The 271478-nt window shown below is 41.7% G+C and overlaps 18 protein-coding genes and 2 long non-coding RNA genes across 37 annotated transcripts in view; 11 read left to right on the top strand and 9 right to left on the bottom strand.

Moving 5' to 3' along the window:
- Positions 1 to 975, bottom strand: part of LOC147157576 (small conductance calcium-activated potassium channel protein 1-like) — a 15419-nt gene extending 14444 nt beyond the window's left edge. The window contains exons 1-2 of the mRNA XM_086062778.1: positions 658 to 975; positions 439 to 566 (exon numbers count right to left, since the gene is read on the bottom strand). The gene's annotated coding sequence lies outside the window, so the exon portion shown is untranslated. The remainder of the gene's footprint in view (positions 1 to 438; positions 567 to 657) is intronic.
- The window catches only part of chrna11 (cholinergic receptor, nicotinic, alpha 11), a 13569-nt gene extending 2902 nt beyond the window's left edge, over positions 1 to 10667 (top strand). Inside the window, exons 4-10 of one of the 2 annotated variants that reach the window (XM_086062783.1) lie at positions 296 to 405; positions 471 to 550; positions 2671 to 2838; positions 2925 to 3119; positions 4249 to 4335; positions 6469 to 6578; positions 8146 to 10667. In XM_086062783.1, the coding sequence (XP_085918909.1) occupies positions 296 to 405; positions 471 to 550; positions 2671 to 2838; positions 2925 to 3119; positions 4249 to 4335; positions 6469 to 6578; positions 8146 to 8820 (1425 nt within the window). In that variant the 3' untranslated portion in view covers positions 8821 to 10667. The remainder of the gene's footprint in view (positions 1 to 295; positions 406 to 470; positions 551 to 2670; positions 2839 to 2924; positions 3120 to 4248; positions 4336 to 6468; positions 6579 to 8145) is intronic. The other variant, XM_086062782.1, reaches the window with a different exon arrangement.
- Positions 2017 to 10666, bottom strand: LOC147157575 (uncharacterized). The gene is made up of 4 exons (XR_015091280.1): positions 8100 to 10666; positions 6856 to 7242; positions 2978 to 3124; positions 2017 to 2844 (listed from the first exon to the last, which is right to left on the bottom strand). It is a non-coding gene; the product is annotated as an uncharacterized LOC147157575 (long non-coding RNA).
- Positions 10668 to 12020: 1353 nt separating the features above from the next.
- Positions 12021 to 26839, bottom strand: snx27a (sorting nexin 27a). Its single transcript, XM_086062781.1, has 13 exons — positions 26342 to 26839; positions 22975 to 23200; positions 21786 to 21978; positions 21632 to 21696; positions 20512 to 20616; positions 20340 to 20418; positions 20043 to 20206; positions 19828 to 19917; positions 18223 to 18372; positions 17892 to 18020; positions 17706 to 17765; positions 17470 to 17518; positions 12021 to 16146 (listed from the first exon to the last, which is right to left on the bottom strand). The coding sequence occupies exons 1-13, from the start codon at positions 26659 to 26661 to the stop codon at positions 16076 to 16078; spliced, it is 1701 nt and encodes a 566-aa protein (XP_085918907.1). The 5' UTR covers positions 26662 to 26839; the 3' UTR covers positions 12021 to 16075.
- Positions 26840 to 27898: 1059 nt separating this feature from the next.
- On the bottom strand, positions 27899 to 29952 carry LOC147157572 (ictacalcin-like). The gene is made up of 3 exons (XM_086063524.1): positions 29786 to 29952; positions 28206 to 28348; positions 27899 to 28127 (listed from the first exon to the last, which is right to left on the bottom strand). Exons 2-3 carry the CDS (start codon positions 28341 to 28343, stop codon positions 27978 to 27980), a joined length of 288 nt encoding a protein of 95 aa, XP_085919650.1. The 5' UTR covers positions 28344 to 28348; positions 29786 to 29952; the 3' UTR covers positions 27899 to 27977.
- Positions 29953 to 32231: 2279 nt separating this feature from the next.
- Positions 32232 to 58047, bottom strand: s100a10a (S100 calcium binding protein A10a). 2 transcript variants are annotated; one of them, XM_086062404.1, is made up of 4 exons: positions 57874 to 58047; positions 43157 to 43289; positions 32882 to 33048; positions 32232 to 32496 (listed from the first exon to the last, which is right to left on the bottom strand). In XM_086062404.1, the coding sequence occupies exons 2-4, from the start codon at positions 43173 to 43175 to the stop codon at positions 32335 to 32337; spliced, it is 348 nt and encodes a 115-aa protein (XP_085918530.1). In that variant the 5' UTR covers positions 43176 to 43289; positions 57874 to 58047; the 3' UTR covers positions 32232 to 32334. The 2 variants fall into 2 exon arrangements, with proteins under 2 accessions (XP_085918530.1, XP_085918531.1); XM_086062405.1 differs by lacking the exons at positions 43157 to 43289; positions 57874 to 58047 and adding an exon at positions 33932 to 34097.
- On the top strand, positions 34612 to 46441 carry trim46b (tripartite motif containing 46b). Of its 2 annotated transcripts, none has more exons than XM_086062402.1 (12): positions 34612 to 34874; positions 37055 to 37316; positions 38383 to 38563; positions 38794 to 38992; positions 39072 to 39218; positions 39346 to 39441; positions 40725 to 40978; positions 41820 to 41941; positions 42047 to 42385; positions 44275 to 44504; positions 45475 to 45542; positions 45750 to 46441. In XM_086062402.1, exons 1-12 carry the CDS (start codon positions 34815 to 34817, stop codon positions 46192 to 46194), a joined length of 2403 nt encoding a protein of 800 aa, XP_085918528.1. In that variant the 5' UTR covers positions 34612 to 34814; the 3' UTR covers positions 46195 to 46441. The 2 variants fall into 2 exon arrangements, with proteins under 2 accessions (XP_085918528.1, XP_085918529.1); XM_086062403.1 differs by lacking the exon at positions 34612 to 34874 and adding an exon at positions 35410 to 35507.
- dpm3 (dolichyl-phosphate mannosyltransferase subunit 3, regulatory) lies at positions 57624 to 59507 on the top strand. Its single transcript, XM_086062406.1, has 2 exons — positions 57624 to 57674; positions 57893 to 59507. The coding sequence occupies exon 2, from the start codon at positions 57918 to 57920 to the stop codon at positions 58194 to 58196; it is 279 nt and encodes a 92-aa protein (XP_085918532.1). The 5' UTR covers positions 57624 to 57674; positions 57893 to 57917; the 3' UTR covers positions 58197 to 59507.
- Positions 59508 to 63598: 4091 nt separating this feature from the next.
- efna1a (ephrin-A1a) lies at positions 63599 to 81694 on the bottom strand. Its single transcript, XM_086062993.1, has 5 exons — positions 81314 to 81694; positions 67563 to 67858; positions 66003 to 66068; positions 65784 to 65906; positions 63599 to 64628 (listed from the first exon to the last, which is right to left on the bottom strand). Exons 1-5 carry the CDS (start codon positions 81409 to 81411, stop codon positions 64510 to 64512), a joined length of 702 nt encoding a protein of 233 aa, XP_085919119.1. The 5' UTR covers positions 81412 to 81694; the 3' UTR covers positions 63599 to 64509.
- Positions 66281 to 69438, top strand: LOC147157568 (uncharacterized). 2 transcript variants are annotated; one of them, XR_015091335.1, is made up of 3 exons: positions 66281 to 66540; positions 68730 to 68848; positions 68944 to 69438. It is a non-coding gene; the product is annotated as an uncharacterized LOC147157568 (long non-coding RNA). The 2 variants fall into 2 exon arrangements; XR_015091334.1 differs by having other exon boundaries at positions 66281 to 66739.
- Positions 81695 to 101857: 20163 nt separating the features above from the next.
- On the bottom strand, positions 101858 to 160675 carry efna3a (ephrin-A3a). Of its 2 annotated transcripts, XR_015091333.1 has the most exons (6): positions 160413 to 160675; positions 122997 to 123298; positions 121711 to 121779; positions 121432 to 121509; positions 118302 to 118508; positions 101858 to 101956 (listed from the first exon to the last, which is right to left on the bottom strand). XR_015091333.1 is itself a non-coding variant. In XM_086062994.1 (5 exons), the coding sequence occupies exons 1-5, from the start codon at positions 160529 to 160531 to the stop codon at positions 118387 to 118389; spliced, it is 690 nt and encodes a 229-aa protein (XP_085919120.1). In that variant the 5' UTR covers positions 160532 to 160675; the 3' UTR covers positions 116329 to 118386. The 2 variants fall into 2 exon arrangements, 1 of the variants encoding a protein (XP_085919120.1); XM_086062994.1 differs by lacking the exon at positions 101858 to 101956 and having other exon boundaries at positions 116329 to 118508.
- Positions 160676 to 196628: 35953 nt separating this feature from the next.
- LOC147157565 (cyclin-dependent kinases regulatory subunit 1) lies at positions 196629 to 199523 on the bottom strand. Of its 2 annotated transcripts, none has more exons than XM_086062505.1 (4): positions 199361 to 199523; positions 198211 to 198278; positions 197929 to 198056; positions 196629 to 197253 (listed from the first exon to the last, which is right to left on the bottom strand). In XM_086062505.1, exons 2-4 carry the CDS (start codon positions 198267 to 198269, stop codon positions 197207 to 197209), a joined length of 234 nt encoding a protein of 77 aa, XP_085918631.1. In that variant the 5' UTR covers positions 198270 to 198278; positions 199361 to 199523; the 3' UTR covers positions 196629 to 197206. The 2 variants fall into 2 exon arrangements, with proteins under 2 accessions (XP_085918631.1, XP_085918630.1); XM_086062504.1 differs by lacking the exon at positions 199361 to 199523 and adding an exon at positions 198528 to 199209.
- pbxip1a (pre-B-cell leukemia homeobox interacting protein 1a) lies at positions 199497 to 206819 on the top strand. Of its 4 annotated transcripts, none has more exons than XM_086062502.1 (10): positions 199497 to 199803; positions 200366 to 200502; positions 200613 to 200700; positions 200781 to 200848; positions 201663 to 202116; positions 202198 to 202416; positions 202515 to 202558; positions 203288 to 203345; positions 203434 to 203577; positions 204351 to 206819. In XM_086062502.1, exons 2-10 carry the CDS (start codon positions 200431 to 200433, stop codon positions 205043 to 205045), a joined length of 1842 nt encoding a protein of 613 aa, XP_085918628.1. In that variant the 5' UTR covers positions 199497 to 199803; positions 200366 to 200430; the 3' UTR covers positions 205046 to 206819. The 4 variants fall into 4 exon arrangements, with proteins under 4 accessions (XP_085918628.1, XP_085918625.1, XP_085918627.1 ...); XM_086062499.1 differs by having other exon boundaries at positions 201603 to 202116; XM_086062501.1 differs by lacking the exon at positions 199497 to 199803 and adding an exon at positions 199830 to 199848 and having other exon boundaries at positions 201603 to 202116.
- Positions 206820 to 208025: 1206 nt separating this feature from the next.
- Positions 208026 to 209145, top strand: s100a11 (S100 calcium binding protein A11). Its single transcript, XM_086062503.1, has 3 exons — positions 208026 to 208192; positions 208274 to 208413; positions 208937 to 209145. Exons 2-3 carry the CDS (start codon positions 208285 to 208287, stop codon positions 209066 to 209068), a joined length of 261 nt encoding a protein of 86 aa, XP_085918629.1. The 5' UTR covers positions 208026 to 208192; positions 208274 to 208284; the 3' UTR covers positions 209069 to 209145.
- A 1378-nt stretch (positions 209146 to 210523) lies between these two features.
- On the top strand, positions 210524 to 218863 carry s100u (S100 calcium binding protein U). Of its 2 annotated transcripts, XM_086062977.1 has the most exons (4): positions 210524 to 210691; positions 214179 to 214309; positions 214544 to 214965; positions 215008 to 218863. In XM_086062977.1, exons 2-4 carry the CDS (start codon positions 214190 to 214192, stop codon positions 215213 to 215215), a joined length of 750 nt encoding a protein of 249 aa, XP_085919103.1. In that variant the 5' UTR covers positions 210524 to 210691; positions 214179 to 214189; the 3' UTR covers positions 215216 to 218863. The 2 variants fall into 2 exon arrangements, with proteins under 2 accessions (XP_085919103.1, XP_085919102.1); XM_086062976.1 differs by having other exon boundaries at positions 214544 to 218863.
- A 1877-nt stretch (positions 218864 to 220740) lies between these two features.
- s100s (S100 calcium binding protein S) lies at positions 220741 to 223490 on the top strand. Of its 3 annotated transcripts, XM_086062595.1 has the most exons (4): positions 220746 to 220818; positions 221927 to 221976; positions 223072 to 223225; positions 223316 to 223490. In XM_086062595.1, the coding sequence occupies exons 2-4, from the start codon at positions 221963 to 221965 to the stop codon at positions 223484 to 223486; spliced, it is 339 nt and encodes a 112-aa protein (XP_085918721.1). In that variant the 5' UTR covers positions 220746 to 220818; positions 221927 to 221962; the 3' UTR covers positions 223487 to 223490. The 3 variants fall into 3 exon arrangements, with proteins under 3 accessions (XP_085918722.1, XP_085918721.1, XP_085918720.1); XM_086062596.1 differs by lacking the exon at positions 221927 to 221976 and having other exon boundaries at positions 220741 to 220818; XM_086062594.1 differs by lacking the exons at positions 220746 to 220818; positions 221927 to 221976 and adding an exon at positions 222691 to 222981.
- A 5167-nt stretch (positions 223491 to 228657) lies between these two features.
- LOC147157560 (SH2 domain-containing adapter protein E-like) lies at positions 228658 to 233967 on the bottom strand. Its single transcript, XM_086063100.1, has 7 exons — positions 233838 to 233967; positions 233279 to 233717; positions 232794 to 232920; positions 230530 to 230631; positions 229690 to 229882; positions 229497 to 229616; positions 228658 to 229314 (listed from the first exon to the last, which is right to left on the bottom strand). The coding sequence occupies exons 2-7, from the start codon at positions 233696 to 233698 to the stop codon at positions 229131 to 229133; spliced, it is 1146 nt and encodes a 381-aa protein (XP_085919226.1). The 5' UTR covers positions 233699 to 233717; positions 233838 to 233967; the 3' UTR covers positions 228658 to 229130.
- A 1127-nt stretch (positions 233968 to 235094) lies between these two features.
- Positions 235095 to 240198, top strand: pygo2 (pygopus homolog 2 (Drosophila)). The gene is made up of 4 exons (XM_086062587.1): positions 235095 to 235244; positions 235841 to 235905; positions 237357 to 237409; positions 237591 to 240198. Exons 2-4 carry the CDS (start codon positions 235854 to 235856, stop codon positions 239247 to 239249), a joined length of 1764 nt encoding a protein of 587 aa, XP_085918713.1. The 5' UTR covers positions 235095 to 235244; positions 235841 to 235853; the 3' UTR covers positions 239250 to 240198.
- A 188-nt stretch (positions 240199 to 240386) lies between these two features.
- On the top strand, positions 240387 to 260078 carry cgnb (cingulin b). Of its 2 annotated transcripts, XM_086062585.1 has the most exons (21): positions 240387 to 240494; positions 243193 to 244194; positions 244270 to 244355; positions 244446 to 244515; positions 247377 to 247465; positions 247595 to 247727; positions 248697 to 248909; positions 250466 to 250614; positions 251580 to 251606; positions 252137 to 252242; positions 252436 to 252636; positions 253550 to 253639; positions 254900 to 255154; positions 255229 to 255399; positions 255461 to 255622; positions 256449 to 256538; positions 256614 to 256697; positions 256782 to 256900; positions 256998 to 257106; positions 258052 to 258215; positions 258293 to 260078. In XM_086062585.1, the coding sequence occupies exons 2-21, from the start codon at positions 243217 to 243219 to the stop codon at positions 258393 to 258395; spliced, it is 3399 nt and encodes a 1132-aa protein (XP_085918711.1). In that variant the 5' UTR covers positions 240387 to 240494; positions 243193 to 243216; the 3' UTR covers positions 258396 to 260078. The 2 variants fall into 2 exon arrangements, with proteins under 2 accessions (XP_085918711.1, XP_085918712.1); XM_086062586.1 differs by lacking the exon at positions 251580 to 251606.
- A 98-nt stretch (positions 260079 to 260176) lies between these two features.
- tuft1b (tuftelin 1b) overlaps positions 260177 to 271478 on the top strand; it is a 13562-nt gene continuing 2260 nt past the window's right edge. The window contains exons 1-8 of one of the 5 annotated variants that reach the window (XM_086062092.1): positions 260177 to 260370; positions 260516 to 260705; positions 261892 to 261945; positions 270377 to 270475; positions 270556 to 270633; positions 270719 to 270784; positions 270871 to 270960; positions 271312 to 271419. In XM_086062092.1, the coding sequence (XP_085918218.1) occupies positions 260601 to 260705; positions 261892 to 261945; positions 270377 to 270475; positions 270556 to 270633; positions 270719 to 270784; positions 270871 to 270960; positions 271312 to 271419 (600 nt within the window). In that variant the 5' untranslated portion in view covers positions 260177 to 260370; positions 260516 to 260600. Of the gene's footprint in view, positions 260371 to 260515; positions 260706 to 261891; positions 261946 to 264673; positions 264815 to 270373; positions 270476 to 270555; positions 270634 to 270718; positions 270785 to 270870; positions 270961 to 271311; positions 271420 to 271478 lie in introns of those variants that run through there. The other 4 variants (XM_086062091.1, XM_086062094.1, XM_086062095.1 and 1 more) reach the window with 4 other exon arrangements.

The raw sequence follows: 271478 nt of genomic DNA, 5'->3' as shown, positions 1-271478 counted from the left end.
TTATTATTTTCACATTAAAAAAAAAAATCTAATTCAGAAAACTAGAAAACTATTACAAAGATGACACATTTTATTCAAAATATAATAGTACAGTAAATATTTTGTTGTATTAATAACCTGTCCAATTTAAATGAGTTATAATTATTTAATTCTAATGCAACGTATTTAAAAATGTTTTCAAACACATTTTCAAATGGCAATCTGTTATTGGTGTCTATAATCACGCAGAATTAGTAACACGTGACTTCTGCGTGTGTGTGTGTGTGTGCGTGCGCGCGTGCGTGTGCGTGTCAAGAGCTGGTTCGACCACTATCTCCAGTGGAACCAGAGCGAACACCCCGGAGTTAAAAACCTTCGCTTCACTACCGACCAAATCTGGACTCCGGACATTCTGCTGTACAACAGGTAAGCATTAAACGCCCGCAGGTGAGCACTCACCTGTTCTAACTGCCCTTGCGACGACTCCTCAGCGCAGACGACGACTTCGACTCCACCTTTAAGACCAACGTTCTGGTCAATTCCAGCGGCTATGCTGAATATTTGCCTCCAGGTGAGTCACGCACTCGCTGAAAAAACGGCAGAAGAAAAAGACAATGAAGTCATAACCAATCCACTCTCGAGAAATTGGAACCTCATCACTCAAAAATCGGAACGCACCAAACACACCAAAAAAACCTTCCCCTTGGAATGTTAAGAGTTTCATTTTGTAACATAAGCTCGTGTTCTCCTAATGCATTTTCTTTCGCTCAGTCAACGCGCAGCATTTTGCGCTTGCCACTCAGCATTCCCCGCGTGTCGCTTGCCTATGCCGGCGCAGCCAAGGTTAATATTTCACGCCCGTGAAATGCCGTTCGCCTTTGACATATTGCCAGCGCCTCCAAATAGGCTGCATGCACTTCCTGTTTAACATTAGCAGGCTGACGGCCGGCCGGTCGGTCGGGGTTGGCGTTCCAAAGTGAAACTTGTGCTGTGCGTTCTCCGTTTATTAATAGCATGCTGCGGCGTGTAAATAACTCACCGCCGAGATTAGGATCGGGGACAATTAGGGGCAGAGCGAAAGGGGTTGGGTGGCTGAGGGACAACTACTTTTCTAGTAGTGACAATTTTACAAGAAAAAAAAATACATTTTGATACTACAAAACAAATATGTAATCATTTTTCAAAAATATATATTTACAAGGAAAATGTCATCATTTTACAACAGCTTACTTGCAATACTGCAAGAATAAACTAATACATTTATGGGAATTTTTTTTAGTTAAGCCAATTAACTTATTAGTATTTTGTCCATGCAAAACCCTACAAATCCAAATCCAGGGTAACATTTAGTATCATTTTAAAAATGCAAATAAGAGACCTAGCCCCCAATCTGCAATTGAGGAAATAAACATATTTACATATCTGAAGTGTTTTTTTTTTTTCTTCTGGAAGACTTTCATGGCGACGCGATCTAAAAATATGCAAACGCGGCGACATTTGCGAGCGAGGGCCTCGAAATGAATGTCGTGTGGGTGAAAAAAAGCCTCTTTCAAATGACGGGACTTTTATTTTTGGGACTGTGTCGAGCCAGAGTGAGCGAGCGAGCGAGCGAGCGGGCGAGCGAGCCAGCCTTGTTTGCGAGTGTCGCCTCAAGGTTACAAGATGGATATCGGTGAGAGGAGAGGAGAGGCGCGCTGCCAACAAGGCGCTGGCGCACACAATATGAGTCCCTCGCTGGACACAACATTAGGGACACCGTTCAACTACTGCAAAAAATATACGTAAAAAAAATAAAATACATTCGGAACTTATTTGCTGTTTTTGTGCTCTGCCGTTTTGTGCACAAGTGTGTTGAGGAGCTTCATTGAGAAAAGTGGCTCACTGCTGCCATCTTGGGGCACCTATATGCAATTGCAGAACAGTTTGTATATTTGGATTTTCTTCTCCCAATGTTAAATTATTTATGCTTTATTTTTAATTCTAAAACATTCAATTTTTTTCTTTGAACCATACAATGTTACCAATTCTCCTAAAATAAAGACTTTTCCGACTAATACAATATTCAAACTTTTTTTTTCCACCTGACATTATGACTTTCCTCCAATATAGCAGATTTTTTTTAATTCTAACATTACACTTTATTTTTTCTAAATATTGCAATATTATTCTCCTAATTTTACGTTTTTCCACGTTTACAATTACTTTTCTATTATTACAACTTTACCGCTCTAATTAATAAGACATTTTTGCATTAAAAAAATAATAAATCCGAAAAATAACTTTTTCAAAATTTAAAAATCGAAATTAACATCTTATTTTATTTTTAATGAGTGCCACAGCCAGTAATAATACTACACATGCATTTAAAATGTGTGTGTGTTTTTTTTTTTTTTAAAGATATGTTTCAATAACTGGTAATTCTTTAATTGCATCTAGTTTTTAGGTTGGAGCGCTTTGAAAACACTGCATGTAAAGTGATTTACCCAATTTTTTTTTATCAATAGTAACAAGGATGAGCAAGTACTGATCCCAGGTATTGGAACGATACCGGCCTTATTTCAAGGTATCGAGTACTCATGAAGGATGCCGATACCAGCGACGACAAAAAAAAATACTGTAGAAAAAAGATCCAACATCAAATTAAAAACTCATCTGCGCCTGTCGTTACGTGCCGGGGGTGTGTCCTTGCAGGCATCTTCATGAGCACGTGCAACGTGGACGTGCGCTGGTTCCCATTCGACATCCAGAAGTGCGTCCTCAAGTTCGGCTCGTGGACGTACGACGGCTGGCTGCTGGACCTCCAGATGAACGACGCTGACATCTCGGGCTACATGCCCAACGGCGAGTGGGACCTCGTAGGTCAGCCTGGAACACGCGTACAGCCTGTTACTTTTACTTTTTTTTTTTTTTTTTTTTTTAATTAAGTCGAGATTGTGATGACTTAGGGGTGCCCGGCGCCCGCAACGAGGTTTACTACGATTGCTGTAAGGAGCCGTACCCGGACGTGACCTTCATGGTGACCATCCGGCGGCGGACGCTCTACTACGCCCTGAACCTGCTCATCCCTTGCATGTTGCTGTCCTCCATGACGCTCCTCATCTTCGTGCTGCCCGCAAACTCCGGGGAGAAGATCTCGCTGGGTGAGCTTAATAAAAAATAAAAAAAACACACACATTCAATGCCAGAGACGTTTTTTTCTGTCTTTTCAGAATGCAAGCAAACTGCTGGTATAATTTATGTGAGATGATGCAAACGCGCGCGCAGACACACACACACACACACACACACAAAACGCAGAGAAACGAAAAAGTCAGCAAGATATTTTTGAGGAGAAAAAAAAAACCACACTCTTTTTGATGTGCACCATAAAAATCTCCAAGTGGGACACTCCCGCCCCGTCTTTGCGGGAAATATGATCCTAAAACGCTCACATTGAGCGCGCGAATGAAAGAAGTGGGGATGAAAGAGGGGAGGGAGGGGAGCCGAGAGGAGATTACAGGATGAAGCAGGACGAGGAAGACGAGGAGGAAGAGCGCAAAGGGAACGGAGAGGGAAGGTGGAGGACGACGAGGGAAAAGTGCAGCATGCGTACGAAACCGTGCAAGATGAATTCAAGCATTTTGTGATGACATCCATTTTAAATAAACATTTTTTAATACCTCCTACAAATCCTCGTTATCATAATAATAATAATATAAACAGTGGGTATAAAAAGTCTACACACCCTTGTTCAACCCTATCAATGCATTTCCGTATCCCGTCATTCATTTGAGAGAGGAATTTTTACTTACGAAAAAAATACAGCAAATACCTATTTAATTAAGTATGCATTTGAATAATGCTGACGGTGTGTTATATGGAAACTCAAGTGTGCATCTTTAACATGCACAGCCAATTAAGCTATTGATGTAATGAAGGCTCGTGAATTAATTAGGTCGCCCCGCCCCCCCTCCACCATCGACAAGGGCATCCTTCTCTTCTCTTTCCTTACCTTTTACGTCGTGATATTTCTGCCAGAGAAGCATTTTTGGTAATTGTTTGTGTTTGGAGTTGTGAATTACGACAGCGCTGTTGTTGGATGCAGATGCTGTTTCGACCCGTGTAAAATGAATGGCCGGCGAGCATTACACTATGTCAAAAAGCAATTTAGTGGATGAGCCCTCGCGCTCGTTCGTCAAAAAACGTTGGCGGCTCGCCCAGCGAGGAGCTCATGTTGACTTTCTGTATGAGATCGATTTATTGTTTCATTTTTTTTCATTTTTTTTTAAGGCATCACCGTCTTGCTGTCGCTGACTGTCTTCATGCTGCTGGTGGCCGAGATCATGCCGGCGACGTCAGACTCTGTGCCGCTCATAGGTACGCCTGTTTGATTTGACCTATTTAATATACTTTGAGACAATGCCGGCAAAAAGTATCCAGTCCTAAAAGTTCCCCGAACAGTTGCAGTGACAGTGAAAAGGTACTTTCAGTTCCGGCAGCCATTTTAGTCTCAAGAATGATAAGACACAGAACCAAATGTTTCAGAAACTTTAGCTAGTCGCGTTTTGGCTCCCGGAACTGAAAGTACCAAGAACCAAAACTATCACAGTTTTGACAGCGACAGACGCAACAGGTACTTTCAGTTCCAGGGAACGAATTTCACAGGATTAAAAGTATTTACTAACTTCTGGTGACAGGTGCCTTTTAGTCCCCGGAAGCCGCAAGCCAGACGCTGACATAGCAAACCAGCGGCTAATGTTAGCAAACTTTGGTTTCACCTAATCTCTGGTGTATATTGTTAAGTTATTAACATTGTTTTTCAGTTTTAAATTATATTTTAGTCGTTTTAGATTTAGTTAACTCAGTATGGCTAAATGAATAGCATTTTTATGTGTCTCACACTCCTGAGAAAATAAGGGAGTGTATGGGTCTGGTATCTGTCTCTTCCGAAGGAGACGGGCCGATGTGTGATTGTTTTTCTCTAATCTGATTTATAGCTATGGGAACTTGCTGAACTTGCAGAAGGGAGGAGAGAGGGATTTTCTTGTATTCATTTAGTTGTAACCAGGTGTGTTGTGGGCTGACCTTTTTATGAACCCTCTTTGTGAATAAATAACGATGTGAGCCAAGAGGAAGGACACACATTTGAACAGACCATCGCTTGGATGGTTTGTCTATGTGGACCAGAAGCTTCTGGTAATTAAAACCTTTGCAAAGGAACTTCTTCAACAGAATCTCACCATTCAGTTAATTGAACACGCAAAGAGTACAATACTAAATATTGTCTACTCTAACAATATTCATCTTTTTGTGCTACTTTTGAGGTATATTTCCCCCCAAATAGCAGCTAGACAAATAGCGACATAGCTAACAAGCTGCTATAGTGCTCATGACCGGTGTTTCTCCATCATTTTGTGCTTCTTTTGGCACATCTTTTCACCCAAATAGCAGCTAGCAAGACAACGGCATAGCTAACTAGCAGCTAGTGCTTGGCGTTTTGCTATCATTATGTGTTAATTTTGATGCATATTTTTACCTAAATAACAACTAGACAGACAAAGACATAGCTAACTAGCAGCTCTTCCTCATGGCTGCTGTTGTTTTTTCATTATTTTGTGCTACTTTTGACTTTTTTTTTTTTTTTTTTAAATCTAAATAACAGCTCGCCAGGCAAAAGCATACCTAAATAGCAGCTCGTGCTTGTGGCTGTTGTTTTTTCATCATGTTGTGCTACTTTTGACACGTTTTTTCTTTTCTACACAAATAGCAGCTAGCCAGGAAACAGCATAGCTACCTCGTGTTTATCATTAGCCGCTAATGTTAGCAAACGATGTTAGCATGTGATTCGCCTTAACAACTCCCATGTTGTGGCAGCTCCTTCTATTGAAATACATCTGAACGCTAAAGGAAAAAAAACATGCAACGTTAACCATCAGACTGCAGTTTCAGCACTTCATTTTTTTTTTTTTTTTTTCTTTTTTGAAGGCATTCCAGCTCATCACTCCACTTTTACAGCTCTTGTTAGCTCCCGTTTCCCGCCCTCCACACGTCCTGCTTGTCAGCTGATTACTGAGGAATTGAACGTGTTATACTGCCGGGCCCCGAGTGTCATATATCCATACTTTATAGCACCGCTGGCACTGTTTCACATTTAATCAGACTTTTACGGGGACTGATACATGACTATATTGCATGAATGCGAGACTTTATTAAGGAGCCTTTACAACCTGGAAAGCACTAAAAAGACTTCTCACTCGCCGCTAAATAAGGAGGCGTCTATTTCAGGGAGTTTTAATGTTTTTCAGGTGCCTTCCGGGATCTTTTGAGTCTGTACTTCCCGTTCGGGGCGCATAGTCCGTCCAACCAGTACCTTAAGTTGGAAACACGCCCCCCTGGTAGCAAAATTCTGAGAACTCTTGCTTCTGGGGGCAACTGAACATTTCTGGTCTAAGTTCCTGCAAATTTACTTCTGGGTTCTTCCAATAGTAATCCCGTTCTCTCCTCTTCCAGGTCAGTACTTCGCCAGCATAATGATCATCGTGGGCATGTCCGTCATTGCCACCGTGGTGGTCCTGCAATACCACCACCACGATCCCAATGGAGGCAACATGCCCAAATGGGTGAGGCTCACACACTCCCCCCCCCCCTCCTTACTTAGGAAATACCTATTTTTCTCTCCTTCCCTGCCGACTTCCAGCGTAGCGAGTGACTCGCCTTTCAGACAGCATCACTCGTCTCAGTTTCCCTCTCCTTGGGTCGTGATCCATTTTTGGACTTGGTGTCATCATCCGATTGCAAATGGCTCCCCACACGACAAGTATTGGGAAATCGGGTCGTTTCCGGCTCAAAAAGTTTGCCAACCTAAAACCTTTATTAGCATTTTACAGCGTCTGTTACCTGAGCTGTAAACGGAGTCAGTGTAGCGATGTAACATCCCGCCCACCATTTTGGATGAAGCAGCGTTGCCCTTGCGGAGGACTCCAGCTCGGCGTCGTCTTGGTGCTGTTGCTGTTGCTGAGGAGAGATTGGAGCGGAGCCATAATGTCGGAACTGTATACATTTTTCATCAGATGATCTAAAAAAAACAAAAAAAACAATCAAAATCCGATTTTCCTGATGTACCTGTGCACTCAGAAGCAACGCGGGCATATGGGATCTCGTTGAAGGTGTTTGATCGATGCCCCCTCGACGGGAGGTCATAAAACTGCAGATGCAGATTTGATTGTTTCCAGGTGTGAATTCCTCGGCACTTTCATGACACCATTTGTCATTCTACGCTTTGATCTGGTGATAACAGGGAGTCATAAAATCCAGGACAAACATTTTATACCTTCCAGGTGTGCATTTCTTCATAGCTTTATGACGATTATTAGGATTTCAATTCCTTGATGTATACATTTTATTTCTTTCTGGTGTCATTCTTTTGTAAGTTTATGAGGGTCATACATCAACCTCGGCTTTGTTCTTTTAAAAACTGGACATGCTAATATCCCAGACAGACATTTACATCTTCCAGGTGTTGTTTTACGTAATTAATCAGCCTACCTTTTTGATCTTTGACAGTTTTATAGCCTTTTTGGCGTGTGGGTGCCATAAATCAATTAAGGGTCATAAATAATTCACTTTGTCGAAACCCTCTATAGTACCTCAAAGCAATTATGTACATTTGATTGCATTCTTTAATCTCATTAAAGGGTCATAAATCACATTGATTAGAGGGTCATAAATCACTCGCTTTGATTGTGGTATTGGTTTACACCAATCAAGGGCCATAAAAATAGTCATCTTTTTGACAAAAGCATGTCTTTAAATTCATATTCCTTTGTAGATTTAAGAGTAATATGTAATTGATCATCCCGCTCTTTGATTTTACAGGGTGTGAGGGTACCATGCATTAAACAAAGGTCATAAAACAATCACTATTTTAATGCAAGTAGAATCATCTCCCACAAATCCAGGAAGTACATTTTATTTTAATATGTAACATGAATTAATCATCCCACTCTTATTGTATTGGGGCTTGTGGTGCCATAGATCAATCAAGGGTCATACATCAATAATTTCTAGACTGGTGGTGCCATAGATCAATCAAGGGTCATAAATCAACCTTTTTTTTTCTTTTACATCGAGGCATCATCTACCTCTCTCATTCTGATGAGTGAGTTCTGCTGATGCTTTTGCGTCCAGGTGAAGCTGGTCCTTCTCCAATGGGTGGCGTGGTTCCTGCGGATGAAGCGCCCCGGCGAGGCAGAGAAGCCCAAGAGACCCCCGTGCGCCCCCCACCTACGCCGCTGTTCCTCGGGCTCACACAGCGGGAGCATCCCCAACCACGGCGACCCGGCCCTGCATTCGCTACACCCGCAGAACCTGGTCCTTCTCCACCAACATCACCTCCCCACCCAGTCCAGCACCAACAATGGGAACGTGCTCTACTTCCAGGGGATGGAGGAGCCCACTCTATTGTCCGATGCCGCCCAGAGGTGCAATACCATCCCCGCCGGGCCCCGCAGCCCACCTCACCTCTGTGGATCCCCGCCGCCCCCCGCCCCCAATTTGGACGGCGTAGGGTGCCCCAGTACCGTCTCCAGCGGGGGCGGGTTTGGAGTTGGCGGCGGACCATGTCAGGCCCCAGGCCACGGGGACCCGCTGCTCCAGGCCATCCTGGAGGAGGTACGCTACATGGCGGACCGGTTCCGCGAGCAGGACCAGGCGGAGTGCGTTGCCGACCAGTGGAAGTTTGCGGGTGCCGTCATCGACCGCTTATGCCTGGTCGCGTTCAGCGTCTTTAACATCATCTGCACCATCTCCATCCTCATGTCGGCGCCGAACTTTGCTGACGCGGTTTCTAAGGACTTTGTCTGAAAAGCCTCGAGGGGGAAGAAAGCGGATGGGGAAGAGTTTATGGCATCAAGCGGGCTCGGATTCCAGCGGGACTCCACGTTCTCTTGTGGGCTCAAGACTGGAAGACAAAGGAAAATATGTGGATTTCTTTGCGCTACCTTGACTGAGCTCAAAGAAAAAATAACGAGGAAGAGGAGTCAAAGCTTTTGGGATAGATCAGAGCTGTAACAGAGGCGGGACAGCGTCTGTGTGAAATGGAACAGCGTGAAACCGGAACAGGGCTGTGAAGTTTAAAACTTGTGAAAGTGTAAACTGGCAAGCCCGCCTTTGCTGGATTCTGTGTAAAGGGCAAAGCAGACCAGTTAATGATCCCATGCAGCTCTTTTTCCGCCTTTATTCCCTTTAGTCAACATTGGTAGAAATTGTTCGGAATCAGGGAACGAAAGGAGAGACTTGGCTGGCCTGCGTAAAAGGCAAGAGCCGGGCCAGGTAAATGCGGTCCTGATACAGCTCTGATGTGTCTATTTTGACAGAGCACTGTGTGAAAGACGCAAGAACGGGGGGACTAAAAGAGACCGGGCCTGCCTTGGGTGTTTTCTGTCAAAAAGGCAATTTGAAAAATACTTTTATGGGCCTCGAACTAGAAGAATCTTAATTCCCATCAGGATACATACAGTTGAGTTGTGTGTAAAAGGTAAAGGCAGGTCAACCGTAGCCAGTTATGCCTATGGTGCGCTATTTTGCGAGCTCTCCGTGTGAAAGAAGCGCCAGTGTTGAGGAAAGACTCCTTGGAGAACAAAGACAAGGACGTACAGATTCCTTTTTTTTAAAGAAGAGCAGCGCAGCAAACAATAAGAGAACATGGTGCTCATCCATTATTCAAACCTTAGCGTCTAGTGGCCGTCAAATTAAAAAAGTCCTCCCGTCGTCTTTAAGTGCGTCTAATCGGCTTTGAAAAGATGACCTGGCCACTTTACATTTCCAAGGGCCTTATTATCCCCGTAGCTAACGCGCCTCCCTAAAATGAATTAAAGCTGCGGTGGAACCGAAGCAGATCTCAGGTCAGCGGTAACGGCTTCCGGAATCAATAGGGAGGAGCGGCGTCTTATTCGATGCGAGCAAAGTTTGTCATTCAATACGCGCGGTGCCACAAAAAGGACGAGGTCGCTCTTGTCCGTGTACAGAAAGCAAACCAAAATCAATAAGAACGATTTGCTGCCCTGTGGCACATTTGTGAATTTGTGTCTAATGGAGATCTCCAGCCAAGACGAAAGAAGACACACAAAAGCAGCTCCACCAACACAAGCTGATGAGATCCGATACCAAACAGCTGGAAGGCACAAAAAAGAAGTCTTCCAGACTTTGTGAAAATCACAATCAAAACGTCCATTATTGATTTATGTTTGTCAAATACCATGAAATTGATCCCCAACGACCGCAGAAGGCAATTTGTAGATCCTGTCAAAAGATTACCTAATGCAAATTTTCATTGAAGCAGGAAGTAGCCTGCTAGCTAACAAACAGACAAATGCGGATTTTTATGACTTTCAAGTGAGGATTTTACGTTCTCTCACAATGGAACATCTCTGCCATTTTTTTTGCCCAGTGATTTTGTATTTTGAACATATGGTGCCAATTGATGTCATACTTTAAATAAGAGCCAGCAATTCCCCGGTATGTCTTCGATGGCAATTCACCGGTCGTCTCCTCCGAGCGATCGGAAAACCAGCATCTTTCCAGTGTTTTTATCACCATGGAAATGAAACGTTTACTGCACCTCTTTGTTTCTCTTTGAAAAATAAAGTAAGGCGGATGGGGAGGATGCTGACGCGGCCTTAATTGATCCCTCGTTCACGAGGTAGGAAGAAATGGGCGGATGGGGGGGGGGGGGTGAGGGGAGGTGGTGGCAGGTAAGTGGTCAGTCCTTGGATTTATTCGGGGAGGAAACAGTTCTGCTGAACGTCCTATTGTAGGTCAAGTCACTCCATCAACACACTGACAGAAACGAGAATTTCATACGCTTGCGTGGACTTCAGTGTGCGCCACGATGTCAGTGTGTCACATTGTTTTATAGCAAGGCCCTTTTTCTTCAGGGGTTTGGGGGGGGGGCTGCATCAGCTCTTTAGGACAAACATGTGTGTCACTCAAATAAGAATCGAGTTAAACTTGGAATTGGCAGAAAATGGCATTTTTCCAGGTGGCGGGAAACCTTCCACAAAAACAAACCAGGGCCCCCAGAAATAGCAAAAAATTCCCCCAAAAAATTTCCCACGGCAATTAACTGGTATTTTGACAGGTCCGTAGATGTGGCAAAATTGCATTTTTTTTTTAACCTACAATAAGAAAGAAAAGAAAAAAGTCGAGGAGTGTGCCGGGAAAGGAAACTTTTTTTTTTGCCAAATTACCTAGTAAATGACACCAAATTACAAAAAAAAAGAAGGAAAAAAAAGTTTGGTTTTGTACACGTACACTAAAGTGCCTGGGCGGACCCAAAAAGAAAACACATTTACAGGTTTGATTTTTAATCATTTTGAAAGATAAAAAATCAATACATTTGAAAACCTTAGCGCCTACATCAGGATCCCCAGCCAGACCTAGAAATGGCAACACATGGGAGTAAAGTCGATTTTCATCCGTTTCGACAGGCCCGCAATAAAGATGGTCGCCGATCTATAAATGCGCAGTATTGATTTGTTAGATTTAATTCAATTGCAGACTCAAACAGACGCCGGATTCTCCCCAAATCTTCCCAACGTGACTGTGAGTCATTCGCGGTGTCTGTTAGCAAGGCGCGATTGCATCTTGCATCTCGGAGCCAATCAATGACTTTTAATTAGCACGGGGCACGCGAGGCTGGTCGATGGCGCTGGCAAGAAGCGGAGGAGGAGGAGGAGGAGGAGGAGGAGGAGTAAGAGGAGGTAGACGTCTGCAGGAGAAAGATGAGCCCATCCAGACGCTTGATGGATGCTACGCTCGCTCTGCCCGGCCAGGTTTGATTAAACTTGATACATTATCAGTTGCAGTGCCCCCCCCCCCCCCCCCTACAAATTATTGGAGCAGTAGTAAACGCTTAAGTGCTATATAGATATAGTGATAAAAAAAAAAAAGACAAGTTAATATTTTTAAATCCTGTGAGTGTATAAAGAAGTACATAAACTAAAATTTTACACTAAATTTCTAAAAAAAATCTGCAAAGACAACAAACACCCGTCATCAGCACATTCCCCAATATATAACTTTATTTAAAATGCTGTTACAATTTATTACTTTATTACAATTGTCCATCTTGACTCTCCTTTTATTGGTACGTAAACCGTTTGTTGACTTTTCTTTTCTTTTTTTTTCCCCAAGATAAAAACAAACTCAATTTTATAACCTATGACTGGTGAACTGAGGTCCTTTGTCGTCGGCGTGTGCTTCTAAGAGCATCGGTCACAAGAATCCATTGTCAATAAATAAAAAGATCAAACAACTGTTGAGTGCATTCTTTTTTTCTCTCTCCGCCCACATGACTATTTACAGTTTGCCCAAACACACACACACACACACACACACACACACAGAGAACGTGAAAAAAAAACGGCACTTACATCCGCGGATGACGTCAGCGTCTCCTCCTAAATTTCTTTCGCTTTTTTCTTTCCGTCACGGCCTGATCGCAGGATGCACGCGTGGAAAAACGGCTGAGCTGGCGCGGTGGAATTAAAACAAAACAATGGTGAAATGAATACGAGTCACAGCGCAAACAAAGCCTGCCGCGCTGTGACGAACAGAAACTCAAAATGACCGCTCAGGGGCAGATGGCCATTTTGTGAATAATAATGTACGATACGTACTGTACGGCAGGACAAACTCAAGTTTCTAACAAAATTGAAAGCTGAGAGACCCGAGGAAGACAAATAAGCTGTTGACTTTAATACTGCGCATCGGGGGATTTGTTTGCAACATGTTGTTAAGTCTCCACACTTTAATTCATCCGAGGGCCTTGGTAGGTGCTGCTGTTTTGGTTAGCGACAGAGTCTAAATGGGCTCAGTAGTTAATTCTAGTTAATGTGTACATTTACGAACGACGGGGGCGGGGGGCGGGGGTTCGCCTTGGAAATCAGGGAACTAATTACTGCACCTTCTGTCTTTGTTTGAAATCAAAACTAAGATAAGCAAAATGTTAATACTTCAGATATTTTGCACTTTATTTACTGTAGCAAACAAGAGGGAGCTACTGTATATACTTGAGTTTGTATTAAACTTTTGAAGACCCTGCAAGATTCCTAAACTTTCTGTTAGATTTGTAAAACTAAGATGTCTATATTCACAGATTTTTTTTTTAAACTCCAATATTTTACAAACCCTAAACGTTGTTCAACAAACATATACTTAAAAAGTAAAAAATAAATAGTTTATAGTAGGATTTTTTTTTTTTATGCCAATAGTTTCCTTTTCAGTGAAAAAAAAAAAAAAGGTTATCGGCGTCATTGACTACTAATAATCGGCATCGGCCCTGACAAAATCTGACATATCGGTCTATCTCTAGCGTCCATTTGAGTAATATTTTGTCTAATTGTCGCTTTAAAGAAATACAGTATATTCTTCTGCTCTTGGCACCCAATATCAAGCGTGCTCTTTAACATTCCTGTCGTCTCCCTGCCTTCCAAGCAACAGAACAGGGTGACATCCGCCTCACTGATGGTGGAGAACGACACACACACACACACACACACAAAGCCAAGGCCTCGACTCCATTACATGGAGCGGAATTAGTCGATTTGCCGGGACTGCAAAAGAGAACGGTCGTGTGGAGCCGGTGATGGTGCTGCCGTGGCAACCACGTTGCAGCGTAATGATGGCAGAGCAACCTGAAGATGAAGAAGACAAGGAGGAGGAGGAGGAGGAGGAGGAGGAGGAGGAGGAGTGAGCGCGCTCAGTCTCTCTCGGCAAAAATATCGAGGGGGGGGGGGGACAAACCCGGTTCATCCATCTTCGAAATGACCGTATTTGCTCTGCTTGCGCTCAAATAAATGCCTCGCACTTGCCCTTGCGGAAATAAACCAACATGATGATCGGATCTGATTGCAGCGAATGTCAATAGCGGCTGCAAAGTAGACGTGGCGTCTGTAAAGCAAAAAAATGACCGTATTTCTGGAAATCAAATAAATGCCTCTTTCCCCCCCTTCGGTGGGGCCCGATACCACTAAACAGAGCTGACGTGGCACCTGTAAAGCTGAGCTGACGTGCACGGAGAACCCCAAACGAGTTGAAATGGAATTTCTACACTACAACAAATAGTCGGGCAAAACATGCAATTACAAGACTGCCGGGTCACAGGCGCTCATCTGACAAAATAATCCGGTTGCCGGCCCACCTCGCAATCTTGTCAAACGACATAAAATCGAGACAAATGCGACAAAGGGGTTTTCCTGCCCCCACAAAAAAAAAATAAACAGGTCACAACACCTCAATTTATCTTCATCCAACAGTCGGCTGAAACACAACATCCAGCCGTTTTGTGCGGAATAACCACAACTTTTCCGGTTAGCAAGATGCACTCACAAAAAAAAACCCCAATAACCTAATAATACTTTGACGCATGTCTGCGGTGCTCGCTTAGTTCGAAACACGCATAAACACCTCCTGACACGGTTAATGGAGATTGGAGCCATCTGCAGGGGAGGGACACTTAGCTGGCTGAGCGACAGCCACAGGCATCACGTTTGCACACACGACTTAACACTTGGCCTCTGCTGCCCCCTATTGTCCATTTAGAGTACTGCAGGATGTGACACTGAACGCCCTACACTGATTTTGCCCCAACAAATGAGGACCTCTCCATTGCGACTCTATGGAAGGCCTTTTCTTTTTTTTTCAAAATCCTTGATATCCATGTTAAGCCCCATGTACTAGTATGCTCTTTGTCCTCACTAGCAACACAATTTAGTGCACTAGTAGAGCGACTGTCTGGTTAGTAGCATTTTTCCCCCCCACGACTTGTGACACTTTCGGCTCACGAGTATGCAATTAAACCCTACTAGTAAACTACTGCAACACCAAAAAGGTGAGGCACGTGTCACACAAGAGTAGCTCCAGGATTCTTCTACTAGTACCAAAGAAAATCTCACTTGTAGTTTTGCCTGACTCGTAAGATGTCGTTGTCCTGCTGGGATACCAAAGCTGTTCTACTAGTGTGCAGAAACCTCATACAATATCCACCCCTGTTTAAGATCTGTGTACTAGTACCATCTTTGTCCTCGAGTTGGACAATTCCGCGCACTAGTAGAAAGACCAGTAGTAGGATTGTCTTACTAGTAAAAAAAACAAAACAAAAAAAAGTCCACTACTGTATGTCATTTCTGCGCACTAGTTATTGGTGGACATTTTGGTGCTACTAGTAGATCCTGGAGGCTAGTGTGCGACTATGCCTGCTAGTTGGGCGTATTAGTCTTAGTCGAGCACAGTACTTTACAATTCAGGTTTGAGTGTAGGCCAAAAGTGGTACTAGTTGTGGAAAACCCCCAAAAATCAGATGTTCTACTCGTGTGCTTAGTAATGAGGACGAACTAGTAGACGGCTTAAGGCGGATGATCAAGGATATCGATTAAATGCTCAAACGGCTGTCCATACAATTCATGTTTGATCAATAAATCAATAATTATAGCTCTTATATTAATCTATATTTGATCAGGAAAAAAAAGGCATGTTAAAAGTACACACAATTAGAACAGTTACATTTTGTGTCACTTGTGTTTTCGGACAAAACAACAAAAACAAAACAAAAACTGACCCCGCTAATAGAAAACGTCTTTGTTCATGTCCAGCGTCAGACTTTGCATCTTTCGGTAGCGCAAACTTTTCTCTCTCTCTCTCTCTCTCTCCGTTTCCCTCCCTTTTCGTCTGTCGCGTGGGCTCACTCGAAGCCGAGTGTATCAGCCCGCGGCCTGCGGTCCCGTTTCCGGTATGCGCTCCGGTAAGTCGCACGCCAGCCGCCCGTACTGGAGGGAAGCGTCTCACAGACACACAGAATGGAGATCCGGTAATGAAATGAAAGCCGACTTCCCTTCCCATCGCTCGTCTTGGTGAGTAACCCTGGCTTAATGGGTGACATATTCCGACCCCCCCCCCCCCCCACCTTTGCAAAAAAAAAAAAAAAAAAAGGTCGTTCCCAGTTTGCGCTTTCTCGGGGGGGTCCGCCCGTCCCTCAAGTCTTGCTGCGGTCGACGGGGTGGGTATGACGATGCGAGTGGAACAGTTCAGTGTGGGACGGGTTTGTGGGTTTGCTTTTTGTTTAGGATGTGGCAATCTCCCCCCCTAGGTGGCGCCATCCCTTCTGCTGCGTCTCCAGAGGCGGCAGATACTCTGCAACACAGAGCCACGGGCGAAAGAACATGTCATCCTTGCCGTACAGTCACGCCCGGACGTCGCCGTGCGGCCCCCGAGCGCATTTGATACGGCTCGCCAGGCAATTCTAAAAACAAATCAAATCTCAGAGGAAGCGTTATAACAAGCCCCAAATACATTAAACGCACAAATGCGCTTTTTTAACTCATTCACTGGCAGCCATTTTCACTGAAGCAACCCCCTTCGCTCCCGGCTGTTTTCCTGGATTTTGACTGATTTTTGCAAGGTCCACAGAATATTGTGTTTATTGCTATAAAAACATGTAACCTACCAAAATTAAGATTAGAGTCTCTTCTTTCATCAGGAAAAAAAAAGGGTATTTGTATCAGTTCCTGTTTTGCAGCAATTAGCGATAGAATATAGTGCTCCCTCGCTATAACGCGGTTCACTTTTGTTTTTAGTGTAATTTTGCATTATTTTTTTTTTTTTACAGTAAATGTACCTATTTTATAAAAAATCATGAAGGTTTGAACGAGAGAGAAATGTGAGAAAATGTCAATTCCTCCATGAGAAAAGTGTATACAAATAGTGTGGTGAGGGGTTTTAGAGCCTTAAAACATTTATAATAAAAGTAAAACATAAAGCTAAGTACTTTGCGGATTTCATTTATTGCGGGTATTTATAACCCCAGCGGAAAACGAGGGAACACTGTATAGCTAAGTTTCATGATTTTTTTTGTATTAACTACCATTGCTTTAAGCCACCTCTTCATGTCAGAAGAAGCTACAAAGTTTTCTGTATGCGCTTGCATACCCCCCAAAAAAACAAATACGCTTTTGGGAGTGCAGGACAAAGTGTTAAAAAAAAAAACGTTTTCCAAACATTTTCCAGCATTAATGCCGGTTTCACAAGAATGCACGGCAAGATAATACGGACGCTTACCACCGAACATTTATGCAATGTCAAACGCAAGGCTTGGCGAAAGTAAGGACACGTACAGCTTTGCTGCATTCTGTTATTCTCAACAGTCTTAAAAATATTGACTGCATCTATTTTGCTGATTCTACCCAAAAATCCTTAACAGCAATGTATTTATTATTTTATTTGATCTCGCAGAAGAGGAGTGATAGCGACAACAATGGGGCCCAATTGAATGTGACTCAAATGTCACAGAATGACTTAATTATTATTATTTTTTTTTGCAGATAGCGCAAACTCCCCCCAACTTTGTCAAACAAGAATGTGGACACATAGTCAGTCAACTTGATGAAGAATCCCTTGCCTTGTGGTTCTGCTGGCAATTTCCTCCGAATGTTGTTATTCAGTGTTTAGCATGCTTACCGTTGTTGCTGCAGTTTTTGTTGTCTTTATCGGAAGCCTCTTCCTCAACCTGAGAGCAACAAAATCTCAAATCAATTCAGGACGCACGCACACAAACACACAAGAGGAGTTTTCTGCCTGAGTGTGTTTGCAAAGATAAGGGCAATAATAAGCCATTTTTAGACATTTGAACTTGGGACTCATGTGCCCCCCCCTCCCCCCCCTACTGAATGGAAGAGGAAAGGAGTGGTCCCTACCTGCTTCCTCCACTTGAGCTCACAAAAGACCCGCTCGAAGCACTCGTGCATGTAGTTGAACTGCCGGACGAAAATCAAACGACACCAAAACAAAACAAATTGTCTGTGAATCTTTTTGTTCTCCTTCACGTGGGGTCAAACCGATTCGGTTTGTCGGCAAAATGCGTCAGTGGGTCTTCCGCTCACATATGGGGTGAAGATCTTGACCCAGCGCGGCTTCTTCTCCCCTCGCGCGTACTCGAAGCAGAAGGCCATGCCCTCCTCGTCCGTGTCCCAGCGCTGCATCTCGCCCCACTCGAACGCTATCACCTGGTTCTGAGGAGGCCAACAGGGTGCATTCCGGAGTCTTAGCGGGTCAAATTCACGGTCAAATAAGCGGTCATCGCGTTGACTCTACCCACTCGGGATTTGAAATGAAGCGAAACACAAGTTCGTTCCGATAACAGGTGTTCGCCACGCAGAGTTTCTCCACGGGCTGCTTTGACCCAACGGCGGCGGCGGCGGCGCGCGCTCTCACCTCCAGCGTGCCGTCCTCGGTGCAGGCGTGCAGCTTGAAGTGTTGGATGCTGATGGCCGTGACGACGTGGCCCTTCCGCCGGGAGTCGCAGGAGCAGTGCGGGAAAGCCACTTCGTTGTAGCCCTCGCACAAGCGCAGCTGGCTCAGGTACTGACGGGACACACACGCGCACACACACACGGGCGCAAAAAATGACTTGATATGCTCTCTCGGGTGTCACTCGGGTTCAGTGGAATTTTTTTTCTTCATGGGCCACCTCTTAAAACTCATGCAAATGATTCTAGAGGAAGGCTATGCGAAAACGTGCTTACGAATTAGCGGCTGCTCAAGGATGAAATATTTCCATGACGATAGCACGTTTGCGAGAGTACCGCCCCGTCACTCTTCAGCAAATTTAAGGTCACGTTAATAATTGGGGATGTTTGATCGTGTTTGATCGTGATACCACTTTTTTTCAGCTCGATACCAGTAAGAGTTGAGTAGTCACCGATACCTCTGGTACTTTTGAGACATCAAATTTCCCCATAAAAACAATGATACATAATTTTAAAGAAAGGCCTATATATCCCATTATAGCACATTTCTCCTTAAAATGGCAAGTTTCTATTCTTCTGATTTCACATTTCTGGTAATAAAACGGCCACAAGGAGGGCGGCTGACACTTGTAACGGTCACGGCCGTGGGTACCGATACCTTGAAATAAGGGCTGGTTCTGGCATGATGCCCATACTCGCCCACCTCTTGTTAATATATGAATGTAACGCGGTCTTACATTTGCAACTAGCTATGAGACTTAGCATGCCTACAATTGGTGAAAAAAAAATATATATACTAGACGTGCTACTGGAGCATCTACTAAGCTAACTAGCTTGATTCCGCTGATGTTACGTCACAAAGCGCTGAGGAGCAGAGTAGATACCCAGCCTTATTTCAAGGTATCGGTACTTGCCCATTATCGACCGCCCTCTTGTGGCCATTGTATGATCAGGAACTTGAAATGATGGGATATACATAGGTTCCTGTCATTGTTTGTTTTAGGAAATGTTATGTATGAAAAGTACGAGTGATAGCGGTACTTGGTATCGGTGACTACTCAAGAACTGAGCACTCGTACTGGTATCGGTCTGAAAAAAGTGCTTTTGGACATCACAGAGAAAAAATTACATTCTTTTGCTTTTACATTTTCTCATGCGTTATTGAAAAATAAACGTGTCCAATGGAATATATTTACTAAGAAACCACAATCGATCCCATCAGAATCTGGTACCAGCTCATTCCGAGTCACAATCACATCGGAGCTTTTAATTAAGCCAGGATTACTTGTAAGGTCAGGAGGAGTCATTTGTATGTTTTTGAGAACCACTTCTCAAAATGACCCGATCATTTGCCACAAGCTTAAGCGCTGAAAACAAAAACACTCACTTGCCCTGACACGAGACAGTTTCCTCTCTATTCCGAACGCACTGGGGTTTTTTTTTTTTTTTTTTTTTTACTCTAAATGCTTTTTCTGTTCATCGATGTGAACTTCCAGTAACGGCTCTCGTATGTATAGTAGCACCGTCCCCGAGTCTCCTCGCCGGACAAAGACGGTTCTGTGGCACTGACCGTGGCCATCTTGCGCTGCTCTGCCAGCTTCTGCAGCTGGTAGGATTTGTCCTCGGTTTTTATGAATCCCTTCTTCACATCATCCAGAGCCTAGATGGCAACGGAGGGGAGAGAGAAAAGATCGATTCAGTTTTTTCCCCCTTTGCCGGTAAAAAAAAAAAAAAGAAAAAAAAAAGAAGAAGGAGTCTTACTAAGATGTGGCCGCTAATCGTTACCTGGTGAAAGCAGTAGTGCAGCGCCAGCGGGTTGTCTCGAAGCAGCTCCTCCTCCTGGAAGCTGAAGAGCCACTTGCGGAGCGCCAGGCAAGTGCCCGGCACGGCCGACGTGTAGTTCTGCACGTAAAGCTTGTGCGGGAACTCGTTGGGCGCCAGCTTCCGTACTGACGACACCGGAGAGAGGCAGAGGGAAACGGTCCATTTCTGTGCCCATCTCGACATCCTCGGGGCTCCCGTTGGCTGCCTCGTAACATGACTCATCAAAAAATTGTAAACTTATCCAAGCGCGGCGCTTACCAAATGTGTGGTTGATGACCTCAAACAGGGCAAAGTAGCTGGCCATAATACTGTCCATTCCGACCTTCAACACCAGCGCCTGCAGGAAGAACGTTTGTGCAGAATCACAATTGTGTACATTACGTTATGATAAAACCACTGCAGGAAGTTGGTAGAAGGGGCGGACGGCAACCTGGTAAACTTGATCCGTGGTGCTGTTCTTGCGCACCCTGACGGAGATGGTGGTCTTGTCGGGCAGCGCTACGCGCAGCTCCACGTCCGTCACACCGTTGTAGTTCTGCGTGGCGAAAGTAGTAATTGTTGAATTCATTTACCAGGTTTTCCCCTAAAATGGAATAATTACTCGGGCCAAAATGCCAAATATCGGCATCTGCCCTTTTATGAATCTGAAGGCCGATAAAGCTGCTATCTCGCGGCGCGGTGAATGCTTGCGAACGTAGCGAATTTAGGGATTTGTAAGATGTTCACAGACAGTTTTTACTTTTCACAAAACCATTCCAAACATATTCAGACTATTTTTTTTACTGTCTGCGAAGTTCTTTTGAAACCTTTTACGAACCCTGACCAAAACCCCAAATTAGCTACCTTCTCATGCATTTGTTGCTCAGTGAGATACAGGGAACTTTTCATTTATGGATGTATTTAAATTTCCATTTTATAAAAACTGATGCCGACACTGGAAACTCCTTTTTTTTTTATTTTATTAAAATTAAGAAATTATGCTGAAACTTTGGAAAACTAATTACAGTAGAAAACCTTAGGAAACTATTGCTTAGTTTTTTAACACATGCGGATGACCCTGGAAGCTTCCCGCTATTTTTGATATAATTTTTAAACAAATTAGTCCTTCTAATTCCTTCTATGTTTAAAATTAAAAGAAAAAAGGTTTTTTTGGGGGGAACATTTTATGCTAATATTTTCTCTTTTACTGCAAATGAATATTGGCTTGAAATATTGGTTATCGGTCTCCTTGACTACTAATAATCGGTATCGGTCTATCACTAATAATTACGATGCATTGATTTGATTTGATTTTTTATCTCATGTAATAATTACTACATTTACACACATTGAAATCAAATGTGGCCCTCGAGCACTGAAGCTTGCCCACCTGTGTTGTCGTTTTGCATAGCGGATTAACAAAATGTGCCAGATGATCAAAACAAACACAAAATAATAAAACCAACGAAGAGTGCAAATCCTTATGTTTATGTGGGATTTCATGTGCAGTCGTGTGCAATTTTTTTTTTAATGTATTTCACAGCACAAAGCCCGTTGAGTTTTGAAAATACCTCGTCTGATTCCGAGAGAAACTCCTGCATGATGTCGCTCTCCCCGATCACCCGCACAGAACAAACTAGACGTGCAGAAAGAGAGATCAAAAACAAGGTGAGAAGTTCATTAAAATGAAAATCACGAGGACGTGAAAATGCCAGTTGCGCGCACCTCGCTCCAGGTATTCCTCCAGTCCGCGCCGGCGCGCGTCCAGCTGCTGCTCGGACAGCGAGAAGGGCCACTTGCCCGGCAGCTTGGGGAAGTTGAAGTTTGAGAACTCGCGCTTCAGGTTCTGGCTGAGGATGGCGAACTCCCGGTAGCGCTTGGAGCACAGCTGCCGGCCTGACATGTACACGTTGTATACCTGAGAGACGCATGCGGAATTAATGCCGGCATACTTTTACCCAATTTCCAACAAGCTTTTATTGAGCAGATATTCTTATTGAAAAAGGTATTAAAATAGCCGTCTCGTGCCGTCCCACATTTTCGAACCAGATTGGAATCGTGGCTCGAGAAAGGTTCTCAAGTGGGACACACATCCTTCTTTTAAGGTTATTTCTTAAATGTATTATTATCAATATGGGAATTAGTATGTGTATGCTTGCGATATATCTTGGGATTGCCGCTATCAAATCATTTTAAAAATAGATTATTCTATCAATTATTCCATCAATTAATGAAATAATCCAGATTTATTACAAAATCAAGTTAGATCCAATTCGTCTTGTAAATTTGGTATTGCTAATTGATTAAACAATACTAAATAAACAATTAAGGAGTGATGCACTGTTTACATGGCTGCTGTGATTTGACCTGCAGCCTCGCGCCCAAGATGACAAATAAGAAACCCGCGAGTGTGACATTGCTTTTATCTAACAGTTGCACAAGCACCATCTATTAGCGAATAGTTGTGAATGCCGGCAAATTATAATTGGTTTATTTAATCACTTATTCGTCTCGGACATAACAAATTGCAGCAAAATTGGCAGAAAAATAGCATATATCTGTTAACTAATCTAGAATCAATCCTATTGATTATTCCATCGATTACCCAGGTAATTGTAATAGTTTTGAGGAAGACATTTTTGGGGTTGGACTTCCCCAATTTAGTCGACTTTTTCTCCCCTGCTCTACTATTAGCGCAACATGCTAACTAGCCATTCCGTCAACCAACCATTGAAATGAAGCTTTTGAGTGAGTTGGACGATTTGTGCACTTGTTAGACACTTGGGCATATGGGGACCTTGTATGAGGTTTCTGCTCAAGTACTATAATAAGAAAAAAAAACACACACATTGAACCTCCTCCATATGAGACTATGATGCATTAAAAAAAAAATAATAATAATAATTCTACTCACCACAAATCTCTCGGAGTGCTGCTCCACGTGCTTGTACGTGGGGATGGAGATGGGCACGGCCTGCTTGTCGCCGTAGTCGTAGTTGGGCTGGACGTCCTCGCCCCCCTCCAGGACGTCGGCCTCCTGCGGCGGGACCGACAGCACGGCCAGGACCAGCTCCTTCTCGCCGGCGCGGATCAGGTCCACCACTTGCTTGTGGGTGGCGCCCTCCACGCTCACGCCGTTGCTGGAGAAAAAAAAAAAAACACACGACACCGTGTTAACTAATGCACATATTGCATGCCGTCGAAATGAGAAGACATTTATGTACGTTTTTTTTTTTTTGTAGTTTAAAAATGATTTACAGCTTATGGTGTCTTTTTTTTTTTTTTTTTTTTTTTAAATAAAATACTTGACTGTAAAACACTTTTTAAATGGCTCCACAATGACATGTGTACACTGTTGTCATGGTGGTAACGAGTAAATAACTAAGCTGCCTCTCTTGCTTGGTGGTGCCGTCACACACCTGCTGGCTTGCCTTGGCAGAGGCCAGATGGCAGCAGCATCGGGTGTCTCGGCTAATCTTCCTATGAGTAACTGCGGGACGGCCGAGGAGTGCGCGACGTGCCGATTGCCTACTTGTTTAACATGGCTACCTTTAGGGAAGAAGCTGAGTTTTGATTGTTAATAAATCAGTAATAGAATTAAGGGGGGGGGGGTAAGGGGGGTCTTGGAATTTCAAGAAAATAGGTGATGCATGTGTGCGTCAAACTGACCCGCTTTAACGGTCACAAATAATTTATAAATTGCAACAGAAAATGAGGATAAAACTTCTACTGGCACCATTTCTGTTATTTTCATCTTTTTGTTATATTAGGAATATAGTTTTCATAAAGCAGGAAAAAACATGAGACATTTTTAGCAAGTACATTGGCTCCTTTTCAACTTACCGTCACAATATCGATACAAAATCTGCTAAAATTAGTATTTTTTCCGTGGATTCTCAGTTCTCCTGGTCATGGTAATCTACAGCGATTAAATTGAACAACTAATTTGATGTTTTTCTTACTTGCTTTCTGTAAGTATTCAAAAATGACGTATGCAAATATACTATTAGGTCACGATTTATACATTTGTCCTCAATTGGACATGAGACATTTGGACAAATTACTTGTTGTCTACTTGAAGGCTAATTGCTGTCATTTTATGGAAAATTTCAAAAAATGTTCCAAAAACAAATTACAATTTTATTGAAAAAAAAAAGGGGGGGGGGGTAAAAACAAATTTTGTCCATTTTATTAGGTTTACGAAACCTTATAATTTTGTAAACATTTTTGTCATATTTTGGATTAAATAAAAAATGTATAAGGACAATTTGTGACAAGTTTCCAATTATTGCACTGGTACAGAAACTCAAAATGAAACTTCATCGGCTCCCATTTTTGTTATTTTCATAATTGCAATAATTTCATTTTTTTTAGACTAAACATGCAGTCACGCTGACACACAAACGGCAGTCTTACGTGAGGGCGGATGGAAAGCACTTGGTTGTTACCATGACTTCCTATCTCTAAGAGATACAAGTGTGGTTTTTAAAAAGAAAATCGCGCAGACTGACTCGCAACTCGAACCTGCATGACATGTAAAAACTGCGGTTACTCTAACAGCGCTTCCCGCACACTAAATGTAGTCCCTCCGGGTTATGCTTATCAACTAAAATACATCATGTAAAGCCAAAACACTGCTGTATACGGCTCATAAACAAATAACAAACACAAATCAATATGAATTTTGTTAAGACATTTAAAAAAAAAAGCTGTTTCTACATAAATACATCACATTTCATTTCCCTCAAAGTATGACTAACATCAGATATTAGGCCAAAACCACAATTCCAGCAAAATGCTGACTTGCACAACTGATTTGTTTGTATTTAGCAAAATTCCAAAGCAGGCTGATTTTCACATAACGTTAAGCGGCCGAGGACCCAAACACACATTGTTAGCGCTTGTTATTTTTGATGGCTAAGCAAAGGAAGACGACGCTCGTTTCAGTTCCCTCTGTGTAATTTTAGCCTTTTAAATCCCCAAGGTCACATTCGCGTGTCTCGTGACTTTCAGACTTTAGGGGGATATATTGTGGGAAAATGACTTTTTAATTGCTTCTATTAAAATAGGGTGCCCGGAGAGACTGCCCACCAATCAAGAATGAAAAACGCATTTGTGATCTGCCTATTTTTGAAAATCCATCTGAATTTCCCCAAATTGTGATGTAACAGCCAGGCTAATTTACATAAAAAGGGCCCCATCACTGAGTTCCTTCCTCCGTGACTTGGAGGCTAGGCTAGGTGAAGATCTGACACCTTCAATTTCAATGACTGAAAAGCTTAGCAGCACGTACTTGTAGCTACAAGTTGAAGTTGCGGATGCAGTTTTTGTCCACTGCCTGCACCACACTCACAAATCTGAATTGATAGAAAGCTTACTTTTCAAAGGGAGTGTGTATATATGTTAAGCGGCGCTGTTTTTTTATTTATTTATTTAAGATAATTATTTGGCTTTCGAGCTCATATTACAAAACATAAAGCACACAATTGACTCAAAAATGCCAGGTCTGTTTATATTGTAATATTTGGCAGTGTTTTACAAAACATAACAAACTACTTTCCATGTGATATGATGAATATGATACGTATTGACAAATTAATTCAACTTCAGCAAAAAAAAAACAGAAATTGCTGTCTGAAAAGCTTTTGGAGCTGAGGTGTACTGTACCTAATGTTTTGACTTATTGTCCAACAAACGTGCACATGGGGGATAAACATCAAAACCTAACGATGTTTATATGAGTAAAAAAAAAAAAAAAAGTCAATAAAAGACTAAAAGAGGTAAGCAAACATCGTCGAATGTTTAGCTAGCTTGTCAGGCGGTGTCACTCACGCAAACACACGACGCGATGACAAACCGGAGGGGCAACACTGCGGTCCATTGTCCACAACAACTATGTCAACTAAAATGGACAATGTTTTGGATAACCGTCAGAAAAGGCTGACGTTCGAACGTCGAACCCGCGTGCAATGAGAGCGCCCGGCCCAAGAATGTTGTGGGGGAACCCGGGGCTGTCTCGACGAGACGTTAGCTACCTGGGCTAGCTGCTTGGCTGGAGCTAATCAACATGCAAAGCTCGTAGTGCAACTTACATAAGCAGCTTGACGTCTAAAAATGTCCCCAAAAAACAATGTTATTTGTTGTCGAAACGTTATTTTGCAACGCGGGTAGTGACGAAAACCATGACGGCTGGCTAATAAACACACGCTGAATGGCATAGAAGCAACAGTTTAACCGCAATGCTAGCGGCGGTGGCTAGCGGGGGGACGAAGCCGACTTACACCTCCAGGATCCGGTCACCTTTGGCGATGCCCGCCCTGTCCGCAGCCCCGCCGGGCAGCACGGCGCTGACGTGCTGGAGAGGAGCGTACAGTTCCCCGTTGATGCTCCGCAGCTGGCCGCCTTCGCTGACCTGCCCGCGGACGTTGAAGCCGTAGCCCGACTCGGACTTGACTATCCGCACCATCCGCGGACCCGACGTCGCCGTGGTCGGGCTGAGGCCCGCGGTGCCCGCCGCCGGTGCGGTCGCCGCCACCGGGCCGTTGAGGTGGGATGCCGAAGGGAGAGGCGGCCGCGTTTCATCGCTCCCTACATCCGCCATTTTATCCACAGGCCCCTTGCTGACTGCTGCCCTGCCTGCGGTCGGTGCTGGGTGTCTGCGGGGCTAATTCAAAAACAACGCACTCCGGCTCCGTCCCTGCTGCGACGTTACTACCTCCGCACACACTCGCACAGCGTCAGCGACTGTTGTTGACGGCCCGCCCATCGGGAGCGTCACGGGACACGGACACGCAACGTGACCTCACTCGGGGGGCGTCGCCACAGTTCTCATGCCACAACTATGCAATTTCATAAAGCAAAAATGATGCCTTGGTTAACGTGTTTTTGCACTGTAATGAATGGAAATGACTTTGAAAGAAAAAGCACCCCCCCCAAAAAAAATGCAACAATTATAGTGCACTCTACAGCAGTGGTGTCCAAACTACAGCCTGGGGTGCATTTGCGGCCAGACGTCCATTTTATAATGGCCTGCAGCTCATATAATAATAAATAATAAAAAATAAACTCTTGACACAGCCTGCATCCCTGTTGGATGCCATTTTGAATTTTTTTGTTTCCAGTTTAGATGGCGAACATTTTGCCATCCATCAAAAATAGCACTCATTTTATGACATGTTGACAGGGTTGAACAGGGTCGGGTCAGTAATTTGTCTCAGGGTTAACACTGGCAGACATTCATCTACATTCACTGTCGCTGCTTCAGGCCATTCACGCTTACCAGTTCATCTAAGATGCACTTGTCCATACAGTGAATTGGGACAGTTGAAGAAGAAAAAAAAACACAGTGAAAAGCCCCAGTTTTAACTGCTTCATGTGAAACCCGCAATGCATGTCTGGCATAATGGACAGTGTAATATTTATAGTTTTAAAAATCAATCAAACTCATGCTACACTATGATACACCAGCATCCTAAGTTTGATATAGAAAAAAGTCATATTGCTGCTTTGGTATAATAAATGGACATCGTTCCCGCTCCCAATTACAATTTAAAATAAACTTTCAATTAGTCATGTTTTTATCATATTACATAATTATTTTACTTAAATAAAAAACTATAGTTTTAGATAATAATGTATATTATGGTAGAAAATTGTGTTTTGTTTACTAACAAACCTTAAACTCCTTGTGTTCTTCTATGGACTGCAACCTGAATGAATCAACAGCGCCCCTGCTGGTTTCAGGCAAGTACTGCACTCCATTGCTTCATGATGGAATGAATTAATTCCATGAAAATGATCATTGTGATGATATATTCCCACAAAACACAAAGCGCAGGTTGAGTATTTTAGTGGTGTTTATTGTATGAAGTATGTTTGACTTTATTGGTGTTTTATGGCCTTTCAGAGAGGTTCGCTCTATTTTTTGCTCCCTTGCTTCATTTCCTTTTGCAGCACCAGAGCGAGGGAAGCCACCAGGCTGATAAACTCCAAGAAGTCCACGCTGTTGTCACTGTTAGCGTCCAGATCCTTGAACATGCGGTCAATGGCCGTCTGGTCCTTGGCTTTCTACTCAACACACACACACACACACGCAATGACTTAACATGTACGTTTTGTTTGTTGGTGTGCTGGTCCGTCACTCACCCCCATCTCCATCCCAAATTCCTGGCTGAGCATGTCCTTCACTTCTCCTTTGCTCATGGCGTTCTTGTCGCCTTCCTTGCCGGCGTACTTTTGGAAGGCGTTGATGAGTAAAAAGATGGCGCCCTGAACTTCACCCATGATGGCTACAGGAATAAATAAATAAATTGAATTGCATTTTTCTTATACTTGTTTTTGCATTACATCCTGTCTTTATTCTGCGAAAAATAATCACACTTGAGAATTTTTTTTTATTACACACCAGTCTAAACACGGTTACTGGTTAACACTGCATTTGTGGAATACGAATTAATCAGCAAAATCCACCCATTTTTATCCATCTCTGGGGGCGGCCATTTTGCCACTTGCTGTCAACTGAAAATGACATCACAGTTGCTCAGGGCTCAAGTAACAACCAATCACGGCTCACCTGCTTTCTGAGTTTGGTCATGTGACGTTCACAAGCTGAGTTGTGATCGGTCCTTAACAACTGTGATGTCATTTTCAGTTGACAGCAGTCAGCAAGTGACAAAATGGACGCCCTGTGAGAGATAGAAACTGGCCAATTTTGCTGCATAAGTCATATATTATGGGTACTGTGTTTTATTTATTTTTTATTTTTAAATACATTTTGGGGTGAGGGTATTGTTATTTATTTTTAACTTTTTTTTTTCTTTTTTTACTGCGATATGGTATTCATTGAATCAATGTTATAGCCTTCAAGCTACATTTTTATTTTTGGGTACTGCTTTTTATTTTTTTTTACTTTTTTCATCATTTTCTGGCATAGAAGCATCATCTAAAATAGTATTAATTAGTAAATGCTCAATTCAATTTGTATTAGTTTTTGGTTTTAGCCAATGCTTATTCATTCTATTCTATACATTTGCAATCTCACCACATTGATTTCAACAGGATGCTATCGTGAGTGTTATGGCGCCCTCTAGCGGGCCGAGTGTTGCCTGTGCAGGTTTACTGGAACACCTCCTACTGGAACCACGCGATGCTTTGTGGTGGTGAAAGACTGGCATGCCACCAAAGAGCTTTGTTTATTATACCCTCAAGTTGAGGGAGTGGTTTGCAGGGGAAAAAGACTATCAGACTGTCAGACAACAACCATTTTGTCTAAGACCCAGCTCCATTAAACCATCTGTTTGTATGGCCTACTTTATTTTTTAAAGATTAAACACTGCTTCTTTTTTCTTTCTTTTTTTTTTCCTCCAGCAGATTCCTGGCGAATGAAGCGGAACATTGCCAAGGTGACAGCGTCGTGTCTCCAGGTGCGGCAACTCGATTCGAAAGTGTCAGGAGATACTTGCTGAATCTCAAACTTGACTTTATTGAATATGAATCGGACAAGTTAACATTGGGTAAAAGTTGCACGCGTGGAGAGCCCAAAAAGTCCAAACGTGTGTTGGCTCCCTTTCATCGGGTGTGGGTGTGGTCCACGAAAACCGCCATCGGATGTCCGTTACGTAAACGTGGCACGTCTTTCCCAATTGAAGTTCAAAGGTCAGCTAACTTAATCATTAAGAAAGACAGTAAAAAAAAAAAAAGTTTCTGAATGGGGATTTTCCACTCACCTTTGTTGTTGTAGTTGACGTGGAGAAAGAAGAGTGCAGAGATGAAGTGATGAGGAAGAGGATGCGGGGACGGATTTATACTTTCACCACACCCTCCACTAACCCTCCCTTCTCTCTCTCCCTCCCTCCCTCCATGTTCTCTTTCATCCCTCGCGCCTCCTTCCCTCGGATCCTTTTTCACTCTGACTCGACTTCCTCTTTGAAGCGACATTTTGTTGCATAACGTGAAGAGTAAAGGCCAAAAACGCATTTTTAAGAAACGACATTTTACTTCCCCCCCCCTCCTCCGCAGTCAACAAACTTTATTCACATTCCAATTCTGAAAAGTTGATCAAATCGGCAAGTTTGAGTCACTGCGTGCATTGTCTTCAGTTTGCCCCTGCATTTTTTGTGCCGGAGGCTGTGACTCACAGTCACCGGGCCCAACGTTCATTCCATGCGCACACACGTACACACATAACCCATTGCTGTGGAAACATGTTTTTTTTGTCAACGGCTGTTGCGTAAAAAAAATTCCTTTCACGCCCGCTTATTACCATCCAACAAAGAAGGCCCAGATCAGATTTTATAATGTTCCAAATGAGAAATTTTGCCAAATCATTTCAAACTGACTTTTTCATAGCTTGTATGCAAATAGTTGAGCTACCTGCCCATTAAATGTCAAATTAAGCAGCCCATGACTTGGAAGCGAGGCTGAAGGTTCCACACAGGAACACCCACACCGCGCATGGTGCGACGCCCAAGCAATCGTGCCAAATTAAAAGGTAAGCAGAGCTGCATTGACTTTTGTTGGATGCGCAGATTAGCGGCAGCTAACAACATTAGCCTTTGATTAAAATGACGTCTCACAACCACGAGTTACACGCTCTCACACTCACAGATGAAATGCTCTCAAGCCACAACTAAAACACTCTCACATATTACTGGAATGCTCTCACAAGCCCAACTGAAATTATTTCCGACACGCACACAACATAAATGCTCTCACACATCATACAGAAACACTCTCACACTACAACTGAACAGCTCTCACATACTACACACTTTCACTGAGACTACTGAAACACTCACACAGCACAGAAACACTCTCACATGGAAACGGATTGCTCACACACACGCTTAAAGTGCTCTCACTGAACTACTTAAATAATCTCGCACGCTACTGAAATGCTCTCAGGGTACCTACAGAAACACTCTCATACAGCACTGAAAAGCTCTCATCACTACTGTAATGCTCTCTCTCGCGCACTACTATAACACGCTCACATAACTACAAAATGCTCTTGCACACTGCTAAAACACTCTTACATAACTACTGAAATGCTCTCACACACTCCAGGGAAATGCTTGTCAGACACCCAATTGACATGCTCTCACACACCGCTAAAATGCCTTCACATGTAAATGAAACACAAAATTCAATATATAATCTATGAGAGAGAGAGGATATCAGTAGTGAGTGCGAGCAAAGGAATTTTAGTGATGTGCGTGAGAGAGAGGGAGAGGGAGGGAAAGAGAGAGCATTTTAGTAGTGAAAGAATGTCAGCAGATCCCTGAGAGTGTTTCAGTTAAGTTTGTGAGAGGCAACTCTGAATTATGTCCTTGACTGACTCTTATCGTAACATCGTTGTTTCTTTTGTGCCATCTAGTGGTCCAACGGAAAAACTACACAATCAGTTCTCAGTTAATTTCATCTAGTGGTCAAAATAGAACACTACACTCAAAGCAAAACCATGTTTGCAATACACGCACACACACTGCACTGTAACCTAGCAACCTATGTTTGCATTGTAACCATAACAACTGCAAAGAGGGCGTGTGTACAGCGCATGATTTGATCATGACTCTTTAGCCCCGATTTCTGACTTTCAGGCACTCTTTTTTTTTCTTTTTAAGCCTGAAAGTGGAAAATTCCTGAAGCACACGTTTCCATTCAAACCAATCATTCAGTCAAACATTTGTGGATTTGATTTGATTTGATCAACAATGCCAGGGGCCTGGATTGGATCAGTAAAGTAGGCTCGTCCTCCTCAGCAATGTTGCACAACATTCAGCTGACATGAGGCACAAACAGACGATATGAGTGGAAAAACACCGACGTGCCTATTAACTCATGAGGAGTCTTTCATCATGGGAACAGGCAACCTCTATAAGTCTTAACACATCCTATAGCGGTGAGGAGGGCGTGAACGCCGGGAACATTCCGGCCCTTCCCCAGCATACTGACAAATTGTTATCATAAAGAGGGAGCGGCTCCCGTGCACTTTGACTCCAGTGGGAGTTACCCAATCGCACCGAAGCGTGGGCCTAAATGATCATTGTCTTGCTATAACATATGGCGTAACATTGTAACATACCGTATCCTTATAGCTCGCTATACAGTATCAAAACACCAGCAAAAAAAAAAGTCAACATTGTACAATAAAACAACACAACTCACATGGGATGGGTTTGAAATCCTTCGAGACATTTTAATGGACATGAGACTTAAAAAAAAAAAAAAAGACAATGAAATGCTTTGTGGAATTGTACTCGCTTTTTTTCTTCCTTCACTTTCTGCCCTCGTTCTTCATGCGCAACTGAAAGCAGCGCTCGCACGCGATGGACAGGCCCACCACCAGGGACACAAACTCTTCAAAGTCCACTTGGCCGTCCCCGTTAGTGTCCAGGTCCTTCATAATCTTGTCAACGGCGGCCGGGTCCTTCTGGGACTGAAAATGCAAATAGTCAACTCAGGAACAGCGTTTCCCCCGTTATATGATTATGGAAGTACATCTGTGCCACTTGAGTTTGAATTTTGGACATATGGACACTTCCATGTTAGTTCCGTCTTTATTTTTTAAATCCCTAAATCTGAATTTACTGTCGAGTTGCATCCCTTGCAGTACCACATTCTGCCACAACATGTTTGGCAGTATTGAGCTCTATTAGAAGAGAAGCAGTAGAATTAAGAACGTGTTGCTGCTCTGTGTGTGTAAAGTAGCATTTGATTTACGGATTATAATTACGATCAAGTGGATGCTAATTTCCATTAGCCTGTCAATGGAATTTCGCATTGTATGTTAGCATTAAGATAGCAGATTATTGATGACGTACCCTTAAAAAGTTGGAAAGCTCATTCTCCATCAGCAACCGCAGCTCCCGCCGGCTGAGGGTGCCGGTTCTGCCGTCCTGCGAGGCGTAGCGGTGAAACACCAAGATGAGGGACTCCATGGCCGTCTCCAGATCTGAAGGCATGTTTGCTTGCTCGGGTTGGAGTCGCACTAAGAGGACACGTTCACAGTCAAATCGGTGTAAAACATGAATTTAGTTCAAGTGTTTTTATTGTATATGATAAATCAAACTCCACTTTGGTAAAATGCCAGCTTTTGATTACAATTATTCAATAATTTTTGCTCCCTTTCATCCAGTGGCACACTAACTCTTTTTTGTCACATTTACATGATAGTAAGTAAATATGCTATCATATGCACCCCCCCCGCCCCCCACACACACACAAATGTAGCTCTGCATTATTTATGCCTAATTCATTTATTGCAACATGTTTTTCACATATGTGTTCTTGGGTTGAAAAAAATAAAACACTTTTAGATCTAAATGTCAACATTCAGAGCCACGTAAACGCTTTTAAACTGGCACAAAGCTGGCATTTTATTTTTCATGTACAAAATTTAAAAATCATTCCTCAGTTGTAATTTTCCATGTTGTAATGGAATGAAGAATTAAGGGCTGTGTCCCTGTGAAGGGTTAAGCAAAAGAGCCTGCCCACAGATGACTAAACTGTCTACAACTCACAGGAGTTCAGAGTGGAAAAAACTAATTTTGTCCCTCTTTCTGTTGGAGATTCAATTCAAACTGTGGCAAAAAAATCGACGTTCATGCGGCAATATGCCCTTGGTAGGCCACACCTACTACCCATGGTTTGCGTGGCATGCCGAAGTCTGCACGGTACATCAAATTAAAAACTGACATAGTGTTCTAATTCTACATTTCAAACTTCGAGACTGATTTATGTCCACCCTACTTTTTTTTTTTTTTTTTACACTTATATAATATAGTTTAAGACATTTAAGACATATTCTAGCTGCACTTTAGCCAATGAAAGGTTAATAAGCAACATGAACAATCAAATGCTAAAATTCCTACCGTGCAAAAAGCTTGGGAGTTAGCTCGGGGCAAGTATGCGCTCAGAAGTTGGCACGAAGGGCAGCTCAGGCTTTTATAGGCAGGCTCCGCCCTGCTGCGCTGTTTGTGCGTCAAAAGTGAGCGAACCCACCAGTAGACGTCCACCGTTTGGGCGTAAATAAACTTTACACTGCAGGTCAGAGGGAGTGGTAGGATGTTGATTGTCTTGCACTGGACTCATCATAGCGCAACTAGAGTGATTCAGCGATGTGCACACAGACGATTGTCTCGGCAATCGATTCACCGAGTCAGCAAATGCTCGGAAAATCTATTGAAATGTGTGTTGACAACACACCCAGTATAAAAAAAAAGTCATTTGAATTTCGTGTAAACTAGTTAAATTGATCACATTGAAAACAAAACTGCACTCGTAGCATTTGCTTTTTTGGGAAATAATCCAGTCATTTCCCGGAGGTGGAACTGGTGGAGTTTGGCGTCACTTGGAGGACAATAGACGCAACAACAACTAAAATACATTTGACATCAAAAACCCGATGTACAAAATTTATGTAAATATACATTGTAAATTCAAATGGTGATGAATAAAATAAATAAATCACACATTCGTCAAAAAATATGAAATAGTCAAAATGTATCATCCGTTCAAGCCATTGGTGCCTGCACTAAGTAGGCGTGGCTTACCGTGGAAGGTGCTTTACGACCAGACTGAATCCACTGCATGGCGAAAAATGTAGTAGATTTGGAAAAACAACAATTTCTTGAACGATAACGTCATCGGGAAGGCAGAAGAGTCGCATTTTTAATTTTGTGTGTGTGCTATGGCAGCTGACCGGCAGTTTTATTTGCAGATGTTATCAACAAGCTGCTAAAAAAAAAAAAAAACATGGACGTGATGGATTTGAAGGCAGCCACGTCGAACATGGACGCTCTGATTCGCATCAGCGTGAGTTAACATCTCATATTTGTATTGACAATGAGTATTTTGATGCTATTTTTAGATCATGTACGCCATTTTGATGTCTGTTCCTGAGCAATAGGTCTGCTCAGTTTATTAAATTGGTTTCTAAATTATATATATATATATAATTAAGGCTATACGTTTGATTAGATAAGCAACAGTCGATTACAGCACATACACATTTCTAGAGAATGCATTATATATATTTTTTCATTTATAAAAATACAGACTTTCCATCTGATTATGTGCACAAACCCCCCCAGATGCGATATAAATACATTTTTAAAAGCAAAATGGCTGCATCCAGTGCGCTCGAACCGTCTCCAGGGGATGCTTGTTGCCATGGAGACGGCAGTGCTGGATGCTGCGTCAACCGCGCGGTTAAGGAAGGCTTTTAATCACAATCGCACAACATCTATTCCGTCGCACATAACATAGTCAGCATATTATGTACGTTTAGATGAGCAAATATATTAATATAAACGGAAATGTGCTCGCCCCTCCCCCTGCCTCCTCCCAGCTCCCTCCTCCTTCCCCCCTCCCCACGGTGAAGCCGTTGCGTCGAACGTGAGTGCGTGCCTGTAAACTGTCATGGCGCCAAGGTTCTTGCAGGTGAAGGTAAGGACTCGCTAAAGCACTAGCAGCATTAGCCTCCTATGGCTACGACGCAACACAAGATGCAAGGATTGACGTGATTGTAGCAGGAGAGAAAAAAATAGAGAGCAAAAAAGTGGGATGACATTGGAGACAGAAGTGCTCGGAGAAATGAGGCGATGCTGATGCAGGTTGGATTTATTACTAGTAGCAGCCTGTAGGTTTATACTGGGTAGCTATATGCGTGTATATTAGGCATCCGGACGTCCAGCGTGCTGTTTTATTGGTAGAAATGTGCTGCATGGAGTGCTGCCATAAGCGTTCCCGCATGTCAGCTTGTGATTTAAACTCGTGACGTCGTCCGCTGTCATCCTCACGGTGAGGTTTTGTGTGAAGTCAGCCCTTTCCCATCATTGGAGCTAAGGCACATTGCAATTGTACCTTCGTCCATCCAGTGGAAGAGCATTTCATTGTTCTACTTGTCACTGTCTATCGCTAGCGTAATCAGATAAACAAAACGACATTATTTGTACTGTAGTTAATAAATGAAAATTGTCTGGGCCAGTTAACGAGCTAAGAACATGACTTTGTAAACCTCAGCAGTTTCCTGACACACTTGCGGCGACGGCTAGTTTAGCCTACAACCTGAAAATGCATTTTCTCTTCGGATAGTTCTTTAGAGTGCCTCATTGTTGGTGGTGAGTGTGCGCACGTCATGCGGAGAGAGGTGGAAAAGAAAAGAAATAGCAAAATAAATAAATAATAATAATAATAATATTCCGATGTGACTGCCGGCATTAAGACAGGTGCTTCCTGCTGGTGTAGCTGCTTTAGAGTGCCTCGTTGTTGCGATTGATTCCAACCAGTTAAGGTTTTAAAGACACATTTTCGCAGCTGAAACTTGTAGCTATAGTCATAAGAAAGATGCTAGCCGAAGTGGTATCCATTTTGTTTGTATGATTGACAGTTGACAGGTGAGTGGGGGCGGGGTTTTTAGCAAGTTGGTTGGACACGCCCACATCAAAAGCCCCTTGACGACAGGTGGGATCGATTTCCAACCAGTTGAGGTTTTAAACGCACATTTTCGCAGCTGAAACTTGTAGCTATAGTCATAATAAAGATGCAAGTCCAAGTGGCATCCATTTTGTTTGTATGATTAGTTGGGTTTCAGCACAGCATTCGAAAGTGGGGAGAATAAAAAAAAAAAACACAATTTTGAAGCCTTATTTTATATACCTGGTGATTTCTTACTCATGAGACCCCTAAAATAGAAACATTTTCACCAGGATTTTTGCTTTATTTATGAAATTGGTGAGTAAAGTCCATATAGGTGAGAGTCTATATTAAGCTTGATGCGCCAAATGGAAGCCTCGGCTATATTATCAATAATTCAAATCTGCCCTTTATGCATTTTTAACAAGGGACGACCACCGCTTCCACTTTCCCGTGTTATACGCACGCTGGAACATCCAAAAATTGAATGCCACCAAAAATGAAGACAACAAAACATGGACGCTGCCCTCTCGTTCCAACCGATCGTTTCAATGCCAAATCGATTTTGCCTCCTTCAGTCCAACATGAAGAGCCTGGAGCAGGAGCTGCACTGCCCCGTGTGCAAGGACATCGTCAAGCAGCCCGTGGTGCTGCCGTGCCTCCACAGCGTGTGCCTGATGTGCGCCTGCGAGGTGCTGGTGGCCAGCGGGTACCCGCCTCCGGACCTCCCCGCCGAGCCCAACTCGCCGGCCTCCACGCCCAACACGCGCTCCCCGCGGCAGCTGCGCAGGCCCGCACCCAAAGCCGAACAGCGGCCCATCGACCGGGTGCTGCGGGCAGGTGAGGTTATCAATGTTAACCGAACTAACGCGAAGTAAAACTCCGATTAAAATTCGGAAGAACATTTTTGGTTATGAAATAAAATAAAAGGTTTATACTTGACTCGTTGAGGCATTTTCAGCAGCAAAAAGTTCATATTTTGTCCAGAATGAATTTGGTAACTTCATTATATTTCTCTTTAAAAATAAATGTTTCCACTTGCCGACGACTGAAGATGACATCACCTGTGCTGAGGAAGTAGGTAACGAGACCAATCATGGCTCACCTGTTTTCTGGGTTTGGTCAGCAAACCGAGCTATGATTGGTCGTTACCTACTTCCTCAGCACAGGTGACGTCATCTTCAGCTGACAACAAGTGGAAAATTCGTATTTTTGTGCATGAAAAAGAATGAAGTCACCAAATAAATTCTGGACAAAATATTTACTTTTTGCAACTGAAAACGGCTCAGTGAGTCAAGTATCCCTTTAAGGTATCGGGTTCGTACAGGCTGCCGATACCTGCTACCAATAATTAATATTTACTTTTGACACATTAGCAAAAAAATTTTTTTATCATTGTGTTAAATGAAAGTTTTTATTATATATATATATATATAGCTAATTCTGCCTGAAAAAAAGTGTTGTTGAACATCCCTATATAAAACGAACTAAAGCTAACTATAATTATAGAGAAAATGCCATACATGAACTTTCATTTATTTAGTTTTTGTTTACATTTTTTATTTTTTATGTATTACTTTTTGGCGGTACAGAAGAAGGAAGTTTGATTTGGAATTGTAGTTTAGTACTTTACTTATTGTGCCTTTTTCTTATCTAAAACTCAACAAATACTCCATATGTAGAAAAAAACTAAAACTAATAATAACACTATAAAAAAGTAAAACTAAGCATAAGAAACAATAAACACTGCTCTAAAAAAAAAGAAAAAGAAAAAAAAAAGTCAAAATAGAAAATCCAAAACTATCCGTTTTTTCCCCCATTTGGGGTACGACATCTAGAACAGCTCTTGTCCTGCATCTCTGTCAACTGTCAGTGTACATCATCCATCTCCTTGCGGTTTCCTGAGGTCCCCACCCGCCTTCGCCGTCCATGCCCCGCTCGCCAGGCTACCCGGGGCGGCGGCGCAAGGAGGGCCCGCCCCTGTCCATGATGTTCCCCTGCGTGCCCTGCGGCCGCGATGTCGAACTTGGCGAGAAAGGCCTCACCGACTGCTTGCGCAACCTCACTTTGGAGCGCATCGTGGAGCGGTAGGTCACACAAACTAAAACGATTTTTAATCATACTTTTCGCCTCACTTCAACGACAAATATGCTGCTCCTTCTGTTGTGTGCGTGTTGGCCACCAGGGGGCAGTAGGCAGCTCCGTTACCGACGCGACCGCCACTTTGATGCCGTGTCATTATCGCGTAATCCTGCCAAACTAATCAAAATAAACACCGTTTCATTTTCTTCGTCACCCCGCCTTCTCTTGCCGGCAGATACCGGCACACGGTGAGCCTGGGCAGCGTGGCCGTCATGTGCCAGTTCTGCAAGCCCCCGCAGGCCCTGGAGGCCACCAAGGGCTGCGGCGACTGCAGGGCCAATTTCTGCAACGAGTGCTTCAAGCTCTACCACCCGTGGGGGACGCCACGGGCGCAGCACGAGCACATCCTGCCAACGCTCAACTTTCGCCCAAAGGCAAGACGCGGCGCGCAATATTTTATTTTCTCCCCGTCGTCATTGCGTTGCGCGTTTGTGAACTCGTCGCCTTCGTCAGGTTCTGACCTGCACGGAGCACGAACAGGAGAAACTGCAGTTCTACTGCAGGTCCTGTCAACGGCTGCTTTGTCCGCTCTGCAAATTGCGTCGCTTGCACGCGGGACACAAGATCCTGCCCGTGGCCCAAGCATACCAAGCGCTCAAGGTACGGGCGAAAAAACTCCCATTTTCGCCGATCACAATTCACCAGCTGATGTAACCAAAGCAGTACTTGACACAAACCCCTAGCAGGGTCTCTTTCTTGATTGTGCTGTTGTTGTTTTTTTTCGTAGGAGAAGATTACAAAGGAGATGAACTACATTCTGTCCAACCAGGACACGGTGCTGGCTCAGATTACACAGCTGGAGAGCGCCATCACTCAGACTGAGGTGATTAACAAAGCACACAGGAAAGCATTTTTCAACAAGGATGGAAAATATGTCAATCTAGTAGTAAAAGGCTTTAAGTCATAAAAAGTTCAATTTACTGGACATTTAAAAGAAAATGCACACAGGAAGTCAGCTATCTTGGTTTGAAGTGGCCATTTTAGGGTAAATTTTCGCCAAAACAAACTTCTATATATATCTATCAGGAGTAGACACACAAAAAAATCTTATGAAACAATGTTGGAAAACGCATATGAAGTCAGCCATTTTGATTTAAGGTACACATTTTAGGGTCAATTTTCTCCAATACAAGCTTCTAGGGAGTTTTAAACATTTAGCCCCTGAAGCTAGTTTAGCTTAGCATCATAAAATGTAATACTTACTTCTATCATGAGTACGCACAAAAAAAAAAGTCTCAAGAAGTCATGTCCGAACAGACATTTTGATTTGAGGTGGCCATTTTAGGGTAAATTTTCCCCAATGCAAACATCTAGTGATTAAAAAAAAAAGTATGCTCCTGAAGACAGTTTCCCTTAGCAGCATAAAATTAAATACTAACTTCTATCATGTGCACAAAAAAAGTATTATGAAGCCATGTTGGAAAAGACACAGGAAGCCATTTTGATTTGAAGTGGCTACTTTAGGGCAAATGTTCTCAAAGACAAACTTCTTCTAGGGATTTAAAATTTTTTAGCCTCTGTAGCCAATTTACTTTATCAGCATAAATCTTGAAACCAATGTCTATCATGAGTAAACGCACAAAAAAGTATTAAGAAGCCATGTTGGAAAACACAAAGGAAGTCAGCCATTTTGTTTGACGTGGCCATTTTAGGGGAATTTTTCTCAAACGTACTAGTGATTTTAATAAATTCAGCCCCTAAAGCCAGTTTCCCTTAGCAGGATAAAATTTAATACCAACGTCTATCATGAGTAGATGCACAGAAAAGTCTCAAGAAGCCATGTTGGAAAGCACACATGAAGTCTGCCATTTTGGTTTGAAGCAGTCATTCATAGGGTGATTTTTGGCTATTATTATTCAAGTTTGAATTCATCTTATAGTTTTTGTCCTGTTAATACCACGTTTGAACGATGTGAACTCAACAGATGGGCAACAGCACAGTATAATTGCGAACCATTTATGCTAACGAGGATGAGGGAACAATGGGCAGAACAGCTGCATCAACAACAATGGCAGTCTTGTGATGACAGCGGCCTCACCGACAAGAACATCAAAGTCGTCGCGGTAGAAAAAAGTGCTGCAAATCGAATGATTTTAAACCATGCAGGTGAACAGCGTGTCGGCTCGCGAGCAGCTGGCCCAGAGCATCAGGGACCTGACGGCGGCGCTGGCCGAGCGCCACGCCTCGCTCACACAGGCGCTGGAGGCGGCCCGGCACAAGCGTGGCCACGCGCTGGCCGCTCAAGTGGCGGAGCGGCGGAGCTTGATGGAGCACGCCGGCCTGGTCGCGTTCACCCAGGAGCTGCTGAAGGAGACAGACCAGCCTTGTTTCGTGCAGGCTGCTCGCCAGACGCATAACAGGTGCGCCATTAAAGTGGCTTGGAAGGGAAACAAAAGGACGATTGTTCTCTGGGTACTGTTCCTGCCTTTGTTTAAAAAAAATGACAAAAAAATGTTTGTTTTTTTTAGGGGGATTATGTTTTAGACTCTAGAGCCACAACATAGAAATATAATGAGTGAGGCAAGTAAGCGTGCCCAAAAAGACAAATGAAGTGTTACATTTTGGATTGAAAAGACATTTTAGGGTCTGGAATGTTTTTTCTGTTTTCTTTTAAAGCCTCTAAAGCTAGTTACATTCAGCAACATAAAATTTGGTGGCTGTCTATCAGGAATATGTCATTTACAAAACGACACAGAAAGTCTGCCATTTTGATTTGAAGCGGCCATTTTAGAGTCAATTTGATCATACGTTAGTGGAATATGAGTTAAGCAGCAAAATCCAGCCGTTTTTATGCATCTCAGGGGGCGGCCATTTTGACACTTGCTGTCGACTGAAGATGACATCATTGTTGCTCAAGTCTCAGGTAACAACCAATCATAGCGCAGCTTCAGAAAACAGGTGAGCTGTGATTGGTTGTTGCCTGAGCAGAAACTGTGATGTCATCTTCAGTCGACAGCAAGTGGCAAAATGGCCGCCCCCTGATACGATTAAAAACGGCTGGATTTGGCTGGATTATTCCACAAATGTAATATTAATCAGAATGTCATGTTTAGACTAGTGAGGTCACATAGAACATATTATTGTGATTGCTACCAATTTGAAACCAGTTTTACTGCACAGATGGGTGACACTACTTACGTTTTTGTCGTTGCGTGAAGCGTAGCGGCAACATTTGGATGATTAGGCCAATTTCTGTTCTAGGTTCAGCAAGGCAATTGAGAACCTTCAGCATTTTGCTCTGGCAGCTGATCCGTCCTTCAGACATTTCCAGCTGGATGTCTCCAAAGAACTCAAACTGCTCACGGAGCTGAATTTCATCCGAGGTGTGGACAAAAGACACATTTATGCCTTAATTGTAATAAATAATTGGGTTTCATTAACTCCATCACGTTTCTAATTCAAAAGGATTTATTTATTTATTATTTTAGCTCCTTTGGCCCCAGTCCTCGACACCCAGCACTCCCTGGCCTACGACCAGCTCTACCTGAGTTGGCGCCTGCCCCTGGACTCTGCGACCGCCTGGCACTACTCCGTTGAGTATCGGCGCAGGGGGGTGGTCCCGGGGGGCGCGTCCCGGGGCGGCAACAGAGGCGGGCTGGCCGCCGCCCGCTGGGGCTGGCAGAGACTGGATGAGGTGAGCGCAACGAGCGCCGTCATCGACAGGCTGGAGATGGACAGCGTGTACGTGCTGCGGGTGAGGGGCTGCAACAAGGCGGGCTACGGAGAGTACAGCGAGGAGGTGTACCTGCACACCCCTCCGGCACCAGGTGAGGGCGACGATGGGAGCAGTTTTATGGAGGATACGTTTTTATTTATTGATTTATATTTATTTCTGCGGAAGTGTATTGCATTCACTTGAAAAAAAAACGGTTTTTCTGACAAATTTTTGGGGGGAGCTTTGTTTTTTTGAGTATTTTTTTCTGAATAATTTGTTTCTGTTTTACTGAGAATTTTTTCATTTTTTCCGAATATTTTTTTCTTCTGTTTTACTGACAATTTTTTCCTGTTATATAAAATAATATTTTTTCCCGTTATATATATATATATATATATATATATATATATATATATATATATATATATATATATATATATATATATATATATATATATATATATATATATATATATATATATATATATATATATATATAGTGGTTTGTATTACCATTTATATAAATTTTTTGTACTTGAATAATATTTTTTATATAAATTTTTATTTGGATTTTTTTTTTTTTCAGTCATTTCTTTATTTTTAATTTTGGCAGTTTTGGTCATCCATACAGTTTATTATTCAGAAGCAGTATATTACCAACATTTCTCTAAACTTTGATTGGAAAATATGGAAATTCAGTTGTATATAACTTTTAAGTACAACACATTTGCATTTAATCATCCACTCTTGTTGAAATTCCAAAGAGGGGGCGTGGCTTATAACAATTCATCCACTAAAAAAAAAGTCGGAAAATCTGGTGGGACACCTTGCGGTCGTGCCACGGTGAACAGGTTGTAATTCATTCTCTCTCTTTTCTGCTTACCACCATTTTCCTTTTCCATCCACTTGTCACGTCCTGTACTTCCTCATCTCTCTCTCTCACGTGTTATTTCCATTTCACAGCTTGTCATCCTCTTCAGCGCTCCTCCCATGCCGCCAACCCACCTACACGCCACCTGCGGAACGTAAGAAATCATACCTCAGGACTCCCGCATCACATGACGATCCCTTCTATGCTATCTCTTTGTGGTCATTCCACGCATCCGCCGCTTTTTCCATCTTTTGCACCCTAACCAGATGCGTCGCCGCGGTGATGAGGTTTGCAGATTGTTAAGACGGGATGCTTAACAATCAGATCGGATTCCGACCTGGGGCTTTTCTGAAATCATGGGTTTGCTTGAGTGACTCCCTGCAGGCTGTTTTTTCCCTTCCTGCTATTGCATATGATCGATCCCTCTGTCTATTATATTTCCTTCTTGGGAAACAAAAGAAACTAAATATACTTCTGTCACGTGACACCGTCAGTATTCTTCTCCTTGAGTGGTCAGTGTAAAGATCGACATCCTTCCTGTCTATCTACAGTTGTACTTTGAAGTTTGCGTCTAGGATACTCAGTTCTGATTGGCCCAAAGAATTTGCCCAAAGTGGCTGCTTCAAACCAAAATGGCTGACTTCCTGTTCAATTGTGGGCATGGGTCCTTGAGACTTTTTCCTAACCCCTGTCATGATAGACACATCCACCAACTTTTCGTGCTGATCGACAAAACCCGTGTATGTATCATGTATGGGCCTCCGAATGATCGTCAGATTTGATGCCCCAAATGGCTGCTTCAAAACAAAATGGCTGACTTCCTGTTTAATTTCAGGCATGGGTCTGTGAGACTTTTTAGCGCGTCACACCATGATTGACGTCCACCCAAATTTCATGATCATAAGTGAAGCTGTTGATGAGGGCTACAACGAATTCTATCAAGCCAATAGCAATTCAACAAAAACAGGAAGTAGAAATCTACCAAAATAAACTTGAACATCAAGGTACCACTGTACTAATATCCCCGAACTCAAGCCTACTTCAGTACCACTCCCAATTATCCCCATCATCCCTTAACTTGCCTGCCGCCTCTTCCGGCTCCTGACTTCCTGTCCTGGTCCCCCTTCCAGTGCTAAACTTCTACCTGGACTCTCGCTGGGGTCTCCACGCCGACCGGTTGGTGGTCAGCAAGGAGCAAAGAGCGGCCCGCAGCGTCCCCGGCCTCTCCCTGCTGCAGGCCGCCGACCATGCGCTCACGTCCTGTCACCTGACGTCGGACCTCTTGGTGGGAGACGTGGCCATCACGCAAGGAAGACACTACTGGGCGTGCTCAGTGGAGCCCGGCTCTTACCTGGTCAAGGTATGAGATAACGATTGTGGAAAAATGCTCATGGGACAGAACATTAGGTACACGTGGACCGTCTTCTCGTACAAAATTTTAATATTTACAAATAATTATTAATATTAGTAACATTTCATTGACATTTGACGGAATTATAAAAACACAATTTAGAAATTAACTGGGAGTTTGGGGTTAGGTTTCTTTAAACAACCGTAACATAAACCCACCCAAAAAGTCCTAATTTAAAATGTGATGTTTAAAAAATTCTCGGTGAAGATATTTGTAATTTAATGTGATTTTTACAAATAAAATGTAATTCTGAAATGAAATTCAGTATGAATACAAATATATTTTTTTAATTAACTGCAATTCGTTGTTAATTTTAACTCATCTGTAATGTTTAAAATGTTTAACCCGTTTTTCAAAATTCATTTTTTATTGAAGAAAGCCAACATTAAATTTGAAATCTAATTTAGGACTCCCATATATATATATATATATATTTTTTTCAAATAAAGATTTATTTAACATCACAACAGTACTTTCTTTAATCAATAGAAACAAAAAGGGCAAATTAAATAAATAAATCAAATAAACCCACCCGCCAAGATTCAGATATAATTTTTAGACAACTTTTAATTTCACGAGAAATTTGTCATAATTTTTCAGCAAATGTAACGGAACCAATATAAAAAAGTAATGTTTTTAATTGTTTTTCTTTTTTTTCCCTCCCCAAATCTAACATTGAAATTTTTGGCGAAAAAAAAAAAATCCTAATTAAATGAAAATATTTATTTAATAATACAGTTTATTTTTTTTAAATAAAATAGAAAAAAAGATAAAATTTGAAACCTAATTAATCTTTTTGTAAAGATAAAAAGTAATGTAATTTGAATAAAAAAAATTGCCCCCCCCCCCCCAGTAGATTGAATATAGAGAGTTGACGATGCAGCCTGTATCAGCTAATCAGATCGTCCTTCTTTCTCAGGTCGGTGTTGGTCTCGAGTCCAAGTTGCAGGAGTGGTTTCATCTACCAGAAGACATGGCCAGTCCTCGGTAAGTCGCCGCTCGTGATGTAAGTACCAAAAATCGACATGCTGCCAAATAAAACAGGCTGGCATCGCAGATACAAATTGAGGTACTGGCACTTTCAAAACAATAGATCCCTTTTGTTTTGTTTTCAATCCGCGAAACTAATTGCTAATCCTCCACATGGCCGTAATGAAGTTTGTTAATAATGACCGTGATCGGCTGCTCCTGCAGGTACGACCCAGACAGCGGTCACGACAGCGGGGCGGAGGACGGCGTGGACTCGGCCCCTCCCTTCTGCTTCCTCACCATGGGCATGGGGAAGCTCTACCTGCCCCAGCACAGCTACCACCACCACCACCACCACAACGGCCAACGCTCGGACCCCAACGGCAACGGCCCGTCCCCCCCGGTTGGGCTCACCTACCCGTTGCCCCCCCGGCTGGGCGTGTCCCTCGACTTCGAGAAGGGCCGCGTGGCCTTCTACGACGCCCACTCCCTGCGCCCCCTGTGGGAAGGTCACGTGGACTGCTCGGGCCCGGTATGCCCGGCTTTCTGCTTCATCGGAGGGGGGGCCCTGCAGCTCCAGGAGCTGGTGGCCAACCGGGGGGCCGACCAGACGCCCGTGAGGAGGGTGACCATCCAGCCGAGAGGCGGCTCCAATTTAAATAACAACTGAATACAATTTAGAATGTTAAGTATTTTGCCTTTAGAGCGTTTGTACGGCAACAAATATGCAATGTAATTAAGTTTCTTACGTTTTTATTTGCAAGAATCATCGCTTTTGTCGTTTTTGCTGTCCCCGACATCGGTTGTAATTACACACAGTGCTTAACAAATGTATTAGACAAAAGGCAGAATTGGGACCTAAATTAACAGCTTCATAATTTGTGAATGTTTCTTCATTGACAAATTTCCCTTTAAAATTATTATTATTATTTTTTTTAATTCAGCACCCAAAGCTGGCTTGACTTCGGAACATCATGAGCAGACCCACAAAAAAATGTCTCAAGAAGTCATGCCCGAGAAGACACAGGAAGTCTGCCATTTTGGTTTGAAGCGGCCATTTTAGAGTAATTTGCGGATCCTTCCAAAAACAAACGAATCCCAATCCTAGACATTATGTCCTATTGCTACCAAATTGAAACCATACACAAGTGATGCTAAATTACAAATAATTCCCAAAACAGGTGTTAATCACTGTACATTTGATGCTTGCACATGCTAATGATGTTACAGCGCCATATCAGCCATTTCATGCCATTAAGTGTCAAATTTGCGTGCTTTATGTAAGTAAACATAGATTTATGGCATCTATAACAGCACTCTGATGCTAAGTTATTGTTTTAATGTGGCCAATTAGCGGTAGGGAGGAACAACAAGGTCATAGACTATCATTAGAAGCTGCGATTACACCGCTGGTTTCGAAGCCTGTGTTTGTGCATTTTGTAATTCCAAACACGATCAGCCACATGTCTGTATGTGTGTGTGTTCAATTTACACCCCTCTGCACCTGAATGTGTATGCGTGTGTCTGATAACAACATGTCTCGATAGTCGACCATCAGAAAAAAGTTGTTTCTGAACCTGTTTTTTTTTTTTTTTATCTCGCTTGATTGTCATGCTAGCGAGCATCCTTGAAACATAAAAAGTAAACACAATGGGAACAAATATTTTGTTTGTCATTATTTTTACTTGATTTAAAAAAAAAAAAAAAAGACATAACTACTAATTAGATTTGCTTAGTTCCTACTTGGGTAGGCAGTCCAGAAACCCGACTATTTATATAGAAATATAGGGTTTTTAGGGTGTGTCATGACGCTATGCCGCTAGAGGGCAGCAAAGCAACAGCATTCTCTTTAACACGGTCCTCATCCTCGCTGCCGCTAATATCAAATCCTAACAGATGGAACCAATTTGTTGGACAAACACCGCTTTAATAAATTGTTACAGATTTGGCAATGTGCTGTTGAAAAATATTAGATTGGAATGCTTGGCCCGATCGCTCACGTTCATACATATTTAATGTGGAATATTTATATAATTGCTTGTACTCATGGTGCTCTTTTTTTAAAAACAGTGAGAATAATTTTTTATAAGGTCTTTATAAATAAAATGCATTCTAATTATTATAAGCAGAGTAGGAAGATTGAAGTAGACAGCACATAACAAAATACAAGTTTGAAATGGAGCATGTGTGGGCATACTGTTGTTTAAAACAATGAACTTTTGATTTAAAAAAACAAAACAAAAAAACTTGTCCACATTCCAAATAATAAAAATAATAACACTTGTGGAATTTCACTGGTTTCCTCGTGCCAAGGCAAACATACACCGCGCGGGCTGTGAACCATCTGCTTTTGATGAAGGTATTACATGTGTAGGTGTTTAGCATTCCTTATGTAAATGTAATGTAAATCCCTGGCGAGGCTTTACTGTTTACGGGCTTCAATATGAAGAAAAAAAAAGTCACATATGTGTTTGATTAGTGGAAGTTTGATGTTTTTCAGCTGATTAAAAAAAAAAAGTTTGATGTTTTTCAGCTGATTAAAAAAAAAAGTTTGATGTTTTTCAGCTGATTAAAAAAAAATACAATTACTGTATTGAATAAGTAGAACACCTGCATATTACTTTGTTTTATTTCATTAAACAAAAAAACTGATTTTTACATATTTTTTGGCAATACAAATAAACACATTCAGAATTGTATTATTTTAGTCAAAAATTTTACATGACTTACTAATATTTATATTATATTATTTATTTTCATTTTCCAGGCATATATTATTGATTCTCTGCTCGCCCTGTGCAGTGGAACCTCGGGTTATTGGAAATAGTGTTCAGTCCACGATAAAAGTATAAAATATTTATTATGAAATATTTATTTATTTTCATTTTATTGGACAATTTGCTTCAGGGGACCGCTCCTCCCCCTATAAATCCATTAAATTGCATGGTATCTCCATGTTTGTATTATACTGCCCCCAGGTGGCCAAGGAAAGCACACCATGAGGAGCAGCGCAATATCTGTTGAATTGAATCAAAAAATGTGTGTTTGACTTAAAAAAATAATAATAATAATAATCAAAAATAGAGTTAGCTGTCTCCCGTTCTCAGTGGCTCAGATTTCCTCTGCAGCTTCAAACCAAACCGATCCCACAAAGTTGAAAGCGCACAACTGTCCAAAAAGGTCTTCAACTACGAAGACGAATGGTGATTTACGGGGGGGAATTAAGCGATGTGGTCCAAGGCCCGACTGACGAATGGCTGACTTCAACTTTTCATCTTCGTAAATCAACTCGCGAGGAGCGTCCTGTCGAGAAGTGACACAACAGGACCGCACCTCCTTCTATCCCGGCAAATCTGCAACAGATTGCGTTCAGTCTGACTGGAGGTATGCAGCCACAACAGTGCAAGCGGGGGTCCGCGTAATACCACCCCCACCTCTAGTATTAAGCGGCCACTCTTTTAAAGACCTCGCCGGAATTACCCACATGTAATCTCCGTGATCATCATTTACTGGACTTCAGAGCGGGGGGGGGGGGGGGGGGGGGGTCGCTAGGGAAGGGGGGGGCACCGCGTCTGAGCTCAAAGCCATCCAGTGAGCGACGGCGTGCACGGGGCGACCATCTGGAGAACACGTATGCTCAGAATTCGCCAGCCCGAGTGAACGACGTGGCGCCAAAGCACGTGTTGATTTATTTGCGCAACCTGTTACTCGGTGGGATTTTCCCACAACATAACCGTACGCTCTTTTTTTGTACATTTCCTCTTTTCTTAATATTTCTTGCTTTGTTGGCAGAGGTGGCAAATCCAGGTCCAGAAAGTAAAAACCCTGTCACGGTTTGTGCTAGCTAGCGAGCTCCCTAGCTAGCTCGTTGGGCGCTTGTTTACCTGCTAGCTAGCTAGCACAAGTGGCTAAAGCCAATCAGTGGCAGGGTTTTTACTTTCTGGACCTGGATTTGCCACCTCTGTTTAATGGCAAACATGTATTATTATTTTCTATAAGCATTCTGTAAACTTTCTAATGAATACATTTCCAGTACCTCGACGATCATATAAACATCAAAACCAGTTTTAAAATCATGACCCCAAAAACTTATGCAAATCGTCCGTCTCAACTTGTGTCTGCCTTCAACTTGTCTGCTGTGAACTTTTCTTTCGGAGGAAGCCGATGAATTATTCACCATTTCAAGCGTTCAAATCAAATTGGACAGGTGATAGTCAACTCCCCCGCCCCCCTCACCCGCTCCACATTTAACCGCTCATTCGCCAAGGGAATCCAATCGCGCTATTAAATTCAATAACGCCTCTTTGTGACATTATTCTTCCGGACGCTGAAACACTTTGCAGCCGCCGCCAGAGAGGAAGTGCATTAATAAAACATACACTTCCTGGTTTGATCGCATCGCCGGTGAGAAACAACGTGCGGCGGAGGGAAAATGTCAATCAGTTAAAATGGCGATGAGATGATTACAATATTTGTATTTGGACAATATTTGAATATTTTTTCATGCTTTACATTTTTGAAGAGTTGTTTATCTAAGCTGTTTGTATTTTTTGGTCATTTTGTGTAAAACTTCCTTTTTTTGTCAAATATAAATATTTAAAAATATATTTTTTTATTGTATTTATTTTGGCATTAAAAGAGACTGCATTTTTTTATTAGAATACTCTACATATATTTTAATGTTTCCATTTAATGTTAATATTATTGATCTGGTTCTGATCTAATTTTTCCAATATTTAAAAAAAAAAGTTAAACATTTTCTAATAGTTATGTTTTTGTAATGATTTAAAACATTGTATTTGAGTTCAATCATTTTGTTTGTTTAAGTTGAATATTATGTATTTTATCTATTATACTGTAAATATTTTTGTGACATTTATATATTTTCACATACATTATTGTATTTTTTAATGCACATTTTGTTTTATCGTACAGTATATATTTATTATATTTCACCGAAAACTAGGATTTTTACATTTGTAATATTGTATATATATATAATTTTTTTTTTTTATTCCGTAATTTAAAAACATGTTTTTAATGTATTTTTTTTATTTTATTATTTTTGTTTTTTTGTTTGTCTTTTTTCTTTTTCTAACATTTGTGTATTTTTCATTTTGGAGTATTAATTTGAAAAACAGAAAAAAAAAGAAACATTAAAAAATATATATTTTCTAATAGCTATTGTTTTTTTTTTGCCCAATATAAAAAGATTTCAAAAGATAATTTGCTTGAGAAATTTGACTCTCGATTAAGCTAGCGTTGGATTTTGTGGTATTTTAAATAATATCATAATCGCAATTTATAACCTTAATTCTTACAAAAATAATGTACTGTCGTACAGGACGACGCGTATCTTACTTTTCTTGGCTTACCTTTACGAGGCGTAGCGGTTTACGCTAAGCTAAGCTAAGCGAAAAGAGCGTGCCGCGTCAGGTTTCTCCACGCGGCTTTTCTGTTAGCGGCATGTGAAAATATTAGTTTAACGCGCAGGAATGTCGACATGCCGGCCTTATCCGCGGAATTCCTTTTAGCTCGAAGGAAGTTGAAAGTCTTTTGGAGGCTTTAGCAGCGCAGGAGTTACTTTCAAGCTAGGATAACATGACATCTGGCGTATTATTATTTCCATAAGAGCGGAGAAGCTTAATGACGCTTTGCGACCAACGACGTGAGCAGGTGAGGGGCCGACGTACAGTATGTGCGTTTTCCATTGATACGGCGGTTGAAACCCGCTGAGTCGGCCGGGGAAGTTAAAATTCCAGGTGTTTGAAAAGTGAAGGAAAAAAAAAAAAGTGTCCTGTCGGATGGGAATGCCAACGGGGGATTTGTAAAGCACGCGTTTCCTGGACGGCTCTGTCCGGACCAGCTGTGCATACATCATAGCCACCGTGATGACTACAGATGCTTAAACGTGGGAGGGGGATGAATTTACGGTGTAATATTCTCATATTTTTCATTCATATATTTTTCCTATTGTATTCTAATATTTGTGTAATTAGGTTTAATTTAAGAAGAGTTTCACCTCCACCACGTCAATCCAATATTCCCCTCTTCACCTTCCAGATGCTGAGCAAGGGGTGAAAGGTCGGCAGGTGCCTGGAGGCAGACGGGAGGGTGGTCGAGTTTCAGCGGGGGTCAAACAGAGTTAAGAGACTGAAGGGGGCGGGGACAATCTGCCCAGTGTCCAGAGCAAGAGCAGACAGAGCAGCGGTCTAATCAACTTGATTTATTACGGCCAATGGCAGACTGTCTGCGGAGGTCCCAATCAGCTTTTGAAGGGTTTACCCGGCGCCGGGCGCCGAGCCGTAATCCTCGAATCCTTGACCTTTTTTGCAATTTCGGCATGAAGTGCGAGGCGGTCAATGCGGCAAGCATGATCAACGGGCGCCACAATTCCGCCGCTAACAAGGCCATTACGTTCAACACTTAAAAATGGCCACTCGAGGTTTGAAAGGAGAAAATACAGGATTGCGCAGTTCTATTCAAAATGTAATCTTTGACGTCTCAAGAATTGCTCATTTCTTTTTTTTTAGGGTCTTGTAGAATTAAACCATCCAGTACATTTTTGCCTTAAAATTTTGTTTATATAATGTAAACATTTTTGTATTATTTTCTAATATTTTGCTGACTCAGAGATAAACTGTCTCATCCACTAATAAAATGGCTTAACTTGAGCGATGACTAGAACAAGGAGAAGAGATCCAGGACTTCATTGACAAGTCAGGATCATAGTCACAGACAACTCGGACATAAAATGGGTCATTCATTCACTGGTGAAATGCTACAGCTTGAGTGCTGACCAGAACTATGAAATGGGATCATAGACTCCAGAACTTTCTTCGTTTGATTTGATTCCTAGTCAGAGCAGACTTGGACATAAACTGAGCGGCCCAAAAATTAAATGCTACTAGTTGAGCGCCGACTAGAACTAGGAGAAGAAATCACGGACTACAAAACATTCTAGACCTCCTGGACCCTAAAACCTTCATTGATTGGATCATAGTCAGAGCTGATTTGGACATAACCTGGGTCATCCACGAGTGAAATGCTACACCTTGAGTACTGACTAGAACTATGAGACAAGATTATGGAATTTAAAACCTTCTTTGTTTGATTCGAATCATAGTCAGACCAGACTTGGACATAAACTAAGTCACCCAAAAATGAAATGCTACTAGTTGAGCGCCGACTAGAACTAGAAGAATAGACCATGGACTCCAATACCTTCATTTTCAGATCAGGATCATATTCAGAGCTGACTCCGACATAGGCTGGCTCATCCACTAGTGAAATGCTACAGCTTGAGTGCTGACTAGAACCATGAGACGAAATCACGGATGCCAAAACCTGCCTTGTTTTATCCGAATCATAGACAGAGCAGATTTGGACATAAAATGAGTCACCCAAAAGTTAAATGCTACTAATTGAGTGCCGACGAGAACTCGCAGAAGAGATCACGGACTCCAAAACATTCCTTGTTTGGTCAGAATCATAGTCAAGAGCAGACAAGCATAAACTGGGTCATCCACTGGCGAAACGCTGATACTCAAGTACCGACGAGAACTTTAAGAATAGATCATCAACTCTAAATTTCACTCGGCTGCACTCTTTCCAAAGCCGCTCGTGTTTGCAGTGTCAACGCAGGAATCAATACGGGAGTGGATTCCATTTGATTCACCTCAAACTCACAACGTCCGTTCTTGCATTCCCGCCTGCAACGGAAACAACACCGGGGTCATTTCAATCCAGTCTAGACGAGTTGTTGTCGCTCTGACCCACATGAACACGCACATAATCAATACCTCGCACATTTCCACAACGTCCCGAGGGGGACTTTCTTAACCGATCGGTCCCACTGTCAATAATGCTAATGCGAAAGGGCACCGAGGACAGATAAGAAGGGACATCGGAGGACAAGCGGGAGGTGGGGGAAGGGGGGGGGGGGGTCGACGTCAAGCTCATCCTTTGTCGGCGGCTTTTACACCGACAACAAGCGTCCGATCGCGTTGTCGTCTGCTTCTCTGTGTGCGCTTACGCGAGGGGCGGCGTGAAGATAATGCGGAACGGCGTCCCATAAAGGTCAACAAACAAAGCGCGGGGAGGGGGTGGGGGGGGGCAAACGCGAGCTTTGTGATGGGATTCATTACGACAGCGTGTGTGTGTGTGGGTGGGTATGGGGGGGGGGGGGGGGGGGCTGCGTTGCATTCCTCCATGGGGAGAAGCTGAAACAGGTGTTTGTGTGTGTGTTTAAGTCTTGAAAGACGGACAAGTGCGGCGCTCACATGCTCGGGCTCGGTCACACTTGACCTCCCGATGACCTTTTGCACCTCCCCCCCAGCAAGAGGCGCTATGAACGTTTTCTCAATCGGACGAGAGGCGCGCTCTCACACAAACTTGCTGAGTGAACCGCCAGGCTATTTCCATGCACACTCCTGTCACCTGTTTGCTGTAAAGTCATTACACAAACTTTGACATGCTATATATATATATATATATATATATCGGGATACTTAAACATGAAGCTAGCAATAAGTTGCGAATGAATACATTATTTTGACAGGTATCTGTCCAATATATTTTTTTTTAACTCAAAGTACTTTTTTATTGACGTCAAACCACATCATTTTCATTAAGGATTTTCTTCATAACTGGATTTTTTTTTTTTTTTTATACCTGAACCTTGCATGGATCCAGTGACGCACTGTTTAGTCACTCTTTCCTTCAGCAGAACCCGTCTCATGAACCCACTAGCCAGGAAACAGAGGCTTCCTGTTTTGGACTCCAAACTCTTTTCTTTTTTTTTTTATATATCTTGCTTGTATCTTGCATTCTCGCTGTGACTTTTTACATGTGTTGGTTCACACATTTTGTCTGGAACTTTTGACGCCTGTCAGGTTGACGTAGCCACTTGGAGGGAGTTAACGATCGGACTGCATGGAGGGGGGGCGGGTCGTCTGTCTGTATTATAGTGAAACACAATGCATCCAAAATACTGCTACTCGAGTTTTGGCTAGAACTAGCAGACAAAATCATTAACTCTAAACCTCCCATTTTTTTAATACGACTTATTGTCAGACCAGACTCAGGTAAATTCTGTGCCATCTCTTAAGCATTGTAGTCCAAAATGGTGCTACTAGAGCGCTGAATAGAACTATAAGAATAGATCAATTCCAGCCTTTTCCCTTTTTGGCATCAATCTTAATATGAGAGCTGGCTCGGGAGTATGCTGACTCATCCCTTATATATGGAGGTCCAAAATGCTGCTGCTCAAGGACCGACTAGAACGAGGAGAAGAGATCATTGACTCTAAAGCTTATATTGCGATCAAGATTATAGGCAGAGCTGACTAAGGCATATCTTGACTCGCCTCTTAGATATACAGTAGACATCCAAAATGGTGCTGCTCGAGCACCGACTAGAACTAGAAGAGCATATTTTTATGTTGCCTGAACCGAACATGAAAACATTTCCCGGGCGGTGCTAGCAAGCCTTTTTTTGTTTTGTTTTTGCACACCTGGATCCCCTACTAAATTAAAGATGAACACCACATTTTCGTTTGACTTTTGAGACCTACTTTCTTTTCCCCGTTTCCTCTACTTTTGTCCCACGTCGACCCTAAAAGATTCTTTGCTGTGTCCCGGCCCCCTCGGTAGGGGTCGAAGGTGTCGGTCGGGTGATTGAGATAAAGTCCGGATGAGGAACAGCTGGATTTAATGTACCATTAAAAAGGTCACTGCTTGTTCAAGCTGCACCTGCAAACCCCCCCCCCCCCCCAATTTACCCCACCACCCTTCAATTTCACCCCTTCTCTCTGTAGTCCTCTCCTCTTTCGCACCCCCCGCCATCTTTTCCCTCGGATGTCTTTTCCGTACCGTGTCTCCATAAGGCCTGCAGGCCGCTTGCTGCGTTGCGTCTGCCAAAGCTCTCGTTTTCTCTTTTGCTCTCAGCCGGAACACTGCAAGGGGAAAAACGAGCTGGCAGCGTGCAGGGAGGAGAAGCCAGCGCCACTCTGCCCGATGTGGGGCGCACGCACACGCACGGGCTTCACAGTGCTGCTCATAACAGGCAGCATATATGATGCATGCATGACTGGGAGGGCGCGCAGAGAGATTCCAACACCTGGAGTCAAAATATATAGCGTGCTATAGATAAAATGCTAAGCAGATGGGGGGGAAACATGGGAATATTTGATGATGTATGGAAAAGAAATGTGGGAAATTGTGGAAAAATATAGAAAGCAGTTGGGGGAGAGTTGCTGTAAAACAAGACTTTGACTTTGAAAAAGTGTACTTACATTATGATTCAATTCAAATGTGTTGCAGGTAAAAGTTGCAATCCAAGTAAATGTTTAAGGGGGGAAAACACCATAAATGAATACATGCAAATGTATTGTACTTAAAAGTTAAATATAACTCAACTGCACTTAATAAATGAACTGCACTGTTAAAAAAAATAAAAATAAAAAGTTGAAGCCACTCATTTAATTCGGTGATTCTATTGCATAACACTAGTGGGTGCTCATGCAAAACTAGCGCTACTCGTATCACACTTTCGTCACACTTCAGGTAAGATGACTCGTATAGGAAATTTTCAACAAATGATTTAAAAATTGAACAGAAATATGAAGAATAAATATTCTAATTATAATAACGATATAATTGTTCACATTTTTAATTAAAAAAAATATTTAAAATGGACAACTACATTAAAATAAATAATTTAAAAAGTAGAATTTCACTCCAAGCCTGGAAAAAAAAATACCAGTGGTTTATAATTACCGGTAAACTGATTTTGCACCATTAATTACATAATGACAATTACGTTTTTTTTTTTTAGTCATAAAACTTGGACATTCCTCTCATTTTCTCATTTTATTAATTACTTTAAAAAAAAAGATGACTTTTTTTTTTTAAAGTAATTAATAAAATGTTGACATTTCTTCCTGGCCTCCAAAACAAAACAAAAAAGAAATCCTGATTAATTTCTATTATGAATTTAATAATTTCAACCTAATTCCCCATAAATGTTTTTTCCCCCCCAAGTAAATGTAACCATCTAAATCAAATGATCGCATTATAAACAAAAAACAATGAATACAGTCTCAGCTGTCTTTATATTTTGTCGTAGGAAAAATACATACAATAGTATTACAACAACACATTTTCAATAAACAATATACTTTACTGCCTAGATGGCATATTCATTTCAAATTAATCATCACCACGTTGAGCAACAAGCCAACTTAAATGGTTTATCCGGTAATGAAACAACATATTGTTGATTAGTGGCCCCTTCAGCCGTGAAAAACGTTCCACGAATAGACACAAATGTTGATAAAAGCAGAAGAAAACAAACAGCTGCTCCACTCCGTCAAGCGTCGGGACGGTGCCTTACACTAATAACAGCGGCGCGGACAAACTGTAAACATTAGCACCCTTACAATAACCCTCCACGCTCCCTCAAGACTGATGATCATTTTTCTCTATGCCCAACTAAAATCAGTCATGTTTACATGTACGACACCCTAGAGGGGTGTGTGTGTCCCACCCCAGCACTTGGACTTCCATTAACCCCATGAAAGCATTGCCAAGATCAGATTTGGCTGCTCCTGATGGCCCCCCTAATGCAACTGTTGCTCTGGGGGGAACCACATTAGCTTTTAGTAATGGCTTAAAGCAAGGGCCTAATGATAAACCCATTTGCAAAATGACTTCTTTTTGTGTGTGTCTGTGCTGTTGAAAGTAGTTGGAATGAGCATATTCTCTTTGTCTGTTGACACTAATCCTAATTACGCTTTAATCATCATCATCATTATATTAGCTAGCTAACTAATGTAAAGAGAAATATGGAAAGTACCAGAGTATGTTGATATGCATAACAGTGATTGTACATATGTATAACATCAATTGCTTAATAGTTCTCAGGAAGAAAATAATATTTTATGACCATATTTGTGTATATATTATAGCTTTCTCGCTAATTAATCACTGCTATAAGGATACCTTTTAAAGAGTGTTTGTTTTACCTTCAGATAAAGAGTTTCTGATGTGATGTTTGTGAGCGAGGCTGCTCAACTACATTACCCAGAATACACAGCGGCAAAGTGGCGTCATTTATATGCGCTAAAACTGAGTTGGCCAAAAGCAAAAGGTACGTGTATTTCGGAATGATGTCATTATTATAGAAAATACGAAATAATTACGGACAGTTGTAACGAAAACTGGCGCTCGGTTTTTATTTAGTCCTTTCCGAGTGGTTATGTTTAGAGTTAGTCGCTGTTTAGGTGTTAGAAAAAAGCTACTTCTGTCGCTATGCTAAAGCTAAGCTAACCACACACTCCCATTCTTACCTGCTACTTTCTTTCTCAGCTCGCTTCTCTGTCCTGGTGTCATCATGACCAAACTTATGGAGTGGCTGTTCGGAGTCTCGGTGGTCCTGGCCGCCTGGGTGCTGGTCGCGTTCGATCCGCTGGACCTCAGCGTGCCGCACACGTACCGGGAGGTGGCCTTGCCCATGCCGCTTTACCTGCTGGTGTCGTTCGGCTGCTACTCACTGGCCACGGTGGGCTACCGGGTCGCCACCTTTAACGACTGCAAGGAGGCGGCCGATGAGCTTCACGGTCAGATCAAGGAGGCGAAGGAGGACTTAAGAAGAAAAGGCTTGAAGATATAGAACTGACGGACAACTATATTTATTTGGGGGAAAAAAAAAAAAAAGGGGCTGAAAAGTGGACATCTTGAGGCTGGCAGCCAATTACGGACCACAAATAAATGTACATGTTACAATATATTTTGTGATGATTTGAGATGTTTTATATTTGTAATATATCATACTGTATCTACTACTACAAAACAGTTTGGAGCTGTTTTAATGGCTTCTGGATGAAGTTACATTCACTAAAACGAGGTTTGCAAACCTTTATTGAGCCGAGGCGCACAGAAGAAATGCAAAAGTGCCATGTAGACATTGGCATGATTCTCTTGTGAATGTACGCATCATCAACAGTATGTGGTATAATTGGAGATACTATATGACAACCCCTCCCCCTTGAAAAAATAATAATTGAGGTGATGGTCCATAAATATCTACTTTTTGGAAGAAGGTTAATGAAAATCTGTAACAATGTTCAGTGAACTCAATCCACAACAAGCAGCAGTTTGTTAGAGAGCAAACTGTTTAGCCTAATGCTAACAATGCAAAATGCCATAGATGGGCTAACGAATAGCGTCGGTGTTGCTGTTAGAACGAAAACGGTGGATGTTTGAACACAAACTGTGGAGAAACACTTGGATAATGTAATACTGAGAGGCATCTGTTCTTTATCCTCTGAAGAGAATGGCAAATTTTACTGTGATTTACCGAGTCTCCATACATGTCTGTATTGTACTGCCCCCAGGTGGCCAAGGAGGGCAGGAGCAGCCCAATGTCCAGTGAATTGTAACCAAAATTAATTATTTTCCCTTGTAAGTAATTGTCATTGTTGTATGTGTATGATATAGAGTGCTATTTTTCTTATTAAAATACACATTCCAAAAATAAAATTATTATTATTATTATTTTTGTAAGGCTCGAACCGATTAATGGTACTTCATCTCAATGGGCAAAGATGATTGTTCCTTTTGTCACTATATGTCGCTAGCATAGAAAGATAAAGATTTAAAAAAAAATATATATATTTTTTTAAAGAAGGCAATATTTGTAAATGGTGAAAGTGGATAATTTCTCATGGCACAGTCGTTGGGAATCACTGCTTAAGAATGCTTCTTTTCTAAAAGAACGCATTGTAACCGCTGCGCATTTTTGCTTGTCAGTGTTCAACCACACGCATGTTAAATGTGTGTGCGCGTGCCCCGCGGCTCTGGCAGGAAGCTCATTCAATTAAAAGTCTCTTTTTCTTCAATTGTTTTTCTTTAACTCAAGTATCTGTGTCAGCACGTCTGTGTGTGTGACGTGTGCAGGTACATGCCGTCTTCAAGCTTGAACCCACATTCGTCAAGGGAATATTACACAACCGTGTAGTTACAAAGGTTACAGTGTCGTTCCTATTACTGACTGGCATTGTTATTGTTTCTCTGCTACTTTTGAGTTCCGTTCACCCCCCCCCCCCCCAAAAAAAAATTGCAGAGTTGTCAAATTTGATGTTCAATATATTTTGTAAATGTACTTGGTCACCAAAAGCACTTAAAAGTCATCTATAATGATTGACATCTTAAATAGCCCCGATTGCATAAACAGGAAGGCAACGCGGCAAAAAAATGGACAAATGCATACCGACTGACTGTTCACTGCAAAATTGAAATGGAAACGCCTTGAATATGTATTGTTATATTGCCTGTCTGCTTGTTAGCTAAAGCTCTAAAAAAAAAAAAAAACACCACGTAGATGCTATTAGTTAGCCTGTCTACGACGCTTCACATTATATGTTAGCATTAAGCCAGCAGAATTTAGGGCAAAGCAGTGCGATTGTTTTAGATACACAATGTAGGCTAGTTTTGCTTTAATTCAATGGACATTGTGCTGCTACTTCTGATGTGTACATAGAGACGGTCACAATTAGTCCTTCACAGAGCAGGAAGAATACGTGCTTGTCAACACGTGTTGCTGCTTGTTAGCTAAAACACTATAACATCGCCACATAGATGCTATTCGTTAGCCTGTCTATGACACTTCCCATTGTCTGCTAACATTATGCTAGCAGACTTAAGTGTAAAGCTATGTAGTTGTTTTAGATACACAAAGTAGGCTAGTGGACATTTGAAATTACATGGTTCAGTTGCACAGTTTGTTGTTTCAACACTCAATGTGTACTTGTGTTTTGTTTTATGCGTTTACCGTGTCCTTCACTGTGTCATATTACGACCATTTTATGTTTTACAGCCCAAATTTACGGTAAATGACGTGGTCTGGTTCCCGTGGCCCCAACCCAAAGAGCGCGGTTAACAGGATGAAATGTACATCATCCGGCAGTTTTCTGCCTTCCCACGCGGCCTTGGTGGGCCGTCGGAGGGTGAAGGTTAGCAAGCATATGTAGCCGCGAGCTAATCTGATTCTGGCAAGGAGTGCTTCTTTTGTGCGCGGCCACCCCCCGTTGTGCGTAAACAAAGGCTAGTCGGGGCCAAAGGCGTCATTAGGAGCTCCCGTAACTTAGAAAATAAAAACACACGCCAGCAGCACTACCATGCACATATTGTACACCCCCTTCGTAGCCCCCCCACACCCCCACCCTTGCCATACAAGCTGTTACCCGAGCAGACGGCATGAAAAGCAACCTGTTATTTACCCGGCAAATCTTCCACTCTGGCAATAGCACCAAAGGCCTTCGCCGACTCAATGGGCAGCGGCGTTGTCAACCTGTCGCCACATGTGAAATATTTCATCAGCGCTCTTTGTCATCACTATGCGCTCATCCCACTTTGAAAACGTCCATCTGTTTTTTTCCCTGCCAGCTACGCAATAAATCAGATAAGAGCCAACCTGTTACACTACATCCATCCACATGACAGACTCAAAACAAGCATAAAAACACAATTAAAAACATCCCAGTCATTGCCTGATGTTTAGAAATATAAAATATATTATTTGAAAAAAAAAAAAAACACTCGTATAGTTATTAAGTGAGCTAGCATCTTTTGCTAACGTTTCATCTGAATGTTTTCAATGAAGACTTGCCACAAGAACATTAACCTGACAAAGACACGTAGCGTAGCTATAGTCTAACGTTAGGATATGTTGGTGGTTAATGGAACACTTTAAAAATGAAAAGGCAGAATGGAGACGGATTTATCCTTAATTTAAACACGGCAGCTAGGAGCGAAAACACTTCCTGATCAGCTGACTAACACTAACCAATCAGAAGCTTTACTTTAGGTAAATGCAAGTGAAAGACGGAGAGCAGCAGATTCGACACATCAACGTAACTATTTGTACAAAAAAAAAAAAAAAATATATATATATATATATATATATATATATATATATATATATATATATATATATATATATATATGAATGTGTAAATAATAATTCTGGAAATAAATTAATATATATTTTAACAAGCGAGGTGTCATCGTCGCTGGCAGTATCAAACGTTTCAAATTGCGAATGCTTAACCCGACCGAAAATTATTGGCACAAACATCCGAGGACGCTACGTTTATTTCTTGTGAGTTTTTTTCTCGCAAATTTGGTACGAGTTTTTTTTTATCAGAATATCACCCCCTTCTAAAAATAAACAAATCAATTATACATGGCTCGAATACGCGTCACATCATCCAAATTGCCGCTAAACAAATGGCATGATTCTCTACAAATACATCTTTGTAAACTCTAATGATTCGCACGCATTCACACTGTTCAGACAAGCAACAAAGACGGATTGGAATTCCAAGAGTAATTAGCCGGCAGCAGCTTATTGTGGATATGTTAATCCTGTAAATCTGCCCTCACAAGAATTGACTAGGATTCTCTACAAATACAATTTTCTATATCAAAAGAACCGCTGCTAAACAAACCGTGAACATTTTAGCCACACCGGTCCCCGTGACGGTGACGTTTGTCCCCCGGTGGCACTTTTAGTAAGCGTCTCAGCAAACCCAAGTGGACAGGCCGAGAAATGACTCCCAAGAAATGATAGGTTATCGTTTTGCCGCCGAGGAAGGACACAGAAAAACCTCAAAGTCATCTCGGCACAGAAGGAAAAGACACAGTCGGTAATGGAGGCCGCCGGCGAGCTGAAAGGAGATTTGATGGCGAGCGTGCAAATGACAGCATGGGAAAGTGACGAGAATATATATTAAAAAAAAAAAAAAAAACGTGAACTAAAAGATAACAATGGTTGTTTTCTGCACATTTAAACAGACTGGCATTCCCGACGAGCAAGTCAACAATAATAAAAAAAATAAACCAGTGGAGCCACTCAAAGAGGCCAGCTGGAATTTACGTCCCCCCCCCCACTTTGAAAACATTGGGCAGTGGCACCGGCGTTTGCCGCCACAGCTGTTTTTACTGTCACGGCCATAAAGAGTACGGACGACTTGACAGCACAATGGCGGAGACAAGCAAGTGAGCGACGGGGGTAAAGGTCACGTTTGAGGTCACGCGCTGAAGTGGCGAAAGGCAAACTTCTCGGAGGTAAACGTTGTCACCTTCCAGCTTCATCTCACCTCCGTTGTCGCTTTTCAACAGTCTGCAGACACGTGAACGCGATTAGCTGGCCTGTCACGTTCACGGGTGAGTAGCGCGCTTCGCATCGGAGAAGACCTCCGCCAAGGCTTCGGTACAAAAAGAGGAAGTTCATCTGGCTTCTTCTTCTTACAACTTTGTCAGTGTAGTGAAAAGTCTTTTTCATCTATAATATCAAATCAAGTGTTAAACAGAATCAATAAATCACAAAAAAAAAAAAATTATATATATATATATATATATATATTTTATAATAGTTGTAAAAGTATCAAAACAAACGGTAACATTAAAAATAAAATATTGAAAATAAACAAAATGTACAAATAAAAAATAAATTACACAAAAACAGCAAGTTCATATTTTTAGAACGTATGAAATGTAAAAAAAAAATCTAATCAAACCAAAATTTATTACACGAATCAATTAATAACATTTCAAATAGTAATATTTTATATTATTATGATATATAATTAAATAATTTATTAAATAAAAGTAAGACTATAATAAACTAAAATGTCCAATTTAACCTAACTAAAGTATTAATAATATAAAACAATACAGTAAAATGATTTTAAAAAAATAATACAGTAGTTAAAAAGCACCTTCAAAAATAATACACCTCAATAAAAACATGAAACCTAATCAAGAAATTAGTATTTGAAGCAACGCTATAACATTTCATTTTTAACGCTTGCAGTTTGACCTGCAAATTAAACGGACAATTTCTACTTCTATAATAAAAGACAATATTTTTCACAATTTTAATGACAATATCAATATTATACCTCTGTTACCTTACTCTTGTAAAAAAAAATAATAATAATAATAATAATAAAAAATTCACATAAATTCATAAAGTCAAGCTTGGGAAGAAAAAAAAGTAGTGACAACTCGTGTCTTTTGGTTTTCCCAAAAATATTTGTTTTTTTATTCCACATGAAAATTTCACATTAGTCATATCAAACAGGTTTCGTTGTTTTATATAATATTCTATGTATTTACATATCATACACTTACTTTTACTTACACATGTACAAAAGGTTGTTTTGGTAAAAAAACAACAACAAAAAAAGACTTCAACTGTCATCACACTGTTGTGCTTTGTCTCTTACCAATCATTCAAATCGAATGCAGTCGTAGCTTATTGGTTGAATTTCATCTTGGATTCCAGGTTGTTGGTTTTTTTTTGTTGGGGGGGGGGGGGTGAGATTGAACAAACGGAGCAGACCAGCCTCCCCGCGAGATACAAAAACACACAAAAAGTCAGTGTTTGCTTTCGGCACCAGTCCATTTTGTCGCACAACTTACCCCTTTCGCGCACACACACACACAAACTCATTCGCTTGCTCGCTCGTGGTATATACAGGAAACCTCCCGACGCGATGTCATAAATTATCTTCACAGAATGTACAAAAGTTTTTTCTCATGGCAGTGTGTCAACGTGTGGAATTGTGTGGTTGTCATGACAGCAGTCCGTCAATGCTACATTTCGATCATAACACACAAATAGAACGCGATACTGACGAGTGTGGGGGGGGCACAAGATAGAGGAGGCGACCAATCTTTGGCTCCGAGGGCAGTAGGTTCAATTTCATATTTCATAGCATTCGCCCCGATCGCTCGTCCTGTTCTATCGCTCCGACGCGAGTCCCGTCTATTCTTTGTCCTCCCGTCTCGCCCTGTGGCCGGCCACAGGGCTGAGCTCAGGCGCTCGGCGGTTTCGTCCCCGCAGACTGTCCCTTCGTTGTGGTCCCACACACACACAAAAAAGTGAAGGAAAAAAAAAAAGGCCTGTGAGAGTTGCCTCAGTGCAGCAAAAGCAAGAACGGGACGAGCAACAGTAGGATGGATCGCGACGTCGACGCCGCCGAGTTGGTCCGCACGCTCTTCCGTACCTCGGGGAGGCCGACCACTGGGTCGTCGGCTGCAAGACACAAAAAGACAAGCGCGATTGTTGAGTAATTGTGTCGACGAAGCTTCAAAGCAAAATGGCTGTCTTCCTGTTCAGTTTCGGGCATGGGCCCTTGAGACTTTCCCACTCGTCAAGTTGTGTTAAACATGTCCACCAAATTTCATACAGATCGGTGAAACTGTTTTTTTGTTTTTTTCATGGTGTAGCCTCCAAAAGATGAAAATCGAATTTTGATGCCAAATAGCTTCTTCAAACCAAAATGGATGACTACCTGTTCAAGTTCGGGCATGGGTCCTTGAGACTTTTTCACTCGTCAAGTTGTGTTAAACATGTCCACCAAATTTCATACAGATCGGTGAAACAGTTTTTTTGTTTTTTTCATGGTGTAGCCTCCAAAAGATGAAAAACGGATTTTGATGCCAAATGGTTGATTCAAACCAATATGGACGACTTGCTGTTTGATTTCAAGAATGGGTCCTTGAGACTTTTTCATGCGTCCCGTCACGATAGACATATCTACCGAAATTTCATGTCATTTGTTGAAACTGGTGCATTTTCATAGTGAAGCCTTCAAATGACAATCAAGCTTTAATGCTAAAATGGCTTCTTCAAACCAAAATGGATGACTACCTGTTCAATTTCAGGCATGGGTCCTTGAGACTTTTTAATGCATCCTGTCATGATGGACATGTCTACCCAATTTGGTGATAATTAGTGAAACTTTTTCATGGTGAAGCCTCCAGCTAATTTAATTTTGATGCCAAAATGGCTGACTTTCTGTTCAGTTTTGCGTATGGGTCTTTGAGACTTTTTCAAGCATCACCAATTTCGTGTCGATGGGTGCAACTGGTTTCTGGGGCTTATCCCCGACCCCCACAACTTTCCGGTTCGTAGCATGTCATTTAGCTAGTATGCTAGCTAATGCTATTAATGAGCCTCATATGATTAGTTTTTTTTGTGTTGAATTAATTCACTCCTGACTACAGTCAGCTATGTAACATGGGTTAATAATTGTGCACATGTTATGGTGTTGATGCTTTATGATCCTTTCTGTTTTGAATGTTTTTTTTTTCCGCCATCTTGTGGCATTTAAATGTAATTACAACCCTCTTGCCTAAATGTCTCTCTTCTTGCAAGGGTTCACTGATGGAGAGAGGGCCGTCATACCTGCAGGCAGTCTGTTGGACGGGTTGTGAACCCCGCCCCCAGCGCCCCCAGCGCCCCCAGCTCCCCCAGCTCCCCCAGCGTCCCCGCCCGTGCCTCCTTTGGCCACCCGGGCCTCCTGCGAGCCTGAGATCAGACGACAAACGGGTCAAAAAAACAAAAGCAATCAAATAGGCCTTTCCAAATGTCCGCCATTAAGCGATCGTGGGTGTTTTTTCTCACCGTCGGCCGCGACGACGTCCACCCTTAGTCGCAGGCACTCTTCTCCGTGGTGGTGTAAAGGTTTTGCTGCAGGGACGGGGGGGTGAAAAACACACATATGCGTTAGCATCCAAACTAATGCACTTATCCTCCTCTGGCCTCTTAATCCGTCCCATGCGTGCGTGCACGCCCCGCACACACACACACACAAAGCTTAAGGAGGCCATCTGTGACGAGGCGGAGAGCGCCTTGCCCCGCCGCTTATCTAATTACAGTCGCGGTCGGGGCGAAAACTCGACTCCGTGCGTGCGGTTGCACTCGGGCGAGCCGACACCCCACTTTCGGGCTTACCGTATCAGCGACAAGTGGGATGTTTGGACTGTGCAGATAGCGTACAGTGAAGCTTAGAAAAACAGGAGGCCGTTTGAGGTTCGGAAGGGCCCCAGTCAAAGGCCAGACCTAAATTCGATTGGAAATGTGCGGGGTGCCCTGAAGGGGGGCTGTGCCCTCGCACCCTGACAGATTTGGAGCACTCTTGCGATGGAGAGAGGCAAGACAGGTGACAATTATATCGACCGCCTAAGAAAACATGGAAGCAGTAGTTTTAGACAAAGCCAATTGGACATTTTTCTCTTAAACTTGTGGTTATTTTCAGTTGAATTGTATAGATTTGATTTGACGTTTTTGGGGAAATTATTTTTGAAAGAATCTATTTTTGCTTCCATTATTTGGCTGTCATTGAAGTTCTTAGTTTTAGGGTAAGTCGAGTGAACATTTTTTTATTTTTTGTGACGGAATTTGTAATTGTGCAGGTTCAATATATATGTTTTTAATTTTCAAAATTGGCAAAAATATTAAAAAATTATTTATGTTTGGGGGGGGGCAGAAAAACTATTTTAATGGTTGTTTTTTTTCTCTCACTTAGTTAAAAGGTATTGTATTTTTTTTCACCATGACATAATGTTTGCTTTTATTTTTAAACATTATAGTTTCCAAAATTCTACTTAAAAAATATGTTATGAAATTATGTACACTTCTTTCATTTTATTAAAACTGCTATTTTAACAGATTATTTTTCCAATCGTGCAATAAAAAAAATGGGTTCATCCCTTAACATGTTTATTTTTCAAATAAATTGTTCATTTTACAATTAAAACAACATTTGGATAATTTGTCTAAATTTATCATTATGTCATTTTTGTGAACATCGGAAATACAAAAAAAAGTATCATGTTCATTTTTTTTTCATATTCAAATCATTTTTACATTAGAAAACCACCTTTTTTATTTAAATTTTTTACATAATATAAAAATTATGAGTAAAAAAACAGGAAAAATTGCATTTTAGAGACCAGACCAAAATCCAATAGAAAAGCGGGGGGGGCTAGCACAAGAAATGCCCTCGCACCCTGACAGGTTTCGAGCACCCCTGGAAGGAAAAAAAATCTTCTTTTAGTTCTATTATTATTATTATTACTAACCAATTTGTTTATTTTTTGGTTGAATTGTACATTACAATTTCTCAACACTTGATTACCCCCCCCCCTCCAAAAAAAATAATGTACTGTAATGTTCACTTACAGATATAATAGTAGCTTTCTCCTTGTCGGAACTCCTTCCCGAGGGTGAAGGGCGTGAAGCGCTGGAACTTTTCGGAGAACTTCTCGGGCCCGTGCGGCGCGAACGGGTGGCCGCACTCCCAACGCATCTGGTCGTACGACTGCGGCTTGCAGTTCTCGTAGTCCTCGCGCTCCACCATGTAGAGCACGTAGCGCTCGGCGTCCAGCAGCGGCACCTCGCCCTGCGGGTAGTGCGGGCACACGATGTCCAGGTAGTCGTTGAGTCGCACCTCCACGGCGTAGTCGTCCCATAGAAACCTGGACACCAAAAAGGGAGATGATCAATAACATCCATCTCTCTTTGTTCACACTAGTAAACAGTAATCAAATCAAGCACTTCACTATTAGCTAGCGTGTTTCACGCTAAGATCGCTAATACAATAGCTGAGCTTAATGAGAGGATAAGAATTTATTTATGTGACATAGGCTCATGCTTGTGTACATGCCAGAAGCATGGTGATGACGCTTTATTCTAACTAACATAGTTATAAAAAAATTTAAAAAATTGTCTCGGCCACCAGGGGAAGTATAATGCAGTCACAACTATTGTAAATTTAGTGTAAACTGCAATAATTTGGGGACAAGAAAGACTATATGCTATATTGTTTGTGTATGTGTTGCTAAACTGTTTGTGTTCAAATACCCATTGCTAAAAGCGTTGCAACAAGGCTACCTAAATGCTACTTGTTAGCCTGGCATTTCCTATTTTATGTTAGCATTAAGCTAGCAAACTTCGGCTTCTTAGTGTCATTTTAGTCATTTAGCGTTAACCACACCGTCACAAAGATGCTACGTTAGCTTGTAAATGGCATTTCCTATTATGTGTTAGCATTAAAGATTATATGCTATATTGTTTGTGTTTATATGTTGCTAAACTGTTTGTGTTCGAACATCCATTGCTAAAAGCGTTACCGAGATGCTACTTGTTACCCTGGTGCTTCCCATTTTATGTTAGCATTAAGCTAGCAGACTTTAGCATCTTAGAGGCATTTGAGTCATTTAGTGCTACCACACCGTCACAAAGATGCTACGTTAGCTCGTAAATGGCGTTTTCCATTATGTGTTAGCATTAAGCTAGCGGATCCAAACGCCACACGTCTCCAGTCTCACTCCCTCTCCTTCCCACCAGGCAAGGCGAGAAGACGAAGAGTCAGACTGTCTGCCTCCCCTCGACTCCTCCACCTACTTTTACGACGTCAACTCCGCTTCCTGCCTCCAAAGGAGACAAAGTAGCTGCGTCAAAAGCGGGTAAGGCAAAACCTTTTTTTTTTCTTTTTTTTTCTCGCTCGGCCTCCGGGCCCGCCGAGTTATTATGTGTTTATCTGCGTGGATTTTTTTCACAGAAAAGAATTCGGGGCTTCCTCCTTCGCATTGATGGAGAGACCGCTGCTCTCCTCCCACAGCTCGTCATCTGTCAGCGGCGAGGAAGTGGAGCCTCGCGCTCTTCCCAGTGAGCCCCATCTATCAACAACCTCAAGCAGTAGCCACCACCATCAACGCACAATGAAGCCCTCACGCACACCCCCCCACACACACACACACACACACACACGCACACACACACCTCCCACTCTCCCTTGCCGAGCGATGCCTATCAGTTTACCGTCTTCCTACTGTACTGGATCACCAGGAGGTCCCCGAGGGTGGATGAATTGGACAGACTTGAAATATTTACACAACACGCACCGGGGACGGGCGACCGATATCGCTTTCTGTTGCTCTTGCAATGAATACGCGTCGGCCGGCTTGTCAACGCGCCAGCAGGAGAGCGATTTGATCACATCTTTAGATCTTAAAAGGGCTTTTTGAGCCATCCAGATCGGGCTCGGGGACTCAAAATGAGTCCCCGGGTGATTGGATGAAGCAGGGGGGGGGGGGGGGGGGTGCGTGGGAGCTCCGACCCCGCGAGATCGACGCACACAAAGTCTGAAAACAGATAAAACCTCAAAAAGGTCAAAAGTCGAAGGTGCGATTGCTATAAAGACCATATGTAACTCGGATCCAATCCAACATAGTAGCGCACGGATCTCTACCAAGACCAAACTGTAATTAAAAATGTATGTCCTGTCCTATATGTTGTTCACGGAGGACAGATCAGATGGTTCCAATCATATCTTTAGATCTTCAAGATCATAAACTACTGCCGGCCTACTTCATATTATAGCAATGTTGCAATATTTCGTTTTTTTTCCCATCGTTTACTGTTACCCTCCATCAATGTCATTTTTTTTCACCATTCCTAAAGGGTCCATGTAATCATATTCATTTGACTGCTTGGATACAGTGGGTATAAAAAGTCTACACACCCCTGTTCAAAAGTCCCGTTTTGTGCTATAAAAAATGAGACAGAGATCGATCATTTCAAAAATATTTCCACCATTAATGTGACCTCTAACCTGTACAATTCAATTGAATTAAAAACAATCTTTTACAGAAAGATTAATGTGGTTGCACAAGTGTGCGCACCCTCTTATAGCTGCGGTTGAGGCCCATGTTAAATGGGAGTCAGCATTTGAAGGGCTTCTGGTTAGCCTCAAAGTTCAGCTGTTCTAGCAGGCTCTTTATGACATGTTTTGCATACTTTGCACACTTTTTTTTGCAGTTACTTAGCTACAGTTACTAAATAACTAGCAAAGTAACTGCAACTAAGTAGCTAGTAACTTAGAGCCCAGTGCATATTAGGTAAATATTTAAAGTCTGTCCAGATATGCAAATAGTAACAGTTAGGCTTTCAGGATATTTTTGCTTAATTTACTGCTTCAGTTACTTAGTTACTAATTAACTGTAGGAAAGTAACTGTAATTTAGTAACTAGTAACGTAGTGCCTTGTCTGTCCAATTGCTTAGTTACAGTTACAAAGTTAGTTACGAAATAGTTACTTAATAACTGTAGCAAAACTGTAATTGTAACTAAGTGACTGAGATACTAAAATCAAAGTAAGCGAAAATTAAATGTCAAGAAAAGCCTACTAGAACAGCTGGAGTTTATTTGGGGTTAACCAGAGGCACTTTAAATTGCGGAAGGCGTTTACTTACTGGCATTTAACTTGACTTTGAATCTGATCATGGTCTTATTTTTTTGTCTTTATCTTCATACTTATTTTTCGACTTCTACCGCCGGTCCATGTCTCATTTTATCATCTTCAGAAATCAGCCACGCCCCTAAAAAATATGCTTGTTCTTTGCTTCACGTTGTTTTTCCTGGTGGACTATCCAAGGTGGCATCCAGCATTTGCGCCTGTGTGACACGCTCCAGATGCCCGGACGGTCCATGAAAGCGCGCACGGCTCCTGTGTCTCGTTAGCTGATGTTGTTTGTTTTGTTGCCAGAGGTCTCCCGGGGGGGTGTCCCCTTGACGGACCAGAACAGACGCCGTGGCTCCAACCGAGGCTCGCCCCCCCCCCCCCCTCCAGACTCGCAGTTCCTTGCAGCCGCTTGACTGCGCTCCCTTCACGCCCGATGGGCAGATAAGCTGGCTGGAGACTCGGGCGTGTTGATGATAGGTGTAGCAAACTTAAGACGGGACGCGGTAATGATCCTTCTCGCTCGGGCGTCGGCCTCGTTGGCACTTCCTCGCCACGCTCTGTTTACCCGATCCGAGTGTTTTGACCGCCGGCGCTTTCAATCCCAGTCGAATCGATAACACCATTGAGCAAACACTCTTGTTTGCTCTCTGCCTGACAAGGTTATCATCCCCCCAGCCCCCACCCCTGCAAATACTGAACACAAACAAACAAACCCCCCTCCCTTAGCCATGCCTGGTTTCCAACCGGCTTCAGTATGGTCCCAATGTGTTGGTCCGAAGGGGGGGGGGGGGGGGTGCAATTAAAAAAAGGTATTAAAGTCGCCCTGGAGGGGGGTATTTATGCCCACTTCTCAGCCCCTTTAGGCTGTGGAAAGAGGGTGGGGTGGGGGGGCATAGGCCTGCAGGAGGGGAAAGGGGGGAGGGGGTCAAAGGGCATTACATTTGGGGATGGCTTTTGAAGTTTCTCTCTGTGGGACTTCTGTGAGTGACTGCTACAGTTATCAATAGTCACTGTTTCATACTGACTCCACACCAGGGGGAGGCTGGCTAGTACCCCCCCCCCCCCCCCCAACCCCATTCCTCTTTTATTAACAGCAAATAGGCTTAATTACCCGGTTGCCTTTTGTTCTCCCCCGTAACACCTCGCCATTGAACCACTCCGCATCATCAGCTTAATTAACTGATCGGGATAGCGCACTTCAAAAGGGGCGGCTTAGCTTTTTGCCAAAGGGTTTAAGCTAACAAATGTGCGTCTGTAAAGTCCCTCGCTGTGTGTGTGCGTTTGCCATGATAAGCTGCATAATAAAGCGAAAGTAATGTCAGGTGGTCAAGTGTGGAGAACTAATTTGTTCAAAATCAAAACGGATGCACGGCTAAAATGGGTTAAAACAACAGGGAAATTTGACTTGGCAAGATGTCTTCGAACAAGTAACCGTAGCAAGCCTCGCTAGGGTCATTTTATACCATATACACAGAATTATTATTATTATTTATTTTTTAAGACAAACTCATTACTCATAACCAACATCAATAAGTTATGAAAACATAGATAATGAAATGGTCTGCTTGGTTGGCAGACAAAGACCAAACATGTCGTTAGCTTAATAGCATAATTGCCTATGCATTTTAAACTTACGAAACACAATATAAAAAAAAAAAGAAGCTATTTGCTTGTTAATTTTTTCTTTTTTTTGTCATGGTCATGGTAATCTATAAAAGACTGAATCGAGACAACTGGAATCTTTCGACTTTGTTTTTGAAAAGTGTTCGTAATTATGCTATCATGCTAACAATATTTAGCTATTTTTAGACGTTTCATCCCGGTGGGATTTTAGTTTTTAGCGGCATGCAAGGCAAAAGGAATTCCTGATTTACTGGAAGTTCTTCAGGAGAGTTCTAATCTCTCCTCTTTAATCTCGCCGGCCAGTGTTTGGCTTTCTTCACCACCTCCTTTCATCCGTCCGTTAGCCTCTCATCCCGGCACTCTGGCGCTCGGCGGAATGTCGGACGGATCAAAAAAAAAAAAAAACGCTCGGACAATTGCCGAGTCAGCGACAGAAGGTTTTGCGCGGAGGCTACAATCCCACAGGCGAGCTGGATCGATTCTTATTTTTTATTAATCTGAAGGCCACCGACCACACAAACATGATTGTTTTCATCCCCGGGCTTTTACACTCGCCATTAATGTGATTTAAATGGTGACTGGCCTACATTGCGGATGAGTGAACCCGGAATGTAGGTGGTGGGGGGTGAAAGGGGGTCGAATGGGGGGGGGGGGGGAGAGACCACCTAATCGTCTCATCCAAGCTTGGATTACTGGCTGGAGCAGAAGCCAGGCTCAGTCCATTGAGTGGCACCAGACCCTGCTTAATGCAGAGGGGCTGGGGGGGGGGGGGGGGGGGGGGGGGTTGGGGGCTTGGAGTTGCACAGTAAGGCCCAAAGCTGGGTACAGCAAATTGACTAAGGGTACGTTTACACATCAACACCAAAATAAAAACAATTGTCACTGTCATTTGCATGCCAGGCCACTAGGTGGCAATGTCACGTTGTAAAGAAACATAACCGTTTCGTACTTAGCATAATAGCATATACCGTCGTATGTGGGTTGTGGAACATTTGTACGCTTAACATGATGTTGAAAGAAAAAGCTCCAAAGCTCACGTAACTGAACGCCTAAAAGTATTATTTATTGGACACAAGATTTTTTTTTTGAGTATATAATTACAGTGAAGGACGCAGAATCAGAGAGAAAAGTAGTCCCGAAGGCCGTGTAACTGGTCTTCATCAATCACTGCCACTCACCTCCTCCCACTCGCTGTCCCCCTTTCATCACTCCATAAGCACACAAGATCCCCACCCACCCCAGAGTGTCAACTCCGACCCCCAGCACTCCCCCCACGCCAGACCGCCTGAGCCAATCGCGAGCGGACTCGGCCGGCATTCCAAAAATGCAACTTTCTCCTGCCCACTGTTTGCTATAAGACGAACGCACAATGTGACGTGGGTACATGCCCGGTGGTCGTCATGGGAACAAATACGCTCCTTTGACTTCCCTTTGAACATAATATTCTGGCGGACGCTCTTTGTGTGACTTCCTGCGATCAATTTCAATCTGCTTTCTCTGTCATTCCACCTTTGTCTGATGGGTTCATCAGTTATTCCGCCCGCGACTTCCGCCCAAAGGAGGTGAACACAAAGCTTTGGGGACGGCGGAGAAATAATTGGCCGATTCCACGGGCTCTGCGGAGGCTTAGATGAATACGCATGCTCTTTTGCAACGGAGTCACACACTGTCCCCGGAGACATTTGTGTCTTATAAAAAGAGTTTGCGGCAGAAAAGGTCAGCGCTGACATCACGTTGCTCAGGAAGCGAAATATATCGATTTTGCCGAGTCGATTCGGCGCAACAAAAAAACATGCTCACTGTTGCTGTCCTGACAAACCACAGCCTGAGCCTGGGAGTTAGGATTTCCTTAGGGTAGGCTTCACGGTATTAAAAGGGAACACAAGATTTGTCCACAATTTTAAATGGTTCCCAGGTGTCTTAGTAACATCTGTGACATTCGGCAAAACGCAACATGCTGTGTCGCGCCATACAAAGAGCAACCGCCAACCGTGAGACGCTAAATACGGTGATAACCCCAATTACGAAATAAAAATTGTAATATAATACATCCAGACAATTTCTATAGGGTAAGCTCGCCCCAAAAATCTGATCACTTTGGGTGAGAGGCAAGATACACCCTGGACTGGTCGCCAGCCAATTGCAGGGAACATCTAGAGACGATCAGTCACGTCCACGTTGTCAATTTAGAGTCTGCATGTTTTTGGAATGTGGAAGGATGCCGGAGTAGCAGATGCAAACCTACGCAAGTAAACGCCCCAGAAAGGCCGCATCCGAAACTCAAACCCTGAATCAGACTCATCCATAATGGCGGCACCATAATACTAACAGTGATAAATATTACCGGGTTTTATGGGTCGACTATAAACCTTTCATCTCTAATGACCGACTTCCATTACCGGTCTAAAATGTAGCTCTCACTTCCAGACGGTGATGATACAGTTTGCCAGAGGTTGATAGAAGCTCATCGCTGCACGTTTACACGATAAATGAAACAATGTCTCATATTTACTCGAAACGAAACAAGATAATATCTGATCGCCCCCGTCTGGCTAATTCGAGATTAGCGCCGCAATCACATGGCTGTTTACAAACCGAGCCCCTTCTTCTTGCTCCTTGCTGTGTGGGACCAAGCCAGAAGGGGAAGTCTGGTGCCTAGATAAGGACGAGACAAGAGGATGGGCAGGAGGGGGAGGCCAAGGAGGAGAAAACCCGGGATCCCAAATAGAGACGAGGCAAATCTGACAGCAAGTGAAGGTTGATTCCAGATGGCCCTCATAGCTTCGACAATGGCGCATCCGTCTTTAAAAAAAAACAACAAAAAAAAAAAAAACAATCGATGTCTATGAATCACCACTAATCTACGGCAAGGATTTAAACAGCCTGGGAAACAGTCGCTCGACTCTCTTATGTACTCGCGCCGAGCAAGACGTGTGAGAACACAACCATTGTTTACGCCGCAGACAGGATACGCACTTTTCCCGGGAAAAAAAAGACGTGGACGGAAAGCCGAGGCAGGCACCTCGCAGGGGAAACACGTAGCAGACTTTGCTACAGCTAAACAGCAAGCCGGCGACAAGGAAACAACCTTTGGCCCGATTCACTAACCCGGCGAGATCCAGAAAAACAACAGCGCACATCAGCCAGCCCCCCGTAAGAGACGATTACATCCGTTTGACAAGCTCCAGCACAGATTGAATTCATCAGACAGATTGCAGAGGCAGATTAAGGGGACAATGCGGGTGAAAGATGGGGATAGTTCTTAGGAATTTTCAGACAGGACTGGGAAAGCGGGGAAATGGGGGTGGCCCGAGAGTGAAGTCGGAACAGTGGGACGTGTTTCGGAAGGAGTATCGCTTTGGGCTACTGGGAAAATCATGCAAGTTCCTAATCTGTGGCTGCTTTCACACTCAACTGGCGTGTCAGAGGAGTAACCTCAGAGCCGTCAAGATCGACGGTCTACCTTGATCCTTAATTTAACAGGCCGATTCTTTTAACAACTTTTTCAGTTACGTCTCGATACAGTCGCAAGACTCGCAAGAATGAAAGACCACGTCGGTTTTAACAGACCGTGTCTTTCTCGGAGTTGTCAGTGATATTGCAACAAATTGTAGATGTTCTTCTACCGGATAGATTCTTGCATTATAGACATCTTTTAATCAAAAATGGCAAATGTAGGCCCGGAAAGAAAAAAGCCCCGTCGTGGCTTGCCTTTAGCCACAGGTGCTTCTAATCAACCGGCAGGTAAACAAGCTCGAACCAGAGGTGGCAAATCCAGGTCCAGAAAATAAAAACCTTGCCACAAGTTTGACTTTAGCCACAAGTGCTTGTACTCAACCGGCTTTAGCCAAATGGTGGCGTTTTTTTTTCTATTTTCTGGACCTGGATTTGCCACTAGTTCTCCACTCGTTTTTCTTCAAACAATACATCACAACACAGTCAAGAATAATTGTTGCTACTTTGCTTTAACAAACCAAGTCATCCTCCAAGTTAGTACCGATTTCTTGAGTCAATGACGTCATCTTCATGAGAGTGACAATCGACGTAGTACAGAGCAAATCATTGCGACTCTGTTTGAAGAAATGAGGTCTTTCTATATGCATTTTCTCTCTGCATAAACAAGGCACACATGCGCATATTCACCTTTGTAAGACAAATACGCGTTTTGTATTCATGAATTTTTTTGGATCCCGGGACATCTGCGGCTCGACTTCGGCAAGACACTCAAGAAGAAAGCACAGACGTACGGGTGAAAAGGACCAAGGCGATTTGCTTAGGGGGCACTGGAGTGCCTTTTCAGAGTGCGGCGGAGTACGGAAGTTGAAAAGGGAAGGCAAGGCCTTCCGGGGGGAAAAGTGCCTGGTGACTGATCACCACGGGTGCCAAGAAAACGCTAAGAAAATTCCACACCTCTCAGAAGGCTTCCCCCCTTCTTTTTCCTTCCCTCACACACTACCACGGAAATAATAGACTGAAAAGGGACAGCTTGTAAGGTTCAGATAAAAAAAAAGAAAAAAGCTGGCAAAAAAAGGGGGCCTGGAGAATGAGACTTTCCCAGAGGGCGGGCACCCTGAGTGGCGGCCCCCGCATTCAAGGACCACCGCCGCGCCAGAATGACTGACAGATTGATAGAGGCCCGGGCCACTTCATCACACAGCGACCCCTGACCTCCAATCAGTCGCGCTGATTAGCATTCTCTTTCTGGGCGCACCGTGAAGACCGCTACCCTAATTTGTATGGGAGCAAGGACAAAACAACGTCCATATTGAGTGGTTAAACGCTAAATTAATCCCTCACATGGGGTGAAACATACCTGGAATAACTCCCTTGTTTGAGCCGATACCGCAAGAACATGATAACATTATGTGGTGGAGTGTAGACCTCTGCCAGGGAGGACTACACCTGACATGCTAATCCAAGGAAAGTTCGATTTGGTGTATTGGAGACAAAATATGTGGGTTTTGTAGTTAAATAGCTCACTTTGATCCAAATCCACATACTGCACTCTTAAAAAATATACTTCTCTTTTCATGCAGTAAATACAGTAAGATAATTGCTAGTTAGTCGGTTTATGAGAATTTCAGACTCTAGGTAGCTCGTTAGCTAGGTATAGAAAGATAGCTAGTTGGCGATGTAGCTTGGAGAGCGAGAGCGCTTGGTTAAAATTGGAGACTGCAGCAGCAAGTGGAAAGTCGGAAAAAAAAGGGAAGCCGGCCAAGAAGAAGGTTTGTGGGGTGAAGGAGGGACAGGTACCAAGAGGGAGGAGGTCTACTCGTGCGCTGTCAGCAAGAAAAGAGAAAACAAGCTGCGGACGAGACGATTATTGCTTCACAATGTACGGTTCACAGAGATCGGAACGCTTCGGTGTGTTAATGTGTATGAGAATGGGTGAGACACTCCTATCTACTTGTACATGCATACCACGCATGCGCGCACACACGCACGCACGCACACACGCAGCCCCCTTCTGGGAAACAACAAGTGCCCGCTGACTAAATAGTTCCTGGTCCGACACAAAGAGCTTTTGCACGCTCATGTCGTAAAAAGGTCAGGAAGTGCGGAAACTATTCAGGATTTCACCCCAAAACAAAAGTAGTCATTAAGCCGGCCTCGACCTTGGAAGTCGGCGGCGGCGTCCAAGCGCACAATTTGTGGCCAGCCAGGCAGCTCAACTTCTCGAAGGAACAAGTGTAAGTGCGTGCGTGCGTGCGCGTGAATTTGAGCGTGTGTTTGCCTGCTGCGTGTGAAGGGAAACAAGGCCTGTAAAAAAAAAAAAAATCAACCTGAAATCAATCAAATCAGGGGTGGACAACCTATGGAAAGTGGGCCAAGTACTGCCCGTGATGGCATCTAAACTGGCCCTGCCAAGTAGCCTAATGCTAAAAACAAAACATGATTTTTATTGCTAGTTAGCTAGTGAAAAACTTGATAGCCAGTGAACTAGGCAGGTAGGTTGATAGCTAGTTTGCTATAAGTAGAAAAATCACCAGGTACATTGATAGCTAGTTAGCTAGACAGATTGTAAGAATAATTAGGTAAACACATTTTAGCTAGCTATTTAAATATTTTGACAGCTAATTCACCACTTAAGATGCTAGCTTGTCAGCACAGAGGATATCAAAATAGCTTGTTAGCTGGTAGATAGTAAGAAAGATACTTTGATAGCGACATACCTACGTAATTAAATAGAAATAGAAATGTAGCATGGGTCTCGGAGGACTGATAAAGAAAAGGTTCCCAAATCCCCACCCTCGAGTTAGGACGGATGACAGGTCTAATCGAGTAACAGGTCAGATGGGCAACGCGATTGCCGGATCGGATAAAAGCGACAAATTAAAACTTTGGGTTTTTTTCTGCGAATACAGAGGATTATGCGAATGCAGTCATCCAGGAAAGTAAAAACAGCGGGTTGCAAATGGGCGGCAGATTACAGTCACACAAGCAAAACAAAATCCATCTGGGATTCGATTCACATTTTTCGCAGATGCATTTTTTGCTGTACAACATGGCTTCTGATACATAGGAAATTAAACGGGTAATGGTGGTTTGGGGCAAGAATTACACAGTTACATTGCATTTTCACATTTTCCAAATTAAAGTTGTTTATGGACAGAAATCTAGGAAGACAAACTAGGTACGTAGCTAGACTTGGAGAATCTGGAAATTCATATTGCAAGTTGGTATTTTGGCGAGCTAGTATATACAATAAGATTATGTAATACTTAATTTGATAGATAAAAATGATTAACAGTTGTTTTTGTATTTGACATACAGAAAGTTAGTTAGTTATTAGTTAGTTAGATAGACTAATAGAATCTGTCAACTAACATAGATAGCAAGCTGCTTGGTTGGCTAGGTAGCTAGCTAGACAGAGAGTGGTTAGGTTGCTGCATTTTTTATTTATTTATTGAGATTTTAATTTAGTTGGTCTGTTTGTCCGATAGACTACTAGAATCGGACAATTCACAAGCAGGTTAAGTTGGATAACTACCGTAACCAGGTATCTCGTTAGATAACTAGCATTATATGGCTAAGATCGAGAAGATCCATTTTTTTCCCCCCATGTGTGCAAAACAAAAGGTTATAAAGTTGGGATACTGCTACTGAGAGGTTGCTCACAAGCAAGCTGGACAAAATACCAGAATGTGGGAACTGTCGCGGCAAACTAGTAAACCGGCAATATTGCGACAACTAAGTTGATAATGCCAAAGTTCAACAACTAGATAAGTATGATCCATTGTGTTAACGCGGAAATAACTAAATTCGACAAAGATAAGAAAGCTACTAAAATGGCTTCTTAGCTAGCTAACAGGCTAATCAGTTACTACAATTAGAAAATTTACAAAGATGGTATATGATATTTTGTGACATGATTTGGTCATAACGCCTTTAAATGTTTGTTTTTTTTAGAGGGGGTGCAAGGCTTAAAAAGTTTGTGAAACCCCGGGAAGACGTTTGTTTACACCCCACAGCTCTAATTGACCCCCACTTATTCCGAGCAGCCCCTAACCCGGACAGTTTGGGCTCCGATTTCTCCCCCCCACCAACCTTGTCATCCATCCCCCCCCCCCCCCCCACCACCCACAGAGCATGACCCACCGGGCAGGCCTCGAGTTACCCACTCGCTCTCTGTCGCCCGCCATTATTGCTCGCCCCGTCACCTGAAATATGACCACCCCCGCGTCGACCTGACAGCCGCGTAACTCCCGCCACCCCCTTGCTCTTGATTTGAAGCTTATTGGTGGCAGCGCACGGGTGGGGGGTGGGGGTCGGATATTGCAAAAGATATTTCAACATGTTATGAGTCAGATTTGTAACAGCAAAAATATGAAACGGCGCAATGACACACGTGCACATCATTATCTTTGGGAGAAATTGCTGCACTTTTTCAGAAAAACAAAAAGGCAAAGTCATCCGATCGCGTACAAGCAGGTAAAAGTAAAACACTGCTTCATGTTATTATGCTGACAAAAGCCATATGTGTTGTCTGGCTACTGTACGAGACAACAATCCCATTTTAGCAGTAGTAGAACCAACCAAACATGTTAATTATGACGACGTACAAAAACATTGGAATTCTGCCGGTATTCCGCCTCGTGAATGTAAACACCATATCCCACAATGACACACAATTATCCCCAAAAAGCACGTTGCATGACTGCTGCACGCAAAAATAATCCCCTTTTAACATGTTTACTCCATTCATTTTAACAAGGAAGTCTCTATTAGTTGGAGGTAAACAATGTCTGATAATGACCTAGAACTATCCGAAAATGCACGTATTGCTGTCCTTTAAAGACAAATGTGCACAAAAATTTTACGAATCCTAAGAGGATAAGATACAAAAAATTGGGATGTAATCCATTGCATGGATGTAAACACTGTAAGAATATGCTCTCAAATAACCAAATTTTAACACATTCAGTCAAACTAACACGACGATGACTACATAAAAAAAAAAATAGTGACACATTTTTCTTGAGTATTTCACCACAATGACCTTTTTATAGCACATATTGCCACCCTGAAATGCAAATATCCACACAAATAATCCACTTGAAACAAAATAACACGATAACAACTAAATCCAGCTTCATCACGCCACATAGTCATATTTAGTCATAATTACGCAGAAACGACTTCACAAAAAGCAACTTTTGACACAAAATAAATCAGCATGACGCTTTTTAAAGGACCCTGTCGTGTAAACTCCAGCACACATGCTTGACTCTTTAAGCAGCTTTCTCCCCTCCAAACTTGCCTTTTATACACTAGCTTTGCTTATCACACATTGCGCAAGAGATTAAAATGTGCCATAATAATAATAACAGGTTCAAAACAGGAGAAAATCAGTGGGGGGGGAGGGGGGGAGTGGAGGGGGGTTGAGCTCCCTAAAGCTTTTTCACATTATCATAACAACAGAAGCCAAATTGCTCGCATCACAAATTCATTGCCTATGCAGGAAGGAAGACTGCAAAAAATAATAATATATATATAAAAAAATACTGTACAAGTTGCAACATGTAAACTGGTGCGCAAGTGCAGTGCTCGTAGACCGGACTTACTTTTGGTTTGTGCCGTTCCAGAAGACGCTGTGGCGCTCGGACGAAGCCAAGCGGGCGCACACGCACGCCAGCAAGCCAACAATCCAAAGCAAATCCATGGTGGACCACGCCGACGCGTGCACACGCACACGGACACACACGCGCGCGTCCGCCCGCCCAGGTAAGATTGTGCGCAAGGCAAACTTTCAGCTCTCGAAGGCGATTAAAAGCACAAGCAGATGAAGGAGAGAGAAAAGAAAGTCGTCAAAAAGAGTCTCAGAGTGGTTTAAAATGAACGAGCAGAGATTGTGTCAGCCACGCGGATCCGTAGTGAATGAGTGCGGGTGTCGGCGTGGCGGCTGATTTTGTTAAAACGCCCACCGGCTAAAGCCACGCCCTCTGCATGCCAGGTGGCCAATCAGAGGACGGTCCGAGACGCGCGAGTTCCCGCAGGTTGTTGAGGATAAACTCGACGTGTTTACATCATTAAGACGGCATTGAAACACATATTTTATGCAATTAATCAAATGTTTTTATTATATAGATGTAATGTGTTATTATAAAAAGATTACTTTTCATTGATTAATATAAATAACAGTCAGCAATTGAGATTTTAAAATACTGTACTAACTCACGATAGTATACTTTACATTATTGGATTGCGATGTGCATATCTACATAAATACATTTATACTTACACACATTTAAAACAGATATGTATTTACTTATTGACCATCATACTGTTGTAACATGTCCAAATATTCCATATTCATTAAAAAAAAAACAGGTTGTTGTTAAATCTTACTGCCACCCACTGACATTTCTACTACAAGGATTGATGTTGCCAGCCATGCAATATTTATATTACTGTAGTTGTAGCATTTCAGAACTACTGTATCTACTGTATATGGTGAGCTTATTAATTACATGTCAAGGGCTATATCTTAGGGGGGGGGGGGGGGGGACACCACCGGTCGAAACGACAACCATAGCATACAGGAAATTAACCTTAGTAGGTGGGAAATGTTATGATGAATACAGTACATAAATATGTATGACATATTCGCATTAAAATGACCAAGCAGAAGCTGAAATAAAATGCCACATGTCTTTAAAAGTGTGTCAACCAGTGTCCTTGAATGTATTGTGTTCCACTTTGGAGGTGCCACTGTCGAGGCTAAGTATAATGCTCATGATTGAGTCATGTTTGGGAAGCATCTGCCACACATATGCCCCCCCCACCCCCCCCAGAGAATTGTGGAGAAAAAGCAATAACTCACAGTGAAACGCGTGCATCGAGCCATTAAGCGGAAGCGTGTCGTCGTCCTCTTGCACTGTCAGATGCACGCTGAGCCCCCCCCCCCCCCGTACTCATTTTCACGTCCGTTGACATGGATAATGCGGCCCGAGCCGCGGGGTCGTTTTTCTAAAACGTACTTCTGCTTGACGCGACGTTTTATGTGCCGTGGCATTCAGAGGCGGCCGACCAACATCAACAAGGAAAAACACCGGGAAATGATTCTTATGAAAACACATTTACTAGATGGCATATTTTTTCAGCCACTCAACACGACGGGTCCGGTTGATGTCAAACGCTCAACTTGGGTTTCCACCCGACCGCAGTGCTTTCTCACGCGCCTTGTCGGAGTCATTTTGATCACTGGCAAACTTAAGGCGGGCTTGTATATGAAGTAACATTTATTTATTTTAGGGGTGTCAGGCGATTAACATTTGTAATCATAATTAATCACATGATTTCAATAGCTGTTCTAAATGTACAATACATTTCTTCATACTCTTGTTAACATAAAAGCGGGAAAAAAATGCTAAACTAATAGAAATATGACTGCATCTTTTAGTCATTGATACAGTAATTTCATAATCATTCATAAAATTGCGTTAAAATGAAAAAGACGTACTGTACTGTAAAAAACGAGTGATATTGATTTGTGTTGGTCATTTTTCTGCCACTAGATGGCATAACTGCATTTGTATCACATTGCGACAGCTCAGTGCATTTTTCTGTTCATACTAAGAGCTATCTAATCTTTAACATGAAGTAACTTGTGATATTTTTGAAATTGCAAAATACAACTTGACTCCAGTCTCCACAAATGTATGCATCATTATTAAATTTACGATTGCTAAATTTTGACGTGGATGTGTCTTGCTGCGTTGCGACTGGAATTCCCCCAGTACAGGCTTACAGGTAGTAAGCACACTTACTTAATTCCCCCCGCCCGCTCAAGTACACATGCATTGCCATTCACTTAAAAGGATTAATTGTAAAAGTAGCTTGGATGGATCGCAGGTGTCAGATACAACCACGGCCAACTCGGCGATGAATTTACATCAAATCTTCTTCTTTTATTTATTTTTTTTACAATTTATGCAGGGAACCATCCAACTTACTTAATCACACTTAAAAGAAAATAATAATGTAGCATTGAAGGAGCTTTAAATTAACTCAAAATTAATGCATTAATTTTGACACTCCAAATTTATTTATGTATGTATGTATTTATTTATTTGTTTAATTTATTTATTTATAAGTAAATTATTTATTTATTTTTAAGTAAATGATTTATTTATTCATCCATTTTTAAGTAAAGTTAGTTTTTTTATTTTTGGTTTGTAGGTTAATATAAATGAACCAATCAGGAAGCTAATCTAGCAAAATTCCACTTGGTAAAAGGCACTTCATTTATATAACGCTTTTCCATTCGACAACTCATTCACCTACTAATGACGCAGCATCAGGAGCAACTGGCATGGGATCGAACTCGCAACGTCGACGTTGGAAGACGACCATTCCATCACTGAGCCACGCCGCCCCAATTGTTGGTATCTTGTTTTTTTTTCCGGCTCGATTTTCTCTAAATGCCGCTTGAACTCGTCAGTTTCGCTGATGCTTTTGTTACACATTCCAGTCTTGTGCGGGTCTACAATCTTGTCCCTGACAATCCTGACACATCTCTCGTCTTGCCTGTTGGGACATAGAGACCGAAAAGAAAGAAATTGGCTTCTGGTTCATGTGTGCTTCGTACACATGACTAGCAGAGCTGCTCACGAAATCACACAATTCAAGTTTTTTTCCGTGGAACCCATCACCAATTGGAGTTTCTTAATTCTCTTTCTGAGACAACCTAATATGCTGCCAAAGCACTGTTAAATAGGAAAGCAGTACATTCATTTCGACGGCGAAGTACGAACGTACAAGCGATGTAGTCAGACTGTGAGAAATGGATCGGTTCTCATGTAGTGAGGTGTGAATGTCACCAAGGTTACCAAATATAGCTTCCCCCCCGCCCGCTCAAGTACACATGCATTGCCATTCACTTAAAAGGATTAATTGTAAAAGTAGCTTGGATGGATCGCAGGTGTCAGATACAACCACGGCCAACTCGGCGATGAATTTACATCAAATCTTCTTCTTTTTTTCTTTTTTTTTACAATTTATGCAGGGAACCATCCAACTGGTGCTCAGGGGGATCCTCCATTTTCACACATTTATGTAATCTGCCTTCAGACAAAGCACTGCAGCAAATGCAGAAAGACACATATATATGCTAATTGCACACTATTGGATGTCAAGCGGGTCAGCGCAAGTAATGTGTTTGTATTCCGAGGGAAAAGCGCTCATCCCTCGCGGGTCCCTGGCTCAGTCCAATTGTTTTCTCTAGCTGAGGTGGGAAGATGAGAGGATGAGTGGGAGCGCGGGACGTAATTGTTATTTGCACTGCAATCAAACGGAATTGTTGCGGAAAAGCTTTGCAGTGCAATGGAGCGATTGCTTGTTGGAAGCTATAGCTGCAGCAATGGGCTACATTTATAATTGAAGAGCCTATCAAATATGGAATCAAAATGTAAAGTCGGACCAAACTTGGCAGCCCCGAGACATACTGTGATGATTTTTTTTTTTGCCTATAAACACGTAAACCTTCATTCACTTGAAAACATGACCCTCTTCTGTGGCTCCGAGATAAGATGAAAAATGTAGCAAGGGAACGTGACGGTCCGTATGAATAAAGAATTTTCTTTTAGTCCATTTAAGCCAAAGTCATTAGATGATGTCATCCAAATTGCACTCTCAGTCATCCCGCCAGGAGGGTTGAGTCAAATACAGAGAGTTTATCTACCATCTGCTGTGTCTTGCCTCATTTTCTCCTTCAAAATACTTAACAGAGACGATTAAAAGTTTTACGTACGCTCGTTCATGCTGAATGGAGAAATCAGAAAATACGGTAATGTGCATGTCAGGTTAGTTGTCGTCAGTTGAAAAAATACCAGATTGATCAAATGTATTTCCTGGAATCTGGTTCAAAACTGACTTTGACCCTTGTGAGTCCAGCAACTCCGAAAATTGGTACGATTTCAGTCGTTTTTGGTAGGACAAGCCCACATACAATGCTAATGCTAACGCTAATATATAATTTGACCCAAAATCCAGAACCCGAACAGAAACAGGACAACACAGAATTTCTGTCGTTTTTGGTAGGACAAGCCCACATGCAATGCTAATGCTAACGCTAATATATAATTTGACCCAAAATCCAGAACCCGAACAGAAACAGGACAACACAGAATTTCTGTCGTTTTTGGTAGGACAAGCCCACATGCAATGCTAATGCTAATGCTAATATATAATTTGACCCAAAATCCAGAACCCGAACAGAAACAGGACAACACAGAATTTCTGTTGTTTTTGGTAGGACAAGCCCACATACAATGCTAATGCTAACGCTAATATATAATTTGACCCAAAATCCAGAACCCAAACAGAAACAGGACAACACAGAATTTCTGTCGTTTTTGGTAGGACAAGCCCACATACAATGCTAATGCTAATGCATAATTTGAACAAAATCCAGAACCCGAACGGAAACAGGCTCAATGCAGAATTTCGGTCATTTCTGGTAGGACCAGCCCACATACAATGCTAATGCTAATGCTAATCCATAATTTGACCCAGGACAACACAGGATGGGAAATGTGACAAACACGTCAAACTGAACGCATCAGTAAGAATTCAACAACGCTGACAAACAACGAGAGCTCAGGCAAGCTAGCATGAGCATGATTTCGTGTGCGTTTCAAGTAGCCGCAATTTGATTGTTATGTATTGTGACAAGTGCTTGATTTCTTGGGTTAATTCCATCTCCATTCATTCGCAATGCTAGAAAATTAATTTCAAATCAGAACAAGTCAAGTCAAGAGTCCTCTGTAATTAGGTTTTTTCCCTCCACCGCCATGTAAACAAGCCGCCGCCGTCCTCCATTTATGCTGCAGAAGCTCGTTTTCACTTTTCTCCTGCCTGCCTCTCAAGTTGGAACAATTACAGCAGAAGTGGCCCAGTCCTTTTGGCGCACGAACACAAACGCGGGCTGCCGTGTCGCCCTGTCATTACGCTCCCATCCCCAAACAACCCCGCCGCGTATTTACACCAACTGCGTCCGCTCGCTACCTGAGCCGCCATGTCGTGCGGCCGCCCATTGTTAGTCAATGCCAGCTCGGCGGGACGTGTTGCTGCGAATCGGAGCTCTATTCTTCGGCAACAATGGCCATGAAGTGTTTCCTGTAATTAGCATTGCACAGCTCTGCCTCTGATTATGAAATAGAGGCTGTGATGATGGTTTACCAGTGCATGTAAAGAACTGAATTTGGGGCATGATGTTGCATGGAAATCAGGGTTAATTAAGGCCTTTTTTGACCAAATCCTGGAAATGATCATTAAAGTATATAACATTTGTGATTAATTGTGAGTTAACTAGTGAAGTAATGTGATTAATTACGATTACAATTTTCAATTGTAATTAATCGCATGACTTCGGTTGTTAACTCACGATTAATCACACATTTTATTTCTGTATTTCAAAAAAAAATATCTAGGTTTTCATACTCTTGTTAACAAAAGTGGGAAAAAAAATTTAACTAATAGAAATAGTTCAAATGAATTGTTGACGTCTATAGCCGTCAATGGCAGTGAATGCGTTACATGGCAAAGAGAAACAATCTTGAGAAATTTACCCATCTGTCTCGTCACTTGCTTCCTATTGGAGGTGGGCATTAGTGAACCAACTTATGGTGTTCCACAGGGTTCAATTTTGAGGCCCCTGCTCAAGTACAAGCAGTGGAATTTACCCAAAATGGCCAACTTCCTGTTCAATTTCAAGAATAGATCCTTTTTCATGCGTCCTGCTATGACAGAATTTTTGGGCATCTTTGGAATAGATCCTCAACAAGACAATTTATACCCGCTAATGATTATGAGAGGCAATTTTAAAGCAAAACAAAAGGTCACTTTGGGTGAGTAAACAAATGTTCATGTTAATTAGCTGTGGTTGTATATGGGAGGCGTTGATTATCCCAAATGAATGATAATCAGTGTGATGGCTGAAGAGAATGCCTTTGGGAAAGCACACACACTAATATATATATATATATATCCGCTAGTACGAGCCAAGGCGAGAGACAAAGAGCATCTGAGAAGGAGGCGGAAAAAGAGGAAGAGCAGGAGGAGGAGGAAGGAACACATATTAGATAACAAGAAGATGCGAGGAGGCGAGAGCGGAGAGCTTAAAAAATATATTGAGTTAAGACCAGCGATGTGCAAAGCACATAAAAAACAAAAAACAAATGAGGCAGAAATTAAACAGAAGCCACGCAGCCGCCGCCGTCGTTTGCTCCGCTAATTAGCGAATGTGCTACCCGGTGACCCGTCGTAATTGCTCCTTCTTTGAGGCCATTTAGGATTTTCCGTGGCACAATGAATCATTTTCTGCAGAAGGATGTGATGACTCGTTCACAAAAGGTTGTAAGATTTGGAAAACCGATCACAAGAAATCTAAAACATTGTTGACATTCTGCAAGACGTTGGTAAAAAATATTTTTGCATTGTACATTACATTGTTTACATGTTAAAAGTACACATTCGGGGTACAGTATACCCCCACCAAATTATTATTATTATTAATATTATTATTATTATTTTAAAAACTTGGTTTTAGGATGATGGTCCAGTTCACACAGAGTACAGTAAAAAAAAAAAAAAGCTTATTTTTTGTGTAAACAGAAAAAGATTTAATAACATTTAAAATTAAATGTAAATTTTTTTTTTAGAATTTGGGAATTTTCTTGTGGAAAATGTAGAATTCTATATTCTATATTTTTGGGAACATTCAACATTTTGAATTTAGAATGATTTCAAATTCCATTAATTTGAATGGGGTGTATTTTCTGATGGAAAATGTGGAATTATGGGGAATTTTTCCCCCTCCAGGATGTCCTGCACGAGCAACAACATTTTGACATTGGAATGAGTTGAATCGTTTGTAAAATTTTAAATTTGAGGAAACTTTGTAAAATGTCTTAATGAATCTAGGAAATTATGAATTCCATTTTTTTTCCCCCTGAAATGAACCATTTCTCTATTATAAATTTGAATTTCATTGAGAAATGTAAAGTTTCTTTGATGTTTTTTTTCTTCCTTAAGGAAAATGCGGAATCACGTGGAAAGTGCGAATTCTGGGAATGTGACAAACGTGTCAAAAATCGGCAGCATAATACTCTCGAGCATTCACACAATAATAAGTCGCCCAGATGACGCACGAGAGGATATAAAGGTGGAACGGGCGCATAAAAGAGGCGGATTTGGAGAGCAGCAGCAGATTATTACTGTGGAGCTTTTTTGTAAGATGAATCAAAGTTATGCCTGAATGCCGGGAGACGCTGCATTCGGAAGCTGTGGGAGAATCGGGCTTCGAGTGTTTACAAGTTGCTCTCTCCAAAATGGGAGCCTTCAAGGCATAGAGAAACTGTGTGAGAAAGTGGGCAGGTGGGAAAAGCGGCGAGAAACACAACGTTGAATGGTGAAACAAGTTTTTCTTTTTCCAGGACAAAATGTGGGAGAAAAGCAAAAAAAAAAAAAAAAGGGGGGGGCGAGATTGACACTCCAATGTAAATAGGCGGACGCAGTGAAAGAGGCAGATTCGCTCAAAGGGTCCTTCAATATGTATGAGGGCCGATGAAAAAAGACAAAAAGAGCCCTTCTGCTGTCAGTGGACTTGTGGACAGTTGGTCCTGAGAAAAAAAAAGGACCACCCAGGGATTTGTGTTTACTACACAACAACAACACGACAACACACACATCGGACGTGTACGGCAGAAGACAATCGCATGGAAATCTGGGAATTGCATACAAAGTGTGAGAATTAGCAGTTGAATCTGCGATTAATGCTTGAAGTCGACTAATGACGTGTTTCTGGTATTACATCTTTCAATGTATTGTTTTTTTTCCTTTGAATTTAAACAGGACTTTAAATTTGCGTGTCTCCAGACTACAAATGTCCGACTAACAAGACGACAGCAAAAACAAAAACAAGCTAGTAGCAGCTAGCCTGGCTAGCGTTAGCTACTCCGATCGCCGCTAGTTATAAAAAAATAAATAACTATATCGGCGATGATGTTATTTCCGATAACGCACTAACAACTGTGTGCTAAGAAGAACTTTGCATTTTTGAGACTGTAAACATAAACTCACCAAACTTTGCCCACAGATTGTATATTGTGTACACCAGTATAAGAAGTGGGTCTGTAGCGCCCCCTATAGACGTTTCATTCAATGTGAGGTGCTGATGTATATTACGCGTGGCAAACAAAATAAATCTGTCTCATTATGCCTGGTACAAAATAGCCCGCACGCCGGTGGTTGGGAACCCGTGTTCTAACAACTTGTCACCACATTACGATGATCAAAAATGGGCTTTTTAAAGCAGCTGGGCTCGTTTCTCAGCTCCAATGCGAGCTGAACAGTGAAGACGGCCTCGTTACATTTTGTCCTGGACGCACCTGAGCCTCTCGCCGACAGCGTGTACTCCAGCCGTCAAACACGCTAAAGCCGGCCATGTTTGCTAATGGCCTTTAGCGAGACATTAGCGAAAGTGACAAGCTTCCCGAAGAGAAGCGGCGTGTCCGCAGTGTGATGACCTTCCCGGCGCTGAGGGGCCCCGAGGGGCTCCGACCGGGGGGGTCGTTTTGGCGCGTTCCCAAAATATAGCGGCATCTGGACCCGGCTGTCACATTGCGCGGCGACAGAGAGTGACGCCGATGCTAACGAGGGATTGCCCTCGCCGTTCATGTTTACTCGACAGCGCTCAAGTGTTGTGTTTCATTTTTATGATTGTGTGAAAGGGAGAATGAGGTCAAGTGTGACATTAAAGCCTCCACCATGGCCCAACAATCCTAATTTCCATGCCCACTAAATTTAGATATCCACCTCCTACATAATATTATGCTTTAATTTTGTCATGATGATTCATTAATTTGTCACTAAGAAATTGGAAAAATGACAAAAAAAATGCTTAAGTGTGTCAATAAAAAAAATATATAGAAATTAAGTATGTGATTATTATTATTATTAGTAGTAGTAGTAGTAAAAATTTCAGAATTTTGTCATTAAGATCCAGTCATTATTTAGGAAACAACCAAACAAATAAATGAATGAATGAATAAATAAATAAATAAATAATTCCCCAAATGCCAGACTGAATTTTTTTAAAATAAATAATAATTATTATAATGATGATAATAATAATAATAATAATAATAATAATAATATCTGAAGCAAAAAAGAAAATGTCTGAATTTGGAAAACAAAGTTTATATATATAAAAATATAAAAATACTGTAGAATTAAACATTTTAATAAATACAATAACAATTCCAAATGTCATTAAAATTGCACCATTATTCGTTACAGATAAATGGAAAATGATGAACAATAAATGGGCTAACAATAAAATAAATATAAGTAAATACATTAAATTAAATGCCTCCATGTAATCAAGATTTTCTATTTCTATTTACTAATACATATACAAAAAGTTACCCCCAACCCCCACCACACCCCTCCCAAAAAAATAATCACAATATATTAAATCTGACAGCGTCAATCAATACTGACAATTATTATCTTTCTAAACGAAGAACCTTTTTTTCATCGTATTCATCGGCTTGTGCAGGTACTAAATACTTGGCCGCTCCGGACGCCACCAGACATCGGCCTTGCACCTGAACACCGACACAATAGCAGCAGTGGAAACTATGCAGTGCAATGGTGTGAATGTATAAACATAGGAATGTGTGTGCGTGAATCTCATGGAGGTATCGACACAGATTGCGCGTGTGTCTGTGTGGTCTGCGGCATGTGTGTGCCAGAATACGCCGCTACAAAAAAAAAAAAAAAATGCTCTGAAGCAATGACTCCACCCTCCTTTGACAAGCGACACATGCTGCCACTCTGTGCTCCTTATAGTGCAGGCAATAACAGGCCTCGCACCCTCTTTTCCATATGAAGGAGGCCACCACCCTCCGCCAGCTCCCCGGAACCCAAATAGGGACTTTACCAATGGATTTTACAGCCCCGGTAGACAAAAGACAGCACTTGCCATGACTTATAAAAGTGATGACAATGCATTCAAGGGCCTTCTGGCAAACAAAGCAACCAGCGGCACACTTCTCTCTCGACACAAACGATTTTTACGGCCACCTATTGCGACCCATCCACATGCGGCTAAAGAAGGAGAAAATCTATTTTACGGCACCCCGCGCCCAATAAAGTGGCACACTCCAGGCTGGGGGAAAAAAAAAAAAAAAAAAATCGGAATCAATTTGAGCTCGGCCGCCTGAAAGCATCGCGATGCATTCGCGCGCGCGCAGGTGGCGGCGGCCTTTTGTGCACGTGCGAGGCACACTCCTGCCCATGTGCGAGGGGGCGTCACTTAAAAGGTCACTTAAGATAACAGGCCCTTCTGCTACCACGCCTCTTCCATGAGATAAGATGAAGTCATTAGTTTGGAATTGCCCCCCCCCCCCCCCCACCACCTCCTCCTCGCCTTTCCCCTTGCAGACCAAACAGAGGGTGAATGAGGTTGTTTTGTCCCCACTTTCACTTTTTAAAAAAAGAAGGAAGGCACTGGACATTTCAAGGAAATGTTTCGTTAAAAACAATTACTTGGGATTCCGAAAGCAAACACATTCTATCGACAAAGGCGTATTATGGAAAGTTTTGAGTTATTTTTGTCACGACGGGTTTCCATGGACAAGACCATAACTAATATGCGATTCCTTCCTCACGCAAAAAAAAAGGTGTATTAAGGAAAAAAATGTGAGAGGTAGTGGAGTGGAGTTTTGGGCTGAAATAATAGAGACCAAGAAAAAAAATATCCTCCTAATGAAAAATTTGCATGTGACAGAGAGCAAACATGTTCGTTCCGATTAAGGCATATCAAGGAAAGTTACTATAAAATGACCGACTAATGCTGGAATATTGGGGAGTGACACGCTAGGCCACTTTGTTGGGTGCATGAAGGTGTAAAAACGGCTTGTGCAAAACTATTTTCTTGAGTTTCTAACTAACCCTTTGTTGGCATGGTATAGAAAGGAGAAACAGGCCTTTTCGTTGTTAGAGCATTTAAAAAAAAAACACACACACAACGTAGCATCCTGCGTCCTCATGATGTGGCCACCATTGATCGAAAAATAAACTCATGGTGTGGCCACCATTGATCGAAAAATAAACTCATGGTGTGGCCACGTCATGAAGGCGACGATTGCCAGTGCAAACTGCTATTTAGGATTTTGAACACAAACTCAGTGTGATTATCATCATTAATTGCTGTTTGGATGCTTTTCTTAGCGCTGGAATGCCTGCGAGTCGATGTGGCCGCAACCTCTTTTACATGACTGCACACATATCTGCTGCCCAGATGCTACCCACTTGCATAGCCGCCGCACCCCCCCCCCCCCCCACCCAACCCCCCCCCACCCAACCCCCCCCACCTCTACTTGAAGTCCTCCAGCTGCCTGGCCTCCACTTGTGGCTCCCTTGCAGCCCTCCGCACCGCTATTCATTAACAGCTTCTTAATGCTCCCAGATGGGACAGCTGCAATTTACGACGGCCTCGCTGCCTTTTTTTAAGGGCACCCGAGCACCAAGTGGCCAAAAAGGCCCTGTTGGAATCTGTTTATTGTTATTCTTGTGACCTGTGCAAAAATGTATCAATATTTGCAAAGGTGCCCCTCCTTCCCCTGAGATCGGCCTGACCAGTGTCTGTTGTAACAACATTCAGAAAAATGTCTCAAGGACCTATGCCAGAAATTTCATAGAAAGTGTTTTTTTATTTATTTATTTTTTTTATTTCGGAGGCTTCACCATGAAAAAGACACCGGTTTCACAGATAGACTAGACATGAAATTAGGTGGGCACGTTGATCATAACACAACACGCAAAAAAGGTCTCAAAGGACCCATGCTGGACATGGAACAGAAAGTCAACCCTTTCGGTTTGAAACAGACACCTTGGTTGTTGTTTGGTGATCATTTGGAGGCATCTCCATGAAAATTAATTACACCATTTTTACAGACAGACACCAAATTGGGTGGACATGTCCGCATGAAAAACTCTCAAGAACCTGCAAATTGAACAAGAAGTCAACTATTTTGGTTTGAAGCAGACATTTTGTGTTTTGTTTAATGATCATTTGGAGGCTTCACCATGAAAAGTCACTAGTTTAATGGATAGATACGAAATTGGGTGAGCATGTCCATCATAACAGGATGCATGAAAAAAAAAAGTCAACAATTTTGGTTTGATGTAGACATCTTTGGGGTTTTTGTTAAAATTATCATTTGGAGGCTTCACCATGAATTTTTTTTTTTTTTTAAATCAACACGAAATTGAGTGTGTATGTCGATCATAACAGGATGCATGAAAAAGTCTCAGGGACCCATGTCTGAAATTGAACTGGAGGTCAACTATTTTTTTTAAATGATAATTTACAGGCTTAACCATGAAAAAGACACCAGTTTTATGGACTGGTAGGAAATTGAGTGACCGTGTCTATCAGAATAGAACGCACGCAAAGTATCCATGCTGGATGTTGAACATCAAGCCGACCAATTTGGCGTGAATCAGAGATCTGGCATTTTGTTTGATTAACATCTGAAGGCTTCGCCGTGAAAAAGAGGGTGGAAGAAGCATGCGGCTTTCTTTGCATTTGCTTGCGTGCGAGCGCCTTGAGCCGCCATCTCTATGCACAGCGAGCCAGACTTGTTTATATGTACAACTGATTATCTTAATTCGATGTCAACACCCCGCATACATTTTGCTCCGGCTCAGCGCAAACATATGCAAAAATAAGTCGAGCGTTGATTTCCCCCGCTCGCCCCGCGCTCGACTCTGCGCGGCGGGCACGTAGCTATCGCGCAAAGGGCACTGCGAGGACAGCAGATGAAAGCGCGAGCATACTTCAGGTTTTGACAGGGCTCGCTTCCAAAAAGCTGACCTCAGAGGAAGCCTTTTTTTTTTTTTTGGGAGGGAGGTGAATTAAAATGTCATGAGCTCAAAAGGGGAAGTCCCCCCCCCCCCCCGCATCCAAATGACAACATGTGTGCTGCCGCTGCCGCTGCCGCTGCCGCGCGCGAGTGTTTGCCAAACCTCAGTACACGGAGGCGCCGTATCGATTGGCAGCTTTTTTTTTGCTCCGGGAGGGCGAGGAAGGATGGAGGTGGCGGTTGCAGTGCGGATCCTACAAATGGGCAGACAAGAGCAGACGGATGGAAGAAAGTCAACGCACATAAGCATGCGGCGCACATTCGCTTTGAGGAAATAGATGCATAGACGCGAGAATAGCTGGATAATCCGTCGAGGCGCGCAGCAATCAGCATGTGAATGGCTGATTCTCGGTATTTATGCTTTGAACATACATTCTTGAATGCATTCAAGCAATCAATGGAATTGAAATGCCCCCCCAAAAAAATGCTGACAGTCAAGCATTTGACAGTATGTACACGTTTGTGTGAATGCTGCATATTGAGCATTAACATAAAGATTGTGTTTCTGAGTGCCTTATTCTCAGCATTTACATAACGTTTTAATTGGCACGCAACAGAATTGATCACTACTGCTTTTGATGTGTTGAATGCTTCAATCTCAAATGTTTTTTGTTTGTGTTGCTTTGTTTAAATTTTTTTTTTTTTTTTAGAAAAGTCAACAAAACTTTGGTCCATTGACTGCTCGATTCTCAGCATTTTCTCATTAATTAGCACATTGAATTGTCATTGGTTTAATTTATTCTCAGTATTAACACACATTTTGCATACTAAAACAATTGTGTGAATGCTGGATGATGGCACATCAATTGCTTGATTTGCGTTATTGAAAAATTGTTCATTTATTTTATTGATCCTCACGACAGCATTTACTGTACCGTATGGAAGTGCTTGATCTTCAGCATTACATTTTTTTTGTACACTCCCACTTTTTTTGTGAATGACAACATTCAGCATTTACACAATCATGCTTTTTGCCACTCAGGCAGTGTAATAGCTTGACTCTCAGCATTAAAATGTTTTATACCTCGAAGCATTTGTGTGATGCTTGATTCTCAGCTTTGACTTACATTTGTTCAGATGAAACTTTTTACATAAGCGTGTTTGGCATTCACAAAGATTGTTTCTCTGCATTGACAAAAAAATTTATGTAATGAATATGTGATTTTTTTTGGCACTCGGAGTACTGACTGCTTTATTCCCAGCATTCACAAACTTTTGGATTGACAAGCGCGTTAACATTGTGAGCGTGTATGCCTGATTCTCAGCATGATGTTTTTCCTTGCCTCCACATCACTGGAGTGTGTGTGTGACTGCTTGATGACACACCAACACAAACTGTTGCCGTGTCAAGAGGCCAGCGTTGGCCCTCGTGTACTTCCTGGTCTTCACTTTCCTGCCTCTCCTCGTGGAACTCATGGCGGGGTTTAAAAATAACCAGTCCGCCGCTTTCTCTGAGGCAAAACACAGGGTGCCCGCACCCTCCAGCGCCACTGTTTCTATTTGGGGAGACGTGGACGCTCCAGGGGTGGGAATTGTTGCCTCTCAACATGGCCAACGAGGAAAGATGGAAACAATCTTTTTTGGAGTGGGTGAGGGGCAAGGGTGGGTGTTAGTCGTACGTCTCGGAGCACTTATTCTAAATGTTGCTAATAGTTAGCAGACGTGAGGTGACAATGGTGGTCCTACATGAGAACGCCACGACCGGCACACATTGGAGCGGCATAGCAAGGAAAATAAATGGAAAAGCGGGTTCAGGGACATAACGCTGAATACTAGGAGCCTAGCTTTTTGTTGTTAATAGTTAGCAGGTGTAAGGAGACAACGGCGCTGCTCGATGATGACTTCGCTACTTGGACATTGGAGAGGCATATCAAGGAAAATAGATGAAAAAGATGAAAACATGAAGCCTCACAATGCTAATACAGCAATTAGCAAGTGTAAGGAGACAGTGGAGGTGTACTCAAGAACATCATTATCTGCATGTTTGGGGGGTGGGGTGGCATAGCAAGGAAAACCGAAAAGCAGGTTCAGGGACATGTAGATGAAGACTGGGAGGCAAGCTTCAATTTGGGAGGAAAGCAGATGAAAAGGAAGGTTCAAAGACATAAAGCTGATGATTGGGAGCCTAGCATCACACAAATTAGCCAGCGTGATGAGACAACGGTGTTTCCAGACATGGCTACCTGCATATGCAGGTGGCATAGCAAGGAAAGTTGATGGAAAAGCAGGTTGAGGGACACAAAGCTTAAGACTAGATGTCGCTGATAGTTAGCAGTCATGAGGAGATAATGGCGCTGTTACACAAGGACACCGCGACCTGCACTGTAGAGTGGCATAGCAAGGAAAAAGATGGAAAAGCATGTTTAATGAGATGAAGCTGGAGGGAGTGTTGCCTCAGGCTGCTAATAAAAGGTGTAGGAGTCTAGCTTCACGTTGCTAATAGTTAGCCGTCATTAGGCAAGAATGGCGGGGTTACGCAAGTACACCACTACATTGTTCTCATAGCGGCATAGCAAGGAAATAAAAAAAAAATTAAAAAAAATTAAATAAATCAGGTACACAAAACTGAAGACTAGAAGCCTAGCCTTACATTGCTAATACTTAGCATTCGTGATGAAACAATGTTACACAGTTAGCCGCCAGGAGGCGTTACACGAGGACATCGCTACGCTACCTGCACCGTAGAGTGGAATAGCAAGGAAAACAGATAAACCAGCAAGTTTATCTCAAGACAAAAAAAATCTAGCCTCACATTGCTAATAGCTAGCAGGCACGAGAAGACAATGCGGCGCTGCCAGAAAAGGTCATCACTACCTGCATATTCAGGCGGCAGAGCAAGGGAACCAGATGGAAAAGCAGGTTCAAGGACATGTATCTGAATGGAAAGCAAACACAGACAAAGATTTTTTTTTTTTTTTCCTCTTTCGCCCGCACTCCAACACACATGTGTGCGCACAGGCCAAGTATGTCCTCATCACCAGCATAAGTATAGGTGTGTGCGTGCACCAAGAGGCGACCACAATGCACAGCTGGCAAGCACCGGGACCCCAGTGTGTCAGTCGTGTGGTCAAGCCAGGGGCCCCCGTCTTTCTCTTGCTCTTTCTCTCGCTCTTTCCTGCCTTGTTTTCAACTCTCTCTCTCGGTCACATCCTGGCATGTTGACGCGTCTGTCTGCCCGCCTGCTCCAGACAACGGTCCTTCCTTCCCAGCTTCTCCCCCAATGGAAACGACTTCCAAAATGTCATATCGTATATATCACAACAGATGTCATAAAATGGCTGCTTCAAACCCAAATGGCCGATTTCCTGTTTGGTTTCAGGCATTCAGACTTTTTCATTCTTCTTGCTACAATTGACGTAGCCGCCGAGTTTCGTGACAATTGGTAAAAATGGTGACGCCATCGTAAATAAACTTCAGTTCAGGCCAGGGTTATTATTGTTTTGGAATTTTCATTTTAGCTAGTTTTTATTTCGTTTTGAGTTTTTAATTTAGTTAGTTTTCAGGGTGGTTCTGTTAGTTTTTATTAGTTTAAGTTATTTAAAAAAAATGCTTAATTTTAGTTTAGTTTTAGTTAGTTTCAGTATTAGTTTTTGTTTTTTTAACATGTATTGTGCTCAATATTTAATAAACACTATGGTAAAATTAAAAAAGTAACGCATTTCTTATCTAGCGCTGCATTTTTGCTGAGTTTAAATTCATCCCCAAAGACTCATGTATTAAATTAATTACCAACATTTTTGCTATAATTTTAGTTAGTTTTAGTTTATTTTTGTAAACATAAAATGTTCGTTTTTGTTTTAAAAAAATATTTTCGTTTTTATTTTATTTTATTTTGTTAACTTTTGAATTTGAGTTTTTTCATTAGTTTTCGTTAACTGAAAAAAAAAACGTGGTTGATGAGGCCTAAAGTATTTTCCCCAAAACATGAATGTTACTAATTATGATACTTTTGTACTCCCAATGCTACAAACTACGCTATCCTAAGCATCCAGACGTTCCTGGACTTGCAAAGACTTATACATAAACAAACAAAAAAGCCGAAACACGCAAGAAAAGGCAAATTTTGCTGACGCCGCTGGACTCTTGTCGTTCAAGAGACCACATTACAAACTTCTTAAACAAAACACTCACAATGTAATACAGAACTCACACGACCGCAAGACACAGCTAAATAAAGACAGGTCAGGACTAAATGGCCGGGTTCAGATTCAACAATGTGACACGGGGGGGTCACAAGAAGACAAACTGGACTACAATTGTGTGAACGTAGTCCAGAGATGAACAATGGAAAGATTATTCTGTACACAGCATATTTTACGCATGAAGCCTTTTCAAACATGGTGTTTCCCCCCCCCCCCAGACATCCCCTCAGGCCAATTGGAGAAAAAAAACCAATGACAGACAATTCACAAATCAGATTATACTATACGAAAATACTATAAATTGCCTGTGGCTTTGTGTCAGCGCCCGTCAAATCGATGAGCACAGATGCTCCAAAAGTCATTAATTTGTCAATTTGGGGGCGTGAGGGTAGCACAAGGACACCCCCACCCTCAGTCAGCAGCTTTCGCTTTTTAAAGTGAACATTTTGATAATACACACCAAAATCCATATTGCGAACGTGCATGTGCATGATTATTGTGCAAATTTATTTAAACGTTATTTGTAGCTTGAATCTTTTAGGAAACACATTATCTGACCAAGCTGACAGTGCAGTGCTATCTGCTGCTGTCTAACTAACTCCCTAAGTAGATAGCAAGTTAGCCATCCAACTGGATAGCTAACATAGAGAAATTCAAGTTGCTGGCAGATTATCTTTCTATTAGTAGCTAGCAATCAAACAAGCTAACTGGATGGTTAACAACAATGTTGTTTGAGGCAAAACTAAATCTATTCGACACAATGCAAAAGTCCGCAAACAGATTATGAGTCCGACTAACTAGACAGCTAACAAGTTATCATATTACCTTTCAAGCTATGTGAATTTCAAGATCTAATTAGCTAGCTACAAAGCTAGCTCGCTATGACAGTATTTTACTGACTATCTAACTGTGATTTCCAAGATTCTATTAGAAAGTATTTAGCGTCCTAACTACTATAACTACTAACAGGCCCCTGATGATGAGCATCTTTCATCCTGAATGTGCCACGAGGAAATGGTCACATCAAATCTAATTAGCCCGGACGGGTTTTTTTTTTAGCTCGAAGCAAGCCACTAAAAGATCCCCGCTGTCAGAGGAATGATTTATTCACATCCGATTACAAATCATGCCTTGCCAAACATGTTTTTTTTTTGCCCATGGAATGACCTTGGTAAGGAAATTAATTGGTCGTGTGGTCAATTGTACATGGAAACAAAATGGCTACGCTATTAAAATATGGTGGTTGCAGCATTTGAGGGATTGGACTTTTTCGTTTTTTTCCCCACAGATGTGTTGAACATGCAGGATGATGATGATGATGGCAAGAGCTTCTGAGAAATAAATAATAATAATAACGTGGTGATACTGGTATTCTATGACTCATCTTGCTGTGGTTGTAAAATACACACACAAACACACATATATTCTGTTTATAGACACTGCGGGCCAATAAACATCACAAATGTGTAAAAGCAAGTGTGTCAGTACTCAGGTTTGGTTGACAAGTCGCATGATGACACTTGACTTCCTGGTTCAACAAAAATGACATAAACTGACAGGGTCATAAATTTTATTTATTTTTAATTTTTTTGTGTAGGGCAGAGGGATTGGTTCCATAGAGACTCCAAAATCGGCAAAAAAAGATGAGCATGACAATAATTTTTTTTTTTTTTTTTTAAAGTTAGTTAGAAGACTGTTTCATTGTCTGGATGACGTTAAAGAGCAGGACGATAGCATTTTAGATTCTGGTTGCAAGAAGGATCATGACTAAAATGGCTAAATTCCTCTATAAGTGAAGAAGTCATGGAACACAACATTCCTGTTTGTTTGTTAGCCAGCATATTGTCGCTGTCCTGTGAAAAACACGTATGTCCATTTTTGTCTTTTTTATTCATTTAAATGTTTACATTCATGGGGATGAAAATGAATGCAGACATCCCCAAAACGTTAAAAATAAATAAATAAATAAATAAATATATATATATTTTTTTTTTTAAAGACTTAACGGTATGCTACTTCCTGGTCGACCATTTTTGATTCTCTGGTGGTAAAGACGTTTCCATTATGTGGAAAATTGCAAACTATGGCGGTAACTACAGCAAACAGATCAAATCAAGCAAAAGCACGGACTTGTTGAAACATGCCGTCTTATTTGGGTCAGTTATGATTGAATTAAATTTTTACCTTGAGGCTGTTTGGCTAACCATTTTGAAATCAATATAAAGGCAAGACACATTTACGAGACTTGTAAACTCTATGCCAGATTTTGTGTTCTCGTTGTTGTCGGGGCTTGATTTAAACGAGGTGATGTTGAGCTATCGAGACACGTTGCTTGTAAGCGGACGCAATTGGCTCGGGGCAGTTATGCTGATCCGTGAAGAATCAAATTCTTATTTTAGACGAAAAACAGCAGCAGCGTGCCAAGATAAAAAAAAAAAAAATTGAAATAACAAGTCTTGTCTTTTCCAAATGACACGTATGTAAACTCATGCAGCAGGATCGCGCTTGGTGATGATGATTGTTTGTTAATGAGGACGGCGTATTGTTAATACCCCCTCTCGCGTAACCCACTTTGAATCAACGGCTGACCTACTTCTTACGCTTGACCTGCCGCCGCTAACGGCGTCGCCGCGCTAGCTCTCGTTTCCTATAACCTTGCCGCCCCCCCCCCCCCCGCCCCGCCCCGCAACACACCCGTCCAAACGTGTGATTGGATGGAAATCCGGTCGAGGTGAAAATAAGCGAAGCGTTCAAAAGTAAATATTTCCCACAGCGTTGAAAGCATACTCTATATGCACGCTCCTGATTAGTTGTGTAAACATTAAATGTCACATTAAGCACGACACTCCCAAGCGTAACAAAAGCGTTAAGTAGTATTTAATACGAAAATACAACAAATGCTACAGTACATATCCTGTATGAAATGTAAAATCTATTCCTCATTTGTTTGATCTATTATTTGATTGCGCCACTGAGAGATACAGTGGGCTAAGACAACGAGGCACACCTGGGCAAGACGTGAGTGGTTGGAGGGAGCTGATTGGTAGACACAAGGCGATCCTTATGAGCTGGCGAGGACAGGTGGCACCGAAAACCCATGAAGACTTGACGCGGGGGGAAAAGAGAGACACTGCGAAAACATGACAAAACATAAAACACTGACTTTAGCACATTACTGCCACCAACAGGACACACTTGGAAATACATGCTGCTCGTGATAAATGTCACATAATCTAACTGCCTTGATATTTTCGCAAAATGTGGCATTTTTGTTGCTGAAGTGGCCGCGCAGGTGCTCATGGTGCTTGGATTTTCTCACCCAATTGTGAATATTGAATCATAATGATGCCTAAGATGATTTTGTCGTCAGGCAAAAACCAAAGCTCGACATTCCAGACATCTGCATCCAGTTATGCATGAACTGTATATATGCAAAAACTTTTGTCTATGCGGCTAAAGTCCGCCGACGTAAGCGGCGCCGTATCTCTGCCGTAGCTCACCATGTGCCGTCCTGCTGGTGCAAAGTCATAAATCAGCTCGGGTGCGAGGGCCAGCTCATGAGCTCATTGCTTTCAGCTGTTTGAGGAAGTATTAGCCGCTCGTACAAGTGGCGTGATTGCTTAAAGAAACAGATTTATGTCCCAAAAGAGGACGGCAAAGACCACGGCTGGAAACGAAAGGAAATATTAGTGTGGAAGTTTGTAGGAAAGGGGCCACGAGCAAAGAATTCCAAGGATGCGGGGCCCCATTCTTCAACTGTCAGACACGCTAAAACCAAGCCAATGCAGGTCAAAATATACTAGTATAGCAGCATATTGTTAGCATTGTGGCTAATGATCTAGCAGTTACATTATTTTATGCATATTATAAACGGCTTGTCAAAGCCAAACAAGCCAAACAAACAAAGGTACTCAAAATGACTACATAGCATAACATTAGCATTTTGGCTAACGAGCCAACAGCAGCATGCCAGCGCAAGCACTTTGCTTAAGTTGACATATGTTTTGATCCGATTGGTTTTTTTCATACGGATGTGGAACTGATTTTGGATGCCTCGGAATTTGAAGGCAACTCCAAAGCTGTGTGGAGTTGCGGTGCTTGGGAACGCATCAATACAACATCATTCAAACTCAAACGTTGAACTATCCCATAAATGCTGCCAAATAGGCACGAGGGGGTCGCTCCGCTTGCACGCCAGTGAGCAGATGTATGGACGGTATATCCATACATACACGTACAGCACGTCCTAATTTGTGTGTGTGCGCGGCAGGCGTGTTGTCGCGTTGCGTGCTGCTCCAGGGTCCATGTTATTCCGTCTCCTCCTGGCCGCCTGGTTTACGGAGCTATTCTGGGAAAATCCAAATGATAGTCTTTCAGCGTGTGGTCGGCCCGTTGCGGTTCCGTATTTGTACTTAAAACCCGGAGCCTCCTGCCTCTGACTTCCCGCCCCGCTCTTCTTTTCTGGTGCATTCTTGATGTGACTTTTTGTGAATTGCATTTACATTTGATGGTGGTGGTGGTGGGGGGGGGGGGGGCGGGGGGGGGGGTTGCAGACAGGCAGTGCTATATGCACCCTGTGAGGAAGGGATGCGCCAAAAGTTGGACAGGACAGAACAGGCTAGCAGTTAAGAACCAGACAATTCTATGCTCTGCGACAAAGGGATGCTTATGAGACAGGACGAGAAGAGACAAAACAGAATAGCACAGGACATGAGCAGTGCTACACCCTGTGAGGAAGTGACGCAATGAGTAGCAAATAGAAACAGGACAGGACAGGAGCTGTGAGGCAGGCAGTGCGATAAGCTGTAAGAAAGGCATGTCCTGTCACACTTCCTCAGTCACTGCTCCTTTCTTGTCCTGTTCTATTTGTTTCTAATTACATCCTGGCTCACTGATCTAGTCCTGTCCTGTCCTATAAGCGAGCGGCACTTGTTGCATCCCTTCCTCACAAGTTCTAGTACTGCCTGGCTCATTGCTCTTATCCTGTCCCGTGCTATTTGCTGCTACTTGCACCATTTTCTCAGAATGTAGCACTACCTGCGTCAATTGTCCTGTCCTGCTCTGTCCTGTCCTACTTGTCGCATCCCTTCTTCACATGGTGTAACACTACCTGGATCATTGCTCATAACCTGTCCTGTCCTATTGGCTACTCCTTGCAACCCTTTCTCACAAGAGTAGGACTGTCTGGTTCATTGCCCCTGTCCTGACCCATGAGCTACACTACGTGCACCAGTTCCATGCCGTACTTCTGACCTTGCTAGTGATCTGCAAATTAATTTGCGGTAGTTTGTTTCTGCATTTACAACAGCGGTTAAATGAATGGACAGGAAAAATGAGTGAGTGGGTCCAGCAAGGATCAAATTCAGGTTTGAGCCTACAGTGGGAAGCCCGTCCGGAACCTGGTGCAAGTGATCCGTAGGACAAGACGGGGAGCACTGATCCAGGCAGTCTTACACCCTGTGAGCAAGGACACGGTAAGCAGCAAATAGGACAGGACAGGACAATTGAGCCAGTTATGCCACACTCTCCGAGAAACGGATGTCACAGGACAGTAGCACGAGCCAGGCAGTCTGTCTTTGTTTTGTCTCGGTCACTGTTGCTGTGTGCATGGACGTCCCGAATGCATCTAAAAACATCTCCCCAACACTTCCTGTCTCTCCCTCCAGGCCTCGCCTGTAATTGCTACCCTAACCTATGGAGCTGCCCTTAACATTTCCCTCTCTTTGCTAAGGAATGAGGCGAATGTGGCTTAAATCACTTTAAAAAAAGGCACACAACAGTGCAAAGGACCCGGCCAGTGATGGCTCGAGTCCGTGGATTAAAGCCGGCAGGCAGCGCACCTCTAATGTGCCGTCAGAGCCGTTTGGCAGCGCGTTATATTTTTAACTTCTCATCCCTTTTCACTCGGACCAAAAATACCAAGATGGATCACGCCGACTTGTTTGCGCTTCCCTAACAGATGTGGCAAACATGTTATCTTTCAAAGGCGAGCGCGCTCCGCTTGTCAAAACCGAGGTCATCGGCTATGATTTAGCTGCCGACCATATGCGCTTCCTATACGTGCACAGCAACCCTCCACGTATACTATTTTATGCATGCGTAGCCATTTATAGATCGGCGAGTCATATTTGGTCACTGGCACGTGCCTCGCAGTATACAACCCTGTTATTCTACCAGCAAATTAACAAGGGTAACTATTGTCATTTTTAAAACATAACTCAACTTTATTTATGTATTGTAGCACTTTCACAAGGATAATGAAAAATATACCACATTTGAAAAACTATTTTTATACCCTTATTTTTTATACTTTCTATAATACACACTATTTAAAAAGTAAGTAATTTTAGTTAAAAAGTAATTCAAGAAATATAAATACAATACAAATATATAGTCTCATTAATATTATATATTTATGTTGTAAACTTAATTATGAATTTAATTTATGAAGTCAAAAAATATTGCCAACAAAAGTAATGATAAAAATGAAATATTAATAGAATAAAATGATTGTGTTTATGTTAATATATATTTTTATGTAATCTTATTACACATATACAGTATATATTTTTAAAATACATAACGATAATTCCCGCCAATTGCTACTAAACTACATGGTTGCATATTTGATTTATTCCTTTATATAGTTTTTACATTTAGTAACTAAAATTAAAAGTAAAATATTTAAAGTAGTATGTATTTAATGTATTTGTCACTTATAAGCACCTACCTTGTTTAAAATAACATAAAAAGTAAAATAAATAAATAAATATCCAAACTAGTATATTATATACTTGTTGATTTTTATATAACTATTCAATTAACAGTAGCACATCTAAAATACATTTAATTATTTTACTTACACTTTGATACTTATACGAAGAAGTAAATACTGTAAAACATACTAAAATAATGGAAGAAAATAAAAAATAAACTTACATGCGATATCATCTTAAATACCTTAATATTCACTCCATAAATATGAAAATTTTAATTTTATCATAAGCGACGCCTATTGCTATTGTTTAGCCTGTCAATGGCATTCTGCATTGTTTGTTAGCATGAAGCTAAGCAAAGCGATATGGTTGTTTCAAATACACAAAAATGTCATACTCTGTTGTATGTTTAGTTAGACAGTAAACTGGCAATCAAGAATTGTTCCCTATCGGCCACCATACAACACTTGTGAAGTATCTCACATTTTTGCTCTCAAGTCAAAGCAAAACAACGGCTGGCACTCATATTTCAGGTCAATGTCAAATGTGCTTTGCTTTGCACTTTGCAGCATTGTTGACAGTGCTGAGCGCCACTTCGGTGATGACCACCTCGGCTGCACTGCATTACATCATCGCCAGGCTTTATCCCAAAAATAGTCGGGCTGAATCTGCCTGACACGTCTCATCGTTAGAGAAACTAAATTTAGAGCCTGTACGGCTAGATTAATGGACTTTTTCTCCCCACTCACATGAAAGCTCTCTTTAAATCATACAAATGTGTTTTTAAATCTCTTATTCATCTCCGCCGTCATCTCCTGCCTCACTCTATCCTCGCGTCCTCCTATGGCCTCAACTGTCCACGACTTCCTGTGTAAGCACTTGGCCTCGGTCGACGCGTGGAAAAAAAACAAAAAAAAACACCAACACTGACTGACGTTCTACTGCGGTTCATTTTTGTGTGTGTTTCTTTTTTTCAAGGCCTCGTCTTCTTCCTCCTCCCTGAGCTACAAAAAAAAAAAGCCACGTTTGGTTCAGTTGCATGGTTACACACGATAGATAAATAAATATGCATAATTATGTAAGATGCCTTTGGCTCAACGGCGACCGGGAGTGCCACTTCGAATGAAACGCTATCGTCTTTAAAACTGCGTCCGGGGTGAAAAGGCTCAGAGCTATCAACAATTTATTTTTAATACATAGTGCAGTTAAAATTGTCAAATTGATGAACATACACAATACAATAATACAAATACATTTAAATACAAAATAATATATTGACATAGAGCTAACAAACGTATTTCACAAATTTATATACATCAATAATCATGGCCAAAGATGTAGATTATAATACTAACCTTTAGTCCTTGATTTTGTAAACAACTGGACTCGAGCAGATGACAGATGAATAATTCTCAACCAAAACGAGGTTGTGCTGAAATACTTCCTGTTTTCTTCTTCTTCTTTCACACTTACACCGTCTCAAATTAAATAGGTGTGCCGCCCTCTAGTGGTCACTAGTGAAATTACACCCGGTTTAAACGAACGTTTTAGACCAAAATAGAGTTATTAACCGTGCCAATGGTATGAATGGAGGATGGAAGGGGTTTACAGTGTCCAGAATAGAGCATCATCAAAATACCAAATGTATAAATACAATTTAAAAAAATGTCTGAGTGTCTGAAATAAATCCAATACGAAAACAAGCAAGAAGCACATTGATGACAGTGACATTTGGGATAATCCTCACAAACGCTACTTTGCGTGTGGAAGAAAAGGTCAAAACTCTTTCTTTTTTTTTAAGTAGATGTTTTTAAAAATACCCGCGCTGTGTGAACCAACAAGCTGGAAACCACAGAAGAGACAAGACTTTGTGTCCGCCTCATTCCGTCGGCCATTGCTCATCTCGGATCAGCGGACGACGGGATGGAGGACATTCCGCTCCTCGCCTCTTTGGCCTTTTCTACACTTCCCCCTGCTTCTGCTGCGTGTGTGAAAGGGGGCTTTATCAGCGGTTCTGAATGGCGCGGGTCCGCATGGAGCCAGCCCACAATGGGCCCGTCATCAGAGGCGAGCAGAACCCGTGAAAAGAGGAACAAAAGAGCCTTTTTGCCTGAGAGGGGCCCCCACTCGCCACTCTGTAAGCGGGCAGGTGCACCCCCCCCCCTCCCCTCGGGATTCATACAGTATGGATTTGCCACCCTTCTTTTCTGGATGTCGTTCCCAAACACACACTCCTGTTGGCCATGTGTGCGTTGTTGTTGTGTAAAAAAGCGACTCCTCCCCCTGACATGCCCTCGGTCGAAGTCGGGTTACCGGGTGCGCGCTCGCCCCCGTCTTTGGTTACCAACATGACAAAACACGCAAACCGTCACCGACGTCTCCTCCTTCTCCAAGCAAAGGAGCACGCACTTGAAAAACAAGCATGTGCGTGTGCGTGTTTACATCATACTGCTAAATTTATATTCCCTCCTTCATGTTAAATGCAAAAAAAAACATTATATAGTCAACATCCCATTCAAAATGTCAACACAAGAAACGATTAATCGTTATTGTATTTTTGTTGTATGGATTATACAATTGTTTGAGTCTTATTTGAGATTTCTTTCATTAGTATCAATCATTTCAATTATTTAGATTTTTTGGTTACTTCTATTTTAACTTTTTTAACGCTAATATTTTCATAATTAATATTTCAATATTAATATTACAAACTTTGGGAACGTTTCAATTTTATTAATGATTATTTTGTTTGTTGTGTTATCATAGCCCAAAATACAAAATACAACTTTACGTGTGGCATTATTAACACTATTTTTAAACTGTTAGAGAATTTGTTTAAAATTATTTAAGAATGACGTGAAATCCCTTTCATTTATTGCGACATTTGAAAAGCTATTCTTGATGTCTTATCATTTAATATTAGCTAATGATGTATGACATTTTCTGAAAATATAAAAATGTTCGCAACACATTAGATTCATTAATGGAATGTATTCATTCTATGATCAGTGATTATTATACTTGATCAAAATTTGATATTTGACAATATTATTGTGTTTAAAATATTTTACTTAAAAAATAATTTAAAAGCAATTTTGGCATTTTATCCTCCTAATCAATTATATAATTCATTTAAAAATTCTCTTTACTCATTCTTTACCAGCCAATATGTAATTTTAAAATTTGAATTACAATCTTCATTGTCATTTCATTCATGTCTCCACACCCCAACCCCCCTCCCCCAGATGGTCATCTGGTAGCTTTAGCGTTGGTTAATCCTTGCCGTTCGCCACACAACTGGCACAACAGCTGGATGGCCGTTCGCAGCCTTTCCCTGACTCCCCCCCCCCCCTTCCTGGTCCAGATCAAAGGCAGTGAGTTTCAATCACATGCAAAGAGGGGCTTGTCGGGTCTGAACGTGGAGGAAATCTACAGGATGTTAAATACAGTGATGTACATGTGGGGATTTAACGAAAATGAGTTAGATACATAGCTAGTTAGCCAGGTTGGTAAAAAGGGCTGCTGTGAGCTTCAGTTAAGTGCAAGGAGGGCCTAGTTGGGTCTGAATGTGGCAAAGGTCAAAAGGATATCAAATAGGTTTGAAATTACACATAGCTACCTGTAGTTAGCCAGGTAGACACTGGAGAATGGCCACTAATGAGCTTGTGTCAAATGGAGGGACTAGTCGGGTCTGAACATGGCAAAGATCAAAACGTCATTAAATAGGTTGGAAATTACACATAACTACCTGTAGTTAGTCAGATAGATACTCTAGAATAGCCACTAATTAGTTCTGGTCAAATGCAAAGAGGGATTAGTCGGGTCTGAACTTTGCAAAAATCAATGGAATATCAAATAAGGGCATGTACAGTACATGTGAAGATTTATTAAGTTAGATATGTGGATATTTAGCAAGGTTGACAGAACTATTCAGGGGAACTAGTCAGATCTGACAAAAATGAATGAGTTATTAGGTAGGAGGATGTAGTACATGTGAGAACTTTGAGTCAGTTAGGTAAAGTAAGTAGTAACATAGCCAGGTCCATAGATAGGCCAACAGTGAGCTTGAGCAAGGAGGGACTAGTTGGGTCTGTGTGTGGCAAAAATTGATGGGTATCAAATAACTAAGGGGTACATGTGAATGAGCTTGATATGTAGCTAGCTAGCCAGGTCTATAGATTGGCTGACCGTGAGCTTCAGTTGCTGTACCTGCAAGGAGGGACTCGTCGGGTATGAAAGGGGATAAAACAAAAGGGTATTAAACTGTAATAGTTGTAGCTAGATATCCAGGTCGGTAGATAGGACCAAAGTGAGGTTTGGTCGTCAGGTGCAAAGAGGGACTAGTCGGGTCTGAAAAAAAGGAAAAAAATAAGGTATTAAACAGTAATATTTGTAGCTAGATATCAAGGTCGATAGATAGGAATAAGTGAAGTTTTGTAGTCATGTGCAAAGAGGGACTAGTCGGGTCTGAAAATGGCAAATAACAACATGGTATTGAATACGGTGCAAATGATTTCTAATACAAATTAAATCTCATGAATTATATTTTTAGAATTTGTTAGCATTACTGTAGATACTCAATATGCGGTCACTCCACAATGTTGTGTTGCAAATCAAAACAGCAACACCTACCGAGATGCTGCTGAAGTCAACTTGACAAATATCGGCAACACTGCTTGTGTCAACAGCAATTTTGCAGGATGTCTACGTGAAAGGCTTGTTAAGGAGTCCTCAAACTCATCATTTGGGTATGAAATATACGATCGAATGTTGCTTCACATCAGTCATGCCAACCGCCGAGAGGGGATGCAGAGACGATTTGTACATGTGGCGCTCTGCCAATACAAGTGAAGCCGCGTTCGGACTCGTTTGTTGATCAAGTGACTATTTCGCAATATGAATTGATATGAAAATATATTGCCGCAACATGAGTGTGTGCGTACTGTAAATTTCACCTCCACTTGATCCCACTCAGGAAAATCAATGATATTTAATAAAAGCAGCTTACCCACATGGGCACAGGTCACAGCAGCTGAAAAGCCGCCCCCTCCACCTCTCCCGCCAGGCCCCTCCCTCCATGTCGAGATGCTCATATAATTACATACATACTACTGTAACATTAATGCTTACCCTAATATATATATATATATATATATATATTTTAAATATTTTTAACGACCAATGTGAAATTACTTTTCTCAGTGGAGTAATTTGACTAGTTACTTTTAAACTCAAGTAATCTGAAAACTAAGTAACTTTTTAATCTTAGCATGACTTAATTTTACGACTATTTATTTGTTTTTGTTTAAATCTGGTCAAAATATAAACAAATATCAGTACTTGCCTTTGCGTGTGTGTGTGTGGGGGGGGGGGGGAGGGGGGGCAGTGACTTGGCAAGTCCCGCCCCATCGAAACCGGCTAATTTCAGCACGCCAAAAAGCAGGGTGTAAATTGTACTACACTTCAAGATACTTGGAATATTTTGCTAAAACCAGGAACCGTTACGACTTTCACTTATTTGGAAACGAGTATTTTTAGTTGAGGATTTCCAATTTTTTTAAAGCCTGTTTACAAAGCAGACATGAAGTTTAGTCATGTTTATTTTTAACTGCCATAAAGATTTTCTTTGATTTTTATTCATCTTCAGCATGACATAACCGCTCTGCTTTTTTTTTTTTGGGGGGGGGGGGGGGGGGGATAACAGTCATTAGTTATTCTTGGGCTTAAGTTTTGACCAGATGCCCAAAGTGTGGGCACATCTGCACACACACACAGAAAACACACACACACACTCACATTGAAGGGAGGGGATTACTGTTAAATCTGCGGGCAGAGGAAAGAGGAGGAAAGAGGAGGCGGCGATTAGCGAACATTGCGGTGACTTGCGGGGAAGGAAACGGCAGAGTTGATAATAAGAGGCCTGACAGGAAATGGAACCTTGTCAAAGACAGACCACGTACAGGGAGAAGTCCACAAAACATCCTCGACAGGCCTCATCTTCAGGCAGGTAGGTGTGCCCTTACGCTCGCAATCTTGCACCTTTGACACGTTCTGGCGCAGCATTTTCTTCTCGTAATATGTTTCAGTTTTGATTTCTTAATTTGACTGATTTGTTCTTCTAATATTTCAGTTCTATTTGTTAAACTTTTTCCATTTAGTATTACAGCTTTGTATTTTACTTTTGCAATATTACAACTTTATTTGTGTTCATGCAGCTTTTGTCGTATTATTTTGATATTATATATATATTAGAATTTTAGTTTTGTAAAATTTTTATTTTTATTTTTGCCCCGGTGCCATTAAAATGATTAGTTTTACACCATTATATGACTTTTTTTCTGGTAATATTTTGAACAAAAAAATAATTCTAATCTACAACTTTTTTTTTGTAATGACTTTTTTACTGTAATATTTAGGCTTTATGGTTATCATATTTCAATTTATTTCTTATAATTTCACAACCAAGTTCTTAGGAATTGTTATTTTTATTTTTAGAGAATTTTGACATTTTTTTCTGAAAATGTCCTATATTTTACTTTCATAAAGTGACTATTTTCTCCCCTGGACTATTATTTCTATAATAATAATAATAATAATAATAATAATAATAATAATAGCAATAATAATAATAATAATAAGAAAAACTCTTATTACGACTTTCTGTATTTCTATTTCCATATCCATTATTACAATACTATCATTATTTTTATTCTTATTATATCTCATTAAATGAAGTCATAATGAGAAAAAAGCGGAAATATGAGAATCACGTCATAATTTAAGAAACACCATAATGCCCTTGACCCCTCGCCCCCGGTAGTAATGGTAACGAATGCTGTCCTCTGCTTTTGAGACAGGACTGCTCCCTCAAAACAGGCTAATTTCATCAAAATTGTAAAGTGTACTATAATACTTGATCCTTGGGTTATTTTGACACAGCATGTTATCAAAACACTTTTAAAATTCTGAAATCTAATTGAAAATGCCGACGCTTTCGGGGGAATGCAAAACAAACCGACGATGCCAAACCCCTTGCACGTTGATGTGACGTTTTATTGCTCCGCTGGTCCAAATGTTCCGCAGCTGTGCTTTGAATCCACGCAACGATGGAAGGAAGTCTCTTTAATTTGCCCTTCAGAGCTGATAAATGCCCGGCACCCCTGGCAAAGTGAGTCACGCTCAAATGTAAATATGTGCTCTGCGTACAACAACTCTGTTACTCACTGCCGCCCGAACATGTTGTTTTATGTGTGAGAATTAAGTCAATCCTCCTCCAGGGGCTTCCAATTCATTCGGGCTCTCGCTCGGCTAACGCGCCGACGGGTGGAGAGAAAAGTTATGGGCGAGCATGGCGTACACGTCACCCTCGGGCGCTGGCAACCGACACGGTACGAGAGACGACAGGGCATGATAGCAAATAAGAGCGAGCGCAGCGGGCCGAGCGTTTTATGCGCTTAGTTTGCACGCGTTAACACGCTTGTCAGATCAAACTCGCGGCCTGTGCAAATGCATCTCGTCGTAGAGCAGGAGAATAAGCAGAGAAAGCATTTGAAATGAGTCCGATATTCAAACATGCAATCAAGTAGATTGGAGTAAGGGTCACCAAGATGGCAAAGCGCCGGGCCCGGACGGTCATCCAACAGACTCTGGAAGATTTTCTAACTTTATGGCCAGCAATCATCAATCCCGGGCATCTTCATATTGTTCCATTTCCATTCATCAATGATTTGAGGGACAAGGGGAACTGTGGAGGCCACCACCCCTCCAACCCCGCCCTTTACACGCCTTTGCGCTGTGGTATTTTGAGAAAAAGGTTTTATTCATTTATTTATTTTTTTCAGTGGGGGGATTAAATTGGAGGTTTTTTTTCCTCTATGGAAATCCAGATTTGAGAATATCTTTTTTTTAAGTTGTAAGGGATAAAACTCTTAATTAAAAAAAAAATTCTGAAATAAATATGTAATTTCAAAAGTTAAGGAAAAAGGAAATATGACTGAAATATGAAGTCATCCTAGAGTATATTCTGAATGGCCCCTTGATGAACAAAAAAAAGCATTATTTTCCTCTAAAACTTTTTTCAAACCCCCCAAATCTTCAAAAATGGCTGTATATACGTTTTCCAAAATAACGCTGTAAAAAACGTTTAAAACTATTGAAAAATATCTTAAATTTAGGATTGTAATATCATTAGAAACAAACCAAAATATTCTAAAAATATGTTATTATTCCAAGAAAAAAAATCTAACATATTTAGAAAAATAAAACAGAAAAAAAAATAGTAGAGTTGTAGCTCTGTAATACAAGAAAAAATTGGGGGGGGGGGGGGGGGGGGTTTAGCACACAGATTTTTTTTTATATTTACAGCAGGACTCGTTCCCAATACAACTGCCACTCTCTTGACATCACATTATGACGTTTAAATAATTGACAAGTTTTATTGACAAATGAAACACTTGCCTCAGTCACCTCGATGACGGAGGACCTTGAGCAACCTCGGAAGCTAATAATCGGAAAAATAAACATCATTAGTGTGACGAGCACATCCCCCAACACGAGTACACAGAAGTAGCCCTCATACTCACTGTACAAGAAGAAGAAGAAGAAAAAGAGCAAAGAGGAACAAAAATAGCTGCAATGAGAACGCAGCCATCAGCCTTTGACTTAACTTTAATCCTGGGTCAGCTCGTCATCGCCGGATAATATTCTTTCAAGTTATTTTTATGTTGACCTCGTAGCCTGCTAAATCTTTGCCAGCTTGCTTCACTGACTTTTTTTTGTATTATTCTTTTTTTTTTTTTTTTTACGAGAAACCACTTAAAACAATGGTTAACACGTTTTACACCAAGTGCCAGCTACAAAAATACCTCATACCAAAAACTAGAGAGACTAGTTAGGCTAGTGTTAGGGAGACCAGGGTTTAGAGGTTAAAGGTTAGCGTAAAAGGGTTTTTGGGTGCTAGGATTCAGGGAGACAGGGGTTAGAGTTTGGGATGGGTTAAGGAAGCTACGGTTGAGGTTTAGGGCAACCAGGGTTAGATTTAGGGTTATAGGGTTAAGGAAGTTAGGGTTTAAAGGTTAGTCGAGGGGATTTACTGTAAACTTCTAATAGAGTTTGAGTTGTCTTTCTCGGGTGCACCTGGAGGCGTCTCAGCGATGTCGCCGGTCGACGTCGTAAGCGGTGAACATTTCGTCTTTACAAGCAGACCATCTGTTTCCATCGTCGGCGACCAGACGCTGCCACCGGCGTCCGGGGAATTCTTCTTCGACCGGTCGCAGATGGCCAATCTCACACCTAATCACGCCCTAAACAAGAACCGTGTCCTTTTCCTCGGAGCGACGACGGGTTGCGCTGTTTATTGTTTTAATCAAGACTTGACTTCCAATAAAAACAAACTGCGGAGGTTGACAAACAAGTGCAAACTCGCAGACGGGATCAGGTCGAGGAATAACGTCGATGTCGGAATCCGGGGCAATCAAACCGACATTGTTGTCAAGACGTCTCATCGTGTGGCTCACGGCGCACGAACGTTGCCAAGTGCCAAGTCGTACGAGGGCGCGGAAGGATCGATATGGCAGCACGCCACAAAAGCGTCAAGCCGCCGTCCACCATGTTGAATGAGAAGCCGTGACACTTTCCCATGGAGATGAATGGTGCAATGTGGGAATTGCAAATGTATTTCATGAAAGTTTAGTTCACATTTAGAATTTTTTGGCCCTCCCGTGGTGGAATTAATATCTTGGGGAACTAAAAAAGTCGGGGGGGGGGGGGGGGGGGGGGTTCCAGATTAAAAATAATAGATTACTTTTTCCCCTCATTTTCACAAAACTATTTCCATATATTTGTATTTTATTTTTATTAATACTTGGATAATTATTAGTATGACTTCCCATCATGAAAAAGATTAAATCAATAATTTAAAAAATTGCAATCAATTTGTAAAGGGATTTTATTAAAGTTTAGAGTTTTTAATCCATCCTGTGAACTAAAAAAACATTTTTGTATAATTTAGACTTTTTGAGCCATTTGTTGTCATCATTTTTTTATTCCTTAAACTTTTGACTTTAAAATGATAGATGACTTTCTCGAACTAATGTTCTTTTTTTTATTCATATTTAGATTTTTTTACTCACATTTGTATGATTTCCCTGCAGGGAAAAATTTTCTAATAAAATTATACATCATTTGACAATATTTTGTCATAAAAAAAAATTCAATGACTTGTTTTTTGTGGCAGTATGCATTTTTCTTGTAAAATTATCATTTTGTTTTTTTTAAAAATATTTTTATATTACTTTTTTAAATATATATTTTAATGTTATTTCTAATATCAATGTAACTAATTTATCACAACACTGATTTTCCTATGGCAATATTTCCTTAAATTCCCAAAGTTGTATGACTTTGAATGTTTCCCTGAAAATGTTTTCTTATTTTCAGTATTGTTATCCAGTTTGATATATTTTATTATAAAACGCTTGTTTTTTTTAATCTCTCATTTCCGTCATAACCTTTCACCTCTATTACGACTCGGACATGACATCCAAAAGCACTCAAGTAAACACACACACACACAATGCAAAAATTTAGTTGCACTTCAGTTTGAGCACATCTGCAAAATGACTTTAATTGTCATTGTTTTGCTCACTTTTTGATCCATTTACAGACCCCCCCCCCCCCCCCCCCTCCATTCAAGGTAAACACATTTCTGGTAGTTGTCCTTCAACATTAGTAAATGCTTTTTAAATACCCCACCTACTTCCCCCCTCCCATTATTAATAAGAGCACATTCTCTCGCTTGCATATTAAGATCCTACAAACGACTCCAGAACAAATTCCTAAGTGCCACAAAACTGGAAAAAGCGTGGACACACACTCACGCACACACACACAGTGCACAATGATGACGCTTGTGCATTAAAAAAAATAAAAAAAATAAATTAAAATAAAAAAAAGTCGAGAGAAAATGGCACAGTAGCTCATTGCGCAAAAGGCCTACACAGCATGTGAACACTTATGAGGATCATAAATAAAATGAAGAAATAAATAATACACGTTTTAATATGTATATATATTTAAAAAAACTAACTAACAGTGAGCAATTGTTATCCTCTCTCACGTTTTTGCACATTTACGCAACGGCCGAAGCTTCCCTTTGAAAGTCAAAGGTAAATAATACAAAGTAAAATCTCCTCAGGCTGGATGACGGGCTGGTTTCCACGGCAACGGGACAGCAAGCGGCTGATTGGCCGAGCATCTCTGTAGGCGGCTATGAAGGGTTACAGGGCTACACTGAAAAGAAGTCAAGTCGTAATTATGCAGGAAAAGACATTAAAGTTACGAGAACAAAATCATTATTCTCAAAAAAATTAATGTGATTTAAAACAAATTTTTTTTTATTGTAATAGGATTATACTTTCTGACCGACAAACTTTTTTTTCCACATATAAATTTGGTCTTTCTACTATTTTTGTTATTTCGACTGAATAATATAACAGTGCTGTCATAAAATTCTAGATTTTATTGTAATTTTATGCCCAGTGACTTTGTCTCATCGTGTTTTTTTTTATTGAACTCATTCACTCACAGCCATTTTCACTGAAGCAACCCCCTTCACTGCCGGCTGTTTTACTGGACTTTGACTGATTTTGCAAGGCCCACAGAATATTCTGTTCTACTGCTATAAAAACATGGAAGCTGCCAAAAAAAGAAGATTAGAGTCTCTCCTTTCATCAGGAAAAAAAAGTATATTTCTTTCGGTTTCCGTTTTGCAGCAATTAAGCATTAGAATATAGTTTCATCATTATTCACAAATCTATTTAGAACTGTGGGTAAATGAGCATTTTTTTCAACATGACCCTGGTTGATCTCTTTTGCTCTGCTGCCACCTGCTGGCCATACCATTTCTTCAACCGTTCTCTGCAGTTGAGAAGCTGCATCAAAGCCTTCTGTATGCTCTAGCATAAAAAACACACAAAAAACGTATAAATACGTCTTTGGGACACTTAAAACATTTAAAATACAATGTATTTATACGTTTTTGGGGAGCAAATGATTTAACTTCTTTTCAATGTAGCCCTTATGCTCCTTTGCAGGAAGGATTAGGGTTTGGATTTGGTGGTTTTCGTTTGTGTGAGCGTGGGGGGTTGATGGAGAGACATTCGTCAAAGTCAGCTCTGCGACCGAACACGATTTCAAGCACATCTACTGCAAGTGCCATCATCCAAAGTGTTCTTGAGTTGTGAAGGCAGGAAACGGGCGGAAAGGACTACGACAGCGCTCGCTAGCCTCTAACCAAAGGAAATAGAAAAGGCGGTTGTTTGTCTTTTTTTTCTTCTTTTTTTTTTTTTTTGTGTCACTGTCCTGGACTTCAAAGTTGTTGGAAAACGTCTTCGTCCGTCCCCATGCTAGCTAGCATTGACTGCATCCGGCACCGTCTCTTAAATCAAACATTCGTTATCTGTCCCAAACTGGCACCAAAATCCAGAACATTCATAATCCATCTTGATGATAGCATTGTCGGCATCTGGCACGTTTTTTTTTTTTTTGTATCCTGCACCATTATCTTGTACACGAGTCCATCTTCTGGCGCCTTCCCATTATATTTCATTTAAAAACGAATCCATCTCGAAGCTGGCCTCGTCTGCCTTTGGCACCTTTGTCCGCATCCGGCACCGTTTTTCCAAACAGTCATAAATATCCTGCACCATTCCTTAAATTGAATTATCTTTCATCCATCCAGGCCATAAAATGTAAACATACCATCCCAATGCAAGCAGGCAATTGTCTGCACCCGGCACCGTTTTCTGGATCCGGCACCATCCGAGCGCTGTCCCGCGCCGGCTCGCTAGGACAGCAGGGGGGCGCTGGCGAGCAGCATGGTGGCCACGGTGAGCAGGAGGCGGTCGCGCGACGGGCTGCTGCCGCTCACGCTCTTCTCCAGCTTGGGAACTTCGGGGTTAAACTCATCTGGAGGAGGGGAAGAGAAAGGTGAGTGTGCGTGCGACGTTCATGTAAATGCCGATTATCAGCAACGTGTTGCGAACGCCGCCAATGTTTTTTGTTTTTGTTTCATACGAATGATGAAAGTATGCGTGTGATTGGGGGATGGGGGGGGGGGGGTTAATCAGGATGCATTAGCGCAGCCTCGCCATTGATTAGACCCAACAAGAACATTAGCCGCGGGCCAAAAGAGCCGCGAGAGGACGTCTTGAGTTATTCGACATTAGCGCCGACGAGGGCCGCTCATTACGCTCGCTTCGCATTACAGCCGCAAAGTCATTTAAGAAAAGAGACAAACGTGGGCCGATTTCACGCAGAGGGAGTTTCACACGAGGCGCAGCCAAGATGGAAATCGCGGCGCTTGCGTACACTGACAGTGACAAGAGATAATAATTCTAATTCAATAATTGTAAATATAAACTCAAAAGATTATGAATTGTCTAAAAGTGAAATAGGTCAGGTCTTCCATAAATGTAAGAACATACTTTTAAATTTATGTGGACAGTAAATTTCAAGAAAACAGTGAACCCCCCCCCCCCCCCCCATTTTTTTTTTAAAAATAGCATCCTTTAAAATAATATTTTCTTAAGAATATATGGGGGGGAGATATTTAAATAATCGATTCATGGTTTTATTAATGGATATTTGGCTGGAAAAGGAAAATTCATTCAATATCAATTATTTGTTTTTTTTAAACCCAGCCCTAATACTCAATGTATGTATAAAAATATAATGTACATATACGTATATAAATATGTACATACAGAGGTGTCAAATCCAGGTTCAGAAAGTTTGGCTTTAGCCCCTGGTGCTAGCTAGCTAGCTCCCTAGCTAGGTTCCATGGTGCTCGTTTACCTGCTAGGGAGCTAGCTAGCTACCTAGCTAGCAAGCATCAATGGCTAAAGCCAAACTGTGGCAGGGTTTTTACTTTCTGGACCTGGATTCGCCACCTCTGTATACTTATATTTACACATATAGAGTATGTACAGTATACAGACGTCATCATAGCACAAACCTACTTTATGTCACACTCTATACAAGCTTGTGTGTGGAATTATGCTGTGCCGTGGTTGCTTGTCGAAGTCAGCGTCCTACACAAAGTTGCTCTTTTAAGGACACGTTTGGCTTCCTACGCTTTAAACTCCTAACTGAGAAGCCTTGAGGCATTTTAAAGTTGACCTTTTAGTGCTTCCCCCCCAAAAAAATACAAATAAAAAGACCTCGGGCTGCTTTTTTTTTTGGCAGCCGTTTGACCTTTTCAATCGTCAGAACAAACCCCGTTTCTTGTCACCCTTGAGGCCCGCAAGCTGCCAACGTCTATTTTGGTGCGCGTGTAAGTTGTCTTTGCATATGAAATGAGTGATCCTCTTATGGCGGCCCCCACAAATATGCGGCGGCGTGGAATTCAGTCGTAGCCTGACGCGACGCCGCCGTCGGGGCCTTGGAGCGTCACGGTGGCGGCGAGGCGGGGCGGTAAGAGCTATCGCGCCCCGCCTACGCCGCGTGCGGTGTTTTCTCTGCGTAAGCCGGTTTCCCCCCAAAAACCCAAAACGCGCACGTTGGGTCTGACTGGAGACGCGAGTCCTCAGATTGATGCTGCGCAGATCCCGCGTTGTAAAAGTTAGTGGGCCAGAACGTGCAGTCAAGACTGAAGGAAGGCTAACCCCGGTCAACTGTAAGAAAATACTTTCACACTGAAAATCAAAACCTCAAAATGGCTGCCAAAACTGTCAACAATTACTTCTTTCTTGCTAATGCTAGCAAACGACGCCAAACTCCATGGATGAGCTAACAAATAACATCAGTGGTGCATGTTGCGCGTGTTTTTTGTTTTTCCATAAAAAAGTAAGAGTTTTTAGAGCAAGTTTGTTTTTGTGTTTTTTTATGCTTTGTTTCAGTTTAGTTGTTATCATTATTTATTTATGTATCTATTTATTTATAGGGAGGCTTATAACACCACAACACTGATGCTATTTGTTAGCTCATCTATGGAGGTTTGCATTGTTTGTTAGCATGAAGCTAAAACTGTTGAGGGAAAAAAAATATTAGTTTATTTTTATTTATTTATTTATTTATTTATAAAGAGGCTTATAACACCACAACACATGCTATTTGTTAGCTCATCTATGGAGGTGTGCATTGTTTGTTAGCATGAAGCTAAAACTGTTGAGGGAAAAAAAATATTACTTAATTATTTTTATTTTATTTTTAAATTGTATTTATTTATTTTTATATATGGAGGCTTATAACACCCCAACACTGATGCTATTTGTTAGCTCATCTATGGAGTTTTGCATTGCTTGTTAGCATTAAGCTAAAACTGAGTGAGAGAAAAAAAAAAAAAAACAATGTCATGGAAAAAATTAGTATAATTTAGGTTGTAAATTTAGCAGAGAAAGCCTTGCTGTCCTTAAGGGACTACCACTGTCCGAAGGCAGCGAAAAATTGCAACTTCATTGTAATGTCCTGTCAGTCTGCTATTGATTTCTCAAAATAGACTCCGGCTCCCCTCATTGAGCGCTCGAGCTGACGCATCCGAGCACGGCGACGCGTTGTTTTACGCCTCGCCGCGAGTCCACGGCGGGATTTATCTGAACGGACAGCCCCCTTCTCGCCTATCGACTGATGTGTCCCGACTTGCCCGGTGGAGATGACCGCTAACGCCGCGTGCTCCTCTCGCGCTTCGTAAAGTTCGACTTGTTGTTGTGTTGCCTTGTAAAGACGCGTTTGATAGTTTGTTATAACCACCGGCACATGAACGTCTCACACGGTCGTCCATCCAAGGGCAAGGGCGATGTTTATTACGTACATGACAAACATTGAGGAAACATTAGGTTGTTGATGTAGCAAAAAAATAAAAAATAAATAAATAAAATGCTAAGTCACTTACCAATGTTGTGTATCTTAATGCTCGGCCTCACCGTGTAGGCGCTGGACGTCTGGCTGGACTCGTCCTCCGAATGGGACACTAAAAGGAAAGCGACAACCAATCAAAATCACAAGTTATGAAACTACTACTTGAGGACACCTGCTTCCAAATGGGAATCATTCGAGATATTAAGAAACTCTCCAGTAGGAAATTGTCCAAATCAAAAATCCCCGAAAAATGCCACATTGGAAGCAAAATGGCCGACAAACAGGTGCTAATATATTCTGTGATGTTACTCACCAGTAGAGCAGCAGACGTAGACTCTCATCCTCAGGCAGCTGTGGCCGTGGTGGTGGTGAGTGGGCGTGGCTAAAGAACAGGTAGAGAGTGAGTGACAGAGCTCAGAGACAAAATGGTGGACTGCCTTCCAAATATTCACTAAGGTCCTCTTTCTAAAGACTTCTCTATTTAGGAAGCTGATATCACTTGATTGTATACGCAGTAGGTTATCTAAGACTTATTAAAGTGTTATCACATGTTAATAAAACAGTCACAAAGGTTATGAGCATTGTTTTATATATACATCCCATCCCAAGATGAAAAAAATATACATGTTTTTGTCTGTGATTGGTGATACTGATTTCGTTATGTCTAACCACGTCCACCTTTGTGTGTCTTCCCTTCCCCAAGTGTGTCTCAGTGTTGGTGTATTTCGTCTGTTGTGTTCGTCCAGTCGGTGTGGGTGCATTGTCTACGTTATATGTGGAAGTTCATGTGTCAAGTCTTCGTCACAGCCGAGTCGTCTTCGTCACAGTCACAGCCACAGCCAAGCCACACCACAGCAAGTCAAGTCAAGTCCTGTCATGTCATGTCACGTCCTGTCCAGCCGTGGCGACCCGTCTAGTCCCGTCCTGTCCAGCCGTGGCGACCACTCTAGCCCCGTCCTGTCCAGCCGTGGCGACCACTCTAGCCCCGTCCTGTCCGGCCGTGGCGACCACTCTAGCCCCGTCCTGTCCAGCCGTTGCGACCACTCTAGTCCGTCCTGTCCAGTCGTGGCGACCACTCTAGTCCTGTCCAGTCGTGGCGACCACTCTAATCCTGTCCTGTCCAGTCGTGGCGACCACTCTAATCCTGTCCTGTCCAGTCGTGGCGACCACTCTAGTCCTGTCCAGTCGTGGCGACCACTCTAGTCCTGTCCAGTCGTGGCGACCACTCTAGTCCTGTCCAGTCGTGGCGACCAGTCTAGTCCCGTCCTGTCCAGTCGTGGCGACCAGTCTAGTCCCGTCCTGTCCAGTCGTGGCGACCACTCTAGTCCTGTCCAGTCAAGGCGACCAGTCTAGCCACATCCTGTCCAGTCGTGGCGACCAGTATAGTCACATCCTGCAATTGTGTCCGCCATCCCTCAATTACTCACGTCCCTCATGACAGTAGAGAGCTCAAGTTAAATTCTTAACATAGCTTTTAAATGTTATTAAAGGTTAATAACACATTAATAAACTACATTTATAAATCCTTTACAAGGCTAACCCACTTTTGCTAGCCCCACCCACTTTATCACATGTAGCATGCAGCATTTGCGGACTGACATATGTAGTAGTACTCCTGTCCCACGGTGAACTCGTAGCCCAGCGAGAAGGCGCTGTAGCGCTGGAACTTCTCGGAGAACTTGATTGGCGCATGCGGCGCGTGCGGCCGGTTGCACTCCCAGCGCTTGGAGCCGAGCCGCGGGTCGCAGGTGAGGTAGCCGCGGTAGCTGACCGTGTACAGGACGTACTGCTCAGCCATGCTGCGCTCCAGCGTCCCCCGCAGGCTGGTGTTGTAGTGCGGGCAGTAAATGTCCAAATAGTCGTTGACGCTCACTTGCACCGTGTAGCCTTCTCGACGCAGCCTAAGTGGAGAAAGAAATAGGCAAATTGTTTGAAATTCATTGATTTATTTATTTTAGAAATAACAGATACACTGTACCACTAAAATGCAAACCAAACCGAAAACAAATTGAGCTTGACTAGTGACTCGTAGACTAGTGAATTTTACTAAAACAAAAAAATGCATTTTGTTTCAAATAACCTAACCCCCCCAGCCCCCCAAAAAACAAAAAAATTGCTAATTTATACCCTTATAATAATAACAATCATAATAATGATGATAATAACCTTCCCCCACAAAAAAAAACCAAGTAAATAATTACAGAAATAAATAATAATATTAATCAAAAATTTAAATAAAGGTAATCAAAACAATAAAATAAATACTATAAAATACAAAAGTAAAATAAATGTGAAAATAAAAACTGTAAAATAAAATGCAATACTAAAATCTAATAAAATAAAATAATAAAATAAATGAGTAAATCATGATAAAATATAATAAAATCAAGCAAGAAAATAATAACATAAAGTGCATGCCGGCTGACCAGGGGTGCAATGACACCGTTGCACCAGCAGATGGCAGTCTCGTGCTGCTGTGATGCTTAGGTAGCCACGCCTCCTTCTCCCTCCCTCACTCACTTTTTTTTGCATCCGTTTATTGTTATCCAAAGGCGGAAACAATCAGCGTTCATCTATACTACTTCCTATATACATACACACGCACACACACACACACACGCACACGCAGTTACAGAAGCGTGGCAGAGTTATTAGTGGAATCCTCGAGAGACATGGCTATTTAATTAGAAAATGAGGAAGTAGAAATTTCATACCTTGATCCTGATCATCTTTCCCATACTAGCGGAACGAGACGCATTTTTATTATTATTATTTCACTCACTCACTCATAAACAAACGCAGATGAATGTCTGTCAAGTGTGGAACCGTGAAGAAAGCACTAGACCCACGTATTGACTAAGTCATGCTGCCTAAAGTACACGTAGGAAGCTTTTTCACAAGAAAATATCAAAAATTTACACAAAAAGTAAAAATTGCAAGGGGACAAAGTCACAATTTTAAAAGAAAAGGGTTCAAGTGAAAGTACTGTCATAATATTACACACACACACACAAAATCAATATTAAAAGAAAAGGCGAGTTTGAAAAAGTATTTTACAAAACAAGAGAACATTTAATTTTATGGTAGGAAAAGTTAAGTTATTACAAGATGATTTGTATTTTTGCGAGAATTGCTGTAATTTGAGAAAAAAAAAGTCATTACATAATAGACTGATAATTTTACATGAAAAAAAATCTATTTAAGGCAACAAAAAAAAAGACAAAGACTAGTAATATTTGACAAAAAAGTAAATAGAGGAAAAAGTCAGTTTACATGGTGCAACATTATTTCCATTAACTTGTTAGGAAAAAAGATCATAATACATGAAAAAAGTGAATTCATGAGAAAAATTTACTTGTATGAAAAAAATTCTGTAATATGTGAAAAAGCACATCAACTTAATTTACGAGAAAAAAAAGAACATTTTATACAAAAAGTAATATTACAAGAAAAAACCTGAAAAAGTCAATCAGACAAACTTTTTTCTGAAGACTTTTTCCTTTCCTTTCCTAATATGACAGATTATTTTTTTGTATACGACAATTCTCATTATGTTACTTCAACTTCATTTTCCTAAAACGAGAATTGCTCGCTTCAACGACAAGCAAGCTTTAAGGCGGAATGGGCAAAAATACATAAAAGCTAATGTTCCTCAATTTCACCGAGGCGGGGAGGGTCGAAGCTTACAGCCAGACTTGCCTCAGCACTTCTCCGCCCCCATTCGGCCCTTGAGTTCCCGATCGAAACGCAGTAAAACGGACGCTTAATTGCAGCGCTAACTCAATCAGCCAGGACTTACAGGAAGGATTTTGTGTGTGTGTGTGTGTGTAATGAGTCGGGTGGTGGGAGCGGGGGGCTCGCCTAGCTTGTCGTCGTTGCAAGTATCCTGCCTCATGTTTGTTAGCTAATGACTTATGAGCTAGTTAGCTACTTCTGTTTCTTATGGCAGCTTCCATTGTCATTCTTGCGGGGGGCGGGGTCACATGCCTTCACGGGACCCTTCGTTTCAATTCAATAGACATTGTGCTGCTCCTTCCATATGATTTGTGAAAATCCACTAGCTTAATGCTAACACAATGCAAATGACCATTAATGGGCCAGCAAAACTAGCATCAATGTCAGCGGTGTTATTTGAACACAAACACATGTAGACAGACATTGTACCAATAGTCACAGGCATAAAACAACTAATTTTACTGCAGCTTAATTTAGTTGCGAGTGCAAGCATAACGTAAAGTGCTAATTTAATGTTCCAATCAATCTGGCGTATTAAACCTCCACCTGCAACTCTTTTCATGGGATAAACACAAGAAAAATATTTTTTTCCTCCTCCCACTTATTAGAGCAGAATATGACTTGAGCAGAAAGTAGAAACCCTGCCACAGTTTGGCTTTAGCCCCAGGTGCTAGCTAGCTAGCTCCGTTGGCGCTCGTTTACCTGCTAGAGAGCTAGCTAACTAGCTAGCTAGCTATAAACCCTGCCACAGTTTGGCTTTAGCCCCAGGTGCTAGCTAGCTAGCTCCATTGGTGCTCGTTTACCTGCTAGAGAGCTAGCTAGCTAGCATTAGGGGCTGAAGTTAAACTGTGGCAGGGTTTTTGCTTTCTGGACCTGGATTTGCCACCTCTGGACATGAGCGGACATAATTGGACAAATTAGCCAAGATGAAATTGAGTCATGAGGCGGCACTTTTAACAGCGACCAGTCCGTTCTCGGATGCCTGACAGGCTCTTGAATGGCGCATTTGATCACTGACTCGTGATTGATCTCATGTCAAAGCGATGACAAGGTCCGTCTTTCATCGGTAAACGTAGCGACAAGCTAACACGCTTTCGTTGGAGTTGCAGTAAGCTAGCTCTTAAGAAATAGTCATACATTCATATTTGTATTTATCTACTATGCTACTCTTTACCATCATAAATGTCATATCATTTTCTTATCTAACCTTCAAAACTGCTACTTTCGAACACCCGGCGCAGCGACGCATACAAACGACACTCCCCGGCATCGATTCTCTCTGCTCTGTGAGCCCGACGACGTGAACGGGTTCGTACTGGGGCCCTGGATTTTGATTTCCTCCACATTTTTTGAGTTAGCCGGAGCAAAAGAAGCAGTGCAGACTCTTTCTGCATCAGCAAGTCAAGCTTCTTCAGCAGTGCACTGACACCTCACAAGACGCATACATTATGCAACGCTATCGCTGCCATCTTCTGCCACTCTCGCAGAGTGTGTGCGCGCGTGTGTGTGTGTGTGTAGCTGCACGCTAACTCCAGCACAACTACACAAATCGCTGCTGTTACTGTAGTATAATCAATAGGAAAACCGTCAAGATAACGCAACGTGATGAAATTGCAAGTACGCGAGCGGCTAATGAATGCATGTAACACTTTAATATTGAAGGGAGAAGTTCACACCTGTGAGCTGGGAAGAAGCTGCACAGGTGAAAGTGTGTAAAAAATGTCATTGTCGCTTGGGGGTGAGGCGTTTATTTTTGGAATACTGTCAACCCTTGCTATTAACGGGAATCGGGACGGAGCCTTGCAACAAATAGGACACCCACCCCAAAAAGATTCATACTGTACGGTAACAGGCTAAGGATGCTAACATGATGGCGGCGATGCACTATTTTTGTCTAAATGAAGCTCAGCAGCCTAGCAAAAGTTGCTAATCGATGTACACTTTCAATACTTTTGTTGTCTAAGTGTCTCGAAAGGTGCTGTTGTTTTGGTTAGCAACACAACATTATGGAATGATTACACACCAAAGTCCAACTGTCACTAACATAATGCAATATACATTTTTTATATTGCGCACTAAAACTTGTTTACAACAACCGTTCACACTTTTACTTTAACGGTAAGGGCTGCTGTTTTTGTTAACAACACAACATTATGGAGCGACCGCATGTTAATCTACCGGAACACAAATCGTCGTTCAAGATGGTCTCCACACAACTTAAGATCACTTTTAATACTTTGCAAGGAACTCATATACATTTTGTATTGTTTACATTCCTCTGTAGGGGCTGCTGTTTTGGTTAGCAAGACAACATTGTCGAGCCATCACACATTACTGGAACGCTAATTGTAATCAAAGACTCAATTTCTACATAAAGTAAGGTCATTTTTAACACGGCATAGTGAAATAGACTCCACACTTTTAGTGTTTGTGCGTCTCAGTAGGTGCCGCTGTTTTGGTTAGCAACACAAATTGCGTAGCAGAGTCGACTACAAATGCTAATCATCAATAAACAATGCAAGGTTGGCTTTAATACAACACGCAATAATATTCACCCAAGAGTCTGTATTTGTGCTTCTGTAGGTGCTGCTGTTTTGGTTAGCAACATGGTTCAAATGGGGTTAACTCGTTCCTGTAGCCGTGTGTACTAGGGTAATTACAGTCACGAGTAGTTTTTTTTTTAAATCGTGGTCACATTCAGGATGGAAGCATTTGATGCGAGGTCTGGCGTGGAGGCAAAAGACAGGAAAGGGAAGAAGGTAAGCCGGCGGCGGCGACGACAAAGAGCAAGGCAAGATGAAGCCAAGTTAGCGGCAGGTGAGACGGGGGACGAGGCAGAGTCGTCTTAACGGACGCCAAGTGGAAGAAGCTGCTCTTTTTAGGAGGCGGTCGCATGGGCACGGAGCCCGGCTGAAGGCGGCCAAATGCGCTTTCAAAGCAGACCTCAAAGCAAGCCGAGAGGCCACAACATTAGCATCAATGCTGCATTGGGGAAAACGACACCAGCAGCAACATTTCAGGGCATTTCCCGCATCGCTGGCTGAATGAAAAGGGATGATGTAAAAGGGAAAAAAGAATCGAGTTTTTTTTCTACAAAGTTCAAAAAATATATTTTATTCCTATTTTAATAGAGAAGAATATACTACATTTTTAGAGTCTATTATGATTATTTTTGACATAATTCCAACAAATGACATAAAAGCACTACGTTAAACACGTTTGTATTCATCTTGTGAATATTTTTTAACAGTTGGAAATAAATAATCGGATAAACGCATTATACAAATTTCAAATGGTGGTAAGAATATTTTTTTATATTTGCCAAAAATTTAACATTTTTAAAGAATACTTTTGCACAAATTTATTCATGGACAATTAATGTTAATTTTTGTAAATACTTATCATTGTATTTTTTAAACAATTAAATACTAATCCATAGGATTAAAAAAAAAACTCCCACAAAACTATTTCAAATTAATTATTATCTATCTATAATGATATATATATTGGAATATTTTTATTCCAGTAGTAAAAAATAACTAACAATTAATGAGGAAATTAATAATCATATAATAATAAAAATTGTATCATGATTTAGAGCGCCAAAAACGCATTGACATCACAAATACATGCATATATATTTTAAGAATATTTGTTTTCCAGATAATTTTTTCTTGGAGAAAATTGCCCATCAAAATGAATCATTATTTTTTTATTTTTTTATTACAACTTAAGTGTATTAAAACAAATTTAGATGGCACATTAATATAGTCAATTAACTGTGTTTTCCCCCCATAATTATTAGATTTTTTCCCCAAACAATTTTATGGGTATAATTAATGACCTTTCATTTTTCTATATTAATTAAATTTATTCAAAAAATTTTGTTTTATTAATTTTAAACATACTACATGCAACTGAAGTTGCTTGAAGTGACATGATAAAATATTAAACGTTCCTTTTCTCTGTTATTTTTCATTATTTCCACACAATTTTATGAGGAAACATCAATGATCAACTAATTAATTATTCAAGAAAAATAAAATACTTCCAACACACACATGACGACACGCAAACACATCTTCGCAACGGCCCGCATCAATATTTCAAACCTTTCCCTTCTTAAAATAACCTGTCATGCTTTTTGCAATCTCTCTTCTGCCGTCGCCTTTGCGCAAACGCGCCTGCAGCTCGGCTCGGCCGAAAAGTGCTCATGGAGTCATTATTTACAAGTTGCGCCGGGGAGCGCTGATAAGGAGCCCACACGGGAGACGGGGAGGATGCGAGGGTGCAGAGGTAGCAGAGGCCGGGCGGGGCGGGGGGTGTTCAAAAGCCGCTCCCCGGGTACAATGGAGGCCTTTTTCTTCTGAATAATTGACCGGCCGCAGCTCAAGGTTGCCTCGCATTGCCTTTCGCATCACCTGGATATTCAGCCCCCCCCCCCCCCCCCACCCACCCCACCCCCTCCCACAGCGCTTACTCACTACTCTCGTACAGTACACATTGTATCGCCTCAGATCGCAAAATTTTTTTTTTTGAAAAAGTAGAACAAATACTTAGTTACAGTTACTGATACCATTTGTTAATCATTTAGTTACTTGATTACTCAAACTCCACCATTTTAAAGTGCCGCTGATGAACTCACTTACGAGATTCATATCGCAGCGATGCAAGTCGGGAGTCAGGATACCGTACAGCTTGCAGAACAAACCATGTCAACGGGCGAGGGGGGGGGGGGGGGGGTGATCCTACTCTCATGTTGGAGAGCATCCCGGAAGATTTGACGGAAGCTGCGGAATCCAGAGCAGGCTGAGGCCAGATTGACTCGGGGATGGAAGGAGGCTCGTGTTAACAAGCACGCTACAAACTCCAGCTGCCAGAGATTTCCGCTATAGTAGCTGAAAAGGGGGAAAAAATACTGGGGGGAAAAAATGACTTTTTTTTTCCCAAAGTTCTATTTATTGCAAGAATAATTTAACTCCCATTTTTTTTTATTTTATTTAATGTAAATTTTTAAAATGTAATTTAACTCATTAAAATAAATAATAAATAATAATAATAAATAATAATAATCATTTTGTAATTTTATTTCTTTTTTTATTTAAATGTTTAGTTTCGGAATCTATTGCTATTATCTAGGAACACTTTTATTTCTTTTTTGCCTCAAGTATCTGTGGCTGCTATCAACACCCTCCACGAGTACCCCACATTTTCAAATAAGGCTGGTGATAATAACACCTGGATTCACTTCTTCCGACGATCAACACACCAAAAAGACGTCATTTGTTATTATTTTGGCGCCGTCCCACGAGCTGTAACAACTGCTAGCCAGAGGTTGAGCTGCACTGTGTTTGTTTGCGGAGTGGAGCGTGTGCCCGTGTACTTGCGTCCCAAATCCAAAAAGGCAGCTTGTCACGTTTGCCGCGTCGCGCACTTACAAGCACAGATTGACACCAAGACAAGCAAACACACGCAGAAAACAAAGCCTTCTCACACGCCACCAGGCGTGCATCCTTGAGCCAAATCTCACATTGGACGTGCTCATCGCTCTCTATTCTCGTCTCTCACCGAAGAAAGGCTTGACGACCTTTCATAATTGATGGGGTTGTTCTCATGGCACGGGAGCGGTCGTGTCGGAGGGGAAAACGCCGGATTCCCAGGAAAAGCTGATGCCAAGTGTTGCCTGGTGCGCACGATGCTTCATGAGGTGCATTGAAAGCGTCCAACAGGAGCGCCACAGCAGCAAATCGCAAGGTTAGGCAGTAGCGATCAAAAGTGGCCATTTTGGAAGAAGTGGTTGAACGCCATTTTGGTTTTTTTTTTCAGCTTACAATGAAAATTGATTGACAGACGGCGAAGTACCTGAATTCAGTGAAATGTCATCAAGTGCCAAAATGATCAAATCATTTTATTCCATTGACGCAAATACAATTTGAATGTTCAGAGCTTTATTTTTGTATGATTTCCAACTAAATTCTTGCTTGAAAATAAACAATTCAGCTTCGGAATAATACATAAAAAACTTGCGTCAGTACTATTCTAAGATTTTTTCACTAAAACTACATTCTTCCCATAAAAAGTACTGTACTACAATTTTTTCAAGTAATCCTACATATTGTGTTCCCCCCCTCCCTAAAATTATTTTGTTTAATTATATAATTTTATATATATAACTGAAAATGACGACTGCACACTTGTGAAATTACAAAAAAGTAAAGTAACTTAATTGTCACAAATTGATACCCATTATTTTTTATATATTCCAATCAGATAAATTTTTTTAAGGGGGTGATTAAATAAATTATTCTAGTAAAAAAAAAAAATAATTACTATAATACTACAACTCCAACGTGATTGTCATAAAATTATTATCTCAATCTCACAAAATGGCCACAATATTTTCCTGTAATACTGGGACTATATTACAATTAAAAAAAAAAAATGAAATTACGACTTTATTCTCATAAAATTGGCTACAATTTGTTTATTTCTATTCCTCTCCACTAGGGGGCAGTAACTGCCCTGTAATGTAATGTACATAATGTTTTCATCTATAACGATATCCTCCATAAATTATTTCATTTTGGCAAAAAAAATAAAATAAAAAAATATATTAAACTATATTTCCATTTTTTTCATACTTCGACAAATACAAATTTTCCCCCACAAAATCATGACTTCATCCCTCATCAAACAACCACTATTATTTCTCTCATTGCATTATGATTTTTCAATTCTCAAAACATTCAGACGGATCCTCAAATGTAATATTTTACAGAAATGTGTGAAATTACAGTCATTTTCCACTGAACAGGAAAACGAGTCGAGTCAAGCGTGCAATGCGGCGAGCAGGGCTGATATCAAAAGAGTTTGCACTTCACGACATCGGATGCTCTCTTTGGAAAACACTTTGTCGAGCGCTATACATCAACACGATCCACTTGAACTCTTCGACACCTCTCGAACTTTCTCAAGCGCGCAAAAAAGTTGCGGACACGCCGATGGAATGAAAAGGAGGCTGGTGAGCCTCGTTAAGCCACCGCTGTTGAAGACTGCGGCTGACTGAAAAAAAAAGAAAAAAGAAAGCAAACGTCCAACCAAAAGCCACATGCAAGCCATAGAAAAAGTCTACACACCCCTGGTTTTTCTGATATTTATGTAATAATAAAAAAATAAATAAATAAATTGAACTTGGGAAGGCATGGTTGCTTTAAGATTGGCATGTGTCGGCTTAGACAAGCAATATAAAAAGTCTACACACCCCTGATATAAAAAAAAAAAAAAAGGTTATCTTGTGGTTGCTTGAAATTTGGCATGTTTAGGCTCAATTTCAGCCGGGAAGGGAAATCGAGGTAAAATGTCTGAAAAGAAGAAAAAAAAAACAGATAGGAGGTATATTATAAAGGCAGCCAGATAAGAATTGAGCCAAAACGAGGAAAAGCCATGGAGGGAAATTGAAAGATGAGAGCGTCGATTCCGAGGCGAAGATGCATAATGCAAACACAGGTAGCTACAAAGGGAGTTGAGCTTCTGAACGCGGGGCTAACCGCCGTATTGAAGGCAGCCCTGATTTGCTTGCTCAATACGCCCATGCAGGTTAAGCTAGAGGGGGGGGGGGGGGGGGGGGGTGTTGTGTGAAAGTGCTGTGGCCTTCAAGGTTTTCGAGTGAAACTTTAGTGCAAAGCTTCGGCGTTTGTGCAGTCTGCCGGCGACGGTGCGGGCGGGCGGAATAGTAATAACTGCGAGCTGCTGATTAGAATTACGGGGAGACGCGCTGGCACACAAAAGCTGTGATTGGCCTCAGGTAGCCCCCGCATTCCAAATACGACCTTTCGTGGAGGCGCTGTGTACAGCATCTTGTTGTCTGTTCTCCATCTTGTCAATACACCTCAGTTCCCCATTCAAATGAATGGAAATGGCAATGTGTTCAAAAAAATGTTTGTAGTGTATTTTTCATTGGACAAAAAAACACTCTGTAATGTATTTTTAAAAAAACAGTGTAATTATATCAATAGAGATGGCAAGTACCGAAACCAGGTATCGGTATCAGGCCCTTTAAGGCCACTATTTTTATTTTTATTTTTATTTTTTTTTAAATAAACCCAAATAATTCTTCACAAAACACTGATGAATATTCACTATACATTGTCTATGAAAATCAGGTTCGAAATGGGGAAGAAAATCCTGGAAAAGAAGAAAAAATATATAAATATAAATAAATAAATAAAGACAAAATAAATCTAAAAGAAAATCTGAGAATATGTCAATCCGTGAGTGCCGAACTGCAGTGGTTGAGTGTACATTTAAGTTGTAATATCAACATTCCCCCCTCGATGGCAGATATGAAGGCTTCGATGCAAAGTACAATAAAGTTGATATTATTGTAACACAGATGACTTACGTTTGTTAAAAATACACAAGAATTGGGCATTGAAAGAATAAATCGCATATGAAATCACAATAATGAGTAAGAGAAATCTGATTTTAATCATTTTCAAAACTGTTCTGTCCTAATATACATGCAGACGGCCACAGTAAGATAAAGTCATAGTAGTCATTCTTCGCAGAGGACAAAGAATGCATGCTACATCATCTGTTTGTTTTGGATCGATGCCATTCGATAGCGCATTTGCGGCGTTTTGCATTGTGTGTTAGCATTAAGCTAACATTATTATCTTAGGCGCTACGTTTACATGAGGGTTAAGCTAACGGGCGACACACACGTTCCTCGTCTACGACTAGCAATGACAGCAAGGAGACGGCGGGAAGAAATTGAGGAGAAGAAAGGGCGATTTATAGATTGCAAATGAAAAAAGTGAAGGAAAGACAGACAGAGAGATAAGAGGATAACCAACCCCCGCCCTCCCCTCCCTGTCACCCTTTATGATTGTCTCCCTTCCCCCTCGTTTCGTGGCGGCCGCTCGGTAACCTTCAGAAGAAGAAGAAGTGGAGATGATGAATTGCGAGAGCACGCAGATTAGCAAACATGAACGAGATGATGAAAAATGACAAATAAGGAGGAGGGGGCGGGGATGGGGGGGGGGGATTTTGTATGGTCGAAGGTGACATTGTGGTTTTGAAGTGAAGACGCCGACGGCCTTTAGTAGCTGGAGGACGGCCACGGGAGGACACGGGGAGGAAGGCACTTTGACTGCTTCCTGCTGGGGACGCGCACGAGGTGCCGGCGAACCTGCGGGGAGCCCCCGTCAACGCGCCGGCACCTCCAGTCAAGGTGCTGCGCCCGGCCTGATAACCTTCACGCCGCGCCGGCTCAGGTGGAAGGGGCGCAGTCGGCGGAGCTGCACAAACAACGATAACTCTGCTGGAGACGCAAATAATCCCGCGAGCCACACTGGAAGGTTTGACATTTATTTCCATTTATCCGACTTTAGCGGGGGGGGATTTTTTTTGTAGAGTTGAATCGGGCTGTTATAAATAATTGTTAAAAATATATATAAAGTCGTTCAAATTACGCCTAAAGAGTCTCATACTTGTTCCACAAGCCCTGTCGAACAGGAAAGTAGTACATCAATGACTGCACGTGACAAAAAACAAATGAATGAAATGAAAGATGACTCATTCATTGATGAGAAAACGCGTTCGCCTCATTTTTGGCCCAATTACCTCCACTCTCATGTGAGATACCTGAACACGCACGCACGCGCGCGCACGCGCACGCATCGCCGACTCAGCACAAGCCTGCCGAGTGACAGACACAGAGATCCGATGGGCCGCCTCCCACGGGAAGCAAAAGGCACTCATCCATACTGATCTTAAAACAACCCCCCCTCCCCCCCCTCCCTCCTCCCTTCTATCACCATCACTGTCAGCCCGTCTTACCCTTTTTGTCACTTCATCCAAATATGATCCTTGATTTTGTTTTGTTTTTACTCGTCATCTCTCCGCTTGATCACGCCATCATCTGTCATCCGCATCCGAGAAGTACGCCTGACCTTGTTGTTGTTTGTCGTGCATACATAAGGATGATGTCTCATTTGGATTTCAAGCCTGACGTTTTCACGTCCTGTATATGAATCGACTCAAATGGCCGCTTCGAACTAAAATTGTCAAGTTCCAGTCTGCCATTTTGATTTGAAACGGCCATTTTGGGGTCATCGTTATCGTCCAATTGCTCCCAGAGGTGGCAAATCCAGGCCCAGAAAGTAAAAACCCTGCCACAGTTTCTCGTTAGCCCCTGATGCTAGCTAGAGCTAGCTCCCTAGCAGGTAAACGAGCACCCAAGGAGCTAGCTAGGGAGTTTTTTTTTTCTGGACCTGGATGTGCCACCTCTCTGGAAAATTCAGCCCCTGAAGCCCGTTTCACACAGTAACATAAAATTTGGCAGACATATTGATCACGAGAAGACGCACATAAAAGTCTCAAAAATACATGCCCGAAAAGACACAGGACGTCAACCCTTTTGGTTTTAAGCAGCCTTTTTAGAGCCCTGTGTGCTAGCTAGCTAGCTTCCTAGCAGGTAAACGAGCACCCGAGCAGCTAGCTAGGGAGCTCGCTAGCTAGCACCTGAGGCTAATGCCAAACTGTGGCAGGTTTTTTGCTTTCTAGAGCCACCACTGCTCCCAAATTTTTTAGACGGGAAAATTAAGCCCCTGAAGCCTGTTTCATACAGTAACATAAAATTTGAGTAGACGCACAAAAAAAGTCTCGAGAACACAAAGACACAGGAAGTCAACCATTTTGCTTTTAACAGCAGTGTCATTTTCATGAGTCCTTTGAAGATGAACTCCAACTGAAATGTTGTCTAATTGCGACCAAATTTGAAACATTTTTACTAAACAAATGCACGACGCATTTGAAACATTTAAATTTGCCACAAAACTCTTGAATTAGCGCCACACTTTGCAACTTGAAGTCTGGTGGGCGTGTCCATCAAGAGTCGACCCATTCAAAAGTCTCAAGAAGCCATGCCTGAAAAGTCGCCATTTTGGTTTGAAGCGGCCATTTTAGGGTCCTTCAATGATGTACTACTTCTTTTGCCCCCACTTTTGAACCTTGAAACCAAACTGATTATAGCATGTTATCAAGGCCTGGCGGCGCAGTTCGATGACTCGTCATAAAACCTCTGCACCTTCCAAGTAAGAGATTTTTGGGGATATAAAACCATTAGTCGTGAGTCCTCTTCCATCTCTTGTCAATTTCCTCCTCATACTCTCCTTCCCATTGTCTCCGTCTCCAAGATTCCACTTAAGAATCCATTTTGGGACCTGAGGCCCAACACCGTTTCCCAGCCAGCCCCACATTTAAAAACAACGGCGAGCGAGGTTATCTTCCACCAGACCGATTTTTATCTCCGCTCCATTGGCGGGGAAAGCTTTTTTTTCTTTTTTCTTTTTTTTCTTCCAGTCCAGCGTTTGACAAATGAGCCACCAAATGGACTGCTGGAAAGCAAAAAAACTAAACAAATAAACCAATCGCGCTTAACGAAATGAAATGGCGCAGTAGAGCAAAGCGAGACTATTACCGATGTTTCCGGCAGTGTGGCTTATCTAATCTCTTCTTTTCGGTCTTTGTTCTGTTTCTGTTGGTCTTGGGGGGGGGGGGGGGATGCTACATTGACCCTGACGGTCTGTAGCCAACAGGGGGTCTTGTTCTTCTGCGGCGCTCCACTGCACATTACTGCAGAACCTCCTTAAGGGAGAAACAAGAGGAAGAGGAGAAGGAGGAGGATGAAGATGCTTCTCCGCTGTATTACTACTACGACTACGACGGGGGTTGGTTAGCATTACGGTCGCCATGGTAATCGCGCTCAAAGAGGCGGGAAGGTTACCGGCTAGAAATGTGACATTGACCGCCATCGGAATTTATTGTAACGGTTGATGTTGAAAACGTAGGCCTTGCCTTTCACAATAAACGTTTTCATGTCAAATTGACCTTTTGCTCCACTTGAGAAGGAAAGCGGCTCGCGGTGAAAAAATATAATCTCGCGATCCATCTACCCGATACATCACTTCATCTATTGATCTATCACCAACCCATTGGTCTATCCAGCCAATGATTTACTTTTATTTTGAAAGGTGACAAGGCAAATCTACACAAAGGCTAATCTCAAACGGGTGTAAACGCAAGCGCGACCACCGGGGGAGCTTCCGCACAGTTCAAAGGGCGAAAAAGCCTCCGTTACACCGACGCCGCTTTAACAGCGCCTGCTCGTCAACAGTCAATGCACAGCTGGGGCAGTAGAGCAAAACCAAGAAAAGGGGGCGGGAGTAGGAAAGAGGAGGGATGCGGCGGAGGGGGTGGATTGGAGCATAACGCCTCAAATGATTCCAATTACACTTGCAGCAAGTGATCAATTAGCCTGTTACAACGGTTCAATTACGGGCTGCTCGATGCAAATGGGAATCAGCGCGGCTCTATTTGTGGTGTGTGGCGTAGTCGAACGTGGCGATGTGGGGTGGGAGGGCATGATGGGTAACAAAAAAGAAGCACAGAAAACTGGGGTGGGAGGGGGGGGGGGTCGTACAGCAAACTCAACACTATAAATATGTTTCATGTGGGAAGATAAAAGGTGTCACATGATCTTTTAGAGGCTCCACCATGAAAGAATACAAGCTACATCAATTGCCAAATAGGTCGGTAGATATGCGTCTAGTGTATCTTGGCAGGACAAACAAACAAGTCTCAATGACCCATGATTGAGATTGAACAGGAAGTCGGCCATTTTGGTTTGAAGCACACGTGGCGTAGTCATGAAAAAGAAAAATTTCGCCAGTCGACATGAAAGTGGGCAGAGATGTATCTATCATAGCAGGACACACAAAAAAAGTTTCAAGGACCCATGCTTGAAATTAAACAGGAAGTCGGCCATTTTGGTTTGAAGCACACGTGGCTTATTGATGAAAAAAATATGTTAAACCAATTGGCAAATTGATAAGTAGGACACACAAGTCTCAAGAACCCATGATTGAAATTGAACAGGAAGTCGGCCATTTTGTTTTGAACCACATGGCTTAGTTATAAAAATTTAAAAAAATTCACTGATCAACATGTAATTGGGTAGAAGTGTCAATCATAGCAGGATGCATTAAAAACTTTCAATGACCCAAGCACGAAATCACACAGGAAGTCAGCCATTAGTCCATAAGGTATAGTCATGAAAATGACACAAGTTTCACTGATAGACATGAAATTGGGCCAATTTGCTTGTCATAATAGAACGCACAAAAAAAACTAATGAGGACCCACGCTTGAAATTGAACAGGAAGTCTGCCATTTTGGTTTGAAATAGACATGCCTTAGTCATGAAAAAGACACCACTTTCACTGATCGACATAAAATTGGGCACACGTCTGTCATAACAGGATGCGCGAAAAAGTCTCTAGAGGCTAGGCCTAAAACTGAACAGGAAGTCGGCCATTTTGGTTTGAAGCAGCCATGGTTTTGTCATGAATAAGACGGCAGTTTCACCAATCAACATGAAATTGGGCAGACATTCACAAAAAGGTCTTAGGGACCCATGCTTAACATTCAACAGAAAGTCGGCCATTTTGGTTTGAAACAGACATTTTGTAAGACGTGAAAAAAAAAGGCATTTTCATGACAGACATTAAATTGGGGTTGTGTGCGGACTTTATTTTTTATTTATTTTTTAAGTCACTGCTTGTGGCTTTAATGACCTTTGCAACCAATGTTGTTTTCCTCCACGATAGAAGCACAACCTAGCATTTGTTGCAGCCCGAACACAATCTAACATGTAGCATCGCTGATCAATAAGAGATGCTATCGAGGATTACTAAAGCCTTGCAGCGCGGCATCGAGGAAGGATTATCAAACGCACCCTCCCGGACCACTTTCACTTTTTTCCCCCCAGTCACAGCAGCCACTAATTCATGAATTAAGAGCAACCTACTTACTATGCTAATTGTGGCCTTTTAAATGAATAATCCATCATTTTTCATGTCAAGCCCCTTGTTGCTTAAAACACCGTCTGCACCCCCATTGAAACAAGTCCAAATCGGTTTTTTCTTTTTTTTTGGCCGTCCTTATCTGGTTGCCAGGTGCATTCAATACGTGGCATTGTGGCCAATGGGGAACAATGAGCGGCAGAGTGAACAAATACGCCCACGCCGGTCCACGCAAAAATGCCGACGGCCTCTTGAGCCCGAACCACAATGCAATTTGCGCAAATAATTACCCGCCTGTGCATAAGTAGCTGCAAAATAAAGCTGGTCTCCACAAAGACATTTGTCGACAGTGAAACCCAGGCCTGGAGTGGCCCGTCTGAGTACTGTGAAAATCCCAGTTGGGCCACCAGGGGGTGCTATTGAGTGTCATTAGATTCCTTCATATTCTCTTTGAATTTCTTTATATTAACTGCATTTTAACAGAGGTGGCAAATCCAGGTCCAGAAAGTAAAAACCCTGCCACAGTTTCTCGTTAGCCCCTGATGCTAGCTAGCTCCGTAGCAGGTAAACAAGCACCATGGGAGCTAGCTAGAGAGCCAGCAAGCTAGCTAGCAGCTGGAGCTAAAGCCAAACTGTGGCAGGGTTTTTTACTTTCTGCACCTGATGCTAGCTAGCTCTCTAACTAGCTCCCATGGTGCTCTTTTTTTTTTTTGCTAGGGAGCTAGCTAGCATCAGGAGCTAAAGAGAAACTGTAGCAGGGTTTTTACGTTCTGCCCCTGATGCTAGCTCCCTAGCAGGTAAACAAGGCACCACGGGAGCTAGTTAGAGAGCTAGCTAGCTAGCTAGCATCAGGGGCAGAAAGTAAGAAACCCTGCCACAATTTGGCTTTAGCCCCAGCTGCTAGCTAGCTAGCTGGCTCTCTAGCTAGCTCCCTTGGTGCTTGTTTACCTGCTCTACGGCAAACTGGGAAAAAAGAGGCAGCATGCTCACATAATAGGGGCAGATGGACATTTTGAGTCACAAGCAGTCAGGCAATCTGCTCCACTTTGCCACCAGCCACTTGCACACAAAAAGATGCTCGCTGCATTATTGCACTCGGGAGACTCCCGGCAAATAAATAAATAAATGTACATCAACATTTTACTGTAAATATCTTGCTGTCAAGGCGACGGGGAGATTTTAAACAAGGTTTTTAACACTTGCCGCTCTCATCATTTTTGTATCGCGATGCGTTTCTGGGATGGGTCAAACTATTCTTTTGGGCCGGGTGACGTCCCCTCAGACCCGACGTCTGCATGGAGGAGTTTTCATCCAACCCGACAAGCGTCTAACAGACAGGTTTGGCGTGGCGACACGGACGGCGTGTATACGGCGCAGATTGCCCTATAAGCTGTCAAACGGCTGCGCCAGGCTGACAACGTGTTCCTGTCGCTTCTCCCCCGCCGCCGCCGCCGCCGCCGCCGCCGCCGCCTTCAACTTCCTGAGGCGCACGCTACTTTATTATTTATTTTTGGAGAAGGAAAGGAGAGGGAAAAAAATGCAATTACTGGTAAATACAGAGTCCCCGCTGCTGCCAATGCGCCGCCACTACTGGGATGAGTCCTCACAGTGTGTATTTGTGTCTCACTAATCCTCCTCGCCAGCGCCGGGGTGTCGCTGAGTGGATATGACTGCTGTTGCTGTGGCCTACGCACGGGCTCCTGATGACCTTCGCCGGCTCGCCGGCACAAAAGCAGTAAAAATAAAGCGGCGGTTCGCAAATGGAACTCAAATGAAACTGCAATGACTCATGTCGCATCGTTTTAGTTGATGTCGAGCGTCCAACTCCGAGTTTGTTAGCTTAATGCTAACACACAATGCAAAACGCCATACACAGGGTAACGAAACTAGCATTAATTAAACCTTTAAACACATTTGAACACAAGCAGTAGTAGAGCACAAAGACAGAGCATGACAATACACACGGGCATATATTCTTTTTCCTCTACAAAGAACCATATTTCTGGAGCTGAGCTTCAATTAAAGCTGCAACTAATGATTATTCCAGTAGTTGATTAATTTTCCAGATTAGCCAATGAATACAACTTTAAAATTTCCATCCCCAGGATATTATTTCAAATTAATAGTTCACATTTTTTTTAAATTATGATTCTGTTACTGGGTTGGTCTGTAACGTGAGGAAAATAGGCAAAACATAATTGTTTAAATTTCGGTTCAAAACAAAGACAATCAGTCCGCCTTCATGAAGGGCTACAGACATCTGAGAATATTTTAATTTTAATATATTATTTAAAATATTTATATTTGGACAATTTTACATTAAAAAATAGATATCTAAATGATAAATTGATGATCGAAAATAGATTAATTTGATAATTGATTAGGTGTTGATTAACCGGCTGTGCAATTAATCGATATTCAGTTACAATTTCATTTATTACACTCCAAAATTACAAAATCAGCATAATCGTAAAAAAAAGATTATTAATTTTAAAAAAAATGTTGTTTGAGCTGTTTAAATTTATACATTTGCACCTTTTTCAAATTCTAAAATAACTAATTTAATACATTTTGTTTCAGGAACTTGCATTATTATAGTGTTTCAAAGAATTGTATTTGTCTTCATAATTTTAATGTTAAAACATTTTGTTTTGTACCAAAAAAAAAAAAAAGATCGTCATCATCGTGATTTCAATTATTACTAAAATAATTTCAATCATTTCATAAGCGTAGCACCTCTCGCTCCAATGCTCTTCTTCTGCACTTAATCCATGTGAAGTTTGTACGTATTATACTGCCCCCTGGTGGCCAACGTGTGCACACCGGACCAACCAAAATGGCCATTGAATCATCATGATACACAAACTGTACAATTGTTTACATAGATTGATGTTTACATAGCGTCATCATGTGTCATCTAAAAGCAATTCTGAAGCTTCCATTATGTACAGCAGGGCTCCGTCCCAATCCCAGCATAATTTTGAATAAAGCTGTAATATGACTTAATCTCCGTTTTTAAATTTGACTATCGATCATAATATTACGACTTTACAATATAATCCACCTAACTCCCCTCCTTTTTCTCTTGCAAAAATGATAACTTTTGCTCTCTGCAAAACACAACATTATTCTCCTAACATGACAACAGTTTGCGCTATTGGGCAAAATCTCAAGGCAGAGTTAAAATGACCAATTAAAAGTCTGCTTCAAACCAAAATTATAGACTTCCTGTGTTTTTTCCAGCTTGGCTTCTTGAGACTTTTGTGGGTTTATCCATGATAGACCTGCCTATCAAATTTCATGTTGCCAAGTAAACCCGCCTCCAGGGGCTGAATTTTCCCAAACGTTGACAGACATACAAATTTTGTTTCCTGCTCTTGCGTATGGATTTTTTTTTCTTCTTTAATAGCACTTTTGCAATCAGCGTGATTTGAGAAGAGTGCACAATGTGATTGCCAATTGTACACAACAAAGAAATAAGTGGTCTAAATATGTTTGTGTTTGGCTGCAAAACAACACGGCGAAGACTTGGTGACATTTTGTTGGTTTTAAATCTATACGGATTTAGTTTCTCTTGGAAAACATTCAGCTTTTGTTTCTGTTTTATTACGACTTAATTCTCGGAAAATGGTGACATTTGTCTGGGAAAAATATGACTAATTGTCTTTAGATTTGTTTTCCCTTGGAAAAACTAAAACGCGCATAATTATACTGACTTTATACTCACAGGTTTACACGTTTTCTAGAAAAGTCATACTTCATATATGGGAACAAACAAAAATATTTATTTATTTTTTTAAATAATAATTATTGTTATAATTGTTGATGTCTACCTTTACCCTTAAAATGCAAGGAAAATGTATTTTTTTTTTAAATATTTTTTAGAATAGATCAATTAACGAATAATCAGATACAATTTTATTTTGCATTTAAGTGTATTTCCATTCGCCCCCCCCCCCCCCAATTACTGTTAATGAATTGTTGTTCTGTACAGAAATCAAAGAATAACTACTGATAATATTAACAAACAGTGGCTCTGATCGATTACTTGATTATTAAAATAGTAGCCGATTAATTGAACTCATTCACTCGTAGCCACTTTCACTGAAGCAACCCCCTTCGCTCCCGGCTGTTTTATTGGAGTTTGACTGATTTTGCAAGGCCCACTGACTATTGTGTTCTATTGCTATAAAACATGGAACCAAAAGGAAGATTAGAGTCTCTTCTTTCATCAGGAAAAAATATATATATTTGTATCTGTTTTGTAGCAATTAGCATTAGAATATAGCTAAGTTTCATCATTATTCACAAATCTATTTAGAATTGTGAGTAATTGATGGGTTTTTTTCCCCAACATGGCCCTGGTTGATCTCTTATGCTCTGCTGCCACCTGCTGGCCGTTTTTGTAATAACTACCATTGCTTTAAGCATTCTCTTCAGTTCAGAGGCTGCATCAAAGCCTTCTGTATGCTCTAGTGAAAAAAAAAAAAAAAAGTATAAATATCCATCTCTTATCTCTTCCATAGTTGTAATATTTCCAACACAAACAATCCAGTCGATATCTTTTTAAAGCACTGAATTAATCTGCCATTAGTGCCAGATCAGCAAAATGATGAAGACAAGGTCCTTTATGCAAATCAGCTTTGGCAGCACGGGCGCTAATTTGTCACATTGCCTCGACTGTCAGCATGTGGCCGCACGTCGCCGACGAGGTCGCGCATTTTTACGCACATTTTAACAAGATGGGCGATACGTCGGCCTTCGCCCCGAAGTGTCACTCAAAAAAAAAAAACGCTCAGCCCCTCCACCCCTCCTCGCACAGAATATCAATCACAACAAAAATCCTTGCACAAGATAATTAAGAGGAGACGGCGTTGGCGGGCGAGCGTACGCAATCAATCAACAAATCTGAAGACCCGATTACACCCAAATTCCAACTCGGGTTCGGCAGATGGCGAAGCAAACGGGCCTAAACTGACGAGAGACGCGTTTGGACGGCGAGAGACAGACAGCCGCCATGTCGGTAGAGCCGCGTAATTGGGAATTAATGGGACGGTAAAACTTTTAATTCCGAGCTTCAGCCCGCGGGGACAAACACACAAATTTGCATACAAATGAACACAATTTGCTGTTTGTTTGGCTCTGCAAATACAAAAGGACGGAAGATAGGAAAGGAGAGTGGAGGGCCTCGGAAACGCAGCAGAGCGAGCACTTCAAACACGCTTTGCTTTCAGATTGCACTTTTACGCCCAGCACATCCTGAAGGACCGCAAGATTACGCCTTTCCTCGAAAAATACAACATCATTCGCGCAAGATTACACATTCTCTCTAGAACAACAAACTTCGGCCTCATGAGGTTATGCTTTATCAAAAAAAACAATAATGAAATAAAATAAAATAATAAAAATGAAACAATTAAGGTGCTGTAATGCCCTTGTAGGTGGGAAAGGCGAGCCATTTATTGCACAGGACAAAGACTCAAACATGAATAGAAAATGAAAATACGCAAAGATGTCACTCAATAAGCCACGCCTCTTAAAGGGCCATCAACAAAATAAATCATTGAAAATTTTGACTTTACATCGATCTGATTGGCTGAATCGGGATTGGCTGATATTTAGCATTTAGCATTATGAAAAAAAATTCACAAAAAAATAAAAATAAAAATAAATTAAGAAAAAAAAAGAAAAGAAAATACTAAAGCTTTTCCAGAAAACTCAATTTCAACTCTGAAAATTACGATTCAGTGCTACTTTCCCCCCCTTTCAAATATGATTTTATTCAAAGCAGATTCCAGGGCGTGACGATCTTTTGGGCCGAGCTCCGAAAAGCACCCGAGCGATCATTTCAAACACATCCTGCCTCTGTGTGTGTGCTTGCGATAGCACATTTGCTACTTCAGCGCTCTCATGGGTGAACCTCTCTTTTCATTGCTCTCATTTACACCTGGAAATAACAAGTGAGGGGGAGCCTCTCTCCCAGCTCAAGAGCCAATTAAAGGGGACTGATCAGAGACGGAAGAAGACAGAATGACACTCGTTCCAGGGGTGGGACATGCGCAAATGCTAATAGTAAATAAAATAAAAAAGGGGGGTGGTGGGGGGGTCGTTTGCAGTGTAATTAACAAACAGCGCCTCTGTGGACCTTTTTTTGAGGGGAGGCGGGGAAGTTCCTGATCTTTCTGTGCTTGCACAAATGCTTTGCATGTCAATGACTTGCAATCACGGTGCCATTATGCATGGGACGCCAATGTCAATAACTAAAGGGGGCAGGCACTCGAGCACGGAACCTCCGCAAAGGTTGAACCCGCTAGTAATAGCGCTTTGCATACAGGCCACCCACTTCTTGGTTTATAAAGGATGACGTAAAACTATAAGACAGGGGATGAGCTATTATTGTGCTAGTCAAATCGGTTAGTTGTTTTATATCCAGTCAGTTAGCTATTCAGATATCTAGTTAGTTAGTTATCAATGTCACTAGCCAGCTGGCTAGTTAGTGTGCTAGCGCTAGATAACTAGTTAGCCACAAGCTCAATTGGTTATTGAACTGGTCAGTAAGTTGTTTTTAGCCAGTCAGTTAGCAATTCATATATCTAGTTAGTTAGTTAGCAATTCAGATATCTGATTAGTTAGTTAGCAATTCAGATACCTAGTTAACTAGCAATTCATATACCTAGTTAGCAATTCAGATGCCTAGTTAGTTAGTTCGTTAGTTCGCAATTCAGATATCTAGTTAGTTAGTTAGCAATTCAGATATCTGATTAGTTAGTTAGCCATTCAGATACCGAGTTAGCTAGCAATTCATATACCTAGTTAGTTACCAACTCAGATATCTAGTTAGTTAGTTAGTTAGTCTCAACCAGAATATTTTTTTATGTTAAAAATATTATTAATTCATGCCAAAAAAAAAGTATACACCTGTACCCACATCTATGCTAGCAACATGACAGAACAATTAAATGTGCTTCCACAACTGTGTGTCCACCTTTTGAGACATTTTTGTTTGGTTGCATGCCGTAAAAAAGTTGTCTTGTCTTAAAAAAGACCGTCAGTCAGTCATTTGGTTAGCGTTAACGTGTTAGGACGGAAGAGCACATGGCGTGAAAGTCAGCTTGACACTTGGCGAAGGTAATAAGCCTAACTGTATTACGCGGTGTGGTTCACTCGGATGGTCCAACCTTACTTAAAACGATGGTAAACACAAAGGGTTAGCAACTCTCATTAGTAAGCTGTGCAGTGGTGCACGGTGAAGGTGACACAGCATACGGGCGCCTTTGACGAGGCATCGGGGAGCCGTAGCTCATATCACAGCGGAGGAAAAGGTTGCAGACATTTGGTGGGCCTCGCTTTTTCCTAGCCTTCCTCACGGCCCAATGTTGTCAATCAGTTATCAGTTAGGCAGTTAGATTTTTTGTCAGTTAATTAGCTAATTATTTAGATATGATAATTAGCTATTCTGTTACCTAGTAATTATGAATTTAACTACCCACTTAGTTAAACACTAACTGCATAGCTAGGCAGTTTTTATTAGCTATTTAGATTTAGTTAGCCAGTCAGTTAGCTGATTAGCTAGCCGACAATTAATTAGTTGTATGGGTAGCAATTTGGTATGCCAGTTAGATAGCTATTTAGCTTAAAAAATTTTTTTTTAGAGATCCAGTAGACAGTTGTATAACCATTCAACCAGGCATTTAGCTATTTCGCAAACCAGTCGGTTAGTTATTTAGTTTAGCCATTCAGATATCCACGTAGTGATGAGAAAGTTACAATTTCTAGTGAAAAATTTATGGATGACTGGTCCCTGGCCCGCGACCTGTCCTATAGGATCAAAGCAACTCCATCGGCCATGTCGCAGCGGATGGCAAGATGGAAATCAGCGGACCGGCAGTTTGCCGTCAACGTCGGGCCTCGGCTGGCCACCGACCTCATCAGATTGCATATTCGGCGCGCTGATTAAATCTGTATTTAATTGGACTGGATCTGGTCGTGATGGAGCGCTCCCCCCGCCATTTAACCTGCGGTACGCTCTGTCAAGTCAGCACGCGGAAAGTCCAACAGGGGAATTAGGAGCGGGGAAATGAATACCAATGAAGCGGACCGCCACACCCGCGGGGCTTCACTGCCGAGACGAACCGGACCGCCTCGGACTATACGGACACAGGCCTTCTTAATCAGCGCTGTAAAGACACTAATTAGGTTGATTAGTTGTCTTTTAGAGTGCACAGCAGCAGAGTGGCTAATCAAAACTTTAATCAATTTGCCTTCTGGGCAAGGGCGGAACAATCAAAAAAATGCATTCAGGTGCCTCACAGACTCCGTGGAGTTATATTTAGGATGCATGTGTAGTGTGTATGCAGTTTCCCCCTTATATCACGAATCCCGGTACCATCCAAATCAAAAAAAAAATTTTTAATTACGTGAGACGCAAAGCTTATTTTATAAGTTAACATTTTTAAGTTACTACCTGGCTATTTTGTTCCGCAGTATATAGACAGTGAATGTTAGTGAGATCGTTTGATAGTTACTGATTTCGATCCCCAGTCTATAAGGAGTTTGAAGTTCCTCTAGGTGGTTAGTTGGATGGTTAGGCGTTGAGCTAGCCAGCCAGTTAGATATTTAGCTAATCGGTTACATAGTTAACTACTTATGTACTTAGACAGTAAGTTATCTGTTAATTGTGAGTAGGTATTTAGCCTGCGGGTTGTTGACCGGTTAGTTGATTGGTTAGTCAAACAGCTAGCTAGCCAGGTCATTGCCAAGCAAGATAGCAGTCAGGTATCTAGATATCCAGTTAGTTAGTTAGTTAGTTAGTTAGTTAGTTAGTTAGAAAAAGTAATCCCGACAGATGAAGGTTAGCATGGAGACCAAACGGAAGTTCTGATTCAAGGAAAAAAAAGGAAACTCATAATTAGGGATTATAACCAACAGCAGCCGGTGATTTAAATCCGATTATCTGCAGTCCTGCCATCTATGTTAAAATGATGTGCTACAACGTGTACTTTAATGGCACCAGTGGCTCCGTCTGTGGAAACACACCAGCGGGTATTAGAACAATTTTCACACCAGGAATCCATCTTGTGTGTCACACTTGCTTTTACCGCCATGAACAACAACCTCAGGCTGTGTGGAATATTGTCCTTGCACGCTGCTGGACTCCTAACAGCCCAGGCGTCGCTGCCTATCCTACTGTAAAAAAAACAAAAAAACAAAACAAAGCCTTTATTTCCTCCGTCTGTCACCTGTGGCTCATGCTTTCCGTGAAGGATGGGCTTTTCCCGAGAAAATGGGAATCTTTTCACTCCCATCCATTTCCTTCCAATACATCTCCCACGTTTACACGAGGAGCCCGACACTGGCAAAATACAGACATTTTTTAAATAATATCTTAATAGTTAAATAGCAAATTTTAGTTAGCTAGCTACCCACATATATCTATTCCGCTTGGCAGTTAGCTTGATGGTAACTTTATTCAGACAGCCAATTACTTGGGCTGTGAGCAGTTAATTGGGTCGCTAGTTAGTGAGTGAAATTAGCTAGCCAAGGGGTTAGTTTGTTAACGGTTTGTTAGCTATTTAACTAGCCAGTTAGTGAGTTTAGAGGTAGCAACTTAGCTAGCAAGTTGATCAGTCATTTAATTAGTTACTGAGTGAACAAGACAATTTGTTGGATGTTTTATCAACTCAGTTCATTTAGCTAACTTGTTGTTCCAATATTTAGCGACAAAGTCAGTAATTCAGTTAGTTAGCTATTTCGCTGGCAAGCTGAAAGATCCTGACATATTGGATGAAATACACTTTCAAGAAATGGCTGACATTTGACTGCAAGCATTATGCACATAAGGCAAAAAAAGTAATTAAAACCCTTTTTAAATTCCAAGGCCAAACAAATGTACTTTTCATTTTTAACACCGCTCATTAATATGCAGTATACAACTCTGCACTTTTCTTTCTCACTCTATTGCTTATTACAAACATTATATACTGCTATAGTATTTTATTTATTTTTGTGTGGCAATCCATCTCGCCATACCTCCTCCAGGGAAGTGGCACAGAATCCCTTTAAAGTTACACGAAGCCTCTATTTATCATCCCTGCGCACATGGAAGCCGAAATCTGCGACATCGCGTAAGGAGTCGAAGACGCACACGCGTAATGAGACAGCAGATTCGCCATGAATGAGATGGAGGGCGAGCGTCTGGGGCCCGCCCACGCGTGCCCTCCATCACGCCATCGCAAGGCAGCGCAGATGCCCACGGGGATGCCCCGCCGATGCCTCGCAAGGTGAGGAGAATTGCAGAGGAAGGCCACACCGTCTCACTGATGACGGAGGTGAGCCAAGATGGACGCCGCATGGCACGTCAATCACACAATGTGGACTGACAACATCTTACACGAGGGCTTTGAGAAGTTTTCGGTCAGGCGAACTTGAATGAAAACAACAGCATAACTACCGTACTGAAATGCCCTCACATGTGGGCAAGGAGTTCCTCCCGGTGTCACTCATTATTAGACCACACCCCTTAAAGGCACATGTCCAACACGGGAATACAGTACAGTATGGACAGTAAAAGCGCATTTTATATATAAATATATATATTTTTAAACATTTCTTTCCAATCTTTTTAATTATTGTATTTTTACATTAAAAACATAAAAATGGTGGCATCTTTGCGGGAGAGCTGGAAAGCATAAAGTGGTTGTTTCAATTCATTTCAATGGAAAAATGTATTTTAAATGTGAGTAAATTGAATTCCGAGCCTGGTCGTGTAATGAAAGAAACTCGTAAGTCAAGCTACCACTAAATTTAGTAAGACAGTTAAGCTGGTTAATATGCTAGCTAGTCGGGTAGTCAGTTATTTAGCTCATCAGGTAGAGTAGCTACATCGTTTGCTAGGTAGTTACTTTGCTAGCACATTAGTAAGCTATTTACTCAGCCAGCCAGTTAGTTAGTTAGTTAGATAGTTAGTTAGTTTTGTACAAGATGGGCAGGCAGCTGTAGTTGGGTAGCCTGTTTGCTATTTAGTTAGCCAGTTAGCGCTTTCATTCGTGAATAGTTTTACTATATTCTTACTATTTTTTAATACACAGTTTACATCATCTTTTAGTATTTTGTATTCTTTAATGTAAATTTTAAAGATTTTTTTTAAATTATTATCTTTTAAAATGAAAATTTCAAAGCACCTGCTTGGTAAGATAGTTTGAACCATCAAAGTCGTGACTGTTAAAAGCAGTTAGAAAGAAGAAGAAAAACAGCTGTCAAGGTAATTACATGTCCTCTGCTGTACAGTTTTTCAGGAAAAAGTGAGATATGAATTCATATTTTTCGTGAATAATGGCACCAATCTTGATCAAATATATGCACATGCAAGAAGTCATTTATTCTACGAGGCTTGATTGAGCTCTTCTATTGTGCTGGTGTACGTAATGAAGAGCATACAGTACATATCTCAGTTTACCTCCTGCTGGGATGTTTGTAATGGAACCCCTTGACAATATAAGCGAGGGAGACATTCCCGCGGACTATGTAGGGGGGGGGGGGGGGGGGGGCAGTCAGAGTGTGTAAGAGAAGGATTTCAATTTCCTTCAAATGTTCTCATTACGGCTGCCAAAAGGGCTTCTGGTTTTCGTATAATTACGTCTTCAACTTGGTGGGGAGTGGCGGGGAAGGGGTGAGTCTCAATTATAACAAAATAGCTTATTTACCGCGCATTGTGTACTCGGATATTGCCCTTGTGGCTGGGGGGGAAGAAAGTCATTTGTTAACTGGTTATTACTTATTTAAAATGTAAAAAGAGCTACCGAAGTACCTTTAGCTAAACAACTAGTTAAGTAACTATCGAACAAACAAACTAATATGCTAGCTAAATAGCTAGCGTAACTATCTTGTTAGCTGATCATCCATTCTGTGTCATTTGTGTCCTTTGCCAGGTCCAATTCTGCTTAAGGATTTTGGCGGTATAGGAAGGACCCCCCCCCCCCCCCCACTAACCTATTAAAGGTCTCCCCTAAGATGGACCAGCCATAATGTGAAAATGGTTATGAAGGCCCGCGAGAGAGAGAAAAAAAAAATCCACCTCTGCTTCCTATCTATTACATAGCTGATTAAATGCTTCCATCAGCAGCATATTAACAACCCTGCTTTTAATTGAAGGCTAAATAAGCGAGAGGAACAAGCCCCTAGCTTAACATAATGATTGGATGAAGTGGAGGAAAACCGCTTTTTCAAAGATGCAGATGAGCAATGAAAAGTGGACGATACGATTTGACATGTCAATTACAGACTACAGAAAGCTTACAGTGAGATTTAAGCCTTTTCACAATGCTAACATGCGTTTCAAGCTAACTCATGCTAAAAACGTCGCTAATAATAAAGCAATGCAGTTGAAAAACAAGTAACCGAATATCCACATTTTTTATTTTATTTTATTAAATCATTAAACTAATAATTATTCAGGAAATTTGGAGATACATGCTTTTCATTATAGATTTGTTTTTCTTTTTCTTTCAACTGATGCGCTGCACTTATAAAAATCAATTCCAGCGCGCTGTGCCCAAAGGCGATAATTGCACGGGCGAACCCGACGGAGCCGCCAATAATTTTGACGGAATCAAATTAAAAATACATACATTATATATAAATAATACATCCATCGCTCACTGCGCACAAAACAACCTTGTTGTGTATTTTTGTTCTGCCGCATACCCGTGCCGCCTTTGACCACACTTTGATCCATGCGAATCGTTATTGATGCTTTGACCAGGGTCACGTGACCCTTTCATCAGTTCAATTGGGAAGGGTCGAAATGCGGACGGAGCTTCATTTCCCATAGCTGACGACTTCTTTACACAGCAGCAACGAGTTGAGATATCTCACGCCATTTTGTCGATTAATCAACAAACAATGGATTCATCATTGAAGTAACTCATAAGATTGGCATACAACGTGCAAATGAGGACATTTTAGAGCACAATTCAGTCATCTGACATTTGCATTTTGTTTCCCGACTGCACTCAATGTGAACCCAACTGTCACCTTAAAACCCAACCGGGATTTTTAGCATGCCCTAAAAAACAAAAAGGGCAAAACTGAGGTGTTTATTCTCAGAGAACAGAATGAAGTGGAGCAGACCAAATTCACTTTGTTTTTTAGAAAAAACAGTCAAAGATCAACACTTTCATGTTTAACATTTCCGCACCGCTGCGGGTTTTTATAAGTTGGAGGCGTGCAACGTTACGGCGACAGAGGAACCCTTGTTTATTATACAGCGAGTACAGAGCAACCATCCGCTGTGTACGGTTCAATCTATACGCCTTGTAATTGGAAAAGGAATTCCTTTTGAGCGCACGATGCAGCGGAAAGGCAAAAATGATAACTTGTGACAATATATTTGTCAAAGGAATGACATCCATACGTGAGCATGACTTCTAGATGACAGTTTTTTTTTTTTTTTGTTGTAAAGTAGTTTTTGCATTTTGTGGTGTGCCCAACACAACCCGACATAATTATTTGCCGCTGAACACTTTTCAGAAAATTGTGTTGTATGTTTTTAACTCCTCTCAGGGGGCGGCCATTTTGCCACATGCTGTCGACGGATGATGATGATGACATCACAGGTGCTCAGGCAACGACCAATCACATCTCACCTGTTGTCTGAAGCTGAGCTGTAATTGGTTGAGACCTGAGCAACTGTGATATCATTTTCACGCAAAATGGCCGCCTTCACATATTGATCAAAACTGCTGGATTTTGCTGCTTAACTCTTATTCCACTATACTGTATTTAGACTAGTGGGCAGAGGTGAAAGTAAGAACCCTGCCACAGATTGGCTTTAGCCCCATGCGCTAGCTAGCTAGATCTCTAGCTAGCTCCCCCAGGTGCTTGTTTACCTGCTAGGGAGCTAGCTAGCTAGCTAGCTAGCACGAGGGGCTAAAGCCAAACTGTGGCAGGGTTTTTACTTTTTACTTTATAGATTTTTTTTTTTTTAACAAATACCTTATAGTTGATTAGAAGACCCTCCACAAATTGCACTCAATAAATATGTGAAGAACGCTCTGTTCGAGAAACTTTTTCAAAAACTTTCCCATTTCAACTTGGGATCGTCCAGATTTAAGTAAGCCAGATGAGCTTCTTTTTTTTTCTTTTTTTTCCTCATTCAAAACAGTTACAAAAGGCTTCCCAGCCTCACAAACAAGCCAGATGAAACCCCCAAGAAGAACAAGAACACCCTGACATTAATCAGGTTACAGTGCGGAATATAATACTGCCGAGAGAGAATTCAATTTAAAAATCCAAAGAAAAAGAGGGTGGCTTTGCAATATTCAATCAGTGCAATTCCGCTCGCTCTTGAATGTGCAGCCCTCATTGAGTGAGGCGGTGCGCTCCAGTGAGCACCAGGGAACAAAAGAGGCCGAGCTGCAGGTGGACCGATGTAATCAGGTAGCAGAGTGTGTGCGGGGCTTTTTGTCTCGGGGCAGCGGTGCACACGAATAAGCCGGCCCCGTGTCCACATTAGCACGGATCAACTCTCGCGGGTATCATCTTCGCCTCAAACAGACCATTCGGAAACAAAAAGCCGCCCGCTAAAAGTCCCGCTTCCATTAAGCCCCCCCGCGCACTTTACATCCTTCTACGTCAGCCGCCGTGCCGAGGTATCGAACGTTCTCGTCCAGCAGGGAACCGCCTCCACGTCTAGATGGGCCCACGCACCGACACAAACGCCTGGCAGCAGGCAAGCAGGACAACAACAGAACAACCTTCCACACGCAGACAGACACTTCTTTTTTTTTTTTTTTTGTAGACGATGTCAATTAAGTGTGGCCACGTCCTAAAATACTGCAGTATTGTAAAAAAAAAAAAAAAAAAAAAAAAGTACTTTAATTAATAACATAATTTAAATGGATGTAAAGAATTTGTTTGTGTATTAAGATTTCATACATTCATTGTGCGCATTGGCCAACAGGGGGCAGCGTAATACATGCATACGCATATACACAAAGATGACTGCTTGGTAAGCTGCAGTAATATTAGCTGTCGTGTCGTCTGGCTAAATGTCTGCTTGCATTGTTTGGTTTCGAAAACCGCAAATTCAAGGCTAGCTTCGATAGCCTGTCTATGGCGTTTTGCATTGTGTGTTAGCTTCAAGCTAGCTGACTAGTGTCAGACAGTTATGTGGTTTGGTTATATACATCTTTTTAAGTTTATTTTTTTCCCATTTGTATTGAGAGAAAAAAAGTTCGCAATCAATTTATGATAGTTTGGGTGGAAGGGATTCCGTATAATGTTGATATAAATTGAGGGGGGGGGGGGATTATAAGGCATGTAGAAAAATATAGGAAACAAAAAATAAACATGATAAAGTATAATAATTATTTATTATTTTAAAACGAGTTTATATTTAAATTTTATTTCTTTACATAAAAATTGTAGGGAATTACTTATTTTATTTAGCGTGTATCATAATGAAATTTTTGAAATCGACATTATCTTTTAGAAGCTTCTGAAAAAAATACTAATAAAAAATAATAATTACTGTAAATTACTTGAATATGTACAGTATCTTGACTTATAATTTATGAATCGTATCTGCCAAATCTTGATTAAAATTAAACATTGATTTTGCGTGTGTTCCTATTAATTCTCACGTTTCCATTCATCTGGGCTGAGACTTTCTCCACAAGTTGAAAGAAGACTTTCATCTCGTTGAGCAGCGAATGGGGAGAAAAAAGCGATTTAGCCCAGAGATGTTTGCCACCTTTTCAATCTCGCTTCCCGGCTCTTCCGTCCCATCGGGAGCAAGTTGACTTTTTAAAGTTAAATCCATTAGAAAAGACGGCATTTGGTTTGAAGAAGTGATCAATTTTTTATTTATTTTGGGAGACTTTCGGCCCATTTTATATCTGGTCTCGGAACTGCTACTGGCTGGGAATCGAAGTGAAGTGAAGAGAAAATGCATCAGGGAGAGTCTCTACAAGAAGCTACAAACTGTTTATTGAAGTTTATTGTCAAATGAACATCAAGGAAAGCCAATTACTGTATATGTGGAGGATTTAAAACCCTAAGCACGTAACTTTGCCCGAAAGTCTGCTAGCTTAATGCTAACGTATAATGGGAAACGGCATAGACAAGCTAACAAGGTGCATCAACATGGAATAAATATTTAAGTAACTGCAAAAAACAACTAATACTGCTATGGTTTAGCGAGCCACTTGCAGTAATTGTGAAACTCTTCATTTGTGTCTGCCTGACTATTATACTGCCCCCCGGTGGCCAAGTCACACACACACCATAAGCAACAAAGAATTAATCATGACATCATTCTAAACATTCTATTTAATTATCGGTATGTTGTGTTTATAGTTTAAAATAATAGTGTAATTTCCATCAATACAAAAAAAAAACTTTTTTTATTTTTTATTTTATTTGACTTTATTATACAGTTTAAGAAAGTAACTAATAGTGTAGGATGCTGAGTTTTGAAACCCAGTCGGCACCCGGCGGTCAATTAGGTAAGACGGTGGCCAAAAACCTGACGAGTAGGACCGATGGGGTTGCGGGAGGGATGCGGGGGGGATGCGGGGGGGCTCATCCACCCCCAATGCTCTCAAGATGTTCCACATCTTCCCCCTCTAATTGGCAGATGGCCTCCGATGCGAGATGATTTAATGGCCTGCCTGTGTGTGTTATTTTGTGTACGTGTGTGTGTTTTCCCGCCTCCGTCAGCCATTAGCGGGGACATCTGTAACAAGTTGGCCACTGACGGACCCGGGCGATAATCAAAGCATTGCCGGCTACAAGTACGACTTTGACTCATGCTGGTGTTGCTTTGCAGCTAACAAAAAAAAGAAAAAAAAACAGTACGTTGAACCTCAGTTCATTGCGGGGGATACGTTCCATACCCACCTTCAATAAAATCAGTGAAAAGTTGCAGTACAGAGACCATATAAAAAACATTTTGGTTCATAGTTATGTCCCTCCCACGCACAAGAAAATGGTCAAACACACTCTTTTTTTTTGCACATAGAAATGAGTTCCGAGTTCTCCAAATAAGGGGTAAGGCATTTATTTTTCACTCCCAGATGAAATCGAATCTAAAACTGACACCTAAAGCAAAAGAGAATTAAACAATATATAGTTAAACAGCAAACTGTTGAGCCAAGCCATATAAATGGTCTCATAAAAACACATTTGCTTAAAGCTAGCATGAAACGCAACAGACGGGCTAACGAAACTAGCAATGCTGCAGTCGACATTCCTGTTAACAGAAATGAGGCAGCAACACAAACACAAAATATCACAATAATCTCAGACATATTTTTTCATTCTCTGGAGGAAAAAAATTTGATTTTACTGCATTTTACTGAGCAATAGCAAGCATCTTTTGCATGCATACAATCCTCCTCTCTTTTTAAAAAAATAATTATTTACTATCTACTTGTAATTCAGGACAAAAAAGGCCAGGCAACAGATTATATCTAAAAATAAATACATAAATAAATAAAAAATGTGCACGATTATGCCCAAAATTATCATCACGGTTATTTTGATCCCAATCATTAATCACAATTATTATGTTAGGAAAAACATCTGCATTCTTATTGCACTACTTTTCAACGCAACATGAAACTTTACAAATGATCATTTTGAAATAATTATACGTAAGAATTTCTCAATTTAGCTAGTGCTAACTAAATACATATGCTATTATTATATTGTTATAATTTAGAGCTGAGTGATTTTGAAAAACGATCAAATTGTGTTTTTTTAACTCAATATTGCAATTATGATTTAATAGGAGATTATATTTTCTCACAATCCATTCCCAAAAACAAATTCACATCATGTACTCGTTGAATGTCACTTGCCCTGAATCCAAAACACGTCCAAACAACAAATGTTAATCCCTTTTGCTCGCTTGTTATTTCAGCATCTTAATGAAGCCTCAACGATGTGCTTGCCCCCTGGTGGTCGGCTGACTTATAAGAAAACGTTTCATCAAAAAAAGCTTAGAGCACTGCGGGGGTCGCCATATATGTACGCACGCTCAATTTGGGCCAATAAAAACCCTTCAAGAATCATCAAGGTGGAAATGCGGCTCGGAAAATAAATCAAAAGAGCACATAGCGACACCAGCGGTGTGTCAAAGCGGCTTTTCGTCAATCCCGGCTGCGCGTTATCATAAAAAGCCATTTTCACAATGTTGGCACACACGGCTTGGCTTCGCACTGATCTCATTTTCTTGCAGCTGCGCCGAAGCCATCTGCACTAACGCCGCCGTGCCGCAGGCTCCAACATTAAGTCCCCGGCTCGCTGTTTGGCCCTCGAGGCCTCGCTCTCGCTTTCCGCCTCCCCTGGCCTGGATTCCACCGCCCGACAGTTTGCGTCTGCGAACGCAAGCAGGTGAGAGGGAAAAGGAGCTGCGTGCTTAAAAGGAGCGAGAACGGCGCTCACTTCAAGATTTTTTTTTCTTCCCCCAAATGGTGAAGGCCATCCCCGTTCGCTGATGTAACCTCGCTGGATTTGTCTGCTTTTGCTGCAAACTGGGTCACTTTTTGCATTATTTTAGCGCGCCCCTCTCGCTCGCACTCGCCTGAATTCATTAACGTGAGCACTCGCTTTATCACCTCGCCGTATAAATGTCCGTTCGAAGACACAAAACGTTGTAATGAACGGCAGCCACGCTAATTAAAATCAACACATACGATGAATACGGAAGAGATTTTACAGACTTTTTATGGCGACAAAAAGAGGCCAATTTTGCCAAGGGCAAGTCGTGAGGGGAAAACTATCTGGCTTCAAAGATGGCGGAATGTCACTCCTATCGCCATTTTGGTCACGTTTCAAAGTCATGAAAACTAGAAGTCATCCATTCCACAGTCAAATCGTCTTCGCTGAACTTTACGAACAAACGACTGCGACGTAGCTTCACATAGATATTCTTTTGGTTTGACTCTTAGTATATTTTCGTTCGAAATGCATTTTATTTTTTCATCTTTATGTATTTTTTTATATTTGTTACCATATTTAAATTGTATTTTTATTATTTACTATTTTTACTTAATTGTATATATATATATATTTTTTTTTTCATTTACAGGTAAATGTTGGATTTATATTCATTTTTAATTAATGTTATTGTGTTTTTTATTATATTAGTCACATATTTAACATTACATTTGATGTATTTTCTTCTTTTGCTGCGGCAATTTATTTTATAAATTTTATTTCTATCCCCTTGAATTGTATTCTTATTGTGTTTTTTTATTGACTTTGATTTTATAGCAATAAGTATTTCACTTTAAGGAATTTTTATTTTACTTTGATTATTTTTGACTTAAATGTATTTTATTTTTATTGCAATTTTATTGCATTTTTTTTATTCATGTACTTTATTTTTTTATTTTATGTTTACTTCATTGGGTTTTCATTGCATATTTGTATTTAGTTTTTTATGTTTTACTAGATTTTATCCTACTTTCTACTTAATTTTAATTGTATGATTGCATTTTTAAACGTTTATATTTTTTATATTTTTAAATATTCATTGTATTTTTATTCAAATGTCATTTTAAATTTTTATTTATTTCATTTCATGTTTGTAAATGTGTAGTTTCTTTGTTTAGTTGTGTTTACTGTACCTGTACTGTATTTTGATTAAAAATTAAAATCTATAGCTTTGAATTTGAATTTGAATTTTCAGGCGGGGCCTGAGTGGATGACGACAACTTCTGCTTTCATCTTATCTGCACGCCGTCGACGCGAAGGGCCACGGGGAGCTTTTAGTTCTAGGAACTCCAAGTACCAAGAACTGAAGGTCCCTGGGTGGAACTTAAGATGAAAACGTGCCTTTTCGAGACATTTTTTTCCCCTCAAAATCCCTCATTTGAAAGTTGTCTCAACCCGTAAACGCTCGTCGGCAGCCCTCCGACAATGCCTAATATGAATCATCTGCCGTATTTGTAGTCCCAGCTGAGTAGTTTGGGGGCTTGCGAGGAGCAGATGGAGCTTTTGGTAATGAGAAGCAGGAAATTAAAAGAGGGGGGAATTGAGAGGGACGGCCCGTCTGGCTTGAGACGAGGCAGGGAAAAAAAACAAGAAAATAAGCAAGTATGAGATGAAGGCAGGAGATAGGAGGCGAATACAAATGGACGCTCGGGACGGGGAAGGGGGGCGGGGGGGGGGGGGCGGAGGTGGTTGCTCAATGAGGTTGTGTGAGGAGAACGGATAAAAGAACGTGAGAACCAGCGACTGGCTAATGAGGAGACAAAAGGCGGCCGAGTCGGCATCGATCTCGCCGCTACGCGGTCGATCGGATCTTCAGGGACACGCAGGGGCCCGAGCCCAAACCTAACTCCAGCTGTATTCCACAAGATAAAGATGAAGCCCCTAACATTCTACATCGTTTGAACATTTAAGTGATACTTTTGCCTTCCACTAGAGGGAGCCAGTATATGACACTTTTAAGTTTACATTCATTTAAAAAAAAAAAAATCACATTTTTAGATTATTATTATTTATTTATTTATTATTACTACAAAATTGTTTTTCGTGGTCTAATTTCATACTTTTGGGTTCTTATTTTGGGAAAAGCTTTGAAACCGTCTACTTTTACGAAACACAAATCTAATATTCCAACACTGTTGAATGGCCTGTATCCTTATTTCTAGGATTCAAGTAATGAGAAATACAAGCTATTTGCTCACAGATTTTTCAGTGTTTGAATTCCAAAACATTTTTTGTCACATCAGAAAAAGATAAACAGCTATTCTAACACTATAAATTACCTGTGTCCTTAGTTCTTGGAGGCGCCAATTATACACTTTGAACCGCCTGTATCCTTAGTTCTAGGATTCTAGTAGTGAACATACAAGTACTCTTATATCATGAGTTCTTTCTTCTTTAACTCAATCAATCAATCAATCGAACCAGTTTTGCAATAAACTTGTCAAAAATTCCAAATGGCCTGTATCCTTCATTCTAGGATTCTGACCATACAAGCAACACGTTTTTCGGTCTTTTTCAGTGGAACATCATTATCATTTTCTATTGTGGCCTGTCAAAGCTGCCACTTTAACACTGTACACACCCTGCATCCTTAATTCTAGGCTTCACCCAGCAAACCAACCATCTTCTCTACAGACAAACAAATGAGCATTACAATATATAAAATGAGGAGTATTTGTGAATTAAATGAGATGTTTAAAATGCTGGAGAGGCTTGAGACATTTTCCTTTTTTGTTTTTTTTTGCCCACGCGCCATACGCTGCCCACCTTGTGAAAAAAAAACCAGCATCTTGTTTATGTTCTTCCTGGAGTTAGTTGAATGCTTGCAGAGTGTGAATGGACGACCACTACGATGCCAAACAAAGAGCAGCACCCACCCACCCACGCGACGTCTTAATTGCACATGCACACTTACAGCAGGTTGGAGCTGTTCCAGTACACCGCATGCCGGTTGCTGCCTCTGGACGGCTCCAAGTTGGACAGCACCGGCGTCATGACGCTCAGGCACAACGTCGCCACGGCCATCGTCATCATCGTGAAGATAACAGCAACGCAAATCACAAAAAAAAACACACACACACACACAACAAAAAAAAAAGAAGAAGAATAATCCACGTGCGCGCTCCCGAGTTCCCCTTCTGGCGCGCCACCGGCCGGGCACTTCGCACAATAGTTCACCACATCCGAGTTACGTGTTGTTCCAAGTCCGACGCCATCGCGACGACGCCTTGTTTCACTTTGGCACCACTTCCCTAACAGGTGGCGCGAATTGAGCGATGAGTGGAGGCGACGCGTGGTTTTGTTGTTTTTGTGGAGGAGCTCATTCAGCTGCTAACCTGCCTGGCTGCCTTCCTCTCTTTCATTCAGCAGCGCCGCTCGCTGGATGCGCGCGCACACGCCGCCGCCGCCGCCGCGGACACGCCCTCTCGGTGCACCCACGTGTCCGTTTTCTTCACACGCACGCACACGCATTTATTAAGCGTCACTTGCGCGCATCGTAACGAGCGGTGGCTGATCAGCCGTGGACGGCGCTGCTGGACAGCAAAAACATTTTGAGAGCAAAACAAAGTGACTGGAAGTCCACTGGTTTACTTTATTATTATTAATAACAATAATAAGTAGGCTTCTTGGCGCTACCACGGCATCAAATACGCTGATGGCCAAACGAAAAAGTGCTGCATAGGCATAACAAAAACAAGGAGGCGCCACCTTGTGGCGCGGTGCCATACTGCAGATTGTTACAGCATACACAAACACGCGCGCAAACATTTACATCACACATTCACTTAACACCTCTTAATTTAGGAGTTATCACACACCTGCTGCGATTTACAGTGCCTCTGATGACCTCCCCCGCCTGAAAAAGTTCAGATGTTCTGGTAGCCTTTCCACGACATTTATTTGCTCACTTTGCTATCCAGTCAATGACTTACTTTGTTAGTTATTTGTTACTTATTTACTGTTGCTGTGTTCAGAATGAACTAATCACATTCAAATTGGAGTCTGCACACACCTGCCACCATTTAAAGTGCCTCTTATTAAGCCCGAATAAAGCTTAGAGGTTTTAGTAGGCTGTTCCTGACATTTCTTTGCTTACTTTACTTTAATTTAGTTACTTAGTTACAGTTACTTAGATCATTATTTAGTTACAGTTAGCTATATAGGTAGGTAACGTAACAGTTACTTAGGTACATATACTTTTTTTGTGCTATTACTGACTGCTGTTTGGAACTGTTCATAATTCCTTCCATTTTCTAGCTGGTAAAAAAAACAAAATAAAATAAACAGCCCAGAGCATGATGCTGACTTTAGAAAATCTCCCAAATACAGGAATATTAGAAAGAGCTTTAAACTGATTAATAGGAATTTGATTGATTTTAGCTGCTTCGGGAACAAAAGTATATCAAAACAACCCGCACATGCTCCAGTTTTGTCTGGAATCCTGCGCGAGAATCGAATCCACGACAACAAAAACGAATGGCTACTTTCACAGCGATAATGTATGCTATTGCGAAAGCAATCATTCATTCAATTCTCCGTTTCCTGTGAATTAAGATGTGTTGTGCTCCTTCCCTTCATGCGTCCTGCTTGCCGCCACCTGTCAGCGTGTTCTGTGAAGCAGCGGACCGAGCCCGGGCTCAATCTGGATGCGCATTAATGATTCAACGGGTGCCGGAGCCCGAGCGCGGGTCCGTGTTCTATTGTCTGCTCGCTCCATTTTATCGCAGCTCGCATCTACGGATGTTTGCGGCCGTGTTTGTTGAAGCCTCCGGTCGTCGTGGTAACGTCACATACACACCGGGCATCACAGCGCGCGACTCGTTCGGTTCGCTTGAGAAACTTTACGGTTGTGCGGCTGAGAAGAAATGGGCTGAAACTGGGAAGGTACCTATTTTGAGGAAGGTAGTAACATTGAAAAGTCACCAGAAAAATACTAAACCGGAAAAAAATTACAATAGTAGGCCTGCTGGCGATGTTTTCCCCCAGAAATGTTTTTATTGTGTTTCTCTGCAGTTTACACATTTGAGAAAATGGACATTTCAACACCAACCCGCCACAGTAATACATTATTGAAGGTTAACTAAGATTTGGATTACTATAATTATTGGTTAATGGAAAAAAAAAAAACGGCATATATTTGTAGCTACGTGTTTAATAGTGAAATAGAAATGGAGGCAGGGTGTATTTGGAGACTTTAATTAACCTGTTTAATTCTGCCTCCGGTGGTTTCAACCACTCTATCAGCCCTGCCATATTATTATCTCGCTTAATTCCAAATATTAAACATCTGCCTGCATGGGTTTGATTAACTCTGCCAATTTCCTATCTCGTAATAGTCTTCCATATTTTTTTCCTGCAGTGAAAAACTGGGGAAACGTCGGCATGACCATCCTCGACGTCCTTTCGGGATGAGTTAATTCCGCCAAGCAGTGGGCACGACACAGTGACAGAACAAACATCGACAAAGCAAAGTCTATAAACATTCACATCCGTCTGACCTCAGGCAGGTTTTAAACTGATTTACAGATTGTTTGATTGTTTTGCCACACATAGCTTTGAAAGTCATTTTTACTTCATAAGAAGAAGATTGTCAAACACTGACGACACAAGCATGTGATTGTTATGACAAACAGAGTCTTGGGAGAGATTTTGAAAGTGATTTCTGACTTCACATGCATGTGATTGTTATGCCAAACATAGTACGTGATTGTTATGCAAAATTTAGATTTGACAGTGATCTTGGATCAGGCATGTGATTGTTATGCCAAACACAGCTTGGAAAGAGATTTTAATGAGAGATTTTGAAAGTGACTTGTGACTTCACAAGCATGTGATTGTTATGCCAAACCTATCTTTGACTAATACAAGCGTGCAGTTGTTGTTTTGCCAAAAATATCTCTGAGATCAACTGACTACACAAGTATGTGTTTGTTATGGCACATATTGAGTAACTCACGAATTAGGGGTGTGATTATTATGCCACACATATTTTTGGGTGCAATTTTAAGTACATCATAAAAGGTGGTGTGTGTGTTGTTTTTTTTTTGGGTGGGGGGCAGATTAATGTTATTTCAATTCATTTTTAATCAGAAAAAAATGGTTTTATATACAGTATGAGTAAACTGAGGTAAAACCTCGATCATGGATCGACTTAAACCTGCAAACCAAGGTTCCGCCGTGCTACCAAAGATATATGGCGAGCCATGACGCCGACTAGCCACAGGCTGAGCCGCACTGTTTTTGTTTACGAAGTAACGAGTACACCTGCGGGCCAACGTTAACCGGCTCGCAGTTGTCTCTCGTTTTGACACGTTCTTGCGGGTTGTTTTTGCCAGCCACTTTCGGGTGCCCTCCAGGCCCGTTGCCGTGGCGACGAAGAGCACAGTATCATCCCCGACTCTCTTTGTCCCACCACGTATGGCTGACTCCCCTCTGTTCTGGCACGCTGACATTTGTCATTCTCTCGCCGCCCTCCCCGCCGCCCAGGAGGATAGCGACAGATATATATAATACAATATATACGCAGCGCATTCCGCCTTTTGCCCGTAAACTGATGATGTCTTGCTTTCTGTGGCACGCTGCGCCAATGAAAGCGAGATGAAATTATGGAGAGTGACATTTAATATGTTTCCAGGACCCGGCAAAAAGCAGCAGAGGCCGGCGGATGCATATTTATGATGTGTGCTCTGTGCAGTGGTGAAGCTATGCCAGTGTCGTAAGTTATTGAAGACATTTGTTCTTGGTATATGCTCGGCTGTTTATGTACGCTCGGTGCTTTTCCCCCGCATGAACTTCAACGCTTTTACCTTTGATTGTGTTTGGGACAAATTCATAAACACAAGCAGCGGGCCGGCGTGTTTATTATGCAGATAATTGGCCATCATCAATCAGCCTCGGCTCTTCCTATCCTTGACTGGCTATCGATCCCCTGGCCGGCTTCATTCCGCGTAAGCAATATTGACAAAAGGGGCAAAAATCCTCAGCTCCTCTGCAGGCTTCCTCGGTCCCTCGTCTTGTCGTTATCACTCATTTCCGGACGTTAATTTCTTGCTTGTTTTTTAATGTAAATTAGCGCGCTCTTGATTGAGCTGGATGTCTGGTGGCGCCGCTAAACAATGACTTATTTTATTCATCCGCAAATATCGCCAAATGTCAAACTTTGAATATTAAGCAAAAGCGAGAGTGGCAAAAAATAACAACGGCGGCGGCAAACTCGGCGACGGCGGCCTTTTGAAGTCAGGACAGATGGAGACAAATGAACATGTGTTCAAATAAGAGCGTAAAAATGTATTTCTGTCTCGCACTGCACCTCCTTCATCTTTTACATTTTTACACTCCCTTTGATGGAATCAGTCAACAATGGTGTAGTGGTTGTTCGCTTGCGGTACAGTTCGGGGTGAGTGGTGTCCAAAAAGGATGGATGGATCGAGTTTCTTCAGAAAAGGCTTCATGGCAACAGTTTATACACTCTTAAATGAAGTGGCAACAATTACACTACCATATGTGTCGCTTGTGTAGTTAAAACAGACGCTCTCCGTGTCATAATAATCTGCTACTCGTGTCGTCAAAATTGCTGTCAAAGTTTTGTGTGGCATAACAATCAGACATTTGTACAGTCAAAATCGGTCTCAAAGCGTTGGGATGGCATAACCATCCCGCACTAGTGTAACAAAACCACTCTCAAAGCTATGTGTGGCATAAGAATCACACGTTTGAGTACAACGTAGTTAAAATCACTCTCAAATCAAACTATGTATGGCATGACAATCAAATTATCCTGTAGACAAAACAATCACTCTCAGAGCTATGAGTGGCCGAAAACAGTGTTTCCCAATCTTTATTAAACCAAAAAACTCACGGAACACCACTGAGCAAAACAATTCATAAAAAGTGGATACACATTTTAATTGTGTACTTTCTATCTTCTATGCGAGAGCTTTTGATCATTTTGTGTGCTACCTTCTGTGGTTGGCATAGACAAATGAACAAAAACCTTATCGAAAAAAAGTTAATTTTTCATCCAAATAATTGCCATTGGATTATTTCCCCTAATGTGGCACGGCACACTGGTTGGGAATCGCTCGCCGAACAAGCACGCTCGTGTCGTCCAAAAATGACTGTCAAAACTATGTGTGGCCTAACAATCACACGCTCTTGAAGCCAAAATCACTTTTAAAGCTATGCGTGGTCCAACAGTCGCACGCTCATGTAAGCCAAACTATGTACCGCATAACAATCACATGCTTGTGTAGTCAAAATCACCATCAAACCTGTGTGCGGCATAACAATCACACGCTTGTGTAGTGGAAATCACTCTCAAAGCGATGTTGTGAGTCAGCAGGTTAGAACATCACTAAAATATATTGTAAATAATATTGTCAATAAAATCTCACCATGACGCTCCCTTAACAACGCCCTTTCTGCGGAGGTAAGAAACGAGGCAAACCCGGGGGGGGGGGCTACGCGATTAGTTTGCTGGCACAGCAGAAACCAAAAAAGTTCATGAATCAAGGCGCGAAGGTTAAAGAAACGGCCAGAAAGCGGTGCAGACATGCGGAGGCATTAGAGAAAATGGAAGCATGTGAGGGCCCTCTAAGTGTCCTGGCCCGAGCTGAGGGCTGAGGGTGCGGGGCGTCCATCATTTTGTCCCCTCGAGTGCCGCCCGCACTTAACCCACCTCACTGTTGCAAATGGCTAATCTAATTGTGATGATACAAGCGCAGGATAATGTCATCTGCCCGGCAATCAGGGACAGTGCTCTTGAGGGATGAAACGCACTAGAGAAACCAGCTTATGGGTGTTGGGGGGGGGGGGGGGGGTTGTCCAGACTGGATGGTGGATGCTATCCACTATGTGGCTGAAGAGCTGTGACAGGAAATGAAAGCAAAAAAAATCACTTGGTGTTATGATGCAAATAGAGATGCCGGAGGCTGATGGCTAAACACTGTTGTGACTGCCAGAAGGAGATGCGATGAAATACCGAGAATAGATGCACTTGGGACGACATGAAATATTGAGGAGAGAGTGAAGATTGGAAAACAACAAGAGCGGAGGAGTTGGGTTCTCCTGTGGCAAACAAACTTGCTTATTATTTGTAGTTGTAGTATAGTAAGGGGAGTACGAGTAGTAGTTGGAGGTGGAGTATTGTTACGAATCAAAACAAAACTGTCATATATGACCGTAGTCCATTGGGATTTCCTTCAAAATAAACAAATGTACCCCAGCGTTTCACTTTTTAAAAAATTTTTTGTTGCTAAATAAAGTTTGGCAGTTTCTAGTCATTAAATGTTGTATTCCTTATGTTCATTTTCCATGTCGGAATTGTCAGATTGTTAACTCATTCAAACCCAAAACACTCCCAAAAAGGTATTTACACCTTCTTTTTTTTTTATGCAAGAACATACAAAAGGCTTTGATATCGCTTCTGACATGAAGAGGTGGCTTAAAGCAATGGTAGTTATTACAAAAACGGCCAGCAGGTGGCAGCAGAGTATAAGAGACTAACCAGGGCCATGTCGCAACAAAACTCTTTTTCTCAGTGTTTTCACCAGGAATGTGAATATTGATTAAACGTAGCTATATGCTAATGCTAATTGCCGCAAAACAGAAACAGATACAAATATACTTGTTCTCCTGATGAAAGAAGAGACTCTTTCTTTTGGCATGTTTCGATAGCAGTAGCACACAATATTTTGTGGGCCTTGCAAAACCCAGTAAAACAGTCAGGAGGGATGAGGGTTGCTTCAGTGAAAATGGCTGGGAATGAATGAGTTAAGATTACGAGATTTTTTTAAACAATATCACTTTCCTACCGGCGCTGTTTTACGTGCCTTAAAATGCAACCATCATATTTTTGGGGGCTAAGACTAGCAACATTAGCATTCCATCTTCATAATATAGAATCAACGCAGGAAAAATGTTGCAATTTTTCTTCCAGATCCACAGAAACGTATCAAGTCGACATTTCGACAAGCATTTATCAGGTACGAACCTGTATTGACGAACCTGAACTGCACTTTTTAAGTAGCGCTCGTGAAGTGATATTTATTGCACTCTGGTGCAAAACGTTTTGTTTTTTTCCCCTTTCCTGACTTAGTGAAGCCGGGAGATTTGTAGCACCGGGCAAACAACAGCTGAGTCAATAAGAGCGCCGCCCTCCGCTGGCTGCGGGATGAGCATCGATTTAGGAAGCAATTAGGTTACCATTTCGACGTTTTCACCCCAAAAAGCTCCCTTTTCCGTCTCCTGCCGCGTCGTCCTCATTCTAGCCGCGAATGAGTTCAGTAAACACAGCTCTGACCAGTCATGTTGAGTTAAAGATAAATAGGGAGGCGTTCACTTAGATAGCAGAAACGACAAGGCGCTCATTCGGAGGGTGGAGTCAGACGCATTGCCATCTGCTGATTGGATGACAGGGTTATTACATTATTTCTAGTTAGCCAGACAGTCGGTCATAAGTGAGTAAGCATGATAAAATGACAAAGCTAGTCTGGTTAGTTAGCTTGTTCATTCGTTGTCGTCTCTCGTACGTCGGTTAGCATGTCAGCTAGGTTGGACACACTTAGGATAGCTGGTTAGGTGGTCATTAGTTGGGTAACTTGTCAGTAGCTCTGTCAGTCAGTTTGGTCACTAACTAGTTTGTGAGTAAGCAAGATTGTTAGTTGGTTAGTTAGTTAGTTAGTTAGTTAGTTAGTTAGTACAGTCGTGAGTAAGCAAGGTAGTGAGCTAGTCCAGTCAATCGTTTGTTGGTCATTCAGTCAGTTGATTAGTTGGTTAGTCGGTCAGTATGTCAGTTAATCAGTTGGGTTTGTCAGTCCAAAAACATTTTGCAAGACTGAGATGGTTGACATGGTTGTTAGTTGGTCAGTCTGTCGGACTTTAAGTCGGTTAAGTTGGTCGGTTCAAAGTGACGATGCAAGATGATGGTTGATTATTTGTTGGTTAATTAGTCATCATTTGGTAGTAATTGAATAAACAAGATACTGAGAGCTAGTTAGGTTGGTCATTAGTTGGTTTGTCAGTGAGTCTGTCCAGCCATTTAGCTAGGTTTCTCTGTTATAAGTGAATAAGCGAAAGCTAGTTAGGTCGGCTGATAGTTGGTTACCCGGTCAGTTTGGTAATCAATAAGTTAAGTCATAAGTGTGTAAGCAATATAGCAAGAGCTAGTTACAGTAGATCGATCATAGGTTGGTTGGTCGGTCAGTCCATCAATTAGATAGTTGCTGTATTTACTGTAGGTCGGTCATGAGTTAGTAATACAGCGAGATAGCTAGTTAGGTCCGTCATTGGTTAATTACGTTAGTTACTCAGTTCTGACAGAATCTAAAGTTAAAAATACTACATTTAAATGATTAAAGTTTGAAAGTTTAAGATGGATACATGGCCACAATAATCTCAGCTTTTTGTTTCATTTAAAGACAGCTCTTGAATAAGAAACGTTTCTTGGTGCCCAGCTGTTATTTTCCTCCTGTTTGAGGGTTTTGTTTATGTTGCTGATTCATCAAGGCAAGGCACGTATTAGAGAGGAGGCCGTTAGCTTAAGGACGCAAACCATCATCCCTCAGCTTGCTCTAATGATAGGAGGAGGGGTGCTAAGTGGCCTGGTGAATCAGTCCCGGAATTAGTCAGCATGGAGGGTTAGCGTCATCCCGCATGTCGCGTCTCCAGAACAAGAATAACTCACAAGGCAGCCCGAGTGGACGGCACGGACCAGAACACGGAACATTAGGATTAAGCTGCGACCTATCTCTGATAGCCTTTTGTCTTCATAAAGAGGTAGAGCCACGCTAATCCTTTACACTCACTTATCCGTCTTTTAATATGCCGCTAATGCTAATGCCGCCGTGTCTTTTAGACGGACAGGCCCTTTCCTTGCCGTGTAAATGTTAGGTCGAGAAGAGAGTCTGCTTGGAAATAATGGAGCGCGTGACCTTTTTTTATTTTTGCTCGACGGGAACGACAGCATTTTTTGGATGAAAGGATGTACGGCCGAGGTGGATGGCCGGGTCCTCGGGGACAAGGAGAAAATGTCAGAATCTAGATGGGGGAGCAAGCACGTTAGCCGAATCTCCCGTTTTTTCCTGGGTGGGCTTTACTGCAAAGGAAAAATAAAACAAGATGACGACAGTGAGCTCATAACTGGTTATGATTGGTCTCCTTCCAGCCATGTTATTGTATGCTCAGGCGCTATTAACTCCCCTTTTTTATGACTCAAACTACTGTTGCTGGAAGGTGGCCTTCATTTAAATTGCTCTGCAACACTCATCGACACTGAAAACACACTTGAAGGATGCGATATGTTTATTCGTTTACCATTCATGTAAATAAGACACGGCAACACACTTGTAATTTGGTAGAGGTGGGAATACGCATTTTAAAAACATTGTCTGTTTAAAGAACGAAATCACCTCTGTTACTCAATTGAGAGTTAAAAAAAAAAAGGAAAAAGTATTGAATTGAATAATAACAGAAAAAAATACACCTTATTTTACAAGATTGTTTGCTGGCACAAAACCACACATTTGTCTCAAATCATTCTTGGAACTGACAAAGTCAAACAATTCTCTTAAATAAGGCCATGGATGAGTAATATCTTGCTTCTATGACTTAGTTCATTAATAATTTAGTTGGTAATTATTTTGTTGGGCTAGTTACTGCAGTCAATTAGTTTGTTATCAATTTAGTGGGGTTCGCAATTCATTTGGGTTAGCTAGTTTCGTTCCTTAGCCATTTCGCTGAGTTAGTTAGTTAGTTAGTTAGTTCGTTAGTTCGTTAGTTAGTTAGTTAGTTAGTTAGTTAGTTAGTTAGTTAGTTAGTTAGTTAGTTAGTTAGTTAGTCTGAAAATGGGGAGTGATATTTACTTGAAAAAGCTTACTAAAGGTTGATGCACTAAGTAAGTAACACTGAGTACATTTTACAAGGAGTTTAACTAGAATTTCTGATGTGGAAAAAAAAACTTTACTCGATTTTTATATCAATGCCCATTTTTAAGTGTAGTTAGTTAGTTAGTAACTCAAAATGATTAGTTAGCTAGTTACTTTGTTAGCAATTTAATTGGGTTGAGCAGTTGATCATTTGCAATTTCGTTGGGTTAGCTAGTTAATTAGTGATTTAATTTGATTAGATAGCTTGTGAGTTATATAAGCCATTTAGTTGGGTTATTAAGTTAATTATTGAAGGTTGGATGGATTTGAACGTTTTATTTTGAGTTATTTAGTTCATTTGCGATTTAGTTGGGTTTGGTAATTTATTAGTAATTTACTGTAGTTTTCTTGTTTGGTTCTTTAGCAATTTAGTTCGATAAGTCGGTCAGTAGACAGATAGTTGAATTATGATTATTGAAATTAAAATAGAGTTAATGGTTATATGAGCAGGGGGCAAACTAAAAAGTGGACCCAGATGTTGAAAGGTCTTGATTTATTTTGAGGTCAAGTAATAGAGTGACACTTGGCAGCGGGCCAGATGGCCTGCCCATCGGGTATTCGGGATTTCCGTCAGGTCTGACCGATGCCGAGCAATGGCGTCACGAGGTCACCGTGTCGGGCCAGACGGACCCCTCGGCCTGGAAGACCACCGGAGCTGGCTGACCCAATTAGCTCGTTGAATAATCGCCGCACTACCTTGCATGCCTGGTTTTTTTGTGTCGACTAAAGTGCAACCTTCCAAGACCTTCATGTTCAACACCATAACATTTGTTAATTAGCCTCATTAGCAAATACAACTACTCAAATCTAATGAGCTCCAATTGATATCAAAAAGTAGCAAATGACACCTCATAGAGAGACTAATTGCTTCGTTTTTATTCAATGAGGTGTAAAATTACCATTTGCTCAACAATAAAACTTCAGACGCTAAATAAGCTAACAACAACATTAGACTTAGTTTAAAGTATGTGGGAGGGTGAAACTCTTTATCATTGATAAAACTATGGTTCACTGTATACACACTGTGATATTGATGCCCGTTTCCCAAAAAAAAATAAAAAATAAAAATAAAAATAAAAATTGATGCCCGTTTCCTTTGTCAGTCTATGGAGTTAGCATTATGCTAACAGGCGTTTGCAAGACAAATTTCGGAGGTCTGGTCCCAATACACAAGGTGTAATTCTCTTCTTTTTTTTTTATGTTTACTTTTACAGTAAAATGGAGATTTGGAATTGGCAATAAACACAACAGTTTCCTTTTAGTTAAGTTTTTGCTTGCAAGATAAAGCACACCAAAAAAAATTGGCCAGACAACAACTTAACTGGAAAAACGAATATGTTGGGATATTCACAAATCAAGGTACAGCTACATTTTTACGACTAATTGAATGGTGAAGGTATACCTAATGAAGTGTCCAATGTCCTCTAACGTTCTATTGATTTAAGCGTTCGGCGGGGGAGGGGGGGTGGGATCATGCCTCTCCGTCTTCCATTAAGGTAATGAGGCTGCTCTATCGCCGCCTTGCACACCTTTTGTGGCCCCCTGAATGAATAAAAGAGCATATAATTGAGTTGCCCTTTAATGCGGAGCTCAAACAAGCCGCTTGTAAGGCCTCGGGGGGGGATCCAGGGTCTATTCGGCGGCCGTAAAAGTGCAATCTGGCCCTGCAGATGTTGCCGTTGTTCCTTGCGTGCGTAAACCGTTAAAAGAGACCATTTAGGCGTGGAAAGCAGACACTTTCGCAACACCGCCCCAAAAGTTGACACTGTGCGCCCACCCGCCCTCTGCGGTGTCGCCCGCCGCGGGCCTTCTCGGTGGACCTGTTTTGTAGCGCGCTAGTCGCTATTAGCATTTTCATAAAGGGCAATCGAGTCAGCGCGTCAGAAAACAGAGAAAAGGTCACCAGGTTTCCTGAAGCTTAAAGCCGCCTCACACACACACACACACACACACACACACACACACACACACACACACACACACACACACACACACACACACACGCACACGCACACTCCATCACCTGGCCTGCTGCCACGGGCCGCTTCTTGCCAAATTGAGGGATTGCCCATTTTTCTCCTCGCTGACATTAAGGAGGCTCATTTAGCAACAGCTCTGGCGACCCCGATAGGCCCTGACAAAGACCTTTAGCCTTCCGACGCCGCTTGAAGGAAGCAGCAGAATTTGGCTCCAGGATGTCCAATAAATAGACTCGGGTAAAATATTGATACAGAAAAGTATCATCACACGAGCTGTTAGCTACTGTGAGGCTGTTTAGATACGCTCGCTTCAAATGTTGATATTTGTAGACAGTAAATGGGAAAAAAGGAGAGAAGACAGGAAATCACCAGAAAGAGGATTGCCCAAACAAAAGCTTTGAGTAAAATACCGATAGGCACAGTATCGATATGCTAGCTTCAAAGATCAATATTTAACATGCATCTTGAAGAAATTAGAATCAGAATTATTAAGTAAACTATCGATAAGGAAAATGTATGGTCATAGTGTACTTCTACTTCTTTTTTTTCAACTTTCTTACATGAGTTCTGCCGTTAACCCATCCAAACCTACCTGCGATAGTTGAAAATCAGCGCCTGTAAACATAAAAAATAAAAAAAATAGTTTTTACGATTCCCATATACTTTAAACACATTTAACCACCTTTAAAATGACAAATATCTTTGTCGCACAACAAGCTGCGAGCATCACGCTATAAATTTAACACAAACTTAATGCTAATATGTAACATTAGCTTAACGCTAAAACCGAATGCAAGAATCAGCGATGTTCTTTCAAAAATCGACTAGCTTAACACACAAGGAGCAGCGACGCATACTATTTGTGCCGCGTAACGATTTAGCTCTTGTGATTTGTGTTGTTTTCAGAGTCTCCTCTCATTTCAACTGTGACTTGTGCCTCTTATCTTCAGCGTCTTATCGTCACCTCCACACTCCTTCTTTCTCCCTCACTGCATCTTTTCTTCCTTCTCTCATTACCTGTCCTCTGTCCTTTTATTTCTCCTTTTCTTTTTTTTTGCCCCTCTTGCCAAGCGGGTAAATAAATCACTGAGCGGCCCAGGAGGCGATAACGAGGCGACGGGGGATACTTTCTGCTAGCTGCAGATGTGTGCACATGCTTTTTGCCCACCAGGTCAGACCACAACAATACATATCTGTAAGATCCTTAAAAATGCCTGCAAAAAAAAATAAAAAATAACGTGTTTGAGGATAACCATTCAATCCAAACCATTCTATTTTCAAAATATTCCTAAAGTTCAGGACATTCCCATGAAAATAATCCAGTTGATATGAATGAGACATTTTACATATTTAACTCCCGCCAAAATAAAACAGGAAGTAGCCTGCTAGCTAATGCAGTGACAGACAAGCTAATAAATTAGTTCTATCAAACCAAAAGCAATTATAACAAAAAGCAGTATCAACCTGCCACGCTAAAACTAGGAATTAGCATGCTAGCTAAAATACAACCCAAGTAATAGCAGTATTTTCAAACCAAAATAAATAGGGAACAAAGCCAGGAAGTAGCATGCATTGCTAGCTAACATTCATAATAATAAATATCAGTACTATCACGGCAATAGCGATAGAGAACAAAACCAGGAAGTAGCATGCTAGCTAACATACAAACTAATCAAAATCAGCACTTTCCGCCAAAAGCAACAGAGAACAAAAGCAGGAAGTAGCATGCTAGTTAATATACTGACAAACAAACTAATGAGTATTGGTGTGGGGAAGGGGAGAAAAAAAAAAGTAGCACCCTACCCTAGCTCAGAAGCTAACGCACTGAAGACAAGCTAACACAATGATGGCCTTGGCAGAGGTCGTCTACGCTTTGCTGAGTAACATTCTAATGTTAGTCATCATTATGAGACTGTTCCGGCACACGCTAGCAAACATGCCTTGAAGCAGTGTTTGGGGCAGCTTGCCGATTATGCAACGTTTTGTTACTCATGGGGTCCGCACATCACCTGAGCCCCCCCCCGGAGGAGTTACACTGAAGCCTCAGCAGAACTTTTGCTTTGTAGTGGAACGCCTCCACTCCCGCCGCCATCTTCTTCAGCCAGTGTGAATCAGCAGCAGTGCATTAGTTTTTCATGAGACCACCCACGCCTTGTGTTTCCTGTACATCACCCCTGAGATCGATGCTAACCCACACAAACACGTGTGGTTTTTTTTGTTTTTTTTTGAAAGAGTCAAGCCTCACACTATTGATAGTTTTCGCGTGACGTCACGGATCGCCATTTCTGGAGATTGACGTGTTGCGTCTTAAAGTGGCATGTAGGCTCCTCGCGGTACGTGAACGAATCACTGCCGAAGCAGTTGAGTTTTTGTTTTAAGCATTTATTTAGGTCTACTTTTTTATTGAACTTTTATGTGCAGTATATTCTAAAATGAATGAATAATGGAACCCCCCCCCCCCCCCCTAAAAACAAACATTTCAAGTCACATGACTCACATTACCACACTAATGCTATTTGTTAGCTGGTCTATGGTGTTTTACATTGTGTGTTAGCATCAAGCTAGCGTACAAAAATTGTGTTCAAGTCTGAGAAGTTGCCAAAGTGGTTCGGCGTCGCCACAATCGGGTTCGTTATCACAATAAAGAAAGATGTGGCGGTGGCGACACTGGGGAGGCATTAATATGAACAGAAATGAGGCGTGAAGAAGGACTTTTACGAGGACTTTTTCTCCACGTGAGCTCCTGCGGGGGCTCTATAATTCTGTGATTGCCGCGTACTAGAGGGGGAAGGGGGGGATGATTACGGGGAGCTTCCATCCCGTCCTCGCTACACTAACGACAGAATAAGGTGCGAGGTAGAGGTCACGTCGTCTTTGTGTTTGGCGGACGCTGAGTGATTGCGCACGGAGGCAATCGCGCGTTTAAGTGGGCCACTCGTGTTGTGTGCGTTATTGCTGCCGTCAAGGAAGGTACGACCGCATGTCAGGCATGTACTGGAAGTAGGTGGGAGGCTTGTGAAAAGACAAACTGGCGCTTTCATTACTGGTAGGTGTTTACATTGCATGTCAAGAGACAGACAAGAGGTTTTACATTCTGTGGGTGGGCAAGCAAATGTTTACATTATGCGCGTATGCAAGCAGGTACAAGTTTGCATTTGTGTGAATGGACCAAGGTTAATGAAAATAACTCAAATTGGAAATTATTTTTTATTTTATTTTTTCTTAATTTTTTTAAAAAAGGAAAAAAGAAAAAACTGAAATGAAAAAAAAAACAAAACTTAATGTTAGGTTTATAAAAATAACTACAATTGTAGTTATAGCAAAAATGTCACTTTTGTCAATTCATATCATAATGAGCTGTGGTGATTAATTTTAAATGTATTATTTCAGTATTGCAGTACAAGAAAAGGATTGTAATTCAAGAATAACTACTTCATTAAAATATATATATTTTGCACTTGAAAATACTCCGTATATTCAGAATAAAACTAAAACTAATAAAAACTCACCTAAAATGAAACATTCCCAACAAAAATAAAAACTTTTGTGCAAAAGGTATTAAAAAAAAATTCAATGCAATATAATATTTTTGGGGTTGGTGGAGGTAATTATAAGCATTTTTACTACAGCGTAGCAGCACATACTTGCGGTTCAGTTCACGCAGATTCACCTATTCTCAGATTTAAAAAATATATATATTTAGAAGAAATTTTGGGGTTTACAAAAAATGTAACCCCCGCCCCTTCCTACGCAAATTTTCATTTTTTGCCAGATCCCTATTACCCGCAAATGTGGGTCCACTGTATAGTTTTAAGTTGTAATATCACCGTTGAGCACTAGATGGCCTTATCACTGGTTTAAGAAGTATGTGGTCCTATGTGGCAATAGCAATGATGAAAAATTGCCCGTCCCTGTACTTCGCTTTGAGAATCACAACACGAGGTCACGAGTATCACCTCTAAGACATACTGCAGTTCTACAAGTGCACACTAGTTGTTCTGATTAAAAGCTCAAACGTCTTTCCGCACTCGATCCAAGCTGACGAATCTTTGCTCTTCGGTATTAGCGTGGTTCGAGAAGAACGTTTATGCCACAGGAGGCTGGTCTCATCTCACGCGACGCGGGCACACTTAATCCCGTTCAAACCCGACAATCCTTCATCTCACTTCCTCATCTCGTTCCCTCTCGCATTGATATCCTTCCCTTTCCTTTATTTTATTTATTTTTCCTCCTGGATAGCTAGCGTATTCCGCGGGGATCCCCTCGCGTGACGCCGCGTATCGCGCCGCATTCGAAACAGATCCGCTGTACGCCGCTTGATGCGCGGGAAGCTGCTGGGCAAATATACATAATTCATTGGGAGATGAAATGAAGGAATAATATCACGTTTAAAAACGATGGAGATGTTGGAAGGAGAAATATGGCGTTAGAGCTCAGGAGGATGCAATGACGGAGTATCATTAATGCTCGAATCAACATAAAAGTGTCCACGGGATCTTTTCCACGACAATCTACTGTGTATTCATTTGCAGTTGTCAGATCTCAGGAAGTGGGACAACACAGTGACACACATTCAAATATATTGTATACCCGTGGTCGTTTTTTACACTAAAGCCTGACGAATATCAGACGATATTATCTCATTAAAAATAGACGGATATTTGTGGCGGATCTTTCTCAACATAAAAGAAAGTTAATGATGTTCAAACAATTTTGTCAAAATATGTCCACAAAAAATGCCAGTTTTTCCTCTCTGTTAAGTTTAAAGAACTACTAAAGGACAAAGGATTGTAAAACAATCAAATGTTATGCCATGTTATGACATTCAATGAAGAAATAAAAAGTAAAAATGTAACAAATTAATTATAATTATTGCTGATTTTTCTCTTGGTTTTGTTAAAAATGAAAATTAGTTCTATTAGTAATTAAAAACATTTCTGCCAGAAATTCTTTTTGTGTTTTGTTTTTAGCATTAAGGGACAAAAAAAAAAAGTGATTTTATTCATTACGGGGTTTTTTTAAGCATCGGTGTCAAAATAATCCGTATTGCTCAGGTCCCAATTGACACTATGCCTATGTTTGTGAATAGACAGAAAGATATGAATGGTCTCTTGTTTTGAAATGAAGTGCGTATGTGAATGGAAAGGCGTGTTAATCCACGACTGGATTGACGCATATATTCCAAAATGTGGCCATTACATGACCAGACAGATCGAATGAGTGTGTATAAATGGATCAACAGGTAGTCAAATGAAGTGCGTACGTGAATGGAATGGCATTATGTACAGCGGTCTGCGAACAAACTGACAACTGCGGGTGTGCCTAATGTTGCGTCCCGTCCATATATGGACCGCATCACAACGCGTTCCCGGCGGACATCACACAGAAAAGCCTTTTTTTTTTCTTTTTTTAAATTCTCGACACCCCCCCAAAAAAAAAAAAACGGGGGACGAGGAGGAAGAAAACTTGGCAGTTTCCCGCTCCTTCTCATCCAAAAATATCCCGGCGAAGGTTGCCCACTCGCATCCTGCCGGGAGCAACTTGTGTGTGAGGAGCGTCTCCACGACTGCTAATACTACAATCAGGAACAACACAAAGAGAAGCAGAAAGCGTATGCTCGAGTATCTCAATCGAGAGTATCTTAATCCAGAATATATTAACACAAAAGCCCACATATATGTGGTATTTTTAATTCATGACCGCGCCATAGAAATGTCACGTCAGCGACTCGCCTTCAAATATCGATCAAGCTGGCTGCCGACGGCTTAATAACGACCCGTTCCGTCGACAGTCGAGAGCGCAAAAGGGCAAATTCTAATTTTACTCGGCTTGTTATTTGTCCTCGTGGTGAGAAACCTTTAAAATAGGAGAGTCATTATTATTCACACAGAGCAGTAAAACACCATCGGGTATGGGCGGCCATTTTGTCACCTGCCGTCCATTGAAAATGACATCACATGACAAAAGCCGGTAAACACGGTGAGTCGCGATTGGTCGTTATCTGAGCCCTTAGACGCCGTGATGTCATTTTCGAGACAAAATGGCCGCCCCGAGATAGACAACCAGGTGGATTTTGCTACCCATGCCTAAATAAATACGACTTGGAACTTGGAAGTCACGTGTACGTAAACGGACAATGGCTAATATCGCGTTTTTGTATCAAGAGCGCGACGAGTGAATACAATGCAGTCCTGTGTGTTGGTGGTCTTTTGTGCGCGTGTTTGCGTTTATTCGTCTGCAGACGCCATTCAAATGGCGCGAGCGCTGCGGGGCTGCGATAAGCGTAAAGATCAAGATTTGGCGCTCTCCGCTCAGGCTAATTTTCATAATTAATTAAAGCGGCTGGTAAACATTCGCAACACGCCTGGCTGATAAGCACCCCCCCCCCCCCCCCCCCCCCGTCGGCTGCGAATTCATCATCAGCCATTGAAGTTGAGCAAAACGCCCGCTCAGACTTGTTTCGGTGGCCGTTGACAGGCTGCCAATCAACGTGACGAGCCTGGCGTCGCCGTGATGATACGCGCAATCAGATGCTTAATGTTCTTAAAAAGTTGCAGGCATGTTTTTGGGAAGCATCTTCTCAGGAGGCACTTCATGCCAGTTTATTGAAGAGTGGGGCAATATTTTTATTTAAATCCTTTTGATTTTTGGATTTTTTTTATAATCCACTATGATTCAGGAGCTTCTTTATGAGCCGCCACAGCGGATTTTATTCCCGGCATAAAATCAACAATTCATAGCGAAAAGGCAGGGAGGCTGAAAGAAAGAGCGTTCGAACCTTGAAGCGTGAAGACAATTCTTCCAAAAGCGCCGTTGGCCATTTAATGGAAACTTAAATATTACATAAAAATTCTCTCCAACAAAATATTATGATGTCATCTTTTTCCCCATTGAAATGAATGGAAATGGAATTGATCTGTTCCAGCCCAACAAAAAAATCGGGGAAAAAATGTTTGTAACGTAATAAAAATAGCAGTCCACATGATTGCACATTATAAAAACATACATTACCATTATGAAAAATAAAATGTGAAGATTCAATGCCTATTTGTGCTTCTTCTGTTGTGCACACCAAGACCACCGGGGGCAGTACAATACACATACACGAAGAAGAGTTTAACAACTAAAGTGACTTGGAAAGCTGCAAAAAATAAAATTGTTTTTCGTAGAGGATAAAGAAAATGTTATGAGTATTGTTATATTGTCTGTATCACAATATCTGTTGCTTAAAGTGTTATGATCATTTGTGTGCATTTTACTGTTTCTTTTTTCTCTTTTCATTTTATTTTATTGTGTTTTGGTGAGCTGAAGACAAATTTCCATCTCCCTGGTGGATTTACTCTCTTCTATTCTAATTCTATTGTAGTCTAAGATAACCATGACGTCGATGCTAGTTTCGTTAGCGTGTCCAGGTCGTTTTGCATCGTGTGTTAGCATTAAGCTCAAATAACTTCACTAAGGCATTTCTATGCAGTTGTTTTAATTAGACAAAGTGTAATTATTTGTTTAAATGCTTAGTAAACTAATACTTGTAGCATAGAAAGAAGCAAATAAATAAATAAATAATGGAGGCTAAAAACAACAACTGATAGTGTAATTTCAAAGCTCTTCTAAGCCAATCAGAAGCATGAAGAACGCAGCATCGATGATCTTACTCGTCGACCAAATACAAAATGTAAAACGATAAAACACGCCGTGTGACAACATCAAAAAGTGATGACGAGCCAGAAGAGCAAGACGCACAGTGTTTGCTTTCCGCGCCCGAGTGAGCGTGGACTGCGGCTGTCAGGATTAAGGCGTAGTAATGAAGAGCGAGGGGAGAGGCTGGCTTAGGGCGACGCTGCACTGGATCAATGCAATGTGCACACAAGTGTAGCATTGAGTTAGTGAGTGAGTTCCGTTTTTTTTTTTTGGACTAACTCTTCCACACAAAGGCGACAGGGAAGTCCTGGCGTTAGCTGCAACCTCAATAAATATCAAGACGAGCCGTCCACTTTAATTGCGACCCCCCAAATCCCCCCAAACCTCCCAATGGTATCTGACAGCTTAATTAAGACTCACCGGAAGCATTAGCCATGTCGCTAGGCTACGTAACGGGAACAAAAGTAAAGAAGCTTGCTGGTCTCCTGTCGCAATTCCATTGAAAAGACAAACACGCACATACGAGGGAGCGATGAGGAAATGCGATTTAGCAAACGTTTGCGTAGCATTGACTCACAATGAATGCATCATTAGCATTGACAACATGCTAATATAAACAACTGAGGAAAATGAGGGTTTGAACGTCATTAACTTTGTGTTTATACGAAAAGTGTCGACTCACATTCTGACATTATATTTTATTTGAAAGCGTCTATAGTCGTCCATCTCGTCCAGAACCGGAGAAACGGCGCTCGTTCAAGAGATGTTAACCCGTAAATAAAAGCGGAAACGTCAACCCGCGATAAAAGACCAAGGAGGAGATAGTCAACAGGCCGCCCGCTCGCACAGCATCAAGGTGGTCCCTGGAGGGAAAGGAGCGCGCGGGGAGCCGGGTCCGCCGAGGCCCCCGTGGGGACGGCCCGGATAAATTATCGTCAGCGTCTGCCGCAAAGTAGTGTTGAGCGCCAACGTTTTAGCACGACGTCCCTGCTGTCAAAACGCTGTGTGTGGAACTTGTTGAATATTTCAAGAGCTCTTGTTTAATAGTCCCCAAATTGTGACGTTCGCAACTGCAAAATAAGCGTTGACGTCTTCTTCGAGCGCCAAACAACATCTGCCCGTTGACTTTCATGTGAAAGGTGGGGGACATTTTGCCCGTAGCGGCTCCTTTGATGCTGTTAAATGCATCAATTAAACATGTTCGCTAACGCTTTATGTTACACTCTGGGAAAGAAAAGTTCAATCAGAAGTTTGATGAGGTGAGGAAAACTGAATTCAACAACACAAGATGTTTATTATCATAGTTAGACATCTGGAATTCTTTGGATTTGTCATCATTGGCCGCTCCAGGTCATTGACCCGTCCATGTTTATCGCTGGTCCAGGTCACTGATCAGTCATTGGTCAGTTCATTTGGTGGTTTCTCCTGGTCACGACCAGTCATTGGCCTCTTTGGGTAATTTGTGTCTCCAGGTTATTGGATAGTCATTGGCCACTCAATGTCACTGCCCTCTCCTGATCATTAGACAGTCATTGGTCTGTTCGGGTCCTTCGACTAGTCATTGGCCAGGCATTGGTCTTTCTTGGTCATTGGCCTGTGCTGATAAAGGGTGTCTCTCTTAGTAATTGAAAAGGAATTGGCCAGTCGAGGTCATTGGTCAGCCATTGACCACTCAATGTCAATGCCCTATCGTGATCATTGGACTGTCATTGGTCATTCAGGTAATTGGTGTCTCCAGGTCATTGGTCTCCCCTGGTCATTTTCCACTCATCGTCACTATCCCCTCCTGGTCATTGGACAGTCATTGGTCTGTCCAGGTCCTTGGCTTCTCCAAGTCATTGGCCAGTCATTTGTTTTTCTAGGTTATTGAGCTAAATGGTGTCTCCAGGTCATAGGTCTCTCTTAGTCATTGGAGAGGAATTGGCCAGTCATTGTCATTGGTCAGTCATTTTTTTATATTCAGGTCATTGGCCTTTGTCGGTAATTGATGTCTCCAGGTCATTGGTCTCTGGACAGTCATTGGCCTCTCTGAAATTGGTGTCCCCCAGTTGGTCATTGGCCACCCTTAGTCATTGGTCACTCAAAGTCTTGGCTTTCATTTGATTAGCTCAGGGTCATTGGCCACTCCACCTCATTGACCTGTCCAGGTTACTGTACATTCATTCGGTCTCCGCAGGTCATTGACCTCTCCGGCCTTTTAAAGTGCACAATGAGGAAAGCACCAATGTGGATGTTCTAATGAATTAGTGCATGTGTCAGAGGCATACTTGAGTGGAAAAGTGTAAAGATATATTTTCCTCTTGCCTTTATGCCTGCTTGTGTCTGGCCCACTTTCTCGCTAAAAGGCTCCCGGGACAGAGGAGTCGAAGCGAGGCCCGTGAAGTCCTGAGAGGAATTGTAAATCTCCAGCACCACCGGGGAGACTCAAACTAAGGAGGGATGCAGAGTAGGAGACAAATAGAAGAAGGAAAGAGCCGAGGAGGGAAAAGGAGGTCGGAGCGTCGCATGCAGACAGAAGCCGCAAGTGTGAAAAGTGCTTCAACAAACTCGGGAGGCCAATTGCGAGCGCGCGTTTTTATTAAACGAAAAAGAAGACGTACGAGGCGCCGGGTAGATGGTGTGTGTCACCGCAAATTTGATTAGGAACCAGACCGCAACGGCGCAGGGAGGCGGAGCCGTAAAAAAAAAAAAAAAGGCAAAAGGAAGGAAAGCAATGAGGCTGGAATGAGAGAAAAAGGCGTCGCAATGATTGAGCGGTTCCAGAAAAGAAATGAAAATAGAAGCAATGTCAGCAAAGAGAAGAAGGACGACGCTTTGTTGACTTTTCTCTTCTCCATAAAACACAAAAACGGACGTTTCGCTGCAGGAGGATGTCTTACGCTGCAGGGCTTTGGCTTGACGCTGTTTTCTACATGTGATTGGTCAGTCATTAGCCTCTCCGTGCAATTAGCCGGGTTAGGTCATTGGCCTGTCCAAGTCGGTGTGCAGTCAATCGCCTCGCTCGGTTAGTTTAGGTCCAAGACGTTCATTGACCAGTCAGGAGCACCTTTGGGTCATTTGGCTTGCCATAGGCCTCGCCAGGTTATACGAAAGTCGAGGTCATTGGCCGATCCAAGTCATTGGCCAGTCATTGGCCGATCCAAGTCATTGGCCTGTGACTAAGAGAGACCAACTATTGCTCAGTCGTTGGTCAATTGACTTGTCCAAGTCAATGGCCCTTCATGAGCCCCTCTTGAGTCATTTGGGTCTTCAGGTTTTAGGAAAGTCATTTGCCTGTCCAATGAATTGACCAGTCGTTAGCCTTTTAGGGCTATTTGTCCAGTCATTGGCCCCTCCATGTCCTTGGCCTCGCCACAGTCACGGGCCAGTCAGTGTCCTGCCTAAGTCATTAGCCTGTCATTAGCTTCTCCGGGTCCTAGGCCAGTCAATAGCTTACGTCGTTAAGACTCTCCAGGTCGTTTCTTGGGTTGGGGAGGAGTTCTGGTGGGTGGTGTCTGGTCGGTGCTGGATTTCACCTTCCTTTGGTTTTCTTTGGTCCCCTCAAGTCTCCTGACGGCGGTGTTCGGTTTAGGTGAACGGTATGAGATTTTTTCTAATAGGTTTTTTGGTGAGCTAACAAATACACGCACGCACGCACGCACGCACGCACATACACATACTCACCCACACACACACAAAAAATAAAAAAATATATATAAATAAAAATAAATAAAAAAAAGAGCAATGATGATGACATTTCCGAATGAACAATACTGAGCTCTTTATAAAAAAAAAGAAAAAAAAGAAAAAAAAAGGACTCTCCAGGTCGTAAGACGGCCATCGGCTTGTCGACATCATTGGACTCTCAATGTCATCGGTCAATCTACGTGTAAACAATCATGTCTCTGAAATGAACGTCATTTCCACGAACGACCTCATAGGAAAAAAAAGAGTCAACCAAAGCACGTCAAGGCGAAGGTAAACGACTTTATAGAAGAAAAAAAAAAACATATACGGTATAAATGAAATATACAGCTCGTGCAGTACGTATGTAAATGTTAACGTGTGCTGCCATTTGCACACCTCAGCACGCCGGGCCCTTAATGAGCGCCCCCTTTACAATTGAGCCCATTAGGCTTCCGTCCTTTTGTCCATACCTCCTCTTCTTCCTCCTCCTCCTCCTCCTCCTCCTCCTCAGGGGATTAAACACACCGAAATTACAGCTAACGATCTGTTGATATGCAAGAAAAGTGGCCGGCCGGCCGCTCGCTATCATTAGCAAATCTCCCGGCGCACTGCAGCGTCATTACGCTTTAATGGCGGCGGCTACACGGCGCGGTTAGCGTGGGTCATCCGGAACTCCAAAGCATGCGTCAACGTCGCCGTGCTCGCCATTAGTGTCGGCGTATCCGTCTTCAAGGCTCATTTACGAGCAATCGTTTTACATTTGAAGACGTGTGTGTGTGTGCGTGTGTCATTATTTTCTGCAAACATACAGCACTTCAGTCTAGTGCAATTATCCCACACCTTTAATTAAGACGCCGGAATTACATTTTAATGTACGATACTTTTGCTTAATGACTTTTCCTGTCCAGGCCAATGGCACATTTTGCCTTGTATTTATGCAACTCGTAAAACGTAGAATTGCCGTGCGAGGGTCACGCGCGCATAAAAAAAAAAAGTGCTTTTTGGGGAGGCGGATAATTGAGACGCAGCGTGTTTGTCCTACGCCGAAGGCCCTAATATCTTATCGATCGCCAGGCCTTGTTTATGTCACGTTTGACGGCGAGTGATCAATCCGGCCTTGGCACTTTGATTGATCACCAATATGCTGTCACGCGCATTGATCGGGGGGGGGGGGGGGGGGGGGGCTATGCTTAGACTAATGTTCCCTAAGCGGGACTGGGATGAAGAACAATATGCTGAGCTGGTGGGAGCGTTATTGGCGCCTCGGATAAACCGAGCCGCGGGCTCTTCCTTTCACGCCGCGCTCCTTCCTGTCTCTGCTCATTATCCTTCCCGGACGACTTCTTGTCATTTTTTTTTTTCCTTCTGTGCATTGCGTCTTTCCTACGTGCGCGTGTGCGTTGCCGCGTGCCCTGGTAGCGCCCGACGCTTCGCTCCATCCATCTTTGTCTGTGCGCAGCCTCTCTCAACCCCCCCCCCCCCTCCCTCGCTGCTTGCCTCATTCATATCCGCCCGACTTGTTCCGCCGCAACCGAGGTTCTCCTTGACCTGTGCTGAAATGTGTCGCTTTTTGCATTGGCGCGTTACAGAACGGCATAGTTTTCTGCATTCCTCCAGTCTGCTTAAGGTGCTTCGTTGCATGTACAGTGAAACCCCGCTCCATCGCACTTCAACAGATTTAGCCGAGCGGGCAGCACTGACGTCGACTGGAAGAGCTGTATGTAATTATGACGAAAGAAGAAGAGGCAGAGAAGGTCCCGAATTAAGCTCTCGTCATTCCCACAGAGCAGAATGAATATTTCATGGGAATTGTTGGAAACTGTTTGTATGTGTTGATGCTCTGTGTGTGTTGAAAGTGGACCCCCACTATTCACAAGTCCATTCATAAAGTCCATGCTGGCCTGCAAATAGTGAAAATTTATTGCACACTAAAATGCATTGTACTTTATATTTCCTAATTCTTTAAACATTTTTGATAAATCTCTATTATGCAATTTCCACACAAACAAAAACAGGGTAATGGAGGCCCCTAAAAAAACGAATCTAAATAATGTACATGAATCTGCAAGTATGCTAATTTGTTAGCCTGTCTATGGTGTTTCACACTGTATATTAGCATTAAGCTAGCAGATTTGTATCATAACTGTTTTTTATAATTTTTTATTAGTTTAATTGAATGCCAATAATTGTATTTGATTATCAAGCTATCTTTTAAATAAATTCTATCCATTTTTTTTAAATGCTTAACTCATTCAAACCCCAAAACGTATAAATACATTTATAATACTTTGTCCTTCACTTCCAAAAACGTTTTTATACGTTTTTAATGTTAGTTTTTTTATGCTAGAGCATACAAAAGGCTTTGATGCAGCTTCTGACCTGAAGAGGTCGCTTAAAGCAATGCTAGTTATTACAAAAACGGCCAGCAGATAGCAGCAGAGTATAAGAGATCAACCAGGGACATGTTGGGGAAAAAAAGCTAATTTAGTCACAGTTCTAAAGAGATTTGTGAATAATGATGAAGCTTAGCTATATTCTAATGCTAATTGCTTCAAAACGGGAACAGATAGAAATATTTTTAGGTTCCATGTTTTTATAACAATAGAACACAATATTCTGTGGGCCTTGCAATAATAGTCAAAAACCAGTAAAACAAACAAACGCAATATTAATTACATTACTGTAGACTGCTATCTGGCACATTATTTACTTGACATAAATGTTTAAATGAAATGTTATTCTTATAAAAGAATGGACAAATGTGTCTCATGACTGCAATACGAAAAACACAAAAAAAGCAACAGACACTTTCAATTGCAGCCGAGCCGACAAAAAGTCCAGCTGCTTGTTCTTAACGCTCTTTTTTTCCTCTCCACGTCTGCCTTGCGATCTTGAGAGGAGGGCCAATTAAAGCACATCCCGACTCTCTCCAGCCTCTCTCCAGGGCCGCTAATTAAACACAACCCTTCCTCTTCTCTTCCTCCATCTGCCACCTCGACGCAACCTCCTGTCCGCCAACTCCCCCCGTCCTCCTCGCCCATTCGTCACGGCGCGGGGCTTGATGTCCGCGCCGGGACGGCCGCCCGAGTCAATCTGTACAAAGCGGCCGACTTGTTATTCTCTCCCGATGGCGCGCTACTGCTGGGCCGTGTCCGCCGTCCGGCCGCTGACACTGACAGGCAGCCCTGTTAATGGGGGTGTCATTTTAGTCCCGCTTGTGCTGCTTTCACTTTGCACGGCCTCATCGCCGCAGCCGTCCGAGCCAAGAGACTTCAGTGATGTCCCGTCGGTTGCGATGTATTCGTCCTTTTGACTACACAGTGAGGTTTGTATCGTGTCATGTCCCTGACGGACCGTTGCTCGCTTCGCATACCCCTCCCCTACCCATTTAGGAGTCCCTGCCCGCCGTGCCTGTTGCCAGTCGCGATCGCATGCTAATTGCCATTAACGATGGTGTTGTCACATGACGTATGATCATCTTTAATTCCGTGTTTACAACACAGAGTTAAAGTCTAACAATGGTCTGTTTGCATGTTTCAATCAGTAGGTGCTGCTATTTTGGTTAGCAACACAACATTGTGGAGCTGCCACGTCAACGTCTACTGTCATGCTAATCGTCGCTAAGGATGTCATATCTACTTAGCAAAAGATCATCTTGGGGTTTACAAGATGTGGTAAGGCTCAGTCACACTGTTTACACGGCTCGGTAAGTGCTGCTGTTTTGGTTAGCAACACAACATTGTGGAGCTGCCACTTCAGAGTCTAATGGAATGCTAAAGATGTCATCTCAACTTAAGTGCTCACGGTTTTACAAGACGTAAGGCTCCATAGTCATACTGTTTACATGGTTCGGGAGGTGCTGCTGTTTTGGTTAGCAATACAACATTATGGAGCTGCCACTTCAGAGTCAACTGGAATGCTAATGATGTCATCTCTACTTAACTTAAAATGTTACGGTTTTACAAGACGTAAGGCTCCATAGTCATACTGTTAACATGATTCAGTAGGTGCTGCTGTTTTGGTTAGCATTACAATACTGTAGACTAGAGCGACCACATGTTGGTACTGAAGTCTAGTAGGATGGTAGTCGTCACTAAAGATGCCGTCTCCACAAAGTTGCGATGCTTTAATTCACCTGAGAGAAGTTTAGGTGCTGCTGTTTTGGTTAGCAACATAGTTACAGTAACTGCATTTTTATATTCCTGATGGGGAAAAGGGTGAGGCATCTACGGCATTTAACATTGGCATTCATTTTGTCTTAAATGGATCCAGCCATTTATTGGGGCAAGGTGTTCATTAAAGGGACTGACACTATTCTAAGATATCTTAAGATGATCTTTACGAGAAAAATGGCAAATCATTTTTTTTTTTACCACATCATTGTCATTTAAATGCGCACTTCTGCGCACCTCCTTGGACAGAAGACAGGAAAATAAGAAGCAAACGCTTTGTTGCTGCATTATTTTCCCCGCCTCCCTGCAAAGAAAATGCGTTATTTTCATGTTCAGGGCTCCCCCGGTAGCCTCAATAAAGGGGCCAAATATCTCACAGGCAAGCCTTCCATTTGCAGGGCAAAATAAATGCCTCCCCGTGGACAAAAGGGACGCAGATGCTCATTGTGATTCATGCGCCGCCGCCGCCGCCGCCGCCGCCGCCGCCGCAAAGTCACTCCGGACCGGCGGAGGTAATTAGAATGCTCTTTTGTTAATGGGCCTCCAGCAGGAAAACACATCGGAACACACCTGGTCAATCGCTGGATGCACTTGCAGTATGGTGGGGAACTATAGAGGCAAAAGTTTTGGGACGCCAACAGGGAGTGAAAATGGACAAAAAGAGTGCAGTTTACGAAAACATTTGAGCACGGACAATGTCATTACGTCTTTGCCGTGGTTATGAAAATGTGGCTGATAATGTGGTGCCTAAAGTATCAGAATGTTTACGTCTCGATAAAATGGCAACTCATGACTTTTGGGAACGTTAAACTGATACTGCAGTTCATAAATGTTTGATTTAAACCACTTCCTATGGGAATCAATGTTTTGTTTTTGTAATTTGTAAGTCAAATAGCATTTCCCACAACGGGTTTTTGTTCCACTCTGAATTATCGCCAAAGCTAAAATTCCTTATCCGATACCCTGGGAATGGTGTAATCTCTGGAAATAATGGTTTGAGGATCAACCCGAGGCGTAGCACTTTCCTTATTCAGCGAGCAGAACGGTGTGCACTCAGCGAGGTCCAGTAAATAGACGCATCCCGGCAGACCCGGATTGTACCCTGCCCGTGCTTTGTCCGCAATTGATTGATAAGAGGTTTTGTTTTCATGACGCCTCCATTCGCACCCTCCCTTCCCGCTTCCAGTCCTCCAAGCAAAACTAATCCCACCTCAAGTCGCAGGATTCCCACATCTCTCATTCCACTCCCCTCTTATTCTGTCATTCCTGAAGTGGCACTAATCCTGCATCTTCTTCCTCCCCCTTCATGTTTTTATGATCTGCTCTCACCAAACTAAGCTCACCCCACCCCCCCCCCTGCTGTCTTCTTCCCCGTCGTCTTCCTTTAACGCCCCACTGTTCCTACATGTGGACGTCAATGTATTTACACCACTTCCAGACTTCTATTGACGCCGTTGTGTATGTGATGTCCCACCCCGGGAACGCAAACGGACGACATTTTAACACGAGCATGACGTCGTGATTTCATCACGAGTTTTTCAAGATAAAGTACAACCAGTTGCTTGGCCCGAAATTTGCGATGCAAGTGCACTTCAGACTCCCAACACTAGATGGCGGCAGCAAACTTTCTAATATCTGGCCACCATCAAGTCACATTGGCTTCCTTGCAGTGGGAGGACGATTTCAGGTGGTGGCTCATGTGACATAAAACTGCTTTGCCACACTGCCAAGACACCACAGAAGAAGAAGGAAGGACAATACATTAGGTACAGGCATGTGTCATGCTCACATTTTACATTTGCAAGTTATGTGGGGATCGATGGGGTTTTATACAGTACAATACTGGAGAATTTGAATGTTATAATTTATTACATTTAATTACATTATTGAAAATGTTTTAATAAAATACTTAAAAGTTGAGTTCTTGTACTGGTTTCGGTCAGAAAAAAAGTGGTATCGAACATCCCTAATATATATACACATACATATATAGAAATAGCTGTACACATTCTATTCCAAGGCATGACACTAACTTTAGTAATAAAAAAAAACAGTAAACAGTTATTTAAATAATTTTAATTGCTAACTTTTCCAAAATGTCACTTTTTTTTTTCAAATAAACAATATAAATAAAACTACAAAAATCTTCCATTATATCGCGCAAAAAAAGTCAATAAAATTTTTTACTTTTATAAAATATCACACAATTCTTATTTAAAAAAAAAGGCAACACCCCCTCCCCCTCAAAAAAAGTGGAATGCTGTAAGATGTCACAAAAGGTTTTTTTTTTTTTTTTTTTTACTTTTCCCTAAATGCAGGCATAAAAAAAAGGACATAATTTATATATAAAAAAAAAAAAAAAACATTTGGTGGACTCCCAAGATAGAGCTATTGGACAATGGTGGGTCCCGGCCCCCAAACTGTCTTAGGTCATTACAGAAACCGCCCTAAACACCCACACAAGTTTAGTATTTCAGCGAATAATTGGAGTTCTGTTGCAGCGTGGAGAAAAACTCTCGAGTGGACGAGTTGGCAAATGGCGCCGGCCGCAATGAAGCAATTATCTGTGAAGCGAGACAGCCTGCTTGAGCCGGCGGTGCAAGCATTGTCAAGGAGACCGCGGCGGCTTTGACAGCTAATTCAAAAAGAGAAGAGGCTAAAAGCATTAAACGGCGAGATAACCGCCGCTTGTCATCACTCGGGAGAACGCCTCGGCGGCAACGGCGACGTGTCGGCCGTGACAGGAAAGATTACAGTTTTCACGTTTCCATCCATCCGCTGATGTTCCTCCGACGAGGACCGCAATTCTCGACGCCGGTGGACGTTTTGTAGCTTCTTTTTGCCTGCCGCTCGCCTGTTTAAATTCTGTATTTATTTATTTTTTTTGTAATGAGCTTCTCACACTTTTGGGCTCCCATCTGTGGCACTCGCGTGGACGTGAGAAGTTCCGCCCACCTCGTTTCCTTTCTAAACAGCGCAAGACAAAACTCTGGAACGATACAAATAGCACCACTTTAATCTAAAGTAAAGAAAAAGAAAGAAAGAAAAAAAAGCCCATATACAGTTTACATGTTACATATATGACAAACTGCTGTAAAAAATAAAATAAAATAAACGGGTTACAGCTTATTTGAGGTACTGGAAGTATGAAGATGATCCGTAACTTTGATTGACTTGATGCAAAATTTGCGGCTACCGATACTATGTCAAGGTATCGGTACTCGCGGCCGACCACCTGTTTGTTTGAACGTTTTATGATCAGGCACTAGAAATTAGAAGAATAGAAAATTGCCATTCATTTCGTGCAATTTTAAGGAAAATGCTATATTTGGATATGTAGATTGATCTGTTGGTACTCGGTATCGGTAATTTGAGTACTCATAGAGGTAAAAGCGTGAATTTCACAAGGCAGTTCTTGTGGCGTTCGAGGAGAGAAATTGACTTGACAAACAAAATACAATTATTATAAATCATCCATGCGGCTTTTCTGCCATGCATTTGGTTTGTTGTCAAAAAATTGTAAAAAATTAAGTACAAAAACATTCAATTGAATTTTAAACAAAAATTATTATATTAAAATCAAACTGAAATTATTAAAAATTAAAACATTTAAATTAATCATTGTAATGTCAAGTAGAATAAAGTTTAAAAAATCAATGTATAATTACAATAAAAAGATTTTTTAAATCTCATACTAATAAATTGAAAAACAATTCCTCTACCAAGATGAATAAATTGCATATCGGCACTTAAAGATAAATTTCCCTCCCGTAAATGTGTACATTTTTACTGCATGTCACCCCCCCCTTCCCCTCCCCAAAATACGAGTCATCAACAAACTCGCAATAAATAAACAAATATTGACTTAAGTGTTTATGATTCTCTTGTGATCTGTGTGTGTCTCTTTCTAGCAACAATCAACACAATGAAAGTCGTACATGTTGTCATGCATTATTCATGCTTTTTTTTTTTTCTTCCTCTCCAACCATTTGACAAGCATCACACTCAAATGTGTTTGTGGATTACAAGCAGGGGAAAGTGTGTGCGTGCGTGTGCGCGTGTGTGTGGCGTGGGGGGGGGGGGGGTGTCTATAGCGCCTATCGCTCATGCAAAAGAGGCTCTTTAGCACACACGAGGGAAAGAGCTTTAGTTCATAAGCTCTCATTGGCCATGTTGTCCGTCCCGGGGGAGTCGAAGTGGCCTCGCGAGGGGTCAATACGTCAGACGGCGCCGTAATCCGCCATGATGAATCCACGCGGCCCGGCCAATTAATACCACTCGGCTCGTTAGAGCGTTTGCGATTGATCGCTTTCATTTCAGCGAGGTGCGGGGGGAGTGGCTCGTAACGATTGGCGGCGCTGATCAATGGCGGCCATCCATCCGCGCGTCCCGACGCCATCTTGTGGGTTTGGTACGGGCCGACGGTGAAAGGAGGGTCTTGTTCTACATATAGAGAGCAGTCGGGCACTTCGACCGCCGGGGCCCGAGACGTACGCTGATGTCTTAAAAAGAGCCGTGTGAAAGGATCCTGCCACGAGTGAAAATGAAGATGAAGCGCTCCGTCTATCCCGAAATTGATTTACAACGGACGACTCGTCTGGCACTCGCGCGCACACACGCACACACACACACACACACACACACACACCCACACACACACACACACACGACCATGTGTGAAAGTAGCATTTGATTTGGTTGGAGGAGTTGTCTTTTCATGGTTATATTAGCCCGAAGCGGCTCTGTCTGTGCAAGGTAAGCAGAGCTGCATTGTATTGATCTATTGTTTTGGTCGTTACATTGGCTCCTGCTGCTTGTATCTACATTCTTTCGTTGAGTCCCACCAAACCGGCAACCCACCGCACCCAAAGACTGATCAATACGGCTCAGCGGCAACACAGTCAAGCTAACATGTTCGAACGGGACGCAACAGGGTTGGACCCCATACCAGATCGATGCCTGGCTCATTAGGGATTTTTTTCTTCTTCTTTTTTTTTTTATCAGGATAAGTGCTCGGGCACGGCCGCCTAATGCTTTGCGAGGCACTCAAGGAGATGAAGTCAAGTGAGGCCCACCAAAGACATGTCAAGGATGCGTTCAAAAATGCCACGTGAAATGACACGCCCGGCTGGAAGTGACCTCATCGGGAGTTTTAGCTTAACAGGACTTCAAGGTAAATGTATTAAAAGAATGCATTAGAATCTGTAAAGAGCCAACACATTCCATTAAGTGACACTGGTCGATTTGTCAGGCTTATTTGTATTCCTTGCTCCTCAGTGGGCACGCTTACTGCTGACAACGAGGCACTCTAATGTAGCCATGCCAGCAGACCATCCAAAGTTAGCATCCATAGCGAGCTAAGAATGCGTGTCGCCTTTGCGCCAGATAATCACTGACGGGAAGGAGGCCCCCCTCTCGTTTTTTTAGACCGTATAGCGGGGGAGGGGCGACGCATGCTGACGCCTGTTTAGCCACACCCACAAAAAAAAATACAAATCAGACAAAGCTAACTAACTGGCTAGCTTACTGCATGTCAGCCTTGCGCCAGATATGCTCATAGGAACTAAGTGGTCCAAGTTTTTTATTTACTAGAGGAAGGGCAACATGCCAACGTCTCTTTAGCCACGCCCCCCCCCCCTCCTCCTTCAGACCCGCATTTTTTCTGCTGGGCAAAAAAAAAATTATTTGCAGATTTTGACTATTTTCCCACACAAGAACATGGAATTTTAATTTTATTACATTTATTTATTTATTTGGGGGGGGGGGGGGTTATCCCATGTTTTCAATTGTAGATACGAGCGTGTGATTATTTTAAATCTGAGTCGAGAGCAAGTGTGTAGTCTTCTTTTAGCCGGCGTTTTGGTTTCTTCCAATCAGACTCTATTGTTTTGTGAGCTGGTGTGTTTCGCTTCTTGCACGGGGGAGGGGGGGGGGGGTTTCCTAAATAATTCACACCTTCACCTAAAAGTTGTGAGTCCTAGGCGGCGACGGGCCATTTCAGATTTTCGCTGACTAAATAATACATTTTGGGGGGTGGGGGGGGGGTGCATTATTCATGGATTAATTTATCTCACGTTTGTTAACCACAGATTCGGACGGTCCCAATTCTGGTTCCAAACAGCTCTCAAGGCCCATCTCACTCGATCGAGTTTCTTCTTTTTGGCGCACTCCTGCTGTGCCCATGACACCCAGACATAAATACCCTTCTCGCTCTCCTCGCCGGCCTGACCTTCTTTCTCTCCTTGCTCGCCCTTTTTGTACTCCACATCCAGTCACTCCTGTCTCACCTTTTGCCCTTTAAAAGCCCCCCCCCCCTCCTCCTCCTCCTCCTCCTCTCCTCTTGCTGCTGTTAAATCTCCTCCGCCCTCCATCACGCTCATTTCAGGCCATTTTAAAAGCTCCATTTTGTGGTATTTGGTCACGTCTACGACGCTCTCCTGCCAGGATAAGTTACACTGGAAGGATTTCATTATCGCCATCACTCCAAAACCACCAAGTAGTACGGACAGTCCCTTAGAACAAGAAACGTGGTTTTGAGTCCAACCTTAATTGTCTGAACGGAACATTTTGATTTATTGCGAGACCGAAAAAGGGAGACAAATTCTCTACGGACCAAGTGCGAAGTACAGTATTTCGTTCCAGATCACCTCCATGAAATCCGCAATATAGAAATAAAAAAAAAAAAAAAATTAAAAATAATCTGCCAAAATGGCCAATGTTTGCTGAATGTTACTGGTGCGTGAGTACACAGTAAATTCGGTAGCCAAAATTTGACTCTATTTAGGGTGGGACCAAATCGACTCCGTTTTAGAGTAGACTACGTTTTACTCGCCTGGAAATCCAGACTCAACGTGGGCGGAGCTAACAAGACAGTGGAATGAACCAATGAGCGAAGAGTGGACGTGACGTCCAAAAAGCGACTCATTGAAGTCTTTTTTTTTTGTTGTTGTAAAAATCCAACATGGCTACTCGCCGAAGAGAGAAATTAGTGAATGACTTTTGGTCGTTGTTGCGGGAAAAACAAGAAGATTCATGGTGTCATGAGTCACCCTGTTTTAATATTCGAACAGCATTAGTGACGACGACGTCACGCAAATAGACACATTTGATTGGCCGGCCTTTCTCAAGAAAGTGGGTGTGGCTTGCCGGGCTAAAGATTTACACTTGGACGAGAGTAAAATAAAGACTCATTTACTCTCTTCCAAGTGTAAATATTACTCTAAAACCGAGTATTGGCTCCCACTCTAAATAGAGTCAAATTTACTCTACAGAATTGAATGCTAGCATGTATTTGTTTTTATTCTTGGGGTATTTTGATGAAAATGTGAGTGAAGACACCTGGAAAATGTTTACTAAATCATTTCATCACACATTCGAAGCGAGTCATCTCAACGCTTAGTTTGAAAATCCCTAAGCACGCAGACAATAACATGGCTGTTGGAGGCATTTTTTTCAAGACTTATGAGTGGCGTCCATTGACATTTCCCACTTTAATCCAAGATGCAAAACCGTCTGTCGCTGACTCTGTCTACCCAAGGCGAGACTTTGGGACTCGAGGACACAGGGAGATGGAGCGAACTACCGACCAGGCACATTCAGGGTAAAAGGTCACCTGCCACATAAATTGGCGGATTTTGCCACTTTTGCTATTCTGTAAATACAGCCACAAATTCTCGTTATCATTTGCCTTTACGGCAGCAACAGGAAGCAATTTTAGGAGACGATTCGCAGATAACGGGCAGCAGATGCACAAGCTTCTTCTTTCTTTCTTTTTTCCCGCCCCACCATCACACCTTTAAGGCTTCAAAGATTGCACGTCTGGATCTCAGCAGGAGGCTGCGATTGCTGACCGGCCGGCGTGATTACCTCGGCAACATTTTCCGGGAATTGTCAGACGAAGCGAAGTCTTTCTTTGCTCCATTAGCTTTGACTTGTGGCGTTGACCCCTCGCTGTGTCGAGACGGACTGAAGCAACTTCAAAGCTAGTGCATCTGGAACAGCATTGAAAGAACAAAGTAAAGCGCTAACGGTTGTTGTTTTGTTTTTTTTTGCAAATGGAACGCACACAAAGAAAAGCAGAGGCAGGCTCATGGGATGAACATGAGCACGACGTGATAGAAATTCAGCTCAAGTGTAATGTTCGCAGATTTGTCTTGTACTGCCCCCTACTGTGCAACAACTAGTACATCACCTCAGACGGCATTTTTCTGTTGACACTGCAACATGTTAGTTTTTAATTCATGATAGGTTCTTTTTTTATTTATATTAAAAGGGGAAGTCCCCCCCCCAAATTTCTTTTTTATAAAATGTATTGACAATATGTGTAGCCCCGCCCCAACTTATTCTGGTTAATATTGCATTAGTGGAATATGAGTTAAGCAGCAAAATCTAATAGTTTTTATCAATATCAGAAGGCGGCCATTTTGCCACTTGCTGTCAAGTGAAAATGACATCCCAGTTGCTCGGTCTCAGGTAACAACCAATCACAGCTCAGCTTCAGAAAACGGGTGAGCTGTGATTGGTCGTTGCCTGAGCAACTGATGTGATCTACAGTAACAAAATGGCCACTCCAAGATAGATAAAATATTTATTTTTTTTAAACGGCTGAATTTTGCTGCATAGCTCATATTCCACAAATGTAATATTAATCTAAATGTCATGTTTAGACTTGAGAGGTCACTTATTGTCAAGAAATGTTTATGGTTGACTTTTCCTTGAAGTCATGGCGCAAAAAATAAGTCCGCACACAAGCATTTCAAAATATTTATTTGAGAACAGGCAAAACATTCACAAATACCGAGCGGCTCGTGTTCACAATAAGCGTCATCTTGTTTTCCCGCAGAAAAATTGGACCGTCAAATTAGCCAAAGCAGCGTTCATGACAAAAACAAAAAAATCTGTGAAATGTTCAGTTCCACCCAGCAGCAGCAAACTGTCACGCCGCATATCAATGATGATGTTCGATGGGCAATACAGGTGACGATCCAAACTTTTCTTTGTGTCTTTTTCTTCAGAGCTTGACCCAGTAAGTACAATTTTTTTTTAAAAATAAAATAAAATTAAAAAAAAAAAAAACATGAAGGCAACTTAGACAGAAAGATTAGTAGAGAAGTAGACAGCAAATATGTGCAAGTCTCCCACGCCTCCTCACAAGCGAGGTAATTTTTTTTTCTTCTTCCATTATTTGACACCGGTGTTTGTATTCCAAGTTAGCCCTTTTCAGTCCACGACACGATCCTCCCCCATTTCAAGTGAGGCCAGCACCACGCAAGAGCTTTGTTATCCAACAGCATTACTGCTACGTTGTTGTTGTTGTTTTTGTTTTTTTTACTTTTGGTTGGGAAGCGGGCGCCTGAAGAGCAAGATGTGTGGCTCTGTGGGGCGGGAAAAGAAAAAGTGGGCGGGGCACTTGAAATCAGTAATGTGCCAAAGGCATCAACCTACACTTAAAATGAGTCAATTAACCCTATAGCCATGTGCAGCAGTAAGAAGTTAATATTTTGATAGCTCCATTAATTTTCATTGACAATTTAAAAACACATATTGCCACTTGCTGTCGACTAAAGATGACATCATGTGCTCATGGCTCAGTTTGCAAACATCACATGACCAAACCCGGTAAACAGGTGAGCTATGAAAAATTAATAAAGCTATCAAATTAATTCCAGACAAATTTGTAACTTCTTACAGTTGGAAATGGTAAAATGAGTCAAGTATCCCTTTAAAAGCCATAGGAAAGTCAGAATTGTAATACATATGTATAATAATTAAAACACACACCGTCCATAAATAAAAAAAAATATAATACACAAGTATGGCGGTAAGTAAGAGCGCCTAAATACATTATTTTTATTCCCTGTAATACTGTAGTATAGCCTTGCTGCCATTTAGACATTGAATTAGCAGCACTGTCTTTCAGTTATTTTTGTGTTTTTCTCATTCAATACGACATCGTCTGAATATGAAATTAAACAGTCTTTCTCCACCCCCCAGAAAAGTAATACAGTAGTCATTTATTTTCGAACTAGGGAAACTCAATTGTGTGTTACCTGGCTGGTGGATCATGTAGTGCACCCATCCTTGGCTCTGTTGCACACCAAGGTTCCTCCATTCAGTTTCTGACATCAAATGAGTCTTTGGCACACGCTTGGCAATATCTTTGGGCAGCATCACATGTCTACATAACAGGGGAGGGGAGGGGGGGATAAACCAAAAAATAAATAAATCAATAAAGACTCCTGGGTTTCCATCATTAATAATTGATTACATTTTACAAATACAAATTTGACATGGTGAACACATTATAAACCAACTTAAGCCATACACATTACCTGTATTCATATTTCTCATCGTCATATTTATCAGAGTAGTAGATCTGTTTGTGTGACATGGTGACAGTCTGGTGGAGGAAGAAAAAAAAAAAACTACGTCAAAGACAACTTCATGATAAAAACATTTAGTTAACTAGTTGTTGTTGGGGTTATTTTAATAACAGTTTCAGCAGCAAGTGTGTTTTTTATTTTCGTTTGGCTAGGTCGGCTAGGCTAACCTAGCGAACGCCAATGAGCATTTTTACACCATAAAAAAAGGCAAACAAAGTACGTAGAATGGATGTGGGTATTGTAAAACCACACGAGACACACGTTACCTTAAATGATTTCTCGGAGAGGTATATTGCCTATTCCTTTTGGACCTCGACAATTCCCTCACTTGGTTTCCCACTGAAATGGTAACGCGAGCCCGCTTTTCACCATTCAAATCGACCTGGCCTCTTCTCATTGGCTGACACGGCCAAGAACCTCCGCTTTTATTGGTCGAATTAGTTCGTCGCGGAGAGATGACGTTCCTTAACAGCGCATTCCAATTGGTCCGCGAACCGCTAATCGACATGTCAACGTAACGGCCATGTCTACAGGGGCAACTTTACTGTCAAATGCAATGTTTTCAACTTTTTCGGTATAGTTTCCTTTATTTTTGTTGACGTCTAAAAGTTTGCTATCCATGCAGACAAATGCAGTCCTCATGTATGTACTTCTCGACACATGTATACTTCTGTGAAGATTTCTTATTGCTGCACTTCTTATTTAACTTTAATTTAATCTCTTTCTATTCTGCTGTTTCTTCCTTACTGTAACTGCAGCTGGACACAGTCCAGGAAAAAGTTCCCCACGGGGAAAATAAAAGTATATCGTATCGTATCGTAAATAAAGACAAAAACAAATATTATGCCGCATCTTTTTGCTGACGAATTTGCCCCTTCTAGCTTAGCGTCACCATAGCCACGATCAAGCTCAAAAGGGGCGGGTCGTAATTACCTACGTTCATATCTACTAGATGCACATTGCACAGTGAACCTAAATAACATATTCGGTTGCTTTCGGTAAGTGTATTTGCACATTATGCGCGTGTTTTACATACAAGTCAAATTATGTAAGAAATCGTGCCAGTTGTCATTTTAAATGATGAAAATAAAGGAGTCACCCGAGAAACTGCACGGTAAAGTCCCCAATCCCTGTCAAATATAGCCGTGCGGACGTGTCCTTGAGCAGTTGGTCCACGTCTGCCTCTCCCGTGTATAAATACACGTGCTCTCTTCCATTTACGCTTTAAGTTTGTAGACGGGGGGGTCTTTAGGTCGCCTTCACCTGCCAGCCATCAATCAAAGCCAAGATGTCGGCCACTTTCGTCTGACGCCACACTTCTGATTCACACATCAAATTGGTGGAATGCACCCAAGGATGCGGCTTGGATGAAATCCAATTGGTTGAGTCATTTCTTTTTGCCGATTGGTGGAAGTTCACCCAGACGTGCACGCTCACTTGAGTCCAACGAGAAACCCGATTGGTCGAGAGGCTTCTCGGGACTGACGTGACGCAGATCAGAATTCCCGAAGTTCCCAAGTTCGAGGGGACGTTCCGAATATAGTAAGTGCATATTCAGGAGTTGAAATTATTCCCGAGGGACGTGTGGTAAATATACATTGTCGTGTGTGTTCATATTAGTGGCGTCGGGCATGTTTGTGGCCCGTTGTTAGCCGCGCGCGAACGCGGAAGTGTTTTAGCATCCTTTGTTTACCATCACTAGAGAATGTCGAATGTGCTCCCTTTACTTTTATCTTCATCCTTGTACACGTACAAATGCAAACATTCAACGAAACCTTCCTCTATTTGCCTTGATGTCAGGCTAAAAGCGTGAGCTCACTGCCGCAATAATCCTTTTGGGGTTATTTCGCTGCCACACGTCAAATCTTTGACACAACAGCGAATTCGTCATTTATACGATGGGATGTTATTAGAATGGGAGCCACCGCGTCATTACGTAACCTGTATTACGCGTTAATCCCATCTTTATTGCATGCGTGTGCGCGTATCACGTTTTACCGCCCGTGCAATGAGCGACCATAGTTTTCCATTCCAAGCACAAACGTGCATTCTTCCAGTCAATGTTTAACTCGCACGTTTTGAACAACTGTGGTGCTTTGTGCAGGATTCTGCAAATACAAAGGAAAAGAGTGTCCTCTGTGCTGTGCCAAGAGGCGCCTAAAGGTGGCAATGTCGGACCACAGCAGCAGCACTGGCAGCAGCGGCTCGTCCACCAACAGCTGGACGCTCCTCTCCCCTGAGGTAAGTCCTTGAGATGCCTTCTTTTAAGTCGTCTCTCATAACAAGGCAACACAACAACCACAATGCAAGCACTCATGGTGGGAGGTGTTAATTTCTTTTGTCTTCCACAGGAAGCAGCTGCGGACAACGTGGGACCACTGGACGATGGCACGGAGAGCCTGGGCGATGCCCCCAGCCTGTCGGAAGATATGGCGGCAGGTGCGAAAACTCAGGTTAAAGCATTTGAGGGGCCAGCGGTTGTGAACGCGATGTTCCAAAAAGACCGTTTGTTATTGCAGGTGGTGTTGGGGAGATCAAGCCCAGTGACATTCCAGTGGAGTGTGTCTTATCAGAGGAAGGCCACCAGGTTGGTACGGCATGCACTAGCGTAAAGGGAACATTTTGTGTCAAATTGACTTTTTCATTGCTTGTATACTAATAGTTGGGTCTCTGGATGTAATGTTAGATGGTTAGCCACAACAAACCGTATTGATTTCAGCACGGGCTTTTAAAAACAGAATAACAAGTGTGCTTTAATTTTTGATCCTTAGGTTTTTGTTTTGTTTTTACAGTAGCACGTCACACATTTTATTGGACCCCTTGTTGTTGTAATTTGCGAAAGCATAATCAAAATGATTAATATATGGTCTTCACTGGTGTATTTTGAAAAACAACAATCCTAAACAAAAATAAACTTCAAAACCATTAAAAGTTTAATATTCATAAAATGTAAAAAAATAAAAAATATTTCTTTTTTTTTTATGTATATATATTTTGGGGGAAAAATATATTGGATTAAATCAGATTTTTAAAATGCTAATAAAATAGCTAATAAAAAATCTTTCGTATTTTTAAAAAACATTTTTAGGATTTAAAAAGTAAAGGGTAACTAAACCTTCACTTTAGAAATCCGAACAAAAAAATATTTTAAAGACAAAATAAAAATTTGAAAACATTTTTCAATGTTATTTTTTGTTAAAAATTTTTTTTTAAACCAAAATTAATAAAATATGATTTTTTTTTTACAATGAACCCATTTAACCATATTCAATTAAAAAAGCATGTTTTTTATGACGAGCGGGATGGAAGCTGGATAATTACACACACACACTCATCGCCAGGTGTGTCAAGAGACCGCCCCAGAGGCCGGTGACCGTCCCACCCTTTGCTGTCCTCTCCAGCCTGACCAACCGGTGGCGTTCGACCCGGAGTACCAGGCCCCCGTCATCCACGAAATCATGACCAGCTCACCCAGCGACAACGAGCATCTGGAGGTGGCATTCGTCTCCAGCATCGATTTCGGGGTGCCGCGGGATGCCGCCGAGCCCGACGAGGCAATTCGAGACTCAGAGGAACCTGTCACGGATGAGCCGGTCATGGACACGGTCGCAGCCTCTGACGCCAACGTCAACCTTGACCAACCAGAACCTCCAGTGGGCCCGGTTCCAACTGATGATGTCATAGCACCAGAGAGCATTGGTTCAGGACAGGAAGAGGCGAAGGAGGAAGAGGAGGAGGAGGAGGAAGAGGAGGAGGAGGAAGAAGAGGAAGAAGAGGAGGAGGAGGAGCAGGAGGAGGAAGAAGAAGAGGAGGAGGGGCCATCTGAGTTTAAGATGCAGGAGGAGCAAGGTGAAGGTAATATCATTAAATCTATTTACACCCACAAAAACACGTGAAAAGGCCAAACAATCCTCAATTAAATCAACACCACCTTAGAGCCCCCCGCGAGTTGCCACGGCGACGGACTGCGCATGAGGACGGTGCAGTCCAGGCCGAAAGCGTCGGATGTGGAAGATGAGGATGAGGAGGAGGATGATGATGAAGAGGTGGCGTTCATTCTGCCGCAGAGAAAAGAGGAGAAGACGTGGTGGTCGGTGAGCAAGTGCATCATGGGTACCGCCGTGCTGCTCTTCCTGGGCGCCCTCTTCCTGTCAGGTGAGCTTATCCAAAGCGCTTCATTAGCACCCTTGCAGCCAGTCGTCTGTCAGTTACGGCGAGGAGTGACGGCTTGTCTTGTTTGCGCTTGTTGACAGGTGACTTTGACTTCGGCGATGTGAGCGACGCAGAACAAAGCCAGGTCTGTTTGCCCGCTTCCTCTTGTCACTTCCTATAAACACACGCAATATCCCATACAAGAGCTGTGTTGACTAATCTGTCTTTGCAATGACAACAATTAATGCTCAGGCTTTCTTCTTTTTTTTTTTAACTCATTTTAATACAGCTTCCTTTTGTGGAAATCTCGACATCCAGTTAAAGTTCCAAATTAATTCTGAGAAATAAGACTTTTTTTCCTCAATGCAACTTTATTCCTCAAACGGACTTTTTTACAATTACATTCTCATTCTCCTAAAATTTTAGATGAATTGTGACTTTATTCTCATTTAATTTCCCCACTCATGTGTTATTTTTTTATACACACAAAAAGTGTTTTGTAATCTTAGACGATACTTCATTTAAAAAAAAAAAGTTCAGTGAGCCCCCTAGGTTATCAGTACGTCTTAAAAAGATTAAATGGAAACAAGTAAATACCATAGCTTTTTATAGTTTCTACAGTAAATATTTATTTCCCAAAAAATTACCTGAAACTTTCCCATTTCTTTGCTTTAATGTGGAACAAAAACAAAAGATTCAGAAGGTTCCCAGGGTCAGCAGCATCTCTTAACTAAAAATGTAAATAAATTTAAATAAATATAAAATTTACATAAAACAAAGCACTCAAAGTACCTTAACACACAACCATTAATGGCAACAAAAGTGAGTACACCCCTATGCCTCTTGTCTTTATGCTCCATTGCCGTCCCTTCAGAAACCCGCTGACGCTCAAAGCGATACCGACTTCTCCCTCACCAACGAGATGTCTGCAGGTTAGTCTTCACTGATGTACCGATGCTGCATAAGGAGTTGTTGTTTTTTTTCTTCCCCTCAACGATGGATGTCCTTTTTTTGGTCTAGAATTCAAAGCCGTCCTGGACACGTTTGACACGGATAGCAGCGGAGACATCAGCATCAAGGAGCTGGGCACTGTGATGAGGATGCTGGGAGAGAGCCCATTGAGGCAGGAGCTGATTGCGATCATGAAGGAAGTGAAAGCGGATGGTGAGCAATTGAAAGGACATATGTTTACTCGTAAGATTTAATTGTGTTCTAGTTAGGGCAAAAGTGGCACTAGTTGTGGAAAAAGTTGCCACATATATATATATATATATATATATATATATATATATATATATATATATATATATATATATATATATATATATATATATATATATTGTTATTTCCTATTAGCATCAGCTTGGTTAGTGTATAGTATTGGTAAAATGCTAACATGCTAACTACACTGACGACATTGACAAAATGCTAATGTTAGCTCAAAAAGTTTAATTTGAACCTCACTAGTCTACACATGACATTCCGATTAATATTAATAAGAGTTATGAAGCAAAATCCAGCCATTTATATCTCAGGGCGGCCATTTTGCCACTTGCTGTCGACTGAAGATGACATCAATGTTGAGCTGAGACCTGAGCAACGTTGATGTCATCTTCAATCAACAGCAAATGGCAAAATGGCCATTCAGGTCTCAGGTACCAACAACCAATCACAGCTCAGCTTCAGAAAACAGGTGTGTTGCGATTGGTCGTTGTCTGAGCCCTGAGAAACATTGATGTCGTCTTCAGTCGACAGCAAGTGGCAAAATGGCCGCCCCCTGTGATGGATAAAAACAGCTGGATTTTGCTGCTTAACTCATATTCCACTAACGCAATATTAACCAGAATACCATATTTCGACCAATGGGGCTGCATAGAACATATTTTTGTAAAAAAAAAGAAAAAAGAAAAAAAAAGCTTTAATAAATTCCTTCGCAGCCGGCAAGCTTGATTGGAAGAACAGCCACGCGAAGCAAGGGCCGAAACAAGACGTCACCGAGCGGCCGAGACGAGTGTGGGAGCACCTGGAGAAGATCCGGCGGGAGATCTCGGACGGGGTGGAGCGCTGGAGCGAGAGGAGGAAGGACGGTGAAAAGCGCCGCAAAGACGAGAGGAAGGCGAAGGAGCGGAAGCGCCGGGACGAGTGGGAGACCAAGAAGCCGCTGCGTCGACAGGACCGCGAGGACAGGAGGAAGGAGAAGCCGTGGCGCAGTCACCAGAAGCAGCACTCCAACGACCTGGCCGGCTTCTGGCGGGCGCAGGAGCAGAAGCTGCGCCGCCCCGCCCGCCCCCGCCCCCGCCCGTGCGCCTCGGTGGAGGAATGCGCCGCCCAGGAGGGGCTCTTCCCCGTGGAGCTGGCCGAGTTCGAGGAGCTGCTCGAGGGCTACCTGAGCAAGCTGGAGAGCTCGCCCGAGGAGAGCAAGAACTTCCTGCGGTGGCTGGTGGGCGACTTCTTCAGCGGCGGCGTGTTCGCGCACGACCGCAGGGCGTTCGCCGACTTCGCCGAGGACGTGGCCGACATCCTGGAGGACATGGCGGACGCGGCGGAGGGCGCCGACGACGCCCTGGAGGAGGCCATGGAGGAGTTTGAGCGGGAAGCTCTGTGGAAGTTTGCCGCCATGGGTCAACATTGAGCGGGCGACTTCGGCGGACATCTTGTTGCCGCCGGAGCTGTCAGCGTACTCCATAAACACATCCCTACTCTTGTGACTCTGTACTGTAATCCCCCACCATTAGGGACCACGCCCTTCCGCGAATAGTGCAAATATCACCAAATGTTTATTTATTTTTATTTTTATAGGATTGCTAATATTATAGTAAACTCAAGCTTGGATTTTGGGCTTTCAGTCTTATCTAATTGAAGACACTAAATTGCCCTAATAGGCACTTCAGATAATTAATTCGCGAGTATGTGGGGGATTACTGTAATCTGACTGTCGTTACGTTTCGTCGTGTTTTCCTCCTGTCGGGCCCACTCATGTCCTTCTCTAACGATGAATTTTCACAAAGACTTTTGACTTGGATCTCTTAAAATGGCCGTCAACATGCCAACTACACAGCAAACGAGTATTGGCGAGATTCTAATGGAACATGTGGACTTCGTCCTCACCTTGATGGCGTAGCGAAGATTTGCCCATAATGTTTAAAATGGACTAACATTCTGAGGAAATGTGTTCATTTAATTTATTCAGGGTTGTTCATTTAATTTATTCAGGGGATGTGTTCAACACTTGGCCAGTGTTATAAGGTCCTAATAGTCAACAAAATGGTAGCATCTTTTTTTTCCCCTCTCTGTAATCGCTGTCATTGACATGAAAGAGGGAACTGTTAACCCATTTGCTAACCAAAACAGCAACACCTACAGTCTGAATGTTGTAAAAGAGCTCCCTTGGCAGTATTAACCTTGCATAATGTGCATTATTATTTTGGGCTACTTGGTCATGCCACAATGTTGTGTTGCAAATCAAAACAGCAGCACCTACAAAGCATGTAAACAGTACAAGTGGAGTTCTGTTGTGAACGAGGTCACTGCACAGTATTAGATTTTTAGATTATTTTGAGGCCTCTTAAGACCAGTAGACTCACTTGTTGTTAACCAAAACAGCAGCACCTCCACAAGAGCAAAGTCTCACGTTATGTTGTAAACCTGTTACCATGAAGTTGATTAATTGCAGACGAGTGATGTGGCGGCTTCCCAATGTTGTGTTTGTTAAACAAAACAACAGCGCCTACCAAAGCTAGGAAACAGAATCGGAAGATGATTTTGAGAAAGGCGTCTTAAGCTTTCCAGTAGAATCTTGACTGAGGTCGCTTCACAATGTTGTGTTGCTAACCAAAAAAGCAGCACTTGCCAAAGCACAACAGTCGAGTGAAGACTTTTTGTGAATGTGTTTGCCACACAGTATTCAAGGTTATATGTTGGCGCCCTAATAGAATGTGAGTTTTGTGGCCGCTCCACAATGTTTGTTTCTCGTATCGTCCTCTGTGTTCGTGCAAGGCTGTTTATTAATGAATGGCACGTGTACCGCAGGCAAATGTGGCAGTTTGAGCAGTTTTTTGGGGGGGGATGGGTTGTGTCATATTTGAGTTCTCCTTTTATTTATTTAGTGGCGTAAAACTGCATATTTAATTTTGAAGTACAACTCGCTGATGTGCCTTTTTATTGCGAATTTTCATTTGGTCCTGCTGGAGTCAAAAGGAATGTAAGATTGTGACCCTTTTATTGTGCTTCACTTCAACCGCGTTTTATCTTTGTGTTTGGAAGGTTACTTGAGTGACATCGGTATTGTTTAGTTTTGAGCTTGTTTGGAGCGTTTTCTGTTGGTTTATCAAATGCATGTCTTTTGCTTTATGCCCTCCCTCGATCCTGTTCAGTGTTAAGTTCAATAAATGAAACCACAAAATCAATTAGCATTGTCTTTTCCCTATCTTGCTGTATGTTAGCATTTTTTCAGTTCTGAAAAGCAAGCAAACTGCAGAGCTTGATGAAAAAAATCCTGCTCGGCCTTTGCACTTTGTTTTGTTACATGTTAGCATTTTATCCTTTGAGCTACAATCCCACGAGGTCAAGATTTATTTCTCTATGCACGTTGCTCTCTTGCTATGTTAGTATACAGTTTGCATGTTAGCATTGTCAAGTCGAGTGAAACATTACCCAACCACAGCAAGGCGTCATTTATCTACTTTCATGTTATTGATCTACCTTAGCGCTGTGTGCAATCTTGCAATATGTTAGCAGAGCAATTGTTAGCATCAACTCTCATGTAAAATGGTTACTACAAGACAAAATGTCCGATTTTTACTGATCCACCTTGGCGCGTTTTGAGTAGCCTATGTTAGCATTGACTACTAGCATTTTAGCATTTGATCATTTTGTGTGAAATACCACTAACTACTGACTAAATTTGCAAATTTATTTGTTAGAAAACCAACTGTTAACATGTTAGCATCTAACTTAAGTAGGGTATAAACACATTTGCTGTTTACAAATGAGAATTATGGCTCCAAGCATGTTAGCACGCTAGTAGTTCCCACACTAGCTGTCAGATTGTTAGAATTGGAAATCTGGAATCTGTTGACTACATCTAAACTATTTCACTGCTTGCAGATGAAGGGAGCATGTAGCATGTCCGCGAAACAAAAAAGTCGCTTGTCAAACGTGATGCGACGGATTCACGAGCAAAGAATGTTAGTAATGGCGAAACCACAGCGAACGCCAATCATGCTTTGAATTCTACCCTACAACCTTTTGCCACTTTGACTCACAACATTAAATGTGGCCATTGTATGAGCGATCTGATACAAGAAATGTTGCCTAATGAATAAGAGTGCCTCAGTAGGTGCTGCTGTTTTCCTTACCAAATGGGTTTATCTTAAACTACAAATGCGTCTTGGGTAAAAACGTAACAATTAAACCAACTAACAAATTAATCAAAGCAATTGAAGATTTAAATCATAAATATTCCAAATTATCCTTTTAATGCCAACGTAAGATGTTTGAATCTCTTGCAGGTGTCATGCCGATCGCGATGACCTCATTTGCCTGATGTTTTGTATAAACTCTGTTCTGCTTAGACGGGCATGATTTGCTCTCTGTCTCGTGTGTTCAAACTGATGCTATCTGTCAATCCTTACGTTAATGCGTCCTGCCATCAGCATTTTGTTGTGGAAAATGAGGGCAGGTGGAGTGTTTTCCGCTGATCCCTGCATCCCTACACGACATATAAATAGACGGGCATGATTGCCGTGACGGGAAGACGTCCCTTCTAGCATATCACACGGTAATGTTATACAGTATGTCTCGTCTTTATAATTCTATGACACCACAGAGCTTACTTTGGTATCTTACTTTTTTTCCACAGGTGAAGCCAGCATGGAAGCCGCCATCTTGACTTTGGTCAGCCAGTTCAAGGCGTACGCGGGAAAGGACGGGTCTGCCAGCACGCTGAGCCGGGACGAGTTCCACCAACTGGTCGCCTCCCAGCTGCCCAACTTCGTCAAGGTAAGGATGGCTTCGACTTGAAGGACATGATGGCACTTCCTGTTGTGCATTATCGCCCAAATATGGCTGTAAGGAAGCATTTATAACAATCTGAGAACCAGAGTGGGCTAATTTCGTTTTTGACATTTTAAAGCTAATCTTGGTGATTTATATTGATTTCTTCTTCTGGATACTTGTTTTGTTTTATTGTGTTTTTACTCAGATATTGTCATTTTGTCTAACTTCTTAATTTTGGTCTTGGATCATGTTACCTGAACTTTTACCCACAACGGAGCTATTGTCACTATCTTCAGTTTTAAAGGTTGGATCCTGCAAGGTTGCCTGAAAGAAAGAAAAAAGAGACTGGGATGGCTTACTGACATATATTTTTATTATTATTTAATTATTTTATTTACTGTATATAGCTCGACTATTGAGCTCTTGTTTTTCCAACTACTGCTAACTTTGCAACCAATAGGTGGCAGCAAGTGGCCACATCACCTCCACAAGTGACATTCTCTCATTTCTCGTTATTTATGTTCAGCCTGGCGAACCGGATGCGGTGGACCGCCTCATGTCATCCCTGGACCAGAACTCTGACGGCGAGCTGACCTTCTGCGAGTTCTGGCAGCTGATTGGAAAGCTGGCCGGCAAGCAGGGCGGCTTCGTCGCTTAGAACGCCACCGGCTCGTCCATGCTTTTTATTCCTGGTTAACCGTTGGCCCAGATTAAAGGCCTCATTGTGTCTCCTCAGCTCCCTGTCATTCATTCACTGTACTCACAGCCTTGATTTAGTGTCCCGGTTGTAATCCTACCCACAAGTGTCTCGTTGCACCTGACGGCCTAGTCGAGCGTTAAGCATCGATACCTGCTAACTCGCCCGCTGTGGCCACCCCGTGTTGTTCTTGTGTTCACTCTCATGTCTACAGGATTTGTCTCACTTCCGAAATAGCTCAGATAAGTTCCTTATCAAGTCAAGTGTATGAATTATAAATTGTCAGACAGAGAAGTCTAATGTGAATAGAAAAAAAAACTGCAAGTAATTGAGCCTATATAAAAGCACACACATTTACGAGATTAGTACATTACGTTAGCATATTTGCTAAAGTCGTATTTCAACTTTTTTTCGAAAAACAAGAAAAAACACAACAAATTCCAGAAACAAGAATTGCCTATTTTCAACCTTTGTGGACTACGATGACTGAAAATGACTGAGCTATACGGCGGGAAACCATGCTAGTAATTATTAGTTATGCTAATATGCTTACGTTGTCACTTTTTCTTTTTTTTGCCAGTAAATTATTTTGTATTTTTTAATGCCGGTTAACAGGAACATAAAATTATAATAAAAAATAATTGTCCACTTCCCCTAGTTTAATTTAACTAACTGATGAAAATGTGGCAAAATATGGTAACATAATGTAGATTGTCCTGTTTTCACCAATATTACTATTTTTTTATTTTACTTTTATTCTCCGATAAAAAATATGAATTGCCACATTTCCATCATTTTTTTTTTTTTAACTGGGGTTTTGTTTTGTTTTAAATTGTCCCAGGGTTTTTTTTTTCCTCAGAAACAGAAAATAATTTGGTAAAATAACGTGAATTGCACCGTTTCCAGAAAATATTCTACTGGTGGACATATGTATTTGTGGTCCACCAAAAATATAATAATAATAATAATTGGTCTACAACCAAAAAAAGGTGCATGCATGTTCCCAAGTTAGTATGTTAAATTTCTACCTTGAAAGTAGGCTACTTTCCCCCTAACTTTCCTGCATGTGTAACTAAAGAAGCATCATTCCTCGCGTCTTTTTCTTTTTGTCCTTCTTTCTTTTTTTTCTTTCTTGGAGCGAAAAGTGCGCACATGAAGTCACTCGAGATGCTGTGTCCATCACACACACACAGAAAGACACATTTACACACACATGCATCCAAAGTAATCGACATTGCAAGCCAAAAACCAAACTTGCATGATTTCTCGGTGGAAGTTGCCCAGCTGTTCCACGATCCCTCCCTCCCTCCCTCCCTCTCTTCTGTGTGCTCTTCCAGGTACACGCCCTTTCACTTGTCATTGGGGTGGGGGGTGGGGGGTGGGGGGGGGGGGGGTAATTTGAAGGGAAGCAAAAAAAAAAAAGAAAGAAAAAAAGAAAATCACGGAAGAGACTTTAGCAGTTGTACGAGTTTGGCAAGTTGCGTGGACTCGAAGCGGGAGTTGCTGCAGCGGCACAGGGCGGAGAAAAGGAGCTCCAAAAGTTACTTTTTGCGCACATTTGCACGCTTGGTCCGACGCTTTTTGGTGAGTGGATTTATCGTACGTGTCTGTTTGGTGCTTAGGATGTTTGGCTCGTCGTTTTGTGCCACGTTTCGACGTCCATACCCCCCCCCCCCCCCAAAAAAAAAGACGGCTTTTTCGCTGCTTTTCGTTGTGTTCAGTGACCATTTAAAAGGGGGAATTTACAGATTTAAGCCAATAACTTTTTTGCAATCTTTTAAAACAAAAATTATTTTCTTTCCTCCCCTCTTTTTTACTAATTTGCTCCAAGGTGCTATAGTGTCCAAAGTGCGCAAAAAAACTTTGCACGCCAAGAGTTATCGATCGGCGTTTTAGCGAACGTGTCCACCCACCCCGAAGGCAAGGGTGTGGAACCTGAGGCCCGTGGGCCTTAACCACACCAACCACCGTATTCGAGCAAGCAACTGGAATAGCCGCCTCGAAACATCAGGCCTCATTAAAAGATACAAAGTCATAAATGTGATTGTGTTACTGCTGTAAAGTTTACGATGGCGGATGGCTAGTTTGTTTCGGGGAGGGAAAACTAATAAATTGCAAATAGCAAGTGATATTTTTTGGGGGAGGGAAAAAAATATGGATTAAAGTGTTTTCTTCCAAATGAATTTTTTTTTAATGTAAGTAATATTAGTAGTCTTTTTTTAAATACTTTTTTTTGGAGGTGGTATTACAAGTTTGAAGTTGTACATAATCTTTTTGTTTCAGGGGAAAAAAATCATAATCATAATCCTATGCTAATATTATGTAAATGTAGTCAAGTTTTGGGGATCTTAATACTATAAGTTTGATTCTTTAGTAACCAAACTGTTGTAATAATTCTTGAAGTTCTATTTTTGGAGGGAAGAGTTACATTATGGGATAAAAGTCCTGTTTTGTTTTAGGGAAAAAATATTTAATAAAACGATATAAGTCATTTTTTTACCCCCCAAATAACAGGTGCGGCACTTCATAACATACAGTAAGAATATAATTAAATAGAATGTAAACAGTAAACATGATTTCATTGCCCATTGTCATTGTGCTCCTTTAGTTTGTACATCTTAGCCACCAGAGGGCAGTAAAATACAGACATGCATAAAAAACAAGAAGAGTTTAACAACTAAGGGGCACAGTAAGCCACAGTTGTTTGTTGTATTTTCACAGAGGATAAAGAACATATGCCTGTTGATATTCTTAAAGGCCCATTCGTTTGGATTGGTCGTTCATTTGGTGCGACCATTCCCACGCACAACCTCTATATAATCCTGCGTTAATATTTGATGTTGTGCGTGTATTGTCGCGAGCCTACGCACACTCGGGGGGATCGCATTCGCTTAACGGGCGGGGGAAAGGGGAAACCTCCAGTTGTAAGGCGTGTACATTTCAGAAGCTGGGCAGCGAGTTTGTTTTTTCAGGGCTTTTAGGACAAATAAGGCGGATTAGTTGGTCGCCCTGACGGAACAGGTGATGCAAATGTCGCAAGGCTGAATAATTCATGTGAGAAAGAACACGCACATGTTTGTCTTGCTTTGGAGTGGTCGCTTTTAGGCTCAGGCTGCAAATGGCGTGTCACAGTACATTTACTAGGGATGTAGATATATTATAAGAGGGTGTGCACACTTTTGCAACCTCTTCTTTTTTTTTTGTTCTTCTTTTAGACATATTTTTTCGTAATCAGTTTTGCAGGTTATGTCATATTGGTGGTAGAAAAAGTATGGGAATAATTTTTTTAATATTAAAAAAATCTGGCTTTTTATATCCACTGCAAGTAGGTTAATACTTTGTGTTTCCCAAGTTTTTAAAATAAGTATTTTAAATGCCTGCCTGTACATTTTTTCCCCTTCATTTTCATGCAAAAACCCCAATGACACACAAACATTTGACAGCTCACACCCTGGTCTGTAATTGTTTGCAGCTTGAAGTACTGCTTGTTTGGCGCCACACTGGCTCCACTGGCGGATGGAAACAAGTCATGTTGCACAAAACTTGCAAGGACAGGGAGGACAGCGGGTCTTCTGCGGCCCCTCGTAATACTGCTATAAAAACTCTTGAAAAAACCTAATTATTTCTAAAACAAACAACAAAAAAATCTAGTAACAAAACTATGCTTTTGCTTGTTTTTTAAAGATATATTTTCTTTACTTTTTAGCCCTAATTAGATGTTTTTTTCTCACATTTTTTTCCCCTGAATTGTGGTTCACTAAGCTGTAAGCCCTAAGTGCCTTGTTCTAAGAAGTATTACGTGCGTGTCGCTGTTGTGGCATTCAAAGCGCGCGCTGAAAGACTCCAGAGTATGTCGTCGCTTTGCTCTCGTGGCTTTGGGGGAAAAGAAAGAAGGAGCCGGCGGTCGGTGGGTCGGTCTGTAAATTCCTACGTTGCAAAACAGCCGTGAATGGAATTCCTGCGAGGAGAGGTCACCCACACGCACGCATGCTTTACATCTTCTGAAGGAAGTGGAAAAGCGAGCAAAATAAAAGCGGTTACAGCGCTAAACATGAAATGCAAATGTAGAATATCTACAATACGTATGTATGTAAGTATGACGAGCCGACTTTGACCATAACTGCATCGTCTTTTCTTATTTTCTTATTTTATTTTACGTTGTTCTTAACATTGTATGTTTTTAACTGTGGTTCGAAGGTGACCTTGAGTGTCCAGAAAGGCGCCTATGAATAACATTTATTATTATTATTATTATTATTATTTTCTAGAAACATTACTTTTTTTCCTTGGTAAAATATGATGTTTTTTTCTTTAAAAACAAAACTTGTTGCTCTAGAAAAAAAATTGGGACATTTTTTTTCTAGAAATTACTGTTACTATTTTTGACTACTACTACTACTAGAAACTACTGATTGTTTTTCCTTGAAACTATGCAAAATAATAAATAAATAAAAAAGGTTTTCTTGGAAATAATATCTAGAAAAATGCAATTTATTGCTCTGGAAAATGTGACTATTTTCTTGAAAATGTTTATTTTTTCCCCAAAAAATAAATCTAAACGTGTTTCTTTTGAAAATGTGACTTATTCCTTGGAACATTTCTTTGAAAAAAATATTATTTTCTAGAAACAACATTACGAGACTCTAAAGTGAGACAATTTTTCTTAAAAATAAATACATTTGCGTTTGATGTTTTTCTCGAGAAAAATGCATATAGGACAAATCTCTGACTTTTTATTTTAAAATGCTCTCTTTTTCTTGAAAGAAAACTGACATAATGGCCTGAAAACAATCTGACGTACACAAAAGGTCAGGAGAGCGTAAGGGAGAGTGGATCGGAGACACAAGATGAGCACAACGGGTAATCCGAAGCGACGGGTGGCGGCGGAAGCCTCAACAGATCAGATGACCTATCAAAGATCGTGGCAGCCATTGTGCCTCTCAATCACACGCTTGGGCCTTCTTGCACATGTCACTAGTGGAATCTTTTTCCACTCACGGCACTTCACTGAATCCTACCTTTACATTTTTATCTGTACTGTATGAATCTCGTGTACCTTGTGTGTTATTAGAGAAGGAAGTCATGGAGGAAGCCATTCAGACGGTGGTCACGGTCTTCTTGAAGTCCGGCAAAGGGAAGGAGAGTTTGGGACCCAAAGACTTCCAGAACCTGGTCAAGAGCCAACTCGGCAACATCCTGACGGTCAGGAAACAAAACACAAATTCTAATAATCATCTTTTCCTTTCATCATATCACAGTGGTTTGCAAAAATATGAAATTAACGTCTTAGGAAAAAGCCACAGCCTCATTTTTGATTATTCCAGACACGTTAATGTATTTTAATGTGGTGCTTGGAGAGCCGAGTACGTGTAAAATGTTTGAGAACCAGAGCTCTATATTTTACGCCATGATTAATAGTGATTTGTCTCGGTGTAGGACACAGACAGCAAGGAGGCGGTCAACAACATGGGCAAGGGTCTGGACGCCAACGAGGACGGCAAGGTGGGCTTCGAGGAGTACATGAAGCTGGTGGGCTACCTGGCCAAGACCGTCAGTGAGCAGCGTTGTCGCGGCAAAGACGCCCAGTCCTCCCAAAACGTCCAGAGTGCCGCCGTGGACAACGCCACCCCGGACAACGCAGTCCCGAAGATAGAAACCCCAGAAGTCAAGCTGGAAGCAAACGCGGACGGAAAGACGGAGATGAAGTTGGACGTCAAGACGGAGGTGGATGAGGAGAAGAAGAAGGAGGGGGCGGAGAAGCCTGCGGGGGTGACCTTACCGAGCATGAAGGCGACGGCACCGAGCGTGGAGTTGACGTCAACTGGGCTGGACGTGACCCCACCTGCCGTGGATGTGACCTCACCGAGCGTGAACGTGACCGCACCCGGCGTGAACGTGACCGCACCCGGCGTGAACGTGACCGCACCCGGCGTGGAGGTGACCTCACCGAGCGTCGAAGTGACATCTTCGAGTGTGGAGGTGGTGGCGAAGGAGAAGAGCGCCGTGGCGGAGGAGACAGAAAAGATGGCTGAGGAAGCGGCGGAGAAGACGGCCAAGACGGCCGAGGAAGAAGCCGAGAAGAAGCCTGAGGAATCTGCCACTTCGTAGGGGACAATCAATCAATCCATCCATCTTTCCATCCATCACACTAATGATAACAAGAATAATAATATGAATAATAATAACTGCACCACATCAACACAAAGAGCCACTACAACAGCTAAAGGCCTAAAGTTATGACAGATATGACCACTAGCTAGCTTACTTGATTTATCAAACATCGCAAGGTAGTTAGCTACTTATCAAGCTAACTAGCCCTCTTAATAGCTTTCTGTCTATTTAGCTATCTCTCATCTACAAGTACCTACGCACCAAGCTACTAATCGTACTTGTTTTCTAGCTGCGTGAATTTCAAAAATACACACCTATGAATATGTAGATAAGACACTAGAAAGCTGGTAAGTCAGCTTGCTAGTTAGCTAACTACCATGAAAAAAATGACACCTATCAAGCATTATCTAGCTCTATCACGCTATATATCACTACCATCTGATTAGCCTTTTATTGTGAGAAATTTGTCTACATACAGTAGCTATCTCTGTTTTTAGCTACCATAATTCACTATTCGCTATTAGCTTATAAATTACTACCTACCGTTAGGTAGCCACTACCAATAGTTATATAGACCTAACAAGTTCTCTATCTACTAGCTAGCTAGCAAATATACAATAGCAAAGTGACAAAAATGAAACGTTATTTGTGAGAAGAGCAATTTAGATTGTAAAATAGATTATGTACATTAGGATTTTTTTTTTTCTTTTGTCAATTTATTTGTTATGGAGGATTTGAAGTGGTCATTCGAGATTGAAAGATGGCAGCCAGATTCTAGTTCATATTTTGTAGAAAATTCCACAAAGATGGAAGTCACACTGCTACTATCAAGCTAACTAGCTAGCTAGATATCGAGCAACCGTATGTAGCTAGCAACCAAGCTAATTAGCTCGTTAGCTCACTAGTGTTGTATTGTAGTAATTTCCATGCCCGCTAATTGAACCCTAAATTTGACCACAACAGAACTACAGCAAGATAGCTAGTTAGCTTGCCACTTGGCTACCTAGCACTAAAACAGCAGCAACAGGGATGAAGTGAAGTGCTAACTTTATGACAGAGATATGACCACAATCAGATTTATACTATGAATTATAAGTATTTGTGGTGTCAAATGCACTAGAGCGACGCCATGTGTACAACCACTACACCATAGCGGCCACGCTAAACAACATACCACTGCTAGCATGTGCATGCCACTAATAGAGCACATTTACCTCGTATTATGTGAAAATAGAGCGGCGTTTACACCCCCTCTGCTCGAAAGGGAATAGTTAGCCAGCCACCCTTAATGCATCCAATTGTAGTTTCTTATCATTCATGACTTTAATTCCTTTATTGCTCATTAATATTCTCCCCTTTTTTTGTGACTCACAAATGCTTTTTGGTGCTGATTTTGGCCTGACAATAAACACATTGTGTTGCCGCTTACCAAACTCTGCATCCCTCCTTTTTCTTCCTCTCCTTTTTATATCCTCACTTCACCTGGAAGCGACATTAAACCCTCAGCAGCCACAATTAGACATGGAGATCAGGTGTGCCGCTAAATAATTAAGGACACAAGGAAGGGAATCCAAAACTATCCTCGTGGGTTGCAAGGTGGGGTACGGTGGAAATAGTCCTGAGTGGAAAGAAAGTGAGGGTGGATCCGGATTGGGATTGTAGAATTTATTTATTTTTTACACTCGGGGTGACAAACGAACGAGACAACTGCAGCCATGCCAACTGGATAAACGCTTGTTTTGGGACAGCTCGGCGGCCAAAAGAATCCCGACTGGAAAGATTGAGAGTCAATCCTCAAACATTTCCACCATGGAAAAATCTTTCACATTGCATTCAGGGAAACTGGGATGTTTGACATTCAAACACTGAAAACAAGTTTAGTTTCTTCAGAGGTGTGACACTTCCCAGTTTTCCTGAATGCAGCATTTGACTGAAACCACAAACCTTTTGTTTAAAATATGCAAAATTCCGCTGTGGGAGTTGTTTGAAAAACATTCCTACCGCCCAGGCTGGTGTTTTTTTGTTAGTTTTTTGTTTGTGGCCCTCAGTTTAGTATAAAGACCCTGTTTGACCTGCCAATGGATCTCCACCCCGACCGGATTAGACAACACACACCCTTGGGATACACGCACACACACACACACACACACACAATTTCCTGAAAGCCATCTTGTTTGTCGAGCAGACTGAGCCTCTGGAGGAAAAAAAAAAAATCCACCCAATATCATGAGTCGCAATGCATTTGTATGTAAAGCTTCCCCTTCTCCGCCCCGTTTGTTAATTACGATTTAATGCTTTGTAAATTGTCACGTCGTCAATAATGCAGGCCTGAGGAAAAAGGGCTCAAGTTGCACATACTGTAGACCTTAACACCACTACCAGTAACACAACCACTACGACGTGCACAATGCAAAGTGCTTGGCAAATAAAAGTCATGTGCTCCTGGCACTCCCATTGTAAATATTGCGCACTCTGCTCAGCCTTTATACACCCTTTTTTTTTTTTTTTTTTTTTTTTTTAATATATATTACAATGATGACTAACATATTGGGCATTTGGGGCTTCTGTATTTTTTATATACTTGTGTCTGTGTATTAACCTGAATACAGTGAACCCGCGCTTTTTTGCACGAGGTATGTTCCAGAATCACCAGTCGTACATGAAATGACGCAAAATAGAGACAAAAAGAACCTGCCTTGCTTCAGGCTGTTTATTTTTCACTCCCAGAAGAACTGGCGCCTAAAATAAAAGAGTTTTTATCAAAGTCCGCTAGCGTAATGCTAACACAACACAAAACGCCATTGACAGGCTAGAAGAAATAAGCCTAGATGACAAAACTTTTTTTTTTAAACTGATGGAATTTGGAATTTTTGTCAATCAATTTATTCTCTCTGATTTATACAAACTACGATGTTTAGGCCCTTCTATGCCTCTTCTTCTTCCCTAATTTACTCGTCTGCATCTCCTCCCGTAAACCTCAGTGCACCAAATTCGGACTTTTGTAAAAACAAATATATATGTGTATAAGTCAGCGCTATAGCGGGGGTTCACTGTACTTCCCTTTTCAAGGTACTAATAGCAACATATCAGTCCTGCTTCCTGTGTACATAAGGCATGAATGTGCGTGCGATATTTGCAGGCTTTAAATGTGATCTTTGGTCCATCGTAGGGGAGAAAGAAAAAAAAAAGGTGAAAACTGGATTGATGTCTTGACAGTGAACCTCATACCTCAGCCTGGAAACATCTCATTTCGTCTTTTTTGTCAACTGCTTTTTTTCGTGAGCCGCGCCTAAAAGCGCTAACTCCATGCAGATGCTGAAAAAACACGCCGGGGAGGAAAAAAGCAGCAGGGAGTGTTTGCAAACATGCCCCCCCCCCCCCCCCACTCAAGATGGAAATGAAGATAAGAAAGAGACCGAGAGATACTGTGCAGTCCTGTAATGTGCCAGCCACCAAATGCCAGAGTGTGTGTCTGCGTGTGCGTGTGTGTGCGTTTAGCATCCCAGTCTACTGTCCCGTTGCGTCGCTATGTTAGTTAGCAATCCATCAATTCATACCATGTAAACGCTGTACCATTTTTAACGCTTCATAAATGTGTTTAGCGCTGATGATGAATAATAAAACTGTGACAACCTAGCCCAACCACTTTGACGTATGTGTCTCCTTGACCTGCACAATGTGTCTGATATGGGATACAGGCGCACTCTCGCACTGTAATGTACAGTCGACGGATACGAGGTATCGATACACGGATAGCACTGGTCAAGCTGATGGGTCGACATAAGTAAACTTTTGCAGATGATTTCCCCCCCCCCCCCCCCCCCCCCAGCACATCAGGTTTTCATAATAGTTTAATAATTATTATTATGAATTAAAAGCAAAACGTGGATTTTTTCTTTTCTTTAAAGTTAGCTATAAATTACAATGCATGGTAAAAAATTGGCATTGCGCCAGGTGTTATAGGTCAAACTTAAAAACAAAACAAAAAAAATATCTCAAAAACCTGATATGCTAGAATTTTTTTTAATTTATTATTTTTTTATTATTAAAAAAAAAAATTTTTAATCGCCGTCACATAAAGCCAGCTCTGATTAAAATGTGCTAGGTCTGTCAATATTTATACATACAGTGTCTTGCAAAAGTTGGCATTGCGCCAGGTTTTATAGGTCAAACTTAAAAACCAAAAAATTAAAATATCTCAAAAACCTGATATGCTAGAATTTTTTTAAATTTATTATTTTTTTATTATTAAAAAAAAAATGTTTTAATCGCCGTCACATAAAGCCATCTCTGATTAAAATGTGCTAGGTCTGTCAATATTTATACATACAGTGTCTTGCAAAAGTTGGCATTGCGCCAGGTTTTATAGGTCAAACTTAAAAACAAAAAATTTAAATATCTTAAAAACCTGATATGCTAGAATTTTTTTTAAATTTGTTGTTTTTTATTATTAAAAAAAAATTTTTTTTTAATCGCGGTCACATAAAGCCATCTCTGATTAAAATGTGCTAGGTCTGTCAATATTTATACATACAGTGTCTTGCAAAAGTTGGCATTGCGCCAGGTTTTATAGGTCAAACTTAAAAACAAAAAATTTAAATATCTTAAAAACCTGATATGCTAGAATTTTTTTTAAATTTGTTGTTTTTTATTATTAAAAAAAAATTTTTTTTTAATCGCGGTCACATAAAGCCATCTCTGATTAAAATGTGCTAGGTCTGTCAATATTTATACATACAGTGTCTTGCAAAAGTATTAGCCCCTCTTGACCTTTTTGACCTTTTGTCACATTTAAGGCTTCAAACAGAGATAAAAAAAAAAAAATTTGATTACAAAAAATAAAGAATCGATGCCAAGTGGGACACAATCGTGAAGTTGATATATTTTATTTATTTATTTATTTATTTATTTTTTACGAATAAATATCTGAAAAGAAAAGTGTACAAAATGATCTGACTCCAGAACTTCCCTGATCATTTCTGGAGTATCTAAATGACCGATGACGATAAATAGAATTCCACCTGTGTGTCATCTAGTCTCAGGATCAATGTGTTGATCCATAATTGGTACACGATGCATAGACAGAAAGACCCACACATTGATATATATATATATAGGTCGAAAAATGGATACATTCAAAGATACATATTAAACACATGAATTTAGAGAGAGAAACACCGTACGTGGACACTAAGAAAGAGACATGCAGATAAGTGGTGAACACCAGGATACCTAAGAAGATCCATACTGCACACGTCGATGGATACGTAGCTGTAGTTTATTCATGAAGAGGTAAACGCAGGTCATTTTCTGTGTGTTTTTCCACCCTTGGCTGCAATGGACAGAAGACACCTGCTAGGATATGTCGGTGGGTCGGTGGGTCGGTCAGGGACGATAAGAAGAAGGCCGAAAAGGGACAGGCTGGGTGAAGGACATTTTGGGGGTGAGGAGGAGGAGGAGGAGGAGGAGGAGGAGGAGGAGCAGCGGGAAGGAGGTGATATTTAAGCCGCTGTCCCGCTCTCTGTCCTCATCCGTCTCGGTCTTCATCCAGCTCGATCGCCCTCTGCACCTCGTCCAGCACTCGGGAGGCACTCCGCCAGGTAAGACATTCGAAGCTGCCTTTGGGAAAAGTCCTAGAATTATTTCGTCATTGGGTAAATACAAGCAATAATATCAGGATTTTTTTTTTACTTCAGTTTATTATTATTTTATTATTGTACCCTATTATGGGGATTCTCCTGATTTGTGGTCCCCCGTGCCGCGAGAGCTGTAAATGTTTGAACAGGCTATTGTTTGTCATGAACACCTGACAACAATCAACTTGTGGATAGCTCCCGCCTTCTTGCAAATATGGTTTCTCCTGATTTGCGGTCCCCCGCGATGCTGGAGGTCCCCACAAACGGACTATTGTCTACATTCAATACGTGCAAAAGCTCGCCACGATGGGAATGTTTAAGAATTATGAATCGTGCTTCAGAAAAGGGCCTGCATTAGGGGGTTCCTACTGGTCCCCCCACATTGCAGGAGGCCCCCCATTATGTGAATATTTTACCAGACTATTGTCCTCATACAGTCATTAAAAGGAGGGGAGGGGGTATCTTCATATTATGGGTTTTTCCCTGATTTGGGGTCTCCATGCGACGAGAGCTTCTCAGAATGGTTTAAAATGACCAATTGTTATAATAGAAGAAACAATCTTGCATTCGAAAAACTCTCACATTCATATTTTGGAGTTTCTCCTGATTTGTGGTGCCATTCATACCATCCGGTTTCTCCCGTTTTGCGTCGTTTTTTCGTTTCTATTGTCTCGGGCCGTCATTTCAATCCGACAACGGTCGATACGGTTCAAGCTCGGCTCTAAAAATAGCTCCGGAGCTTCGGGACGCCGGCTGACCAAGCGAGTGTGGAGGCCTCGTCTCATCGAGCACCTCGGATTACCAAAGGCCTCTTAGCGTCCCAGTCACCAGGTGAGGTTTGTGTTTCACTGCCGGTGTCCATTTTGGATAATTACACGCGATATAGGGGGAGACATTTGATCCTTGAACGTGAGTTATTTTTATGGCTTGGCGAGGTTCTCTTTGACTGTTCTGAACTCCTGTTTCAGAGGTTCCCGCGCGCGGTGTCCTGTTGCTGTTGCGACGTTGCTGTATTTTGTTGCTAACCACAGCCCGAACTGATTGACAGTGCGTTGTCTGTGTCTGTGCGCAGTCTCCACAGCGCCGCGGTAGCAGCAGAAGCGCCAAGATGCCTGACACAATGTGTGTAAGATCGTTTGAAAGCCTCACCACCAAATAAGCTGACCTAATGCACCTTTACACTACCACGCACACACAAATGGAAAAACATGAGAAATTTGTAACGGAAAAAAGAAAAAAAATCCCCGATTTCGGGTCCCCACACTGAAAGAGGTCCCCATGATGTGAGTGTGTAAACTGATCATGAGGAACACACACACACAAGGAATACACCTCCTATTATCATTTTTATTACGGTGTCTCTCCCAATTGAACTCATTCACTGCCATTGACGGCTATAGCCGTAAAAAAAAATATCATTTAAACTATTTCTGTTAGTTTAACATATTTTCCACTTTTGTTAATAAGAGTATGAAAACCTAGATTTTTTTTATTGTTCATTTAGAACATATATTACATTTGTGATTAATCGTGAGTCTAAATTAAAAAAATATATATATAATTGCCTGACGCAATTTAAAAAAAGAAAAACAAAAGATTATTAAAAAAAAATAGGGGCGTCAGGCGATTAAAAGTTTTCTTTATTAAAAAAAAAAATAATAAAAATAAAAGAAAAAAATTTAGCGTAATCAATCTTCACTAGTTAACTCACTATTAATCACAAATGTTATATCTGTTCTCAATGTACAATATATTTTTTTCTAGGTTTTCATACTCTTGTTAACAAAAGTGGGATTATTTTTTTTTTTTAAACCAATAGAAATAGTTCAAATGAATTTTTGACGTCTATAGCCGTCAACGGCAGTGAATGAGTTAAGGTCCCCACATTGCAAGAGGTCCCCATGATATTACTAAATCAATCAACAGATGGCTACAGAATATTAATTTTTACTGGGTTGGCAGTGAACAAGTCCTAACTTCATTTCATGGAGCATCCTTGATTTGTGGTCCCCATTCCATACAGGCAGCCATACTGATACATTGACCCTCAACATGACCTTTCACCTTCCTATCCATGTATGAATCTTCTTACTGGTGGCTCCGGAACCCGTGCCCTCCCTCGCCGATGTGAGCGCACATGCTAGCCAGTCGCACGGGGGGTCCGGAGCGGGCATTTGGCGGCCGAGCCTAACCGTTCTACTTGTTTTCCCGCCCCAGCATGTCCAAGGAGCCCTCTTCCAACCTGGAAAGCGCCATGCAGATGCTCATCAAAACCTTCCACAAATACTCGGGCAAGGAGGGCGACAAGTACACGCTGAGCCGGGGCGAGCTCAAGGAGCTGTTACTGGAGGAGCTGGGAAGCTACTTGGGGGTAAGCGCGAGTGCGGCGAAGGTATGCGCGGGCATGTACAAACAAGCGACACAAAAACCAAGGCCCGCATTCTCCGTTTGGCTCCGACAGACCTCCAAAGACAACGAGGCGGTGGAGAAGATCATGAACGACCTGGACGCCAACAACGACGGCGAGGTGGACTTCACCGAGTTCATCATCCTGATGGGCGCCCTCACCGTGGCCTGCAACGACTTCTTCCTGGAGTTCAAGACGGACGACAAGCCGAAGTCGGCGGAGTAGAGGAAACGGGAGGGGGGGGGGGGGGGGAGTTGAAGGGGGAGGGATGGGGGGGGTGGTTGTAAATCACAGGAGATGAGGAAAAAATTTCTGGGGCCTTGCGCAATGTTCAAACAACACATGTACAGTACTGTGCAAAAGGACGTCTTCATAAAACAGCAAACAGCATGATATGTACATTACTGTACAGTATGTACAATTTGCCCAGAGTCTCCACTTGGCTGCATTTTGCCCTCAGTGTGCAGTCAGATGAAATTATTCTCCACAAAAGTAAACAACGCCAACCATCACTACAGCAATTTAAGATACTGGGTTAGGAATAAAATATGCTAACATCAGCTTATCATCTTGCCACAGTCTCCGTTTGGCTGCACTTTGCCCTCTCATCTCATACATGACACCTTCGTTCTCCTACATTGTTGTTCATTAAGCGAGGCTCACTTTGATGTGTTCGATGTAGCCTGGTTTTCATTGTTTGATAACTTAGTCTGTTGCCACAGTCTCCTCTTGGCTGAAATTTGCTCCTCCATTATGTTTAGCTCACTGATGCATCAATGCGGTGTCGTTTTTGCAATTTCCATCCATTCACCCCAAGACAGTACGACTCGCTACAATGTTAGCTTAGCTTACCAAAACAGCACTCCACAGTCTCAGCTTGATTGAATTTTGCCCTTAGTCTCTTCACATAAACAAATCCTTCATATTCCTCCATTGTTGTTCACTCATTGTGACAGATGGGTGGTTTGATTTTTGCAGTGTCACTTGCCTTGAAGGAGGTCTCCTGCGGTAATTCCAGCTAAATGCTACAATAACAAACAAAATACTTTTACACAGTACTGTACACACTGTGGCTGTAGTTTGTCGTTTGACCCGAGGGCCATTGAATGCAACACGTCTTTTTCACTCCTCAAAGCACAACACGCAGGCCTTTTGAATGTTTCTTGCGCTGAGAAGTCATGAAACTGATTGCACGGGACCAGAATGTGAACATAATATTGAATCAAGGTTGATTATATCATTGAGTTAATCACTGGAATGTTTTTTTCCCTCCTTCTTGCACTTTTTTGTAATCTTTTTTTTTTTTTTTTGGGTAATGACTCATGCATTCTTTCCAATTAATAAATGTGATATTTAACCAAATGGTTGTGGCTCTTCCTTGTCCTACTTTAAGCAATGAAAGTTTCATTCATAGTGTGTATAGGTAGGTGTGCGTGTGTGCGTGCGTGTGCGTGTGTGTGTGTGTGTGTATATTGGGGATTCCCACTGAGCATTCCCACATCCTGCCAACAATATCCTGCAAGTTTTTGTTGCGCCTAAGCTGACCCAGATGTCGGACTTGGAGCCACGTGGAAAACTTTTGACAAAGCGAGGGGACGCGGAGGAACGGAAAAGAAGAGGAGACGGAAAAAGAGGAAGGCTGACTGTGTGTGTTTGTGAGAGTGTGTGTGTGTGTGTGAATTCAATTGATGGCGTACAGCAGGCAAGAATGCAGCTTGGAAGGCAGCGCTATAATCACGCAGGAATGTCCAAGTTGTGACTGTTACAAAAGGACTGTCCTTCACAGGGTCCTCTGTGCGCGCACACACATACATCACAGTAGCGTAGAGTGAAAAGAACACACGCGCACGACCGTCCGAGAGCTGTTTTTGGAGAAAGGGGCCTCGCAAAGGAAAATGATAAAAGTTTTGAAGACAGGGTCCACATTAGCATAAAAAGACAAGAACCCACACGTATACACAAAAACATTCCAGCATTGCCCAAAACGTGCCCACAAGAAAATTGTCTCTACTATAATAATACAATTTAAAAATAGGCCGGCTGTCAAGGGTTGTCCAACAAAAGCATAAAAAGACAAAAACATACACACAAAACCATCCTAGAATTGTTCTCCAGTATGTGGACCACAAAAAAAAAAAAAGTGTGATATCAATTAAAAGTTATGCCAAAAAAGCATAGAAATACAAGAACACACACACACACACACATTGAAATGCTGATTCGTTCCTGTCATCAAGTGGGCGGAGTCAACTGCTGAAAAGCCACCTGTGATTGGCCGGTTTGAATGTGTGACATTTCACACAGTTGGAGTGCAAAGTCTTCCGTTAAATCTGTTGTGGCCGCAAGGCAAATAACTTTGCCTCTCCCCGTATGTCATTTACCGATTCGTCACTTCAAACGGCGCGCAAATAAAGACGACTTGATGAAGCCGCGTCTGCTCAAAGATGATTTATTATAGATAATTAGCGTCGTAATTACACCAGCGGTTCAAGAAGTGTGCACAAAAAAATATTAATCTCTACCCTGTGGTCTCCTCACATCAACTAATGTCTGAGTGACAGGTTGAATGTAGAATTATGCGGGTAGGGTGCGTACAAGTTCACATAAAAGAGGGCATTTATTTGGGGTAAGGTGCTCGAAACAAAAAAGTAAACACGCACGTCCAATGTATGACCAATTCCAAAAGAAAATTACATGGGGTGAGGTTTTATTACTAAAAACCCTTCCTCGTATAATTCAACTATTCAAAATATATTGATATCAACTAGACATGCGAAAGCTATAGCAACCTTACTCCATAGAAAAATAATGAAAAGCACTTTTCATAACAAAGTGTCATTTAAAACCCTGTTGCCCCTCAGGCGGATCTGTGTGAAAAAAAAGCATTCCATTTATGGTGCGGTTTTCGCCGCGGCGTTGACCCATCTGGGCCACCATTGCGCGGGTGCCTTCAGGTAATCAATGCGCCACGCGCTAGTGGCGTTGGACCAGGTGAGTGCTCATTAAATGACGCACCCGGGTGTAGAGTGGAGCTGGCGGCTCTATTAACATATATGAAATAAAAAACAGATGTATCGGATAACGGCTCGTGATTGACTCCTGCTCTCTGGGATGGAATCGGAGAAGCTTTCCTTGGGTTCGTGAAATGCATCCACGCAACGGAAAGGAGACCAGCTTACGGGTTCCCAGGAGTCCGGATACGTATTATTCATTACAGCGCTAACAATTCATAAAGAGGACAAGCAATAAAAGTGATAGTCATCTTGACTCGTCTTGAAAACGCCGCCGCACGGGACGGGCTCGCGGTTACTCGGGGCGAAGGGAAATCAATAGCCAAGTGGATATGATACGAGGCTTAATTTGATTTTTTTTTTTTGTTGTTGCTCATTGGCGCCCCCTAGAAAAATAATCAGCCCATGACATTAGTATCACCGAGTGACATGGAGTTTTTGTGACAGGACGCACCAAAAAGTCTTTAAGACCCAAGCCTAGAACTGAACAGGAGGTCGGCCATCTTGAGTTGAAGCAGCCATTTTGGTTCAAATTCCAAGGCTCAAACTTTGATGAACTCCTTCGAGGGAAATTGCCAAAAAAATGAGCCCAATTGGAAACAGGTGACCTTAGGCAGATGGTTGACGCTAAATTGCGAATACCGGTTGCACCAATTGACGTGGAATTTGGTGGACATGTCTCAATGGATGAAAGTGAGCAGGAAGTCAGCCATTTTTGGTTAAAAGTATCAATATTCGGCCAATGCCAACATTTCCAAGCGATGCTCAGCTAAATGAGCCAAAATAAGAAGTAAGTATCCCGACACATGGTTCGAATTCAGTAGCAATATGACAACAAATCTCAGAAGAATTCAGATGTCAGGAACTCACGACCCAAACAAAACAACAACGCTGCTTCAAACCAAAATGGCGGACTTCCTGTGTTTTTTCAGGCATGGGTTCTTGAGACGTTTTTGTGGCCCTATTCATGATTGATATCACTATGACATTTCATAAAGATAAGTAAAACTTGTTTTTTCCGCCTGTATATGGAAACACCCAATTTTTTGAGCGTGAGAGCACAATATAAAACGTCTGTAGCCTCATTCAGTCAGCCGAGCATGTTTGTAAGGAGGTTGTTTCTTCAGGGGAAGGGCGACATGTTTTGACGCTTTGACGGTCCCCTCCGAGAGCAGACATCAACAACGCCCACCGTCTGCGTTTTGCTCTTCTCATTATTGATGCTTTTGGGACCTTTATGAGACATTGAGGAGCTTTTTTAAATGCCTTTCGCTTTCATCTCAACAAATCACGAGAAATGCATGCAAGCTGGGGTGCGTCTGGCTCCGGCAACATCTGCGATCCATCCGCCAGGGCTCGGGCCAAAAACGACAATACGGCTTCCTTTCGAGGATGGCGGGCTGCCAATTTGATGCAACTTGATTTACGTGTTTTTTTTTTGTTTTTTTTTGTACGCCTCGTGGTAAAGCTTGCAATGGTTCATTTGAAGTTCAACTATTTTGAATTGCATTCCACCTTATAGCAAATGCCCAAATAACATCGAGAACATCGAGAACTTTTTTTTTTTTAAGCGGAGCTCTAAAATGTCTTCTGTTTAACTGTTTCCGGTGTTTAACATCAGATATAAATAATAGGCAAAGACGTGTTTAGTTTGTTTTTAATGGCATGTTAATTTTTAAAAAAAATTATACACTTTTTCATTAAATAGTGATGAAAATGTTAGATTGCAAAACAAATAAAAACTAGAACAGCAATTTATTTTGAGTTAATCAGAGGCACTTTAAATGGTGGCACATTGTGTTGGTTTAGCGTGTTTAACAAACTTAAAGGTGACACTTCTTTTTTTTTTATAACCCCCGTCCCCTGCCTGCATTCTTTCATCTTTCTTGGTGCTCCAAGGCATCGTCAAATCGCTGGCCTGTGTGTTATCTTATCTTTAAGTGCTATGACAAGCGTTTTATTCATGTCTTTTCCTGCAGGAACACAACAAACGGTTCTTTGTCTTTGGGAATGGTGGTGTAGTAACGAAGCATGGCCACCAGAGGTAAGCAAAGAGTAGAAACTGTTTACGTGTATATTACAGGATGACACAAAAACCGGGAACGTTTTTACAATCCAATAAAACCAAGAGGGATGGAAGAAAATATTTTATTCAGAGTAATTAAAACCTTTAAACATGCCATTTAAGAAACAATGTTTGAATTTTATTTTTATTTTTTTTAAATTCCGTCCTGTAGATGACATCCTCCTGTACGAATCTTTAAAAAAGAAAAAGAAAATTCAAACATTGTTTCTTAAATGGCATGTTTAAAGGTTTTAATTACTCTGAATAAAATATGTTCTTCCATCCCTCTTGGTTTTATTGGATTGTTAAAAAGTTCCCGTTTTTTGTGTCACCCTGGCCTGTAGTATATACTATATGTTCTTATTATATTATATAGATACAAAATTCAGACATTTAATTGATACAAATGTAAACACGATTGCTGGAAAACAATATTTATTTAAAAGTGTTGGCACGGAAGACTGGTATTAAAAATTAAAACTAAGCAACGCAAAGACATGCATTGATTAGGAACAATATATAATACCAAAAGTATTAGATTGTATCAAACAAAATAAAATACTGAATATTTATTATCATATACATATATAATAAAGTACTTATTTTTTTAATTTTCCAAGATATATAGTACAATACATATAGCATATTACCAGTAATTCCCATGAAACAATTCCTGCATTTTTATTTTTATTTTTTTAAATATTTTGTTTAGTGGTAGTTTTTGGTCCATAAAGACCTGAGGTGATGTCGTATACCTGAGTGAGTGCGATGCGGGCAGAAGTGGAGGTGCGGGCTACAGAGTGCGAGGCACGGGGTGCATCAGGGTCATGTGCTGGGCGCCGGTGAAAGGCAGCCGGCGCGTGCGGTAGTGGTGCACCACCTCGGGGATGCTGGGGAACACGCAGCCGTTCTGCTCCAGAGTGAAGCCGTTCTCTTTGGTCTGCGCCACCATGATGTGGACGCAGCCGTGACTTGTTCTGGATCACAAACACGCAACACACACAGACAGAATTGTGATTTTCAGTTTGGTCAATTTTAAGTTAAGTTATGTAGCTTTTATTTTGGACGTTTTTTTCGATTATATTTGTACCTTAAACGAAGCACGTGGTCTAAATGCATTGGGAGATCATTTGGGAAGCACTTGCAGGCAACAACTCACTTGAGGGCGATGGAGTATTTGGTGCTGTCCGATTCGCTGTTTCGGACCAGGAAGCTGGCCTCTTTGCAGGCCTGCAGCTGAAGCTCGGCCTCCTGACGGGTCACACAACCATGGTACCAGCTGAGACGCAAATGAAGGGCAATCATGTGTATGTAGTAATGGCCCCATCTTGTGAGGCTTTGGGGGTAGTTACCTCTGTTTCTCCAGGGGTCGTGTGGGTTCAACAAAGCAGGTGAGAGATTCAGGATTGGGAGACGACAACTGGGTCTGCGTCGAGGACCTCAGTATTTTCTGCGTCCAGCTTTTCTGCCTCGTGTGCTGCTGATTCTGCGTTTGTTTCTGGGGAGCGTCGTCTTTGGGCGGACCCTCGAGGCGGTCAAAGTGAGCTGCGGGGTCAAGATTGGAGCCGAATTGTCAGTCGGGTTGAATAAACACTGGACACTTCATTAGGCACACCTGCGCCAAGGTCCAATATGGGAATAGAGTGGTTTTGTCAAAATGTTTATTATTGTGGTTGGAGCTTGGAATGGAAGTTTGGGAACTGCTACTCTGGACCGTGCAGGCAAACTTAAAGGGGAAGTCACCCCTCCCCAATTTTTTTGTTGTTGACAATAATATGTTCTATGCAGCCCCATTTGTCTATATATACATTGTGGTTAATATTGCATTAGTGGAATATGAGTTAAGCAGCAAAATCCAGCCGTTTTTTATCCATCTCATTTTGCAACTTGCTGTCGACTGAAGATGACATCAAAGTTGCTCAGGGTTCAGGCAACGACCAATCACAGCTCACCTGTTTTCTGAAGCTGTGCTGTAATCGGTTGTTACCTGAGCAACATTGATGTCATCTTCATAAATGGCTGCCCCCTGAGATGGATAAAAACGTCTGGATTTTGCTTTATAACTCTTATTCCACAAATGTAATATTAATCAGAATGTCATGTTTAGACTAGTGAGCTCACATATAACATATATTTGTCAAGAAATGTTTACGGTTGACTTCCACTTTAATATTGTGGCATGGCGTGCGTACCTTCGCCTTCTCCATTTCCCTCAGGATGGCCACTCTCCATTATGACCTGACTCCCTTCCAATTGCACTCGTAGGAGGTCTTTGGAGCTCCGGCGTCTGATTTCTGCAAGAGACGGAATGCAATGATGAAGATTAAAGTCACGTCTGCATCAAAGCTGGCCTGCTGCGGTCCCCTGTCCGTGTCGCCACCCCCCCCCCCCCCCCCCCCCCCCCGCCCTATCTATTTTTTTTAATGCACCACATACACTCAGCAACATGCTTGGGTGGCGGGTGGATCGGAGCGTGGGAATATCATTTCCATCGGCTCCGGTTCACCTGCTCCTAATTTTAATGCACCACACACACACACTTGTATATACACTGGGTGGGGTCACATTCACGGTTTAGGGGTAGAGTTCGCCAGTCCGCGAGCTGGCGGACTCAGTAACAGGGGTTAATTTTCACAAAGAACGCTGGGGTGACGACCGGGGCCTTCCCCCGCTGGGCCTGGGGTTCGGGGGTGTCGGCCGCCCTCCGGTGCCCCCATCTCCCCCTTCTGCCCCCGGTGTTCCGTCCTTCCACACGGCGGGGGGTGGGGTGGGCGCGGCTGCCCTCTCCGCTCCGCTGTCCGGCCCCTCTTCGGCGCCGGTGCCTGGGTGCGGGTGGTCCCCGGAGGCTGGGGGTCGGGGGTTGGGGGGCTGCCGGTTGGTCGGGGTGGGGTCGGGGTGGGGCGGCTTTGTTGGGGGGGGGGGGGCGGTGGTGGGGGTTGCGGGGTGGGGGGGTGCTGGGGGTGGGGGGTGTCTGGGGGATTGGGGGCATGGGGGCGGCTGGGGCTGGGTTGGGGTGGGTGGCGGGGGGTGGATGGGGGGCGGGGGGTGGTGGGGGGGCGGGGGTTGGGGGCCGGTGGGGTGCCTGGTGGGCCTGCAGTGCCCCGTCCTGCTGCGTTGGGCCGGGGGCGCGGGCCGTGTTGGGGCGGGGGGCGCTCCTGCTCCTGGGTTTGCTCTCCGGCCGGTGGCCCTGGTGGGGCCCGGGGGTCGTCCTTTGGCGCTGCCGCGGCCTGGGGGGCCCTGAGGTGTTGCGCTTGCTCTGTTCCGGCGGGGGTCGACGGCTCCCCTCTTTGGTGGAGATTTTCATGCATGCCAGATCCACCACACCAGCATCTACCGAAACTCAGACACAATCTGTTTCCTCCTCAGGTTATTGAATCGGTGGAGGCTGGTGTCTCGGATCTCACGCGGCTTCGTCTGTCCTTCCTTCCTTTTCTCGGTCTCTCCGTTGGTCTCTTGAGGCCTCCCTGACTTTATGTTTTTTGGATTTGTTGGGGTCTGGATGTTTCTTGGGCTGGGGAGGAGTTCTGGTGGGGGGTGTCTGGTCGGTGCTGGATTTCACCTTCCTTGGTTTTCTTCGGTCCCCTCGGGTCTCCTGGTGTTCGATTTAGGTGAACGGTATAAGATTTTTTTTTCTAATAGGTTTTCTGGTGAGCTAACAAACACACGCACGCACGCACGCACACACACATACTCACCCACACACACAAAAAAAAAAAAAGTATGTATGTATGTATATATGTATATATGTATGTATATATGTGTATATATATATATATATATATTTAAAAAAAAAAAAAAAAAAAAAAAAGAGCAATGATGATGACATTTCCGAATGAACAATACTGAGCTCTTAGCAGAAGAAAAAAAAAAAAAAAAAAAAAAAAAAAAAAAAAAAAATAAAAGCTGGCCTGCGGGGACCCCTGTGACATTTCCTTCGAGCATCCACAACCAGTAAAACCTCCCTGCTCTTTCAATGCTGTGTTTCAAATGATTATGGAATTCTGCCTAGCAACAAGTGACTTGGCGACATGTTACTAAAATTAATAATAAAATAAAACTCAATCAAATCACATCACGTCCTGGAAGTACAACAATGACTAAAATCGCCGCGCATAAACCGCACTGGCATTGTACGAGGGTACAAACAATAGTGTGATGCAATGAAAGGTCGGGAAAACATTTGACTGGATGACAGACTGCCGCTCTTCCTGGACGTTGGGAAGTTTTTGATAAATGATCCATCGACTCCATATAAGGAAGAAGAGGAGGTGGGCATTAGGAGCCCACTTCCTTTGTGGAGAATAGCACCGGGAAACAGAGACAGGAAAGAGGAAACTGCACCCATTGTCTAAGCGCCCCGTAGTTGCCGCGGCAACCCCAGGGGGTTCCACACAGCGAAGGGGAATTGCCGCTACAGCATGAAAGTGTGTAAAAAAACAAAAACAAACACACATACCAGTGATCATTTGCTGGGCGTCGTAGGGCTCCATGTAGCCATCGTTGTCACCCAGTCGCTCCGATTCCCGTTGCTCTCTGGTCTGGTGGGCGTCAAAGGGGTCCGCATAGTCCTCCAGGATCGCGAGCTAGGGAACACGGGGAAAACGTTTGCCACTAGGTGACATAATATCATCCTGAAAATCCTGGAAAAATTACCCAAAAAATGAATGGCAATTACCAGAGCAGGCTTATAAGTGTGTTGGGATAATAATGTATTTGGTGAAGCAGCATTTGGCGCGTACAATATATGGTAATAATAGCTATAAAACAAAAATAATTTATTTTTTAAATGATATAGAAATATTTAAATAAAAGAAACCTTTTAATATTTTATTATTTATTTATTATTTTTTAAATATATTATTTGTAGTCGTATTTATTATGTATTTTAATTTTATTTATTTATATATGATTTATTTTTTACGATTTTATTCAAAAACATACCGTGTCAGTTTTGCACTGCTGTGCTTGTTTGTCCGCATCCGGCACCACTTGGTGACTGATGACAGTACCAGGGTCAAAGTTGGGGCTCTTGTCCAGCGTATCCACACGGATCATTCTGCCGATGTAAGCACTATTTGCTATACTCTTCCCGTTCCTGATCTCCTCCACCATTACCGCCGGCTCCGTTCTGGAATTCTTGCGGGCTTTTCCGGCTACGAGGAGGCTCTCCCGCACTTTGCCGTCTTTCTGGCCCCTGCTCAGTTCCGTGGCTGAGTTTTTGCGGTTCTGTCCGGGTAGGAGGATGGACCTCACTAGTCCGGCGCCATCCCCGGAGGAGTTTTTACGTAGACTCGTTTTGAAGGTGGACGTTTTGGTACCGTTCTTCAGGTTGATGGGGAACTCCTTGAACCACCTCGCCATGGTTTCTCCTCAAAGTTCTCTAGTGGTCCAACAAAAGATTTCCTTAAAACATCTCAGAAAGACATTAAAATGCCACCTCAGCTTGAAATCAGCAGTTTTATGTCTATTCTGAAAAATATAAATTAACAACCATCCTTACTTAACCCATTTGGGATTTATCTTGCACCTCAGTCCTCCTTCTCTTCTTTTTCTTGATTCGGGATGGTGGTCTCATTCCCAGGATGGCATTCAAACTTTTGCCAAGTCACAACGAGGCTTCAGGCTGCACAGTGAGAGTAAAAAAGAGGGGGGAAAGGAAGGAGGAGGTGTTTGTGAAGTCAAAAGTGGGTGGACCAACAATGGCTTGATATGATAGTCATTGGCATTGGATGACTTAAGCACAAAACAGTGATGCAATATGCAGTTGAATGTTTATTATGAACTCTTGATGGCATCTAATTTGACCAAGAATAGCATTATTTTTAATGACGTCAATCAGATGACTTTATGGCTTTGACTTGAGAGCAAAAATGTGAAGCAAGAGCACTGCATGGTGGCAGTGAACTCACTTCACAACAAGCGGCTGGTCGACAGATAGTGATCAATTCATCAGAAAAGAGGATATAAGCTATTTATTGCCACTCCCTGTTGATTTTTTATCAATTAGAAGAGAGAAAGACATGTTGTGTATTCAGCAAAACTGCCTTAAAGTCTCCTATCTTAATGAAGTTCCATGGTATAACAATACTCACAGGCATATATTCTTTATCCGCTGCAAAGAACGGCTATTTTACTGAATTTTGCAGAGGATCTGAGCCTGGCTCAGTGTACTGCGCATCATGTGTGTGAATGCCCTTTCTGGTGTGAAGGCACCAGAAGGAGCTGCACAATTTCCATTGAACTGAAGCAAAAATATTTCAATTTCTTGACTTTCTTTTAAATGATGTTTGTTTCTGTATGTTTTCATAAGTATAATATTATACAGTGTTATTTTCTTTATTAAAGATCAAGCAGTGGGCATAAACTGTGATTTTGTATGCTTACTTTGCATAATTAAAGTTCTTAATTGGCTTTATAATTAAAGTGTCGCTTGGCTTTAATTAAACGCTGCACATTAGGAAAGTGGTCGGTTCCAAAATGGATGTCTCGTAGCAATGGGTAAAATCCGACAGAATTTATTGAATAAAAATAACAATATAAATCCATACTGACGTTTCATTTGACCTAAACGTCACTATTTTCACTCTTATATAATAATAAATTTGATTTGGCGCTTATAACTACTTTAAATTAGTTTTAACTTTCTGAGTGATAAACTGAACACCCCATTTTATGCCGACTTGGAATCTTCCACGATTCGTGCTATTCCTGCTCGTCCCTCTTTGTCCGGTGGCGAGAGAGAAGGCCAAGACAAATTATGGCACCATTCGCGTTTTTCCTCACCAATTCGAGTTAAATGCTGGACCAGCAAGCATACGCCGTGCGAGCGAGGACCGGTTTGCCGGCCGTGACCCGCCGGGGAGTTTGAATTTTAAACGGGACGAGCAGCGCGAGCAACGGAGAAAGGGTACCGTTTTTTTTTTGTTTTTTTTTGCTTCCCCAGGATGGCTAGCTGTTAGCTTGCGAGCTAACGCTAGCACAGTAAAAGAACATTCCCCCCACCCCAAAAGGCCCGCAACGGTTGCTTGTTCTCTCTTTTTTCTTTTCTTTTTGGTGATGTGATAAGCGTCTACTTGTCACAATTATGGGTGTTTAATGGGGGATTTGTGACATAGAACCGCGGCTACGAGCGAGCCACTTTGGGGGTAACGTGGCTAGTTAGCCACCTAGCACATCTGTAAATCATCATTTGTAGACATGAGACGGTAGGACACGTTCATTGGTTTAAACTGGAACTCCGAGCGCAGAGTGGTTTGGCGTAATAACTAGCTCACTTCCGATTTTTTTTTATTTATTTTTTTATTTATATATTTTTTGTATGACCTGACGTTGATTTGGAAACCAAATCCCGGCGTGACAGACCTGGGCCAGTCACCCAAGTAGAAGCCGTGTGTCGTTGTGACATGTCCCCGAGGTGGTAGACGTCGTCCTCGCCGTCGCCGTGGTCATTTTTAACCCCTTTTTCTCTTGCATATGAACGGTGACACGCCACCTCACCGGCAGTAGTGTTAGCTAAATGGCTGCCGAATCGGGGAGACTACTGGCGGGACAAGGAAAACGAGGCAAAGGTAGGAAATTGACTCTCACCCCCCCCTCATCAACCCCCCTCCCCCAAAAGAACAAAATCCGACTGGATTCATCCATTAGGCTGCACTGGTGCTGTGTCAGCCCCCACCCTATATGTACCTGACTATCCTTGGTGGTGGCTGTTTTTCCCAAAGAGGTTTCTAGACTTCTTGCTAGGACTGGGGCAGTGAATCCTCACCTATTTCCGGTTCGCTATTCACAAACTCATTAATTCAATTGAATAATTACGACTAATCAATAACGTCAGGGTTCTGAATCCATCCACAATTGGTGGGAACCTGCAAGATATGGAGACCATTCACTGACGTCCAGTGAAATCCTCTCATATCCAAAACACTTCAAATCACTTTCAGGAAACCTAAAAAAAAAAAAAAAAAAACGTTATGTTTGTTGTTACATTGCACCATCAACGAGAGCAAGCTGTTTTAAACACTCTAGGTTGGTCATTAATTTGTGAAGATGACAGATATTTGTAAAAAAATAAATAAATAAGTGAAATTCACCCAATTTTGCATTAGGGGGTTTCAGTACTAAAGCTACAAGTGACTATACAGTTCCTTTTTCTCTATCTTTTCAGGTTTCACAGTTGTGAGGCCATTAGCATTTGACAATTTCCACGACTCGCCAATTTCCAGCATTGCAAAATTGCCACCGGACAATAGTTTTTTTCTATCCCTGCTTGCAATTGATGAGCTTTATGGCCACCACACTGCTCCAGCAAGTGTTATCATTTACGCTATCCATGGCAAGTTTCTCAAAATGGGATTAGTAGAACAGTGAAGGCCTGCTATCAACACCACTGATGAAAACACTTGAACTCTCAGAGCAGGCGTTTGCCCAGTCGGGGCCAGGTAGCAATTTTGCTATGCTGCTTCAATGTCCATGAGCCAGTGAAGTGTTTACAAAAACTGCAAAGCTTCAATTGTTAAATACTGATGGCTTCACGTCTATCCAAATGATATCTGAAACTTTTGGGACACCCTATATAGTTTTTAGTTATGTTCCACAGAAACAAAATTGTGATTCGGTGAGTTTGTGAATAGGCAGGAGTTCACTGTACCTCAGTCTCCTCATGTTTTTTCCTGTCCTCCCCTCATCTTCTGCCTTGTTTGTGGCCTTTGTCTCTCCCCCCCCCCCCCCCCCCAACATGTTCTTTTCCTTGCGATTCTAATAATAACCGCCTGGATGTACAGCATCTTGTCTATGTCGCTTCATTGACCTCATCTCGTCTGTCAGACGTGGGACAGGCAACAAAATTAATAAAAGGCCCTAGTTCTAAAAATAATTTCAAAAAGCTGATCCACTCTGTCACTAAGGGGTATTGGCCAATTCAAATGTGGCGCTTCTCTCAATTGGTGGTCCACCAACCTCATAATAACACATTCTCCCTTTTTCCCACCTTTTCTCTGCTTATTTTTTTACTCTCTCGCAGCCTCACAAATGAAGAGCCCGGAGAAGAAGAAGGCGAGGAAGTCCACGTCACAGGTTAGTTTCGATTGATGACCACACTCAAATAAATGCAAACACCTGACATGACCGGAATGTTCTGGAAAAATATGTTAGCGTTTGAGTTCATTGCATGTGACGTGATTCCAAGAGATGTCTAAGCAAATATAAATAGGTGATGCTTTGTGCTAATACTAAATTTCTCTCTCATTAAATTAAGGCATCGGGGTTTTCGCACCTCACAGAGTTTGCGCCCCCTCCCACGCCTATGGTGGACCACCTGGTGGCCTCCAACCCCTTTGACGATGACTTTGGACCACCGTCGAGGCCCGGTGGAGGCGGTGGGCCTGCTGCTGCCCCGTTCCTCCCCAGTCCAGGTGCAGGTGGAGGAAGCGGCTATGGTGGCACGGTTCGGATGGGGGGCGGTAGTATGGGTTTCATGGGTGGGCCGGGCGGTGGGCCGGGCGGTGGACAGCCTGGACCAGGACGCAGACCACCGTTTGGACCGCCGTCCAATGCTGGACCACCTCACCACCAGCTGGGCTTTGTGGGGATGCCTGGTTTTGGAGGAGCGGGAGGGAGCGGCGGTGGGGGAGGAGGGGGAGGTGGTGGATTCCCTCCCGGGGGTCCGTCTCAGTTCAATATGCCACAGAACTTTAGTCCCCCAATGCACCCCGGGTCAGGCTTTAACCCCATGTTGTCTCCAGGTGGTATGGGAGGCCCTGGAGGAGGGGGTCCACCTCATCCTCGATTTGGTATGCCGCCACAACAGCAACATGGACAGGGCGGGCACCCATTCAACAGCCCGCCGTTACCTGGTGGAGGAGGCCCCAGAGGGCCCCCGCATGGACCCATGCCTCCCATGGGCGGCATGGGGCCCGGTCAGGGGATGAACATGATGAGTGGGATGGGTGGTGGTCCTGGAGGCAACATGTTAGGGGGATTACCAGGTATGCCCCCTCAAGGACAATTCCCCCCTTCGCAGGACGGCCCCTATCCTGGTCCCAGCCCACCGGGTCCTGGCAACGAGGATGTAAAGAACTTTGGCGGAGGGGGTCCTCCCCCTGGGCCTCAGCAGCAGCAGCAACAGCAGCTTAACTTAAACCCTAACGGCCCCCCTCCTCCGAATAACACCACCCCGGGACCTCCTCCTAACTCTGGTCCACAACAGCCTGGAGGAGACTTCTCGGGCCACCCTGACATCCAGCAGCCCAATGCTAGCACACCTGGACAGCCGCCTTCAGCGCAGCCGCAGCCCAACCCCAACTCCTCCCCCAGCGGCCCCCTGAATGGGTCGGGCCAGCCCCAGCACCCACCCCCCAACAATGCCAACACCCCCAACTCAAACAACTCCGCCCAGCAGCAGCAACAGTCCACTCCGCCCAACTCTGCCCCGGGCTCCGTCTCCCACAACCAGCAGAACAACACCCCAGGTACCGGCGGCCCCATGCCCAACACTGCCCCCAATTCGGGTCAGAACAACATGAACAATAACAACGGCAGCAACACCCCCGGAAGCAACCCCAATCCGCCCTCTAACTCCACCCCCAACACGCAGTCCCCCTTGCCACCCGGTCCGTCCGCACCTTCAGCCGGGCCCGGCTCGGGCCCTGGGAAACTTGGCGGCCCTGGCATGGTGTTCCCCTGCGGCCTGTGCATGTCGGAGGTACACGACGACCAGGATGCCATCCTGTGCGAGGCCTCGTGCCAGCGCTGGTTCCACCGTGACTGCACGGGCTTGACTGAACCCGCCTACGGGCTGCTGACCAGGGAGAGCGCCGCCGTGTGGGCCTGCGACTTCTGCATCAAGACCAAGGACATCCAGGCCGTGTTTGTGCGCCAGGGACTGGGCCAGCTGGTGGCTGCCAACGAGAGCTGAGGATTTTGGGGAAAATTAAAAAAAAAAAAAAAAACATTTGGCGAGCCCTTTACTCGTTCACTACATAACCATCACTTGACATCCATGCTTGTATCTAAAAATAGCACTTTGAGTGAAATAAATGCCCCGCCGCCACCACAGAAAAGCAAAAGATGAATGTTACCTGACACACACTCTTTTTCGGACAACCAGCACTGACGCCAACACACTACCTCACACACACTGACTGGCACACAAGCTCCTGCGCTGATTTAAAACTACCATAGAGTAAAAATTAATGCAAAGTTCTGTTATCAGAACCAGCGCCCCCCCCCCCCCCCCAATATATATTTATTAACGTCACACAAAGAGTGCCTGAACTTTTCATAGGTATTTTGAATCAATCTGGTAATCAAGACATGAAACAATCACAGTATCATCATCATGTTGAATCCAAAGCAGAAGTGGGGCTTGCGTGTTGAGTTCCTTCATACCTCACCTAGCAGAAATCATTGTAAATATCAGCTTAAAGAAAAAAAGCAGACTGATAAACAAAACTCAAATTAAAAAATATATATATATATAGATGACATTAAAGCCCGCCATTTTGTCTCTGAATTGTGAACTCAGTAACTTTTGGAATTTTTATTTTAAAATGTGGCACATCAAGCAATGCAGTAACTGTCCCGTGATGATATTCTGGCCTTACCGGGGACACCAAATGACAAAAAAAGAGTGAAAATTGTGTTTATTGATATTGTCCCTTCATGATTTAATGTCCAAGTTGCCTTTATTCGTTTTTTGTTGTCTTTATTCTGAACTTTTGAGCTTTTTGTACCGGCTGATATTTGTGCTGTGCTCTGGCGCCCTCGAGCGTAAGTCGGAGGAACAACTTGGAGAAAAGCGTGGATATGAGGTGTGTGTGGGAAGGTTTTGAAAATTGAAGTAAAGACAAGATTCTTTTTTTGTACATGTCTCGTTATTTATTCTCACGTCTCCACTGAAAATTGCTGGTGAGTACAAACATTTAAAAATGTATTTCATGGTTTTCAGCACTAAAGCATCACCTGTCTGAATCAATACCAGGATGCTGTTGAATGGAGCTCGTAGTCTCCGCCCTCTTCCGTAGCCCCCGGCCAATGGCGTGTCTCGGGAGGCGTGGCCACGGCGGGCAGGCGTGTTTGGCAACAGGTTGCTTTGGCAGCGAGGGGCAGGAGGCTCCGATAGTCCCTTTCGTCTCATCCCACCAGGACGCTTTCCGCGCAGGTAAATTTGCAAATAATTACATGTTTAATTGCTTCGAATTAAATGTTTCCAATATGTCATTTTATATATTTTAGTCACGTTGTCACCGCGTAGTTATAACAGGCGCAAAAAAAACAAAAGACTCCCTGCGTTAATTGGATGGCAGCGCGTTGCGTAAACTCGGATAAGACGATGTTATTATAGCAACCCTAAGCTTTAAATATGGGATACGGCGGCGCTTAATGAGTGTTTACTTCTCTTTGCTTGTGGTTTCGACGCACACCGATACCGACTGACCGGACAGGTGGGTGTGACGCAACCGCCCTGCAGCAGGTCGACAAACAGAATTAAGTCTTCTAAAATCCTTCTGTCCTCCATTATCATAATTTTTTTTTCCATGTGCTTTGATGATCTGTTTTTGCAGCCATAAATAATCCTGACCCTGAAAAAAGTGTTAAAACAAGGGGACACTTAATTGAGTTCACTTTGAGGTGGTTTTAATGAAGCTTCAATTAGCATATTGTTGCTGTTTTGCACAAGGTTAGACCCCTGACAAAAAAAAACACACCAAAGGAATACTGTACTACAAGCGAGGATGTAGCATTTCCCTTTAATTAGAAAAACCACAAACAACGCGGCGTGTCATATTTTTTTTATTGTCTTAATGAATGTGCATAGAAAAAGATGCATCCATTTTGTAATGTGTTTATCTGACACAAAAACCGCTTTCATCCCCTCTTATCGATGCACATCATTAAGATGCTGTTGTATCCCCGATCATAACAAATCAGCCAAAACATTGCAATGTAACTCTGTTGAAACCAATAACAGTGTCCAATCCATTATCAGTCATAACTTCTCTTTCTTACTCCCTGGAGGGAGGGAGTACTCAAGTTGCGGATAGAAAGTTGAAGCGAGGCGAAGGAAAGGGGGGGGGGGGGGGGCAGCTTGGCCTGTTCGTCAACATTCCCGCCTGGGTTCACAGTCGTCCATCGAGAAACAGAAGCAGACCGTTTCTGTCGCTTTCGACACTCATCCACGCATCCTTCCCACTTGTGAGGGTGCAGCCCCCCCCCTCAGTGGCTGCCGTGTCCTCTTAATCACTCTGTATTCTATCCAAAGGCAAAGCACGCGCCACGCCGTGTGTAAAGGGACTGTCTGGAATCCGAGGAATGTTTTTTTTTTTTTTTCTATAACAGAGAGTGAAAACAAAGGCTGACTTTGATTCCCAAGGTAATGTGTGTTACACTGTAACTGGTCAGTTAGTGCAGGTTAGACTTCATTTCCTGTCGAGGGTCACGAACGTTTTTGCAAAAGGAAATGAAGATCTGTTCCAGGGTCAAACTGTCACCATCAGACCAAAAAAAAGAAAAAAAAAAAAGAAGTCTATTTCCCCCAATAATCTTAGCCGCATTCTGAGGGGCTTCAAACGTTTCTGAAGTTTCGCCAGTATTGCCCGGTGAGGATGAGAATCTTCGTGCTCTGCCTCGCTGCCACCGCTCAAAGTCAACACACTCCGCCTGAGTGACTCCTTGGATAACAGTCTGGCAAAGGGTGAGGGGGGAGGCCCATTGCGGACACAGACCCTTTTTTGTTTTACGCTCCACAGAGCCAGAACAATAGGGACGAACGAGTATTACCCCAAGCTGGCATGTATGAACTCTTCTTCGACTTTCGTTTTTTTTTTTTTTTTTTTTTACAGGCCAAGGAGTGTCACCAGCTTGAGTCAAGCCATTAAAAGTAAATACACAACAGCCATTGGCAGGAGTAACACTTTTTTTTTGTTGTTGTAATTTTGGCATGACACAATGGAAAATCACAAGGGTTATTAATTGTGTTCATTAAAACTCCCGCGGTGCAAAAGCCTCATTAATGTCGTTGGTGATGTGAACCAAGTCTTAAAAGCTTCTTAAAACGGCGTGAGCAATTCTCTGGACTGCTCGAGTGGAAACCAGTCAGTTATCTTAAAACGGCAGTTGTGTATTCATCGTGCCAACGGGAGGGGGGGGGGGGGGGATCCAGTGGCATGAACACAAAACGTTCCCATTAAGAAGGAATTTGAACCCGTACTTTAGAGCAGCGTTTTCTAAGGTACACATTTCTAGAAATAGACCGATATGTTTTTTCCCGGGCCGATACCGATGCTGATTATTAGTAGTCAAGGAGGCCGATAACTGATATTTGAAGCCGATGTTCATCTTCAGTGGAAAGGGGGGGAAATATATTGGCATCATTTTTTTTTTTTTTTAAATACAAATGCCCATCTTGACTTTGTTGTAATGTCTTAAAGCAAATTATTATTATTATTAATTAAAGCTTATTGAAAATTAAATTTTAAGCTTTTCAAAATGTAGATTTTTTAATCTTAGATAATATACTTCTACTTAATTTTAAATTTCCAAAAAAAAGGTTATCAGTATGTCTTAAAAATTTAATGGAAACTAAGAAGTAAATTTCAAAGCTGTTAAAAAAAAAAACTGAAATCTTAAACTTTCACATTTCTTCCTTTTAATGTTGAACAAAAACAAAAGGTTTAGAAGGTTCTTCTCTTATAAGGTTAACTGAAAATTTAAATAAATAGTTCCCTGAGATGAAAATGGTTTTATCGGCCATCAAAATGCCCAATATCGGCGCCCGCCATGTTTGGCACTGGAAAAAAATTATTTCGCCCCACAGAACACGGATGACTCGCCTCATTTGCATTTCCCTTTCACACCAGGTGTGCACCAACCAGGAAGTGGACATGAGCACCCTCTCGGCCGACAGGAAGCCCCTCGTGGACTACGGCGTTCAGATCCGCTTCATCAAGGACCTCGACGACACGGGTGGCGCGTCACCGGACAAATCCAAAGGAAGCAACGCCGCCTCGCCCCATCCCGCCAGCAAATACGGGGTGGCGGTGCGCGTCCAGGGGATCTCCGGGCAGCCGTACGTGGTGCTGAACGACGGCGCCAAGGGCGACTCGTACGGCGTTCAGCTCAACACTCCGGCCGCCGGCCCTCAAACGGCCTCGTCGCCGTACAAGAGTGCGGCCAAAAGCAACGGCGCGGCCGAGTTCGCCGCCCCTCACAGCGCCGGCGTGAGTAACGCGCACTCTCCCGAGGATGAGGACGGGGAGATCTACCGGAGTCCCTTGAGAAGACCCCCAGGGGACGGTCAGGCTGGGAGTCACGGGGATGAGGAGACCAGGACGAAAAAAGAACCCCAAGTCCAAAAAACCGCTGCTAGTGAAGCACACAAAGACCAGGATTGCAATAGTAAAGAAGAGTACAATGAAGCCGGGTTGAAACCAGTCAAAGTGAGCGCTGCTGGACCCAAGGGCTTCAAACAAAACGGATTCACCGGGTCCCCTTCAAAATACAAAAAACTGGTTTCAGACTCTTTTACGGAGCCATCGGCGTTGACGGACGAGAAGCCGATCGACACCAACTCCCTCGCTCCCATCAACAAGCTCATCAGTAAATTCAACAACAGGACCCCGGGCGGGACCCCTCAGACCCGGGGCCGGACGGGTGCCCGTCAGCAGCTTAAATTTGACGAACGCAAGCGCTCCAAAAGCCTGGACGCCCGCAAGGAAAGTTCCCGGTCTTCGCCGACCTTCAATCCCTATGCTTCCCCCCTGCCTTCCGACTCGGCAAGTCGGGAGGCCCCGCAGATGAGCTTCACATCACAGACGAAGCATACTGCCAAGGAGACATCTCCGGTCATAGCCCAAAAGCCCGTAAGGTCCAGTCAAACCGTCACGGTTGAACTTATCAACGGTTTTTTTCTAATACGTCAATTTCCGCCTTTTAAGGAGATACCGCCGAGGACCCAAAAAGTCGGCGGCGGTGGGCAGAAGGGTCAAGTCAAGCAAGCTATTTACAACGGTCTCAAAGAAGGGTAAGTAAGTCTGCAATGGCGCTGGGATCGGACCCGGAGCAGGTAATCCCCTCTCGAGTAATCCCCTCCCATCTGTTCGTCTCCCATCAGCACCAGTGACAATGAAGCATCCCTCGAAAGTAAAACCAATCTTGACTACGAGACTACCAGCACCTTAAAGGTATGCTGTTGTTGTTTTTTGGGGGGGGGGGGGGGGGGGGATTTGCATCTTCTTTATTAAACCCAATGACATAGTATTCTCATGTTATTGTATTTATGAAGCCGACGTGATTGAAGTTCTTATTTTTTGCACAAAACTCTGAAACTGAGTAGCTTCAGTCTGACTCTGTCCAATATTTTCAGAATGTTAATCTCTTTCCAGCCATAGCTAAATCGAACACAAACATTTTAAAGGCTTAAAATAAATGAATCCAGGTGTACAGTATAACCATTTGAAATGATTCGTGAGAATTTTTTTTTTAGCACGTGTCGTTGATTTAGCTGCTAGCATCGCGCAAGTTCCTTAATGCTTTTGACACAGACACACTAGTTATTGTATAGGCCTTCTGCTAAGCTAACTAGCTAGTTCACTGACCCTGTTATTAACAGCCCTTTCCATAAAAAAAATTTTTTGAACCACTTGAAATTGTGATTAAAAACTCTTTCATGCTAAGAAAGTAGCAAACTTAGCTGTTAGCATAGCACAAAATCCTGAAACTAGGATAGGCCTACTCATTATTATTTTGTCCTGTTAAATTACACCAGGAGAGTGTTTTGTATGGGAACGCCAAAAAAAGTGTCACGGCGTTCATTTCACTGCAACAACAACAACAACAACAACAAAATCTTAAAGCTAATCAATTGACAGCTAACAATTAGCGAATAGCACGCCGGTGAGGTTTTGCATGTGTGTCAGAGTGTGTCTGGTGTAATGTTCTCCTAATGAAGCAAACAGATGGCTGGCAGCGTGTCGTCCTTTGTGACAAAATGAAGCGAGGCGCACTGTTTCACTCGGTCCTCCTTTTGTCAGCTCACGCAACGATTTAAGGGCCGTGTCAATCCTGCCCTTTTTTTTACGATAAACCTCGCCCCCGCTTAGAAATGTGCCAGCTTTTCGGCATAAATCTCCATGTAAAGTCAGCCCTGATTATGTGCGTTATGGCCTTGTTGTGTTGTCGCCTGGTCGCCTGGCAACCATGCAAATGCCCGGTCATCGAGAGGCATTAATATTTAAGGTGGATTGGAACCCGGCACTTGCCAGGGGGCTTTTCCTTACCACACGCGGGTCCTAAAGTGGCCCAGTGTTCTTTGTGGACGCCCACGCGGGTTTTGCATTTTTAATGTACCGATGCGCTAATTACCAAAATGATGAAGTCGGCATTTGTGTTACATAAAGTTAGATTATTAAAATGCAGTTGCTTGAATTTTAATTGTGTTTTTTTTGTGTGTGTGTGTGTGTGTGTGTGTGTAACTTGCGCAAGAGTTCGCCTCCCTTCCTTGTAAGAGTTCTGTGAAGAGTTCTTGGTGAAATTTGTTCCAGGGAACAAATTATTTTCATGATTTCCTGTGGGAATAAATAGATTGGGGGAGGACCTTGGGCATTGGACCGCATTTCCATTTTGTGATCCTTCCGGAATATTCTCTTCATGTCTGTATGTTTCCCTGTGTGTGTGTTTACTGCAGTTTTGTGTTCAGCCATTGACACCGTGGTTTGTTTGCCTGCCCCAATGATGCCAGAGTGTTAGGTTACACGACTTGTTTGCTTTTGTCTCCATTGGGTGACATCATGTTTGCTTGTAACGCTGGGAAAAGAGCATTTATCTTAGCTGGAGTTTTCCCGTTTTGCTCCACGTTTAAATCAGCCAGTGTTGGCTTTGTGCTATTCATTTACAGCCTGGATGCTTAAAATCTCATGTGCGGAGACTCCCCACAATGTCCAATTACGCAATATTAACTCATTCACTGCCATTGACGGCTATAGACGTCAAAAATTCATTTGAACTATCTCTATTAGTTCAACTTTTTTTCCCCACTTTTGTTAACAAGAGTATGAAAACCTAGATTTTTGTTTTGTTTGTTGTATTAGAACAAATATAAAATTTGTGATTAATCGTGAGTTAACTTGTGAGGTCATGCGATTAATTACGATTAAAATTTGTAATCGCTTGACGCCCCTAATTTGTAATAATCTTTTCAAAAAAAAAAAAAAGATTATTAAAAATACAAAATATATTTTTTAAAGAAAAGATTATTAAAAATTCATCAGGCATCAGGCGATTACAATTTGTTTCCCTAGTTAACTTACGATTAATCACAAATTTTATATATGTTCTAAATGTACAAAAAATATATTTTCTAGGTTTTCAAACGGGGAAAAAAAGTTAAACTAATAGAAATAGTTCAAATGAATTTTTGACGTCTATAGCCGTCAATGGCAGTGAATGAGTTAAAGTGGCAAAATTGAATGCAGGTCACTTTTTTTTGAAAAAAAGATGTTAGAGGGATCGTGAAAGTCATACAAATTGACAACGCCGCAGCCCTCGCTTTCATGGCAACACTTTAGCTTCGCCCCTCATCGTTATGGTAACAAAAGCCATAGTCTGCATTTTAATGAGACTGAACCGCCCCCACAAAACTGAGCAATTTAAGCCCTCCTTTCTGACTGAAGAATGTCAGACACCTTTTATTAGGCATCTGGGAATTTTAAATCACAAAAAAAAAAGATAACTTTTTTTGTTTCAATTCTTGTGTATGTCGCTGTAACGAGTGTGTAGGAGGAAAAGCGCTTGCATAGATCTCCTTCTGCAGTCTTGACAAATGTGGGCGGCAGTGGGCGAGCGACACCTGCAGCATGTACACTCGGGCAGCCTTGTGTGTGTGCGCGTGCGCCTTAACAAATTCACAGCGCGCCGCCGGTCCGACCGGTTCTTCGCAAGACGCTCAAAGGAAGGAACTAGGGCAAAGAAAAGGCAGATAATACAGAGCGAATAATGTATGTGCAAGGTTGACTCCATTTTTGATACTGTGCGTTGCTGTGTGCAGAGGGATGGAACCCAGAAGAGATTTAGCATGGCGGAGCTTGAGGAGCAACTCGCTCACTGCAAGAAGCAACTGCAGCGAGCACAAGAAGAGTAAGGACGGCGGTTGTGTAGAATATTACTTCTATAACAGATCACATCTTGAAGGAACTGTTATAAAAAAACAACAACAACAACAAGCATTTAAAAAGTGAAATGGCCCCTTCATGTGCGCACGCGTAGGTTGGCTGAAGAGCGCATTGGTCGAGAGATGGCCGAGTCTCGCCTGCGTCTGCAAGAAGATCAATTGGCCGAGCTCCAGGAGGCTCTCAGGAGGGTTTCGGAAACGGCGTCCCACCCCGACTCGCTGAGGACGGTACTCATGCAAGCTTTTTTTTTACCCAATTTGAGTGGACGAGGAATCAAAATCAATCAATATTCCAACAGAAATATAATGGAAATGTTCAATTTGAAAATGGCAACCCAGGTCATTTTAAAGTCTAGTTAATTAATAATGGAAATTGATCGCTTTATCAGATTTCATCTGGTAAAAATCTGTATGATCTATTTAGTACAAATAGCATTAAAAAAAAATGTCTTTTTTTTTCAGATTTTCAGGAAACTTGAAAATTGAACCATTTGCATCAACAGAAGATGATTTAGGCAGATTTTTTTTTTTTTGCATAAAATGACTTACATAAAATGGAAATTATTTTAAGAGTGTGACGATATATATCAATACCAACAAATTAATAAAAATATGGATGTCATAATTTTTTTAAATAATTTTCAAAACACGGAAAGTAAAATAAAAATTGAAGGAAAAAATATATATATATGTATATAAACACTAATTATGTCAATTTTGTATTGATACAATAGTATGCAATTAATATCTTGGTTTAACATTTCATTTTAAAAATCAAACAATATGAATGGTAAGGCAATTGAAGAAAAAAAACAAAGTAGAAAAAAAACATCAATATTATATATATAATATTATAATAGTATTCATTGATTAAAACAATGCAATATTTCAAAAATAAGTTTTAAAAAATATTGCACAAAATATAAGTGATTTAAAAAGTTTAGAATTAAAAACATCAATATTATGCAACATTTATAACATAGTGAATAATTGAAATATTGACTGTAAGCATTTTAAAAACAGTTAGGTAACTAGCAAACATTAAACTTTTTCTATAATAAAAAAAAATCTAGTGAATAAACCAAACAATAAATAAAAAAAATTAAATAAAAAAAAACAATGAAAAAAAGATCCATGTACTTATACGAGATAAAGTAAGTTGCATATATTTATCTCAGTGTTTTTGTGGGTGGTCAGGACGTGGCGAGCCTGCAGGCGGAGCTGGCCGAGGCGACGGCGCGCCGCCAACGTCAGGACGAGTCGCTGCGGCAGCGCGAGCGCGAGCTGACGGCCCTGAAGGGGGCGCTCAAGGAGGAAGTGGAGTGTCACGACCGCGAGATGGAGCTCCTCAGGGAGCAGTACGGCGTGGACGTGAACAACCTCAGGAAAACCATGGAGCAACTCACGCAGGTGCAACACCTTTTGCTGCAGCGTCGGCGTCATTCCGCTACTTTTACGGGGTTCATGCACTGTATGTGCTGACACATAATCGAAAGGATAATTGATTGTTCGCGACAGCCTGAGACTTTAGAAACTTATTTATCAGTAGATCTCGTCAGGCCACGGCAAAGTCTGCCGAGCTCGGCTCGCCGTGCCTGCCGCAGCTTTAAAGAGAATCCCGCCACTTGTGATCACTGCCGAGAACTTTTCAGAATTCTCCTTGCAGCGGATTTTATTTTATTTCTATTTCTAGAACGTGTGAGGCCAAGTTGGAAGGCTGTATCGGAGGAGACGTGCTGAGCGGTAAAAAGCACAGTCGGGGGGGGGCAGGCAGTCTTTGAGAGGAGACACTTTTGACAGTTGCGCTTCTTGTTCATTTTTACATACAGGAAGCTGACGGGCTGTATTTTAAAATCATAACTATCTATAGGTGCCACGTCTTGGTGAAGCAGCGTGTGGCTCATTATCCAAGTTTATTATTGTATTCTGTTCCAAGTAACTCAACTTGGGCACCCCAGTGGAACGAGGGTTTAGTTTTTGTCAAATATATTTCTTTTAATGCTTTAATCTTGGATGTTCCCCATCACAAATTTTTATTTTTGTCATATTTTTTCTCTAATATTTTTCCAGCAAATTTTTCTTTATTAGGTTTTTTTAAATAATTTTTTTCCAATACTTGTGTATTTTTCAAATATTTTTCATTACATACTTTTATTCTTTATGTAATATTTAATTTAAATGTTTTTGTATTTTCTTTCCTATATTGCTATGTTTGTATTTTCATGTCAATTTAGTTAATCTGTTTTTCATAATCTTGTCATATATTTTATTTAACTTTATTAACATTTTTCCCTTATTTTTATTTCTCAGTTATTTTTTGTCAATAACTTTTTTTCTTTTGTCAAATATTTTGCAACTTATCTATTATTTGGGTTGTTCTTCATATTTTTTTTATTTTCTCTTTTTGTCTTATTTTTAAAATAGTGCGCTTTTTTTTCATTGGATTTTTTCCCCTCTATTTTTCTTAACTTATTTTACTCCCAGCGGTTTTCACTGAAGCAACCCCCTTCGCTCCCGGCTGTTTTACTGGATTTTGACTGATTTTGCAAGGCCCACAGAATATTGGGTTCTATTGCTATAAAAACCAAAAGAAAGATTAGAGTCTCTTCTTTCATTGGTGGGAAAAAAAAGTATTTTTCTATCTGTTTCCATTTTGCGTCAATTAGCATTGGGATATAGCTAAGTTTCATCATTATTCACATATCTATTTAGAACCGTGGGTAAATGAGCTTGTTTGCAACGTGGCCCTGGTTGATCTCTTATACTCTGCTGCCATCTGCTGGCCGTTTTTTGTAATAACTACCATTGCCTTAAGCAATTGCTTTAAGTTTGATTTGATCAGCTGTCACGGGTCACACCATTCGTGTTTAGTGCAAGTTTGACACTGTTTCTCCTCTGAGAGAAATGGGCTAAAACATGTGTTTTAAAAATGTGCATGTAGTAAGATATTTGCTGTATTTTGTTAGACACAGGAGCAGATCGAGGAGGAGCGCGAGCGCGTTAACGCGACCCTGGTGAGCCTGGAGGAGGAGCTGGACAGTTGCAGGGATCAAGGAGACCACTGGAAGTCGAACCTGGACGCCACCTCGCAAGAGCTGCAACAAACGCAACAAAAGTGAGACTTGCTTGCATCATCTCTGTTTCGCTCCACTGGAAGAACACTTACATGTTCATTTCTGAGCCTGTTATTAGTCAAATGGTGAACTCCATTGTTAAGAAAAACAGAAGCACGTAAAATGTAGCTTATTCAATTGTTTAAATAAAAAAATAAAAAAAGGCTTTTCTCCATTTTTTTTCTCGAAACTTCATTTCCATGAAAGAAATTATAAATAGTAAAAATTTGAAGAATGTTTTTTCTAGGAAAATTGCCGTATTTTCTTGTAAAATTCAGAATTTTTTTTCTTGTATATTTACATTTTTCTACTCTTAAAATTTAGATTTTTCTTAATTCCCATAAATTATTTACCGGTAAATAATAATAAAAAAAGCATTTTCTTTAATTAGTCATGTTTAATTGAGATTTGTCTGAATGTTATTATCGTTTTCTCATTAAATTATAATTTTGAAGTATTTTTTTGATAATAAAATGACTTTTTTTCTTTTTCTTTAAAAATTATAAAATTATATTTTTAATTACCCCTTTGCTAAACAAAACAGTAGCCCTTATTGTTATTCTTGTTATTCAGATTGTAAAAATAAAAAATATATATATTTAAAATATTACCAAATTTTACTCATAAAACCGATTTTTCTGAATTCCCGTTAAAACTCTTTGGCTTTACTCCTAAACAAATAGTTGTGCAGTATCATCATATATGCCATTATATATTCCGTGTTATCTTTTGGAGCGGGCCTTTATGTACAACATTTGCTGTTTACTTCATCCACTCGGTTGTCATAACACACTGCAGCCTTGGCCCAACATCAAGCAAATTCTCTATTTGAAGTCTTTCCTTTTTTGTCCATTTTTAATGTCCCACAGTTCAAAGCTTCATCAGCAGTGATGTTAATTCTATCCTTTTATTTTTCGTCTCCTTTAACTCTCTTCTATTTTTAACACCTGCACTTTTCATCCGGCAGGTCGGGGACGCACTCCGGCGGTCACATGTGAGAAGGAGGGAGCGTGTTTGGCTTTTCGTAGACGTAGTTTCAAATTTTTATTTTAGAGATTGTTTTGGGGGGGGATGTGTGAGAGTGTTGAGCCCCTTAAGTTACTCACTGCAATCACAAACCCAATCCCCCCAAAAAATATTTTTAAATTGAGTAAAAATCAACAGCTTAGTAGAACAGCTTCAACCCTTTTGTGCTGCAACTTTAAAGGAGACATATGATGCTTTTTTTTTTTTTTTATTTATTTTTTTACAATTTAAATGGTTCCCAGTTGTCCTACTAATGTGTCTGTGACAAAATAATTTTTCCTCACTCAATAAATTCTTGCATTGTCTAAAAAAAGACACAAAAAAAATCTGCGTCCAATTTGTGACATCACAATAGTCATGCTTCCATAATATGTCCCCTTTAAATATGTGAGTTTTTTTTTTTTTTTTGTGGTCTTGCTGTGTGCATGTTGCCTTTAGCTTCTTTTAGCCGCGAGCGTCGTCTCCAACCGTGTTTTTGTCTTGCTTATTCTCCCGTAGGCTTCTGAAGTGTCATTTGGAGAAAGAGGAGTTTGAGAGCAAGCTGAAGGAAGTCCAAGACTCGCTACTTGCCGTGCACAAGCAGCGCTCGCCCTCGTCGGCCGAGGTAATACAAAAAAAATGATGACCTCATACCTGGAAAAAAAAAAGTTGTTTTCAATTCATTAGTTCATATGGGCTCGCTTTTGGGCAAGCCTGATACTTTTTAGTAAAGGAAATAACACGTTCATAGCTTCAACCCCGATATTAAAGCGCTAAGCAGTATTTGGTGCGCCCGCTCATGAATCGTCATCCTCAAGGAGCTTCAGCGTTGCCATGACGACGTGCGGCAGGCCCGCCTGGCGGCGGACGAGCAGAGGGGCGCCCTCCGCGACAAGAGCGACACCTTTGAAGTCCTGAGGAGGGAGAGCGGCGAGCGCGAGGCCGAGCTGCTGGCGCAGATCGCCGACATCAAGACGCAGAAGGCCGAGCTGGAGAAGGCCCTCCAAAAAGCCAAAGAGGTAACAAACACCGTTCGCAATCAAATGGATCATTCTGTACATCACATTCTTCTGTTTAAAAAAAAATTGTTTTTAAGTGTTAATATCTCGAATAGACAACTCCTTGTGTAGTAACTAATCAAATCATACTTGCTACAGTTAACGGCTGAGCCCATTGAGACTCATTTGCTAACCAAAAGAGCAGGACCTCTTGAGGGATGTTTTTTTTATTTTTATTAATAATAATTATTATTATTTCAAAATTGTGACTTTATCATGAAATATTTGCGAATGCATTTTTTCTTTTGGAAAATATATTTAAAAAAATTAGATAAAAAAAAAAAACTTCATTCCAATGAAAAAAAATGAAATAAGATCTTTATTTATCATAAATATATTTTTCACTTAATATTATGATTTTTTTTTAGGGGAAAATGTGATTTATTTATTTCTTTACTTGTGCAAAAAAAATTCTTAAACATTTTTATCATTTTTTTGATTACATACTATCTGATTGTTCTTTGAATATTAAGACATTTTGTCATAAAATTGTTTGCTTTTTTCTTGCAAGATTTGCAGAATATGTTATTTTCTTTACCTTTTTTTCTCTCATAATTTTTCAGATAATTCAGATTCTTAATCAAACAAAATTTCTCATAAAATTACACTTTTTGTGTCATATTTTCTCTAATAATAATAATAATATTATTTCCCCCTCATCCAAGTGTCTTTTTCCCTTCATAAAATGGTATAATATTGCAATGGTTTTCTCATAAAATTCCCTGTTCCCTTGTTAAATGTTCTTCAAAAATATTAATCCACATGTATTTTGCCTCGTTTGGCTGCCGGGTTCATGTCTCAGAACATCGGAATATATAAAGTATGGAAATACACAAGATGTGGCTTATTGACCGAGAGAATGATTTGTGTGCAGGCATCTTCGTCTTCTTCTGTGGTTGATCAGAGCACCAACATGGAGCTTCAGGAAACAAATACTCGCCTCAGAGAGAGGATCGCCCGCATGGTACTTGCTGCAGTAATGTACAATGAATGGCAACAGCAGCAACTAAAACACCGCAGAGCTGCACTCACAACACACACACGCACACACACATTATGTAAATGGACATACTGTACAATAGAAAAACAAACAGCCTCCCACACACTCTATTTGCAACCCTGAGATATAATCCCTCTCTTTGATGCCAAATAATCTTATGTTGTTAAAATAATACATAGCAGAAACAGATTAAGAACACATCAAGTCAGTGAAAATGACACAAAAATAGCTAATAAGACTTTTGCTTTAAATTGAAATTTGCATGCGGAGAATCGATAGTCCTAAACAAATGCATAGTTTTCATTCTTGTGATATATGCGCATATCACCCAAATAGGAGTTTCATAATAAAACTGCAATATTTTTCTCACAATGCTCTAACTTTTCTTCAGAATATTCTGACCTTCATTTCTGTAAAAAAAAAAAAAACATTTTTAAAAGGAAACTAAAATTATATATTCGATCTTACTGTTTTCTTTCTCCGTAAGTGTCAGTAATATTATTTATTTTCTTTTTTTAAATTCTAAAATCATGATGTCAAAATGTAAATATTCTTTTAATATTATTCTGACTTAGACTGATTCTTGTAAAGTTGTAATATATTGTTGTAATATTACAATTATTTTCCTCATAAAATTATATGTTTATTACCATAAAAAAAGATTCAAATGTAATTTTTTTCTGATAATTCAGACATTTTTCTAACAAAATTACAAATGTCAAAAAAAAATCCTCATTAAATTTTTCTGGCAACTTTTTTTTTTTTTTTTGCTGAAAAAGATTATTTATTGATTTTTGAATAAACTTTTTCTCATGTTTTTGTCAACTTTTTTTCTATAATATTATGATTTTCTCTCTTAATTTTTTTTTAATTCATTACTCTAAAATGTTGTTGTTTTTTCTTGTACATTTCCAAATTATTTCTATCAAAATTGTCCTTTCTCATATAACTACTTTTTGGAGGCGATGTAATATAATATTTTTCTTGCAATATTATCCCATTTCTCTTCTTAACTTCTGAGGGGGAAAAATCTGGACAAATTCCAACTACTAGCATAAAATTATGACTTTGACCAAGAGTTTTTTGTCAGTTACAGTATTTTCCTTGCAATATAAACCCCCCCCCCCCCCCCCCCCGCCCCTACAAACATTAGATGAATTAGAAGGCTTACCTCATGTCATAAATGAAACATCATAACGAACGGACCAATGCGCTCCCCTGCAGAGGCTGCACTCCAGCGCGGCCCGGAGCCCCGAGTCCGAGGAGGCGATGGAGGCCCTGGAGGACGAGAACCGCTCCCTCAAGTCCCAGCTGGACGAGGCCAAGCGAGGGGCTTCGCGCCTGGCCAAGGAGCGGGACGAGCTGAGTCGCCGTCTGGAAGAGCGGGACCTTGAGCGCGAGGCCCTGCGGCGGGGCAAGGGCGACCTGGAGGAGCAGAAGAGGCTCCTGGACCGAGCGCTGGAGAAGATGAACAAAGAGGTTTGGCGCGCCGCCGCCGCCGTATCAATTCCAGTCGACTTGCGTCCGGGTTCATTTGAACTTCCTGCGCATAGATGGAGGTGGTGATGGGCGACTCGCGCCAGTCGGTGGTCGCCCTGCAGACGCAACTGGACGAGTACAGGGAGCGCTCCAGGAAGGACTTGCTGGAGGCCCAACGCAACAACAAAGACAGGATGGCCGAGCTGCAGAGGGCGCAGAGCAACCTCAAGACTCAGCAGGAGGAGGTCACCACTGCACTCCTTACATATCGTGTGACTTTTCGCTCAATTGACCCTTCACCTTCAGGTATCGCGGCTGAAGAAGGAGCTGCTGGGCTGCAGCGAGGAGCGAGACGGCGCTCAGCTGGAGCGAGACCTCCTCAGCAACCGCCTCAAACACTTGGAGAGCGAGCTGGAGTCGCAGAAGGGAACGCATACGGATCGCAACCGAGAGATCAGGGGTCTGGAGGTGAGAGGTCAAGCGAGGTTCGGGTCAAAATTGTGAATTATAACAACGGCGCGACTCGTCTCACATGTTACGAACCTCCAATAGATGCTGGGCCCAAATTAGTTGCCAGGCGTGTCCTGTGCTTAACACAAAATAAATGCCTCCCTCAAATAGACACCTTGAAAAATTGTTGACACTCACATGTGTTTTAATACTTAACTGCTGAACCCACTGACCACCATTACTAACCAAAAACAGCACCTACCAAAGTATTAAAAAAATAATTGTACTTGTAACCATGTTTTCTTATTACTTTTATTTTTATTTTTTTGTATGTGTCAGAATATTATATCATTTTTTTCCCCTCATTTTCATTTTGTGGTCAGAACTTTAAAAAAAAAAGTCTCCTCATTTGGCTTTTTTTTCTTGTATATGCAACTTTTCTTAAAGTTAAAAAAAATCATTTTGGTGGGGGGGATAAACGCTGCTTTTTTCAGCAACAACAAAAAAGGTTAGAATTTTATCTTTTGGTCACCAAATATTTTTCTCAGAGTGCAACTTTTTTTTTGCATGTGATGTGTTTTTTGGGGAGGGGGGCAGAATTATTATTTTTTTTCCCCCATTTATTGTCATTTTTTCCCCTTGAATATATTATATATTTTTTCTCACTAAACAGTTGTTTTTTATTTTTATTTTTTTATTGGGATTTTTTTTATGCTCTTCTAGAATGTACAACTTTAACTCAAAAATGTCATGTTTTCTGCCCAATAGAGATTTTATTTTAATTAAAAAAAAACATTTCTTGCTAAATCAAGTTTTTTGTGTTCTGTCTCATGTATGTTATCAGGATAAAATCAAGACGCTGGAGATCGAGTTGGACGAGGAGCGGAGCAGCGTGGAGCTTTTGAACGATCGCATCGCACGCAGTCGAGATCAGGTCACAAATAACAGCTTTCACTCCGTCATCTTATTTGCAAACTTCCGCAGTTGACTTTTACCTTTTGACCTTCAGGTGGACCAACTCCGCTCCGAGCTTATGCAGGAGCGCTCGGCTCGACACGACCTGGAGATGGACAAGAGCGCCATCGAGAGGCAGGTGAGCAAGAAAAAGATGGCCGACGGGCGATTTGGGCTCATTTCCTCACGTCGCGCGTGCGCTTATCTGGACTCGTTCGTGCAGGTGAAGGAGCTGAGGTCCCGCGTGGCCGACATGGAGGGACAGAGCCGCCCCTCGGCCGGCATCGCCGTACTGGAAAGTAAAATTCAGGAGCTGGAGGAGAGGCTGCGCAGTGAAGAACGGTAATAAATAAATAAATAAATAAATAAATAAATAAATACAATAAATGGATCCGAGCTCTCTGTGTGACAATAACACTTTTTTTTTTCACGGGTTCAGAGAGAAAAGCAGCATCCAGGCTTCTCAGAGACGAACCGAGAGGAAACTGAAAGAGGTCAACGCCGCACAAGACCAGGAGAGGATCCAGCATGTAGAACAAAAGGATCAGGTAAAAAAAAAAAAAAAAAAAACATTCCACACCCTCCATTGGCTTTTTTAAAAAAAACAGCTGCAACATATGCACAGCATACAACAATATTCAAAACGTCATCCTTTGCAAAAAAATTATTCAAATGATCACAACTTAATTGCTGTCTTCTAATCTTATGTACATGCTGTATGTCTATTTACTATACTGCCCTCTGGTGGCCAAGGCAGGCACACCGCAAAGAGCAACATGTACACAAACACATTTTTTACTTTCTATTTATTTTATAAATTATAATACTGTAGAGTGCTGTATAGCAAAAAAAAAAAAAGTTATCATATAATGAAATGTAGTAGGACTTTTTCTTGTACTATTCCAGCTTTAAAAATAAAAGCAGACAAATAATATTTTGACTATTTTCTCATAAAATAGTGCTATTTTGTATACTTTTTTCTTTAAAATTCTAGTGATTTATTCTCTGAAAATTACATTTTATTCCATGTAAAACTGTGCTATTGTTACAATTTTTTGACTTTGTCCTCATAAAATGTATTATTTTGTTCTAGAATTGTGGCTTTGATTCCCCCCCAAATTATTATATATATTTTTTTAAATATGTGTATACATTTGCTGTAATATTGGTATCGTTTTTTTTCCTTGTAAAATTTCATATTTTCCTCTAATTATCCCGTCATCTTTTAAAATTCATTGCTTTTTTTCTTCATACTATTAACAACTTTTTTTTCCCAGCAAAATGTTTTGCTAGTTATTTATTTATTTTTTTAAATCAAATTTGACATGAATAATGATTTTTATTCCTCATGAAATGACGGCGTAACATCTTTTCCTTGCAAAATGACAAATCAATTTTCCAAAAAAATGACACTCCTGACTAAACGGGTCACCCCCGTGAACTTTTCCTTCTTGCGCCTTCACCTTTCACCCCCTGACCTTTTTTGCCTGCAGCTGACCCTGCGCGTGAAGGCCCTGAAGCGGCAGGTGGACGAGAGCGAAGGGGAGGTGGAGCGTCTGGAGGGAGTCCGCAGGAAGGTCCTGCGAGATCTGGAGGAGCAGCAGGAGCTCCAGGAGGCGCTGCAGGCCAAAGTCACGGCCCTGGAATCGGAATTGAAGTATGAGCAATCCGTTATTTGTGACCATCATTTCTTTTTTTGAAATTATATTATTTATTTTCTCCCCCCAAAATCAGACGGAAGGCACAGCACTCCCATCGCAGCGCTTTGGCCACGCTGAGCTCCGAGGACGACGACGCTTTCTTGAGCGAGAGCCACCACCAAGGCTCCAACTGTTAATAGCCAACTGTGGGGGAAAGTCTCAGGCTGACTGATTTTTTTATTTTTAGTCGGGCAGCGCAGAGGTTACCCGGTTAACGAGGTCGCATTCAGCTGCGACCACACGTCACTTCTTTCCTATTTTTTTTTTTTTTTTTTTGCAACAGACTTTGAAGTGTACTTTTTACGATTGGTCGCTGTGTTGTTGCTACTGTGTTAATAATGTGTGACAAGGGTCATCTCCCAGTGTTAAAATTCCTAATATGTTTCTTGTCATTTTAAATAAATGAGATCATTTTTAAAAATGCGATTACAATTTTTTTTCTTGTAAAATCCTTATAATTTATTAATAATATTCGCTTAAAAAAATTCCTCAAAAATCTGGCATTTTTTTTAATGCTAAATTTCAACTCTAATGTCCTTAAATTATGACTTATGTCTCACAAATACTTTTTTTTTAATTGGGTATTTTCCCCACAGTATCTTTATTCTTTTTCAGCTTCAGATTTATGACTTCTTACAACATTGTCTCACAAAGTTGCATCTTCTTACTAAAAAAAACCTTAGAATTTTCAACTTTATTCTTCCTTTTTTTTTGTCCTTGTATGATTTGACTATTTCTCATAAATGTCAGTTTTTTTCTTTTCCTCCCTAGCTTTTTTTTTAATGAATTCCCTATTTGATCTTAGAAAATACAAATGTATTATTTATAAATTACAAATTTTTTTTCTTGCAAAATTACATTTTCACTCTCCTAAAATTCAAACTTTTTTCTTGCAGATTCATAACTTTTTTTCTTGATAAGATCTTTATTTATTTATTTTTTACAACAGTTTTTACTTTTTCACGCTCATACAATTGCTTTATTGCTAATCTGCTTACTTGTAAAATCTTTAAAATGTCATCTTATGTCTCCCCCAAAAATTTGTGTGAAATTTAGATTTTTCTAGAAAATTTGATATTTCGTAACAATTTTTTTTTATCTAAAGCTATTTTTCACCACTGGTCAGACTTTTTTTTCCCCCTCGTGAATTTGTGTTGTTTTTTACTTCTTCATTTTTTATTTTGTCTCGTAAATGAAATGTTTCTACCCGTGGAATTTTTTTTTCTCACTCTTGAAATTGAGACATTTTTCTTGCACAAAATTCCACCTTTTAACATTTCTTGTATTTAACTTTTTGCTTGCAAACAAACCATCTATGTCAGGACTGTATGCATGTAAAAAAAAAAAAAAGAGAGAGAAAAAGAAGCTCCCAGTGTTTGTTTTTGTAATAAAAGTGAAGTGATACTCTTATTTAATTTTTTTTTATGATACAACTTGAATGTGACTATGCTGTGCATTTTCAGTCATCTGAGCCAACACTGGACACTATATTTGCTGTGTATATAATTCAAAACACACACATCAGCACTGTGACTGTAATTCTATTTTGGACCCAAATATGAAAAGTGTGTTTTCACTGGTCTATGATGGAGGTCGCCCCAGCATGTTGTTTGTATGCTGCTTCTGTATTGAACATGCTTGCATTTTTTTTTGTACGTGACATTATTTGAGTGATTTTACTCTTCTTTTTTTTTCCTATCATGAATCATGTTTAGCAAGTTGTGTTTTATCTGTGTGATAAATCGCTGCAATTTTAGCAGATATTTCAAGTCGATTTTAAATAATAAAAACATGGCTACCGTTGTGTAGTTTCCCCTCTATTTTGTTTTGTTTGGGTGCTCTATTTAGAGCGATCTGGTTGTAATCCTTAATTAGCTTCACGGTAATTACTCAAGACATCAAGCTGCCGTAAGGACTCTTCGCCAGTCCTGACTTATCAAGAGGGTTCAAGAACTCTCCGATCGAATAAGAAAAGAGCTTCTTTTTTTTTTTGGAGCCAGCAGATCTTTAAACAACATCAAACAGCAGACAACAACAAAAAGTGGAGCAAATAAGCAACATTTTTCCAGCATTTCATCATCCGACTGAACATCCTGCAGGCGCATTCATCCGGTAAGTAAAAAAAAACAAAATAAAAAAAAAAACACAAAAACAAAACTTCACCGTTCCTCCCTAACATGCTTGAATATGGAAGATGTTTCTCAAGGTAAACCAGTTGGGCACTCGTGAGGTAAATCAAGCTTATCCTATTTTGCAGGTCACAATGCAGAATTAAGTCGACTAACATGCTGCGATCAGGCAAAAAAAAAAAAAATGTGACAAATAGTCCCATTTGAGAGGCCATGGCGTCGTTTTGGAAGAAGATGAGGCAGGCGTCCGACGGCCGGATGCTGTGGTGGACTCAACGCCGATGTTTGACGCGTGGAGCGGACGTCAACATCTCTCAGGTCAGCAAGCTACTGTACTTTCATGTTCAAACTGAGCACAATGTTAAAGGGGATTACACTTTTTTTTTTTTTTTACAGTACAGCTCAGTTGTATATAACTTTTACATTTAAAATGGACAAGTATAACAAATTGTAGTAATGAAATAAAGACAAAACTATGAAACAAAAAACGTTTAGTCTAAAATAGACAAATACACAAATTAGAACAATATATTAGACTATAAACATATAAAATACAAAATTATGTTTTGATACTTATATTTTCTAAGAAAAACATATTTGGGTTGCTTACACGTGACTTTTACAGCTCAATGCCAAACTCTTAAATTTAGTTTCTCTGCAGTACCCAAAATATGATCAAATATGGCTTGTTTTGTATTTTTTTTCATTTTATTTTGTTATATGTTTACTCCAGTTATTTTGTTTAACTTTGTATCCTTTTTCATGTTCAAATAAACTCAAACTGAAAAGTGAGGTACCACTAGTGCTACATAGGCTCCCTCTAGTGGTATGCAAAAGAATTACTGAATAGAATGCTAAACAACAACAGCAACAACAAAACTTATGTCCAATTTTTAATTAAATTTGATGTCCTTGCTGATCACTATAGTGCACTTAATGAATGATACGATCCATTTTAGGAGCCACAACCCACAGTTTGTAAACCCTTCAGCCTCAGTCCAGACCTTTGGCAAATATTGGAAATATTTTTCTCTTTATTTTTAAATTACCACTCCCCCCCCCCCTGTAATCTCCTAAAATTCCAATTATTTTCTTGCTCTTTTTTTTTTTTTTTACTTTCTTCAAAAGATCTTTATCTTAATTTCAGCAAACGTTGACATATATATATAAACATGTCTTTTTCTGTTTTATGACATAACAACCACTTAGCACTTAAATCACCCCCGCCTATCACAAGACAAGACCATAAACGCATAAAGTTGAAAAGAATATACAAGAATTGGGTTCATTAAGGTAATAAAACGTCTGGTTGACATGGCAACTTGACACGAGGCTTGTCTTGAAGCTAAAGAACACCTGCGAGGTTCGACTTGCACTTGGACACGCTCCACACACACAAACACATCACGTCAGTGCACACACACACACACACACGCACACACAGTCTCACTTTACACAGCGTCTCTCTCACTCACTTTGTGTGCGCGTGTGTCTTTTTTGCAAGATGACAGGCGGGAACCGGAACACGGACGACGACGACCGGCCAAGCAGGAGCACCGTGAGTAACTAAGCTAAGCTAACCAGCTAACTCACTCACGGGATCATCTGACTCGTTAACTTATCGCAACTTTGTCGTGACTAACCAAGCGCGTTTGTTGTCGTCCAATGATAATTTTAAAAGCATTTATATGCATGTTAAGGCTACAGCCCAGCACTTTGCAAAATAAATAAAAATTAAATGGCTAACCTTTTTGTTTTGTTTTAAGATAGTTGTAGTTACAATATTTATGAAATAATGACAAGATAAAACAAGACTCTTGAATCTGTGACGTCATCGCCGTCAGCCGTTTCTTTTTGTGTGTTTTATTTTTATTAAGTCATGGCTGGTGTTTTTGTTTTTCTTTAAGCTTCTTTGCTTTGCTGTTTTAATACTAAATAACATACAAATACTACGCCAGAAATATTACTCGGAAAAGATAGACTCATCCTGTGTATTCTTAAAAATCCAAAAAATAAGAGTGAAAAATACTAAAATGATAGCAGAAAAATACTGTACACAAATAGAAAGAAATGTAAAAATATTAGAAAGTAATGCACAAATATTTTTGACTAAAACATGAGGAAAAATATGCTAAAAAAACTTTTAGATGAAGAATTATTAAATTAATATTAGACTACTGTTCAATAGTACAGTCGTTTATGAACAATATGTAGGATGTGATCATGTGTCTTTTGTTAGAACTATTTTTCTGTTACAGTTTGTTTGATTGTGTTGACTCAAGTACATCCAGTCAGTTTTTTAAAGTGCTCTGTTATAGTTTTTTTTTTTTTTTTTTTTAATAATGTGTTAAAAATTATCATATTTATTTTTAAAAACTCTCTAAAACAAGTACTGTATTAGATATTCTTATTTTATGTGCAAGAATGGTGCCTGGAATCAGTGGGTCATTGCCTTTAGTTTACTTGCCACGTTGCGTAAGTGTGTGTCACAATGCTCGGTTTGTTATTAACTAAGTGATGATGTGTCACTGTAAGTACTCTCCTGTACTTTCACCATTTTGGTTCTTATTTGCCTTACGTAGGCCTAATGTCGTTGTGATTTATGATGCCCTCCAGCCATGTTTTTACTACTTAGTTACTTGAAGTGTTTCTGTAGCAGTTTAGAAGTCAACACCGTTGTCTCAAAATATTTCTTTGAGGCGCTCATAATGAAGCCGAGAGCTTGACAGATGGGGAACGGCGGCGGTCTCAAAGAAGGCAATCTTGTATCATTAGGATGAGTCACGTTTTAACAACTCTGCTCGTTTTGGGGCATGTTTGAGCTACCTCAAATGTTTTCTGTCCTCAAAGAAAAATGTGGCCAGTTGCGTCATTAAGACAACATGCAAACCTGAATATTTTTCAAATTACGCAATATAATCACATCATTTTACCCCGACAATTACATCTGCGCCACCTGGGCGTTTTTATGATTAGTTGAAAAGTGTTTTTTTTTTTGTTTTTTTAAGTGGCTCAGCGTTGTTCAACAGTGTTTTTATTGCCCTAAGCCCTTGCATGAATGTATTTTTCCGACCGCAGGCAGGAATGAACAATTAAAAACTGTCCAGGAAATGCAGACGTACACCGTCGAGCCCGGACAAATACAGTCATGTCACGGAGGGATTTGCCGCTAGGATGAAACCTTTGAGGAAAAGCTCCCTCTGCCTTTATTGCCTGCATTTTTTTTGTGGGTGTACGCATGTGCTTTGACTTCTTGCGCAAGGAACATTTTGCTAGACATATTGTGTTGTGTCAACAAAGACTTTTTGACACTTGAGCTACAGTGAATGAATGCCCTTGTGTTAGTGGTTTAAGGTTAGATTAGGCCCAAAAAAAAACTGTGTTGGGTTTTCAAACAGGGCCAGAAAAACCAAAGAAAAAGCTAAACATTCAAAGGAGAGATGGGAAATTGTCAGAAAGTACAAGTAAAAACCTTGCCACAGTTTGGCTTTAGCCCTAGGTGCTAGCTAGCTAGCTCCCTAGCTAGCTCCAATGGTACTCGTTTACTTGCTACCTAGCTAGCTCCCTAGCTAGCTCCAATGGTACTCGTTTACTTGCTACCTAGCTAGCTAGCTAGCTAGCACCTGGGGCTAAAGCCAAACTGTGGCAGGGTTTTTACTTTCTCACTGGTCCCATATAGCTAACTAGTTTACAAAAGGTGACGATGACCATATAACAGGAAGTTGTGGCATAATAGTAGCACAGCAGTGGAAGCGCTCTCTTAGCAAGCGCGTGCTCTCCGAAGTCAAATGTAACGAAGGCCACAGAAACAGGCTTTTAGCATTAGCGTAGCGCTGAAAATCTTAGCATAGCATATTACGCATAGCTTGTAAGTCCCATGGGAGAGAATTAGTTTGAGGACATGAATAGCTTGCTTGTTGTACAAAGAATCCTATAAAAACAGTAACATGCCAGTACAGCAGGTGGCATTTGGTTTGCTTGCCCAGTTGCGCACACTCCCGTGTGTGTTTGTGTCTTATCGAGACACCTCATTAATCTATCTACCTTACGTAATACATTCCTCACACCGCTGCCATTAACACCGCTGTCGCCTGGATACTCGATGAATAATTCATCCCTATAATAATATACTATAGTTTAACAGTATCACTTAATTTCAATTGATTGTAGTGACCAGTGTGGTCCTGCAGGGGATGCTGTAGCAGCCGCAGCTGGACCACACATGCGCGGGACAATCCGGAGTCAAAACAGGGTTGGGCGGCTGGCTGGTGAGCCTCACCCAGACATTTAAGGCGAGCAGGCTTCCCACGCTCTGACTCACACACACACACACACACACACACACGCACACACTCACGCCGGCTGTCTGGATCGCAGCTCCCCTGGTCCATGCCAAGAAGACCACCGTGGTGTTCGTCTCTGAGCAGGTAGATATCACCAGAAGAGAAATTGTGATTTTTATTTATTTTTTTGCTTGCACCAAGCAATTGCGATTCCGTCAGGAACTGCGTGTGAATGCTGTTGAAAATGAATTGAGGGTGGAAATGTCAAAAATGTAGCATAGCAGTCCCGAGATTCTTCTTTTTGTTGTAATTTTGCACTGTGGAAAAACAAATCAAAATGCTTAGTCATGAGCGTTTTAATTGCTCCCTTCTCGTGCAATGGACGAGTCCATCTTAATGCGAACGTGCAGGCTTGTTTCGGGAAGAGGGTAGCAAAACAAAATTACAAACCTGTTGTGTAATTGTGAGTAATGGTTTGTCTATTCATGCCCTGTGATTGGATGGCGACCGGTCCCGGGGCAGCATAGGTTGACTGAAGACTCTAAATGATGTAATGTATGGGTACCATTAGAGCTAAAGTAACTGACCAATGACAAAAGTGCAAATGATGCGGAATGCTGAATTTTCAAATCCAAACAGTAAATTGTTTGAATTCAGGATTGTTGGTCGATCGTCAACTACATTTGTTTATATTTGTTACTGTAATAATCTATGTTGTGTTTTGTCATGTTGCTTGGCGATATAAAAAAAACAACAACAACAGTCTGCGGCAAGAGACGGCTGGAATTCACGCATTGGCGCGAACGTTGTCGCTGCGCCGTTGTCACAAATGTTGATCTACGACCCGCGAACCTCGGCACCACATTTGCAGCGGCCGTGTTAAAAGGAACACTTCCCTGACAACTTGTCCGTCGTCGTTTTTTTTTAGCTTTTGTCTCATCACAGTGCTCCGTGTCAATCCGCCATGTCGGAAAACACAATTTATTCCTGCATGCTGCTTTCACTGACACAGTAGTAGTAGAACTCGTCGCACGCATGTCATTAGCTACGCACGTCCGATGCTTTGCCAAGTGTGCGAATCTCCGCCCCGTTTTATCTTATTGTCTTTTTATCTTTACTTTCTCGCAGTGAAAGCAGGAAAAAAAATAGCATTTTATGGGAATGACATTGGAATTTCATGAGGAAAAATATTGAGATTTCTTGACGTGATAAGTCGTATTTTTTTTTTACAGGAATTGTTTAGTCATATTACAAGGAAAAAAATATTAAGAGTTATGACAAAGTCAGTTGTATTAGGAACACTGACAGTTGGTAATATTGAATAAAAAAAATTAAAAAAAAGACTTGAGAAGAAACATTTTATTTAAAAGATGATGGAATTTATAAATTAAAAATTCTGGAAATTTAAATTTATGTGGAAACTTTTTTAATGCGGAAAGCATTACTTGGTGAGAAAAAAGTTGTAATAATACTCGAAAACTGTTACATTTTATGATAAAAGAAAATGGAAAAAAAGACCAATTACATTTTACCAGAAAAAAAGTTGATAATTTTCAAAAAATTTGATTTTATGAGAAAATTGGCTGATTTTATGACAAATGTCATCGTTTGACAGAAAAATATATAATTTTGCAGGAATGTTTTTTTAAGTTGTAGTATTAAAAGAAAAATATAGATATTGTATAACAGAAAAACAGAACATTAAGTAAATAGTCAAAATTTTTGTTGAATAAATTTGTCATTTTGTGATTAAACATTAGTAATTGTAAAGGTAAAATTCTGGGAAAAGGATTTTACAATAAAAAAATATTTGGACTTTTCCTTGTAAAAAATAAATTTTTTATAATTGTTTTTTAGAATTGTATATAATTTCATAAAGTGATAATTTTGCAAAAGAAGTCACAATTTTAAATGAAATTTCTGCAAATCAATAAAATTCTGTTAAAATTGTTGAGATTTGACAAGCCAAACATATGTAATGTAATGTTAATCTTTTTTTTTTACGAGCAAAAAAATGGAACATTTTAGACGATTTTAATTTTTTTTTAAATTATTAATACAAGAAAAATATCACACTCTTAAAGGGCAAAAGTGGTCTACAAAGGTGAAAAAAAGAAAAAAGTTTTCTTGTGTTTTAAGTCTGAATTTTTTCAAGAATAAAACAATTAGAGTTTTATGAGGCATGTTTTGATGTCACAACGCTTTGAGGTCACATCTCAGCACAGGACAGATTGTCACTGCATTTCATTGTTCTGCACTTGTGCAGTAAATTTGATTTCATTCTATCCAACATTTCGTTTGTGCATTGTGCGCTCCTCGCAGGGCGTGGACGCCCTCCAGCCACTCGCTGATGGTTTTCGCAGATTTCAACGTGCTGTCACTCAAGCCAAAATAGTTAACATGACTGCTAACCCGGAGCTCCACTCAAGTATGTGGCGGCGCTTCCCCGTCGACATGATTCAATGAGTTTTCCACCAGGAATGGAACGCGGTGTTCCGCTGGAGAAACCGCCATTACATCATTGACATTTACGCACATTGAAGCTCTCTCTTCAATCGTGGTTTTTGTCAGCCTTGAAGTGGACGTGTTTTGCTCATTATACAGACTTTCCCAGGGGAAATGGTGGAAATAGGATGAATCCGTTCTGAAGATGAACACGTTTAAACTATGAGAGCTCTGTTTTTAACATTAACCAAGTACAAGTATAAAAGGAAGTTCATGACTAATGTAGGCTAAAACATGACGACAATTAAATATGCAACACTGGTAAAGCTTAAAGTGAAACTTTCACAGAACAGACATCGGCAAAGGTCACAAAACTTTTTGTCTGGGATTTTGATGAGAAACTCACCAAAGAAAATTACACAAAAAAAGTTAAAATTTTATGAGAAAAAGTATTAATATCAAGATTTGTTTTTACATGGAATAATATTAAAATATTCCAGAAATTTTATTACAAGAAACAGTCATTATTTTAGGGTTAAAAGTTGGAAGATTCCAAAAGAAAATGTAAATTATATACAAAAAAGATAAGTTTAGTCGGACAAAAGAGATTTTTATTAGAAATGCAAATGTGTTAGGTAAGAAGTCATAATCTGATTAAAATAAATAAATAAAAGTATCACAAGAAGTGTCCCTCTGAAAAATGTATCAAATTTTTAATTTTCAAATAATAAAACTATTATTTCGCGGAAATTTTTTAGTAATTGTAGTGGTGAGTTTAAATAAATAAATCAAATAAGCTAGCGTCGAGCAACTAGCCAGTCGGTGGCGGCTTACTAGCGCTAGCAGCTAACATTAGCCATCAATGCAACCTGCCTTTGTGCCTTGAAATTCCAAAGAACAACTTGGCTGAGTATTTTCACACAATTTAAGCCAATGTTTTTTTTTCTATCTAACAACAACAGGTTGCTAATTTGCTAGCTGTCTCGCCCCTCCCCCTGCGCTCTATGTCAACGTTATTTACGGCTAATTACGCTTAGCCTAGCGCCGCTTGACTTTTCAATGCTCACATTTCAACTTAACGACCTAACGCGACATTCGGAGAATGTGTCATTGAGTGTATCCACGGATATTTAGTGTGCGGCAGTGTGGTGCGAAACCTTCTGCGTTAACTCTCATTTCCACGAAGGTGACGTAACTTTGATGATTTAAGACCCTCTTGGATTTTATGAACTGCGTGGTGTGCGGCTCTCACCTGGCTGCGAAACCTGGGAAAATAGTTGAGAAAATGGTGACATTTAATCTCCAGCCGACCTGTATTTTGGTGTGTGAAATGTGTTGTGACCACAAATAATGCATCACTGCAGTGCAAACTCAATAGCAGAACTATTTTGTTTGTTTGTAATTACCATATCATTATTTATGGAGCTAACGCCCATGCAGAGAATAATAACAATTAGTGAGGTTTCGGTTCTCACACACACATGCAAAAATTGCACAAATACTCGCACTCTGTACTTCAGTATGGATACTTGTGTATTAAAAAAATCGAAACAGTTTTTGTTTATAATTATATACAGTCTAAAGAGCTAGCTTGCGCTGGCTCGGGCTTTTATGCTATTTCCTCATAGCTCTGCTTTTGTTGTGAACTGTCTAACAAAAAATGGTAAATGCTAATGATAACTGAAAAAAACACACACGTTACGTGCGCCTATGTGTGCTTTTTCAGAATACTTGGAAAATTATACTTCCCACACAAGTTTGAAGGCTTAGAAAAATCATTGAGTTAGCCTCTCCAGCCACTTAGCATGAACTACGCTATCAACAAGTTGGCACGGAGGACGGGTTCTAATTTAAGCCGCTGATAAGATGTAAAGCGCAAAGCCAGACGGGCTTCTTACATAACACCTGCACACGGGTTCAACGGCGAGTTTTCTTTGCACATTCAAGAGAAAAGCTGGTGTTAAGTCAGTCTTTGCTTTTGACAGGTGTTCCCCTGAAAAGGATTACGCCCCTTCAGTTTGGCAATGTCAAGTGTGTAAATACATCAGTGGGATTAACTCATTCACTGCCATTGACGGCTATAGATGTCAACAAATCATTTGAACTATTTCTATGAGTTTAACATTTTTTTCCCATTTTTGTTAACGAGTATGAAAACCTAGAAATTATTTTTTTTGTACATTTAGAACAGATATAAAATTTGTGATTGTTCGTGAGTTAACTCGTGAAGTCATGCGACTAATTACGATTACAAATTTTAACCGCCTGATGCCCCTATTTTGTAATCATCCTCTCTCTTTTTTTTCTTTTTAATAATCATTTTTTTCTTTTTAAGAAAAGATTATTAAAAATTAGGAGCGTCGGGCGATTACAATTTTTTATCGTAATTAATCGCATGACTTCACTAGTTAACTCACGATTAATCACAAATTTTATATCTGTTCTAATGCAATTATAAAAAAATTCTAGGTTTTCATCCTCTTGTTAAAAAAGTGGGAAAAAATGTTAAACTAATAGAAATAGTTATAATAATAAAATTATATTTGACGTCTATAGCCGTCAATGGCAGTGAACGAGTTAATAATAAGTGTTTTGTGAGAGAAAATCTACCTTTTATGGCTGTGTTTGCGCCTTTTTGTTAAGATGCAATGTGATTTTTTCTTTTGAATGTTGTGGTTCAATGCGCTTTGGTCAAGGACAAAAGTTCCCCAGGTGCTCTTTTGTCTTTCCCGTGAGATTTATTGTCTTGTTGAAATTCTGTGTGACTTTCAAGTTGTATTTTCATTTAAAAAAAAAAAAAAAATTATTATTATTTCGGCTTTGGTTGTATTGATATTTTTGTTTCAATGTAATAACTATAATAAGCAAGTTTTGAGACATTTGTGTCACACACAAAAAAAGCCAAACACATACGTAGTGACCCTTTTGAAATTGTGACGTGACATCCTTTCTCCTGAAAATGTCACGCGGAATAACCAAATGAGTCCTTGTATTATTCTTATTGCCATGGAAAACAGTGTTGTTGTTGTGAAGGCATGGGTGGCCTGATTGTTTTTGCAACTCCACTCACTCGTGACTTTGCCCAGGGGGTGTAAAAAAAACGTGCCCTTATTATGGGTTGCCAGGCAGCCGCTGTCTCGCCGCTACGCATCCTCAAATGCGGGACGCTTGAGGGCAATCATGTGTCCCTCTGCAAGCCACGCCCCCTTTGTTTGTATCTCTCCTCCGGGGTCCACTTATCTCGCACTTGTGCCGCAGCAGGACAGCAGAGTCGCATCGGTGCCGCCGAGAAATCCCGACGAGCAGGACGCGACGGCCCAGCTCGTCACTCCCACAGAGGAAAGCGAGGACGTCATCAAAGTGCGTGAGCTGTTTTGGCCATTTTTGCCGAGCGTTCGTCCTCGCACGTGCTGTGGACTTAGCGACGGCGTGTGTCGCAGGTGTACCTGGACGGCGTGGCCGAGACGGCGGCGGACAGCGTCAGGATGTTGACGGACGAGGTGTCGCAGATACAAGAGGTGAGGGCGGCATCTTTCATCAGAAGGGTCGCGGCGAGGAATCCGTGACGTGTGAATTGTACGTAATATATTTCCGAACGCTCAGGTGAGGTACTGTCTGAAGACCCTGAGGGAGCAGATGGCGGCCAGACAAAATAGCAACGTCAAGAAGGTAAGACGAGAAAAAAAATTATAATTGTAAAAAATGAGTCAAATGAAGGTAAACGGAGCAGAGATTGAGTGTGTCGTCTTCTTCAGTATCCCACTAACGGCTACATGGTCAACAACATGCCCAACAACCCGACACCCGTCACCAACGGCAACATTTACAACGACACTGACCATGACGTAAGATCATTAACATCTACAGTACGTACGTGTGTATTTTTGTGTATCTTTGTGCTTCCTTCCCATTAAAAAAAGTAATCAATCAAGCGCATTGAAATGATGATTAGAGAGCAGATCCGTTCCTCCGGATGTTTTGCTCACACACACACAAACGCACACACAATCCGATTTCCAGCTCGTTAAAGACACACGGGAACGTCTCGGCCCAGAAAATAGCATGAAAATCAAATCACGCAAGCAGCAGAAGCTAACGTAGTGCCCCACGTCATTATTCCACCAGGGCATGACAGAAAATCAAAACCCAAATCACTGCTTTTCATCTTCTTCTTTTTTTTTGGTGTGTATCCTCAGGACGGCGACGATAATCACGTGCAGTACTTGAGGGAAGAAACCAAGCGCCTCTACGCTCAAATGAAAGACATGGAGAGTCGGCACCGGGGGGAGAGAGAGCGGCTGCAAGTGAGTGCGTTTATTAGCGAGGTGCAGCCTTGAGTGCTCGTCTGAAACTGGCTTCATTA

The sequence above is a fragment of the Leptonotus elevatus genome, chromosome 19 (assembly GCF_054856555.1).
Source record: "Leptonotus elevatus isolate MCC_2025b chromosome 19, RoL_Lele_1.0, whole genome shotgun sequence".
NCBI classification, from domain to species: Eukaryota; Metazoa; Chordata; class Actinopteri; order Syngnathiformes; family Syngnathidae; genus Leptonotus; species Leptonotus elevatus.
The sequence above is the reverse complement of the archived record's forward strand: the minus strand, read 5'-3'. Positions and strand labels throughout refer to the sequence as shown.

Coding starts and splice junctions, on each gene's coding strand:
- LOC147157565 (XM_086062505.1), bottom strand. CDS start 198,269: ATGTCACACAAACAGATCTACTACTCTGATAAATATGACGATGAGAAA. Junction 198,057..198,210: donor GATGAGAAATATGAATACAG/GTAATGTGTATG, acceptor CCTGTTATGTAG/ACATGTGATGCTGCCCAAAG. Junction 197,254..197,928: donor CTACATGATCCACCAGCCAG/GTAACACACAAT, acceptor CCCGCCCCACAG/AGCCACACATCTTGCTCTTC.
- s100s (XM_086062594.1), top strand. CDS start 222,929: ATGTATGAATCTTCTTACTGGTGGCTCCGGAACCCGTGCCCTCCCTCG. Junction 222,982..223,071: donor CCGTGCCCTCCCTCGCCGAT/GTGAGCGCACAT, acceptor TTCCCGCCCCAG/CATGTCCAAGGAGCCCTCTT. Junction 223,226..223,315: donor AGCTGGGAAGCTACTTGGGG/GTAAGCGCGAGT, acceptor TGGCTCCGACAG/ACCTCCAAAGACAACGAGGC.
- efna1a (XM_086062993.1), bottom strand. CDS start 81,411: ATGGATTTGCTTTGGATTGTTGGCTTGCTGGCGTGCGTGTGCGCCCGC. Junction 67,859..81,313: donor TGGAACGGCACAAACCAAAA/GTAAGTCCGGTC, acceptor TTTGGTGTCCAG/GTTTCTATGGGACGACTACG. Junction 65,907..66,002: donor GGACGTCGTCGCGGCCGACG/GTGAGAAAAAAC, acceptor GTCTGATCTCAG/GCTCGCAGGAGGCCCGGGTG.
- s100a11 (XM_086062503.1), top strand. CDS start 208,285: ATGGAAGCCGCCATCTTGACTTTGGTCAGCCAGTTCAAGGCGTACGCG. Junction 208,414..208,936: donor AGCTGCCCAACTTCGTCAAG/GTAAGGATGGCT, acceptor ATTTATGTTCAG/CCTGGCGAACCGGATGCGGT.
- snx27a (XM_086062781.1), bottom strand. CDS start 26,661: ATGGCGGATGTAGGGAGCGATGAAACGCGGCCGCCTCTCCCTTCGGCA. Junction 21,697..21,785: donor GGAGGAATACCTGGAGCGAG/GTGCGCGCAACT, acceptor CTGCACGTCTAG/TTTGTTCTGTGCGGGTGATC. Junction 16,147..17,469: donor CAAAAACTGCAGCAACAACG/GTAAGCATGCTA, acceptor TCTGTGTTGCAG/AGTATCTGCCGCCTCTGGAG.
- LOC147157572 (XM_086063524.1), bottom strand. CDS start 28,343: ATGGGTGAAGTTCAGGGCGCCATCTTTTTACTCATCAACGCCTTCCAA. Junction 28,128..28,205: donor AATTTGGGATGGAGATGGGG/GTGAGTGACGGA, acceptor TGTGTTGAGTAG/AAAGCCAAGGACCAGACGGC.
- efna3a (XM_086062994.1), bottom strand. CDS start 160,531: ATGATGACGATGGCCGTGGCGACGTTGTGCCTGAGCGTCATGACGCCG. Junction 121,780..122,996: donor ACAGGAGTACTACTACATAT/GTCAGTCCGCAA, acceptor CCTGTTCTTTAG/CCACGCCCACTCACCACCAC. Junction 118,509..121,431: donor CATTAAGATACACAACATTG/GTAAGTGACTTA, acceptor CCCCTCCTCCAG/ATGAGTTTAACCCCGAAGTT.
- trim46b (XM_086062402.1), top strand. CDS start 34,815: ATGGACGTGATGGATTTGAAGGCAGCCACGTCGAACATGGACGCTCTG. Junction 38,993..39,071: donor CGCTCAACTTTCGCCCAAAG/GCAAGACGCGGC, acceptor CGCCTTCGTCAG/GTTCTGACCTGCACGGAGCA. Junction 42,386..44,274: donor GCACACCCCTCCGGCACCAG/GTGAGGGCGACG, acceptor TCCCCCTTCCAG/TGCTAAACTTCTACCTGGAC.
- pygo2 (XM_086062587.1), top strand. CDS start 235,854: ATGGCTGCCGAATCGGGGAGACTACTGGCGGGACAAGGAAAACGAGGC. Junction 235,906..237,356: donor ACAAGGAAAACGAGGCAAAG/GTAGGAAATTGA, acceptor ACTCTCTCGCAG/CCTCACAAATGAAGAGCCCG. Junction 237,410..237,590: donor CGAGGAAGTCCACGTCACAG/GTTAGTTTCGAT, acceptor CATTAAATTAAG/GCATCGGGGTTTTCGCACCT.
- s100u (XM_086062976.1), top strand. CDS start 214,190: ATGGAGGAAGCCATTCAGACGGTGGTCACGGTCTTCTTGAAGTCCGGC. Junction 214,310..214,543: donor AACTCGGCAACATCCTGACG/GTCAGGAAACAA, acceptor GTCTCGGTGTAG/GACACAGACAGCAAGGAGGC.
- cgnb (XM_086062585.1), top strand. CDS start 243,217: ATGAGCACCCTCTCGGCCGACAGGAAGCCCCTCGTGGACTACGGCGTT. Junction 247,466..247,594: donor CTGCAGCGAGCACAAGAAGA/GTAAGGACGGCG, acceptor GCGCACGCGTAG/GTTGGCTGAAGAGCGCATTG. Junction 255,155..255,228: donor TGGAGAAGATGAACAAAGAG/GTTTGGCGCGCC, acceptor TCCTGCGCATAG/ATGGAGGTGGTGATGGGCGA.
- dpm3 (XM_086062406.1), top strand. CDS start 57,918: ATGACCAAACTTATGGAGTGGCTGTTCGGAGTCTCGGTGGTCCTGGCC.
- s100a10a (XM_086062404.1), bottom strand. Junction 32,497..32,881: donor AGCTTTCCAACTTTTTAAGG/GTACGTCATCAA, acceptor TTGCATTTTCAG/TCCCAGAAGGACCCGGCCGC.
- pbxip1a (XM_086062499.1), top strand. CDS start 200,431: ATGTCGGACCACAGCAGCAGCACTGGCAGCAGCGGCTCGTCCACCAAC. Junction 202,417..202,514: donor GGGCGCCCTCTTCCTGTCAG/GTGAGCTTATCC, acceptor GCTTGTTGACAG/GTGACTTTGACTTCGGCGAT. Junction 203,578..204,350: donor GAAGGAAGTGAAAGCGGATG/GTGAGCAATTGA, acceptor ATTCCTTCGCAG/CCGGCAAGCTTGATTGGAAG.
- LOC147157560 (XM_086063100.1), bottom strand. CDS start 233,698: ATGGCGAGGTGGTTCAAGGAGTTCCCCATCAACCTGAAGAACGGTACC. Junction 229,883..230,529: donor GGGAAATGGAGAAGGCGAAG/GTACGCACGCCA, acceptor TTGACCCCGCAG/CTCACTTTGACCGCCTCGAG. Junction 229,315..229,496: donor AAATACTCCATCGCCCTCAA/GTGAGTTGTTGC, acceptor TTTGTGATCCAG/AACAAGTCACGGCTGCGTCC.